This window comes from Procambarus clarkii, chromosome 8 (assembly GCF_040958095.1).
Source record: "Procambarus clarkii isolate CNS0578487 chromosome 8, FALCON_Pclarkii_2.0, whole genome shotgun sequence".
Lineage (NCBI taxonomy): Eukaryota > Metazoa > Arthropoda > Malacostraca > Decapoda > Cambaridae > Procambarus > Procambarus clarkii.
In genome coordinates, this window is record NC_091157.1 from 50,284,509 (window position 1) to 50,572,866 (window position 288,358).

Here is a 288,358-nt window from a genome sequence, read left to right on the forward strand (position 1 = left end):
TTTAATGTCATTTATACACGTGTTTTCATTCACTTATTTTTAGTGAGGTCCAGCAATATTGTAAGGTAGTGGGGGGGGGGTACGCGTGGCTAGTAATTACCTAGTTGTGCTTGCGGAGGTTGAGCTTTGACGAAGATCGATATGATTAGACAGTGATGCGAGTCAAGTCTGCATACTACATAGCTGACTAAAAACAATAATAATAAGAATGGATGTATGTATACCTTACAATAAGAGCTTGAGAAATGTACAGAATAGGTATGGATTTTCAGACCAGTATGCAATGTGAATGCCCCATATACGGGGATAGCCAAGTACTGACAGGTTAGTAAGTTCGTCAGTCATCCGGGCTCACCCGCCCCGCTCTCATACATCTGCTCACCACATCCTTGGTCAGCCAGTTGTGTGCCAGTCTCCATACCAGGCAGGCACATGTTCTCACCCTCCACCTAATATAACCATCCTCTCCTGGGGTCTTCACACACCCCAAAAAATGAAGAAAATTTTAAATGAACACAAATTTGAGAGTAAACAGAAACACGAAGCTTAAATAGATGTGTTGGAAGACCAGATCTGTTGAATTAGTAATATTCATAAGATGTAAGTTATACTAGAAGAGGGGCGAGACAAAACAACTTTAGATGTAAAAGAGCTTTGATGGTCTATATGTTACGAACAGAACAATTGTGTGTATGTTGTACTGTTTAAAGTTGACTTAAATAGTTTAATACACCAAAGAGCTAAGATCATATTAGGTAAAGATAATAATAGCAGGGAAGAGTTACTTTACCGAGACCAATTTATATTGGTCTACCAGTACATAGTGTATAGGAAGAAGAATAGTGTAGATCTAAGATCTATAACTTATCATGCACGTTATGTGAAATGAATGATTGAGAAATGTTTGGAAAGCATGGATAAATAAGTGCACATAGATGAATGACACGCTGCACACAGGTTCATCCACACTCATCCGTGCAAGCTTACACACTAACTATTCTCTCACTTGGGGGTGGGGGTGGGGGTAGAAATAGCCTAAGCTACTCTATCCCTTTGAGATGTATTTCTTTCTTATCTCAATAAACATACTTGAACTTGATCTCTCACTCTCAAGCTCATCTGCACACACTATCCAATTCTTCTTCTTCTCACACTCTTCACGTGCAGAAATCGTCCGACTAACGGTAAATCATCATATAACGTGGAGAATAAACACAATCTTTAATAGCTATGATGGAATATACAGATCAATAAACTTGATAACATTTGTCATAAACATCAAGATGCGTAGAGATATTATTTCGCAGTAAGATGACTTAGTAAAATATTAATACAGTAATAATATGTCTCTGTTGACTAATTATTACTCCTCCATTCAATTCCAATTTGGATGGAATGTATGGTTAGGCCCGAGGGGGTGAAGGTCAAGCGCTCCAACCCGTCCTCTTAAAAATAACGTCACTTTTGGCTCGTATTCGCGATATGGCTAAATTTGGACGTAATTTGAAATGAAATCGACTCACAAAAGTGACGTTCTGTTCCGTTTTCTATTTGAGTCGGCCGGCGCACGCGCAGAGGTTATAAGAGGACACTTTACCTTCATTAGCGATCAAGGACTGGATGGTGTCTGGGACATGGAGGCTGCGGCAGGTGGTGACACGATGTGGTGACTGATAGTACTGGCAGGCGCTGCTGGTGATGGGCGTGCATAGTGAATGAAAAGAAGTTTATGTACAAAATACAACTGTTTAAACTAGTAACAGGTCCAAGAGCTAGTCTCTAAACAAATATAGTTGACCCTTACACGATCTCTCCTCTGCACCCGGGTTGTGTCTCACAACCCGGGTGACACACACAACGTGTGTGTTCTCTCTCTCACCTCTCACCACACACAGCTTGCACGCGCACGTGCGCCTTCACGCCAATCGTATCGACTTGAGAATGGTCCAGGACGGACCGAAACGTCGTCGTCCCATCACTTGCTAGTGTGTGGTCTGGTCAACATACTTTAGCCACGTTATTGTGACTCATCGTCTGCGAATCGTATCGAAGTTTACCACGTACAAAATACGACTGTTTAAACTACTAAGACTCACCACGGGTAGCTATGGGTTGCATAATAAAGAAGACAATGAATAGCCTCGCCATGAATTGAGCGGTTGCACATGCCTCCGCCCACCCCAAGCGTATCGATTACGCTCATCCACCGCGGTCACCCGTCATCCATCTGTTTTCCGATTCTCAAAAATGGAAGGGACCCTCGTTGTCGACAATCTTTAAGTAAGCAGTTACCCACACACAGGTCGCAGGTGCACCTTCATGATTTGCCGGCTATTAATCACGGTCATCCGTCAGTCATCCATCGCCACTGATGAAGGGGACCCCCTCTACGTCGTAAATCTCCCTACTTTTTATCTCGGCCCCGGAAAAGTGACATTTACTTCAAGAATTTTTAGCTTCACGAGCAGACTTATTCCGAATAAGATTTGGATCTCTATACAGATAACATACTACAGCTGTATACTGCATGAAGATCACACAAGATTATCTGTCTGCATACATCGCTTACTCAGACTGGACTTCCGGCGCAAGGCAACCACAAGGAACAGTCTAGTCCTATAAGGGGCCCGACAGCTAAGTCAACAGCACTCGGGATTCTTAGTCCTAAAATTCTGGGTTCGATCCCCCGGTGGAGGCGGAATCAGATAAGCAGTTTCTTTCACCCCTGATGCCTCTGTTCACCAAGCAGTAAATAGGTACCTTGGAGTTAAACAGCTGCTACGGACTGCTTCCTCGGTGTGTAAGAGTGGGAGGGGGGGGGGGGGAATAAAATCAGTTGATTGACTAGACCACACACTATACTAGAAGGTGAAGGGACGACGACGACGTTTCGGTCCGTCTTGGACCATTCTCAAGTCGACTGAGAATGGTCCAGGACGGACCGAAACGTCGTCGTCCCTTCATCTTCTAGTGTGGTCTGGTCAACATACTTTAGCCGCGTTATTGTGACTCATCGCCTGATTGAATGACAGTTGAAGGCAGGCCCAGAGCCAGAGTTCAACCCCCACAAGCACAACTGAGTGAGTATTCACACCTCCCCACGACGATACTGCCCGAAACGCTTTGCGTAATAGTGGCTTTAGGCATTGTATGTACTAGCTCTATCTATAAAGCCAACAAACTTTGTAAAATCTCTTTATGTATGTACCTTACCTAAATAAAAAATTATTATTATTATTATTATATACTTGGCACTGCCCGCCAGCTACACAACTAAATATTCTCAAAATCTTTTGAGAATGTCTTTTTTTTCTTTAGCATTACACACCATTATTTACTTTTCTCTGGAAAATTAACATTTCCTCCTGTCAATAATTTTACCTGAATGGCAAAAAAAATCTTCTTCCACAGCTTCAAAGGGTTCTCAAGTCAGCGTCCTTGATCAGGACTAACTACAGTATTCTCTTTTCAGCATTTCACACCACTAAGCTCCCTCACTGGCAACACCCCAACATACTAGACAATTACATATTTTATAAGAGAACCAAGACAGGTAAAGACATAGCAGACAAATAGTAGATAGATGGAGAGAGAGACGAGTACATGGAAGGAAAAGCAAAATATAACGAGTAATTACCCAATTATTGTAGTTACAGGATGAGAGCTATGCTCGTGGTGTCCCTTCTTCATGTCACGTCATATAACGCTTTGAAACTACTGACGGTTTTGACCTCCGCCACCACCTCACCAAACTTGTTCCATCCGTCTACCACCGTTTGCTCAAGTCAATTTTCTTACATTTCTTCGGCAGCTGTTTTGGGTTAACAATGGGGTCGAGACCGACAAGTACGGTCTTTAAGCTAAGCAACTTACACATGGTGAGTTGCTTAGCTTAAAGACCGTACTTGTCAATTGAAGTTATCCTGCACCCGTCACCCTTACCCCAAATCCAGTGGTGGATAGGTTGCAAATCGCCCACATTTTCTACCTAGTTTCCAGCAAACTGGGAATATTTGGCTAAAATTTCTGGAAGATCATTTTGAATGAAACATTTACTTTGATCCATAGATGTGTGGCTCTCCTTACAAGATAGTAATTATTAACATGAGCAAGGAACTAAGATTACATTCTATTTACGAGAAAATAGTTCTAAATACTGTTTTGTGCCGAATTTTTGAAAAATAATGGTCCCCCTGCTCTATTCAAATTAAATTTAGATATATTGTAAACAATTCTGACTTCAATCAATCGCTGCAAAAAGTTCCTTACAGTGTGTGGCTCAGTTGTTGTGCCAATAATTTTATGAAACTGAATGGTGTCTCTTTAATCCTTTGTGTGTGTCTTTTTTAGAACACAGAATGTCTCTTTAGTCCTGATAAAACCGTTCACTATATACCTTCTTGGAAAGATGGGCAAGTCTATACATTATACACCCATTACTGTAAAACAAATGTATAACACAAACTATGAGAAGTATAACACTAGAAGTTATCGAGTCATTTTCAAAATCTCACACTGAATCCTATGCCTTTACTGATTGTTCTGTGCAATTAGGCACTGGTAGAACAGGTTTTGCATGTGCAGTATATAAAGAATATCGTTTAATACACATTGAACGACTGGGCAAGCACGACACAGACCGAGTTATTGGGTATTTATTTAACTACAGAGTACCTTAAGCTCAATGGGGGGGGGGGTGGAATGTGATACTTTGTGAAAAATGATTGTTAAAAATGTGAAAAGTAAAAATGATTGAATTTTTGAATGAAACATTTACTTAGCTCTTAAAACAAATGTTCAAGAAATGTTTCAAGCTTCAAGCTTCCTCGCGATTTGACCTACAAATCTCAGGATTTCGCAATATATTGCGTTTTTTAGTGAAAGTGCTCTGCAGTCCTTAAATAACGCATCCCAATGTCTGAAGTAGCTTGTAATATTAAATGGAATGTAATGTTTGCCAATGATAATAGCTATTGTATAAAATTTGTGGATCCCAATCCCATGTTGGAGTTGGAAAACATGACTGGATTAATTTGCGAATGAGGCTTGCAAGAAAAAAAAACAATCATGACTTATGGACTATAATGAAATTATTAAACATACAAATTAAAGAAATTACTTCAGACTTAGAAAAACTAAGAAGTGCCCAGACTTAAAAGTTGCAGTGTTAAAAGCTATGACATCTTTTGTAATAATAGGTAGATCTATAATAATAATGGTCAGCACAGTAACCGGACCAGGCAATGTGATGTGGTCATTGCGCGAATTCGTCTTGGCTACAGGCACATCTGGCAGGTTATTGAGGCTGAGTCACTACCAGAATATTTAGCTTGTGAACTGTGACAAACCTTTAATGCATTCACTAGAACACTGTTGTTGAATGCGAAACCGGAGATTTTAGACCTCCTGGCCTATTGTACCACCAACTGTAACTATATTTCATTTAATCTGTTGTACTGGACGACATCCTAACACTATCAAATATTTGCTTGGCAATTTTAAAGAATCTTATTTATATTATTTTCAAGCTTTATGAACTCATCCCTGCCCTTGCGTGGCAGTGCACAATAGAAAGATGTATTTACATATTTGTATATTGAAAAGTGTATAGTCTAACGTAGATCAGTGACCGTATACGTGCGCTTCAGCCCAGAGTTTAAGACCTATTGTCTCGTGTATGATCATTTGTCCTTTGTAACTGAATACCAACATCATCACCAAGCCCTAATTGAATTCCCCAAATTAGGCAAAATGTAATTGTCAATTAAACTTAAGTAAATCTGTACCCTTTGGAATTCTAGGGACGCCGACCAGCCTATATGCATCACAGTCAATTTGGGTGAAGCTAAGCCCATTAGTAGGAAGGCCTCCCTTTAAGATTCTACTGGGGGGGTGCAAACATTAATAAATTTTAATGGTCAGCAAATTTTTTTGAAAACTTCGCATCGGTACATGTGATTTTGTGATAATTTAGAGCAAAACTCACTGGAGAAGTGCAAGATCACAGTTCTAGTAGTCATAATGGACAATTTTTTAATCGGGGGAAAGCGGAAAGCAATGACGACTATAATACAGAAAACATACTCGTGTATTAAATTGATTGAACATCAACGGCTCGCTTCAAGCTGGTCGGCGTTCAATCCTCGACCGTCCAAGTGGTTGGGCACCATTCCTTCCCAAATCCTGACCCCTTCCCAGTGCTAGTCATAATGGATTGGCGCTTTTCCCCGATAATTCCCTTCCCTACTTCATCGACAGCTTAAAAGCAGATGGCAGGTTTCCGGGCCTCTGACCTGCAGTACTTCATATTTAACCCATCCTCGTGAAATTGATATTTATAGTAATTACTTAGTATAAAGTACCACTATGTAAAGATGGATTTTTGGGTGTGTGTACTTTAAACAGGTAGAGAAAAAAATAAAGGTAATCCAAACTTGAAACAATGCTAGGATTGCTCAATGGTTAGGTTCTGTATGTTGCAGTTTAAAGTGTCACCATATGCCCAAAACGTCATCTTTTTGACGGTTCATCACTATCGATACATTCGACCAGTTACAATAAGTACTATAATTTTAGTAGAATGGGTTGCATATTTTGGACATTACTATCTCATCAAATTGAAATAAAATATTAGAGTGGATAGATTGGTAGGATAAGCAAATACTGTAATTGATCTACAGTACCTGGCTCAACTCAAAGTGATAGGGCATGTTGATGTTAGTTTGATAATTAAAATGATACTTATCCATTTATACATTATGTAGCTAGCTGATGATCATGATTTCTGAGCCAACCACCATGTGCATCTGAATCTTCCACTGGAGAATCTTCTAATGTCATTAGTTATATACATAGTGACCAGCAAAACTGTTCACCAAATTCTATATAAAGCTAGCAATTGATTTCGGTAACCAAAAGACAAGCCAATAGGGTGCACTAATGAATATTTTTTATATATAACAAGTGCAGTTTAGCAGTATTTTGAAGTAAAGAACTCTATCTAGCGATTTACCTTGACCCATAAATGCCTACTGAACCCACAAGCATCACCTTATGAATTCACACCACAAACTAAACTTAATTTAATTAATAGCCCAGGTACATTGTGACCTACATTATTTACATCTTCAGTAGCCCTTGAAATAATCTAATAATTCAGTGCCAGGTGCAATAATAAAATTACATGTATTTTAAATTTAATTACATATTTTTATATAAACCACTCATTATTTGTACTATCTTGATATTAGATAATACAATTTCACCAGCACTTCCTAAGGAGGGAAGTGGATAATTCCATCAGAATTCTTATCAAAAGCTGCCAATGCTCAATCAGACTTGTTGCAAGACATTTCACTATTACTAAAGGAATTTCCTCCCCACTTTTGATGATACAGGATATAGACCATGTTTTGTACAAGCATGAACGTGTGAATTTATGTACAACAAATCTGAGTACAGGACACAGTCTGAACAATATGTACAAGGCAAACAATCGGTATATCTGAACGTTTATTTGGGAAGTACAGCAGTAGAAATGGCAAACTCCCAACCTTACCTGGAAGTAGAGAAAAGCAATTCACTAGAATTCACTTACACAATTATAATTCGTATAATAATTATAATTAATACAAAATATGTTGGCTATTGTAGTTATAGGATTGGCCATTTACTTTAAATAAAAAAAAGTTTGAAACTGCACTAGCATGCCTCACTAACTCCATATTTTGAATGTCCAGTGCAGAGATGAAACTTATCTCTGCAAGAGATCAGAACCTCTGCTGCTTCTCTGCAAGAAGATCGCAGGAAGATCGAAAATAGCAAGATCACACTGCAGTAAAGAGCAGAGAAAAATGAGACCAAGAAAAAAATTATTGCCAAGAACATCAAATCAACAGCAGTTACCCATTATCAAGAGCAAGAGCAGCACCTGATGTAAATTGAGCATGCCAGAAATGTACATCATATTGTCAGTCTACCCCACCACTGATAAGAGGCGACAGGAAAGAGGGCAAGGGAGACTACTGGAACAAGGACTGAGGTTTCATTACCTATCTAGTTTCCTCTTTATGTCCACCGTTGTTCCGGCAATATTTCTTACAGTCGCTGGATGGACGTTGAACAACTGTGGACCTCTAATGTTTATACAGTGTTCTCTGATTATGCCTATGGCACCTCTGCTCTTCACTGGTTCTATTCTGCATTTTCTTCCATATCGTTCCCTCCAGTACATTGTTATTTTACTGTGCAAATTTGGGACCTGGCCCAAATTTTTCATGTGTATATTATTTGGTATCGTATCTCGTCTCCTTTTTAGTTAATACATTTGGAGAGCTTTGGGACGACCCCAATAATTTAGGCACTTTATTACATCTATGCGTGCCGTATGTGTTCTCTGTATTCCCTCTACTTCAACAATCTCTGAATGTTACTGTCAAATACCAAAAGAGAAGGGATAGTGTTGAATGGGACTTATAGGCAGGAGTTTTGCATTGGTTCAAGACAGGAAAAGTAAAGAATCAGCACTAGTGCAAATGGGGTCAAGACACACTCCTGGCATCAGACCTCTGATGGTCCAGGATGTACTCAGTTGCCACAACAGACATTAAATGCCATTAACACTTTTGAACTGAAATAACCCATGCAAAATTTTTTTTTTGCAAGCTGCTACCTTTCCATAATGCCCCTCATTTTGTCTACAGCAGATTATAGCTTTAAAATATCAAGTACTGAGAGGGACAGGCTGGATGACCAATAGGCAAGCAGGAAGCAGAGAAATCGAGATCAAAGTTCCAAAACTGCGGATAAGAAACAGATGCTAGTTAGGCCAAAGGGCCTACTCACCCAGTGTCATGTCAGAAGCAAAGACTGTTTCAGGGAAGGCTATATGATCTTTTCCAGGCTGATTTATGTTGTACACGTGGCAGAAGGAAGTGAGGGGTCTCACCAGGTGCAGTGGAAGAACCATCTAATTTAGTATGGATGGGGTTGCAACAAAAGGCAAAGAATGCTTCTCTATGACAAGCGTATGTTCATATTTTCATATTTCAAACACAGAGGAGCAGTACATTTGGCAGCGGCAACTACTAACTACTGTGGGTGGGAGTGCACAACAAAAAGTGGACTTCAATGAACTTACAAATGTCAGCCACAAGTCTAACTTATCAACTGAGAAACTAACTGTTCTGGCATTCTAAGATGACAATGTGACAATCATTATGTCCCTGTTTCTTGTTGCAACTTGGGACAGAATAACCAATGCTGATTGCTAGCATTTGAATGACCATTCTTAGAGAAACTGGGCCCCAACCAATGCACAAGAGGGCAGCTAGGTAATCCAGCACAACTGTTAGCCTCCACCACTAGTTGGGAGTTAACATTCTTATCTACCCAAGGAGCAATTTAAAATTTCAGAAACTGGTGTTAGAAATCGTGTATATCCAAGTAAGAGCACAGAGTTACTTTTAATTACCGAATTTTCTTAACTTCGATAATAACCTTAAATTTATTTGAACATTTCAAGATTAATACACTCATCACCCTGGGCTGAACAGAGAACCTTACATGTAAAGCATGGTAAAATAGGCAAGTTAACTGATTAGAGCTGCTACAATTAAACTAATACCCCCACCCAGTATTTCAAGTAATAAAATGACTGGAACAATGTCAAGATTGCATTTATTGACTACATTTTTACATCTTATCGATATTAGTGATAATAGTTCATAATGACCATATGGTCTCCCCCATAAACACATTCAGCAAAGTTATAGCAAGTGGTCTTGGTATTTTTTGCATCTGCATACCTTAACTTTATATATAAAAAAATGCAGATAAACAGAGGTACTACACCCTAAGTTTGCAAACTATGCCAACTAAAATTGTAATTTACCAGTACATCTCTTGGGTGGCACCAAGAATTTTATGTACTAGTCTCAAACTTTGTCACTTAAGTTTTCGAACTTGCAGTAACTTTGCATTTCAAAAGATGGTTACGTCTCAAAAAAAATTCCCTCTTACAGGATGCAGTCATCTAATACATTCTACAGCAGAATTGTCAAGTGTTCTCTTCCTTTACTTTATTCCTCTTAAGGGGCCATAACTTAAAAAAAATCTTAAAATTTCAATATATTTCATAGTTGTTCAATTTCAATCACACTTTTTTGAATAGTTGTATGGCAAGGGCTGCAACTGGTCAAAGTTTCAGCATCGTAGCCTAAATAGAAAGGAACACTCAAAATGGTCAAAAAATTATACTTTTTTTTTTTATCGGGCAATTTGCATGAAACTTGTACACCATACCGACTAAAGGCTATAGGTAAGGGTGCCAATTCTGGAGGAAATTGGTTGATGTCCACCTACAACAAAACTGACTTTGTTGTAGACTTACGTTTTCTAGACTAAGTCATTTTGACTTAGTCAAAAATAATCCATACCCTAATTCGTGCTCATTTGTTGAAATTCAGACAATTCACAGCATAGATGCTACAAAGATAAAAAAAATGTATGCTGTCAAAGTAGAAAAAACTAACTGAATGACTTACCAGTTAAGTCAGCCTTGGAATGCATACCATGTTGGAATGTTGGGTCCAACTGCCTGCTCAAGAAGGTTGCTTCACATCAGTGGCATCACAGCTTCAAATCATCCACAAAGGATAAACCCTCATTGGCCAACCAACTCCCAGTTGTACCTAGGGAAAAGGTATCAATATCAATATCTAGAACAATAGTCTAAATAAGGAATGCTTAGCTGAAAACTAGCGCAAGAACTTTCTGATGAAGTCGATGCGAAGAATCGCGAAACTAGGGGTTGCATGGGCTTCTTTAACAGCAGGGGGAAGTTTAATGAACGTTTAAGACAATATTAGTATCAAGGGATAATCGAAAAGCAAGATTCGTGTCTTGAAAGTACGATACAATACTAAAGGAGCGTAAATAAAATCCTATATTCCTCAAAGTTAATGTAGTACGTTTAAGTTTTGACAGGTACGACTTAAAAGACAAAATCCAAGCATATAAATATAAGTGAGTACATGATGAAAGTATCAAAAGGCGTTGAAATTACCACCGCAAACTGTCATTAAGCTAGGCACTGCTTTGCTTAAGTAAATAGACAGGTACGCAGTCGGTAAATCTTGCCAGAGAGGGGTCGAGTGATGGCATTGTGGCTCTTAAGACAGTAAAGATAGGTATCTCAAGTGATGCGATGGATTAAGTGTAAAGCTTAGGATGATGTACTCACAGAAGAGCATACTCAAGTCATTGACTGTACTTAATCCTAAGAGTATAACCTATGAGTGAGGTAGGACATGCAAGAGTCAACAGACGTTGGTTAGGGCACCGCCTCCCTTAGTTGCCCATTAACAGCTAACCTGCCAATCGCACTGACAGACGAATGTGAGCCAGACGAATGAGAGTCCAAGAGCAAGTCCGGGTACTCTGGTACGCCTGATTCACATCTCGTTCATGCTCACACGCTCCACCTGCAAGAGATGTTGCCGGCCGGCGCTGCCTCGGGCCTCTAGCACGCGGTCACATCGCCATCACAAGTCTGGTCGCTTACGGTGCTTGTGATCAGAAGGGGTGGTAGTAGGTCGAACAGCATCTGGCCCAGGACATGTCTAGGTCCTACAGTGAACTACAGACGGATGAGGCAAGGATACTGAAGCAAATGACAACTAAAAGATCGCCTCATGTGAATGTTGGTTCTTACCTGGATACCTGTCGTTGGACTGCTCCATATTTTTTATTTGGCTTTTTAATCAGAATTCTTGGTGTTATGTTCGAGTTGGTGGTGACACATTACAGATCGCAAGGAAATATTGAAAAAACATTTGAGGGTTTCCTTAAAAATAAGATTTATTGGTACGCAGTACACTTAAAATTAAACAATATCGACTTTTTATATGAAAAAACACTAGTCATCAGGTTTGTTCAATTGTTCAATGAAGTTACGCATTCATGAATCAAGACTTCGTCTAATCCTTGGATAGGAATTAATTATATAATTTTAACTCAGAATGCATCTGCCACCAAGATCTGATTATCGGTGCATGCACACGTTGCTGGCAGCCTCTACTTCGCATCTAAAAGCGTCGGGGGGGCATGTCACGGGGAGGACCGGGGTAGCTACAAGAGAACATGAAAATATTCAAATCACTTTCGGGCTCCCAACAAGCTGTCAAGGGTTAAAAAGGTATTATAAAATTCGCAAGTTATGAATTCGACTATATAATCAATAACTATAACATCGATAGAACGCAACATTTACCTTAATCCTTCGATTAATTTTCGAAAAAACTAGAATGGCTAGCGTTTATTGTTCCTAAATTTAAACACTGCAATACACAAAAGAGTATTAATTTATAAACACATATATACACTGTTTCACATATGTTGATGGCTAAAAAGAACAGAATACTTACCGGCGTGGAGGACTACGGCGAGGTGGCGATCGGCCACGAGGGGGGAACATGTCCCTGCCGCCACCATAGATGTCTCGTCTATGGACAAGAGGTACAGTCAAATTTTAACACTGAATATCTATACAACTTATGCTATTAATTTTACAAAATTAAGAGCATACAGTTATAAAATTTAGCACTAAATCAAACCTCACTAATGTAGCCCTGAAAAATCACCAAAACCATTTACCAGAAAGTTAATTCAGCAAGAAAATATGTATACACAAATACAAGCAATTCTGAATCTTACTTCTGAAGCTGAATCTGCTGGTGTTAATGGTATGTAAATAATCTTGGTGACTTCCATGGCTTAAGTGACTTATGAATGTATTCAATTCTGCTAGATTGTGGCAAGTTTCTATCCTACAAGTTGGTGTTGTGACTGCCTTTGGTTGCTCAATAGTGCATCACTTCAATTCTTGCATGGGGTTCACAAGGTAGTTAAGATGAGCATGATCAGGAGTAACCAGCGCACAACTAACATATACACTGGTGTATACAAATGATACTAGATGATAGATGAGCAAGGGATTTACACATGTACTGTACAATTTTAGTAACAGGAAACTTAATTAAAATAAATAGATCAACGTATAAATGTATTGTGGTTGGTGACAGGACATTTGTAAACTTGTCAAAGTTAAACTGTGAAAAACTGCCAGTCTGAAGTTAAAGTGTACAATGTGAACATTAAAATTGTTAGAAGCCTTTACTTACCTGGAAGGTGCAATTGAAAAAACTTGTACAACCGAGGAGAGCAAATATGTTAGGTAATTATTGGTAGACACAAAACCAGTATCATTAGTATAAAGCATTTGTAAATATAAAAAATTCACCCGTTACTTTAACCACAGCATTGCGCAGAATACCTTTAGGCACCTAGATTGAGGGCGCTAGTATGTACTGCGTGGGATTCAAAACTCCCACGGCTACACGGGGTTCACATCGGCTTCCTCAGGGCTCTAGTAAACAGACGCCTTCTTTTCTTAAATCGTAGGCAACATTTTCAAGTGTGAGAGCCTCACTCAGAGCCTTGGTTGAGTGAGCAACCAAGGCTGGTGCACGCAGGAGCTAATAGCACTGCTGTTCAGCTTGTGACTACAGCAACACAATGCTGCTCAAGATGTCTAAAGCACTAGCCAAAGCACACTGCCACTGTTTGGTCCACCTAAAAATCTTTAAATGACTTCCATGTTCCATTACAAAATAAACTTGCAAAAAATTATTCATTTATAGGGTTTAGTGACCAGGATTCTGATGATAATAGCACTGTAGTGAGAATTAACAATGCGCATAGTATGGTGGGAGGAGGAATCTTGGTGAGGAAGGGAGGTAGCATTAGCTGGCTGGTGTGTGGCAGCCATTCGTTTATTTGTTTAAGACTCTCCATCCAGCTTAGTGGTTTGCTATGGTGAACACAAATGTAGATACTTATTTACAAGGGGTGTGTGTTTGCGTATATAGTGTTATAATAGCAAATTAGTATGTTTGGAGGAGTCATTTTGGTAAGAAATGTTGGCAAGGGAGTACTTACCTAGTTGTGCTTGCGGGGGTTGAGCTCTGGCTCTTTGGTCCCACCTCTCAATTTTCAATCAACTGGTGTACAGGTTCCCGAGTCTACTGGGCTCTACCATATCTACACTTGAAACTATGTAGTCAGCCTCCACCACATCACTTCCTAAGGCATTTAATTTGTCAACTACTCTTGACACTGAAAAAAGTCTTTCTATTGTCCATATGGCTCATTTGGGTACTCAATTTCCACCTGTGTCCTTAAGTGCATGTGCTCCTGGTGTTAGTGTCTATCTACCCTATCAATTCCCGAGAATCTTTTGTGGCGAGTGAGGGAGGCTGTCACCTAGCTGCTTTGTCACTTGTCATTGTTTTTGTGGCCACTATGTTTGGACACCATACCATCTTAGTTGTAAACCAATGAATGCTTAATTTTATTCATCAGTTATGGTGAACATGTAGATACTTATATAAAACATGTGTAAATAGTGCAACAACAAGAGAGTTGGTGAGAGGAATGTTGGCAAGTGCAGTGCACTTGCACTACACGAGGGAGGGAGGGAGGGAGGGTGGCAGTGTCTGTTAGCTGCTGTGTCACTGTCACTTCTTGTTTTGAGTCGCCATACCAATCTAGTGGTTCGTTATGGTGAATACATGTAGATAGGTATATATGTGTGTGTATAGTGTAATAACAGCAAAAACCCTGTTTGATTGATCGTAGAATACAATTTACATGTCACACGAGCCCCATAATTGAGCAGTGATGTTCCACACTTTGAACTATATAAATTCCATTTTTTAACATTACAGCAAAAAACCAAAGGGTTGCAATTAAGGAGGACATGTGGCTATAACCCAACACACAACCAATAAAAATAGGCATTTTCATGCATAAATTAACACTTATCACACCCCCAACTTATTAAGGACTAACTCCATAAATTAATAATGTTCCACAATCCTACCCACAAAAGGACACAAAATAATAGATGACAAACCAGAGACCACAAAAAAATTATTTTATAGCCCAACAAATTTGTCTAACATTTAACACTATCGGTCACCGGACAGGCGTGCGGTCAACATAGGGGTCATGTACCCGACGTGCGGGCAAGCGCGGCTACATCTAAATATGTATACTCGTTTCAGCTTTCTCACCTTAATTCTCGTGCTACGTCGCTCGTTTTGGTATCATTGTGTTCACTATTAAATTCCCTACAGGAGTGTATAAATATAATGTCCAAAAGCCTGGCGTGACTCCCAACAGCAAAGCCTAAAGTCAGCTAAAGTTACCCGTGAGAGCACAAAATCAGTAAAATGTGCATACTCGTTCCATTTTTATCACCTTAATTCTCATGCTACGTTGCTCATTTTGGTATTGTGTTCGCAATTAAATTCCCTGCAGATGTGTATGAATATAATGTACAAAAGTTTGGAGTGCCTCCCCGCAGAAAAGCCTAAAGTTACCCGTGAACGAGCACCAGTTTGTACACTGCAACCTAATGTGTATACTCGTTCAATTTGATAACATCAATTCTCGTGTTACGTCTTTCATTTTGGTATCAAATTGTTCGCAATACAAAGGCGCATATTTTAAAACTAGCCCCATAATAATAGAGCAATAACTGGAATTTTAACAAATATTTTATTTCTGGGAGCTCATCACCACAAAATTATTTATATCTTTCCAGTGTTCTGACATTTTTGTTACATCTTTCATTTTGGTATCAAATTGTTCGCAACGTAAAGGCGCGCATTTTAAAACTAGTCCCAACACAATAGCATAATAAATAGAATTTTAACAAATATTTAAAATTTTTGACCAAAAGCCTATTTATAACCATATAAGTGTTCGGACATCAAGTTTCATGTTACATCTTTCATTTTGGTATCAAATTGTGTGCATTCTAAAGGCGCTAATTTTGATACTATTCTGAGGTCGATTGGATAAAAAATGAATTTTATACAAATATTTTTTGTAGTGGACGCAAGTCCGGTCCAAAGTTACCGATAGTGTTAATGTTCCTAAATGATTTTAACACTTTCCTCCGGTGAGGATGGATATTGTGTCTATAAATAACTCGACGGATGTCTGGCGGACGCATTTTGCGTCCATAATTAAAACATTTGTTTAAATTCAATTTTTTCCCCAATTATAATTAGTTTTAAAATGTACACGCCTTTATTTTTTATAGATTGTGAACAATTCAATACCAGAATGAACAACGCATGAAAATTGAGGAGAAAACTGAACAGAGTACACACATTTTAGTGTTGGGGTGCTCGCTCATGGGTAGCGCTCGGCCAATTTTCGGGTTTGATGCGGGTGGCACGCCGGGCTTTTTGACCTTGTATGCATACCTGGTTGATGGGGTTCTGGGAGTTCGTCTACCTCCCAAGCCCGGCCCGAGGCCAGGCTCGACTTGTGAGAGTTTGGTCCACCAGGCTGTTGCTTGGAGCGGCCCGCAGGCCCACATACCCACCACAGCCCGGTTGGTCCGGCACTCCTTGGAGGAATAAATCTAGTTTCCTCTTGAAAATGTCCACGGTTGTTCCGGCAATATTTCTTATGCTTGCTGGGAGGACGTTGAACAACCGCGGACCTCTGATGTTTATACAGTGTTCTCTGATTGTGCCTATGGCACCTCTGCTCTTCATTGGTTCTATTCTACATTTTCTTCCATGTCGTTCACTCCAGTACGTTGTTATTTTACTGTGTAGATTTGGTACTTGGCCCTCCAGTATCTTCCAGGTGTATATTATTTGATATCTCTCTCGTCTTCTTTCTAGTGAGTACATTTGGAGGGCTTTGAGACGATCCCAATAATTTAGGTGCTTTATTGCGTCTATGCGTGCCGTATATGTTCTCTGTATTCCCTCTATTTCAGCAATCTCTCCTGCTTTGAAGGGGGAAGCGAGTACTGAGCAGTACTCAAGACGGGACAACACAAGTGCCTTGAAGAGTACAACCATTGTGATGGGATCCCTGGATTTGAAAGTTCTCGTAATCCATCCTATCATTTTTCTGGCTGTCGCAATATTTGCTTGGTTATGCTCCTTAAACGTTAGGTCGTCAGACATTATTATTCCCAAATCCTTTACATGCTGTTTTCCTACTATGGGTACATTTGATTGTGTTTTGTACTCTGTATTATGTTTAAGGTCCTCATTTTTACCGTACCTGAGTACCTGGAATTTATCACTGTTAAACATCATGTTATTTTCTGATGCCCAGTCGAAAACTTTATTAATATCAGCTTGAAGTTTTTCAATGTCCTCAGCCGAGGTAATTTTCATACTGATTTTTGTGTCATCTGCAAAGGATGATACGAAGCTGTGACTGTGATACGAAGCATATGCCTTTAGAAAATTCTATTGTGAACAATTTGATATCAAATTGAACGATGTAACAAAAACTGACGTGAGAAAACAGGAGTAGTACACATTGGTGCGGGTGTGTATGGCCGGTGGCACGATGTAGCCAAAGAACATGTACAGGAATCAGATTACACTGCAACAGTTAGTCTAGATTACTGCTTTTAAACAGCAGGAAGGCTAATGGCATTGTCTTGGGCATACTGAAAATGATAGGACAGGTTGTGGCCCAAATCTTGTGTTTCAGAGGAAGCAAAATGAGTATGGATTTATCTGGCAATCTTTGCAATGATTACATCATACATAAAAATTATAAAGCAGCAACATTACTCAAAATACATGCGCTTAGCCAACATTATGGAAAAAGATATGAAACCTACTCTGGTCTTGGTCCATACATATCTCCATATGGGTCATCTCTGCGGTCATATCCCATGGGAGGAGGTCGACGGTCCATAGGTGGCGGAGTGCGACGACCCATGGGTGGTGGGGGCATACGATCGTAAGAATCATAGCGGTCATATGGGTCCCTGTATGCTGGCTCTCTTGGCATTGGTGGTGGTGGCCGGCGGTCTAAAGCTCCTGCTGGTGGAAGAGGACGACGATCACGGCGTTCGTAATCATCATAATAGCCATTTCGCATGGGAGGTGCTGGGGGTGGACCTGGAGGTGGTGGACCATAACGATCACCCATTGGGGGTCTACGGTCGTATGGGCCTGGACGGCCCATGCCTCGTCCTCTCATGGGTCCACCACGCCCACGAAAGCCACCACCCATTCCCCCACGACCTCCCATACCACCCATTCCGCCTGCCCGCTTTTCTCCTGTTGATTGCTATCAAAAGAAAATTTATATTAAAGATTTTTGTAACGTAGTCTAAATATCATATCTAAATTTACATTTGTAACTATTGACAAACAAATGACCTTTTATACATGTGCAAGTTTGTATATCTGTAAACCAGTAAAAATTGTGGCTGAAAAAGAACCCACAAATTGAAGTGATGACTTGTGCGTTCATCTTAATTGTTCAAAAAGGAAATAGACCTTTTAACTAATTTCATGTGGGGGTAAGGTTATTAACCAAAATATATATGCATACAAAAAAACTGTCTGAACATACCTCAACACTGATTTTAAAGCCATTCATGTCCCAATTGTTAAGGTTCCTTATTGCTGTTGCTGCCTGTTCTTCTGTCTTCATGTGTACAAAGGCATAATTCCCAAGAATGGAGCACTCTGTCACTTCCCCATACCTCTCAAACAATTTACGAAGTTCAAAATCTTTGCATGTTGGTGGTAATTTGCCAACAAATATCTTTGTTTTAGGAGGCATTGTAGATGCTGAAAATCATAAAATTTCCAATTAATATCAAGCTTCAATAATCACTAAATTTAATAAGATAATATTTCACTCATTTTCTACAAAAATTCTCCATTAGAAAAAACAAAAAACAAAAACCAACAGTTATGCTCAGCTTCATTACCAAATTATTGTCAATACTTTCTTTTAACTTTATTCTCAATTTTGTTCTCGTTAATACTATTTAGGGTGGTGACAAATTGTCGTAAAATTGTCACAAATATTAAGTTTTAAAGTAAAGTGAAATGGTTTACCAATAATTTGACTATTGTCGTATCTTAGTTAATGGTAAATACGAAACCAGAGCATTAAAAATATAACCAATGTCAGCCAATCTGCTATCTTGGTGAAAAATATTTGTACCAGTTATGAAGTTTATTATAATTTAATAGCTAACCATCTTGTTTAACAATCTGCAAGCCACACTTGCAGATTGAGTTAAGTCAGACCTCAATGACCGTACAGCTTTACCAAACTCTGCGATAGCAAGTCTCTGGAGCAGATGTAAAGAAACAAAAAAAAAATCTCCATGCATGGCAAAATGCATGTGGGGTGCATTTTTACTTATGATCTGCAACAGTAAGCAGGAGCCATCTTCACACACAATAATAAACATGAGCCACAGCACTAGCCACTAAAACGATACTTAGAAATCCCAACCTAGAAATTTTAATACAAAAGAATTAATGTTTTGGTCTGTCCTGGACCGTTATAAAGTCTTGTAATTATTCTATAATGGTCCAGGATGGACAATATTTTCAGATATATTGGTTAGGTGTCTAAATTTCAGCCATGTTACTGACTAAAATACATTTACTTTCGACTTTGGGATGGGGATGATTTATAATTTGGCCAAATACTTATGCCAGGAGACTGATTTCTTAACCTTCCTCAAACACAAAATAATTTAAATCTTACCAGAATATTTATTTGCCATGTTTGAAGTTGTGCTCAAAAGCCAATTTTGCAGACTGGCAACAACCTGTCTTGCATAGCACAATATTCTGATGTAAAAATCCCTATCGCAACAGCAAGTCATACTAAAACTCATAGCACCTCGCAAAATTGCATCATCTCCAATTTCATTACGAACATTAACATTATGAACGTTTAAGAAGAGGGACTGCAACAAGTCCATGCTTGTATGGATGCAGTATTATTATAACCGTGGGATTAAATAAATATTTTTTTAGAACACCTCGCAAAAAAAAAAACCTCAAGTCTGACTTCTACATTGCTGGTCACCATGCAGGAATACTGGACATAACACTGGCCCGCTGTTGGGGCACTTTTACCCATGATGAGATTTTATTTGTTATATGCTCATTTTATATGCAAACAAATCTCAATAGACCTATGCAGAAACCCAAATTTGAGGCAACTGGAAAAAGGATAAATATGAAAAACGTTCATTTTAGAATACTGCACACTGATTTCATCACTAAAGAAATGCTGAAAATTGAAGTTCAGCTTCAAGCAACAAGCAATAATACCAATAAACCAGCTGAAGCCAGTTTGAGTTAAATTAATTATTAATCTTTCTCTTGAATATTTTATTCAAGAATAAATGGTTCAGTATGAACAATGCTGCCAAGATTATACATATCTTGAGACTTGTCTTAAATAATAAATAAAGATTTAATAAAGATTTGACATTCTAATATTTCAGAATAAATAAGTACAACTGACACCTTGAGAACCTTCCTTGTAATGGACCTTAAAATCTACACTATCACGATGTAAAAAAAATAGTGGTCTCGACATTTTAGTAACAAGTTTTGATTCTTCAATTCAAAACAGTTGATTACTAAATACATTCATGTGTATCATGCACTTGGCATGAGTGTACCAAATTGAATGGTGTACTTCATTTGAGGACAGGTTCCGACTATGCCATCCCCAAAGACCCTGCTTTTCCCTTCACACATGAAATTAACGAGTTTGGGAAGCATCTTCTGGAACTGGACAAGAGGCTATTGGACCTGACAATCTCACCATGTACACTAAATGAGCAGAAGTACTGCACCCTATAAAAGGTCACAAAGGAGACCTAACAAGTTGGAAGACGGCTAATGTAGTCCCATGTCAGATTGCCCGAAAGCCGATTTCCAAAACGGCTTCTATATGGAGAATTATCAAAGCATGAGTTCAGTTGGGGGGCAGAGGAAACAATTCAAGGACTGCCTGAATGTGACCACCTCAAAGACCTGGATCCTGGTACTTTATACCACATGTCAAATCAATTCTAAGTATGCAATTCCAGCGAGTCCTTATCTAGTCAGGAAAGAATGTTAGAGAGTCTAGATGTAAGAGGTAAGCTACTGCATTTAAACTTCACATCACTGGCACCTTAGACAAGTTAGGGAAGATATTTATCACCAAAATGATCAGACATGTAAAGGTAGAAAAGAACATGGGTGGAACATGCACAGGTGGACAAGTACAAACATTTTACCAAAATAAGCCACAGACATTAGATAACTTTTTCAGTGTCGGCTGTTAATTTAATAGGTAAAACTTCAAGTAGATATGTGGTGGCATCAGACATCACACGGTTCCAAATGATACAAGAGCCCAAACAGCTAAATTTTTACACCATTTGATTGGTAGTTGAGGCAGAACCGAAGAGCTAAAGCTCAAACCCCCACATGCACCATTACACAAGTACATCCCCACACTCGGCACCATGCCCACCGATGTCACGCTCATCCACACTGCACCCTCACCCGCAATGCCACCAACACAATGCTCATCCTCACTGCACCCTACTTGCCACCGATGCCACGCTCATCCACCCAACTCCTAGTGACGCCATTCATCTACCATACTAGCCAGTGATGCCAATCATCCACCCTACTAGCCAGTGACACCATTCATCCACCCTACTAACCAGTGGCGCCACACTCATCCACCCTACTAGCCAGTGGCGCCGCGCTCATCCATCCTACTAGCCAGTGGCGCCACGCTCATCCACCCTACTAGCCAGTGGGCCACGCTCATCCACCCTACTAGCCAGTGGCGCCACGCTCATCCACCCTACTAGCCAGTGGTGCCACGCTCATCCACCCTACTAGCCAGTGGCGCCACGCTCATTCACCCTACTAGCCAGTAGCGCCACACTCATCCACCCTACTAGCCAGTGGCGCCACGCTCATCCACCCTACTAGCCAGTGGCGCCACGCTCATCCACCCTACTAGCCAGTGGCGCCATTCATCCGCCTTACTAGCCAGTGACACCAATCATCCACCCTACTCGCCACCGACGCCAAGCTCATCCACCCAACTCCTAGTGACACCAATCATCCACCCTACTAGCCATTGATGCCAATCATCCACCCTACTAGCCAGTGACGCCAATCATCCACCCTACTAGCCAGTGACGCCAATCATCCACTCAACTCGCCCCCGACACCACTCTCATCCACCCAACGCGCCAGTGACGCCACTATCATCCACCCAACGCACCAGTGATGCCACTATCATCCACCCAACGCACCAGTGATGCCACTATCATCCACCCAACGCGCTAGTGACGCCAATCATCCACCCTACTAGCCAGTGACACCAATCATCCACCCTACTAGCCAGTGACGCCAATCATCCACTCAACTCGCCCCCGACGCCACTCTCATCCACCCAACGCGCCAGTGACGCCACTACCTTACCTTGAGGTGCTTCCGGGGCTTAGTGTGCCCGCGGCCCGGTCGTCGACCAGGCCTCCTGGTTGCTGGACTGATCAACCAGGCTGTTAGACGCGGCTGCTCGCAGCCTGACGTATGAGTCACAGCCTGGTTGATCAAGTATCATCCACCCAACGCGCCAGTGACGCCACTATCATCCACCCTACTAGCCAGTGACGCCAATCATCCAATTAACTCGCCCCCGACGCCAATCATCCACCCAACGCGCCAGTGACGCCACTCATCCACCCAACGCGCCAGTGACGCCACTCATCCACCCAACGCGCCAGTGACGCCACTCATCCACCCAACGCGCCAGTGACGCCAATCATCCACCCAACGCGCCAGTGACGCCAATCATCCACCCTACTAGCCAGTGACGCCAATCATCCACCCAACGCGCCAGTGACGCCAATCATCCACCCAACGCGCCAGTGACGCCAATCATCCACCCTACTAGCCAGTGACGCCAATCATCCACCCAACGCGCCAGTGGCGCCAATCATCCACCCAACGCGCCAGTGGCGCCAATCATCCACCCAACGCGCCAGTGGCGCCAATCATCCACCCAACGCGCCAGTGGCGCCAATCATTCACCCAACGCAGCGCCAGTGACGCCACGCTCATCCACCTGCACCCTCCTCACCCGCCACGCCACGTGCGGGCCGCACCCGGCGTCGCCCGGGGCCACCACGCCACAATAAGCGTGTAGGGGGAGAGGGGGGGCGGCGTGAGGGGCCCCACGCCGGGCCCCTCACATGGGGGCCGCCGGCCTCACCCGCAACACTTTTCATCCAGCCCAACACCCGCCATCCGCGCCCGCCGCCGCCCCGCACGCCCACGCCGCCCCTCCCCGCCCACCCAACATGCTCTACAGATACTTACTTGAGGACGCCATGGTCGCTGTGCTCCTCGTCCCTCAGCTCTTCACTCCCTCGCCAACAATGGCCGACCGTCTATATTTATATCTCGAGAATACTCAAGTTCTCCGTCGTCAGGTCCGGCGCGCCTCACCTCGTCAACGGCACGGGGCTCCGCACGGCGCCTCAGCCTTCACAACACGGCTGTCGTCTCGCGTTAACTACAGTTAAGAAGTTAAAAAACAGTGGGCAGAGCGCGGCGACCGTGCTGATAGTCCGGGCGCGGTTCAAGAAATGGCCGCCCTGACGCCGCTTGTTGGCCGACGTCACGTGAGCTCCAAGCCAGCCAATCACAGGCCGCCTCACCTCCAACGGTGCCAAGTCTCTAACATACTACACGCATACTTTCCCCTTATGTACACATTTATGCACCCATTACACAAACTCTATTAAAATAAATAACATCTCTCAATCTAAATGTGTTTTTACTTACACAATACAAGAAAATTAATTGATATAATTATCAATAAAATAAAATTTGGCACATTTAGCCTGAGGGAGAATGATGGCGGGACAAGGCGTAGGGACCGGCGGGAAGCGTTGGCGGGATATACTGTGCTCCCTATTGTTCATTCAATTATAAATGTTGTCAATCTTATTGCATCGCTTGGAATCAAATGTGGAAATAGTATTGAATTTACGATAGAGCCACATAAGATTCATTAAAACGATCTAGAAAATCTTATTACTAGCTATTATGTATAAATATAAATATATTATAAAAATATTATATATATATATTACAAATGTATAGGCCGTCGTGCAAGCAGAATACATCAATAGCAAACAAAAGATTTATCTTTGTATTATTTGACAGTGCATCAGATTCTAAATCTAATCTTATCTTTACAGCCTCAGCCACTGTGGTGGGATGTACAATACATGCTACTTGGCGGTGTGTTCACTCATAGGATGAGTGACGCTGCCCAATACTGTCACTATGGCGGTATGTTCACTCATAGGATGAGTGACGCTGCCCAATACTGTCACTATGGCGGTATGTTCACTCATAGGATGAGTGACGCTGCCCAATACTGTCACTATGGCGGTATGTTCACTCATAGGATGAGTGACGCTGCCCAATACTGTCACTATGGCGGTGTGTTCACTCATAGGATGAGTGACGCTGCCCATTACTGTCACTATGACGGTCTGTTCACTCATAGGATGAGTGACGCTGCCCAATACTATCAGTATGGCGGTATGTTCACTCATAGGATGAGTGACGCTGCCCAATACTATCAGTATGGCGGTATGTTCACTCATAGGATGAGTGACGCTGCCCAATGAGTTCTCCCTTTAGGGAAATATATTTGATTATATTATTTTATTTAAAATTTCATTACACAAAATGGGTTACAACATTGGTCACATGCAAAGAACACGACTATTGACACAGGTTGTCGAGTTCCTCCAGCTCAACAGATGGCGGGCAGGAACCATGGATGCAGTGTGCGTTTCCTCTCTGCATTGCCACGCTGAGGCGCTGAAAGAGGAAGCTGGAGGCTCTAGCCTCAATTAGCTTCCAACCCCGCTCTATTGTGACTGTTTTGTGCGAATACCTGTTGAATGGCAAACACCTCAATTTGGGATAATGATACATATCCTGATAGTCTCTTATATGCATATTTGCCGTCTGTGCATAGAGCAGCGCCAGCACACTCATATTCTCTGTCCACTGACCCATCTGTGAAGATGTGGGTGGCTTCTGGTGTTGCTATGTTGCTCATTTGCTGATCTATGATGCGCCTTAGGCCTGATGGATCGTAGAAATCCTTTTTTCATTAGAAGAGCTTGTATTATAGTTTTGAAGATAGGCTTCTCCCACGGTACAAGCTTATTGAGACAATATGATACATCTAAAATGATAGAGTAGCTTAAGCTATTTCTACCCTCCTCTACTTCAAGTCCCTCAAGGGGGCTCACAAGTCCACACAGTACACATATCATATTTTACATTTCACATTCCAATAGGCATTTCATACAACTTATTACAAACTGTATTTTGTACCACCTAGGAATTCTCTCTATCATTCCATTATCACTCTTCCAAACAATTTGATGTGTGACAATACACACATCAAATATGTGCATTATTTCATAGTAATGAGACATGCTGATTTTTTTTATTTCTATAGTTATCAAGCAATTTGAACTCTACATAGTGATCTAAGGTGTGGGCGTGCGACATACTACATAATAAATAAATAATAATAATAAATAAATGTTTATTTAGGTAAGGTACATACATATAAGAGATTTTACAAAGATTGATCGATTTATAGATAGAGCTGGTACATACAATGCCTAAAGCCACTATTACGCAAAGCGTTTTGGGCATGAAAAACATTAATGACTAAAGCTTAATACTAATTGGATTAAGCTAATCCTAATCTGCATTCATTATTTGTTTTCACTGACATTAGCACCGTATTGCCAGTAATATTTACATCCTAATCCTAATCTCATGTAAACTTTAGGGGCTATTCATGCCCGTGCCAACTCCTGGTTAGCTTAATCTTAATCAATCAATCATGTAAACTGAAGCCTTCCATGTAGACTTTCCTCTACCTAAAGTGAAGGACGAATGTGTGTTTACTATTTCATGATGCTTAAGTGTGTTACTGCTGTCCACCATTGCTGTTCTCTTAACTTTTTCTTCTTCCTCTTGGATCATCTTGATTCTTACCTTTATTTGTTTTTTTGAGATACAACATCGTCAAGAGTTTTTTCCGTGGCTCTCTTTGCTATTTCATCAACTATAATACAGTAATATTCACACGTGTGAGGGGTTCCACATAAACCTTACTTTATACCAGTTTTTTGTTAGTGTCAATATTCTCTCTACACTCGCTCACAATATGCTGGTATAGTGCTATTTAAGGGCTCCAAACGCTCCTCTACTATTAATAAAGAAACTTTATCTTTATCTTATTTATTTAATCTTTACCACATATTACTATTTCTGTTAAGCTCGCTAATACAACTTGAAATTCAGCGTGCGTCGAAAAGACATTGTCAGTTCAGCGGTGTTGAATAGCAATATCGAGGGTGCAGTTGTCGGTGTTCTCCCTAATCTGCAGCTTGACTCCACACCCTGCCTTTCCATCCCTAGCCACTGACCTATCCCAATATACATGTAGGCGTGTTATGCTGTGCTTACTGTATTAGCCTGCAATATTAAATGGGATTCTTCTACTGTGATTTGTGGATTTGTTCTCACTGGATTTGTGCACCCCTTGAGGGACTTTAAGTAGAAATAGGGTAGGCTACTCTATCCATTTGAGATAGATTTTATTGTCCCAATAAAGATACTTAAACTTGGAGGAGTGTTTTTTTATGTAATTTTTTAATTATATAATCATATGTTGCACTCGGTTGTCCTATCTCATACTCCTTTTCTTTTGTAGGGGAATAATTACTACATCTACGTTACATTTCTCCCGTGGTGGTGTCCTTAGGCAATGCAATACATTCTTGAATGACATACTTTATAACATGAGAACCTTGTGTTCTAATATGTTTTCTTATTATACTTCAACATGCATTGTTCATTACTTCCTACCTTTTGAAGTGAGAGGATTAATTCAGTAGGTCCTCCGCCTCTCGTTAATCTAATCGCCTAGGCTACCTTTATCTCCGAAATTCTATCCCAAATACGCTGTAAGTTTAATTCCATCTTTATTATCTCAATCATAACATTTCTTGGGCATCCTAAGATTATTCTCATAACTTAATTTTGTACCTTCTCCAACTTGTTTAGTCTACATTTACCAAGAAATGACAGGTGCAGCATAATCAATAAAGGATCTTGCCGTACTCAAGTACATCATGGATAACACAGGGACAAAACTCCTTTTCCACAACATGCCAAGGCTTTTCAATCTCTTCCGACATTGACCCAACATAAACAACAATCTCAACAAAAATCACATCATTCTAGGAGGAGACTTAAATATTGACATGTCAACAAAATAGCCCTCAGGTCGACTATTTCCTAAACAGCATGAACTCCTATATGCTAACCCCACAATCACCAAGCCCACCCGAATCACTCAAACATCCGCTACTACCTTGGATCACTTATGGACTAACACAACAGCTCCCCTTGCATCTGGTATAATCACTGACAGAACAACTGACCACTATCCTAACTTTCTCTTAGCAAACATTGACATAACACCACCAGAAAACAAGAAACTTACCTTCAGGCTACATAGTGAAGCAGTAATAGGCAACCTTACAAATGCACTTCACAATATTAACTGGGAATCTGAATTCAATAATACACAGGATATAAATTCATTAGCTAACCTCTTCCTTTCCAAAACTCTAAGCCTCTACAATTCTCATTGTCCTCTCCTCACCAAGCAAGTAACTGACAAAAGAATAAACAATCTTTGGCTCACAAGTGGCATATGCAAAGAAGTCAACAAGAAACATGAATATGAACAAACTTAGGATTGGCCTAGTTACAAAGGAAGTAGTTATTTCATCAATGCTTACCAGTATAATAAGAAAAGCAAAACTTTCCTATTATGAGAGTAAATTCAGAGAAACAAAAGGCAACATGAAAAGCACATGGAAAACCATCTCTAAGATCCTAGGAACTAAACAACACTCACGTAACCAGATAAAACTCTCCAAGGATGGCTATACACCGGCAACTGATTTAGAAATGGCAACTTAATTTAATAGCTTCTTTTCATCAGTTGTTGCTAACCTTGCCAGAAAAATCCCTGAGACTCAGACATATGTTACCACATATCTTACAGGCAGTTACCCATACTATCTTTTCCTACGTTTGGCAGGGAAGATACGAACAGTCACATCGACTTGCGTCTTGTTAATCTAGCGTAGCTTATTTAGTTCAATTTTAACCTCTGGTTTCCACTTGAGGAACCCAGGGTCGTAACAACCAGTCAGCCCGACAGATGCTGTCTGTGTCCATCATTCACTCACTAAAAACCACAGCTGGGAACATTAGTGAAATACCATCCATGGTGTACAAGAGTGTCTCCCATGCCCATGGGAGACACTCCCGCTACCCATAGCTCTGCAGTTCAACAAATCTCTAGTGTCATACCTTTCCTGATATCCTTAAAAAAGCAAGAGTAACGCCAGTTCATAAAGGAGGCAATCCGGCAGACATAAACAATTACAGACCAATATCAAACCTACCTATATTATCAAAAACATTTGAAAAATGATTTACAAACAGCTCTACTCCTACCTTGTAAAATTCGACCTACTCAGCTCCTGTAAGTTTGGCTTCCGCTCCCAAAAGAGTACCAACGATGCAATTATTAGTCTGCTTGATATAATCTACTCAGCCCTTGACAAAAATGAGTTTCCGATTGGACTCTTCATTGATTCGAGAAAGGCCTTTGATACTGTTAACTATAACTACCTCTTACTTAAACTCCACCATTATGGAATCCGAGGCCTTGCCCTGAACTATATCCGATCCTATCTTAGTGACAGACACCAATGTGTAGCCATCAATGATATAACCTCTCCCACTCTACCACTAACCGGAGGAGTGCCACAGGGCAGTATCCTAGCTAGGACCTCTCCTATTTCTTATATACATCAATGTTCTGCCTAATGTCTCTAACATTCTTACACTTATGTTATTTGCTGACGATACTACCCTCATCTACTCAGATCCACTTATGGATGTCAACCAACAAACTCACACTAAACATAGAAAAGACCTACTACATCTTATTTGGAAGCAAATCAACAAATGCATTTCAGCTTTAGATAGACAATGTTAACATCAGCGATAAAAATGATGGAAAGTTTCTTGGCCTATATTTAGACAAGAGACTCAACTTCAGCACCCACATACAACACAAAACTAAGAAAGTCTCTAAAGCAGTTGGTATAATCTCTAAAATCAGATATTATTTACCTAACTCTGCTCTCATCTCGCTATATTATGCACTAATCTATCCCTATTTTATTTATGGTATTTGTGCATGGGGTTCAACCACTGCAAACCACCTCAAGTCCATCATCACCCAGCAAAAATCTGCTATCAGAACAATAACAAACTCTGCTTTCAGACAACACTCACCCCCCCCTCCCTGTTTAAATCTCTAAAGATGCTAAACATAAACTCACTCCACACATTCTACTGTACCATCTACATTTACAAAACCCTGTTCTTAAATGTAAAACCCGTTCTGAATCTCTCCCTGGACGGATGTAATAGAACACATAAACACCATACCAGAAATAAATATCTCTTTGATATCCCCAGAGTTAAACTTAATCTGTGTAAACACTCTATGCAAATAAAGGGACCTTAGTCTATGGAACTCACTCCCTAACGAACTGAAAAGCTGTCAAATTCTTGCCTCATTCAAAAACCAAAACAAAAAGTACCTAATTTCATTCATAGTACCTGTTACAGTGTACCTGTTAACATGTTATAAATTTTGCTAAAAATTACCTGCTTAATCTGTTAGATTAAGGACCTGACCGAAACGCTATGTTTACTGGTGGCTTTACAAGAATGTAAAAGCACCATGCTATGTACTCTCATAAACCCAATGTACCTTCTGGTTTCTATGTAAATAAATAACAGTCTGTTAATTTCGGACTGAGATCCGTGTTGGATATGTTGTATATGTGAGCCAATTCGACAAGACTGCGTCTGTATAGAGTGGAAATAAGTTTAGTGAAGCGGAAATAAGAAACACCTGGGATCTGCTACCGGATCTTAACTACCTAAAGGTTCAAATGAGACAGGAACACTTCTTCAAACAATATATTTACACCATTCTTATTGATCTTGACACAAATCACAAGCATTTATAAACGCACAATGTGATGACATATAAAGGGTCCATCGAGGCAACTTTGGAACTGGTTTTGAACTTTTGAACAGCAAGTTTTTGTTTTGAGGGGGTTCATATCCAGTCTGTCATCAAGCCGTCATCTTTCTTCAACAACAATAAATAATAGAGCAGCCGCTCTCGCAAACAATGGCCAATTTGTCAATCCTACCTCCAAACTCCTAGTATATAAATACAAACTTTGTACATAAATCACAATCAATCACATTTGAATCTTTCTATAACATTGCTTCGCGCTCTACCTGTGCTCGATTCACCCCTATTTAAATGCTCCATCTATGTGCTGCATTTAACAACATAATAAAAACTATGTGCTACATTTAAGAAGATAAAAATTCGTACACCTATCCTATCCAAGCCTAATTATACGCCAAATTTTATTATACACAAATATTATTAATTTATATTCGGGAAAATACCGTTTTGGGTTATACATTACCTCAAAATTAACGAATGCGTCATTGGGGTCAGCGTGTGTGAGCATAGCCCCTGACCCATCCTGGGGTAGTGATCGTACAAGCTGCAGTCGACCCCCAAAGACGCATTCGTAGATTTTTGACGTGTACCATGTATTCAAAATCGATATTTTCTCATATTTAAAATAAATATTATTATATATTAGATTTTGGTTTTAAGTTAGGACTAAATTTGGTTAGATGTGTACGTTTTGCTGGCAAATATTTGTATAGGAATTACTATTTACAAAGGTACGATTCGAACAATGGTAACAAAACACTGTTCGAGAAATGGTCGAAGATCAGGGGATTTGGTGGCTGGATTAACGAGCCTCTGGCCTTTGTGCCGCCAGGAACTGCTGGGCGGCTTACTGGCTTAACCAACATTTTGAGAAAGTTTTGAGGATGAGCTCAAAACATTCATATCTCTAATATCAAATGTAAACAAACCATAGAAAAACATGTGTAACTTGGAGTAAAAAAGTGATGTTTCTAAATTTCAAATGGGAAGGGGAGGAAAAGCACGATTTATGAACGTAACTGGCTGAACACAGACATAAATTGCTCGACTTGTTGTTGTTGTTAAAGATTCGCTACCTGGAACAAAGTTCCAAGTAGCACGGGCTATGGTGAGCCCGTAGGGGTTATATGCTCGACTTGAAGACTTTTGGTCCAGTTCTTGAATCAACTGTGCTATGAAAAGACTATTGATTAAACTATGTAACTAGCTTATCAAAATTGTTACTTGCTAAATGAATTTTTGGATCGAGCTATGTGCCTCTGTAATCTTTTCTACTACTGCTCACAGGCTAGGAATGGGCTGCTTAATAAATGATCAAAATCAATCTGAATTTCATTTAGCCAGCGAAGGAAATGTTCGAGGAGAAGGGTGATGAACTCCTCCAGTGACGAGACGTTGATAGGTTAAGTAATAATTGTAATTAAGAAGCAATAAGATGCATATCTAAACATACTAAGAAGGTTAGGTGAGGTCGGTGTTTTCTATGAAGCTTTTCAAGGTAAACTAAAATATTTACAATCAATTAGTATGTCACAGACTGTAAGCAAGTGCGAGAACGGGTTGGACTACAGCCGCCGTCAACAGCACACAAAACCCATTATACCATGAACCAATTTGCTCTCGTCTCTAAGAGATAGTGAATCCTTAAATTTAAAGACAATAATTAACTTTCAAACGAGCTTTATTTGCATTTCTTAAATTTATAAGTGCTAATTTTCTTATTATCAATAAATATGATATTGTTCACTGTCCAGAAATATTTATTTAATAATTAATTTCACAAATTTTGAGAACATTGTATGAAACAATGCCAGTAGCAAACACAATCATTCCTCGCTGCTAACAAACTGCAAACAGACACACAGGAACGAAGCTGAACCCCGTCCTCCTGACTGTTGCCAAGGACCCAGATTCACGAAGCAGTTACGCAAGTACTTACGAACGTGTACATCTTTCCTCAATCTTTGACAGCTTTGGTTACATTTATTAAACAGTTTACAAGCATGAAAACTTGCCAATCAACTTTTGTTATTGTTATAAACAGCCTCCTGGTGCTTCGGAGCTCATTAACTGTTTAATAATTGTAAACAAAGCCGCCAAAGATTGAGAAAAGACGGACAGGTTCGTAAGTGCTTGCGTAACTACTTCGTGAATCTGGCCCAAGGTCACTAAACTGTGGTACTAAAGTCTTCGGACCTAACCTACCCGGGGACCCATGAACATAAAATAGGACATCACAGCAATTTCGCGAGCCTCTATCATTTTTATACACCCAGGCGAGTAGTGTGTGTGTGTGTGTTGTCAGTGACAACTTGTCACCCAGATCGGGTAGTGTCTTGTCACCCCGGACGAGTAGTGTGGCTAACATCACCCCCATGGAGAGTAGTGTGGCTGGCGTCACCCCCATGGAGAGTAGTGTGGCTGGCGTCACCCCCATGGAGAGTAGTGTGGCTGGCGTCACCCCTGGCGAGTAGTGTGGGGCCGCCACACCTGCTGCTGCACAGTTTAGAACAGCCCAGCTTTTTTCTTTAGATTGTTTCTTTTCCACTGTGGCATGGAGCTGAAGTGGTCGCGCTCAACACCGAACACACTCTTGAAATCACTGTCGCTCAAGAAGTCCTGCCAACCACAAGAAAATAATAATAATAATCATTGTGGTGAATTTAAATATATGATTCTAATTGGTAACGTGCTTCTCACCTCTGTATCATTATTTTCAAACCAGTAGTTGCATATTTATTTGTATCTCAACATTTAACAAAGCAAAATTTGTATTTTCAAAATACATTTTATATCATCTCGAAAAACCTGTAACTATTTTTACGTATAAATCTGGTTATTTCCCTCACGTCAACCTTCCGGATAAGGCAATTTGGCTTTCACAATAGTTTAACCCTTAGGCTGCGACAGAAGTCATCTGACACGCTGGTGAATAGGATCACACATAACTTACGTCAACTGACATTAAAAATCAAGAGAAATCAGCTGCCACAAGTGCCAACATGCTTGTTATTAGCAACTTTGTGTACATAAAAGCTGATAATTTTAGAGCTTGTGGTGTTATGTCCACATTATAGAAAAGTAGTTTGAAAAAGTTTATTTGGAATTTTTCTGTAGTTATACAGATTTATACATTGCGTTTTCTCTCATATTGGTATGAATTAAAAACAAAATTAAGGGGTAACTATTTAGCAAATTTTTAGGTCTTGTGATTGAAATCACAATTTAATTAATACAAAATTGTGCATTTTCAAGATGAATTATGCAGCAGTTTTCAAATGATTTGTTTTTGTTTTCCCAATACTTTTAACTCATTTACACAGTAGACACTCATATAAATTGTGCACAAGATTGATTGATTATGGAATGACTACAGATTAGTGCCACAATCCATGAATTAAGATTGGTTTTTAATACCAGGGAAATAAGATTGATTGATGAAGATTAAGCCACCCAAAAGGTGGCACGGGCATGAATAGCCCGTAAGTGGTGGCCCTTTTGAGCCATTACCAGTATCAATAGATGATACTGGAGATCTGTGGAGGTGCGACTGCACACTGCGTAACGGGAGATGACTCCCGATAGGGAAATAATGTAATCTTTCTATATATTTAATTTGTTGTAAATACCGCAGCAGCTGTATACCTCACCTCCTTGTGGACGGGATCCACTTCTGGCGGGAGTTTCTCGGGGTCCTTCTCCCTGAGTGTGGCCAGCGGGTAGACCCTTCTGCCGGAGGTGCCGCTGGAGGAGGACGAGGTCACCAGCACTGTAGCTCCAGGGGCCGCCTCCTCCAGCCTCTCACATATGTCCGCATATGTCATATTATCCTGCGCATCAACCAGTATTTAATATGTTAATAATTGGTTTGACGGGAACAAACTCAATGGAATGCCAGCATTCATTCCTCTCGGTAATCATTGTTTAGAATTAAGATTTTTAGGAGATACAAGAGCAGTAAGTGGATGATAAGGGTTGGCATGTTAGTGCTGTACCGCCTTGGGAATACACTCAAGAAAGACAGACTAATACTAGTGAAGGAGACAAAAGCCAAGACAAGAACAAGCTCAAGAGCACTGCGAAAGAAAATGGATTATATCGTCAAGAATATACTGGTTTTTAATAGTCTATAATCCTTATTTCCACTCAACAAACGTTTGTCACAAGCCACAACGTAGACGTGCATAAATCAATACTTACGTTCCAAAGGTCGTTGTCCCATATGCCAAAAAATCCTGTAAAATTGGGTGGTTCAAATCCCTGTTTGAGCTTGACGATGGTGGTGCCCTTGACGCGGCCAGCTGGGTCCGTACGCAGGTACTCCACCGCCAGGGTGTCCGCCGCTTTCTGCTCCTCCTGGTGCAGGCAAGGTCCGGGTGTTAGTTTCGGGGGAAGTTATAATAAATAATAAAATAAATAAATGTTTATTCAGGTAAGGTACAAACATACAAGAGATTTTACAAAAATTGATAGATTTATAGATAGAGCTGGTACATACAATTCCTAAAGCCACTATTACGCAAAGCGTTTCGGGTAGGGAAAACATTAATGACTAACTTAATACTAACTGAGTATAAAGTATAAAATGTGTTGAGAACAAATAAAAATAAAAAAGGGGGGAACATGGCTGAAAAAGCAGCACAAATACAATTAGGTCGACAAACAGCGTTGTTTAAAAAAACAGACATGGATTGACAATAGAGGGGTAAGGTAGGTTACAGGGAATTTATTAGGTAGTGCTTCGTTTTTATCTTAAACTAATTGAGAGAGGTACAGTCTTTAACATTATTCCAGGTTAGAGGAGTGTAAGCAATTATAACAAGATACGCATTACGCCAGTGTGGCCGTATTGCACTATGCAATTTCACAAATATATTAAAACGACCAAAATAACATCAGAAGTCCGCGTTTGTTCAACATTCTCCTCCCAGCGACTATAAGAAATATTGCCGGGACAACCGTGGACATCTTCAAGAGAAAACTAGACACTTTTCTCTAAGAAATACCAGACCAACCGGACTGTGGTGGCTATGTGGGCCTGCGGGCCGCTCCAAGCAACAGCCTGGTGAACCAAACTCTCACAAGTCAAGCCTGGCCTCGGGCCGGGCTTGGGGGAGTAGAAGAACTCCCAGAACCCCATCAACCAGGTATCATATCACTCAAATTGTATATGCGGATACAGAAATATTAATTGATCGGGTGGTACATCTCCTGTGCCAGGTGAGTAACGACGGGCTCGCCATAGCCCGTGCTGCTTGGAACTTTTTTGTTCCCAGTAGCTGAATCTAAACCAAAATTGATCCATATTGAAGGTGTGATGGTGACTGAGATAATGTTCCTGTGGACATGATCTCTGAGTGCACACTCTTACACTGTGAGTGGCGAGCAATGTAATCACAACATATGCTATTAAACATACGTCCAACACACAACATACGTCCAACACACAACATATGTCATTAAACATATGTCCAACATACAGGAAGATTGATCTTCCTGTATGTTGACCACCTTCAGTGGTTATAAGTGCTTATTAACACACTAGTTTCTATAGTAGGTATCTAACTATAAAACCTGGAGACATATATATACACATGTATATTTATGTAAGTATGTGTATACAGGATATGTATAAGCATACCAGAAGGGTGAGGAAGTCTTGGGAGAAGGCGTCTCGCAAGAATGAAATATTCAGTAAACCATTTGGATTGTATGGGGAGGAGGGAGAGTGAGGTATGGGGAAGGGAACACCGGTGCACTGAGGGAAACATTCACGAGGCTGGGGTAAGGTCCAGCTGGGTAATGCAGAGGTCACTCTCGTCCCCAAGGGGTCAGCGGTCAAAGGGTCAGATATGAGGTCAGCACACCCCACTGCTGGCCAGGCTACCCGGATCCATCATGACAAACAGCGTTTGGTGCTTACAATTTCCTTGTTTCTCTATGTATCTACCAATTCGCATTCTACTTACATAATGTTCTAGTGTGCAAGTTACATATTTTGTATTGCAGGCGATGAGGTTATCTTGAAATGATTTCGGGGCTTTTTTTTAGTGTCCCCGAGGCCCGGTCCTCGACCAGGCCTCCACCCCCAGGAAGCAGCCCGTGACAGCTGACTAACACCCAGGTACCTATTTTACTGCTAGATAACAGGGGCATAGGGTGAAAGAAACTCTGCCCATTGTTTCTCGCTAGCGACCGGGATCGAACCCGGGACCACAGGATCACAAGTCCAGTGTGCTGTCCGCTCGGCTGACCGGTCCAGGACGGACCGAAACGTCGTCGTCCCTTCACCTTCTAGTGTGTGGTCTGGTCAACATATTTTGTATTCTTTATCTGTTTTGCCACATTATGGATTATTTAATAAATTCAACAGACTCCTGGATATATACCTGCTGCTTGGCTTAGATTTTATAAGTAGCTCGGGGAGTTTGCATTACCTGCTGTTGTTGTTATAGATTCAGCTACTCGGAACAAGTTCCAAGTAGCACGGGCTATGGTGAGCCCGTAGTGGCCCTACCTGGGACAGGAGCGGTGCTGTGTGTGTGTGGGCATTTTACCTGCTGATGTAGACCAGACCACGTGTAAACTGTGTCAGTAAAATTATTCGCTCACCCTCCGTCACTATGTGATAAGAGTGCGAGAACATACTTGAGTTTAACGACAACTCATAATAACAAATGTTCAAGAATACTTACTGCAGTTTCCTTAATTCTTTTGTTATGTAATTATGATTACATAAAACCATTACATTGACCATGTCGTAGCTCAGTCGATTAAGGCAGCGTCTGGGATGCTCTCTGATCTGGGTTCGAATCCTCGTCACAGCCCTCGTGGATTTGTTTATGATTCTTCTACATTCAGTGTCTCGGCCGGTTCCGGTGGCGCGCGACCTTTCTCTATAGTACTCTAGAACCTTTTACAATGTCTCTTTAACCTTTACCTGTGGCTTTGTCCGCTGGCTCTTGTCCCCGTGACCTTATTGATGTAGCCTTGGCCTTTTGTGTTTTTATTACCAAACTTTATGACCTTTGGTTACGACCGTGACCTTCAACCATCTCTCACTGTTCCTTTGACCTTTTAGTTTATTCTGTGGCCTTCTCAGTCAGCCATTACTAGGTGACCTTCCCATACACCTCTTACTAGGTGACCTTCGCATGCACGCACACACAATATATATATATATATATATATATATATATATATATATATATATATATATATATATATATATATATATATATATATATATATATATATATATGTCGTACCTAGTAGCCAGAACGCACTTCTCAGCCTACTATGCAAGGCCCGATTTGCCTAATAAGCCAAGTTTTCATGAATTAATTGTTTTTCGACTACCTAACCTACCTAACCTAACCTAACCTATAAAGATAGGTTAGGTTATGTTAGGTAGGGTTGGTTAGGTTCGGTCATATATCTACGTTAATTTTAACTCCAATAAAAAAAATTGACCTCATACATAATCAAATGGGTAGCTTTATCATTTCATAAGAACAAAATTAGAGAAAATATATTAATTCAGGAAAACTTGGCTTATTAGGCAAATCGGGCCTTGCATAGTAGGCTGAGAAGTGCGTTCTGGCTACTAGGTACGACATATATATATATATATATATATATATATATATATATATATATATATATATATATATATATATATATATATATATATATATATATATATATATATATATATATATATATGTAGACCTTGGCATTTACGGCTTCATCGGGTAGGCGGTTCCATGGGTTTATAATCCCGTGGGTGAAAGAAGCATCTCCTGTTTTACGTTCTGCATTGTGGCTTGCTAAACTTGAAACCGTTGCTTCTTTTCCCGTGTACGTGTGACCTTTTGTAGAGGTTGTCTGGATCAATATCCTCCAAGTTAGTCAGTATTTTAACAGCTATGAAATCAGCCCCTGTCATGTCTGGGCCGTCAACACATCTTAACAGGGAAGGATTCCAGAGGCACCTATCTGCTGCTCAGCTGGAACTTGAGGCCTCTCTTGGAGGGTGCCACTTTGGCATGTAGGTGTTAAGTGACCTACGCTTCATTCACCAGGACAATCGGAGCCTCAAACCGCTGACCACATGAACAGCAGCCAGCAGCTAATGTTCATGTGGTTAGCAAGTTATATCAGCCCGTCCTCCAAACAAAGATCCAAAAGTGATTCCATGCACCCGCCAAACCCCCTGTTTATGAATGAAAAGCGGTTTACACACGACTCACAACTGCTGACGTTCGAACATATCCGGAACAAGTGCTTCACTGACGAATTTTGTTCGAACCACAACGCTGTAAATGCTTCACCCACGTACTAAAAATACAAATATTCGCCAACAGAACCTAAACACCTGACCTAACCTAACCTATGCCTATTTATACACAATATGCTAATATATTATAATATTAATCTATACTTGAGAAAATTCCCGTTTTGAATGAACAGCATGTTAAAATTTATGAATGCGTCTGTGGGGTTGACCGCTGAATGTAATGGAGTTGAGTCGAGGACGGGTTGGTTATATGACTAGAACCTGAGTCGCCTAACATCTCCATGCCAACGTGGCACTTCTAGGGAGGGTCTAAAGTTCCAGTTTGGTATCAGGTAGGTGCCTTTAGAATTCAACCTTACTAAGGTACTGGTCCTGTCCCGGTACTGACCTTGTTGGAGCAGTGTCCCACCCAGAGGAAGATGGTGTCCCAGGTGTCGAGGAGCATAACATCGTCCTCCGTCAGGTCCGCCTGGGAGAAGTTGATCACCTCCTCAGCTGTAGGGGGATACAGGCACTCTCAAGAAGGCATCATGAAGTATGTGTGGTTTGGGGCCAGATTCACGAAAGCACTTACGCAAGCACTTACGTACGTGTACATCTTTCCTCAATCTTTAATGGCGTTGGTTACATTTATTAAACAGTTTACAAGCATGAAAACTTTCTATTCAACTGTTGGTATTGTTATAAACAGCCTCCTGGTGCTTCGGAGCTCATTAACTGTTTAATAATTGGAAACAAAGCCGCCAAAGATTGAGAAAAGATGTATAGGTTCGTAAGTGCTTGCGTAAGTGCTTTCGTGAATCTGGCCCCTGGTGAGTACCTCTACAGTAAACACATGAACGTCGTGGTGTCACAGTGTAGCCACACTTGTTGTAAGGTGGATACTGCGCCTGGTAGCTGTGTGTGGGTGTATGTGTGTGTGTGTACTCACCTAATTGTGCTTGCGGGGGTTGAGCTCTGGCTCCTTGGTCCCGCCTCTCAACCGTCAATCAACAGGTGTACAGGTTTCTGAGCCTATTGGGCTCTATCATATCTACATTTGAAACTGTGTATGGAGTCAGCCTCCATCACATCACTTCCTAATGCATTCCATTTGTCAACCACTCTGACACTAAAAAAATTCTTTCTAATATCTCTGTGGCTCATTTGGGCACTCAGTTTCCACCTGTGTCCCCTAGTGCGTGTGCCCTGTCGATAAAATAGCCTGTCTTTATCTACCCTGTCGATTCCCTTGAGAATCTTGAATGTGGTGATCATGTCCCCCCTAACTCTTCTGTCTTCCAACGAAGTGTGTGTGTGCGTGTGTGTGTGTTCACCTAGTTGTATTCACCCAGCTGTATTTTGCGGTGCTTGAGCTTTGCTCTTTCGGTCCGCCTCTCAACTGTCAATCAACTGTTTACTAACTAACTACTTTTTTTTCCACACCACACACACACACACCCCAGGAAGCAGCCCGTGACAGCTGACTAACTCCCAGGTACCTATTAACTGCTAGGTATTCAGGGTGAAAGAAACCTTGCCCATTTGTTTCTGCCTGGTGCGGGAATCGAACCCGCGCCACAGAATTACGAGCCCTGCGCGCTATCCACCAGGCTACCAGGCCCCCCATGGTGTGTGTGTGTGTATGTGTGTACTCACCTAGTTGTGCTTGCGGGGGTTGAGCTTTGGCTCTTTGGTCCCGCCTCTCAACTGTCAATCAACTGGTGTACAGATTCCTGAGCCTACTGGACTCTATCATATCTACATTTAAAACTATGTATGGAGTCAGCCTCCACCACATCACTGCCTAATGCATTCCATCCGTTAACTACTCTGACACTGAAAAAGTTCCTTCTAACGTCCCTGTGGCTCATGTGGGTACTCAGTTTCCACCTGTGTCCCCGTGTTCGCGTCTCATCAGTGTTGAATAGTTTATCCTTATTTACCCGGTCGATTCCCCTGAGGATTTTGTAGGTTGTGATCATGTCTCCCCTTACTCTTCTGTCTTCCAGTGTCGTAAGGTGCATTTCCCGCAGCCTTTCCTCGTAACTCATGCCTCTTAGTTCTGGGACTAGTCTAGTGGCATACCTTTGGATTTTTTCCAGCTTCGTCTTGTGCTTGACAAGGTACGGGCTCCATGCTGGGGCCGCATACTCCAGGATTGGTCTTACATATGTGGTGTACAAGATTCTGAATGATTCCTTACACAGGTTCCTGAACGTTGTTCTGATGTTAGCCAGCCTCGCATATGCTGCAGACGTTATTCTTTTTATGTTGGCTTCAGGAGACAGGTTTGGTGTGATATCAACTCCTAGATATTTCTCTCTGTCCGTTTCATTAAGTACTTCATCTCCTATTCTGTATCCTGTGTCTGGCCTCCTGTTTCCACTGCCTAGTTTCATTACTTTGCATTTACTCGGGTTGAACTTCAACAGCCATTTGTTTGACCATTCACTCAGTCTGTCTTGGTCATCTTGTAGCCTCCTACTATCATCCTCAGTTTCAATCCTCCTCATAATTTTTGCATCATCGGCAAACATTGAGAGAAACGATTCTATACCCTCTGGGAGATCATTTACATATTCAGAAACAGTATATATCCAAGGACTGACCCCTGCGGGACTCTACTTGTAACGTCTCGCCAATCTGAGACCTCACCCCTCACACTGACTCGTTGTCTCCTGTTGCTTAGGTACTCCTTTATCAATGGAGTACCTTCCCTTTTCACTCCAGCCTGCATCTCCAGCTTTTTCACTAGCCTCTTGTGTGGTACTGTATCAAAGGCTTTCTGACAATCCAAAAATATGCAGTCTGCCCACCCTTCTCTTTCTTGCCTTATTTTTGTTGCCTGGTTGTAGAATTCAAGTTACCCTGTGAGGCAGGACCTGCCATCCCTGAACCCATGTTGATGGTGTGTTACAAAGTTCTTTCGCTCCAGATGCTCCACTAGCTTTCTTCGCACAATCTTCTCCATCAGCTTGCATGGTATGCAGGTTAAGGACACTGGCCTGTAGTTCAGTGCCTCCTGTCTATCCCCTTTATTTTATATTGGGACTACGTTAGCTGCTTTCCAAATATCTGGCAGTTCCCCTGTTGCCAGTGATTTGTTATACACTATGGAGAGTGGTAAGCACAGTTCTTCTGCTCCTTCCTTTAGTATCCAAGGGGAGATTCCATCTGGGCCTATAGCCTTTGTCACATCCAACTCTAGTAAACACTTCCTTACTTCCCAGCTGGTAATCTCAAACTCTTCCAGTGGTCCCTGGTTAGCTATTCCCTCACTTACCTCTGGAATTTCTCCTTGCTCTAAGGTGAAGACCTCCTGGAATTTCTTATTCAGTTCCTCACAGAATTTCCTTGTCGTTTGTAGTGAATCCTTCTGCCCCTATCCTTAATTTCATAACCTGTTCCTTTACTGTTGTTTTTCTCCTGATGTGGCTATGCAGCAATTTAGGCTGAGTCTTTGCCTTGCTTGCGATGTCATTTTCGTATTGTCTTTCTGCCTCTCTTCTCATCCTGACATATTCATTCCTGGCATTCTGGTATCTTTCTCTGCTCTCCAGTGTCCTGTTATTCCTATAGTTTCTCCATGCCCTTTTACTTTGCTGCTTAGCTAGCCTACATCTCTGATTAAACCATGGGTTTCTCATCTTAATTTCACTGTTTTCCTCTTGGACTGGGACAAACTTGTTTGCTGCGTCCTTGCACTTCTGCGTGATGTAGTCCATCATATCTTGTGTGTGTGTGTGTGTGTGTGTGTGTGTGTGTGTGTGTGTGTGTGTGTGTGTGTGTGTGTGTGTGTGTGTGTGTGTGTACTCACCTAGTTGTACTCACCTAGTTGTGTTTGCGGGGGTTGAGCTCTGGCTCTTTGGTCCCGCCTCTCAACCGTCAATCAACAGGTGTACAGATTCCTGAGCCTATCGGGCTCTGTCATATCTACACTTGAAACTGTGTATGGAGTGAGCCTCCACCACATCACCCCCTAATGCATTCCATTTGTCAACCACTCTGACACTAAAAAAGTTCTTTCTAATATCTCTGTGGCTCATTTGGGCACTCAGTTTCCACTTGTGTCCCCTTGTGCGTGTTCCCCTTGTGTTAAATAGACTGTCTTTGTCTACCCTATCAATCCCCTTCAGAATCTTGAATGTGGTGATCATGTCCCCCCTAACTCTTCTGTCTTCCAGCGAAGTGAGGTTTAATTCCCGTAGTCTCTCCTCGTAGCTCATACCTCTCAGCTCGGGTACTAGTCTGGTGGCAAACCTTTGAACCTTTTCCAGTTTAGTCTTATCCTTGACTAGATATGGACTCCATGCTGGGGCTGCATACTCCAGGATTGGCCTGACATATGTGGTATACAAAGTTCTGAATGATTCTTTACACAAGTTTCTGAATGCCGTTCTGAATGTGTGTGTGTGTGTGTGTGTGCGTGCGTGTCGGGGACGGCATCACCGTTAAACAAACGAGTTTGATAAAATGTAATGTTTTGTGTGTGTGTGTAAATGTGAAGAGGTGAGCGTGAGTCTCTGTGGTGAACACACCTTAAAGTTGATGCTGTCCACGCCTTCACTGTCTTGTGTCATGAGCACTGTGTGGTGTGGTCATGAGCACTGTGTGGTGTGGTCATGAGCACTGTGTGGTGTGGTCATGAGCACTGTGTGGTGTGGTCATGAGCACTGTGTGGTGTGGTCATGAGCCCTGCTGGCTGTGTAGCGGGCCCTGCTGGCTGTGTAGCAGGCCCTGCTGGCTGTGTAGCGGACCCTGCTGGCTGTGTAGCGGGCCCTGCTGGCTGTGTAGCGGACCCTGCTGGCTGTGTAGCGGGCCCTGCTGGCTGTGTAGCGGGCCCTGCTGGCTGTGTAGCGGGCCCTGCTGGCTGTGTAGCGGACCCTGCTGGCTGTGTAGCGGGCCCTGCTGGCTGTGTAGCGGACCCTGCTGGCTGTGTAGCGGGCCCTGCTGGCTGTGTAGCGGGCCCTGCTGGCTGTGTAGCGGGCCCTGCTGGCTGTGTAGCGGACCCTGCTGGCTGTGTAGCGGGCCCTGCTGGCTGTGTAGCGGACCCTGCTGGCAGTGTAGCGGACCCTGCTGGCTGTGTAGCGGAACCTGCTGGCTGTGTAGCGGACCCTGCTGGCTGTGTAGCGGGCCCTGCTGGCTGTGTAGCGGACCCTGCTGGCTGTGTAGCGGGTGTTGGGAGCAACTACTTAATGGCCTTCATGTCTTAACCGAAACACGACCCACTGATCCCTGTCCTGTTGACAAGTACACAACTGACCTCTGAAGACTCCGCTGGCGTTGGAGCACTGGAAGAGCCTCGGCGGATGAGTGTGGTTGTCCTCCCTAAGCCTGGGGGAGCTGGCGTACTCCTCATAGCCTCCCAACGCCTTCCAGAAGTCTTCCTTCTCGTGCCCTGGAACACCGTTGTTGTTATAGATTCAGCTACTGGGAACAAAATGTTCCAAGTAGCACGGGCTATGGCGAGCCCGTAGTGGACTTACCTGGCACAGGAGCGGGGCTGTAACTGCGCTGGAACACCACAAGCTGCGATATAAACAGCCTTCTGCTCTCTGACCTGCAGTCAGGGGCAAGAAAGAGGTTTGTATACCAGCGAAATGTTGTGCTAGGAACTTTGACTGTCGTTGACCCGGATGGAGGCTTATCTCAATGTCTTACAGCCTAAGAATAAGAACCTAAGAACCGTAACTGCAGAACGCTGATTGGTTCATAAGAAGACGCTAATATTTATATCCACCAAATTCATTCATTGCTTTTTTTGAGTCTCTTCCCCATTTTAAATTCGTTTTAATACAATTTTTTTTTAAATTCAGATAAGAAAATTTACTCTGGTTATCTTCATCCTTCCCACACTGTTCCTTTCCTCATCCTTCCCACACTGTTCCTTCTCTACATCCCTACTATTGCTACATAGCCTTCCCGGCTTGGTGCCTTCATTTGACAATGACTTACTACATCCCTTCTACAGTGTTCCTGCCAGTGTTCCTTCTCACTGTGCCCCGCGGTTACTCACCCTCGGAGACGATGACAGTCTCGCCCCTGTTGGCTGCCAGGGACTTTGCCATCTCCCGCTCGTCGCCGGTGGAGCCCTTGCCACACCAGACGTACGTCAGCTGGGGCGTCGCCACGATGAAGCAATCGTTAGAGTTGAGACAGGCGGCGCGCATGTCCACCTGGCAGCAGGGAGCACATTAGCACCTTCTGGGGGTCCGTCTGGTGTCCCGGGATGCCCCTATGCTGAGGGCAGCTGCCGTCGTGTGGGGCATTATGGGTATGTTCAAGAATCGTCGTGGGGCATAACGACGCAGGCTGCAGTCCAGTGAGTCTGTCCAGTGAATCTGTCCAGTGAATCTGTCCAGTGTTGATGTCCTGCGTCATCGTTGTGTCCGGTTACTGCCGCGCGGAGGTCTTCCGGACCATCGTGTGTTAACCATATTAATATGTCCATAAATACGGGTCACAAAGAAGCGAAGGCGCAGCAGAGGTCACCGGCGAGTCACGGGGTCATGGGTGCAAATCAGTCACTGTCCAAGAGGCTCACACATTGTTCATGGGACAAAACAGAACAGGTCCTTAAGAGAGAGAGGAGCGTTTATGGTCCCGGGTCCAACACAACGTCCACTTAACACATAGTCAAACTGTTAACACTAATACATAATACAACTAATTAAAACTAATACATAATAAACAGTTTAGAGATTGGTTATAGATTGGTTATAGCTTGGTTATAGGTTATATAGATTGGTTATAGCTTGGTTATAGGTTATATAGATTGGTTATAGCTGTATACTTAAATAAAGAAGCCCGCAACGCCAGGAATACCTGCATACAGTCGGGGACAGAGGAGAGGTGTGGAGCAAGTGGTGGAGGATGGGTGTGGAGCAGGAGGTGGAGGTGGAGGGTGGCCCTGGTGTGGAGCTAGGGGGTGGATCTTGTGTGGAGCAGGAGATGGAGGGTGGGTGTGGAGCAGGTGTAGGGTGGGTGTGGAGCAGGAGGTGTAGGGTGGGTGTGGAGCAGGAGGTGGAGGGTGGGTGTGGAGCAGGAGGTGTAGGAGCAGGTGTGGAGCAGGAGGTGTAAGGTGGGTGTGGAGCAGGAGCAGGAGGTGGAGGATGGGTGTGGAGCAGGAGGTGGAGGGTGAGTGTGGAGCAGGGGGTGGAGGGTGGGTGTGGAGCAGGAGGTGGAGGGTGGGTGTGGAGCAGGAGGTGGAGGGTGGGTGTGGAGCAGGAGGTGGAGGGTGGGTGTGGAGCAGGAGGTGGAGGGTGAGTGTGGAGCAGGGGGTGGAGGGTGGGTGTGGAGCAGGAGGTGGAGGGTGGGTGTGGAGCAGGAGGTGTAGGGTGGGTGTGGCGCAGGAGGTGGAGGGTGGGTGTGGAGCAAGAGGTGGAGGGTGGGTGTGGAGCAGGAGGTGGAGGGTGGGTGTGGAGCAGGAGGTGTAGGGTGGGTGTGGAGCAGGAGGTGGAGGGTGGGTGTGGAGCAGGAGGTGGAGGGTGGGTGTGGAGCAGGAGGTGGAGGGTGGGTGTGGAGCAGGAGGTGGAGGGTGGGTGTGGAGCAGGAGGTGGAGGGTGGGTGTGGAGCAGGAGGTGTAGGGTGGGTGTGGAGCAGGAGGTGGAGGGTGGGTGTGGAGCAGGAGGTGTAGGGTGGGTGTGGAGCAGGAGGTGTAGGGTGGGTGTGGAGCAGGAGGTGGAGGGTGGGTGTGGAGCAGGAGGTGGAGGGTGGGTGTGGAGCAGGAGGTGGAGGGTGGGTGTGGAGCAGGAGGTGGAGGGTGGGTGTGGAGCAGGAGGTGTAGGGTGGGTGTGGAGCAGGAGGTGGAGGGTGGGTGTGGAGCAGGAGGTGGAGGGTGGGTGTGGAGCAGGAGGTGGAGGGTGGGTGTGGAGCAGGAGGTGGAGGGTGGGTGTGGAGCAGGAGGTGGAGGGTGGGTGTGGAGCAGGAGGTGGAGGGTGGGTGTGGAGCAGGAGGTGGAGGGTGAGACTAACCTCGACAGCCTTGGTGTGGAGGCCAGTAGTACCGCGGACCTGCAGCATGTAGGAACTCTTGCGCCCTTGGTCGCGCGCCCCGGCTCCTGTAACACCAGCCCCGTGTTAGCTGCTCCTCGCGTGTGGTGTGTGATGATAATGATGGCTTATGAGATGATGTGGGATGAGGTGATGATGGGTGTTGTTGTAACCACTTGCTGAATTCCCTTACTCACCTACAGTAACCTGTTGTTGATCTAAGAAGTTATTCTCCATAATCTGAACATACTTTACTGTTGTTGACCAGACCACACACTAGAAGGTGAAGGGACGACGACGTTTCGGTCCGTCCTGGACCATTCTCAAGTCGATTGTGTCAAGTCTGACCATTCTCAATCGACTTGAGAATGGTCCAGGACAGACCGAAACGTCGTCGTCCCTTCACCTTCTAGTGTGTGGTCTGGTCAACATACTTTAGCCACGTTATTGTGACTCATCGCCTGCATACCTTACTGTTGTTTGATCATCATTTAAGTTTGTTGCTCTGCTGTTCTCATGGACATGTACTAATTTCTGGTTCTCTTAAATGTCTTCATCTTTATTTTCCTGCTCTGTTTTCGGTATTTTGTTCATGTTTTCCTTGTCCTGTTCATTGCTTTCCAGCACTGAGTATGGAACCATCGGTTGAACTTTATTATTTTTCATTTGTCATCTTCTCTTCTAGTATATTTCTCAGTTAAGACTTCTACAGGCAGGTCCTTGTTCATCTGTGGTCTCTTGTCATGCCTAATTTCTGTCTTGGCGTGGTTCCCTCTGCCAATTCGACTATTTTCGAACGCTAACGCAGTTCCATTCCAGCCCGTCCTCCAAACTAAGATCCAAAAGTGATTCCATGCACCCGCCAAACCCCCTGTTTATGAATGAAAAGCGGTTTACACACGACTCACAACTGCTGACGTTCGAACATATCCAGAACAAGTGCTTCACTGACGAATTTTGTTCGAACCACAACGCTGTAAATGCTTCACCCACGTACTACAAATACAAATAATCGCCAACAGAACCTAAACACCTAACCTAACCTAACCTATGCCTATTTATACACAATATGCTAATATATTATAATATTAATTTATACTTGAGAAAATTCCCGTTTTGAATGAACAGCATGTTAAAATATATGAATGCGTCTGTGGGGTCGACCGCTGAATGTAATGGACTTGAGTCGAAGACGGGTTGGTCTTGTACACATTTTTTTCGAGAACGTCGCTTGTTTCCGCCCCCACCAACACACACGAAACATCCATCTTCACTAACCATCAAAGGAGGAAGCGTAGCCACCTTCGAAGACGACCATCTTGCCGCCGAAGATGGCCATGAAGTGCGGAGGTTCCTTCTCCTGGGTCACCCTCACCTGGATGGCTCGTCCCTGTAGCTTGTCGTCCAGCTCCACCACCTTCAGCGCCGCCGTCCCCGCCTCGTCCTGGCTGGCGTCGTTACCCTGTCAATGTTGGACAGTGTTGGACACTGCTAGACAGTGTTGGACAGTGTTGGACACTGCTAGACAGTGTTGGACAGTGTTGGACACTGCTAGACAGTGTTGGACAGTGTTGGACAGTGCTAGACAGTGTTGGACAGTGTTGGACAGCGTTGGACACTGCTAGACAGTGTTGGACAGCGTTGGACACTGCTAGACAGCGTTAGACAGCGTTGGACACTGCTAGACAGTGTTGGACAGCGTTGGACACTGCTAGACAGCGTTGGACACTGCTAAACAGCGTTGGACACTGCTAGACAGCGTTGGACACTGCTAGACAGTGTTGGACAGCGTTGGACACTGATAGACAATGTTGGACAGTGCTAGACAGTACACACAGAACTCACAATAGCGTGATGCATCAAATGAACAAATCCACAAGGGCCGTGACGAGGATTCGAATCCTCGTGACGGTCCTTGTGGTTTTGTTCAGTGCTAGATAGTGTTGGACACTGGTAGACAGTGTTGGACACTGCTAGACAGTGTTGGACACTGCTAGACAGTATTGGACGATGCTAGACAGTGTTGCTAGGATCATTACAGCGTTCTAACTTTAGCGCCCGACATTATTTACATAATTACCATCCGCCAGTAACCACCACTGCCCCCCATGTACTTACCGCCAACAGACAGTAACCCACATAAACCAATGAATCTCTTTTAAAAGCCTTTTTTTCCCCTTACTCTCTACTTTCCAATAATAATATCGGGTTTGAAAAGAACATACCACCCTTCTACTGAACCTCACACACAGACCAGCAGAAAGTGAGCATTGATCTCCACATTAAAGCACTGGGGGGGGGGGGGGGGGAACACTCACGATCCAGTAGTAGAGGATGTAGTGTTCGGTGTTGGCGTGAAGGTAGGCGTAGAGGATGATGTAGCAGTCACCCATGAAGAACTCTCCGTACTGCTGCTCGGGTACGGGTACCAGGTCGAAGTTCTTCACTCTACGAAGCAACACAAAGGTTAGACGGATGCCGTTCTAAGGGGTGCCGTGTGGGTATCAGGGGTTCTATGAGGGTATAAGGCGTCCTATGAGGGTATAAGGCGTCCTATGAGGGCATAAGGGGTTCTATGAGGGTATAAGGAGTCCTATGAGGGTATAAGGGGTTCTATGAGGGTATAAGGAGTCCTATGAGGGTATAAGGCGTCCTATGAGGGTATAAAGGCGTCCGATGAGGGTATAAGGGGCCTATGAGGGTATAAGGGGTCCTATGAGGGTATAAAGCGTTATATGAGGGTATAAGGCGTCCTATGAGGGTATAAGGGGTCCTATGAGGGTATAAAGCGTTATATGAGGGTATAAGGCGTCCTATGAGGGGTATAAGGGGTCCTATTGAGGGTATTAGGCCTCCCTGTATTCACCCACATTGATGTGCATGAGTACGTGTATTCATTTAGTCGAAATGAAAATGCTAATTCATTCTGCTAGACACCATCTTTAACCAACTGTGTAAGGAAGCAAAACTCACAGGCGTGAGGACGTGCGTAAAATACAGGTCACAAACAAGGGCAGAGAGAAGGGAAAGGTACTAAAGGGGACACATGAAGTAATACCACAGACTGAGGAGAGAAGCAGAGAGACCAAAACGATCTAATAGATATAGCAAGAACATAACCCAAGCTGTTGCAGAGCAACCTAAAGAAGCAGACAACAGTCTAGGAACTAGTTAAAAAAAAGGATAGGGGTGATTTAATAAGGAAGAATAAAGAAATGTATTGGATAATTCCAAGAGGCCTTCTCGACAGAACCAGGGATGCTGGATGTCTTAAGATGAAGAGGGAGAGGGAGAGAAGGATGCTGGATGTCTTAAGATGAAGAGGGAGAGGGAGAGAAGGATGCTGGATGTCTTAAGATGAAGAGGGAGAGAAGGATGCTGGATGTCTTAAGATGAAGAGGGAGAGGGAGAGAAGGATGCTGGATGTCTTAAGATGAAGAGGGAGAGAAGGATGCTGGATGTCTTAAGATGAAGAGGGAGAGGGAGAGAAGGATGCTGGATGTCTTAAGATGAAGAGGGAGAGGGAGAGAAGGCACAAGAAGTGACAGTGAGGTCATCTGGACACCCAGAGAGCAGCATCTTAGTTATGGCCCTTCACAAACATGCAGAAATAATCGTAAAACAAACAAACATTACAAAATATTGTAAAAACAAAAGAAAATGAGATCAATAGGATAAGGGGAAAGATGATAATTCCCAGCAATCCTGAACAGTTTTCTTCCTATTGGGGAGTGTTGTACATGCTGCTATGGCGGTATGTCCACTCACTAGATGAGTGGCGCTGCCCAATAAACTCGCCCCTCGGGACAAAATTTAATTTAATTTAAAAATTTAATGCCAGTTAACAACCTTAACATAATTCCACAAGATTTCATAGACAAGGATGCCTTGTAATCACAGACATAGACAAGTATGGAGAGTGTCACAAGGCAGTTGGCACAGTGCCACACAGGGGGTGATGAAGCAGGCAGAAGTGCAGGACAGGTGCTTCATATATAAGATAGACTGTGGTTCTCCTTTTGTTAAGTGTAGTACACCTTTGTAGTACTCGGGATTCCTCCCCTGCGCCTAATTCAATGGCTGTTTTAAACCTATGCGTTAGTGCCTCACTCCTAACTCGTCCTGCTTCAATTACTCCGGCACTAACGCAAGTAACGGGGTTGTTCCCGTTACCAGCCATATTACTCAGCTTGCTAGCAGTATCTCAAGTTACCTCAGTAACACGTCTTATATTAGTCTTCACCTTCGTCACGAGAGAGAGAGAGAGAGAGAGAGAGAGAGAGAGAGAGAGAGAGAGAGAGAGAGAGAGAGAGAGAGAGAGAGAGAGAGAGAGGGAGAGGGAGAGAGAGAGAGAGAGAGAGAGAGAGAGAGAGAGAGAGAGAGAGAGAGAGAGAGAGAGAGAGAGAGAGAGAGAGAGAGAGAGAGAGAGAGAGAGAGGGAGAGAGAGAGAGAGAGAGAGAGAGAGAGAGAGAGAGAGAGAGAGAGAGAGAGAGAGAGAGAGAGAGAGAGAGAGAGAGAGAGAGAGGGAGAGAGAGAGAGAGAGAGAGAGAGAGAGAGAGAGAGAGAGAGAGAGAGAGAGAGAGAGAGAGAGAGAGAGAGAGAGAGAGAGAGAGAGAGAGAGAGAGAGAGAGAGAGAGAGAGAGAGAGAGAGAGAGAGAGAGAGAGAGAGAGAGAGAGAGAGAGAGAGAGAAATAGATATAGATAGATATATTATTGAGTACCTCCACACTTCCTTCTGGCCGCTTCCGTCGTCAACCATTTGGGTCTTGGCGGCAATTTCCGGCTGAGAGTGGAGGGAGTTGGCGTCGAACTTGGTCTGGACGGTGGTGGCGATCCTGGAGCCTGTGTCGCCACCATAACATGGAAAACATCAGACCTTTCGAACACTACAGTAGGCCTATTCATAATTTTTCTCGTGAAATGGTTATGGTCGTGGAACGTTGTTGCCAAATCAATATTTTTCTATATTCCGTATAAATGAAAACATGTTCATATTATGTTTATTGTTATGTTATGGTCTTATGTCCCCGTCAGTGACGGGCCACCAGGTGACGTCACGTCTCCGTCAGTGACGGGCCACCAGGTGACGTGACGTCTCCGTCAGTGACGGGCCACCAGGTGACGTGACGTCCCCGCCAGTGACGGACCACCAGGTGACGTGACGTCTCCGTCAGTGACCGGCCACCAGGTGACGTGACGTCTCCGTCAGTGACGGGCCACCAGGTGACGTGACGTCTCCGCCAGTGACCGACCACCAGGTGACGTGACGTCTCCGTCAGTGACCGGCCACCAGGTGACGTGATGTCTCCGCTAGTGACCGGCCACCAGGTGACGTGACGTCTCCGCCAGTGACCGACCACCAGGTGACGTGACGTCCCCGCCAGTGACCGACCACCAGGTGACGTGACGTCTCCGCCAGTGACCGACCACCAGGTGACGTGACGTCCCCGCTAGTGACCGACCACCAGGTGACGTGACGTCTCTGCCAGTGACCGACCACCAGGTGACGTGACGTCTCCGCCAGTGACCGACCACCAGGTGACGTGACGTCTCCGCCAGTGACCGACCATCAGGTGACGTGACGTCTCCGCCAGTGACCGACCACCAGGTGACGTGACGTCCCCGCCAGTGACCGGCCACCAGGTGACGTGACGTCTCCGCCAGTGACCGACCACCAGGTGACGTGACGTCCCCGCCAGTGACCGGCCACCAGGTGACGTGACGTCTCCGCCAGTGACCGACCACCAGGTGACGTGACGTCCCCGCCAGTGACCGACCACCAGGTGACGTGACGTCCCCGCCAGTGACCGACCACCAGGTGACGTGACGTCTCCGCCAGTGACCGACCAACAGGTCCAACCACCAACCACCATTAAAGGGTTAACACATAAACACTTCACAATAACTTATAAATTATCCTCCTTCTTTAAGAAATATTTTACTAACATACAATAAACAAAACCATAGACGGAAATAACATGAGCCTTTATTAATATTGATTGACCCAACCACTTGTTCGGGACGGTAGAGCGACGGTCTCGCTTCATGCAGGTCGGCGTTCAATCCCCGACCGTCCAAGTGGTTGGGCACCATTCCTTCCCCCCGTCCCATCCTAAAACCTTATCCTGACCCCTTCCCAGTGCTATATAGTCGTAATGGCTTGGCATTGTTCCCTGATAACTCCCTTGTTAATATTGAACTATATGTGAAGACAAAAGTGCAAAAGTTCATGCCAGCAGAACACAGTTCATTACAAAGATGATAGGTAAATAAAATAGGTAAAAAGATAGGTAAATTCCTGCGAAGATGATAGGTAAAGCGGGTTAAACATTCTCACATGATAGCTGGGGTTGTGAGTGGAGCATAAATTAACAGTTCGTGTTTGTGCTGAAGGAGGGATGACACGAGATATAAGCTGGCTGTTGACAACTGGACGACGCGCGTGTTTGATGTAAAGTGCTTCTGCTATAGTTAGTCTCTCGTTGTACATTACATCAAGTGCACTCGTCCACTTGTCAGCCGACAGCTCGTATCTTGTTTCGTCCATCCTGCAGCAGAATCAACAGTCTGCCCGGACCATATTTGATGGATATATGAGTATACTGGATATACTCATTAGCAGGCGATGAGTCACAATAACGTGGCTAAAGTATGTTGACCAGACCACACACTAGAAGGTGAAGGGACGACGACGTTCCGGCCCTTCCTGGACCATTCACAAGTTGATTGTCGACTCAAGTCGACACAATCGACTTGAGAATGATCCAGGACGGACCGAAACGTCGTCGTCCCTTCACGTTCTAGTGTGTGGTCTGGTCAACAGGATCATTAGCATTCACCTTTCCTGTTCCTCCGTGGCTGCCTAGTTGAACTTAACACGCCCATTATTATTGTGAAATAAACTAACCTGTCTTCCTGTTCAGATAGAACTTTTTGTAACCATTTGGACGATAGTAGAATTTTTGTACTATTCACTCTTAGAGTAGGGAAAAAATAAAGCTAAATTTAAATATTCCTAGGCCTTGTATAGCACATATATGTACTATATTAGGCCTCAGATAGCGTGCGTTAGGCCTAAGATGGTTAAGCTTGGTTTTATTAGCAACATAAATATAAAATCTTTTCCTGTTTGTCCAGGAAATTCAACAGTGCTAAAATCTACTTTCTAATTATCTATTACGTTAATATATGTACGATGGTCCACATAGTTACTATATGTACTATCTACTATGTACATAGTTAATATATGTACTATCTAAACAAGAGGATAGGCTGAATGAACAATAAATTTTTGTTCTTCAAAGATAACAATGAACAGAGTAGTGTAGCGTTGGAAGGGAACTATCAGGGGCAAATACCAAGCCATTACGACTATTTAGCACTGGGAAGGGGTCAGGATAAGGATTTGGGATGGGGCGGGAAGAAAAGAAATGGTGGCCTGAACCACTTGGTGGACGGTCGGGAATTGAACACCGACCTGCATGAAGCGAGACCGTCGCTCTACCGTCCACCCCAAGTGGCTGGACTTGGGCCTGGACGTGAAGAAGACTTACTGGAAATCTGACGACCGAATCCCCGACTCTGCTCCTTGTCCTTCCAGTCTCTGAAGAGTGTCTTGAATTCTGGAGGTTCCCCGTTGTCGACCACTCGGGAGACCTGGGTGCTGCCGGGTGACACACACACGTGACAACACACACGTGACAACACACACGTGACAACACACACGTGACAACACACACGTGACAACACACACGTGACAACACACACGTGACAACACACACGTGACAACACACACGTGACAACACACACGTGGCAACACACACGTGACAACACACACGTGACAACACACACGTGACAACACACACGTGACAACACACACGTGACAACACACACGTGACACCACACACGTGACAACACACACGTGACAACACACACGTGACAACACACACGTGACAACACACACGTGACAACATGGTCAACACACGTGGGGTCAATAAGCTTATGGTGTGTTCACCTCTCTATTATTGATTTTTAATATAATGTGTAAATATCATTGATTAAGCATTGAGGTTTTTTCTTCTGATAAATTTGGTTTAAATCTTTAAGAAACGGGAAAAAGATGAGCGTTACCGTTTTCTTATGTGTTATTGTTCTTTTAAAATTAAGAACATATATGTTCACTTCTTTCCTCTACCCCCCCCCCCCCCGCCTCTATGTCCCTCTCTCGGGAATCGAACCCCGGATCACTGGTTGTATGTCGAGGACAAAGCCAACTGTATTATGAGAACCTACCCAGGTATACCTGCTACCTACAGTACAATATGATATCTACGTGGGTATACCTATGTTACCTGACTGGGTATACCCATGTTACCTGACTGAGTATACCTATGTTACCTGGCTAGGTATACCTATGTTACCTGGCTGGGTATACCCATGTTACCTGACTGAGTATACCTATGTTACCTGGCTAGGTATACCTATGTTACCTGGCTGGGTATACCTATATTACCTGGCTGGGTATCCCTTTTTGGTAACAAAGCCCTGGGCGTTCCTGAGTGCCTCCTCCCGTTCCTTCTGAGTGGCTTTCTTGCCGATCCAGACCCAGACACCATCTTGTCCGTTGTCTACGATGAAGGAATCCTGTCGGTGTGAGGGAAGAGAGTTAGTGGCGACTCTCACTCTTATTATCCATCATTCACACTCTCCTGGCTCTTGTGTTGCACTTACTCTCATGGGTGAGGTGTGAGGGGGCTCACCTTAGAGTCGAGGTCTGCCTGGTAGAGCGGTCCGTTCTTGACCTCTATGACTTTCAGCGTGCCGGATTCGTCACTACAGCGGAAGAGCTTCAGTTCTTCGCACATCCGTCGCATCTGTTGGTGGAAGACGGCCAGGGGTTACTCATTCACTCATTGTTATCATGTGAGTTACATCTTAAACTCACTTACTCATTCTCATCATGTGAGTCACATCCTAACTTGCCACTACCCGAGGGCCACTAACACTCTATAGTGGCCTCGACGAGAACAGGAAGCCGTCGGCTTGTCAAAGGTCATCCCATTTGTCCTGATGATATTTTTTTTTCCAGTTGGATTTTAATGTTCAGTAGAGTTTTGGCCTCTGCGGCTTCGGCGGGTAGGCGGTTCCACGGGTTTATCCTGTGGGTGAAGAAGCACCTCCTGTCCTCGGTCCTGTATCGAACGGGATTCGAACGTGAGACAAGTACGTGAGATACGAACAGTAGAGGAGTGCTGTACCTACCACGGTCTCGTCCTTGGGGGCTTCTGAGGCTGGGAGGATCTGCTTCTTGTTGAGGGCGAGGTGCTTCTCGAAGACGTTCCTCTCCTTGTCCTGGAGGGCGCTCTCGAGTCCGTCCTCGACCACCACCACCTGACCCAGCCCGTGCTCCTCCTTCAGCGTCAAGGCGAACTGTTCACAGGAGAGAGAGATTAATCTTGTACTGCCTTAGGGTTATCTGGCACTCTGGCACCCAGGACCCACCTTGGCACCCAGGACCCACCCTGGCACCCAGGACCCACTCTGGCACCCAAGACCCACTCTGGCACCCAAGACCCACCATGATACCATGGACCCACCTTGGAACCCAGGACCCACCCTGGCACCCAGGACCCACCCTGGCACCCAGGACCCGCCCTGGCACCCAGGACCCACCTTGGCACCTTGGAGCTTCTCCATGTTGTTGCTGTTGCGTCCCGTCCAGACGTAGATGATCTCCTTGGTGTCCAAGACGTAGACGTCTCCGTCGTTCATCTCGCTCCACGACACCTGCGGTGACACCATCACTGTACTCTCTCACTATCATGCCCCCAGCCTCTCACACCTGCGGTGACACCATCACTGTACTCTCTCACTATCATGCCCCCAGCCTCTCACACCTGCGGTGACACCATCACTGTACTCTCTCACTATCATGCCCCCAGCCTCTCACACCTGCGGTGACACCATCACCACCACCCTAATACAGTCTGTATTGACTTCTGGCAAGTTGTGTCACGTGACCACTTGGGGCGGGGGTCAAATGAGGCTGAGTTCGCGTGCAAAAGATAAGGGTCAGGTGTAAATTATGAGTTCTATTGGCGGTCAGGTCTACGAGACTGTCAGGTGTGATATATCACATCTGTTCATGAGCTCTGGCTCTTTGGGCCCGCCTCTCTGGCTCTTTGGGCCCGCCTCTCTGGCTCTTTGGGCCCGCCTCTCAAAGCCCAAAGAAGAGGCGGGTCCAAAGAGGCGGGCCCAAAGAGCCGGAGCTCAATCCCTGGCAAGGGCAACTAGGTGAGTACACACACACACTCATCCATCCCCAGGAAGCAGCCCGTAGCAGCTGTCTAACTCCCTGGTACCTATTTACTGTTACGGGCGTCAGGTGGAAAAAAATTACATATTTGTTTCTCCCTCGGCCGGGAATCGAACCCGGGCCCTTAGAATTACGACCTCGGAGTCCCTGTGTGTACTCACTTAGTTGTGCTTGCGGGGGTTGAGCTCCAGCTCTTTGGCCCTGCCTCCCAACTGTCAATCAACTGGTGTACAGATTCTTGGGCCTACTGGGCTCTATCATATTTATTTATTTATTTATTTATTTATTTATTTATTTATTTATATACAAGAAGGTACATTGGGTTTGTGAGAATACATAGCATAGTATTTACAATCTTGTAAAGCCACTAGTACGCGCAGCGTTTCGGACAGGTCCTTAATCTAACAGATAATATTAAGTAGGTAAATTCTTGCAAAATTTATAAAATGTTAACAGGTACATTGTAAGAAAAAATTGAGAGAGATTAGTAGGTATAATAAAGCACAATGATAACTCTGAGTGATAGCATTGATAACTTGATTGATAATTTGACAAAGATTAACAGGCATAATAAAGCATATGATAGCACATATAAGATGATATCAATAATCACACTGGTAAAGTTGTATGGCTTAGGTACATATATTGGGGGATTGGGTAGCACTAGATACAGTACAAGTTTAAAGGATTAGGTAAGAAACTATGAAGATTAAGTTAGGCACTTTTTGGTTTTGTTTTTGAATGAGGCAAAAGTTGAGGCTTTTTGAATGAGGCTTTTCAATTCACTAGGGAGTGAGTTCCATAGACTGGGTCCCTTTATTTGCATAGAGTGTTTACACAGATTAAGTTTGACTCTGGGGGATATCAAAGAGATATTTATTTCTGGTGTGGTGATAATGGGTCCTACTACATCTGTCCAGGGAGAGTTTCAGAGCAGGATTTGCATTTAAGAACAGGGTTTTGATCAACATTTAAGAACAGGGTTTCATTCCTACATATACATTTGAAACTGTGTATGGAGTCTGCCTCCACCACATCACTGTCTAATACATTCCATCAATTAACTACTCTGACGCTGAAAAAGTTCTTTCTCTAACACTGAAAAAGTTCTTTCTAACGCCCTTCTGTGTGTATACTCACCTAGTTGTGTTTGCGGGGGTTGAGCTCTGGCTCTTTGGTCCCGCCTCTCAACCGTCAATCAACAGGTAAGGGCGCTCGTGTGTGTGTGTGTGTGTGTGTGTGTGTGTGTGTGTGTGTGTGTGTGTGTGTGTGTGTGTGTGTGTGTGTGTGTGTGTGTGTGTGTGTGTGTGGAACAAACAAGGTGAAAGAGTGCAGGGGTTCACCTTTGGCAGTTCCCTGACGACAGTGGTCCTCTTGCCCTTGACGTGGTAGAGAGAAGGCTCGAAGTCGTCCGTCACCTTCCTGAAGCCGGAGGCCACTCCTCCCTCCAGCACTCTGTTCATCACACAAGGTTCAGTCACTCCCTCTCCATCACAATTAAACAATCCTTCTCCATTCCTCATTCCCTGTCCACCACAAAGAACTTATTTACTGATATCTAAGAAAGACTTCCTCACAAGGCCTTCCAAGAGGTTCCAAGGGGTCCCAAGAGGTCCCAAGAGATCCCAAGAAGTCCCAAGAGGTTCCAAGAGGTCCCAAGAGGTCCCAAGAAGTTCCAAGAGATCCCAAGAGTTTCCAAGAGATCCCAAGAGATCCCAAGAGGTTCCAAGAGGTCCTAAGAAGTCCCAAGAAGTCCCAAGAAGTCCCAAGAGGTTCCAAGAGGTCCCAAGAGGTTCCAAGAGGTTCCAAGAGGTCCCAAGAGGTACCAAGAGGTTCCAAGAGGTCCCAAGACGTCCCAAGAGGTTCCAAGAGGTCCCAAGTAGTTCCAAGAGGTCCCAAGAGATCCCAAGCGGTTCCAAGAGGTCCCAAGAGATCCCAAGAGGTCCCAAGAGGTCCCAAGAGGTTCTAAGAGGTCCCAAGAGGTCATAATAAGGGGGATCTTCTACCCAGCGCCAATTGAGGCATATGTATACCACTTTTGAAGTGCGTGCTTGTGAAGATGTCATATTAAGCTGCTGGTGATACACGCGCCGTCACAGTATAAGATCAAACTAACTTTGGAACAAATAGGTGTCAAGTTATCCCCTTCAGAAAACGTTTAGAACGACTGGTTTAAGAGATTATGTTAAGCTTCTTATTGAATACTAGTTTGAGAATAAGAATACTAGCTCCTCCCTCCCATCTCCAAGTCTCGCCTTTCCCTCTCTCTTCCCTTAAACCCCCACCTCACCCCATTTCCCCCCTTCTTCCTTCTCCATCCTCTCTCCCACCCTTTCCATCTTTCTCTTCCCCATCTTACCTTCCTTCTTATCCAACATGGCGCTGGGTAAGAAAGGAAACTGTAAAAGTGTTCTCCTACCCTTTCCTCTCTTAGAAAATGTAATATAACAGAGTACTAAACAACTGTTAAAGCTACAGAAAAACCATATCTCTGATTTTAGACTTCATGAAAATCGCAGGGGGGTAGCTATAGTTGCTGTTATTTCTTAAAGTGGGGCACAGGACCGACCCAGACTGGCCTATGACACTTACATACCCCGCATGTGTCATCTTGGAAAGTTGGGCGAGACTAGCCCCAAGCGTCTGGCCTCCTACATTGGACAAATAGACACTCTGGGTACAGGTGTTTATATAACAAGTGTTAGCACAGCTGTGGTACACCTGTTATCTTAACAAGATATCACATTGTGAGAGAGGCTGTGAGGCAGGGCGAGGGTGTGAGGTAGAGAGAGGGTGTGAGGCAGGGCGAGGGTGAGGCAGGGGGAGGTTCCATGTCTGTGTTTGCAAGCATTGAAATATGTATTGATTGATGGAGCACATTCCACACTCGCCTCACACTCAATATATTCCCTCGTTCTCCCCTGGCGACCAATGCGCATTACTCCAGTGCCTGAAACTACCTCATACATGACTAACTCTCCTGCCTGAAGCCAGCTACAGGTGGTATCATAATTTCCATTGATGGAGTAGAGAATTGATCTCTGGTGGAAAGCCTGATAAAGCTGCTGAGTCAGCTAAAGCGTGATAAAGTCGTGGGGGCCTGGTCAGCTGTGGGAGCCATTGTCACATGCTCAAGAAATGAATGATCCTAGCGTCCCTAGTTTTCTTTAAGTGTTCTATGAGTCACCTTCTATAATGGGACTCTCCAGGACTTTGCAAAGGAGTGCATGTCAGAAACACGTAGTTCAATGGTTTCTGACCTCCCGTCTTGCATCCCACCCTGTCATGCCTGGTCTGTCACGTCATCTCATTCGTGAAGCTCAAGCACATGTTGATGATTGTACTTTGACCTTCACATACACAAAGGAGGAAAATGCCGACTGCTGCAAGAATCATCAATCACCAACTTTCAGAGATTTCTACCTAGGGTAGGAGATGGCAGGTCACATTTGTGGCTGAGAAGACACAAGCGATGATGATAACTAGACAGCACATGGCAAATCGGACAGGCTTGCAAATGGGTTGCAAAGTCCTAGAGTTCACAGATGAAATTGCCATCTTGGGAATGAAGTTCGACTCTTTAATCACAATGAAGAGCCATGTGCTTAACCTAACTCAAAAGGAAGCCAAGAAACTTACAGCTCTACGGCGCATCTCACACCTTCTTGAGAGCAAGGGATGCTAAATCTTATATGAAGCACAAGTTCGCTCACATATAAAGTATGCACCACTTTCCTAGATCGCCTGCCCCCCCCCCCTTCCCATCATTCATCAGACTGTTGGACAAAATGGAGAGACGGGCTAGAAGGCTCATCTCTAGTCTTGACCAAGTCTGGTGGGAACGGTCTCAACATCAGAGCCTGCAACACCGTCGGGACGTTGGTGGCCTTACTGTTATGTACCAGGCCAACATCCTCAAAGTTCCGCACCTGGCCCAACTCCGTGGACTACCAGTAGTTGCCACCCGTAGCACTAGGCTCTCAACCATCAGCAGTCTCATGCTGGAGGTGCCTTTCTCAAGAACATCACTCCATCAGCGATCATTCACTCCGAGACTGACTGGCATCTGGAACTTGTTGGCTCAACAGATTGATACACGGGAGATCAGGTCAACTGATCACTTGAAGGCTCTGGCATACAGTTGGCTACAGGCTCATCCTGTTCCTTATATGATTGTTACTTAATGTGGTTAATGAATAAAGGCTATTCCTACTGATGCATATAACAGGCTCATGAAATATATGGGCCTCTAGGAGTAGGTCTCAACTTAGCTGAGGAAGAATTACAGCTCTTGCTTGCAGTTTCACCAGGTTCCTTACATTATAGTTCCCTATGTGATAGTTTCACAGTACATTCTCACGAAATAAATTATTTTCTAGGAGTAAGCTTCAGATGAGCTGAGGTAGGATAACAGCTCTTGCTTGCAGAGATAGAGAGAGAGAGAGATAGAGAGAGAGAGATAGACAGAGAGAGAGAGAGACAGAGACAGACAGACAGAGACAGACAGACAAAGATATAGTAACCTGATGCCGTTCTTGAAGTAGGAGAGCATCCTCTTGCTCTCGCTGCCCTCAGTCTCGCGGTGTTGGACGGGTCCGCCGCCCAGCAGGTTGTCCAGCTCCACGGTCTTCATGGCCGCCACGCCCGCCTCGTCTGTGCTGGTCGCCGACCCCAGCCAGAAGTGGATATGCACGTCCAGCCCTCCGCGCGGCGGGTGCGGCTGCAACACACACCAACACAGTAAACACATAGACGCTATCACATTTTATGAATATTATAACATCTTTGAAGAACATTTTAGAACACGAATGGGGGTAATAGGTTGGGAGAACATTGTGCGCTACTCTGATGCTAGGCTCAGCCTCATGCCCAGCAATAATAGGTATAGTTCGTCCTAGCATCAAGAACTGCTATGAGCTCATTTATTCTTTGTGATACAGTTCACTAGGCTTGTCAAGGGCGGGATTTACAGTATCATAGGGAGTGAGAATAGGTTGTTGGAGACGAGGCTTATGGGGTGGTTTTCTTTGATTGTTTCAAAGGGGGGACTTGGCTTTTGTCCCAGCCACATACTCTACAGGAGGAAGGTCACCCCCGGGCTAGGCACTGCCTGACTCACCTGATAGGGGTTATTGACTTACCTAGGGGGGGGGTTATTCACCTGGTGGGGGTTGACTCACCTAGGGGGTGGGTTATTCACCAGGGGGGGGGGGTTGACTCACCATGTCATCCATACCGGCGGGTTTGCCGTGCTCCGAGGCTGAGAGGATGACGTAGGAGTCGCCCTTGTGAAACTTGCCATAGTCGTCACGTTTGAGCGGCACCAGCTCCAGGTCCTGCAACAGGTCAAAGGTCATGCAAAGCGCTTGAATGGTAATTAGTAAATTAGATTAGAGCGAGGTTAACCTTCAGACTGCTAACAACGCTTAGAAGCGCTTCATGGTAACTAGTCTAGGTGCGGTGCTGTAGGAGTGGGGGGGAGGGGGGAGGGGTAGAGGTCAGGAGCAGTTGGGATAGGGAACAGGAGGCATGGAAGGGGGACATAGGCGTTGGGGAGGGGTGGGGAATGGATCAATGAGGCGGAGGATGGTATGGGAAGGGGTCAGGAGGCGTGGGAAGGGGTCAAGAGACGTGGGGGAGGGGTCAGGAGGGGTCAGGAGTCGTGGGGGAGGAGTCAGGAGTCGTGGGGGAGGGGTCAGGAGTCGTGGGGGAGAGAAACATACTCACCTCCACCCGCCAGATAATGAAACATGTGGAGTTCTTGGGGACGATGTTGAAGGCCGGGTCCTGCGCCAGGTTGACCATCCTGCAACACAATACTCCTCTATAATCACCTTTATCATACAATAACAACAACAAGCATGACACCTGACAAACCAGGCCGGCCACGCAACGCTCCCACACGTCACAGGCTCTCGTCACCAGACGTAAACAAGGCCCCAAGACGTCTCATAACGTCTACAGTAACACGTCTGTTACTGTTAATGTAACAGCCTGTTGGACCAAGCTCTCACAAGTCAAGCCTGGCCTCGGGCCGGACTTGGGGAGTAGAAAACCTCCCTAGAACCTCAGGTAGTGTGATTTATCTGTGTGTATTGACAGAGGAGCGTCAGAATTTAAGGAGCATTAACATTCCTAGACGACAGAGCCAGAGTGTATGGGGGGAATTGTCTGAAACCAAGATTCGACTTCTATCCAACCATTGAAGCCTCAGGAACCCTCGTGGATTCAGTAGAACTCCAGGTTTCATTCCTTTTAACCATGTCGTTGGCCTAGTTGTCTAAGGTGTGTGCCTGGGAATACCCAGTGCATAGGTTCGAGTCCTCATCACGGCTCCTAAGGATTTTGTCATAACCTAGACCTAACTATATATAGAACTTTAACATATAATAATATATAAGTGAGAGCAAACCTATTTTTCTTGTGCTGTGTCCCCGTACTGTGAGAGTAAACACAGTATGTTCAAATTGATGAATGTGTCTTGATCGGGGGGAAAGGGTGACGGCCGCAGCTTTAACGAGCCTGGATTGAGACAGTTGGAGTCCTACCCTGAGTGTGACCATTTCCCTCCCATGGGCGTGGCTTTCACTCCACTGGGCGTGGCCTCCACCCCACTGGGCGTGGCCGCCACGCGAGTGAAACATTTCTAAGGTGGACTTGTCTGTCGGTCCGGGACAGAAACAGGGGTGGTGGTAGGGGGGGGGGGAGTGGCACAAATGTTTTAGTGAAGACCTCACCCATCCCTCACCTCACTTCACCTCACCACCTCACCTCACCTCACCTCACCTCACCTTGTCACACCTCACCTCACCTCACCTCACCTCACCTCACTTCACCCCCTCAACTTCACCCAGTCTACATGCGATGGGGACAAACATAAATAATATGTTGAATACTTTAATAAAGCTTAAGAAGACAGTTATCCCGAAGTGATAATAATTCTAACCATTATTCCATCATTAATCTCCGTGGGATCACACTTGGCAGTAATGACACAGGGTACCAAGTGGTAACTGTAATCCTTCAAGCCCCGGGCAGCGAGAGGTCTGGGAGTGGACCTCACACGCCACCTTCCTCCTCAAGCCCACATCAAAACGATATCATCAGCGGCACATGTAAGGTTGGCCAACGCAAAACAAAAATGCCTTTAGAAACTTGTATAAACAATCGTTCAAACCCTTGTTTTCCACATACGTCAGACCCATCCTGGAGTATGCGGCTGCAACGTGGAGTCTATATCTAGCCAAACACACAACGAAATTAGAAAAAGATCAGAGGTGTGTCACCAGGCTAGTCCTGAAGTTCAGAGGTACGAGTTAGAAGGAAAGGCTACTGGTAACCCCAGGTCCATGGAGCAGAGAAGGAACATGGAGACATGATCATTACAGGGCCGGTGGCTGACTGAACAGCACGCTGGACGCGTGATCCTGTGGTCCCGGGTTCGATTCCCGGCGCCGGCGAGAAACAATGGGCAGAGTTTCTTTCACCCTGATGCCCCTGTTACCTAGCAGTAACAACACCCTTGAGCCCTGTTACCTAGCAGTAAATAGTTACCTGGGAGTTAGTCAGCTGTCACAGGCTGCTTCCTGGGGTGTGTATGTGGTGTGGAAAAAAAGTAGTTAGTAACAGTTGATTGATAGTTGAGAGGCGGGCCGAAAGAGCAAAACTCAACCCCCACAAGCACAACTAGGTGAATACTGCAAACAACATTCTCAGGGGAAAGATTAAAAAAATAGATAAAAATAAAGCCCAATAAGCTCAGGAAGTTGTACACCAGCTGATCGAAGGCTGAGAGGCGGGACTAAAAAAGGCAAAAACTGAAGGGGGTTGGGATTTGGCTCTTTGGCCCCACCTCTCAACCTTCATTCATCTGGTGTAGAGGGAATGAAGCAGAGCGTATAGCAGGAGTGTCAGTAGCAGGAGTGTCAGTAGCAGGAGTGTCAGTAGCAGGGAGACCATGATCGTATCCCCTCATTGTTCCTCCTGATTAGTGGGCTGTCATGCCCAGAATCCTGAACTGATTCTTCTGTTACAAGTGTACTTGGAGTGTAGCATGGGGGTAGTTGGAGTGAAGGTTGGGTACAAAGGTGCTGAGACAACACCCTTGTTGAGGTTGACATGTTGTCAACCTCTTGTCAACCACCCCAGGGTGTCTGGGGTGAAGTGTGGGTACCTGGAGTGATGATGGGGTATCTGGGGGTGTAGTGTGGTTGTCATGTTGTCAACCTGCTTTGTCATCACGAGTACGTCAATCGATTAGTTGATTGATGAAAATGAAGCCACCCAAGAGGTGGCACGGGCATGAATAACCCGTAATACGTCAATCGTCCCAGCTGTTGCTTTTATAATGATTATAATAATCATTATCACAATCCCTCTCATACCTGAGTGCGTGGTACAGTTATCTACAGATTTATCACGAAGTTAGAGACACTGACGGCTAGTTTTTCAGAGATAAGCTGCCGGTGATGTGGGGCCAACATTTCTACCAGAAATATTAAGCAACTAACCCACTTATCTTATGGCCTGACAGCTGAGTGGTCAGCGCTTCGGATTGGTAGTCCTGAGGCTCCGAGTTCGATCCCCGTTGGAGGCGGAGACAAATGGGAAGAGTTTGGTGTGTATTGTGGGTACCTGGAGTGTTGCTGGGGTCTCTGGGGTGTAGTGTGGGTACCTGGAGTGTTGCTGGGGTGTCTGGGGTGTAGTGTGGGTACCTGGAGTGTTGCTGGGATGTAGTGTGGGTACCTGGAGTGATGCTGGGGTGTCTGGGGTGTAGTGTGGGTACCTGGAGTGATGCTGGGGTGTTGTGTGGGTACCTGGAGTGATGCTGGGGTGTCTGGGGTGTTGTGTGGGTACCTGGAGTGATGCTGGGGTGTCTGGGGTGTAGTGTGGGTACCTGGAGTGATGCTGGGGTGTTGTGTGGGTACCTGGAGTGTTGCTGGGATGTAGTGTGGGTACCTGGAGTGATGCTGGGGTGTCTGGGGTGTAGTGTGGGTACCTGGAGTGATGCTGGGGTGTTGTGTGGGTACCTGGAGTGATGCTGGGGTGTCTGGGGTGTTGTGTGGGTACCTGGAGTGATGCTGGGGTGTCTGGGGTGTTGTGTGGGTACCTGGAGTGATGCTGGGGTGTCTGGGGTGTTGTGTGGGTACCTGGAGTGATGCTGGGGTGTCTGGGGTGTAGTGTGGGTACCTGGAGTGTTGCTGGGGTGTAGTGTGGGTGTCTGGGGTGTAGTGTGGGTACCTGGAGTGTTGCTGGGGTGTAGTGTGGGTACCTGGAGTGATGCTGGGGTGTAGTGTGGGTATCTGGAGTGTTGCTGGGGTGTAGTGTGGGTACCTGGAGTGTTGCTGGGGTGTAGTGTGGGTACCTGGAGGGTTGCTGGGGTGTAGTGTGGGTACCTGGAGTGTTGCTGGGGTGTTGTGTGGGTACCTGGAGTGATGCTGGGGTGTGTGGGGTTTTGTATGTGTACCTGAAGTGTTGCTGGGGGTGTCTGGGGTGTAGTGTGGGTACCTGGAGTGTTGCTGGGGGTGTCTGGGGTGTAGTGTGGGTACCTGGAGTGTTGCTGGGGTGTCTGGGGTGTAGTGTGGGTACCTGGAGTGTTGCTGGGGTGTCTGGGGTGTAGTGTGGGTACCTGGAGTGTTGCTGGGGTGTAGTGTGGGTACCTGGAGTGTTGCTGGGGTGTAGTGTGGGTACCTGGAGTGTTGCTGGGGTGTAGTGTGGGTACCTGGAGTGTTGCTGGGGTGTAGTGTGGGTACCTGGAGTGTTGCTGGGGGTGTCTGGGGTGTAGTGTGGGTACCTGGAGTGTTGCTGGGGGTGTCTGGGGTGTAGTGTGGGTACCTGGAGTGTTGCTGGGGGTCTCTGGGGTGTAGTGTGGGTACCTGAAGTGTTGCTGGGGTGTAGTGTGGGTACCTGGAGTGTTGCTGGGGTGTAGTGTGGGTACCTGGAGTGTTGCTGGGGGTGTCTGGGGTGTAGTGTGGGTACCTGGAGTGTTGCTGGGGGTGTCTGGGGTGTAGTGTGGGTACCTGGAGTGTTGCTGGGGTCTCTGGGGTGTAGTGTGGGTACCTGGAGTGTTGCTGGGGGTCTCTGGGGTGTAGTATGGGTACCTGGAGTGTTGCTGGGGGTCTCTGGGGTGTAGTGTGGGTACCTGGAGTGTTGCTGGGGGTCTCTGGGGTGTGGTGTGGGTACCTGGAGTGTTGCTGGGGGTCTCTGGGGTGTAGTGTGGGTACCTGGAGTGTTGCTGGGGGTCTCTGGGGTGTACTGTGGGTACCTGGAGTGTTGCTGGGGGTCTCTGGGGTGTACTGTGGGTACCTGGAGTGTTGCTGGGGGTTTCTGGGGTGTGGTGTGGGTACCTGGAGTGTTGCTGGGGGTCTCTGGGGTGTAGTGTGGGTACCTGGAGTGTTGCTGGGGGTCTCTGGGGTGTAGTGTGGGTACCTGGAGTGTTGCTGGGGGTCTCTGGGGTGTGGTGTGGGTACCTGGAGTGTTGCTGGGGGTCTCTGGGGTGTAGTGTGGGTACCTGGAGTGTTGCTGGGGGTCTCTGGGGTGTGGTGTGGGTACCTGGAGTGTTGCTGGGGATCTCTGGGGTGTGGTGTGGGTACCTGGGGTGTTGCTGGGGGTCTCTGGGGTGTAGTGTGGGTACCTGGAGTGTTGCTGGGGGTCTCTGGGGTGTAGTGTGGGTACCTGGAGTGTTGCTGGGGGTCTCTGGGGTGTAGTGTGGGTACCTGGAGTGTTGCTGGGGGTCTCTGGGGTGTAGTGTGGGTACCTGGACTAACTAACAGGAGTCAGGGCTGGGCACACTACAATAGATAACAGTAAAGACTCGCTGATAAGATTACACTACATTCATCTACCCAAACAACTTCATCTACTCACACACACAGCATCATCTACTCATATACCGTAATCTACCTACATGCCCTCATCTACCCGCACCCCCCCCCCCATTGTCTGTTCATTACATCTACCTTTAATTTCTCACTTTATATTTTTGTGTGAGTGTGGGGGAGGGGGGGGGAGGGAGGGAGGGGTAGACGACTTCTGACAGCTTTCCATCCGTAACTCGCGTTAAGCTTAGCCCTGATAGTTCCCAGGCACAGGAGCCACCACAGTGGAGCCACAGTGGTGCCACATTGGTGCCACAGTGGTGCCACAGTGGTGCCATTGTGGTGAAAAAGTTCTGGTGACGAGAAGGGAGGACAAAACAGGGTTAATAGCGCCGCAAGATTGGAGAGCTAGCAAGCGAGCCCTACAGAGGAAGAGCTAGCAAGCGAGTCCTACAGAGGAAGAGCTAGCAAGCGAGCCCTACAGAGGAAGAGCTAGCAAGCGAGTCCTACAGAGGGAGAGCTAGCAAGCGAGCCCTACAGAGGAAGAGCTAGCAAGCGAGCGCTACAGTGGGAGAGCTAGCAAGCGAGCCCTACAGAGGGAGAGCTAGCAAGCGAGCCCTACAGAGGGAGAGCTAGCGAGCCCTACAGAGGAAGAGCTAGCAAGCGAGCGCTACAGTGGGAGAGCTAGCAAGCGAGCCCTACAGAGGGACAACAAGCGAGCTCTACAGAGGGAGAGCTAGCAAGCGAGCCCTACAGAGGGACAGCAAGCGAGCCCTACAGAGGGACAGCAAGCGAGCCCTACAGAGGGACAGCAAGCGAGTCCTACAGAGGGAGAGCTAGCAAGCAAGCCCTACAGAGGAAGAGCTAGCAAGCGAGCCCTACAGAGGGAGAGCTAGCAAGCGAGCCCTACAGAGGGAGAGCTAGCAAGCAAGCCCTACAGAGGGAGAGCTAGCAAGCGAGCCCTACAGAGGGAGAGCTAGCAAGCGAGCCCTACAGAGGGACAGCCCGACTATGAAACATTCAACTCTCCGGCTAAAGCTACCTAAGCTCTTGAGAACAGATTCAAGATATTTCGGCATCTCATCCACACCTCACGAAATCACCAAGAAGAGGTATTTTCCACTTAAACAGTGGCATAAGTGCTAGCAGTACACTCACTACACTAGGAACTACACACTACAAGCCGAAAAATGCAGCATCTGTGAGCCCAATCGTCACTTCTGACATTTGACAGACAATCAATATATACCGCATACTGTGCTACGGACTCCATATTGCTCCCTTGGGGTCTGGGGTCACTTTAGTTAGGCTGGGGTGCGTCTGGGGTCACTTTAATTACGCTGGGATGGCCCTGGGGTCACTTTAGTTAGGCTGGGATGGCCCTGGGGTCACTTTAGTTAGGCTGGGATGGCCCTGGACTCACGTTTGTACGTCTGGGGTGGGCCTGGGGTAACTTTAATAAGTCTGGGGTGGGCCTGGACTCACTTTAGTAAGTCTGGGGTGGGCCTGGACTCACTTTTGTAAGTCTGGGGTGGGCCTGGACTCACTTTAGTAAGTCTGGGGTGCAGATAATATCCCCGCCGTGAAAGGCATTATTCCTCATCACAGGCATCCACCAAGGAGTCGGGTATAATACCCCCGACGTATAAAATATATCCATACATATATGCAGGTAAACAAATCCATCAGAACGACGCAGATATATTGCCCATTCATCTGTGGATAAAGGCAGGGGTTGTTAACCCGTGACATCCTGTGGACGCTGGTCCGTCACCATATTGTGTTGGGACTCGAACCTGTACAACTTTTCTAAATCTTTGGCGACTTTGTTTACAATTATTAAACAGTTAATGAGCTCCGAAGCACCAGGAGGCTGTTTATAACAATAACAACAGTTGATTGGGAAGTTTTCATGCTTGTAAACTGTTAAATAAATGTAACCAAAGATTGAGGAAAGATGTACACGTTCGTAAGTACTTGTGTATCTGGGGCCAGATTCACAAAAGCACTTACGCAAACACTTACGAACCTGTACATCTTTTCTCAATCTTTGGCGGCTTTGTTTACAATTATTAAACAGTTAATGAGCTCCGAAGCACCAGGAGGCTGTTTATAACAATAACAACAGTTGATTGGCAAGTTTTCACGCTTGTAAACTGTTTAATAAATGTAACCAAAGCCATCAAAGATTGATGAAAGATGTGCAGGTTCGTAAGTACTTGCGTATCTGGGGGCCAGATTCACAAAAGCACTTACGCAAACACTTACGAACCTGTACATCTTTTCTAAATCTTTGGCGGCTTTGTTTACAATTCTTAAACAGTTAATGAGCTCCGAAGCACCAGGAGGCTATTTATAACAATAACAACAGTTGATTGGGAAGTTTTCATGCTTGTAAACTGTTTAATAAATGTAACCAAAGCCGTCGAAGATTGAGGAAAGATGTACACGTTCGTAAGTACTTGCGTAACTGCTTAGTGAATCTGACTGACACTGTCCCTCCCCGTCATCATGGCGGCGGTTACATCACACCCGCCCGCTCGCAGCTCCCGGCTCACGGTGGTCAACATAACTACCTTAATTTGCTTAATATTATGGCATTCTAGTTTTTGCGTTTACAGCCAAGTCATGGACACAGGTAAACAGGTCGCCAGCGCATGTAGGCGATGAGTCACTGCAGGACTGATGCGTTGCAGTGGCCTGTTTGACAAGTTACTGCAGGGCTGATGAGGTACAGTGGTCTGCTTGACAAGTTACTGCAGGGCTGACGAGTTACAGTGGTCTGCTTGACAAGGCACTGCAGGGCTGACGAGTTACAGTGGTCTGCTTGGCAAGGCACTGCAGGAATGATGAGTTACAGTGGCCTGCTTGGCAGGGCACTGCAGGAATGATGAGTTACAGTGGCCTGCTTGGCAAGGCACTGCAGGAATGATGAGTTACAGTGGCCTGCTTGGCAAGGCACTGCAGGAGTGATGAGTTACAGTGGTCTGCTTGGCAAGGCACTGCAGGAATGATGAGTTACAGTGGCCTGCTTGGCAGGGCACTGCAGGAACGATGAGTTACAGTGGCCTGCTTGGCAAGGCACTGCAGGAATGATGAGTTACAGTGGCCTGCTTGGCAGGGCACTGCAGGAATGATGAGTTACAGTGGCCTGCTTGGCAAGGCACTGCAGGAATGATGAGTTACAGTGGCCTGCTTGGCAAGGCACTGCAGGAATGATGAGTTACAGTGGCCTGCTTGGCAAGGCACTGCAGGAATGATGAGTTACAGTGGTCTGCTTGACAAGACACTAGAACTGATGAGTTACAGTGACCTGCTTGGCAAGGCACTGCAGGAATGATGAGTTACAGTGGCCTGCTTGGCAAGGCACTGCAGGAATGATGAGTTACAGTGGTCTGCTTGACAAGACACTGCAGGACTGATGAGTTACAGTGGTCTGCTTGACAAGACACTGCAGGAATGATGAGTTACAGTGGTCTGCTTGACAAGACACCAGAACTGATGAGTTACAGTGGCCTGCTTGGCAAGGCACTGCAGGAATGATGAGTTACAGTGGCCTGCTTGACAAGACACTGCAGGACTGACGAGTTACAGTGGTCTGCTTGACAAGGCACTGCTTGGGCACTGATGTCGTCTGGTGTTCAGTCAGCTGGACCATCACACTACTGCTAATGTCTGCTTCTGGCAATACATTTGGGATTATGTCTGCTCCAGTTCTTTCTGATAGAAGAATCTCTCTGACACGCATCCTACAATCTGTCCTGAAGCTAGGCTCGTCGAAGCAGCACCCAAACCCAAAGACTCATGCATCACTTTTAACGCATTGCGTACGCAAAATTTATTTTTTTTCTAAAATATAGGGTAATATGATTACACATGAGAATGTTCTGAATAGTTAAGCTTAGGTTAGGTTAGGTTAGGTTAGGTTAGGTTAGGCTAGGCTAGGTTAGGTTAGGCTAGGTTAGGTTAGGTTAGGCTAGGCTAGGCTAGGTTAGGTTAGGCTAAGTTAGGCTATGTTAGGTTAGGTTAGGTTAGGTTAGGTTAGGTTAGGTTAGGTTAGGTTAGGTTAGGCTAGGTTAGGCTAGGTTAGGTTAGGTTAGGCTAGGTTAGGTTAGGCTATGTTAGGTTAGGTTAGGTTAGGCTAGGTTAGGTGGTTAAGTTATGTTGGCCATTATTGGCATTTGCAGTATGTGGGTAAAGCATTTAGAGAATTGGGATTCGAACAGTGGACGTGAACGAAGCGCTGTTAGAGGAAAAATATATATGTCATCAGTTGTGAGTCAAGTGCAAAGTGTTTTTCATTCAGAAACTGGGGGTTTGGCGGCTGGATTAACGAGCTTCTGGCATTTGTCGATGAGGACGGGTTGTCAAGTGAGATTTTACAAAGGCCTGATTATTAAAATAATTATTATGGAACATTTGTTGTTGATTTGGAAATACTTTGTAACCCCCACATGCATGGGCTTAGGATTCTGGCCGAATGTTAAAGGTGAATACACGTAGGTGCTGGATGTTTGGTGGTGTGGTTGACGTGTGGTGGTAGTAGTGGTGTGGTTGACGTGTGTGGTGGTGGTGGTGGTGTTGTTGACGTGTGTGGTGGTGGTGTGGTTGACGTGTGTGGTGGTGGTGTGGTTGACGTGTGGTGGTGGTGGTGGTGGTGTGGTTGACGTGTGTGGTGGTGGTGTGGTTGACGTGTGGTGGTGGTGTGGTTGACGTGTGGTGGTGGTGTGGTTAACACGGTGAAGTGTGAGGACCACCAGCAAGCAGCGGACCTTACCTGTGAGGTGCTGTGTGGTGGGATGATGGATGAGACCAGCACGGTGCGGAAGCCAGGGGGGGTCCACACGGGCACTGCTGCCCCCCTCTCACCCACACCAGGGGCACCACCCACACCAGGGGCGCCCTACCACAACCCCCCCACCCCCATATCTCACAGTCTTAACCCCCTACACCTTCTCTTACAGATGTTTCTGCCTTCCGGCGTCCCGCTGATATTTCCAACGCTGCTCGACTAGATATCTGTGTTCAGTAATAATTTTCTGAAGCATTAGTCGGGTGTTTTAGGCCTCATCACGGTGACGGAGGGGGTGTGGGGGTGTGTTGGGGGGAGGGAGGGGTTGGACCGGCAGCAGTGGCACACATGATTGATGATAACGATAAGAGAGCTGTTATCAGGCGGACCCGCAATATACCCAGCACAGCCTGTGAGGTGTGTCAGCACTGCCTGCAACTCTCCTCATTCTTGGCTCCATCCTCATTCACCGCCACTCATTGACCTCATATCCCTGACCTGTTCCTACACGGCTGGACGTAGCCCCTGAACCCCTATCCCAATACACAACTTGGTCTACGTTCTGGCAACCCTATACACGACCTAATCTAGTCCCTAACAGTAACCCAGCCCCTGATACAGTAACCCAGCCCCTGATACAGTAATCCAGACCCCTGATACAGTAACCCAGCCCCTGATACAGTAATCCAGCCCCCTGATACAGTAACCCAGCCCCTGATACAGTAATCCAGCCCCCTGGCACAGTAATCCAGTCCCTAACACTTTCCCTGCTCTTATTTTTTTTAAGCAGTTACCTCATGTCTGCCCCGACCAGCATATGACCGTTCCGTACCCCAGACCATTCTCCCTGCATTGTTGGGTGGGGCTAGCCCAAGCATCTGGTCTCCAAGTTTGGACACACAGAGACGGACAGACATTATAGTCATTATATTGTATAGACTAGGCGGGGTATCCGGCATATCTTGCGATGTTGATTTGTCCGGCATTGTCCGGGTCTGTCTGTCTCGCATCTGTCCATCTATCTGACCGTCTATCTATCGACCTGTCTATCAATCTATAACTATCCATCTATGCATCCATCAACTTATCTATCCATCCATTTATCTTTCACCTGCATGAAACGGTCTCGTTTCATGCAGGTCGGCGTTCAATCCCCGACCGTCCAAGTGGTTGGGCACCATTCCTTTCCCCCCGGTCCCATCCCAAATCCTTATCCTGACCCCTTCCAAGTGCTATATAGTCATAATGGCTTGGTGCTTTCCCCCTGATAGTATCTTATCCATCTATCCATCCATCGAACTATCTGTCAATGAGCCAGAGTGCATCTCAGCGTTCCAGACGAGGGAGAGCCAGAGTCGGATTCCTGTCGGATTGGGTAACGACGAACGCGAAATTCTAATCATCACAATAATAGCAGCGATCTCCGTCACTGGAGCATCGACTGTCATATCAGAGTGAGGTTTGGTCCCTTCAGTGTACACACTGATAACACTACACACTTCAGTGTCTCCCTGATCTCTCACACGCTAGATCACCGACCCTCCCTCACACTCAAGAAGTAGCAGCGATGGCGGTGTCTCCCTGCCTGGTGATAAGCAATCTTTGACGGCTTTGGTTACATTTGCTAAGCAGTTAACAAGGGTGGAAACTTGTCAATCAACTGTTGTTATTGTTATAAACAGCCTCCTGGTGCTTCGGAGCTTGTTTAATAATTGTAAACAAAGCTGCTAAAGATTGAGAAAATATGTATAGTAGCCAGATACACGAAGCAGTTACGCAAGCACTTACGAACCTGTATATCTTTTCTCAATCTTTGGCGGCTTTGTTTACAATTGTTAAACAGTTAATGAGCTCCGAAGCATCAGGAGGCTGTTTATAACAATAACAACAGTTGATTGGGAAGTTTCCATGCTTGTAATCTGTTTAATAAATGTAACCAAAGTCGTCAAAGATTAAGGAAAGATGTACAGGTTCGTAAATGCTTGCGTAACTGCTTCGTGAATCTGGCCCCAGTGCTTGCGTAACTGCTTCGTAAATATCTCTAACTGGGGTCTCTTATTTATGCACTACTTATCGAGGCTTCAATTAAGTGGCTTCGTCTTGAGAATAGTGATAACAGCAACCATTATGAAGACGTTTCAGGTCATCCTCATTACCTCCTACCTCGCGATATCTTATCTCTACTTTTATATATATCTAAGTGGCATATTTTAGTCTCAGGAGAAGGCGTTGAAGAGCAAGAAACTCGTGTCTATAACTCCTCAAGCGGCCGGCTGGAAACACCGAGATGGCCAACCATAATAAAGCGAAAATAACATTATCCAGAAAAATAATAGTAAGGATAATGAACAAAGTCTAGCTGGGTACAATGAGGGAGAGGTGGGGGTAAGGGGGGAGGGAGGGTAAAATGAGAACAGGTGGAGAAGTGGAGGAGGCGGGGGGGGGAGAGGGGGTTGGGGAGGGGAAAAGGGAGGGGGAGAGAGAGAGAGAGAGAGAGAGAGAGACTGGGAGAATAGAGAGAATGGGGAGGTCGGGAGAGAGGGTGAAGTGGGGAGGAGAGCGGAGAAAGGGGGGGATGTTGGTGGAAAGGGGGAAGGGGGAGAAAGAAAGAAAGAGAGGGGGAAGACGAAAGGACGTTCGAAATCTTTTTCGAATTTAGTTTTAAAAGATGTGAATAGAGGTGACTCCCACAGCTTCTTCTTTTCGAGCAGTACAGGGTACGAGTACTTCCTGACATTCCTTTCACTCATAACTGGCATGACGTCCCTCACAGCCATAGCTTTAGGTAAAATGAGTAACGTAGTGGTACTCACTCCACCCTCCTCATCCCACACCCACACGGCTCTCATTCCTCCTCTCCATGTCCGGCGTTTCTTGTCTATCCTCTCTTTGTTCTATATTCTCTTCGTCATTACCATACGTTTCCTCGCAAAATTTATAACCCTTTCTCTTCCCAGTTGGAGGGAAAACTTTGTTAGGCGAGTCACTGCCGGAAACACATTGTTGGAACACCACACTCCCTAATGTGCTCCACCTCTCCCACCTCCACATCCACCCCTCCCACCTCCACACACCACAACATCCACCCCCTCCCACCTCCACACACCACAACATCCTCCCCTCCCACCTCCACACACCACAACATCCTCCCCTCCCACCTCCACACACCACAACATCCTCCCCTCCCACCTCCACACACCACAACATCCTCCCCTCCCACCTCCACACACCACAACATCCTCCCCTCCCACCTCCACACACCACAACATCCTCCCCTCCCACCTCCACACACCACAACATCCTCCCCTCCCACCTCCACACACCACAACATCCTCCCCTCCCACCTCCACACACCACAACATCCTCCCCTCCCACCTCCACACACCACAACATCCACCCCTCCCACCTCCACACACCACAACATCCACCCCCTCCCACCTCCACACACCACAACATCCACCCCCTCCCACCTCCACACACCACAACATCCACCCCCTCCCACCTCCACACACCACAACATCCACCCCCTCCCACCTCCACACACCACAACATCCACCCCCTCCCACCTCCACTCACCACAACATCCACCCCTCCCACCTCCACACACCACAACATCCTCCCCTCCCACCTCCACACACCACAACATCCTCCCCTCCCACCTCCACACACCACAACATCCTCCCCTCCCACCTCCACACACCACAACATCCTCCCCTCCCACCGCCACACACCACAACATCCTCCCCTCCCACCTCCACACACCACAACATCCTCCCCTCCCACCTCCACACACCACAACATCCTCCCCTCCCACCGCCACACACCACAACATCCTCCCCTCCCACCTCCACACACCACAACATCCACCTCTTCCTTTCAGGGGTGACGAATTAACTCTACTTTTTACCGAGTCAATAGTCAGGACAATGAATTGAAAATTATTTATCAATTAATTGTAATGATTCAAATCATTACTGATTTGAACGTTCAAGTTTCAAAGCGGGGAAAATATTCCCTAATGGGACAGATTACCCCACGTAAGTTTGATAGGTGTTCTCATGCTCCACATTTTCTCAAATCAAACGAATAACTATTATATTTTGTTATATTTCTCTAGGCTCCTTCCACTAGTGGACCATTCACACGCCAATGGTAAACTATTGTAATACTTTTCTGTGTGAGAGAGATAGAGAGTGAGTCCGCAAATAGACAGACAGAGACAGACATAGAGCCACAAAGACACAAGGATAGACAAAAAGAAGAGATAAACAGCAACACAGAGACAGACAGAGGCAGGCACAGATAAACACAGAGACTGAGATAGAGAGTAGGAAGGAGAAGAGAGGGGGGGGGGCGGATGTTTGAAGAGGGGAGAGAAGGAAGGCAAGGGGGGAGGGGAGAAAATTGAAGACGGGAAGGGAGGGGGATAGGGAAAGAGACGAAAGAGAGGGAGAGAAGAAGGAGAAGAGAGACGCGGGCAAACGGGTACCACCTCAATATATATATAATTAAGCTACAAATAAAATCTGAAACTCATGCTATTATCATGCCTGCCTTATCTTCAAACTCATTTGAATGTAGATAAATGTAGATTGTACATACCCAGCGTCATGATACTGGAGGAAGGAGTAGATATTCTTCCTCTCTGGGTAGACACAGAGCTTGTTGATCATGTTGTTGTGGTCTTGTGCGTGCTGCTGTTGCACTCAGCACACGGCCACACTGCATCATCCACCACACTCTCACCACAGTCCACCACACTCCCCCACCACACAAGCGTCTCACTGCAAATTCCGAATGTCTAAGGCGGTACGATTTGGTACATTCAGAGTGAATGTACCAGCAGAGCTTTGTCCATCGAGGACAATTACTGAGGCCTTCTCATATCGATCAAAAGAACACATTAATCACCTGTAACACACGATGGAAAAGTAAATGCTGAAGTCTTAGTGTATGTTTTCAGACTTTTAAGAAGATTGCCTCGTTAGCACAAGTCTTGATGTGGTAGTTTATGACGTCACTGTGTTTATATGGTCTAATCTGTGGCTTCCCTCGTCACCCTAATGCTTGTACTCTGACCAGTACTAGCTACCACTGTCACTAACTACCAGTACCACAACCACTAGCTACCGGTACTACCACCACAACCACTGTCACTAACTACCAGTATTACCACCTCCACTAAGTCCCACTACCACTATAGGTACCCTAAAACTACCACAACAACTTGTATTTTCCATAATTGCCAGTGTTGTGGGGCGGTTGTACTGAGGCTCTGCTGACTACCTTGTAGTCACGTGCTCTTGTTTACAAATCTTAACGTCACTAGTCACCTGTCAGACTTGCTCTCACTTTTATAGTGGCCTCAATGTCCCTCTCACTCTCTCTCACACTCACCCGACACAGAGGCACAAACGCTCCCGCCCCCAACACACACTTCACACATTTCACACTAAACCAGGACCTCGGAGATTTCTTAAACAAAAAACTGGTTGGACCGGAAACACGTCGCATATTATAATTTTCATAAATACGGAACAAACCTTTGTTTTACTTCACGCAACACTGGCTTGGTGGTGGTGCTGGAACACTGTACTGTGTGACGCAACACTGGCTTGGTGGTGGTGCTGGAACACTGTACTGTGTGACGCAACACTGGCTTGGTGGTGGTGCTGGAACACTGTACTGTGTGACGCAACACTGGCTTGGTGGTGGTGATGGAACACTGTACTGTGTGACGCAACACTGGCTTGGTGGTGGTGATGGAACACTGTACTGTGTGACGCAACACTGGCTTGGTGGTGGTGATGGAACACTGTACTGTGTGACGCAACACTGGCTTGGTGGTGGTGATGGAACACTGTACTGTGTGACGCAACACTGGCTTGGTGGTGGTGCTGGAACACTGTACTGTGTGATGCAACACTGGCTTGGTGGTGGTGCTGGAACACTGTACTGTGTGAAGCAACACTGGCTTGGTGGTGGTGCTGGAACACTGTTCTGTGTGACGCAACACTGGCTTGCTATTCTTTCGCTCAGCAAATTTCTAAAATTAAACAAGTTTTTACACACAAATAAACAGCTAAGATCGTGAAAGCGAAGTCGAGGAAACACTACGCGCGCCAAGGTTACGACACATCGTAAGATCAGCGAGAATCGTCAACAAAGATGATTACATCAAAGTCGTAAGATCTTTAAATGCATGATACAACTTTTAATGTTCTTCACGGTTATATTTTTAATTCCTCGGGGGAGGAATTAAAGCACTGCCCCTCACACTGGGTGAGAGACAGTAACTCGCCACCCTGGAGCCGGTCGGCCGAGCGGACAGCACGCTGGACTTGTGATCCTGTGGTCCTGGGTTCGATCCCAGGCGCCGGCGAGAAACAATGGGCAGAGTTTCTTTCACCCTATGACCCTGTTACCTAGCAGTAAAATAGGTACCTGGGTGGTAGTCAGCTGTCACGGGCTGCTTCCTGGGGGTGGAGGCCTGGTCGAGGACCGGGCCGCGGGGACATTAAAGTCCCGAAATCATCTCAAGATAAATCATCTCAAGAAGATAACCCTCACACCGGGTGAGACAGTAACTCGCCACCCTCACACTGGGTGAGACAGTAACTCGCCACCCTCACACTGGGTGAGACAGTAACTCACCACCCTCACACCGGGTGAGACAGTAACTCACCACCCTCACACCGGGTGAGACAGTAACTCGCCACCCTCACACTGGGTGAGACAGTAACTCGCCACCCTCACACTGGGTGAGACAGTAACTCGCCACCCTCACACTGGGCGAGACAGTAACTCACCACCCTCACACTGGGTGAGACAGTAACTCGCCACCCTCACACTGGGTGAGAGACAGTAACTCACCACCCTCACACTGGGTGAGACAGTAACTCACCACCCTCACACTGGGTGAGACAGTAACTCACCACCCTCACACCGGGTGAGACAGTAACTCGCCACCCTCACACTGGGTGAGACAGTAACTCGCCACCCTCACACTGGGTGAGACAGTAACTCGCCACCCTCACACTGGGTGAGACAGTAACTCGCCACCCTCACACCGGGTGAGACAGTAACTCGCCACCCTCACACTGGGTGAGAGTAACTCGCCACCCTCACACTGGGCGAGACAGTAACTCGCCACCCTCACACCGGGTGAGACAGTAACTCGCCACCCTCACACTGGGTGAGACAGTAACTCGCCACCCTCACACTGGGTGAGACAGTAACTCACCCCCCTCACACCGGGTGAGACAGTAACTCGCCACCCTCACACTGGGTGAGACAGTAACTCGCCACCCTCACACCGGGTGAGACAGTAACTCGCCACCCTCACACTGGGCGAGACAGTAACCCACCACCCTCACACTGGGTGAGACAGTAACTCGCCACCCTCACACCGGGTGAGACAGTAACTCACCACCCTCACACTGGGTGAGAGACAGTAACTCACCACCCTCACACTGGGTGAGACAGTAACTCGCCACCCTCACACTGGGTGAGACAGTAACTCGCCACCCTCACACTGGGTGAGACAGTAACTCGCCACCCTCACACTGGGTGAGACAGTAACTCGCCACCCTCACACCGGGTGAGACAGTAACTCACCACCCTCACACTGGGTGAGAGACAGTAACTCACCACCCTCACACTGGGTGAGACAGTAACTCGCCACCCTCACACTGGGTGAGACAGTAACTCACCACCCTCACACTGGGTGAGACAGTAACTCGCCACCCTCACACTGGGTGAGACAGTAACTCGCCACCCTCACACTGGGTGAGACAGTAACTCGCCACCCTCACACTGGGTGAGACAGTAACTCGCCACCCTCACACTGGGTGAGACAGTAACTCACCACCCTCACACTGGGTGAGACAGTAACTCGCCACCCTCACACTGGGTGAGACAGTAACTCACCACCCTCACACTGGGTGAGACAGTAACTCACCACCCTCACACTGGGTGAGACAGTAACTCGCCACCCTCACACTGGGTGAGACAGTAACTCGCCACCCTCACACCGGGTGAGACAGTAACTCGCCACCCTCACACCGGGTGAGACAGTAACTCACCACCCTCACACTGGGTGAGACAGTAACTCGCCCCCCTCACACTGGGTGAGAAACAGTAACTCGCCACCCTCACACTGGGTCTGGTCGGCCCACATGTGTTTGAAATAAAATGAGTGTTGGGGGTGGTGGTGGCGACTCCACCCACGGGAAGCCAGTGTTCGAGCCCCGCCCAGGTGTTGTGTTGGCGGGGAACCGTTTGCCGCCAAAATGGTGTTCCGGTCCTATGGAAAAAACGTGGAATGTTTTATTCTTGGTTCTATTATGAAGGAATGACGTCACCAGCTATTAAACTGATTTTCAATTCTGTTGACAATTGTTTATGTTGTAACATATTTTTTTGAAATTTTTTAGCGTGATAAAAGTAACATTTAAGACAAATAATTTCATATAAGCACAACTAGTTTTATGCTTCGTTCGGCTTGAGCTCAGGTGCAACAGCCAGGAAATTAACACAGGTGACAGTTTAATAAGTACACACACCTTCCTTCCCCTCTCCCCTCTCTTTCCGCGTGCGCGCGGGCACATACATACACAAAGGGGTCTGGTAGCTGAATGGACAGCGTGCGGTACTCTTAATCTTGTGGCCCGGGTTCGATTCCCGGCGCCGGCAGAGACAAATAGGCAGTTTCTTTCACCCTGATTGCCCCCGTTACCTAGCTGTAAATAGGTACCTGGGAGTTAGACAACTGTTACGGGAAGCTTCCTCTATGTGTGTAATTACCAAAGTGTAGTTACAGGATGAGAGCTACGCTCGTGGTGTCCCGTATTCCCAGCACTCTTTGTCCTATAACGCTTTGAAACTACTGACGGTCTTGGCCTCCACCACCTTCTCACCTAACTTGTTCCAACCGTCTACCACTCTGTTTGCCAAAGTGAATTTTCTTATATTTCTTCGGCATCTGTGTTTAGCTAGTTTATATCTATGACTTTTTGTTCTTGAAGTTCCAGGTCTCAGGAAATCCTCCCTATCTATTTTATCAATTCTTGTTTCTATTTTGTACGTAGTGATCATATCACCTCTTTTTCTTGTCTTCTAGTTTTGGCATAGTTAATGCCTCTAACCTCTCCTCGTAGCTCTTGCCCTTCAGTTCTGGGAGCCACTTAGTACCATGTCTTTGCACCTTTTCCAGTTTGTTGATGTGCTTCTTAAGATATAGGCACCATACAACCGCTGCATATTCTAGCTTTGGCCTAACAAAAGGGGGGAGGGAGGGAGTGAGGGGGGGAGGGAGAGAGAGAGACAGAGAGAGAGATTGAGAGAGATTCTGCCTCCTACTGTTGGTACGAACATTTGAAACAAGCACACGTGGTGCAAATATACAAACATGATGAAAGACTAGAATCGCTAAACAGCAGACGAGTGTTCTTAATTAACAACATTCCCTGTAAGTTCTGCCCCCCCCCCCCCCCCCCATACACACTGATTGATTGACAGTTTAGAGGCGGGCAGAAAGAGCAGAGCCCAACCCCCGGAAGCACAACTAGGCAAATAAATACACAACTGCCCATGAAGACCTACTCGTTATCGTTGTTAAAGAAAACTCACATCGTTCTTGCATTTGTATTTTAGAATATTTATTACATTTGGCATTATTGCTATAATGTAACTTTTTCGATTCTAATTTACTTACAATTTCTTCACTAATCCTTTTCTACAGGGCTTAAGACCACGTTATAACCAGGCGTTACAGCTGAGCGGAACACCTCAGCACACACGCCACTAGATCACACACTCCTGTCATCTCAAGAGACAGCCTCACACTCATTTATCTATAGCATTCGGGAAGAGAGTAATAACACAGTAATAACAGCAAGACAGATGACGGTGAGAGGAGGAGACGGAGGGCGCAGCGAGGGAGAGAGGCACGGGCCGCGGGTCAGACTTGACACACTACACGCGCTGTGGAGACGCCACCGCTGGCGGCCACAACGTTGAGAAAGTGTAACCTTGAGCACCCACGCTGAAACAACACCTGTGCCTCACAGCTACACCTCAGTGAGCTCTTGCAGACTCCTGGCCGCAAAGTGCGCCCCCACTTATCCACCCCCCCCCCAACACACACAATCTCCTGTTGATTGACGGTTGAGAGGCGGAACCAAAGAGCCAGAGTTCAACCCCCGCAAGCACAAATAGGTGTGCAACAAACTTAAGACAAGTTCTTTATCATAATATAAGACAATGTAGTACAGTATAATCTAAAGACATTTTATTGCATATAAACTTAAAATCCGTATTCCTGTACTTAAAAATATTTGCTAGAGCACTGGTTCCCAAACCTGGGGGCCTTTTTGAAATATTAAATGGGGCCACAAGTTGAGGTAGACCACATCTTATAATAACCAAATACATGGTTTACTGAAGAAAACAATTTTGTGGCTTAATATCGAGTGTCGGGGGTCACTAATAAGGACGCTGTATGAAAAAGGGGGTAATGACCTTAAAGAGTTTGGTTACTACTCTGCTAGAGTACAAGGCAAACTAATGCTGAAACGTTGGAGTACTAGTGGCTTTACAAGAATGTGATCATCATGCTATGTACTCTCATAAACCCAATGGAACTTCTTGTACTGTATATGTATAAATAATGTATAAATTATGGCTAATCAAAATCAATGTAGATCAGTGGTCTTTATTTGCTTCATGAAGACATATCACACATTTTATTAATATATATAAAATTGTCACTACATAAAAATATATGACCAGCTATAATTCTTACTTACCTTAATGAAGAACTAAAGAATAATTTTATATATGTAACAGAGGCAAACACTTGCTCTATTTCCATTCTACACACAATACAATATTTGATAAATGAGAACTGTTAAACTGCAATAAAATTCAAATTATTATGTCTGAATTATCATCTTTGATAGGTTGGCCGCACCAGTCTTGTCACCTTTTAGTGTACAACTGTACAACTCTGGTACAGTAATTACACGGTGGAATTGCCTGGTGGTGTGTCAGGTCACTGGTAACATCAAGGGGTATTTATATATACTGTACATACATACAGAAATATCATATTTATGCTCTATAATACTTAATAAAAATAGGCACCACAACAATATACAAGACATGAGCAAATAAAAAAAAAACGCTGATAATTTTAATCTGCTGTACCTGACAAATAATCTAACGTGTGTCATTCAAAAATTTAAAACATGACACATTCATTTCTTCCAGTTAAATAATAAACATCGAACCCATTCACTAAAAATACACCAAGTTTATTTAACTTTTAATAAAGACAACAGCAGCTTGGGCGCAATCATTTTTAAAACTAGGAAATAGTTTTGAAGACATTTGAAAATGAGAGAAAAACATTAACATGTACTATAGTATCTACAACATTTTCTTTACAAACAAGATTGTATACTTACCTCTCTGCTCCTCAGTGGTAACCCCCATATAAAATCAGAAGATATATTTGACTGGTACATGGTACACGTAATAGAAAACTCAAATGCTATTTGGTCGATTAATACCTTTGTGATGTTTATACAGTATTTAAAATATATTAAGTTGGCATGCACTTGCTAGCCTCGCAAGATACAGTATTGGCCACTTTGAAAAAATATAATGTGTCAATTACACTGAAACAACCCAAAGTGTTTCATCTTGTCAAAGAAGCTGCCAAAAAATTTCAGTCCTCATTAGCCTTTAGCCAGCAAAATGTCTACAGCCTAACATATTTACAGTTGTACATTTCCATATCACAAGTCGGTAAATCAAGCCAAGCCAAGGCCAAGCCTTCAAAACGTTTAGCACCATCTGTCACAATACTGTATTACAAAATACCTAGATATCATTTAGAACAATACAAAAGTACAAGGACACAAGGCAAAGTGATGTCAATGGTATCAGATTCACCAAGGATTTTACCGAGACACACACAGCTCAAAGGAACATTGAAAAGCAAACTTTGGAGCATTGTGAGATTCAAGTTGCTGCAGGAAGAATGCGACCGTTAGCAGGACAATGCAGTTCTGACAGTAAGGGGCAGGTCTTTGTACTATTGAATATCCATGAGTTAATTGTGTGTGGCCAATAATGTAACCTAACCAAAGACACACACAAATCACAATACAGTAGCGTGATGCATCAAATGAACAAACCCACAAAGGTCGTGATGAGGATTCGAACTTACATCCGAGAGCATCCCAGACGCCGCCTTAATCAAAAGGTCTCTAACCAGAAACCTTTCCCCATTTTGACACAGGAGGAGGAAAATCAGGGTTAGGTCACTATTGTAACTCTTAGTTTTTGGAATAGCTAACCATCTCTAACAGATGTATATGGTATTATCTGTGAAACGGTAGAAATCAGAGTAAGGAATTTACTTCTGAGTGATGAAAGAGGCTCAAAAAGCCTCTTTAGCAGTTGCATCCTTAAGGTCATTAGAAAGAACACCAATATGGTCTGGAGGCAAGGAAGGCAGGAACCCAAGCTAATTGCTGAGAAGTGGGAGCTGAACTGAGCCATAGAGATAAAGAACAAATGCTACAGCAAAAATGGAGTTGCCTACATCCTACTGAATTTGAATCCGGTTAAACATTACAAACCATTCAGTTACTGAGGAAGTTCCTTTTGATGATACAAAAATCGGGAGGGAAATAAGACAGAAAAAGACTCACTTTCAAGTATAGTAGTGGGAAGTACGCCTACGACCGGCTATTTTCATTTTTTCCTAAGCCGGTCGTAGGCGTAGGGGGTTTTTCCTGTTTTTTCCTAAGCCGGTCGTAGGCGTAGGGGGTTTTTCCTGTTTTTTCCTAAGCCGGTCGTAGGCGTAGGGGGTTTTTCCTGTTTTTCCTAAGCCGGTCGTAGGTGTAGGGGGTTTTTCCTGTTTTTTCCTAAGCACGTCGTAGGCGTAGGGGGTTTTTCCTGTTTTTTCCTAAGCACGTCGTAGGCGTAGGGGGTTTTTCCTGTTTTTTCCTAAGCACGTCGTAGGCGTAGGGGGTTTTTCCTGTTTTTTTTCCTATGCCGGTCGTAGCTTCAGGGGTTTTTCTGAATTTTTTTGTTCCTATGCCGGTCGTAGCATCATAGTTTTTTGTTCCTAGGGATTAAAAAGCCGGTCCCTGGCATCCCCAAATTTCGTTGGCTCAGTGACCCTGCACAGACATTGCTAATGGTCAATGACGTCACCAGGTAGCCGCTCAGCATTCCTGCACCGGCATGTTCGAGGGGAATCACTTTCAAGATTATCTAAATAGGGTTTTGAAATGGTCAAAAGATTGGCAGATGCAGTTTAATACTGACAAATGTAAGGTTTTTAAGGCTAGGCAATGATGATAGTTACAAGATACGAGCAAGATGGTGTTGAGATTGCGAAAGGGATCTGGTAGTTATGATTAGTAAGAATTTAAAACAAAAAAATCAATGCATAAATGTTCGTAATAAGGCAAATATGACATTGGAATTTATTAATCGAAGAGTTACTAATGAGACACCTGGTGGTGTTCTTCAGCTATATTTTGGTCTGGTTAGGCCCCTATTAGAATATGCAGTTCAGTTTTGGTCGCCATACCAAATGGATAAAAATTCACTAGAACACGTCCAGCATAGGATGACAAAGTTAATTCTGCAAATTAGAAACCTGTCATATGAAGAAAGATTGACAGAGCTAAAATTACATTCACTGGAAAGGTGAAGAATTACGGGGTGACAAGATAGCGGTGTACAAGTGGATGAATGGATATAACAAAGGGGATATTAACAGGGTATTAAAAGTATCAACACAAATCAGAACATGAAACAAAGGGTATAAATTGGATAAGTTTAGATTTAGGAAAGACATGGGTAAATACTGGTTCGGTAACAGGGTTATTGATTTGTGGAACCAATTACCATGTAACATGGAGGAGGTGGGGGCCCCTTGATTGTTTCAAGTGTGGGTTGAACATGTATACGAGTGGGATTGGGTGGTTATACCCAATCCTATGGGCAGTATTGGCCCATACTGCTGCCTCGTATGGGCCAGTAGGCCTTCTGTTACCTTTATTCTTATGCTCTTAAGGCCAACATGCAGATCCTTAATAAATGGGAGATGGAGACCATGATTAAGTAAGTAATTATCAAAACAGGCATCAAGCTGGGAAGGCTATGTAGCACCATCAAATGTGCGGGATAATCACAGGGCACTAAATATCACCAAGGATGCCAATACGAGAACAAAAAACGCATAAGGCAAGACCATGATCAACATCAACCTGGTAAAGGTCCTAGGTACCAGGTTCAAACCGAAGGGACAAATCCGTGGATAAATTAGTAGAGCCCTATTGCGAAACCTCACATGCAGGCAAAGTAATTATCAAAAGAGACAAATGGCCTCTGGAGGATTAGTAAAGCTAGACATACAATTATCTAAAAATCAAGACACTCTACAAGGAGGTGCACGACTAAGTGGGAGAATGAAGTTCGGACAAAATGGAGCAAGATGTTGTTCCATTAAGTAACCATGAGTTAAGTGAATGTGACCAATATGCAACCAAGCCAGAGCCATTTTCTATTGTTTATTATGGTGATAGAAGGAAGGCCAAGGGAGAAAGGTCACTTTCAAAAGCACATACAGTAGTTTATTACAGGCAGTTCCCCAATTAGGAACGAGTTATGTTCTGAGACTGTATGTAAAGCATTTGTTTAGGAATGCAGATCAAGATTTTCCATAGAGACAATGCTGTAAGTGGGATTCCTAGGCCACCAAAAATCCTCACAAAACCAATATTTTTGAGACATAATATATAAAAAACCACATTATTTACCTTGACTGATGAGTTATCCTGCTTGTCTAAGTTAGTTGTTTTTGAAGAGTGAATTACACGGAAAAAATTAATGAAAACACATGTGCACTATATTGGTGGTTCACCATTTTGTAATTGACCTCAAGAGTATATGCCTCCCCACCCTCCTCCTATTACCAGCTCAGGGCCCCGCCCCACCAACAAAGTAAACACAATCAAATCATGAGAGTGTGGGTCATTGAGGACTTGAGGCCACTGATTGGACTGTATCTCACACCCACACACACAAACCAACACCCCCTCCCCTATGTGCCCTGTACTCTGTACTACCAGTGCCTTCCTCACATGCCCTGTACTACCATCCTGTTCCTGGCTGTCGTATCCTGCACCTGAATCACTTTGTTGCACTTTCCTTAATCTTGCAGTTAATCAACTTTTGCACTTCAAAACTCTTCTTTACATTTTCAGGCCTATCTATTATCAGACCACCACACATGCTGATCAGAGTGTCCATTTCTACCACTTTAATAATTCTTGGGTCTTCATGGTCATCTTGCCTTACTACACGAGTGTCAGCACCAGCACTTTTATCCATATTAAATTATTTTACAAAATGAATACGGTACCGTAGTTACTTATTTTCTACTAAAATTTTGGTAAAAATGTAACATACTCTGAGACTAATCAATATATTTATATATTCTTACCTGGTTGATGGGGTTCTGGGAGTTCTTCTGCTCCCCAAGCCCGGCCCGAGGCCAGGCTTGACTTGTGAGAGTTTAGTCTACTAGGCTGTTGCTTGGAGCGGCCCGCAAGCCCACATACCCACCACAGTCCAGTTGGTCTGGCACTCCTTGGAGGAAACAATCTAGTTTCCTCGTGAAGATGTCCACAGTTGTTCCGGCAATATTTCTTATGTTCACTGGGAGGGTTTTGAACAACCGTGGACCTCTGACGTTTATACAGTGTTCTCTGATTGTGCCTCTAGTTCCACCCATACTTTGAATACAATAATTTTTGTTGAATGTTCCAATCTGACAGAGTAAAATTTTGGTATACTGTATGTACTACCAGGTCCCGGTAGTAGAGCCGGGTTCGTTCTCGATGCACAATCGAGAATTCTGATTGAATCCTGGCTGGGACAGAAATGGTTGGGAATATTTCCTTTTACCTAATGTTTCTGTTCACCTAGCAGTAAGTAGGTACTCAAGAGTTAGGCCAGTTTGTTGTGGGGGCTGCATCCTGGGTCAGTAATTTGACCCTGGGGGGGGGGGGGGGGGGGGGGGGTTGTCTCGATAAAAAGCCTAACGTGTATGAATATTCTCTGGCTTGTCTCCCAGACACAGTGAGTTTATTATTATATGTGTCATAGCTTAATTGTGATGGAGCAATGATACCAACTTGATGGGGTTCTACGAGTTGTTCTACTCCAAGCCCGGCCCGAGGCCAGGCTTGACTTGTGAGAGCCTGGTGAAGTCTGGCAATTCGTGCGAACTGACAGAGCAGATGCCTGCAGCAGTCTGCTCCAGACCTGCTGTGAAGTCTGCTCCAGACCTGCTGTGGGGTGGGAAGTGCCACAAAAATATATTTACAGCACAGTACTGTACTGTATTTCATTGTCTCTGGTTTTTGGGTGTTTTTCCAGTATTATTATTCAGTTCTGTGTAATCTGATAAATTTCTATAATAAAATGTGTGGAACTTCACAATAATTAAGAATCAACATCTTGAGGTTATCTTGAGATGATTTCGGGGCTTTTAGTGTCTCCGCGGCCCGGTCCTCGACCAAGCCTCCACCCCCAGGAAGCAGCCCGTGACAGCTGACTAACACCCAGGTACCTATTTTACTGCTAGGTAACAGGGGCATAGGGTGAAAGAAACTCTGCCCATTGTTTCTCGCCGGCGCCCGGGATCGAACCCGGGACCACAGGATCACAAGTCCAGTGTGCTGTCCGCTCGGCCGACCGGCTCCACCAGCCAACATGGTAGCCAGCTGATAATGCCTCCAATATGCCTATCACTAAATCTAGGCACAATGTTGCTATTATCACCACCACCCTGATAATGGTATAGAATATGATAAATTTATATAATAAAATGTGTAGAACATCGTTATACTAAAAAATATGGTGTATACGTATTAGTGACAAGATTATGATATTCTTAAAACAATAAAACTATTGTTTTAAATGCTCTTATTGCACTGCATATACATTACAGTATTTATATATATAATTATCTACACTTTGCTTTACCCTTCTACTTGTTTCCTACTTGAATGTGCTCTCTGAAGCAATCTTCATCCCTTTCTAAACGAACTTCTATCTCCGCCCGGCTAATTGGAAACTGGTGCATGTTGTGCATAGCAAAAGCAACAGGCAGTGTTCTTCTGAATGCTTTTTGTATGCTCCTACACAAGCCTTCAACACTTTATAGTGATTGAAATAATCATTACGGGGCAGCAAACAGTACAAATTGGTGCCACCTCAGATTTTCAGTACTAAGGCATAACACGGTGCTGAAAGATAGAGAAGATGCGTTCCTTCAGAGCTTTCATTAATGACTCCCACATTTAATTTTGTTCAAGTCTATTTAACTGAAAATATTGAATAACATCTTATCGAGAAAAAAATTACTTGTCATACTACCACTGCTTCTCATCAACTGATTTTGTATCACAGATATACCTTTTAAAAGTACAAGACAACAACAACAACACTCACACATCTAAATTTTGTGGCACCACAATTTCTCATCATATCTTCTCCCTGGGCGCACAGTAATAAAGAGACTTCTCATGCTTACATAGTAATCTCCAGAGCATGGAAATTAGATGATACACATACTGGGACTAAATGTTTTATAAAATATTAAGGAAAATAATGTGGCATGGATACGTTTTCTGCAAACGTAATCAATGGAAAATTTAAGAATTTAAAAGTAGTAAACCATCTGCAATATTAAATTGCAAAATACACTAAAAATGTTTTCAACCTTACATATGGCACATGACAGTATGTTTGACATACTCGTTACTAAATGATGAAAATACGATCTAAAATAATGTATATACAAGAGTATATATATAAACACATGCTATGAAATTGAAACAATGACCAAGACTGCATCTACGCCACATAAAATCTTTGGTCAGTAATTTCCTATTCACCCGTATTGATGTGCTCAAGCACCTCCGATACACGACTTGTCCAAATATTTAGTAAGACTTCAACTTGTATTACATAGCTAACAGTGACAAAAATAAAACAATACACCTAAACATTCTATCATATTTCCATTACAAATCCTGGTGATGATCATCATTCATACTTAGAGGGATGTAAGACGGTAACGTGTGTGGGAGTTGTGACTTTGTTAATATGCGCGTTTCATTGTTAAAGAGCTTGTTATCACTTTTTACATGTTCTATATTTTTTTCATTACTCTGTACTTTTATATCAACAGTTAATTTATCAATTTCCTCATCTTGATCAACATAATTTGGCAGGTCAGTTTTGCTAAATGATAAATCCTTCTCTTTCTTTGCCTGGGTTACAAATTGTAATTTAGTGTCGTTTTCCCCTTCTACAATATGCTTATGTGCACTATGAAACTTTTCATTTTATCAACTCTATGTAACAATCGCTGTCTGGTTTCCTGAAAGTCTGAAGTGTTTGGGGAAACATGACAACCTAAAGTTGAAGCCATACCACACACTTTATTGTTTGTCAATACTTCTTGTGAACTTTTGTCAAGAGTTCTGGCCAGATGATTATGGGTGACAAACACTTCATCACTTTTTATATCCAGTGCTCTTTCCTCCCCGTCTCTCTCCCTTGCTTCTTCTGTATAATCTCTACTAAACTCCGATTCTTCTTGCGTTTCTTTATCTTCAACCAACGACATTACCTGGAAATATCTTTGCTTGACAGCTTTAGTTGTTTTTCCTCTTGATTTATTCCCATTTCTTTTAACTTTTGGTCCTCCAAGTACATCTCTGCTTTCACTTATTTTTCTTTTCTTGTGCCGAGAAACAGATGGCTGCATCTTTTCTCCAATAGGTGGTTCCAAAGAAACAGATTTTCTCTTCTTGCCTCGTCCTTTGCGATGAGACAGTGGACAAGACACACCTCTTGGACACTTACCTGTTCTGCTGAACTCTTCACATACCAAAATATGTTGCTTCTTACACTGAAAAAACAAAAACTTTCGTAAGATTGAATGCTGGATGCCAAGCTAACACATAAATATAATAGAGACCTCTGCAAGCTTCTAGCCTTTTAGCAAAGAATTATTTTTTTTTTTTTTTACCACTAAATTTATCACTCACCTTAAAGCTACCAACCACTTGGGCTGGACGGTAGACCGACTGTCCCACTTCATACAGGTCGGCGTTCAACCCCCGACAATGCAAGTGGTTGGGCACCATTCCTTTCCCCCGTCCCATTCCAAATCCTTATCCTGACCCCTTCCAAGAGCTAAAAGTTGTAATGACTTGGCACTTTCTCCTGATAATTTTCTTCTCACCTTAAAGCTGGTTGCACTGCAAACCATTTTCAGCAAAAACTTCTTATACCTTTTGTCTTAATTATTTGTTAAATTTGCCAAAAGCCATTTTCACATTTGTTAAAAATTCAAACCGCCATAAAGCACACACAAACTGACTTGAATATCACTACCCTCTCCCCTACATGGCCAGTTAGCAAAATTCCGTTGGCAGTCCAAGAACCCAATGACCTTCGGCCAACTTGTTAATTTGCACAAAACAAAAAAACCTTAGACTTTATCTTTATTGGGCATTTTCCTTATTGTTTGCATGTAAATACATTTTTTGTAAGAACAATTCCCCCAATATATTACTGATCACGTAACTTTGCCATTACAGCAGCCCCTTAAATTTTTTTAATGTAATGAAACGCCTCTTCCGATAGCTTTAGGGAACCACCGAGGCCCTATCCGAGATGATTTCCCTCCTACCACCCATTCGCATCAGCCATAGGAGTCTTGCACAGTCTACCAGAGATTGGGGCCAGAACCTTGCCCCTTCAAAGAGACACATGGGAGCAGGGGATTATTACAATCATCTTCTCCAAGAAAGCATTAAGTGAAGCAATACAGACAACTCCAAAGTTTAAAGACAACAAGGCGATTAAATCAGCCCCAACAAATTTGCAAACCACTAAAGGCAATTGATTTGCTCGAAACTAACTTAAAACCCTCTTAATTGGAAATGACCACCAACAGGTGGCAGTACCATGTGAGTTCCAGGACTCTGCCCCCTTTCGTCTCTCGGTCCAGACCCGATAGACCGATGCACCTTGTAAGGAAGGGGAAGCAAATCAGAGAACCACTGAGGCCCTACCAGAAAAGGGCATTTCATTTAATTCAACATTTGTTTTCTGGAGGGGCATCTTGGTGGCTCCCTGAAGCCATAACATTTCAGCAAAATGGCTTTAGGAAGCCACCAAGAGGCTCTTCCAGAAGTGTCCACATATTATTTCCAATTAAGATCTGTTGTAGATTTTCAACAAATTATATTTTAGATTTATTACATTCTGCAAATGGAAAACCTATTGGCATTAGAACCAAGGTGATAAACACAACCGAAAGTACACATTATCAACAACAACAACAACTGGGTTGTAACAACGCTTTGTTACAACCCAGTTGTAACAAAGCGTGAAAGCCACTTTAGATTACAATATTACCTCATTTGAAAACTAACTGGATGATCAATGACATGACAAAAAATTGCCACAAATGACAACAGTAAAAATTTAACTTACTGCTTCTCCTGAAAGACAATGTCCTTTGAGAAAGTCTAGGCATATTGGTGCAGACGGGTTAACTCTGACATGGCGATACGGACACCCATCCCGTGTACATGTTGCGCGTACAAAATGTGAACATACAGGCATCTTATCTGGATCTACTATGTGTGAAAATGGGCAGTTGTTGACAGGACATCTACCTCTCAGGAACCTGTAATCAGAAGGATAATAAATTTTCATTAATTCTGTACAAGACTTAGCACACATTCAAAATGATATTAAAAGGCAATAAAACAAAATATACTTATTATAAATTTTTTCAGCTTCCTTAACTGAAGTATAAATAGAAAAGCCAAGAAAAGAAAAGTGAAATAATGTGTATATCATGTAATTACCTAAGTGTAGTTACAGGATGAGAGCTACGCTCGTGGTGTTCCGTCTACCCAGCACTCCTTGTCACATAACACTTTGAAATTACTGACAGGTTTGGCCTCCACCACCTGTGCCAGTTCATACATGTTTGTAAGTGTTGGTTAATGTAGTCACTGACACCAAGGTCAACAGACTAGAAATGGACCTTTAAGCTAATTACCGATAACTCTCGCTAAGCCAGATCATACGAGGCCTACCCTTCTGAGTTAGCCAGACATCCAATTTCTTCAAGAAGCAACTAGATAAGTTTCTACAAGAAGTGCTGGCTCAACAAGGTTGTAGTGGATATGTGGCCCTAAGGGCCTCCCCAAGCAACAGTCTGTTGGACCAAGTTCTCAAGTCAAGCCTGGCTCTAGGCTGGCTCGGGGAGCAGAAAAACTCCCAGAAACCTCACCAAGTACATTAAAAAATTTGTGCATTGTTTTGTCAGGGTTAAAAATATTCTAAACAGCTGCTGTTTTTAGAGCATTTTGGCTTTCTAGCAGGTCATTTCCTCAGTTCTGTAGTGATCTATGATCCCCAAGATCCTCTGTACCTCGAAAAGCAGGCCAGATTATGGCTCAGGCAGGAGTTCCAGAGTCTGTCCTGCTGCATTCCCAAAAGCACGATTGCTCTCAGGTTGTAGCATCAGGAAGCTACTGGATGACCCAAAGGGCATTTGGATGTTTTGTAATATACTTTTGTTTTTTATGCAGCTTTTCTTTGGTTGTGAGTTTATCTCTCATCCTAATATGTTTCCCCCCACCCTGAAGAGGTTGGGCAATATTCTGAACCTTAATCCCAATGAGCCATCAAAGTCACAGGTACCTGGCAAAATAATAGTAGCCCAAGAGAATAAATTTGTTCATCCAGGCAATACCTCCATACTCCAAGAAAATTGCACATAAGAAATGAACAATTATTTGGTTTTCAGTAATCTGACTTACCTAGTGCATACCGCAACTCTCTTTGGATCATGAATATATGGGCATCCTCCTCTATCCTTCTTGGAGCATCTTCCAAATCGGTTAAAAAAGATGCAGTGTTCATTGCGTATCTGTAGAACACCCTTTTTGTGCCTCTGTGAAAGTGTTATCATACTGCGCTGCTTTGCTGAGCTGCAAAACAAACAAAATTATGAGCTGTGAGAAATATTATTTAGAAAAATAGAAATTATTTTGTAGTTAAGCTTAGCATCCAGCAAATACTAAACTGTACATTATTTAACCAAAATCATTAGCACAAGAATTACGGAAACTGCAGAAGGAAAATTAGCCTATACAAGGAAGCTCCCATATACATCCAACAAATTAATTCATATATACTGTATGTAACCTACACTTGAAACAATCCATCGATTCTATGTCTATTATGTTATAAATCTACAACTGTTCCCAAACCAGTATTTACCCAGATATTTCATAAATCTAAACTTATTCAATTTATATCCATTGTTTCATGTTCTATGTTGTTACATTTAAAAAAAAAATGATATCCCATTTGTTATACCATTTCATTCATTTATATACTTCATTCTTATCACCCTTTACTCTTAGTCTTCCCAGAGCATGTAAGAAAACCATTTTTTTAATCTTTTTTTTTAAAGGAAGGTTTTAATTCCTTGACTTAACTTCGTTCATGCTTCTCTGGATGCATTCAAGTGAATTTGTCTATATAGTAAATGAAATGCATAATCTAAATAGGGGCAAACATAAAAATATAAGAATTAAGGAAACTGCATAAGGCTTATTGGCCCTTACACAGTACTTCCTATTTATGTCCACCCAAGCTCACATGTCTGAAATAGGCTTGAAACAATAAAGTGATCCAACATTGTATGTTACTTGGTAATCTGTCCCACAGATCAACAACCCAGTTTCCAAACCAATTTTTACCCAGGATTTTTCTAAATTTAAGCTTATCCAATTTATATTCCTTGATTCATGTTCTGTTTTGTATCAATATATTTAATATCTTATTAATATTCCTCCTTGAAATGCCTACTAAGCCTCCTGTACATTCAATCAGGTCAGCCTCAACTTTGCCTTTCTAGAAAATGTAAATTAATGTTTAAATCCCTTCACACGGAAGGCTTCTAATTTACGCGACTGTCATCCTTTTGGATGACAAGTTAGTCATACTGAATAACTAAAGTCAGATGAGGAAAACAAATGTGAAAGTGGAAGCTGCCTGAAACACCCTAACCTAACCAGAAAGGTCAGAAAGAAGAGCCACATGGGGAGAGCAAACCCAAAAGACTTGGGGGTCAAAGATGTCACAGACCCAATGGGCAGCATGGCAGAGGCAGAGCAAGTGATGTTGTGCCATGAAAACTCCAACGAGCAACCCTCAAACTCACAGAAAGCAAGAGCAGGTTCAGAAGGCATCCCCAAAGAACCACTGAATCCGCAGAGGTTTGCCAGGGCCTGAAGGGTAAACCAGGCAGGACACCCAGGCACTTGGGATGCTACACCAGACCTAAAAGTTGACACAGCCTGGATTACTTTGCTCAGAAGGTCAACCTTGACATGCTGAAAGGAAGTCTACATATCACTAATGCACCCCTGCCAGCCAAAGTTGCTCCCAACCCAGGTTAAAACAGAGGAGTCACCAGACCCCTGCGCAAGGATTACCACAAGCAAGGGGTGGTGATCACTAAGGGATCGATTTCCAATCACCCAAGAGAAGACAACTCTGGCAATGCAAGGGCAGTGCTAGGGGGCACAAAGAGCAGGTAACTCTGAGCACATGCAGCCCCATGCACTCTAGAAGTCAGGCTCACACTACACTGCAGTGTACAAGAAAAGCCACCAAAGGCAAAGACCCAAAATCACTTAGCTGAACAGTGGTCCCTGCATGGCAAAGAGGCAACCCAGGAACCACTACAGCAGTTAAATGACCTCGACTGCATTAGTAAGAAATGACAGCTCAGACCCCCAGAAAAGTGAGTCCCTCACTTAACCCTTAAACTGCACAAAACCTCATATGATGTGTGACATTTAACTCAGTTTTTTAAATTTTCTGAAACTCTTTCAAATGTTTTGTAAATAATCTACTAGACAAATGCTCCAACTTTGTCTAAATGATACCAGTGTAAATTGAAAAACAAGAAAATAAAAAATAATTATAAAATTGAAGATTGAAAACTTCAGATTTTGCAATCGGCTGCAAAAATATAAAAATATCAACAAAATGTTCATTTGGTGTTATGCTCTCAGAATAGCATATGATCTTCAGTTTCATATATTTAGAATATAGGTTTTCAGTATAGTTTACTGTAAAAAAAAAATTGTCAATATGGCATTTGAAATATACGCAAATTTAGACAAAAATTTATAACTCCAAATGTTTAGAGTTTATGAAAAATCAATTCTATAGGGATTGTAGAATAGACAGCTGTGCACACTATATATAAAAATGGTGAGAATCGGTCAGAAACTAGATTTATGGATACTGAAATTAAGTTGAAATTCTAGTTAGAGATATAATTGAAGTTGAAGTTATTGACAATGAATAAGGCAGTTCTAATTCATGAATCTACTTGTATATTTTAATAAACATTGTTTGGCATTCGTACTCAAGTATGTGAAAGCTGTAGGTCAATGTGTGTGTAGAAATGAAGTCAAGAAAATATAACCCCCCAAAAAAAACAAAATATAGGGATAATTATAATGATTTAGGAAATATATTTAGGGTATACTTTATATAAGTAAAAAAAGTCCTAATCTGGTCCCTAATCATCAAAACAACCTAAAGAAACAAGGAAAATAGTTTGAAATCTGTGAAAAAATCAGCCAAAAAAATTCAGTCCCAAGTTCTGAGAGTTGTAACTGATTTATTTGTTGACCAATTTAATTCTGGCTTAGAATAGTTAGGGACGAGTATGCATTCTCCATGATGTAAAGGTTAAAACAAATTCAAATAAACAAGGTAGGGGAAAAAAACTAAAAACCTAAAAAAAAAAAAAAAAACTTAAAAAATATTTTTTGGACATTGTTGAAAGTAACTGATAACAACATTGGGCAATGTATTTATATGATATATAACAAAATAGAGCATAACATAATTACTTATTATTATTTTTGTTATTATATATTACTCACCAATGCTATAATGGCACCAGCTGTACTGTACATCCACTTTGTGGACACTTCTTACTACTATTCTTCTTTGTGCGTCAGACAGGTGCTTGCATCTCTATTATTGCATTATCCATCAGTTCCAGTTAATAGGAGCTGTTCTCTTTTTATCAACAAAACGTTCTTTTTTTTTAAATATTCGTCTAAAATCAATTTCTGAAAATATTTTGATGAAAGTTCCACAAAGCTGAAGCCAGTAAGTTGGAGATTTGTTTAACATTTTTAAGTAATTTTTACACAATTCAAATATTTTTCGAATTATACCCCCCCTTCAATGTCACACATCCTATGACGTTTTGCGGTTTAAGGGTTAAACGAGTTGGAGTGGTGGAGTAAACAAATGCATTTCAATTTTTTTGTATGCCTTCCCTGGGGAGATGGCGAAATATCACCACTCCCTGTGCCTCTGAGAGGGCCAGGTTCTGGTCTGGTCCCTAGTAAGCCCAAGAACTTAATGGATGATGCAACTTGGTAGATGAGAACCATGTCAGTGTACAGCTTCAGAGAGCCAAAAGGGATTTCCCCCTCCCAAGATATGGAACAATATACAAGCAAATAGAGCCTGCAGAACAAAGTCCAAAGAATGGGCAGCACTTGTCTGTAAATACCAGGTCTAAAATTAACCTGTCCTCCTACAGGTTGATGTCACTTTTTGCTCGTATGCATTACACAAGGTCACAAATTGTCATACATACTAGAAAATGAAAGCAGCTCACAAACATGATGTACTGTCCCATTTTCTGTTTTGGGTCCTCTGGTAGGTTAGGAGAGGACATTTTAAATTTACCATTTTCTTAACATTGGGAAACCTTAGGAGGACAGGCTGCTTGAATAGCAAGACAACTGATGAAGCACTGCACGAGGCAGCCCAGTGATGTTTTCTGGTGGTGGGGAGGTAGAACTAACAGTAAAATGACCATATTGCTGGGCATCTCTGTTTCTTTGCCTTGGTTTTGCCTGCTTTATTTTGCTCTACCTTTCTTTTGACTTTTTCCTTAGTTTGGGTAGTCTAGTACCCCCTGCTTCTTGCACCTTTGTGAGGATGGGGGAGACCAAGTTTTGGCTCTGGCCTGGTATGATTTGATAGGTGGAGCTATATACATCTGTTAGTAACAGGGAGCCACCTTGAAACCTTTGCAGAAAAAAAAAATACATTATTGAAAACATACCTCAGAACAGCCCTGGCTTGGTGGATTTTTGTCAATTCGTATTGGCCAGCTTTGGTGCGAGAATATGTAAGACCACCAATGTGAACCCTTGAAAGACTGTGATCAGAAGGTAAGGTCTCCGATCCCTTTGTAATTCTTCTCAGAGTTTTTCCTCCAAAGCTTAAGTGAAACTGATCTCCACCAAGCCATACAATGCAGCCAGAATCTACAAAAAATAAATCAAGGTCATTAGTTATTTATATCACTTTTTTTTTAAGTAAATAGTGTAAAGCATTTAAAGTAAGTACAGTACAGCAAAAAGAAAAAATGATCTAGTTCAACAGGAATACTAAAAGTTAGGTGATATGTAACTACTGTATACTGAGTGATTGTTAAGAATAAGAAGCTTATGGGTTTCAAAAGGGTCCTCCCATTTTAAAAGTGAATGGTTTACAGAATTGAGAGTAGGTTTTCTTTGATTGCTTCAACAAGAAAGCAGTTATGGTGTCAAATTACTCCAGGTTAAGAATTTCCTTTTCTCTCTTCAGCACTGACTCTGCAAGCTTCAGCCCTTAAGCCATCACACTCAGACACTGCCACCACCAACCCTCAAACTGGGTTGGTGGCAGATTTAACATCTTAACAAGTAACATCTTTGAGGCTTAAAACATTAGAGATATTTTAAGCCATGGCCATCTTTTCATTATACTGTAGCCAGCTGACGAATGGTTACAAATGCATAAAGAGGGGAAGAAATTCCTTTCTCCTTTTTGCCAATACAACTTTCATAAATGACAAGAAAAAAAAAAAACTTTGAATGTAATGAAACGCCAATTTCTGGGTAAGCCCTGCTGGCTCCCTGATAGTATGCCAAATAAGCAAGAATGCATGCATACTACACACACACACACACACACACACACACACACACACACACACACACACCATTGACAAGCATGGTAGTCAAAACACTAGAAAAAAAAAGTTACTGTAAAACCAAATGGATAGAATATTTTAAGAGACAAGACCAAACATACTTGAAGACAAGACAGTATGGTTTTTTTAACAGGAAGATCCTGTGTAACAAATCTACTTTGTTTTTGTGATAAGAGCCAAAGAGATTCTACAAGAAAGATATGGTTGGGTTGACTGTGTTTATCTGAATTTAAAATAGGCTTTAGACAGAGTCCCACACAAAAGGTTGATTTGGAAGCTGGAACATACTGGAGGAGTGACAGGGAGACTGCTGACATAGTTGAAAACTTGTCTAACTACCAGAAAGATGAGGGCAGTATGTAGAGGCAATGTATCAGATTGGAGGAGTGTTACTAGTGGGGTACCACAGGATTCAGTTCTTGCAACATTAATGTTCATCATCTATATAAACAATCTATCAGAAAGAATGCAGAATTATATGAATATGTTTGCTGATGATGCTAATCTGATGTGGAAGATATGAGACTTGTCATGCCATACTAAATAAACAAAATGGAGCAGTGTATGGAGGGTATGGAGCACCACGTGGCAAGTAGAATTCAATGTGAATAAAGGCCATGTTATGGAATGTGGAATCTGAGAAAATAGGCCGTATACAAAGTACAAATTATGTGAAAAGGAATTAAAGATCTAAAAGAAAGATCTATTAGGGGTTCTAGACTGTCACCAGAGAAACACATACAGGACATTGTGCAAGGAACATATGCTACACTAAAGAAACCGTTTGTGACTTTTGCGATACCAAAATTGGAATATGCAGTAGTTGTACGGTGCCCATATCTCGAGCAGCACATCCATAAACTGGAAAAGGTGCAAAGGTATGCTGCAAAATGGCTTCCAGAACTTAAAAACAAGAGCTTCGAAGAGAGGGTAGAAGCGGTAATTCTTGAAACCTGCAACTTCAAGAAGAGATAATAGATTCAAGCTGAGAAAACAAAGGTGCCCCAAAAAATATTATACAGTTTTCTTTTACAAACAGAATGGTAGATGGAAACGTTAAGTGGGAAGGACGTGGATGCCAAAATCATCAGTACAGTAGTTTCAAAACATTACATGGCAAAGAATACTGGGATGACGGGACACCACGACCATACCTCTCATCCTGTAACTAAGAAAGTTACACAGTTTGTAAAAAAAAGAAAAAAAAAGGGAAATAAAAAGAAACCAGAAACAACAAAGTACCTCATGTAACTTACCTGATGACTTACTTTTCTGATAAATCTTCGAAAGCTGTTTTGTAAGTGAAGTTTTTGTCGATTTGTAGAGAATCCCTCCAATATTAATGATGCGATCAGAATGCTTGACAGCACTGCAATGTTAAAAGAAGACGACACACAAAAATCAATTAATACGACAGTCTAGGAACAATGATGAACCCAAAACTCTGTACTAGTTTTTGGCCACAATTTGTTGATTAATAAAAATCCAACAGACAAAATTATAAATGTTAAAATTTTACATTATTTACCAGTATGGTGATCTGCATTTCTTAAAAAGTATTCAAATGTATGCTTATTTCATATTGCAAAAATTTAAAACAATTAAATATATAAAGAATTAATTTACACTAAAAGGAACAAATGTGTTATTAGTGTTTACATTTACAGTACAACTGTAGTTTACATAACTATGAAAAATAGATAAATGCATTATTTACCCCTTTCTTGCAGCATGTGAAAACTCTGATTTTAATACAGAGTTAAATTTCCTGAAATTATTTTTCTTCACAGGCTCTGCAGAATCGGACTTCAAACGATTAATCTTGTACTTTGAGATAATGCCTCTTGCAGCCTTTTGCTTGGGTGAAAGCTTGGAACTTCTGTTTATGATCTTGTATACAGTCTTTATGCATCTTTTATGAGAATCCTCAGCTGCCTTTCCTGACGACATCGGTATATTACGCACCAGTTTATGACGCCTGATAAGTGTCCCCATATATGGATCACATGAGGTAGCTTTAGCTGTGGATTTAGCAGCTTTAGTTTTATACAGCCCAAAATCTGATTTTCTTCTGACCAGCTTAGTCTTTGAGAGAACAGAGAATTTTGTCTTTCTTTCTACATCTAATACCTTACTGGTATTTGCTTCTCCATCTTGATTAGTATTAGATTTTAAATCACTAGAGCCATTGCCAGAATATCTTCTTACAAGTTTTGTCTTAGTCTTTATGGAATATTTTGGCTTCCCGGACATTCCATCTCCATTTGTACTGCTGCTAGTAGAAAGGCGTCTATTTAGCTTTGAATGGGTCACAAACGAGTAACGTCTTTTAGGGCTTGCCTTTGTGCCTACAGAGTATCTACGGGGTCTTGCTGTAAATCTGAAAGGTACAGAGATACCTGGAAACCTAGGAGAGCACTCAAACAAACTCCCGTTGTCACATGGTGTTGCCTTAGTAGCAACTTTTTTAGTTTCATCACTAAAAGAGTTACCCGAGCGTCTTCGGACAAGCTTTGTTTTAGAGATTATCTTATATTTACCATTTCTCTTGGGCGTTTCAGCTATTACTTTTGTAATATTATTTCTTGTTTGAACAGAAGTTAGACTTGAGCAATTAACAGAAGTTTGTCGTACGAGTTTTGTTTTAGAGATAACTTTATACTTTCTAACTCCCTTTGATGCATCAGCAGTTGCTATGGTATTTTTATTTATCAATTTCAGTGGAAAGGTAGTAGTATGGCCAGTGTTTGATATTATGCATGATGGCAGAGGCGTTGACTCTGGTTTAGATATTGCTGAACTTTTTTTGTCTTGGCTACTATTACTAGACAAATATTTTAAAAGTTTTGGGTTTATAAGTATATTTGAATTTCTAGACTGAGAATGAGTTTCAGATAGTTGAACAACCCCATCAGAGTTTTCACTTTCATTCCCGAATGAATGATGCTTGTTTTTACAAGGCAAGATATTTGAACTTTTGCAATTGCCAACTGACTTTATGATACTTGGTACAGTTTTAGCTTGAAGGGCAGTGTCCTGTCTTTGCACATCACAAAAATTATATCTAACTTGTTGTGGTGAATATATATTTATGTTACTAGCCACTTTTAACTTACTTCCATCTGTACTGGACATTCTCGATGTTACAGGTTGACTGGGAAATCTCTTCTGAATATTTCCATTTGATAAATTTTGGTAATGAAATTTATGGGGCGAGAAGTTATGAAGAGGGGCTGGTGTCTTTAATACCTGACTTACTGGCTGCTTTACTAAACTTGCATTTTGTGTTGGAACCTTAGCACTGATCGCTTTCCATGAGTACACAGAAGGGGGTATCACTTTTTTACTTGAGTATGTTGCTAAGGAGTCCAATGGTTTGACTAAACCAGTTCCAGAAACATTACAGGTATTAGATTTATAGTATACATGTTGATTAGTGTTGTTTCCTGAGGGAAATTCTATGCTTGTATTATTTAATGCATGCACATTACTTGGAAATGTCCTCACAGAACATGTGTGTGCATTTGGCTTTCTCAATGGTGAATTGACATTAGAAATGTCAATATCACTGGTATAGCCTAACGCAAGAGAGCATCCGCCAGATGAATAAGTACCAATTACAGACGAAGACTCTGTGTTTTTAATATGACTCTTACTAGGAACTGGCTTTGAAAGCTCCTTTTGTTTCATAAGAATATTTCTAGTGGGATAAAATTTCTGCGGAGGATCATCTGGAGTAGGTTGGGGATCAATATTTGTTAAACGTTCTGCTTCAGACTGGGTTCCTTTAGACTTGAGTAGGAAGGCTGGGTTGACATGAACTTTCGGCTTGGTTTGCCTTTTAGAAGTGAAGAAATCTGGATTGATATGAATAAACTTCTGCTCCTCTTCATGTGCCATCATCCTTTATCCTGAAAAAAAGTAAAATAGTATAATATCCATAATTAAATAAAATTATTAACTAAATATTACATACAAAACTTGAGGAGGGTCTTAAGAGATCTTAAATTAAGAGAGATCCTTGTCCACTAAGCTTCCACAATTAACTGCTCAGCACAGAAAACACACACAATTATCTTTGCCCAGCAAACAACAAAGACCAAAGATATTACAATGCTGAACCCAATGCAAGCAATTACCTACATGTAGTTACAGGACTAGAGCTATCCTCGAAGTGTTCCTAAGAGGACACTACGGGGATAGCTAATCATGTCATGTCTGGTTTGCAGCGGATAAACCAGACTTCAAGGCTTAAAATACTGAACAATTTGTATGATATTCATCCAGACATCTTTAAAAGGTCCAACGAAACAGACAAGGAATATTGGTTTCAAGCTCGAGCCACAATGTAAGACAGAAAACGGGAAATGCTTTTTTATCCATAAAGTTATTAACCCATGGAAACACTTACCTGCCAATGCCACAAACACCTAAATGCTGCTGAATTTTTAAATCCAGCTATAAAAAATCAGGACAAATGGGACAACTTTTGACAACACATCAGCTTCTTGTCACCATTGAAGCCACTAGTGTGTTAGTGGCCCCCACGGGTGAATTTAGGTAAATTCAAGCACGAACAATCCTAAAGGCAGGGGGAATCCTCTGCCATCTCTTGGTGCACAATTTAGTCAAATCAGCATATGGTTTCTTGAAAGCAAACCCAGCCTTACAATCCTGCACACAGTTTTGGAAATGGTAACTACCTATTCAAAGGACTTCCCAACAGACATAGTACATATGGACTAATCTAATGTTTTTAATAGCGTAACACAAAAAACTGGCAAGGAAATTACAAGTACAGTATATGAAATAAATGGTAGAATACTAGAATGGATAAAACAATAATTAAAACAAAAAGCAAAAGGTTGTCCTAAATGGAAATGAAACCAGAGAAATGTGGCAAAGTAATATTCTCAGATGATCATGACATAAGAGAATACAGTACTGTATTATAAGCCGGACTGGGTATGCCCGGACCTGGGGGCGGGCCGGGCAAGGGGAGTAAAAGAACTCGTAGAACCCGATCAACCATGTCGCCACCAGTCCCCGTGGCACAGTGGTAAGACACTCGCCTGGCGTTCCACGAGCGCTTTGTCATGGGTTGGTATCCAGGCCGGGGAGGATTTACTGGGCACAAATTCTTAACTGTAGCCTCTGTTTAACTCAATAGTAAAATGGGTACTTGATTGTAAAAAAAACGATTCTTCGTGGGGGTCGTATTCCAGGGATTTGCCCGAAAAGCTACGTGTACTAGTGGCTGTACAAGAATGTAACAACTCTTGTATATATATCTAAAAAATGTATATAAACTATCATCAAATTTGCAGACAACACTAAGATTTATGGGGAAATTTACTACAATGCTGTAGTGCTTCCTTGAGGTTATCTTGAGATGATTTCGGGGCTTTAGTGTCCCCGCGGCCCGGTCCTCGACCAGGCCTCCAACCCCAGGAAGCAGCCCATGACAGCTGACTAACACCCAGGTACCTATTTTACTGCTAGGTAACAGGGGCATAGGGTGAAAGAAACTCTGCCCATTGTTTCTCGCCGGCCCCTGGGATCGAACCCAGGACCACAGGATCACAAGTCCCGCGTGCTGTCCGCTCGGCCGACCGGCTCCCCCTTGAATGAAGGTAATGAAAAGTTCCAATAATTTTTGCCGTGAAATGCCGTCAAGGCCTTAAAATTTTCATCTTGCTACTCATGATTGTTTTGGTCAGGCTTATGGTACACCACACCATGACTACTCATCGTTAACATCGTTGTGATGATACAACAATGGGTAATTACACTCCGGTAATTACAATAGCCCCCATCATCTTGCTTAGCACTAGATTTTCCCCACGTTATCGACCCCTCTGTAAAATTTTGCCATGATTTAGGCCAATTAAAAATTACCAATATTGATGCTTCAGGGGCCTGAAGACTGTCTGCTTCAGAAGGCTAGGTGCGTTTCCTAGCCCACTCCCGCCTCTGGCCTAGCCACCCTCCCGCCTCTGGCCTAGCCACCCTCCCGCCTCTGGCCTAGCCACCCTCCCGCCTCTGGCCTAGCCACCCTCCCGCCTCTGGCCTAGCCACCCTCCCGCCTCTGGCCTAGCCACCGTCACGCCTCTGGCCTAGCCACCGTCACGCCTCTGGCCTAGCCACCGTCACGCCTCTGGCCTAGCCACCGTCACGCCTCTGGCCTAGCCACCGTCACGCCTCTGGCCTAGCCACCGTCACGCCTCTGGCCTAGCCACCGTCACGCCTCTGGCCTAGCCACCGTCACGCCTCTGGCCTAGCCACCGTCACGCCTCTGGCCTAGCCACCGTCACGCCTCTGGCCTAGCCACCGTCACGCCTCTGGCCTAGCCACCGTCACGCCTCTGGCCTAGCCACCGTCACGCCTCTGGCCTAGCCACCGTCACGCCTCTGGCCTAGCCACCGTCACGCCTCTGGCCTAACCTCTCACACTTCTAGTTTGGCAAAATTGCTGCAGTTCCATGGAGCAAGACTCGCCATTACAGGCTAAACACACCCTAACCTAACCATATTATGCTCTTAACAATTAGAAATAAAGCTTTTGTCACAACACCCGCATACAACACTATACACCAAGTGTAAACAACAGCTGTATCCACTACATTCACAAACTTGGGGGTTAAGTTATTAAGCTTTCAGCTAAATACTCTGCTCTCCAAGACCTAAAAGAACATGTATACATTGTGAACATCTTGTAAGAGGTTAGGTTACTTTCTTTACAATGATCGTCTTGAAGGACGTTCATATCACAAGGTCAGGTTAAGCACCATATACTTAGCCAGCAACTGGATGGGCAACCACGTGGATATACAACTCAGGGTTCAGTATCCAGTTGTTATTTGCCAAGACGCGAGTTAAAACACTGAAATTAATTAATTAACGTTGGTAATATCCGCCAGGAGTTAGTAGGGAACTGTGAGGAGGGATGACCTACATACCTCACAGTGGTACCTCGGGATCACACTCCACACTGTTCTATGAGTAGGTTAACACTCTGAGGGTGAAGGAGGGAGTGTGAGGGTGTGAGGGGTAGGGAACACTAGCCACCAGCTGGTACACAGACACACTCGCAATACACAATACCTCAGTCGCCACACTCACACTGCCACCCACCAACCTTTTTATATCTATTTGTATATCAATGACTTTTCAACATTATGACCCCAAATATAATGTTCCTAACAATACAAAAAATTCTACTTAGCAAGAATACAGTTATTAATTAAAGTCCAGTGAGTTAATATACATATTATACAACAACGCACATTAGTCAAACAACACATTCCAGTGTCCAGAAACATGGTCGAACGCACAAACTTCAAGGTTAAGGATAAACTCCTATTATATTTATTATATGACAGTTATGATTGATATATAACAATGTTTACTGAAGATAAACTTTGAATGAGTAATATTAATTAATAAAAAAGACGTCAGAAGTAATACGCCTGTCGTCAAATGTGTTAGAAGTGTTATGGTCGCGCTTATACTTGTGTGCTAGATAGCGTTCACAACCGTAATCGTCCTCAAGGACTAGAATTAATACAATATTTTAATCTTATAATAATAATAATAATAATAATAATAATAATAATAATAATAATAATAATAATAATAATAATAATAATAATAATAATAATAATAATAATAATAATAATAATAATAATAATAATAATAATAATAATTGTAATAATAATAATAATAATAATAATAATAATAATAATAATAATAATAATAATAATAATAATAATAATAATATCACAAGGTCAGGTTATAATTATTATTATTATTATTAGAAGGAAAAGGAGAAGGAGAGGAAGAAGGAAGAGAAGAAGGAGAAGAAGAAGAAGAAGTTTACATTATGTTTGTAAAACAACTATGTATGTACTTTCCTGAATAAAATTTACTTTACTTTACTAAGAAGAAGAAGAAGAAGAAGAAGAAGAAGAAGAAGAAGAAGAAGAAGAAGAAGAAGAAGAAGAAGAAGAAGAAGAAGAAGAAGAAGAAGAAGAAGACATTTGCACTAATGTATATACATATGATACATAGACAGGGGGAAGATACATAGTTAAGACAATTAAGACAAGCCACTAATACGCTGTGCACGTATTAGTGGCTTGTCCCACATACAACGTCTTGCATTTTCCTGCATTAAAAAGCATTTGCCAATCTTCCGTCCATTTCTGAAGTTCGCGTAAATCTCTTTATAAGGCCACAATCTCATGTTCACTTCCCACTTTTAACCCTTGTACCTATAATTGTCCTTTCCCTTTATGTTCTCTGTACCTACATTCTTAGTTAGTCGAGAGCATTTATTATTTACCCGAATTTATCTGAGGGCCACTAAGTCCCTGTGCTACGAATGTTATACTTGAGTACTGTAAGATCTCTTATTGATTATGCTGCACCTGTCATTTCTTGTTTTGGTAAAGGTAGGATGGGCAAGTTGGAGAAGGTACAAAATGAAGCAATGAGAATTATCTTAGGATGCCCAAGAAATGCTATGATTGAGATAATGAAGATGGAGTTGAATCTGCAGAGTATTGGGGATAGAATTTCAGAGATAAATGTAGCCTCTGACATTAGATTAATGAGAGGTGGGGGAGCTAATGAATTAATCCTCTCGGTTCAAAAGGTGGGAAGTAGTGAACAGTGTACGATGAAGAAGAGAGTATATATGAATAAATTATGTTATAATGTTATAAAGTATGATGTTATTACAGAGTGTATTGCTGTGCCCAAGAGAAAATTTACACCACCATGGGAGGATTGTAATGTAGATGTAGTAATTACTCCCTTGCATAAGAAAAAAAGTATGTATGAAATAGGAGAGCTGAGGGCAACATATGATTGTATAATTAGAAAACTGCCTACGGAAAACACTCTACATGTATATTGTGATGGGTCAGTAGCTAGGGATGGGAAGGCAGGATGTGGAGTCTTGATCAGGGAGTACACTGACATCGGCACTGTAGATACTGTCATTGGACGCCGCTTAACTGACAATGTCTCTTCAACGCAGGCTGAACTCCAAGGAGTATTAGCAGGATTGCAGGAAGTAGTCAAATGCGGTAAAAATGCTTGCTTCTTTATTGACAGCAGAGGAGCGTTAGTCTTTAAATAGCAGACGCCCAGTATATCAGAATATTGTGATAGAGTGTAGAGAGAATGTTAAGAGACTAGAAAAAACTGGGTATAAAGTAAGATTCATGTGGATCCCTTCACATGTGGGAATACTGTTGAATGAGGTAGTTGATGACATAGCGAAGAGAGCCACTGAAAAAACTCTTGTTGATGTTGTATGTCAGTTAACCTTGAAACAAATAAAAACAAGACTCAAGGTGATTCAGGAGGGTAAAGAAATGATAAAGAGAATGGCAATGGTGGACAGTAGTAACACACTTAAGAATTATTCAATAATAAATACAAATTCGTCCTTCACTTATGGTAAAGGAAAGTCTACTTGGAAGGATTCAATTTACATGAGATTACGATTAGGATATAAATATATCTGGCAATACGGTGTTGATGTCAGTGAAAAAGATAAGGAGTGTAAATTATGTAGTATGCCGTATGCCCACACCTTAGAACATTATGTTTTAGAGTGTCACCTTATTGAAAAATATAGAAATAAGGAAATAAATAGTGTACCACATCAAATTGTTTGGATGTGTGATAATGGTATAATAGACAGTATACTTAGGAGCTACAAGAATTTTGCCCCAAGAATGTAACAATTATATGCTGTACTTGCTGTATGCAATGTTAAATGGGATTCTTGTACTGTTATATGTCTATTTGTACTCACTGAATTTGTGCGCCCCTTGAGGGACTTGAAGTAGAGGGGGGTAGAAATAGCCTAAGCTACTCTATCCCTTTGAGATGTATTTATTGCTTATCTCAATAAACATACTTGAACTTGAACTTGAACTTGAGGGTGACTAATACTAGTGGCCTCGATAAGGACAGGAAGCCGGCGACTTGTCAACGATTTATTTAGCAAAATTCATTTAGCAAAGCAATTTACGGTTCTTATGAATACAAAAAAAAAATATTATTATATAATAAATAGTGGTTTTTATGAATACAAAAATACTTATCTATTAAGTAACGATTGTAATTTAATCTTATGTATATTTTTATAAGTTAAATAGTATTACTATTGCTATTATTTTGTTGTTGTTGTTGAGTTAGGGGCGACGACGATCATTATTATTTTGTTTATAAAGTGCGACGCCTTCCGGGCCTTAAAATTTTAATCTTGCTACTCATGGTGTTTTGGTCAGGCTTATGGTACACCACACCGTGACTACCTATCGTTAACAATCACACAAAATCATATATACGGTGTGAAAACCAACTATATATCTACGTAGTAATACTTTATTAAATAAAACCAAAGTGTTGTAGGGTGTTATGAGTGAGTATGAGTGTGCGAGGCAGTAGTGAGGAGGGAGGCGTGTGTGTGAGCACCCCGGGACCAGACCTCATCAACGTCATGAACTGGTAATTTACTCCCACTTTACCATGGCTATCCTCGATGACCTGCCCGAAGAAATTCTGGAATATATCTTGTGTCTTATATCGCCCTATAATGACCTACGGTCGTGTAGACAGGTGAGAGCCTCGCGTCTGTCAACTCCTTCCCCCTTTCCTTATTTACACAAGAAATAAAATAAAATAACAATTATTAAATGTAAGTATAATTTTATGTAGAAGAAGAAGTATGACTAAAAGCACATTAGGGTCATACTTTGCATATGTTGAGTGCGGAAATAAGGAGATTAATTAGCTTGGAAAGCATGAGAGTACTGTATAAGGGCCCACAGAGCTAACAACACTGCAAGCCTGGCATGACAGGGCAGATCTCATTCAAACTTGTAAAATACTGAACAACTTTGTGGATGTTGATCCAGACAATTTCTTCAAAAGGTCAGATGTAACACAGCTAACAACAGTTTCTAGCCAAATAAGCCACAATGCACAACTGAAAGCAGGAGATGCTTTTTCACCCACGGGGTTATAAACCCGTGGAAGCATCAACCTGCTATGCCGTAAATGCCAAAACATTACTGCTGTTCAAAATTTAGTTGGAAAAAATCCTCGGGAGGGGGAGGGGGGGGGGAATATGGTATCTCTGGCACGAAGCCAGCTTTCTGGCACCGCTGTGGCTGCTAGATAGATTGTAGCCCTCAAGTAAATGGTGGTAATTCAGGATAAATGCAAACAAAATCAAGGTAGCCAGTAGCTGTGTGCTTCACTGGCAGGAGAATCCAAAAACTGTCTAAGAATTTAGTCCCCTGTCACAAGAGACATTGATAACCTGGCACATACTATGTATAAAACATAGTATTTTACCATTTTCATTTGATTCAGTTAGTTGGGTTAGGTCAAATGGATTTTTCGTGGGTCATGGTAAATTCCATTACATCCACAGAGAGCTATTATATCTATAGTTGCATCATACATGTGAAACCCAGACAGTAGTTGTTCAGATCGTCATAGGACAATGACCAGATTCCTCTAGCAATACTGTATTTATGACAATAACTGCATTCATCTAGTACATGTAACCATGAAATGCTAGCAGGATTTTTATCATGGGTCAAAGTAAACTCCATTACATCTACATTGAGCTAGTATATCCATATTTGCATCATGAATGTAAAACCCAGACAATAATTGTTTAAATTGTCGTATGACAATAATCGCATTACCCTCGTGAATCAACGAATTACGATAACTACTGTCTGATGGTGAAAGAAGAATGGTAATGACATAGAACGACAAAACCTTAGGCTGCTTTTAGATCCCACTCGTATTGGGCAGAAAAATTAAAGTGTTTAAGAATATTATTATCGCTGACAATTTTAGTCAGCAGTGTACTGCAGCTGTTGGGCAGACACTTCATACACAATATGTTTTTAGTGGCATTGAAAAGTTACAGAATGACTCGCCCAATTACAAGTTACCCCCTAACCTGAAATTGGAGTGCTGACATTTCTTATGCTTGTTTTTATACATAAATTCTTATTTTAGAAATGCATTTATTTAAAGTTTTTTATACTGACATTATAGTATGCTTCATACATATTCTTATTGTAAGTATTTTATACTATGGATTAGGTAGAAGCAACGAATGTTGCTTCTACAATCAGATTGTTCAGTTGTAAAATGTGAGTATGAATGGTTTCTTCAGTGACCCTTAATATATTACTGTATGCATACTTATAGTATGGCAAAATTTGCAGCTAGCAATCATAACATTTTCCTTATTTAACTAAAAGGGGCATTGCTTAGTTATCATACAATATCTTGTGTTGTATATTCTCTGCAAGAGAAAAAAAACCTTTGATATACTGTACTGTACTTGACCATTAAAATACCTTAAGAAAAAGCACTGGTTCTTGTTTTGTATATGACAGGTCATGCAGTGGTTATTCATTATACCCGACCTGCATGTCTATGATATTTTAGGCATCCGATGGACTCGGCTGTATTATCCTGGGTCGTCGCCACCAACAGCTGGTCATTCAGCTTCACTACATGGTAGTGTTATTCATTATCTACTATGGCTCTATTGAATTAAGATACAAGAGGTCCATATTACCTTCCCACCAGGGTTGTTCACATGATCATTCTAATTTTTATAAAATGTTGAGGATTTTTCCACTTAAGTTTATTTATTTATTGCATTTTTTATTTAATTTTTTTAATTTTTATTTCATTTCATTTATTTTTTATTTTATTTTATTTTATTTTTTATTTTATTTACAAGAAGCTACAATGTGTTTGTGAGATTAAATAATATTGGCATTTTTACATTCTTGCAAGGCCACTAACACGCATAGCATTTCGGACAGGTCCTTAAACTAAACAGATCAGGTAAAATGAAAGGGTACATTGTAGCAAAAAATTTTATCAACATATAACTACAATATAAATTGGTAGAGGTGATTACAGTGGTGAAGATGTATGTCTTAAGTATTAATATTTGGGAGTTGGTAGCACAAGATTCAGTGTGAGTTTGAAGCTCACTTCTGTATTGTACATTATCTCACAACTCACTTTTGAGTTCACTTCTCAATGATTTTAAATTGGTATCAGAACATTTTCAGATGCTAAAGAATGTTTCCATATTATTTTGATACCTCAGCTCTTAATTGAATTTCAGGTGTGTCGCAGGTGGTACACCTGTTGCCAGGGTGTTGTGGAGAAGAGAAAATCTCGTTTTTTCACAGCTCTGAAGGTGGGCTGCGTAAAGTGGTATAGTCCAACATATCCAAGCCACATCATCCCAATCAGTAGGCGCTACTCCCATTCAGCATGTGTGTTTGAATCATCAATGTATGTTTTTGGAGGCTGTACCTCAACAAATACAACATTTAATGACCTCTGGCGCTTTGATTTGGGATTGCACGAATGGACACGCTTGTTGACCACTGGAACATACCCATCACCCAAAGCATATGCTTCAATGGTAACATGGAATAATTGCCTTGTGTTGTTCGGTGGGTGGACTCATCCTTCTCTGTATCCATTACATCAACAGTGGGTCTTGTTCAGTGAACTGCATGTCTATGATATTTTAGGCAACCGATGGACTCAGCTGTATTATCCTGGATCGCCGCCACCAACAGCTGGTCATTCAGCTTCAGTACATGGTAGTATTATGGTAGTATTTGGTGGATTGCAAAAACAGGAAGGAACTTCTGGAAGTACAAGTGATGTGTTCTGTTTAGACCTCATAAGACAGTGTTGGTTTAAACCTGTGGTGTCAGATCCTATGCCTAAACCAAGGTATGGGCATTCCCAGATTAAACTAGATGAGAGACATATTTTAATTCTTGCAGGATGTGGAGGATCTAATAAACTTTATAATGATATATGGTTGCTATCAATGCCAGATAATATATACAACAGAAGTGAAAAATGGCACTGGGAACAAGTTTATGTAGAAGAATCTGAGCATATGCCCTCTCAAATGTGGTATAATCCAGCATGCAAAGTTGGGAATAGTGTTGTTGTTTTGTCAACCTGTGGGAGTAATAATGCTTCAGCAGGTGGGAATATGTCTCAGCTTTTGGTGCCAGGTTCTGTAAGGAGACAGCCAGCTAATGTCTGGGTTCCCCCAATACAACAGCCAGAAATACGTCCTCATGATCATCAGCCTCTTGAACGGCATCAGTTGGAACCAAATGTTAACGGTCAACGTGGTTTTCTTCGGCCAGGAATCCATTCAGTAGAGCAAGCAGAATCTAGTAGTGATGAAAATGATGATGGAAACTTCCAGGGTGCACATAGTGGGCAAGGAACATCTGGTAGAGGGAGACCTCGACCCTCTATTAGACCAAATGCATCAAGTGATAGGGAGCGCAGACTTCAGGTATTGTCAAGAATGAAGGAGAGACTAAGAGAACTATCACGTCAACAAGAACCCAGTAGTGCAACCTCCATTAAGACTCCATCCCGTAGCACTGTTACACCTCACATGTTGGATATCAGCCGTGTTATTTCAGACAGACAGGCTAGATGGTGGTCTGTTAACCAATCTAATAGTCTCTCAACTTGTATTGGCTCTCCTCCTCAGCCATCTCTTCTTTATTCTTTAGTTCTTGGCAGAGGTCACCTAATCATGTTTGGTGGTATCCCACATGATCCTACTGGAGGTCAAAGCCAAGAAACTGTATCAAACTCTGTGATATTTGTATCTGCACCCTCTACTTCATACTTTGCTGCCTAATACCATTGAAAATATTTAGCAGCTTATTATATTTGTACATATATTTAACATTTGTTTTATTATCAGAGGATTGTTATAGTTTTGTAAATAGGATACTTCACACAAATAAAACTCAATAACATTATATTTCAATTCTTGTGTGTTTCTTTTCTGGCAATAATTGTGTGTGTATTACAGTATGTAATTGATAGCATTACTATTTGTATAAAATAAAATTCAAACCAGAAAAAATTACCAATAATGTTACATAATAAGGCACAATATTTATATTAATGAATTTTTTTAATTCTTGATTCTTTGCTTGTATTTGCAAATATTTACCATAAATCATACAAATGAATTAGAATTTTTGACAATGTACTTTTTTATTTTGCATATCTGATATGTAAGAATAATAATTTTCATGTAAAAAGTTATTTTTTTTTATTATTATTAATCCTAATTAAATAAATTATGTAGCTTCATTGTGTGGCTGTACATGTAATTACATAAAGTGTAGTTAATGTACAGTATTATAGCTTAGCTCATAGTGTTCCATCATAGTCTTTCTGGTAGAGCCCCAGTGCCTTCGTGAAGTTATCTTACCGAGATGGCTCCCCACTACTGGATCACACCAGTCGCACGAGTCCTGTTTGCCCTACCAGAGAGCAGAGCCAAAACCTGGCTCTCCTTGTGTCTCACACAGGCACAAGGCACAGGGGATTATTATTGTCACCCTCACTGTTACAAGATCATCAAGAAAATCAACAAAGCTGTACAGACAACTGCAAGGGTCATAGGAAACAAAACATTGAAACAGCCAAACAACTCTTCAAACTATTCAATCCAAACAATTGGTTCACTTGAACTCATTAGTACTAATGGCTACCACTAGGTGGTCTGAATCCCCTCATCCAACAGCTGGCTCTAAGGTCAGTCCTGTCACTGATGTTGACTGAGGTAGTATTGTGCTCCTAGGATTGCCAGCAATTGCAGTGTGTTCCACTGCTGCTTAGCCAAGTGCCAGCTATTCTTCTGGCTTCATCTTGCAGGGGCCATTTGCTTGTATCGTTTTACTTTTCTAGTAGTATTACTTATGTGTGTTTTCCTTCCTTGGCATTCTTATGTGGATTTGCCAATTTTTTTGCTTCAAGCTGCATGTGCTCAGGATGAACCTTTCATGGATGCTTGTCTAGCATTACCCCTGCACTGACAGAGGTCCTTCTCTGGTGTATTCGGGAGCTCCCTCCTCAGAAACCTGACCACAAGGGTGGGGTGCCTTGCCTTGGGTAGTGCATGAGTCATTCACTCCTTTGTGTAGGCCCTGGGCTGGTGGTTACCTATTTTGATTTTGTAGAGGGTGTGTTAGGGTACACACACATTTGTTTATATGGTATGCCATGGACACTTTATAGCCAACTGTATCCATGGTTGGCCAGTCCCATAGCCATGGGACTGTACTTAGTATTATCCCCTCTGGTAATATGAGGTTACTGGATTATATATGGTTTGCAAAGTTTGTAATATCACTTGTCATTTTATTTTCCTCGAGGTGGCCATTGCTTGTAGGTGGTTTTTACATTGCAGCTTTGCAGTGCTAAGCTGGCTTGGATGCCTTAGTGTTGGGGCCCTTATTGTTGTCAGTGTTTTGGAGTGTTGGTGATTTAGGGTTTTCTTCTGGCCCTGTGGGGTGTGTGAGCCAGGTACTGGCAGAGACTCCTGTCTGTCCTCTCCAGTGTGTGATGTGGATCCTGGCTTTTTTTACCCAAGTTCATCCTCTCTTGGTTGGAGCTGCATGGTGGAGGAGGGGCTCAAGTACTGTTTTTTTTCTTTCTCCATCGCATTTGTGGTTGGTTCTGCAGTAGCTCCTCCCCATGTGCGCTTCTGGGTGCCAGCCAATTCCCTGGATCCCCCTAATTATATTTAGCAAGATTGAAAACTGGTATCATTTGCCATTTCATTGATGGTTGGTCCAGACCCACCTGTGACCATCCCACAAACAGCCATGAGTTACCCTGCAAAGTTTGGTAAGACTCCATCAAGCTTCTGGCCTCCAACTTTGAACAGACACGGACAGACATTCTCTTTTGTAGATACAGTATAGATATTTTATGAATTATGCAGAATGTATTTTAAATTATGAAATGCATTAATGGAAAAGGATAAATTAATGTTATTTATATTTTATTTTATACAAAAATCAATCCTCTTATAAATAGTATCTAAGGTCTAACAAGTATGGCCATAACTTTAGTCGAAGTAGTCATTGAACAGCCAAGTGTAGCAAATTACTGTATCTTTTGAATTACAGTATTAACATTTCCATATTATCACTTCGTACAATAAATTAAAAGTCAATTGCTCTAGAATTAGCACCTTATAAAGATACACAAATCAAGGTTAATAAAGAAAATTTATAGTAGAAGAGTTCCATTAGAAGTAGTGACATCTACTTTTCAAGTACAATAGAAGAGAGCCAGCATGTGTCTGGCTCCTGCTGGTCCTTGTAGACTTGTCAGACGTGCAGGTGCGTGGTTAATATGTTCCACATGATCAGGGTCTGCTCGTAGTACTAATTGACTCTGTTACAAGATCATCCACTGTATTTGCTTCAGTTTCAAAAGGTGTAGCATTTGTAGGTTGAATCTCAATCGGTTCATTGGTTGAATTAACAGCTTTAAAGTTGTTTGATTGAGAAGGTTGAGGATGATTGCTGCCACAACGACAGAAGGGGCAACCAATGGTGTCAACATCCTGGGTACAATTCACAGAACAGTGGACACGTGGGCACAAGATGCCTGCGCATTTACACTGCTGGCATCTGTTACCTCCCACCAGCATCTGGCATCTCGGATCACAAGTGGTGGGCTCCAGTGGGCAAGACTTTTCCTGATTCAAGATTGGAGTTTTAGGAGATGACAAGAGAGGTCTTCCTTTGAAACTTTCGTGTATGAATAATGGTTTGGTCAGTATAGGAGGCGTAAGGTGCTGACCTCGATCATTTCCCATAATCATGCCGAACTCATTAATAGAGTGCTGTTGAGGGCATGCACATCGACCACATCCATCCTCGAAACTTAAGAAGAGGCAATTACTTTTACAACTTTGCACTCCAGGACATATATAGGCATCATCTCCACAGTAACACTGGTGACATCCATTTGCATCCATGGCTGTGCGACATCCTATTGGACAAAAAATACGCTGCTGGTTGTGACAGCGTGTAGACAGACCTTCTATATCTCCAGGGCCAGCATAAGGGTGCCTATTGAAAGGTCCTAATCTAGGGTGATACCTCTCAAAATATTCTGTTTCAAAAGGTAAATCATAATCAAAAAATTCAGAGCCCATTGGCCTAGATCCAAATGAATTCAGTGGAAATGAACCCCTGAAAAAAGGTTTAAAAGGACCATTTGGAACTAATGTACAGTTACAATAGAAGCAGCTGCTGTTTTCATGCAAACTTATACATCTGCGGAGACATGTGGGCATTGATGGACATACTGCAGTTTTCTCGCAGTTACAGCGGTGGCAGCCATCGCCACCGACCTCCACTGTACACTCTTGAGGGCAGCTGATGGTAGGACATGAACGTTCATCAGTGCTGCATACACACTCAGGACAGTCACTTCTGCTGGTGAGCTGTTGGCATTTCTTGGGGCACAAGGACAGGGAGGGACACCCCACAGAATAATGTAGAGGACATGCACACTTTCTACAACCATTAAAGTCAAATTCAATGTTGCACTTAGGTGGACAGTTCACTGGTTCATTGGGGCAGTCAGCGAGTGCAATATCACCGCAGATACAGACTGGACAGGAGCCATCTGACCGTTGTACCTCTTGGCATGGTAATGGGCATTCACGACAGTCTGCAAGAATCACAAAATATATTAGTTCCTGATACGTGCACTATTTACCATAATCACTGAATGGGGATTTATTTATTTTAATTTACATTGTAAGGACTTGAAGTATTAAAAATAAATGTAGCAAATATACAAAGATCTGAATAATATCTGATATAAATACTGGTACTGTACATGCAAAATCATTCCAATGAGCATAATATGTAATCTGGTGAACACTATAAAGATGCATCACCAAAACATTAATTAAGAGTAGAGGCTATAAGCTTAGGGATATTTGTTTCAGGGTCAATTCAACATGACTGCAGTGCAATAGGTCAACATGATCACACTGCAATAGTTCAAGAGGTAGTACAGTAGAGACAAAGATGAAAGAAGAGTGGAGATAGTAGGGATGTACTGACATGGAGATAGATAAATTGAAAGGCAATTTAAGAAATAAAAGGCTGTGGGAAAAAGAAAATACATGGATTAGTAATGATCATAGAGGAACTGAAAGAGGAATTGAGTAGGAGCAGCAAACTATTACAGAAATTAGGGCTGAAGGAGATAAATTGAAATTAGAGAAGCAAGGCAAGGAAGCGAGTAGTAACGACCTCAGAAAAAGTAAAGGTAGTACAGTAGTAGAATAATGTAAAAAGTGTACAGGATGCAACTAGAGAAGCAGAAGATTAAAAAAGTGGAAGATGTGCTGGAAAAATTGGGTCAAAAGCTAACAAGGTCCTTTGCAAAAATAGCCAAAAGGTCAGAGGAAAAGGAAATAAAAGAAGCTACAGTGATAGAGACTGTCAGGTCAAAGCTGGTAGTGAACTGCAATAAACAAGAAATGGGAAGAAGACGATCAGTTATAAACTTTCTGACAGAACCAGAGGAAGCTGCATGGAAGGAAAGAAGAAATGGAGACTTGGGCAGATAAAAGATATCCTAGACAAAGAGCAGGCAAGTAATGCAACCCAAGAAATACATTTTTTTTTTGTAGGATACAAAGGCTCCAACATGTACGCCAGAGAACAGTGACGATTAATTACCTTCCGAGTAAGTCTTCCAGTGATGAATATACTGACAGAGAAGAGACGATTAAAGAATGGGGAAGATACAGTCGGGTGTTCATTGACCGGGACATGAGTAAGGAAGAAGAGAAATAGAGTTGAAAACTGAAGAGAACGGAAAGGACGGGAAATGAAGTTGAGAACGAGAAGACCAGGGCAGGAGAAAAATAAATCAGGCACAGCAAGAAATTGGGCCTAATCACACTGGCGAGGAAAGAGACCAACGGAACAAACTTGTGTAACTAGACTAACACAAATGCCACCCTCCAGAATTGCCCGGCCACTTAGACTGGACGGAACAGCAACAGCCTCGCTTCTTGCAGGACGTAATCGATTCACGACCATCCAAGTGGTTGGACATCATTCTTTTCCTCTGCCCTATTGATCAAATTCAGGTATAGGAAAAGATCACCCCTTTGTGTGGTCACAATATTCTATGATGGATTACAATTATAGAAACCACATAAAGGTCCAAGATGATGACTTTCTAGATCACCCTCAAGGAGACTATAACGAAATAGCAAAAGAATTGCAAAACACCTCCAGGAGGGAGCTAATAGGTGATCATGGCATGGAAGCATCATGGAAAAATTTCAAAAAAGTCGTCAATGAACTCATTAAAAAATATGTGCCAAAAAAGAAAAAGAGAGGGCAGAAGGAGGGAGAAAGGGATGTTAGAAGAAAGGGAAGGAGATAGGTGGAGAGGGGGGAAGAGGGCAGGTGAGAGAGAGGGTGGAGAGGAACGAAAAATTTGAGAGAAGAGTGGGCAGAGAAAGATGGAGAGGATGAGGGAGGAAAGGAGAGGAGAGGGGAGAAAGTTGGAGATGTGGTAAGAGATGGGAAGAGAGAGAGAGAGAGAGGGGGGGGGGGGGGATAGGGAAATAAAGATGAGAGAGAGACCCGGGAACATCAGGGTACCCCCTACCCCTAGTAGGGTTATAAGCCCATAGAACTGCCTACTCGTCGAAGCCATAAACGTAAAACACTTCTGCAGTTCATAATCCGATTGGATAAAATCAAGACAAATGGGGAGATCATTGAAAACACGCCGGCTTTCTGTCTTCGTCGAGGCCACTAGAGAGATGGTGGCCCTCAGATAAATTAGTTACTCATATCTCAAACAACAGTTTTTTTATAATTAATTTGGTTCTTGAAACGTCCTTAAAACGTTTAAAGTAGCAATTTTTGATCAGAAACTAATTATCATGTTCAATGTTCATTTATTGGATCAAAACTAATATTTCACTCAGTTCATTGATGTTTTGATTATGTGGCACATTCCTTCACACGGTGAGTATACATTTTAGATAATAAAATGAACGTAAAACATTGCAGTAAAGCTGGAAAGTTGAATAGGAAAACAGCGCATGACCTTGTGGCCTGAATAGTCGGTCATTGATCCTGACCGGGAAGCCCCAGACGGAACGCTGCCCCATCTACACCCGGTGCAGGAACTGTACCATCACCGGGTACACGTGCCCCCCATCCCTGGGTACGAGTACCGTTCAGTGCAGGTACCATGACCGGATAGCATTTTATTAGCACCAAGCAATAGCTCTATTTCCGATTGTGAGTGAACAGTACACAAGTTGTAATTACAACCCAAAGAGAAACACGCGTGTAGAGACACGAAGTCACTTGCTATTGCAGTGAAGCTTGGAACATTGTGTAGATTATTGTGGGAAAAAGAGACAGCTAGGCTGCAACACCTACACGCGCTGCCGTGACGTCCTTATGCAGTCACTACCCGCATGACGAGGGTACCGTAACTGTCTTATTGATCCGTAAACCTGTTGGAACCGCGTAATGTTTCAAGTTCTTTATTGAAACTTGAAATTGTTCATGAGCTCATATTTATTGTGCACCCCATACTCATCCTGTGAGCGGTAGTTTATTGTGCACCCCATACTCATCCTGTGAGCGGTAGTTTATTGTGCACCCCATACTCGTCCTGTGAGCGGTAGTTTATTGTGCACCCCATACTCATCCTGTGAGCGGTAGTTTATTATGCACCCCATACTCATCCTGTGAGCGGTAGTTTATTGTGCACCCCATACTCATCCTGCGAGCGGTAGTTTATTATGCACCCCATACTCATCCTGTGAGCGGTAGTTTATTGTGCACCCCATACTCATCCTGAGCGGTAGTTTATTGTGCACCCCATACTCATCCTGAGCGGTAGTTTATTGTGCACCCCATACTCATCCTATGAGCGGTAGTTTATTGTGCACCCCATACTTATCATGTGGACCACGGTTTAAGTCCGAGCGGGAAACCATTACAAGCTGGTATATTAACGCTTTACACAGGATTAAATCGTTTACGGGCTATTCATGCCCGTGCCATCTTTTGGGCGGCTTAATCTTTATCAATTCATCAATCGATTGAATTGCAACATTTACAAACTTGCAGACGATACAGAAATAGGGCAGGAAATAAATTTTGACGAAAACACATATATCGCTACAAGACGATCTAGATAGGCTTTAAAAATGGGCAAACAATTAGCAGATGCAGATTAATTGGTCTATACGAGGTAGCTCCTAGTTATATCCACCTAACGTGCACTTAAAACGATCCAGCGATCTCCCGTCCATTAGGCTATCCAGTGTATTGTTCCACAGCTAAACAACTCTTGTTTCAAACCCAGTATTTACCCAGGTTTCTTCTTTATCAAAATGTCTTCAATCCTTTATTTCGAGTTCTATTTTGTTTTACATACTTAATAAAACCTTGATTTTATTCATTTTGCTTTACCCTTTTATCCATATATACCTCAGTCATGTCACCCTTTTTTAATCTCTTGATAAGGGAGATTTCTAGTTGCTATAACGTTTCTAGGAATAAATGCAGGTAGCCTATTTATTTTATTTTGTGTGTTTATGTATTGATTTTCTGGCTTCAGATCTCAACAAGTTATGACTTCAAGATCAACAAGTCATGACTTCAAGATCAACAAGTCATGACTTCAAGATCAACAAGTCATGACTTCAAGATCAACAAGTCATGACTTCAAGATCAACAAGTCATGACTTCAAGATCAACAAGTCATGACTTCAAGATCAACAAGTCATGACTTCAAGATCAACAAGTCATGACTTCAAGATCAACAAGTCATGACTTCAAGATCAACAAGTCATGACTTCAAGATCAACAAGTCATGACTTCAAGATCAACAAGTCATGACTTCAAGATCAACAAGTCATGACTTCAAGATCAACAAGTCATGACTTCAAGATCAACAAGTCATGACTTCAAGATCAACAAGTTATGACTTCAAGATCAACAAGTCATGACTTCAAGATCAACAAGTCATGACTTCAAGATCAACAAGTCATGACTTCAAGATCAACAAGTCCTGACTTCAAGATCAACAAGTCATGACTTCAAGATCAACAAGTCATGACTTCTCGCACTCGGACTTTTCAATAAAAACATTATCCACCTGGCATCTGGTATGTTGAACAGACCACACACTAGAAGGTGAAGGGACGGACGTGCGTCCCTTCACCTTCTAGTGTGTGGTCTGGTCACCATACTTTAGCCACGTTATTGTGACTCATCGCCTGCATATGGTATCTGGTAACTATTATTATTACCTAAGCTCAGAACCCTACAATTTGTCAGCATTAAATTACATTTTCCAATCTTTTGACCATTTTGAGAGTGGTCAGATCGAAAATACTGTCAGAAAAATGCGAGATCGTGTCGCAGCGAAGGGTCATACGCGCACCAAACGCTGACTTACTAAATATGGAGCGGCTCGACAAATTGACGGGAAGTACAGTTTTCTGTTCGTGGCTCCCTGGAATGGTTAGGTTCGGGCATTTTAGTACGGCAGTTTAGTGACGTTGGGGGACACTCACTGCATAAGTAAGAGCTGCCCTGTATAGGCCAACATGCCTTCTGTAGTTTCCTTTATTTTTTAGGGTATTTGCATTAACCTTTACATCATTTTCCATCTTGGATATTACTGGTCTCAGAAGTATTGCTGTTCACAGGTAGTTACTATGCCACACAGTTTAGGCTGCATGTGCAGCTTACAAATTAATTTCAAACATATTTTCTTGTATATACTAGCAGAGCAGAGAACAAATATTTAGAAGAAATATATTTGGTTGTGCAGAAATATATATACACTGGTTATATTACACGGTGTTAGGTGTCAGTTAAGTCTAAAATATTATTTTCCTCGTGTTGGTCCCTTAATATGCTGCTCAAGGAAGCAATGATCAACTAATTCTACAAAATCTGCTTCGGAATTCCTTGCACATTTGGTTAATATCCTACTGGAAACTCTATGCGTGTTAGTGGCTATGTAATAATGTAAGATCATCAATATTATTTATACTCTCACAACCCTATTTACCTTCAAGTATATATATAAATAAAATAAAAAATAAAATAATAAAATCCAAGTTATTCCAATACAATTAAAGTCACCCATAACACAAGCACTGTCTGACCTATGCTTAAGATATTTCACACAATACATGCTTTGCTTCCATTCTGTCGAAGTTTCTTGGTCTGTATATAACTCCTATTATTATTATTTTCATTCACTTGCAACTTAATAGTTTATGAATGTGGCTCACACACATTTCTAAAAAAAAATGAGACAGCACGAATTTTTCGTAATTTATCATTAATTGATGTTCCATTTCATGCAAAGATAGTTTACATTTGCCACTAAACGGCTCACTGTTCCGGCCAAAATGATAGTACCTACAGCTACTGTGGTTGGAACATACACATGTGGACTGTTGCGCCGAAACAAAAGTCAACGTTTTATACTATGGACTCACTCACCTGAACGTTGCCTTAGTCGAGAGGCCGCCGCCACACTGAGTGTCAGCAGCAGCACGGGGAACAGCCTGGCCACACACATCTCTCCTCCACGGTTACGGGTCGACTGGCTGGCGTACCTGCTGGTCTGCTCCAACTACGTCTGCCGCAGCAACCGACAGTACCAGAAATCGTCACCTTCAGCTCCACCCTCGACACTGTTACTGTTGCCATTGCCTTGCTTTTGAATTCAGGTCCATGATCTGTACCAAGAGAGACAACAACGGTACTTGCATGAACCCTGGGAGATCACCTACTTCCAAATTACTATCCATCCTACTCAAGAAGATGACTAAGAATCAACACATGCTTCGACTTGAAGCAAAATGCAATGCCTTAAGCTAGATTGTTGCTCAGGTCATTAGGGCTCTCTCCCTCAAACTATTTATACGGAAACTCAGTTTCAGAAAATCTCTAGACCAAGGAATAGTTACCCCTAGATTGGAAATACGCAAATGTCACCCCTATTTTAAAAAAGGCAGAAAAAAGCTCATAAAAAAAACTACCGGCCCATCAGCTTGACATTTTTTTAAATTTTAAATTTTGCCCCGAGGTGCGAGTTTATTGGGCAGCGCCACTAATCTTGTGAGTGGTCATACCGCCATAGCAGCATCTACTACACTCCCCAATAGGAAGAAATCCCGCCGGGTTGTTCATCCTGTCACTTGTACCCAAACACAGCTGGGACTTGCTTAACTGTCTCAAGTGAACAGCTCCTCAAACAAGAAGATTAACATCTGTCAACCCTTAAAAGCTTACGTTATCTTGCGGCTGCAAAACGCGGGAATCTTTTAAGAACAGTATCAATATTTGACAAATAGTGTTTTTCTAACTCAAACAATGTGGGGTTTATTATTCTACACATATTTCTAATGTCTCTCAGGTGTTCATATTCACGTAAATAGTGGTCAAGGCGGTGTCCGTCACTTTCATCACAGACTCTGCAACTCCTCTGATCAACTGTTGTTTCCATTCCGAATCTCCATGGATATTTGTATCCAAGACGGATTCTCGCTATTACTGATTCTCTCCCGCGTCCTCCTCCTCTTCGTCTATAATGATTTGGATTGCCAGCTGCAACCATGTTGTACCATCGTACAGATTCTATGGTTTGTTCTTCTATCCTTCTTTCCTCAGTTACCTTGTCACGGTGATGTTGCCTGACAATACCTCTAATTTGTAGTAGTCTTGGGTATGAAGTATTCAATATGGTCTCCTTCAGCGCCTTCAGCAGCCAGCAGATCTGCTTGTTCAGCCCCACATATTCCAACATGGGAGGGGAGCCCCAACATGGGAGGGGAGCCCCAACATGGGAGGGGACCCACACAAACTTGACGACTCTTTCCTGGTTCATTAGTACCCTCACAGCTCTCTTAATTTCAGCGACTACCGTATGATTTTCTGCCCGTTTTTACTTAGGCTTTGCAGTGCTGCTTTTGAATCAGTGCAAATCACTGCACCAGTAGTGTTTCGTTCAAGGAATCTTAACGCCATAACAATGGCAGTTAGCTGTGCTTGCGTTGAAGAGGCAAAGTTCTCAATACGCGCTTTTTCTTCATTTCTGTGTTGAAAAGCATTATCCTTAATTACAGTGTATGCTGCACCAGCCCTGCCATTGACAGGATTAGATGACCCATCAGTGTAGATTTGATCTAGTTTATTTCCGATTTCTTTATAAATTTCCTCGAGATACTTGTGCCTCATTTCTTGTAGTATCATGTTGGATTTTTTCGTTGCCATTTCATTGATGATAATCCTGCATGAGTCATCCTCCCAGGGAAGTATCCTCTCTACAGGCAGGAGCTCACGGGCTTGCTCAAGCAGGTGAAGTTCTTCGAGGTAGCAGACTTATCTGTGATACCATATTTGCTTCTCCTCTTTCCTCCTGTTAGCAGCACAGAACTCAGTGTTTTCCTGGCAGTATCCTTGTAATAGGGATCTCTGGCTATCCTAATTGCAAGCTTAGCATTCAATTCCTTAATTCTGCTTTTAACACTGGGCAGGGACAGCTCCTCTTGTAGATTAGACGATTTGGCATTTCTTGAACTCCAAGAATGATTGTCATGGCTTCATTTTGTAAAACCGCGAAGAGTGAAGAGTGAAACCGAGCTCAACACATTTCCTTCCAAGGAGTTCAATGACTGTTAAATTTTTCCGAAGGTTGTGACTTGTATTAGAACATCATCTGTATACCCCACTTGTTGCGTCCCTTCCGGAAAATCAATATTTGCAATGGCGATTATAAGTACATTGAATAGTGTGGGTCTTAAGACCCCTCCTTGGGGGGTACCGAATTCCATATTCATTGTTCTTGAGACTGCTCCATTCAGATTCAGATTCAGATTCAGATGTTTATTCAGGTAAGGTATATACATACAAGTGATGTTACATTAATGGATTGATATATAGATAGAGCTAGTACATACAATGCCTAAAGCCACTATTACGCAATGCGTTTCGGGCAAGAAAAACATTAATATCTAGAACTTAATACTAATTGAGCATAAAGAATAAAAGGTGTTGAGAACAAATACAAATAAAGATAAAAAAAAGGGGGAACATGACTGAAAAAGCAGCACAAATACAATAGGTTGACAAACAGTGTTGATTAAAAAAAAAAAAAAAAAAAAAAAAATAACAGACATGGGTTGACAATAGAGGAGTGAGGTGGGTTACAGGGAATTTATTAGGTAGTGTTTAGTTTTTATCTTAAACTGGTTGAGAGAGGTACAGTCTTTAACATGGTTGGGAAGGTCATTCCACATTCTGGGCCCCTTGATTTGCAGAGCATTTCTAGTTTGATTAAGACGTACTCTAGGAATATCAAAACTGTATTTATTTCTGGTGTGGTGCTCATGGGTTCTGTTACAACCTTCTATGAAGCTTTTAAGATCAGGATTGGCATTATAGTTTAGCGTTTTATATATGTATAATACACATGAGAGAATGTGCAGTGACTTAATATCTAACATATTAAGAGATTTGAGTAGGGGTACCGAGTGATGTCTGGGGCCAGAGTTGGATATTGTTCTAATAGCGGCTTTGTGTTGGGTAATTAGAGGACGTAAGTGATTTTGGGTAGTAGAACCCCAAGCACAAATACCATAGTTGAGATAAGGATAGATAAGGGAGTAATAGAGAGTCACCAGGGCAGGGCGTGGTACATAATATCTGATCTTAGAAAGAATGCCCACAGTTTTTGAAACTTTTTTTGATATATTTAGAATGTGTCCCTGGAAATTCAGCTTGTGGTCAATGAGAATGCCAAGGAATTTGCCATCTAATTTGTTACAAATTTGGGTATTGTTTATTTTGAGATTTATAAGACTAGAGGATTTATTGCCAAACAGAATATAGAAGGTTTTGTCAATGTTAAGGGTGAGTTTGTTGGCAGTTAGCCAAAGATGGACTTTATTTAGCTCAGTATTTACTGTGGCATTTAGAGCAAGAGGGTCAGGACTGGAGTAAATGAAGGTTGTGTCGTCAGCAAATAGAATTGGTTTGAGGTGTTGGGAGGCATTTGGAAGGTCATTAATGTAGATGAGAAAGAGGAGAGGGCCAGGTATGCTGCCCTGAGGAACACCAATGTTGATGGGTAGGGTGGGAGAAATTGTATTATTCACAGAAACATATTGGAGCCTGTCAGTAAGGTAGGACTCGAGGTATTGTAGGGAGTGTCCTCTGACTCCATAATGATGTAATTTAAGAAGAAGGTTATGGTGGTTGACAGTATCAAAAGCTTTACGCAGGTCCACAAATAACCCAACAGGGAACTCCTTTTTATCAAGAGCTGTATGAATCGAGTTAAGCATACTAATAAGTGCATCGTTAGTGCTTTTTTTGGGTCTGAAGCCATATTGGCAAGGGCTAAGTATATTGAGTTTGGCTAGATATGAGTAAAGCTGCTTGTATATAAGTTTTTCAAAAATTTTTGACAAGTTTGGCAGGATTGATATAGGTCTGTAGTTGTTAACATCTGTGGGGTCACCACATTTGTGGACAGGCGTTACTCTCGCTTTTTTTAGAATATCTGGAAAGGTTTGGAGTTCAAGTGACTTGTTGAAGAGCAAAGCAATAGCAGGGGCTAAAGATCTGGAGGCTTTTTTGTAAATTAAAGTTGGTATCTCCTCAAGGGCACCAGACTTGGTTTTAAGGGAAAGGATTATCTCATTGACGTCAGTGGAGTTAATAGGCTTTAGGTACAGAGACTGTGGATAGTTACCTGTAAGATAGTCCTTAATGTCAGTACTGGAAGCATTGTACCATTGAAGCAGACCTTGGCTTTCCTCCCTGTGAGGTAGTCTTCAACCCATTTCAAGAGTCTCCCCTTGACACCCATGCATGCAAGCTCGTCCAGGATCGCAATCCCCTGTGCTTTGTCGAAGGGTCCTTTGATGTCAACAAATACAGAGTACCTAGTATCTGCAGGAATACTGTTTTGAATTTTGGCATATTTACTAGTGTGCTCTTCCTTGCTAACAGCTCCTCTTTTGTGTTCTCGCTCATGAATTCCACCTATATCAGTCGGTCTCTGTCTGTCCTCTGTCCAGACCTGAAAACCTTTTCAATGTTCTTGTCTGCCCTATCCATCTTTACCCCTTTAAGGATCTCTTTAACTGCATTTTTGTCCTTGTCTCTCTACTCCAGTGGACTGGTCCTTGTTTGTTTCCTAATTTCTACTATGACTACTGCTCTTTTTTGTTTTATCAGCCGGCTAGTACATCTAGCTGCTTCCTGAGAAGAAGCCACTTTCATGGCAACTTCCCTAACTGCAGCAATAGCTTCAGGGTTCTTTTTAAACAAATAAATTACTGATTGATTTCAATACAATGGGGGGGGGGGGGTATTGACCATCAATACTCCCTTTTGGTGGAGAGGGGGTATTGACGGTCAAGAGGGCCCCTTGTCCCATATGGTGTCAACAACTTCCACGCAGGAAGAGCTGGTGTGTGTGTGTGTGTGTGTGTGTGTGTGTGTGTGTGTGTGTGTGTGTGTGTGTGTGTGTGTGTGTGTGTGTGTGTGTGTGTGTGTGTGTGTGTGTGTGTGTGTGTGCATTTTGGAGGGGGGGGGAGGTAGTAGGGTACCTCCCACCTAGGTGTCAACTTCCTACCTCTGAGCCGCGGGGAACCTATAGTTTGATGTGAACCTCTATACCCTGATTTTTCCCGAACTATATTATATTCTAGATCAATATTTAAAATCAATTTGCACACCTTATTGATGGCCTAAAGAGAGAGAGAGGGTACTCACCGCCACCACCCCCAGCCAAGCACAACTTAGGTGAGTACATATCGGGGTTCGGTCGACTGCTCACAGGGTTGTTCTTCCTGCGTGGCCCAATGTTGCTCTCCTCACTGGTGCCACTCCCTAGTGGCCCGTGTGAGGAGATGAGTGACCTTCAGCTTCAGTACTGGAGTAACAAACTGTGAGTGATGTGTCGTGAGGGGGTAATTAGTGGTTATATATACATTGCTATGTACCATATCCACGTGTGTCTCACTGCAGAGGTATTCCAGTAATCCGGCAGGTCAGACGTAATTAAAGAGATTATCTGTGCGATACCTAGCCTGTAATTTATTGTGATTTATTTCTGATTACTGTGATGTGTTAGGGCAGTGTGTGGGATCACTGTCTTAATGTCAAATTCACATTCAAATGTTTATTCAGGTAAAAGTACATACATACAGAACCATGGGTTCTGACATACATACAAGATGAGTTACAAACATAGTGTTGGATTTATAGATAGAGCTAGTACATACAATACCTAAAGCCACTAACATGCACAGCGTTTCGGGCAAGGTGCAAGGGCAAGGGCGCCTGACAGCTGAGTGGACAGCGCTTCGGATTCGTAGTTCTGAGGTTCTGGGTTCGATCCCCTCTCTTTCACTCTGATGTCCTGCTCACCTAGCAGTAAATAGGTACCTGGGAGTTAGACAGCTGCTACGGGCTGCTTCCTGAGGGTGTGTAACAAAAAGGAGGCCTGGTCGAGGACCGGGCCGCGGGGACGCTAAGCCCTGAAATCATCTCAAGATAACCTCAAGATAGATAAGGTGTGGGGAAAAACCCCACTTAAACTAAAACTTAATACTAATTGAGATTAAAGTATAAATTGTGTTGAAAAAAATAAAAAAAATGGGGGGGGGGACATGACAGAAATCAGCTATTATACAAGTTGGTCAACAAAAAGTATTGTTTGAAAATAGCAAGACATAGGTTGACATTTAGGGGGTAGGGTAGGTTACATGGAGTTTATTAGGTGGTGCTTAGGTTTTCTCTGAAACTGATTGAGAGAGGTACAGCCTTTGACATGATTAGGAAGGTCATTCCACATTCTGGATCCCTTGATTTGTAGAGCATTTCTAGTTTGGTTAAATCGTACTCTTGGAATATCAAATAGGTATTTGTTTCTGATGTGGTGCCCATGAGTTCTGTTACAACCTTCTAGGAAGCGTTTACGGTCAGGATTGGCAGTACAGCTCAGAGTTTTAAATATATAGAGTACACATGAGAGGATGTGCAGTGACTTAGTAATATCTAACATATTCAAAGATTTAAGTAAGGGTACCGAGTGCTGTCTGGGACCAGAGTTAGTTATTGTTCTAATAGCAGCTTTGTGTTGGGTAATTAGAGGACGTAGATGATTTTGGGTAGTAGAACCCCAAGCACAAATACCATAGTTGAGATAAGGATAGATGAGAGAGTAATAGAGAGTCACCAGGGCAGGGCGAGGTACATAATATCTGATCTTAGAAAGAATGCCAACAGTTTTAGAAACTTTTTTTGATATATTTAGAATGTGTCCCTGGAAATTCAGCTTGTTATCGATGAGGACAGCAATGAATTTACCATCTACTTTGTTACTAATTTGGATATTGTTTATTCTTAGAATAATTTGATCTGAGGATTTATTACCAAACAAAATATAAAAAGTTTTGTCAATGTTAAGAGTGAGTTTGTTAGCAGTAAGCCAAAGATGAACTTTATTTAGTTCAGTCTTTACTGTAACATTCAGAGCAAGAGGGTCAGGACTGGAGAAATTGAAGGTTGTGTCAGCAGCAAATAAAATAGGTTTGAGGTGTTGGGAGGCATTTGGAAGGTCATTAATGTAGATGAGAAAGAGGAGAGGGCCAAGTATGCTCCCCTGAGGAACACCAGTGTTGAAGGGTAGGGTGGGAGATTTATGATTGGAGAGTGTGATGGGGGGAGGGGGATCACGGTCGACCCCCATGACCCGCCTTAAATAGGATTCGCTCCTATTGTGACAACCAATGACTCCAATGAGGACTGAAATTAGGAATTTGGATTCCATAGAGTTTTTAACATATTCAACTGCTCATCACAACGTTATATCAAAATAACTATAATAAAAATGATGTTGTGGTTACATTTGGTGGACGCTTAATTATATTGCATCTTCTGAGAGAGTGTGGAAAGGAGGGAGGCAAAGAGAATGAGATGGAGAGAGACCAGAAGAGAGAGAGGGAGAATGAAAGGGAGAGAGATTGGTAGGGGAGGCAGAGAGATAATTGGAGGAATACAGAGAATAAGGAGAGAAAATGGGAAAGAGGGAGGAAGGGATAGAGAGAGATAGACAGATAACCCATAGACCGGTTTCTATTTGGGTCATCCAATGTCAGCAGACTTTTATACGTTACTACTGCCAGACTTAAACTAGGCTACAATTAGTAGCTCTGAGAGTTTACTCTGCTGCAGTTGATCTGACCAAGTGTAAACTCTCTCAGCAGAACTATTCACATTCCTGACGTCACTATGTGCTGTGCACATAATGCCACAATGTGCTGTGCAAAACCGAAGACTTTAGATTGTAATTTTCTTACAAATTTTCAAGAAATGTTTATTTCACTCAAAATGATATATTGTCAGAATTTTTGGCCAAGTACTAATAATAATAATTAATAATTCATTTTGTCGGGGACAGGCAGCCTATGTTCATATATATGGTATATCTTGAGGTTATCTTGAGATGATTTCGGGGCTTTAGTGTCCCCGCGGCCCGGTCCTCGACCAGGCCTCCACCCCCAGGAAGCAGCCCGTGACAGCTGACTAACACCCAGGTACCTATTTTACTGCTAGGTAACAGGGCATAGGGTGAAAGAAACTATGCCCATTGTTTCTCGCCGGCGCCTGGGATCGAACCCAGGCCCACAGGATCACAAGTCCAGCGTGCTGTCCGGCCGGTCGACCGGCTCCTGGTAGGTTTATATCGAGGTACTCCCAAGGTCAAACTACTGACCTTGATCAGGTTGCGGCTCTACGACTCTTGCCTCACCAGATGGCACCGCTCCTTGTGCCGGGTAAGTCCACTACGGGCTGGCTCACCATAGCCCGCGCTACTCCTTCTTTTTGTTACACACCCCCAGGAGCTGTCTAACTCACAGGTACCTATTTACTGCTAGGTGAACAGGGGCATTAGGGTGAAAGAAACATTTTGCCCATTTGTCTCCGCCTACACCGGGGATAGAACCCGGAACCTCAGGACTACGAATCCGAAGCGCTGTCCAACCAGCTGTGAGGCGCCTTCTGGGAGGGGGGGGGGGGCTGCAAGAGAAGTAACCAAAATGATGTGTAACTATCAGCTTATCAAGACTAATTCGATAAACTGAATTAATAATGGCGTTTTGTTATACATCCCATAAACCAGGGTAAACTCCCTGGTTTATGGCTTTACCCCTGACTTTACTTCCAGAGCCAGGGGTAAACCGCTGCGACTCACAAGGTGGGTATAGGGGGCATAATAAGTGAAGTAAATAATAAGATAACTAATTCAAATAAATACTGAAATTACCTCGCTTCTGTAACTTTTCCAGCAGCGATAATAAAACAGATCCTGCATGATGCATGATAAACAACAGTAACCCCACTACTGCCGCACCCATGGGGCCTCCAGGTCGCCGACACTACCGTTAGGGGGCCCCACACCACCGTCAGGGGCCCCACACCACCGTCAGGGCCCCCACACCACCGTCAGGGGCCCCACACCACCGTCAGGGGCCCCACACCACCGTCAGGGGCCCCACACCACCGCCAGGGGCCCCACACCACCGTCAGGGGCCCCACACCACCGTCAGGAGCCCCACATCACCGTCAGGGGCCCCACACCACCGTCAGGGGCCCCACACCACTGTCAGGGCCCCCCACACCACCGTCAGGGCCCCCACACCACCGTCAGGGGCCCCCACACCACCGTCAGGGGCCCCCACACCGCCGTCAGGGGCCCCACACCACCGTTAGGGCCCCCACACCACCGTCAGGGGCCCCCACACCACCGTCAGGGGCCCCCACACCACCGTCAGGGCCCCCACACCACCGTCAGGGGCCCAACACCACCGTCAGGGGCCCCCACACCACCGTCAGGGGCCCCACACCACCGTTAGGGCCCCCCACACCACCGTCAGGGGCCCCCACACCACCGTCAGGGGCCCCCACACCACCGGCAGGGCACCCACACCACCGTCAGGGCCCCCACACCACCGTCAGGGGCCCAACACCACCGTCAGGGGCCCAACACCACCGTCAGGGGCCCCCACACCGCCGTCAGGGGCCCCACACCACCGTCAGGGGCCCCCACACCACCGTCAGGGGCCCCCACACCACCGTCAGGGGCCCCCACACCACCGTCAGGGGCCCCCACACCACCGGCAGGGCCCCCACACCACCGTCAGGGCCCCCACACCACCGTCAGGGGCCCAACACCACCGTCAGGGGCCTAACACCACCGTCAGGGGCCCCCACACCGCCGTCAGGGGCCCCACACCACCGTCAGGGGCCCCACACCACCGTTAGGGCCCCCACACCACCGTCAGGGGCCCCCACACCACCGTCAGGGGCCCCCACACCACCGTCAGGGCCCCCACATCACCGTCAGGGCCCCCACATCACCGTCAGGGGCCCCACACCACCGTCAGGGGCCCCCACACCACCGGCAGGGCCCCCACACCACCGTCAGGGCCCCCACACCACCGTCAGGGGCCCAACACCACCGTCAGGGGCCCAACACCACCGTCAGGGGCCCCCACACCACCGTCAGGGGCCCCCACACCACCGTCAGGGGCCCCACACCACCGTCAGGGGCCCCACACCACCGTCAGGGGCCTAACACCACCGTCAGGGGCCCCACACCGCCGTCAGGGGCCCCACACACATCACCGGCCACATATGTGGATCCGGTGAAAGTAGGAAAGACTTGTCCACGGATGGGGCCAGAGTGCCGGAGGAGAGGTGAAAACTCTGGAATACCAAGAGGTAATACAAAGAGATGAATATAGATGAATTGGGAAAACCGCGGGAAATAGTCCAGAGAAAACACCTAAGCTAGTAATGATGGAGTATTCAATGCTTTCCCCCACAGCAATATTATAGTCATGATCACCTCTACCCACAGCAACACTGCAGTCATCACCACCTCTACCCACGGCTACATTACAGCCGTGACTACTACCACCAGAGCCCATCCTCAGAGCAAATCCATGAGCTCCCCTTCCCACTATCACCCCACCCCTCAAACTAGCTGGATAGTTATCTAGTTATTTGTTATGATCTGAAAGCATATTGTGGTTCCAGTAATAGTCTACATGTAAACTTGCAAGTGAACCTTTGTCCTGAACAGATGTTATTATCAAGTTATAGCTTTATTGTATTATAAATCATTTGTTTAACGTATAACAAGTTCATGCTGAAAACATTTTCTTTAAAAAGTTTGTAAACTAAATTCTCTGGTACATTGAAATAGGTTTGGAATTCTATATTTTACATTATCGTTAATAATACACCATATTAATATATCCAGTCATAGTGAAACTAACCTAACTTAACCATACCTTAACCATGGATAGAGAGCAGATAATAACACTAATGGTGTAGGCGTTCTCAATCCATTCCCGTGAATGAATTTCCTTAGAACAGGTTGCATAAAACACAAAAGTAAAATAATACAATAACATTTAATAACCAACATTTAAATAAAATAAATTGTGGATTCTGTGCAGGCGATGAGTCACAATAACGTGGCTAAAGTATGTTGACCAGACCACACACTAGATGGTGAAGGGACGACGACGTTTCGGTCCGTCCTGGACCATTCTCAAGTCGATTGTCTCAAGTGGATTCTGGCAACACTCGGGACTGTATCAAGCCGTGTGGGAACTCTGCCGGATACACTGGCTCCTGTTGCAACCCGTTCTCGCACTTTGTTAAAGTCAATATTGACTTATTAAATAAGTGCATATGTGACATACTAATTTATTGTGAATATTTTAGTTTACCTTGAAAAGCTTCATAGAAAACACCGACCTTACCTAACCTTCTTAGTATCTTAATTAAGATAAGCATCTTATTGCTTCGTAATTACAGTCATTACTTAACCTATACCTATAATAGGTTAAGTAATAATTGTAATTACGAAGCAATAAGATGCTTATCCTAACATACTAAGAAGGTTAGGTAAGGTCGGTGTTTACTATGACTCTTTTCAAGGTAAACTTATTTCGTATTCCAAACATTGTTTAGCTAGACGTACCGTCCACTCTAGCTTTTGGTGGAAATTCAATTGGCATATTGTAGGGAACAACAGCCTCTTCCTTCTATTAAATTGCTTGTCTTGAGTCTTGCTGAGTAGGGTCTCATTCTTTGGTCTCTTTGTAATTTCATCGTCACTCTCACTGTCTGTTATTATTTCTCCGTTTCTTTCTGTTAGCATTCCCTACAATAGCCAATCACTAGGAAGGTATTTGCTAAAAGCCCCGCCTCCTTCTTGACGTCATCAGGAGCATTCAGTACACCGATCTAGCTTATGGCTTTCTGTTTCATCTCTTGTACAGTATATCCAAAATATGTATTTTTCGATTACTATGATAATTAAAAAGAGCTCATAGTGGATTTGTAATAGTTTTATGGCAAGGGTGTTATACCATTTTTCTAAATATCTTTTGATATGGGTGTTGACCTCTCCATTCATGTACCTGTTTATTAATACTTGAAGATTTCTCTCCAGTTTCGTGTGGATTTTATACCAGTCAGAACAATGAGTGAGTGTTCTGCGTATAAATGCGTTTATTACACAGGTCTTATATCTGTCCGGGCATTCGGATTCACAATTCATACACATTCCAATGTTGGTGGGTTTAGTATAAACTTCTGCGGGCGAAGGTGTTGTCTATGGTTCTCACGCAGATATCGAGAAAAGGGAGTACACAATCGATGCTTAGTTCATGGGTTTAGTTAAGCACTGAGTTTCGGATAAGTAGATCCTTTAATCGCGACAGTTCCTGGAGGTCTTTCACATACTAATATATCATCGATGTATCTTTAACAGATGCGAGGTTTCCCTGTGATTTTGAAGATGGTATCTTCTTGTGTTCTCATATAGAAGTTAGCCAGAAGGACTCCTAGTGGGGACTCCATGACTACTCCGTCAATCTGCGTATACATGTCTTCCCAAGGAATGACTACAAGAGTAACATTCCTAGATAATAAACATAAGAAAGCAGCCTAGCAACTTAAGTTCATGGAGAATATCACAATCCGGAGAGCCGATGAAACCACAGCCTTCGTCCTCATCCCGACTGATGAATATGTCACAGAACTAAAATAAATCCTCCAAGATGAAACCAAATTCAAGAGGATTATTAGAAACCCGAGTGAGGACTTCAAGAAAATCAAGCCAACCGTATAACTGATGCACTTAATGCTAAAAAAAGGCAACACTATCTGCAAAAGGTCCTGTAGACGGAGTAGTCATGGGGTTTATATTTTTAATACAACCAAAACGAATTATTATATATGTTTCGAATGTTTCTGAGGCCCATTATTTCCCCGTGGGCCCAGAAATGTATTTCCCTAAATAAATAAACATTATTATCATTATGATTGACTAAATTTAGTTCTTGAAGGCGAGATCAGGAGAGAACATGAAATGTAAGACTGATTTATTAGCCTCCACTAGTAAGATCTGGGTGCAGCACAAAAATATCTTCCAATATTCCTGAGTGGATGAAGCACTTACAGAGTATCCAATAGAGGAGCATACATCAGCTTCCCAGGAAGTATGGGACAAAACTTTAAATTCGAAATCCGCCAACAAAAAACTAACAGCATTACCTTGCAGCAGATTGATGGAGTAAATTAGGACCTTGGAGTCAGAAACCATCATTCACTGAAAGTTGTACAAGTGAAAGCAGTGAAGAAAGCTAACCAAAATCTAGGAATAATCAAGCGTACTTTTGACATAGAGGAAAAGAAAGTAGAGTTATTCAACTGTAAAATCGAAAGACATAGCTTCATTGGAGAAAGTTCAACACCGGCCGGGCAACAAAAATAATTCCAAAACTAATTCAATTCTCATGTTAGGAAAGATTGAGGGCCACAGGACTAATGACAGTGCAAACGAGACATGATATAAATGTTATACAGCTTGCAATAATGTAAAAATACCAATTTTATGTAATCTCACAAACTCACTGTAAAGATGCTATTTTCCCCCACAGGTTTATTAACCCATGGAGCCGCCTACCCGCCAAAGACGCAACTGCCACAACTGTGCTGAGTTTCAAGATATACATTTAAACGGTAAATTCAGGTAAAAGATCATTAAGGCAAATGGGAGGACCTTTTTGCGGAACCTTAGGACTACGAATCCCGAGCACTGTCCACTCAGTTGTCAGGGCCCCTTGACAACCCGCCGGCTTCCTGTCCTCGTCGAAGCAACTAGAGTTAGTGGCCCCTCAGGTAAATCAAATAATTTAGGTTTGTTAATACATTGCTATGTATACCTAAGTTTGTTAATACGAAAAGTTTGCAAATAAAAACAAACATTGTTTAGAATCGATAACTAAACCTATAATTGAACTCAAAATGTATTAGATTTATCATTTATGCCATTAGACAACAATGACACTTTCTTGCACCGTGGGGGATTAACCCCTTTCACATTTTAATCTCTCCCTTTCCACCCAAAAAACAAATTTAAAGATCAGCCCAAGTTTTGTCTTAAATCAAAGCTCGACTAGTTAAGCCATACCGATACTGTCCACAGAACAGTCTCTCTCTCTCTTATATTCCTGTGAGATGGGAATATTAGATAAATTATTAGATTTTTTCAATTTTGCTAGAAATTACCTACTTAAAATTATCTATTAGATTAAGGACCTGCCCGAAACACTATGTGTACTAGTGGTTTCACAAGAATGTAAAAACATTAATGCTTTATACTTTCATAAACCCAATGTACCTTCTTGTATCTATAAATAAATAAATAAATAAATAAACTTGCAGCTAGTCTTTGATCTACACTGTGTAATCTTTCATATAGGGTAGCAGCACATTGCTGTGAATACCTAAGCTTGTTAATAAACAAAAAACTCTCGTGTCTCAAGCCATGTACTCCGATGGCAATAACCAAAATGTGCCTGACAAGACATAATTGTACTTGTCTAAATATACTGTAAATATGTTCATACATATACTGTATAAACAATTTACGGTATATTTATATACCGTAAATAGTTCACCGTCGATGCAAATAATCAAATAGCTTAAGTTAGGTTCAAGGAGATATTTGATTCTTTCTCTCAGCATCAAGACGTAGCATTACCAAGGTCAACACTCATCTCGAACACGAGCATACAGTAGAAATTCCTAAGAATCTGTGTAAGAAAATAAGCTTAAAATAATATATTTTTACACTATGACCTGGTAGCGTATAGTATGGAGGAGGATAAGAGGAGAAAAGTGGAGTAAAGTGGTGAAGAAGGCGTGATGGTGACCTTGGCGGCGCTGGGAGCTGCGGGTCATGGCATCTATACTCTCAGCATTTCACCTTCCATAGTCAACAACAAAGTGAGCGTGACAAAATAAAAAAGTTAAAAAAAAGTCAAAACAGCATCTCTGACCATTATACAACAATATAACCAGGATGGAGGTAGACGAAGACCTCGAGGCGGGTCTTCTCCGGCAGTTTAACTGCATGTTAACTACTGACAAGGAAGTCCTGGTGAAGGAATTACAGACCCTAGTTGGTGCGCATCTTAATGAACATTCTGCTCGTTTTTATCTGGAAATGACCGATTGGTGAGTGTACGGCTAATTGTGTACTTTTGTTATCATTTGTAGATTGTCTAAAGGTTACTGAACCAGTTGGTTAAGTAGTTTGTCTAATTAGGCATTGACTCCTGAGGTCTTTCATATGGGGTGTCATCTTATTATTCGTCAGCTCTTTAGCTTAATTACTACATATGTTGACTAAAGTGTGAGAGGGGTTGACAAGTTGCCATGAGGCTCTGGTTTAGGTTTATTATACTGCTACCAAGGCAGTGATTGTAGAACTAAAAACCTGCAATCGCTGTTTGTAATTTTTTTGGATGCAGATAATTTATTTTCTGTTAGGATAGATAGATAGTTTCTTTTCTGTTATTTTCTGGCGCCTGACAGCTGGGTGGACAGCGCTTCGGATTCGTAGTCCTGAGGTTCCGGGTTCAATCCCCGGTGAAGGCGGAAACAAATGGGCAAAATGTTTCTTTCACCCTGATGCCCCTGTTACCTAGCAGTAAATAGGTACCTGGGAGTTAGACAGCTGCTACGGGCTGCTTCCTGGGATGTATAACAAAAAGGAGGCCTGGTCGAGGACTGGGCCACGGGGACGCTAAGCCTCGAAATCATCTCGAGATAACCTCAAGATATAGGGAAAGAAAAATGACAGTAGTTAGTCAGCTGTGCTCCGCCAAACAGTACTTAGCAGAATATAATCTTAAAGAGTGGATGAGCTACGACACATACAACAAATAGATGTTAGGTAACGAGATAAGAGACCTGTTGAGTTTTTAATACTATACCATTGCCATGGTATTTTACCTATACCTGACAAAAAGCTATGTTGATCCTAAGGAAAAGTTTTGTTTGTACAGTATAGTGGTTACCAGGGAGGAAGCTATTAAATAAATCAAGAAATTAAAGCCCAACAAGTTCCTATGGCATTTTAAATTATCAGAATTCTTAAAGATTGTGTAACAAAAATGATATGATTTTGGGTGACAACATTCAATGAGTATGGTAGTTTTTGTTGTTTAATATAATTTAGTTACAGCAGTTGGCTTGTTATTGGTAATGGTGTTGTGATAGGTTGACATGAGGATGGTTGTTACATGCTGCTGGTGGAGTCATGGGTGGATGTGGTGCTGAAGGTGGCTGCTTGGAAGCAGAGAGCTTGTGCGAGACCCGGAAACGAGAGTAGACAGCTTGAGTAGGGCTGAAAGTGGAGAGCTCAAAGGAGGGTGAGAGCTGGGAGCTCTGAGGAGGGTGGGAGTTTAGAGCTCACATAAGGGTGAGAACAGAGCTCAAATGAGGCCAGGATTGGCTGTGCTTTATAATGAGGCTTGTAGCATCTGGGGTGATTTGGAACTTTGACTGACAATGCTGTTTTTTTGACCTTGTTATATCTGCAGTCACCTGACTGTGTGGTGGTTTCCCCCCAATTGAAACTGTATTTCCAGTGTATAGTGGGCCAATTCTTCACTGTGAGTGGCATTGCATACTGTAAAGTGGTGTTGTGATAGGTTCTTCACAATCTATCACAGAACTTTGTTGTTTTAGGTTGTGTGTGTATGTTCCCTGGAATCTGTTACCATCATATTTTCTCGGTTCAGACTTGGTAATTGGACAGCAGTGGTATGGTCCCTTGACTTTATAAAGATTCATTTAGCTGAATTTACCTGAATTTTTAGGTTTTTGAAACTGAACTCCATGACAAGCTTTTGTGGCTGTGTACAGGGTATATTCAGTTGCTACTTCACTATGTGTATGGGCATAATCTGATCTATTACCTTCCAGGTCATACCATGGCAGTTTTATTGACTGTAACTTTTTTTCTCTCCTCAGGTCACTGGGATCTCTCGCTTTTTGTTGTCTGCTATTAGATTGAGTTAAATTTGAGAATGCTGATAACTTGTCTTGGCACCCTGGCTGCTGTCTTGTATAGTGGTCATGGGTAGAGAATCTGGTGACCTGTCATTATTAGCTGCAATTGTTTTACTCCTAAGTATTAGGCTACAAGGTGCAGCATTATGGAGAGTGATAAAATGTTGCTTGATGCTTCAATGAGGATTCCTGTATGAAGTATTCTGCACCGTATTTTGAACCCAATAGCCAGCTTTTGTCCTTCCTATATTCATTGCTGGATTCAGGGTCATTACTAATCTTGGAATCTGCTTTTGGGTTCTTCAGTTAGGTCTCAAATGATGTTTTAAGTGCTCAGCTTTCAATCCCTTCCCCCCATACTGGCAATAGTGACTCTGAAGGCTGGAAGTTCTGTTAATTCATTGTCCTGGGGTATGCCTTGGAAGTATGAACATCAGCTAGGGCTTCTGATTCCCCATCCTTGTGGTTTGGGCCAGCTTGGTGCCTTCTTTTGATAATTACCTACTTTGTAGGGGGGGTAAACAAGTGAGCTTTTCTTTGCCTGTGAATCAATACATCCCTTCAAACAGTCTATCTTCTAGTACTGGCTTGTGGTTGAATTCTACCCCTTAGCTTGGCTCAATGACAGGCTGTTCCTCTTTCTGGTTGGGGAGATGGACCTGCATTGCATTGAGGATTAGGCTTGGCTGTCCTTTGACCCTACCTGTGATAAGGTTCATAAGTCTAATATCATCTACTTATAAAGTGAAGGAAGGGGAATTTTGTACCCACATTTCAGTGTGAGTAGGTTGTCTCCTTTAGCCTCAAGTTTGATTTATTTTTCCTACTAATTGGGAGGAAGCACTAACTCTCCTAAGGTTTCAGCAGTCGAACCTCCCAGCTGTTCAGGCAAGGTGGGACTTGAAACAGTTTTGTCTGTGGAATGGGGATCATGCCTCAGAACTGAATACAGCTCTTTTGGAGATTGGTCCTATGTCAGCCTCCTGACTGTACCAGGTTACTACTTCAGAACTGGTTGACAAGTAATGCTTTATTTTCTTTTGAGAAATGGCAGCTGTACTGTCAGTCCAAGGCTCTTGGAGTGGAAATAAGTTTCACCCATTTTTACTTGGTAATTATCAGTGAACACTTAAAAGACTTCCTTAATAAGGTCTTCTGTGCCTTTATGCATCCTCAAAATGTGGCCTGGCAGTGGCCTCTCCAGGTTTTCCTTTTTTGCCTTAGTATGTCATTGTAGTAGATCTGAGGGCACATTCTTGCCCTGCAGATGTGAAGCTCTTCTGTCCAGAGATTTTTTCCTCCCTCCCAGCTTAAAGTGTAGTTGGCTAGGCTGCCAGGCATTGTGTGTTCTGGCCCTCTCTTTAGTGTCCAGCAGCTGAAGCTTTGCCTATGATGTTTGCTCTGGTCCCATGTTACTCATTTGCTGACTTCTTTGTTACACATCTTATAGGTGCTTGGTTTTGAGCCAGTTCTAGAAGTCCACCTCAATGATCTCCCTGTTGTCCTAAAAAAGTTTGTTCACTTGATTATTCCGTGATGAAGTAAAGATGTTGTTGCTAGATTATAGATTGTTACTCAGCTTTTGAATCAGGGTTCGGCACCTGCTTCCTTTCAAAATAGAGGTGCTTGGAGTTTTATCTCTTAGACTCCTGCTTGGGGTGGGAGCCTAGGTTTGTAGATTCTCTAGATGAGTGCTGTGGTGTCTCCTGCTGCCCCTTTGCTTCCCTCATGCTTGCAACATTCCATATAACAACCTGGCTTGGGCTTTACGTTGGTGACATATCTTACTACTTTTACTTGCACCTTTTCGTGTTGAAATCGGGTCATTGTTTATCAGATTCACTAGGTTGATTCTTTAAGTAATTCAGTTGTCGGGGATCAAGGTCTTGGCCTACCCCAACATTTGGCTCATCTGAGCCCCAGTGTTCAGCAGTGTCTGCTTGCCAGGGATTGTATGTGTGTGATGCTGGACAGATTTTACTTTCTAGTTAACAGCTTGAAGTCCCACCTCCAGCCTTCTCAGATGTCCATGTTCTTTTCTGATGGGGTTTCTTATTTATGTATAGTTTTTAAGCAGCTCTGCCACATGTGTCAGGAGTTTAAGAAGGATATGTGTAGTTCATATTTGCCTGCGTGTTGCATTTAGGAGTTGCATCTGCATGTTGCATCTACAAATGCAGAACAGGAGACAGCAGTCCCTGAGATATAATGGTAAAACACTCGCTCAGCACTTCGCAAGCGCTTTAGCCTGGGTTCGTATCCTGGCCAGGGACGATTTACTTGGTGCCAATCTTTAACTGTAGCCTCTGTTCACCCAGCAGTGAATAGGTACCTGGTTGTTAAATGATTTGGTGTGTCGTATTCTGGGGAAAATTAGGATTAAGGACTTGACAGAAATTCTATGCATGCTAGTGGCTTTACAAGAATGTAAGAACTCTTGAATATACTAGTACTGTATATATATAAAAAAAATATATATATAATCTCCTGTGCTAGGTCTGGCTTAAGGAATTTAAAATATTCCTCAGCTTTTAAATTAAGGTCTATTCCGACTCGTGGATTACTTCATATTGTTTTCGTCGACAATGCTCGTCTTCAGGCTTAACAGTTTCTTCTGGCAGCTTTTTGGAGTTGAGTGTCCTGGAGGCCTCCACATCTATCCCTTGAGCTCTTCGCTGATACTTTTAGTGTGGGCTTGGGCTTCGTCTCTAACCTTGAAAATGTACGTCAAATGCATCGGTCTCTTGGATTGGTGAGAGCTCATATCAGTGTGCAGAAAATGGTAGTTGTTTAATAGCTCTGAAGCTTATAGCTCTTTCAAGAGGCTTGGTTGTTCGGAGAAGGGCATGATAATCATCTAGGTTTCCTATCTTCCCTAGTACCTTAGCATCATCAGCAAACATGTTCATATAATTTTGTATTCCTTCTGGTAGATAATTTATATAGACAATGAACATAGCTGGTGCAAGAACTGAACCCGGTGGTATTCTGCTAGTAACTCCTCCAGTTACATCCAGTCAGATACATTGCCTATAATTACCACCCCTCATCTTTTTGTCATTTAGAAAACTTTTCATCAATGTCAGAAGTCTCCCTGTCAATCCTCCAGCATGTTCTAGTTTCCAGAACAACCTCTTATATGTGACTCTGCCAAAAGCCTTTATTAGGTCCAGATAAATGCGGATAACCCAATCATCTCTTTCCTGTAAAATCTCTGTGGTTTTATCATAGAAACTAAGTAAATTTGTTACACAGGATCTTCCAGATCAAAAACCATACTGTAATTATATAATTTTTCTCCAGGGGTTCTATCCATTTGGTTTTAATTATTTTTTCGGTATTTTCACTACTACATTTGTTAATGATACAGGTCTATAATTAAGGAAGTCTTCCCTGGTGCAACTTTTGTAAATCGGAACTATGTTAGCCATTTTCCATATATCTGCCAGGACTCCTGTGCAAACCAACTGAAGCAGGAAAATGTATGAACGATAAGAGGGAATGCACTAACAAAGATAAGAGACGCGTCATCAATGCATATGTTAGTCGTGCAATAGGTATATGCTCTTCTTGGCAGCTCTTGCACCACGAACATAAACAAACCTGCCAAATTGTTGTGAACAACGATTACAGCAGTACAGAATTCGACGAAATTATAAGTAAGAAACTAGGCCGCCATCTGACTGAGGATAATCAGGCCCCAGGGGTGGAAAATTGGCCCCCGATAGAAGACATTGTAATGTATTATAAAAATACATTCACTCAGGCATACAAGATGGATGAGAAGGTGATACGAGACATTATTTACAGGAATTGCAAACCTTGCAGTGAAAACGCAAGGATTCGTCCTGTCATTTATTATAACAACCCTCGTACATCTTCCCTTATTATGAGAAATACCATCTCTGAAAAACTGAGGTGTACTAATGTAGTGTATCAATACAAATGCAGCTCAGAAGACTGTGCGCTCCAAAAAATATTCTACATTGGACATATCACGAATACATTTAGTAGACGTCTTACACGTCATTTGCAAGACAGAGGTATTAGGCAACATCATTCTCAATACGTACTACAACACCATCCTGAATTGCCAAGACATATTGAAAAATACGACATTAATCACACTAATACACGACATTAATATATGGTGTATTCACCTAGTTGTATTCACCTAGCTGTGTTTTGCAGGGGTTGAGCTTTGCTCTTTCGGCCCACCTCTCAACTGTCAATCAACTATTTACTAACTACTTTTTTTTTTCCTCCACACCACACACACGCAAACACCCCAGGAAGCAGCCCGTGACAGCTGACTAACTCCAAGGTACCTATTTACTGCTAGGTAACAGGGGCATTCATGGTGAAAGAAACTTTGCTCATTTATTTCTGCCTGGTGCGGGAATCGAACCCGCGCCACAGAATTACGAGTCCTGCGCGCTATCCACCAGGCTACCATGCCCCTGTGTGTGTGCATGCATATATATATATACTGTGTGTGTATATATATATATATATATATATATATATATATATATATATAACTGAAAACTCACACCCCAGAAGTGACTCGAACCCATACTCCCAGAAGCAACGCAACTGGTATGTACAAGACGCCTTAATCCACTTGACCATCACGACCAGATAATGAGGTGATAGCCGAGGCTATTTGAACCACCCCACCGCCGGCACTCGGATAGTAATCTTGGGCATAGCATTTTACCAAATCACCTCATTCTTTGGGGCACACGTGAGGAACACAAATGCGAACAAGCCTGAATGGTCCCCAGGACAATATGCAACTGAAAACTCACACCCCAGAAGTGACTCGAACCCATACTCCCAGAAGCAACGCAACTGGTATGTACAAGACGCCTTAATCCACTTGACCATCACGACCGGACAATGAGGTGATAGCCGAGGCTATTTGAACCACCCCACCGCCGGCACTCGGATAGTAATCTTGGGCATAGCATTTTACCAAATCACCTCATTCTTTGGGGCACACGTGAGGAACACAAATGCGAACAAGCCTGAATGGTCCCCAGGACAATATGCAACTGAAAACTCACACCCCAGAAGTGACTCGAACCCATACTCCCAGAAGCAACGCAACTGGTATGTACAAGACGCCTTAATCCACTTGACCATCACGACCGGACAATGAGGTGATAGCCGAGGCTATTTGAACCACCCCACCGCCGGCACTCGGATAGTAATCTTGGGCATAGCATTTTACCAAATCACCTCATTCTTTGGGGCACACGTGAGGAACACAAATGCGAACAATAATCGCATTTTAGCAACTGAGTTTTCAGTTGCATATTGTCCTGGGGACCATTCAGGCTTGTTCGCATATATATATATATATATATATATATATATATATATATATATATATATATATATATATATATATATATATATATATATATATCTATCTCACACCTAGTAGCCAGAATACACTTCTCGGCTTACTATGCAAGGCCCGATTTGCCTAATAGGCCGAGTTTTTTCTATATTTTCAATAAATAGTTTGCTATTGGTTTATTTTAAATATTATTATTATATTATATTAAGAACATAAATTATTGATTTGGTTATACTGTATTAGTTTAAGTAAGGTTAAGATAGGTTAGGTTAGGTTAGGTAGGATTGGTTAGGTTCAGTCATATATATATACATTATTTTTAACTAAAATTTAAAAAAAATTAGCTCATACATAATAAAAGGAATAGCTTTATCACTTCATAAGAAAGAAATGAGAAAAATATTGAAATTCTGGAAAACTTGGCTTATTATGCAAATCTGGCCATGCATAGTATGCCAAGAACAGCATTTTAGCTACTAGGTACAACATATATTTATTTATTTATTTATTTAGTTATATACAAGAAGGTACATTGGGTTTGTGAGAATACATAGCATAGTATTTACAATCTTGTAAAGCCACTAGTACGCGCAGCGTTTCGGGCAGGTCCTTAATCTAACAGATAATTTTAAGTAGGTAAATTCTAGCAGAATTAATAAAATGATAACAGATACATTGCAAGAAAAAAATGAGATGAGAGAGATTAGTAAGTATATTAAAGCACATTGGTATATTAAAGCTCTGATTGATTACATTGACAGCTTGATTGGTAATTTAAACAAGATTAATCGACACCATACAGGAGATTGATAGCACATATAAGAAGACAGCAATGATCACAATGGTAAAGATGTTCGGATTGGGTACATAAAGATTGGGAGATTGGGTAGCAATAGATACAGTGCAATTTAAAAGCAAAAGGTAAAAAACTATGAAGATGAAATTAGGTACTTTTTAGTTTTGTTTTTGAATGACGCAAAAGTTGGACAGCTTTTCAATTCATTAGGGAGTGAGTTCCGTAGACTGGGTCCCTTTATTTGCATAGTGTTTACACAGATTAAGTTTGACTCTGGGGATATCAAAGAGATATTTATTTCTGGTGTGGTGATAATGGGTCCTATTACATCTGTCCAGGGAGAGTTTCAGAGCAGGATTTGCATTTAAGAACAGGGTTTTGTAAATGTAGTTGACACAAGAGAATTTGTGGAGTGAGATTATGTTTAGCATGTTTAGGGAGTTAAACAAGGGGGCTAAGTGTTGTCTGGAAGCAGAATTTGTTATTAATCTGATGCCAGATTTTTGCTGGGTGATGATGAACTTGAGATGGTTTGCAGTGGTTGAACCCCATGCACAGATACCATAATTAAGATGGGGATAGATTAGTGCATAATATAGAGATATGAGAGCAGAGTTAGGTACATAATATCTGATTTTGGAGAATATACCAACTGTTTTAGAGACTTTCTTAGTTATGTGTTGTATGTGGGTGCTGAAGTTGAGTCTCTTGTCTAGGAATAGGCCAAGAAACTTATCATCATTTTTATTGCTAATGTTTACATTGTCTATCTGAAGCTGAATTGCATTTGTAGATTTGCTTCCAAATAAGATGTAGTAGGTTTTTTCTATGTTAAGTGTTAGTTTGTTCGTTGACATCCATAAGTGGACATTTTTTTTAGTTCATTATTAACAACATCATTTAGTGTATGTGGGCTTAGGTTAGAGTAGATGAGGGTAGTATCATCAGCAAACAAAATAGGTTTCAGAATGTTAGAGACATTAGGCAGATCATTGATGTATATAAGAAATAGGAGAGGTCCCAAGATGCTGCCCTGTGGCACTCCAACAGTTATTGGTTGAGTGGGAGAGGTTATATTATTGATGGCTACACATTGGTGTCTATCACTAAGATATTATTGGATATAGTCCAGTGCATGGCCTCGGATTCCATATTGATGGAGTTTACGTAAGAGGTAATTGTGATTAAGAGAATCAAAGGCCTTTCTCAGGTCAATGAAGAGTCCAATCGGAAACTCATTTTTGTCAAGGGCTGAGTAAATTATATCAAGGAGACTAATAATTGCATCGTTGGTAATCTTTTGGGAGCGGAAGCCAAACTGACAGGGGCTAAGAATGTCAAATTTTACGAGATAGGAGTAGAGCTGTTTGTAGATAATTTTTTCAAATATTTTTGATAGTATAGGTAGGTTTAATATTGGTCTATAATTGTTTATGTCTGCTGGATTACCTCCTTTATGAACTGGCATTAGTCTTGCTTTTTTTAAGGATATCAGGGAGGGTATGACACTCAAGGAATTTGTTGAACAGCAGAGCTATAGGTGGCGCAAGGGCATGGGAGGCACTCTTGTATACAATGGATGGGATTTCACTGATGTTCCCAGCTTTGGTTTTTAGTGAGTGTATGATGGACACAACATCTGTCGGGCTGACTGGTGAAAAGAGAAGATTGTTTGGATAGCTGCCTGAGAGATATGTGTTGATATGTGTCTGAGTCTGCGGGATTTTACTGGCAAGGTTAGCACCAACCGATTAAAAGAAGCTATTAAATTTATTTGCCATTTCTAAATCAGTTGACTGTGTAAAGCCATCATTAGAGAGAGTTATCTGGTTGTGGGAGTGTTGTTTAGTTCCTAGGATATTAGAGATGGTATTCCATGTGCTTTTCATGTTGCCTTTTGCTTCTTTGACTCTAGTCTCATAATATGAAAGTTTAGCTTTTCTTATGATACTGGTAAGCACTGATGAGTACCTTTTAACTACTTCCTTTGTAACTAGGCCAATCCTAAATTTCTTTTCATATTCATGTTTTTTGTTGATTGATTTGATTATGCCACTTGTGAGCCACGGATTGTTTTTTCTTTTGTCAGTTACTTGTTTGGTAAGGAGGGGACAGTGAGTGTTGTAGAGGCTTAGGGTTTTAGAGAGAAACCCTAAGCCTCTACAACAGGTTAGTTAATGAATTTAGGTTAGTTAATGAGTTTATATCCTGTGTATTATTGAATTCAGATTCCCAGTTAATATTGTGAAGTGCATTAGAGAGATTGCCTAAAGCTGATTCACTGTGTAGCCTGAATGAGAGTTTCTTGCTTTCTGGTGGTGTTGTGTCCATGTTTGCTATGAGGAAGGTAGGGTAGTGCTCAGTTGTTCTGTCATAGATTACCCCAGATGTAAGGGGAGCTGTTATATTAGTCCATAAGTGATCCAAGGTAGTGGCAGATGTTTGAGTGACTCGGGTAGGCTTTGTGATTGTGGGGATTAGCATACAGGAGTGCATGTTGTTACAGAAATAGTCAACTTGAGGGTTATTTTGAAGACCCAGGTCAATATTGAAATCACCTCCTAAAATTATGTGATTTTTGTTGAGATTGTTATTTATGATAAGATTCCTTACATTGTCTGAGAATGAAGCTATGTTGGTATTAGGAAATCTATAGATGGCACCGATAGTCAGGGAAGATTTAAGGGATTTACTGGAGAACTTGGCAAAGGTATATTCACAATAGTCATCTCTATCACTAATGACACTATTGCAGATGAAGGTATCTTTGTAATATATTGCTGTGCCACCTCCTTTTTTATTAGGCCTGCATTTATGAATGGCTTTATAACCAGCTAAGTTGTAGAGTTGGGTATAGTCTTTACTTAGCCAAGTTTTTGTTAAAATGATGAATGATAATTTAGTACCTAGTGCTGTGAGTAGTGCATTTATATCATCAAAATGTTTACCAAGTGACGTAACATTTTGGTTGTAAACTGATAAGCAGGTGCTATTTAGGAGTTTATTTTTTTGCAAGATTTGCTGTGTAATACCTGCAATAATGATGATCAATGTGCTGATTTGTGTTAATATGAGACAGAATATTTCGATCAGGATCAATATCAGTAAGCATATAGATGCAATAATGTCACGATACAATATGATAAGCAATTACAGGAACAGTTAAATACTAAATCTGCTGTAAATAGAAAGTAATTATAGCAAAACACAACAATAAATGTAAATACACAAATAATAGAAGAAATTTGAAGTAGAGTAACGATCACCGTAGAGAGCAAGGAAGGATACAGAAGTTAGGTTAAGAGAGAAGAAAAATCAGTAGACTGACAAGAATAATATATAGCAAAAAATAATGAGACAATTAATAATCGTAAAGTAAAAATAATCTTACAGGTATATATATATATATGTCGTACGTAGTAGCCAGAATGCACTTCTCGACCTAGTATGCAAGGCCCGATATGCCTAATAGGCTGAGTGATTTTCTTTATTTTCAATAAATTGTTTCTAATTAGTTTATTTGAATCATTAATATTATATTAGTAACAAATTATTAAGTTATGTTAGTTTAGGTTAGGTTAAGATAGGTTAGGTTAAGTCATATATCTATGTTAGTTTTAACTCAAATAAAAAACAATTTACTCATACATAGTGAAATGAATAGCTTTATCATTTCATAGGGAAAAATTAGAAAAATATATAAATTCATGAAACTTAGCTTATTAGGCAAATCATGCCTTGCATAGTAGGCCTAGTACTGTATTCTGGCTACTAGGTACGACATATATATATATATATATATATATATATATATATATATATATATATATATATATATATATATATATATATATATATATATATATATATATGTCGTACCTAGTAGCCAGAACGCACTTCTCAGCCTACTATGCAAGGCCCAATTTGCCTAATAAGCCAAGTTTTCATGATTTAATGTTTTTTCGACTACCTAACCTACCTAACCTAACCTAACCTAACTTTTTCTGCTACCTAACCTAACCTAACCTATAAAGATAGGTTAGGTTAGGTTAGGTAGGGTTGGTTAGGTTCGGTCATATATCTACGTTAATTTTAACTCCAATAAAAAAAAATTGACCTCATACATATTGAAATGGGTAGCTTTATCATTGCATAAGAAAAAAATTAGAGAAAATATATTAATTCAGGAAAACTTGGCTTATTAGGCAAATCGGGCCTTGCATAGTAGGCTGAGAAGTGCATTCTGGCTACTAGGTACGACATATATATATATATATATATATACAATTTTATATATATATATATATATATATATATATATATATATATATATATATATATATACATATATATATATATATATATATATATATATATATATATATATATATATATATATATATATATATATATATATGTCGTACCTAGTAGCCAGAACGCACTTCTATGCCTACTATGCAAGGCCCAATTTGCCTAATAAGCCAAGTTTTCATGAATTAATTGTTTTTCGACTACCTAACCTACCTAACCTAACCTAACCTAACTTAACTGTTTCGGCTACCTAACCTAACCTAACCTATAAAGATAGGTTAGATTAGGTTAGGTAGGGTTGGTTAGGTTCGGTCATATATCTACGTTAATTTTAACTCCAATAAAAATAAATTGACCTCATACGTAATGAAATGGGTAGCTTTATCATTTCATAAGAAAAAAATTAGAGAAAAAACTATGCAAGGCCAGATTTGCCTAATAAGCCAAGTTTTCATGAATTAATTTTTTTTCGACTACCTAACCTAACTTTTTCGGCTACCTAACCTAACCTATAAAGATAGGTTAGGTTAGGTTAGGTAGGGTTGGTTAGGTTCGGTCTTATATCTACGTTAATTTTAACTCCAATAAAAAAAAATTGACCTCATGCATAATGAAATGGGTAGCTTTATCATTTCATAAGAAAAAAATTAGAGAAAATATATTAATTCAGGAAAACTTGGCTTATTTGGCAAATCAGGCTTTGCATAGTAGGCTGAGAAGTGCGTTCTGGCTACTAGGTACGACATTATATATATATATATATATATATATATATATATATATATATATATATATATATATATATATATATATATATATATATATATATATATATGTATATATATATATGTATATATATATATATATATGTATATATATATATGTATATATATATATGTATATATATATGTATATATATATGTATATATATATATGTACAGTATATATATATATATATATATATATATATATATATATATATATATATATATATATATATATATATATATATATATATATATATATATATATATATATATAATATTAATTTTGTAATTTCAGGAACTTGCAAGCTGCTGTTTGTGCATATTTTGACCTGCAGTCGTTCAACAAGCTTCCACAGATGACTTTTGTTAAAGATATTACTATTGGGGAAGGAGAGAGTGTTCCACCTAGTACAAGGTAAATATCATATGTTTTTCTCCATGATGGATGTTTAGCATTTAAGTACTGTATTCTGTTGTTTATTTGTTGAGTGTATAGGTACTCAAGGATGCTGTATAAAGTTCTGATCCTGTCAGAAATGTTTTGGTAAGAACAGAGAAACTTGACAGGGTTTAGACAGTATGGTCCTGAGACTGTTTATAAAATCAGACATGTTTGTCATAATCCTGTGAGCATTAGCTTTTAAACTGTTGAAATGTTTTCTAAGAGATGAGACGCTTTCCTTCTGCCTGACCTACCTACTCGTCTATTGACAGTCCTGATTCACATGTTTGTGTAGGCTGTTATGATTGTGTTATCCACCTCTGTTGTTTTTTGTGTTCTAGGGTGCCAGTTACCTCTCTTAATATCTGTTATTTTGCCTGTTAGCTGAGCTGCTCCACTTTAGTAAAATACAGTGGCACCTCGATGAACGAGTGGCTCTATTTACGAGCATTTCCAGTAACGAGCAAGCTACTCGCAGCAAATTTGTCTCTATTGATGAGCTTCACCTCTATTACCGAGCAAAACCACATGGTGCTTCTTAGCGTCTCGTGGGTTCTCGCAAATTCTCGGACGCCTCCGACGCCAGTGTTATTGTATCGTGCACGACAAGCATCCCTCTGCATTTATTTGTGCTTTTCTTTGTTTTTTTGTGGTTTTGTGACTACAATTTGTAACGCACGATGTCACCAAAGAAGCTGCTTGCTAAAGATAGTGTTGTCAAGATGAAGAAAGACACAATTACTGTGGATTTGAAGAAGGAAATTATAGCAAAGCATGAGCGTGGTGTCTGTGTGACTGATCTCACAAGGGAGTATGGCAGGGCCTCATCAACAGTTTGCACCATTAGTAAGGGGATGAGGAGGTAAGGGAGGATGCTGCCTCTTCCAGTGAGATCAGGGAAGTGTTGGGAATGTTTGAAAAGGTGAACGCATTCTTGGAAAAACTGCCCTGATAAAGCAGTAACAACCTGGTGTGTGAACATGTTTAATGACAATTTGCTGTCTTGTTTTAGGAACATCCTAAAACAAAGACAAAAGCAATTGTCAATAGATACATTCTTTGCAAAAGTAGAGAAAAGAAGAGCCAGTGATAGTGAACCACAACTCGGTCCTAGTGGGGTGAAATTCCCAAGAAGAGAAAGCCTGCCTGACTCAGAGGTGGATTCTCCTTCCAAACCATAACCCCTCTCCTCTTTCCCACCTCCACATCGTCTCCCTCAAGCCAGCAACGACTCTTCATAAGGTAAAGTAAACATGAAAACAGTACAACAAAACATTTATAATTACATGTGCAGTATTATATATACATAAAAAAATGTCATACAAGTATGGATGTTTTTGGGAGTGGAACGGATTAAATTTGTTTCCTTTATTTTAAATGGGGAAATTTGTTTCTTAAGATGAGTTTTCCACATAACGAGCTCGGTGCCAGAACAGATTAAACTCGTTAATAGAGGTGCCACTGTACTAAGTGTAACAAATACTAAGAATAAACAAAGATGGCAGGCAAATCATAAATAGGGTGACTGGCAGTTCTATCCACTACACGGACAAACTAACAAACTGGAGATTTATGGCATATGTTTTAAAACGCACTTCAGAAATATTATAGGTACATGTATCTGTAATAAAAGATTCCAGTTGAGTTGTAATTACCAAAGTGTTGCCTAAGTGTAGTTACAGTATGAAAGCTTCATTCGTGGTGTCCCATCTTCCCTGTACTCTTTGTCATATGACACTTTGAAACTACAGACTGTTTTGGCATCCACCACCTTCTCACTGAATTTCTTCCAACTTTCTACCATTCTCTCTGCAAAAGTAAACTTTCTAATGTCTTTACTGCAACTTTGTTTCCTTAGCTTAAAACTATGACCTCTTGTTCTTGAAATTACAGATTTCAAGAATTCTTCTTTATAAATGTTGTCAATTCCAGTTACTGTTTTGTATGTAGTGATCATATTGCCTCTTTTTCTTCTATCTTTTAGCTTTGTCATATTTAACACCTCTAACCTTCCCTCATAGCTTTTGTCTTATAGTCCTGGAAGCTATTTTGTTGCATGGCTTTGCACCTTTTCAAAGATAAATTTTCACGCAATTTGTAAGTTGTGTGTGGCCTATTTTCTCCTATTCCACATTCCATAACGTGGCAGTTATTCACTTTAAATTCTGTCTGCCAAGTGTTACTCCATACACTTATTTTGTCCAAGTCATCTTGAAGGTCATGACAATCACCAAAGTTTCTTATCTTCCCTTGTAGCTTAGCATCATCAGCAAATTTACATATATTTCTGTATTCCTTCTGGTATATCCTTTATATAGACGATGAACGTCACTGGTGCAAGAGCTGTACCCTGTGGTACTATACTCCACTAGTAACATTTTTCGAATCTGATATAATGCCTCTGATTACCACCCCTCGTTGCTATATCCGTTAGAAATTGTTTAATTCAGGTGAGAAGTCTTCCTGTCACTCCCTCCAGTGTGTTCCAGTTTCCATAACAACCTCTTATGAGGGGACTCTGTATAAAGGCTTGTGTAGGTCCAGATAAATGCAGTCAACCCAACCATCTCTTTCCTGTAAAATCTTTCTGGCTTACATAGAAACTATGTAGATTTGTTACACCTAGTCTTCCTGTTTGAAAATCATACTGTCTGTTATTATATCATTTCTCTCTAGGTGTTCTACTCATTTAATTTTAATTATTTTTTATAGTGTTTTGACTATGCTAATCAGTGATTCAAGTCTATAATTTTGAGGGTTGCTCTGTTACCATTTTTGTAGATTGGAAATATGTTTGCCTTTTTCATATATCTGCTAAGATTCCTGTTCATAAAGGTGCTATTCATAATGTCATCAGTTCAGCTGTTCCGGCTCGTGGTACCTGGTAGGCCTAGAACTCCATTAACACTGACTGATGCCAAAGTCTAATGATATACATATCAGCCTGGATAGCTCCGGGAGAGCCTCCGGGTCTCACCCAGAAAATGCCGTTTCATTACATTCAACGCTGGTTTTTTTTTGCAGATTCATAAAAACGTGGCGTATCCAGAATCCTGGGGAAGATGGTTGGCCTGGTGGGTGTAGCTTAATATTTACTGGTGGAGAACAGCTAGGCGCTCCATCACACGTTAATGTATCGTCTCTTGGAGCTGGAGAAGTTGCTGATATATCAGTAGAGATGACGTCACCTTCACAAACGGGCTTATATTCTTCTAAATGGCGGATGACTACTGCTCAAGGAAATTTTTTTGGAGGTAAATATAAAAATCTTTAGTTTTCTTAATAAAAATATTGTTATTTTTGGTAATTCCAGTAGGAGGGAAATACCTTGTTAGTTTAATCAAGTTATTTTATTTTATTTATTTACAGCATGAATTTCCAACTTTGTTAGGCCTAGTTTTACCTAAATTAAGCAGAATTGAGAAATAATCAGCATATTAAGGTTTTTATACAAAATCTCTTATCATTTACATTATACAGTAACACTTTCGCGCTCTCCGCAAAGGTCACTCAGCCAACCGAATGTGCGCGCTGCGTTTTTATCGCTTAAGCGTAAAAACAAAAATGTGTATACTCTTTTTACTCTTCTGACCTTAGTTCTCATGCTACGTATTTCATTTTGGTACCAACGTGTTCGCAATAAAATTCTCTAGAAGAACATTAGTAAAATAAGTCACGAAACATATAGGGATACCAGCACCAAATAAATAACTACGTAGATGACTCGCCGTGAGCGCCCATCAGCAACAAAATGTTTTTACTCTTGGGATTGTAATCACCTCCACACTTGTTCTACAGCGTTAATTTTGGTATCAATGGACTCGCAATGAAATTCCCAACACGGTGATATGAATATAAGCGTAGAATAATGATGCAGCCCGCCCGCAAGAGTGTGGGAAGTGGTGAAATTGTTACCCGGTATCGGTGACGGGACGACGCACGGCGCTTTGAAAGTTTATACTTATTTCACTCTCATGACATTAATTTTCTATGTACGTCATTAATTTTTATGTCAATGTGTTCGCAATAGAATGTTCTATGTGCCCATAGGTAAAAAATATCAACAAAGCGTAAGTTAAAATAGCGACAAATATAAAACAACGCTGGAACATATCAGTGAGCGTCAAACACACACGAAATATTTTTACTTTTGTTATGTTTGTCAAGATTATACTTGTTGCACACAGTTATTTTTGGTTGTATATTGATCGGAATAAAATTCCCTAAACAGACATATGCATATAATACATGATATGGGGGAAGAATTACCAGTACTGTATAAACGGCTAAAGTCACCCACCTGCAACCCGTTTGGGACAAAATACCATTTGATCGAAGTTATCCACACCTTTCATGAACTTATTGTACCATGCAGCCTAGTGGTGAGAAAGAGAGCCTCATAGCGCGCAGTTTGAAACAAACCCAAAGTAAATCGGATAAAAATTGAATTTTATACAAATATTTTAAAAGTAGACATAACTTTATGTCCACTATGCGTTTACGTTAGACGAAACCGAACGCGCCGGCGCGTCCAGATAGCGCGAAAGTGTTAACAAGAATCTATCAATCCATTAGACAACATTTCTGGATGAGCCTCATGATGGTGCCCTGAGGCTATCTTAGGGAGATGACTTTGCCCTTCTGAGTCACATCATCCATAGGAATCCTGTATGGCCTTCCAAGGACCAAAGCCAAAACCTGGGCTCTTCACAGAGACACAGGGAGCAAGGGTTTGTTATGATCATCCTCACTGACAAAATGTTCAGAAAGCAATAGAAGTAATACAGAAACTGCAAGGTTAAAAAACAAAACAAAGTACTGAAACAGCCTAAACGACTCCACAAACTATTCACTCAAACCCAATTGATTCACTTGAAACTAGCTTGAAGCATCCCCTGCCCAGTTGTGACAGTTGACAGACATGATGGCTGCCAACAGCCACTATGCCTCCAGGCCTCTGCACCATCTATAGCTCAGTTCTGTTACTGATGTCTGTGAATGCAGACCTTCCCCCAAGTCATTGGCTGTAGCGATTTCCACTTCTTCTAAGTATAAGTGTAGGCCATCCTATACTTGCTATTTGCATATGTCATTCCTAACCTTCAGTATTTGCTGCACATATGTGCATTTACAAACCTCACATGTTGCATGGAGTTTGTCTAATCTTTGCTTCAAGCTGCCCTTCCCTAAGTAGTAGGGAGTATTTAGTAGGCAGCTGAAGGTTTGTTCTTCCTACATTCGTGGTTCATTGCTTGGTGCTCGATTAGAAGCCTCGGAGTGGGCCCCCATGGTATTTAGGGACCCAGAGTTGGAGGGGATAAAAAAATTTTCCCCTCCAACGAGAAAGGAGAAAATGTTGGAGGAGAAAACAGTTCCACTTGTTTCAAGTTTGTCCTTCCTCATTCTCTCCCTGCTAATGTGATTCTCCCAGCATCTGGTCTTCCTCCATAGTTTGGGCCCTGAAATTTGCCTGACTTTACCTGAGGGTGAATTTACCACTATCTCTTTAGTGGCCTTGATGAGGACAGGAAGCCAGCAGCTTGTCCAAGGTCCCCCTATTTGTCCTGATGATTTTGTCGAGCTAAATCATAAAATTCAGCATTATTTTGGTATTTACAACTTTGATCAGTAGGCAGTTCCAAGGGGTTTATAACCCTGTGGGTGAAACAAGTATTTCCTGTTTGATGTTCTACATGGTGGCGTGTTGAGCTTGAAACCATTGTTCCTTGTTTGTGTTACATCTGACCTTTTGAAAAAGTGGTCTGGATCAATACCCTCCAAATTGTTCAGATCACTCCAAAAGTTTTGATGAGATCAGCCCTGTCATGTCTGGTTTGCAGTGTTCTTAGCCCTGTGGTATTCAACTGATCCTGATATAGGAGTCGATAGAGTTCAGGAATTATTTTTATTGCTCGGTGTTGAAATTTCTCCAAAGCAGCTATATCTTTCTGAAGATGAGTTCTCCATGCTTGGATATACAATAATCCAAATAAGAGTAGACCAGAGATTTGTGCAGTTATATAGCAACCTTCTTTTCCTTGAAGTCAAAGTTTCATTTGACTATTCCTAGGATTTGGTTTGCTATTTTTTATGGCAGCTTCCACTTATTGTGCAATTTTCAGTGAGTGATGGGTTCTGACTCCAAGGTCCTTTTCTTCATAAATCTGTTGCAAGGTAATACAGTATTGTTATTTTGATAGTTGTGATGGGCATTCTTATGCCCCACATGCAAGGTCTTGCAGTTTTAGATATTAAAAAGCATTTGCCAGTTTTCTGATAAATTATGGAGATCATGCAGATATCTTTGTAAGGCTTCCATATAATTTTCTCTTCCCACTTTACCATAAATCTTAGTGTCATCTGTAAATTTGATGAAGTGGTTTGTAATATTCTCATCTATGTTATTAATACAAATGACAAAAAGGGTTGGCCCCAAAATGTTTTGAGTTTCAAAGCTCAGTCAAGGTTTAGATTTGGGTGTAGCTCAGCTGCCTTTAAAGTCTGCCCCATCCACTTTGTCAGTGGAGTGTTTCCACAAGGTAGTTTATCTAGCTCATATCCTCTTTGGGATGATGCCTTCTTGTCTCAGGCATCGGGTGTGGAATACGGTTCTGCTCCAGGGGTCATCACAGCTGACTTTCAGGGCTGGGGAGAAGAACCCAAGGATGGTCCCTGGGTGCCCTTCAACAATTCCTGGTCACTGATTCCATCTCTGAAGAATATTTTACCATAGGGAAGGACTTATACTACCATCTATGTATGAGTTAGATTGCTTGGGTGCCTCCCCCCTTGCCCTTCCCTACCGATGCGCTTTCACGTGTAGTTTGGTTCCGCGGAAATGTCTGATTTCCAAAGGATTTTTCGGCTTTCTTTGTCTTTGAATTCTAGTCTGCTTCTGCCTTTTGTATGAGGTCCCTAATTCATCCTGGCATGCTGACACCCTTTCCTTTGTGAATTGGCATGGCTTTTGTCAAACCTGGATGCTTGACTGGAAGGAATTGATTTCCTTTTATCAGGTGTTCTTGGGTAGTGCTCTTTCTGGGAGAAGCCCCTTGTGGCTCCCTGAAGATATGTGCTGAGATGATACCATCAATTAAGTCGCATCAGCTGTAGAGTTCAATAGGCCTACTGGAGACCAGAGCCAGAACCTGGCCTCCCCTCACAAAGGTGCAGGGAGAGGTGACATTTGTTTCCACTACCTTACTTGGAAGGCATCCAGATAGTCAGAAACAAAACAAACTACACTGTACTGCTGGATTCAAAAGAGACCGAAGCCTCAAAACCTGCCAAAAAGAACTTCCCCAAGTATGTAAACAAATGATTGAATTTCTCAGAACTAGCACAAGTTCATTTACCCTATCTCTCTCACTCATTTGCAGGAAGAGGAAGGTAGCTTATTTGCTAACATACAAGGCATCAAAACATGCAAAACAAAGTCCACTTTCTAACTGGTCTCCCAAATGAGGCACATGTAATGTTAGCAGCTTTGTGCAGACGAGGAGTCACAATAACGTGGCTGAAATATGTTGACCAAACCACACACTAGAAAGTGAAGGGACGATGACGTTTCGGTCCGTCCTGGACAAAGTATCTGGTGGACTTGAGAATGCTCCAGGACTACTCACAATCGACTTGAGAATGGTCCAGGACGAACCGAAACGTCGTCTTCCCTTCACTTTCTAGTGTGTGGTTTGGTCAACATATTTGCAGCTTTGCCTGAAACTCACACAGGACTATTATGACAAATGAGATATAGATACAGTACCAGAATTCAATCTTTTCAGATGTGATAGAAAACATAGGCTACCAGGGTTGGGTTAGCATATACATCAAAGCCACTCATCTGCACAGAGCTGGTAAACACCAGAAATAATATTATGGATTTGCTGAGTATCAGCACTTCCAATATTCCACCATATTGGGGAGTTCTTTTGGTGGTTTTCAAGACTGCAGTCTAGCTTATAGCCTGCAGTGGTCAATTTTAGTTCGCTGACTTTCTGGGTGCATTCCTGGTGGTGACCGACATGAATAAATTCACAGTACTGTTATTTTATCATAGTGCCACTGCTTCCCGCACCTCTTTGAGAGGGGGGGGCCAGGTTCTGGCTTCTGGTCTTTGGTAGGTCTAAAAGACCTCTGTTGACTACTGGCACCTAGTAGATTGGCACACTATCAGAGATAGTAACTTCAGGGAGTCACCGAGGCTCACCCAGAAATTGGTGTTTCATTACATATAATGCTAATTTTTTTTTTACCTTCCTGGCTAGAATTCCTGCTAATCGGGATATCCAGCTAACTCATGGAGGGGTGGGCCCCATATGGTCCTGATAAGTGATAGTAGACAATTCAGTATTTAAAACGAAATTCTATGGTTTGTTTTCATTTCAAGTTGCCATTTTCACTTAGATATGGACCCCTTCTTCCTTTCAAAATGAGGTTTTGAGGCTGGGGCATTGGAAATATGCTAAAAGTATTAAAATCTTTTTACAGCAGGTTCTTGTTGTAGTTGTCCATCATATGTTGGGTTGAAATTAAACATTTTCTCCATGAAATTAACCCAAAGAGTGTGGGAAATATTAGGGTATGAATAATACCTGTCTTAATATGGCTTCTGTCACATTTTTATTGATTTTCTTAGATGGAAGCAAAGTTAGAAGAAAGAAACAGGTGAAGTAATGTTTCCTTGCTTTTAAAAATATAAGGAAATTTTCAGCTCACAAATGCCACAGAGGTCGGCCGAGCGGACAGCACGCTGGACTTGTGATCCTGTGGTCCTGGGTTCGATCCTAGGCGCCGGCGAGAAACAATGGGCAGAGTTTCATTCACCCTATGCCCCTGTTACCTAGCAGTAAAATAGGTACCTGGGTGTTAGTCAGCTGTCACGGGCTGCTTCCTGGGGGTGGAGGCCTGGTCGAGGACCGGGCCGCGGGGACACTAAAGCCCCGAAATCATCTAAGATAACCTCAAGATAGGAGGCATCTGTTGCAATGAATCCCTTACCCCAACAAATCTGGATTGGTCCCATATAGGTCACAGAATCGAGATTGCACTGTATGTTTTGGGCTGATATCTGGGCTTGGGGGTTTTGGAGGATTGAGAGGGCTCTGGTGACTTATTACCTGGTCTGTATTCCTGGTTCCTGTCATGCTTGTGTTGCCTTTGTGGATTTGATTTTTTCTCTGTGGTTAGTTAGCAACAGGAAGCCTTTGTTCAGCCTCCAGAAAACCAGCATTGAATGTAACTAATCACTTCTTTCTTGGGGAGAGCCATGGTAGCTTCATGAACCCCCCTCCTTTCCTCTACCAAATGTATTGGTTGACTTTTGTTTAGTTCATGATTTAGAATTGTTGAAAGGGGCAGCTTCCCTGCTGCTGCCACCTGATGGTGGGCAGCTGCTACTAGGGAAAGTATGATCTAACTACTGGTTGGATCGTTTTCTGATTGACCTTGTAGCTATCTGTTTTGCTTCGCCTACTTTCTGGGGGTTTGATTTCGGTGAGGGTGATGATGACTTCTTGGCTCTCTGGGCCTCTGTGAAGGGACCAGATTTTGGCATCCTGTTTCCTATAGGGTTTTTAAGACTTGCAAAGGCTGCTGCTGTGACTTATTAAGTGTGGAGCTATCTCAGTGCTCCTACCAACAGGAACCTACACAGAAAGATGTTTCATTACATTTCATGTTTTTTTTTAGTTTCTCTGAAGGTTCTGAATTTCTGGTTTGCAAATATCAGAGGTTATACTGCTCCTGTACTACATTGTGGTTGGAGATGAGCATACCTGCACCAGTTGCCCTGATATGCTTGATTTAACTTCCAGTTACAATTCAAACTTGATTTAACTTCCAGATTTAACTAACTTTAAGATAAGTTAGTAAACTATATTTTAATTTATCCTCAGAAACAATATGGGTGATCGTACAAGTTGATTCAGGTGGCACATTAGCCTTGATGCAGCAAATGGTCAATCTAAAGGAATTAGGATCACCTCCATCAGCAACTCGGTCTACTCCTGCCACAACATTCACCAACCCATTTGCCCCATTACACCTCGGCCAGCTTCAGATCCAGCAGCCACCTCAGCAACAAGAACAGCAACATCATATGAATGGAAATTTTCAAAGTCAACAACCAAGTGAAATTTCCATATGTTCTCCTCTCACTCATAGTTGTCAACAGGATCCCGATGGGGATGTAGGGATGAGTTAGTGCAATTATAATTAGTGATTTGGGCCCTTTGTAGGTTGCTCATTTGAGCTTTGAATTAAGTTCTATGCTTCCAGAACCTTTGTGTGAAAAATTCTGAATGAACGTGTAAACTTTTTATATTGTAAAGAATTAGATACTGGTGACCATGTTTTCTATTTGCCAGTCTTTTTTTAAGTTAAATTGATAAATTGTAATAGGTTAGATTCTATCAAGTGGACATACCACTTCCTAAATTTAATGCACAAATTTTAAGATGGGTGGTAGACATTGGGATATTATAACCGTCATGTGGGTTCTGGTTACATAGGCATAATAAAATGCTCTGTTGCTTATTTAAGCAAAAAATACTACTGTGATTTCACCCACTCATGCCTGAATGATGTATGATAGAAACAAACTGAATGACTGAAAATACACTTCATTTAAAATTATATGAAGGTGTTGGTTTGAGAACTGGGAGATATACACAAGATGGTGAAGGGGAACATTATCAGGTGGGTTGAGCCAGTGCATCGAGTTAGAGTTTACAGAGGTGTAGACTCCACAACTCGTCCAGTTATTTGCAAATATAGATATATCAAATTTTTAAATCTATAAAGAGTTTACATATAAACTATTAGCTTTAAGTTGTAAGAGTATTTCTAACTGGGAAGGAAACCTATGATGGGAGTTTTACAAAATGATACATTGTAGACAAGAAGCCCCAAGTTGATTGGGGCTTCTATAAAAAAAAAAATCTATAAAGAGTTTACATTTAAACTATTAGCTTTAAGTTGTAAGAGTATTTCTAACTGTGAAGGAAACCTATGATGGGAGTTTTACAAAATGATACATTGTAGACAAGAAGCCCCAAGTTGATTTAAATGTTCTTTAATTCTTTTTAAATGTTCATTTTATATTTTGATGTCCATATTTAATGTATGAATTGTTGTTCATGCTTTATGTGGGTTTTAGGCAATGGTCACTTTGTTGGGAAGTGCATGAGAGGTTGGTAGTGGTTTATTCCTGAAGTGTTTACAGACTTTTAAAATGCTAATATGGTTTATCAGGATTGTATGGATGCGAGTAAGAGTCATTTTAATTCCTTTTAATAAATTTTATTGAGTTTTGCACATTACATGCCTAAGGTAAGGCAGCTTCTATGAAGTAGTTACAAATAATTTAGGTACAATACGTTGTGTATCTAATGTTTACATACATATTTTACATAATTTTTGGGCTTTTAACTTTCGATTAAAAGGATTTTCTTCACTCTGTCTTCCCTTTCATTCTTATTCTCTTATGGTAGTTTGACTCTTTTCAGCTTTGCATATATATTTGTTTTGTTTTTATATGATTATATGCTAATTCTTTCTTTACCAGCCTTTCTTTCTACCATCCAGCCCAACCACTTGGACTAGACGGTAGAGCAACGGTCTCCCTTCATGCAGGTCGGCGTTCAATCCCCGACCGTCCATAAGTGGTTGGGCACCATTCCTTTCCCCCCATCTCATCCCAAACCCTTATCCTGACCCCTTCCCAGTGCTATACTCTATAGCCGTAATGGCTTGGCGCTTTCTCCTGATAGTTCCCGTTCCTTTTTCAAGAAAATAGTTTTGATTATGCTTTAAATATCTTCTTTTTTCCTTAATCTCGTAACAGTTATGTACTTATTTTTAATGCAATTACTAAAATCCAAGATATTCTTATCAAGTCTGGTCACAAATTTTCTAACATTTTTGTAATGATTGCATGTTCACAGATATCAGTACAGTACTGTAGTACTGTACATATTAGATCTAATTTTGTTACTTTTTCAGTAGCTATCTGAGACCCATACTGACCTACTGACAGCCAGGACCAGAATCTGACAATCTCTATGAGGGTAGGGGTGCTTGGGTATTGAGAGTTACTAGTAATATAGAAATACTGACTTGAAAGTCAGATGAAACTAACCACTTCTATAAAGAAAAAAATTAAAATGAAAATAAGACAATTGAAAAATTTGTTTACCTTGTTTATATATACTAGTTGGATCATGATAAATCTTCCACCCCTGTTCAGAGCTGGATTTTGCTGCTTACAGCTTTCCAGGATCTATTTTGCTGTTCTTGAACTCCAGTTGTAATTCCTGCTTGCTCCATCATTTTGCTTGTTGTATACAGGACTGCTGCCGTTGCTGGCAACCTGGCAGGTTGATTTCTTCTTGTGAGTCAGTACTTTGTGGTATTGGCATTTGTTTTCCTGGTGCATTTCTGAGTCCCTGTCCATGGTTAGGAAACACGTCCCCTCTGCAGGTTTCTGCTGTCTCGTCTACCTCCATATCTTGATCGGTGGGGGTTTAATTCTGGTCCTACTTTGGTGGAACTTTTCTCATGTGCCAGGCTTGGATCTAATTTTGTTTTCTTTTTTTTTTGCCTTAAGAAGCAGCTTGATCTTTATGCTCTCCATATTCATACTGATGGTGGTGTTGTTCTTGGCATATTAGCCTTTTTCCATCCCTGGTGGTTGTTGCTGGACTTGTTCCACTATGTATGTGTTGTAATTACATAAGTGTAGTTACAGGATGAGAGCTATGCTTATGGTGTCCCGTCTTCCCAGCACTCTTTATCATATAACGCTTTAAAACTACTGACGGTTTTGGCCTCCACCACCTTTTTACCTAACTTGTTCCATCCGTCTACCACAATATTTGCAAAAGTAAATTTTCTTATATTTCTTGGGCATCTTTGTTAAGTTAGTTTAAATCTGTGACCTTTTGTTCTTGAAGTACCAGGTCTCAGGAATTCTTCCCTATCAATTTTATCAATTCTTGTTAGTATTTTGTATGTAGTGATCATATCGCTTCTTTTTCTTCCATCTTCTAGTTTTGGCATATTTAATGCCTATAACCTCTCCTCGTAGCTCTTGGCCTTCTGTTCCTGGAGCCACTTAAGGTTCATGTCTTTGCACCTTTTCCAGTTTGTTAATGTGCTGCTTCAGATATGGGCACCATACAACAGCTGCATATTCCAACTCTTTTAATGCTTGTTTTGGTGCTCAAGTTCTCTCCTGCATTCTGGTTGTAATATGTTGTTCTAGATTCTAAGTACCATGTGTTTTTGTGTTTCTCTTCTCCTATTCTCTGCTGGGAAGTCTTTTCTTTGCCAGTTCAGAGGTTCTGCCTTTGGTGGTGGCATTTTCATGGGGTCTCCTTGATGACTTTTTGCTTCCTTCAGTTTCCTGTGGAGGCCTCCTGCTAGGTTCTGAGTTCTTTTCTCTCACTATTGAGGTGAAAGGTTTACTCTTGGTCATCTGGCCTTCGAGCTTTGCTCTTCTTGGTTTCAGCCTAAAAGTATGCTTCCCCCCATAATGAGTTTGTTGGTTGCAGGTACCAATTCTTGATTTTTCTTTTGCAGATGAAACTAGGATTTTTATGAGAGTTGTGACAATATAGAGGACACAACAAACCTCCAAACTGATGTAAATCAGGTCTTTCAACGGGCCACAGAAAAAATGTTTAATGAAGATAAGCTCCCATTCCAATACTATAGAAAAACAAAAATATTAAACCAGAAACCACATAAAATGTAGTCAAATCACACTGTAGAATGAAAAAGCAATATTAAAGTTTTTTGAATAGTTATGTTGGAAGACATAAACACAATAAACACAATCTTTTAAACACAATAACGTAGCTGTGACAGCTGCAAAAAAAAATAATAAATAATAATAATAAAAAATAATAGTTTGGATAACAAGAACCTTGTAAATAAGAAATGGCGGACAGATGATGATATGATACAGTACTCTATAAAACACTAGTGCTCTCTAAGGTGGATTATTGTTGCACAATAACAGCCCATTCATAGCTGGAGAAATTGCTGACTTGGAGATTCTGTAAAGATGTTTTACTACTTGCATCCACTCAATAAAACATCTAAATTATTGGAACTGCTTAAAGTTGTTAAATCTGCTTTCTCTAGAGCAGAAGTGAGAGATATATAATAATTTGCATTTAGAAAATGTTAAGAGGGACTGGTTTAGACCTTTAATCTCCCAAGCACTCATCTCGAAGAGAGAGCGAGCCAGATTTTAGTCCTGGCTCCCAATAGGTCAGCGGACATCCGAGAGACCTGGCACTATCCTTAGGTTTAGCAGTACCAGTGCTACTGAGGGCCAATCAGAAAAGGGCGTTTCATTACATTCAACACTGGATTGTTGTTGACTTTGTTGAAATATTGCAAAGAGAATGTTGCTGTGAAAAAGTCGACATAGAGTGTATAAGGTACATCTTGTGTGGAAGTGCTGCTAATATAAATGTGAATAAACAAAAATTATTAATGTGTTAAAATTATTATTTTTATTTAGAATTTCCAAAACTGGTTACAGTATTCTTAAATTAAGCTATGTTTTCCTATTGCTGTTGTACTTTTTTTTTTTTTTTTTTTAACTTTTGAGACATTTTCATCTGTGCCATTATTTTGTATTGATTTGTGTAGGTTGCACCTGCTTATTTGACATATATTCCTAAGAAAGAAATATGTAAAACTTAAAAAAAAAAAAAGTGTTAAAATATTATTGTTGAATCTCTTACTGTGTGAAAGTGTGGCGTTAGTGTATAACAGAAATGCTTAAGGAATATTCTACATTGATCAATCATTTCTATCAACAGAAAAGGCTAGGCTATACTCTTGAAAACAAAAATATTTTTTTTTTTGTAACTGCTCATGTCCTATAATAATTTAACACTGTCACTGCAAAATACTTTTATCTTTCTATGTTATATTTCAAACTTACAGATATTTTTCATAAATATTATTTTTACATTAAGGCCTGGATTGTTTTGATTGTACCAATTTCCATCACATTGTGGTATTGCCTTTACACTAATATTTGTCTATGTCCTTTACTTCTCTGTTGGACAGGAAAATTTAAATGGTTTATGTATTGAGCACAATTGGGAAGTATTTATAGCTACACAAACTTTTTCATAAATAAGGGGCAGAGGGTAATCGTCATTGTCCATTATGATTAATCTGGAAAGCAATTTGTGGTTCACTTCCTACTCTGGAATTTGGTTTACACAATAACTTAATGGAATTTTTTGTTATGTGTATTTCTCAAGAACCTTTAAATTGGTTAGCATTCACAAATTATACCTATTATTATTTGGGTAAGGCAACTCTGGGTTTGTACAATAACATTATTTGAAAACCTATAGAGTATACACCTGCTGCTAATGCACTGACTTACGGAATGTGGTGTATCTTGCAGGTTTTAGGGCTCCTACCCTCGACCCTGGATGAGTTTGAATGGATCCCCGTACACAGGTGTAAAGTTTTTTATACCGTAAATGTTAAAAGCAATTGGTTTAGAAATCCAATCGAGTATGCGTGTGAAAAAGCATGAATTTAAATTAATTGCTGTATAATATATTTGATATTTCTTCCATAATATTTGTATCAGACTTAAGTAGAACTACTTATGAATGGGCAGATACAAAGGTGAAAATTAGTACTGTATGCCCTTGATACTGTAGAGAAAAAAGTTTTTGTCCTTTGGGCAGGTGTAAATGCTTATCATAGGGATTATTTTTTAGAACCAATATTGGCACATAATATCTTTGAGGTTGGGTATCTCAGGTGTATCCAAAGAATATTCTTTAATAAAAGATAGAGCATTTATGAATTTTTTTTTTATGGTAGATAAAACAAGAACCTAGCTTTTTATTTTTATCTGTCATCAGCAAAGGCAATTTTGTGCACGCAAGGTCGGCATTCAATCCCCGACTGTCCAAGTGATTGGGAACCATTCGTTCCCTCCATCCCGTCCTAAATCCTTATCCTGACCCCTTCCAAGTGTTATAAAGTTGTAATGGCTTGGTGCTTTCTTCTGATAATTAAAAAAAAAAGAGCGCAGGACCCATGAAACCCATCAGAGTAGAAATTACACAGTCGTAGTGATGGCATAATTCAGAGCTTCTCTTAGGTGTTGTTATATACTAAACTTTGGCAACATTTGGTTTATTATAGTAGAGCAATTATGAGAGAATTCAACAAAGGAACCAGATCAATGTATAGTATTTACAAATGCAATCCAGATGTACTGTACTTCAGACTGCTTCTATTTCCTGTCTGTTTTTAGATTTTCTGGGCTTCCTTCTCAGTAGCTCCTCACAACTTCTGCTCGGCTATTACTGGTTCAAGTTCAAGTAAGTTTATTGAGAAAAGGAAGTACATCTCAAAAGAATAGAGTAGCTTGGCTATTTCAATCCTCGTCTATATAAGGTCCCTCAAGGGGGCTCACAAACCAATACAATACACAGTTATTAATCATATTTTACATTTCACATTCCAATGGTAATTCTATGAGATCTACCCTGTCGTGCTTGGTCTGCAGTGTTGTTAGCCCAGTGGCCCTCAACCGTTCCTGATACGAGAGATGGCTAAGCTCTGGTATGATTTTTGTTGCCCAGTGTTGCATCTTCTCCAGTGCAACTATGTCTTTCCGAAGATGAGGTCTCCATGCCTGGATGCAATAATCAGGGTGAGGGTGCACCAGAGACTTGTACAATTGAGTGAATACTTTCTTTTCCTTGAAGGTAAAGGTACGCTTGATTATTCCCAGGGTTTGGTTCACTTTTTTTTACTGCACTCCCACTTGTGCAACTTTTAGTGAATTATGAATTCTGAGTCCATGGTCCTTTTTTTTCATCTATCTGTTGTAAGGTAGTGCTGTCAATTTGGTAGTTGTGACATGGATTGTTATGCCTCACATGCAAGGTCTTGCATTTTTCGAATTAAAAAGCATTTGCCAGTTATCTGACCATTTGTGGAGTTCATGTAGATCTTTTTGTAAGGTCTCAATATCTTTGCTTCCCACTTTACCATAGTGGTAAATTGATTATGCTGCCCCTGTCATTTTTTGTTTTAAATAATTTCAAGAAATGACAGTAGGTCTCATTTCAGCCTAAGGAAGACTAAACAAGTTGGAGAAGGTACAAACTGAAGCAATGAGGATTATCCCAAGATTATTCTCATCGCCCAAGAAATATTATTACTGAGATAATGATAATATGATTGAACTTACAGACTATCGGGGGATAAAATTTCAGAGATAAATGAAGCTTCGGTGATTAGATTGATGAGATCTAAGGAAGCCAATGAATTAAATTTCAACCTTTTTATACTGAAAATATTCAAAATTAATGCTAACGGCAATGGGTGAGATTTTGCCCAAATTAATATACAGTTTTCAAAATATTGGAAATATGACTCTTTGGATGTTACTTTTGAGCGGAATTCATGGTGATTGCACATATTTAGAGTTTTAAACGGCAATGAGAGAGATTTTGCCCAAATTGACGGACAATTTTAAAAATAATGGAAATATCAGAAATATGACTTTGACGTTATTTTTTAGCAGAATTCATGGTGATGGGACATATTTGAAGTTTTAAGTTACGACATTTCATACCAAAAATATTCAAATTAGTGAAAATGGGGGTTGGGTGAGATTTTGCCCAAATTGACCTACAATTTTCAAGATATCAGAAATATGAATCATGAATGTTATGTATGAGCTGAATTCATGGTGATTGCACATATTTGGAGTTTTAAATTATGACTTTTTATATTGAAAACATGAAAGTTAATGAGTTAATTTAGTTCATTTATTATACACCCCATACCCATCTTGTGGGCGGTAGTGGAAAGGGTTACAGTGTCACATAATTGGCTCGAGGATTGAACCCCACAATTCATTTAGCTAATCAAATTACAAAATTGAATGCACATCGTCACATCAACAATGGGCTCGACACCGACCACAAGTACAGTTTCTAAATTAAGCAACTGATATATGTGGAGAGCAAGTGTCACAACTGATATGCCCGAAACGCTATGTGTGCTAGTGGCTTTACAAGAATGTAAAACTTTAAGTCTCTGTACTCTAATAAACCCAATGTACCTTCTTGTATATACATAAAATAAATAAATAAATATGTTTGTCCAGCACACCACCCCCCCCCCCATCCAGTGGGCAGTGATGGATAGGTTATAATCACTCAGTTACTACCTACAGTTAGCAAACTGGGGATATTTGGCCAAGACTTCTGGCAGCAGATCATTTTGAATGAAATATTTACACATCTTTGGAACATTGGTTATAGAATTGTCTTTGAATTCACGCATCTTTTCACACTCCATCACATAGTGACGGAGGGTGTGCAAATAATTTTGTTGACACAGTTTACATTTGGTCACATCTCCATCAGCAGATAATGAGGATTCCCAGAGATACTTGTAATCGAGTCTAAGCTGAGCAGTAGTAACATCTAGAAATTTGCTTATTTTACTGGATGATCCATAGAAGTGTGGTTCGTCTTGCATGATAATATGATAATAGATGGAATTACTGGTGTCGATTTCACTTTGCCTCAGATCCACAAGATTTTGTTGAAGTTCTTGGTGTACTATTGCTCTCAGACTGCTTATTGAAAATCCAAGGTTGTACTCAATTTCTCCGATTAATAATCATCAAGCCTCTATGATTAATCTGTTGTTGTTTTAGATTTAGCTACTCAGAACGAAATGTCCATGTAGCACGGGCTATGGTGAGCCCGTAATTGAGTTCGGTTATTCGCGATAACCTTGTTACTGTGATATTTGGGTCAAAGTTTTAAATGGAGGTGGGGATTCCTCCTTTTGCCCTGTATCTTTTTCGCTTCTGTTCTAGTGCACTGGTTTTAGTCTTGTTTTAATAACATTATCTTGGCAGCGGATGTAGATGCAGAATGCTCACTAGCGAGTCCCATTCCTCAACGGCTTTTCTTATCATTGTAGTTGCTGTGGAATGTGCATCTAATGCAGCTGCTGTCGTGGGATTAATGTTGAGTTTGATGCGCAGGGCTTCAATAGCTTCACATTCCAGTAAGTAATGCAATAGTGGCGCCTCTGCTTCTGTTCCACAGATATGACACTCTTTAACTATTGGGTTCATTACCTCCCAGCAGCACTTGTAACCAAGTCTGAGTCTGTGTATGGCTACTGCAATGTCTTTGGATATCTTTTTGTCAGGCTTGAGAGTAGTACTCGGTGGCTTGTTCGTACCATATCGCAGTGGATCTTCCGCTACTTTGGCTCTGTGGCGACCTTTGATAGTTGGGTTTATTTTCTTCTTGATTTGCTCCTTAATCTGTGAAAAACTTGGAGATATTTGAACCTGTACAACAGGTAGAGCAGTGGCAGTTTTTGCTAGTGAGTCTGCCTTTTCATTACCATCTATGCCAATGTGACTTGGTATTCAATTTAGGGTGATTGACAGCCTTAGATTATGGGCTTCTTATCCCTATATGTTGGATTTCTGTGAGGAGTTGTATATTATCTCTGTGCTGACTGGATAACAATGCCTGGAGCGAAGATTTAGAGTCAGTATGAATGATGACATCATGTAAATTATTCTCAATTGTATAGTTTATGGCCTCCTTCAGGGCATATAATTCTGTTTGCAATGTTGAGCACCCACTATTCATGCTCCAGTAAGCTTCATGGTTGTTAGTGTAAACTGTTGTCCCAGCAGAACCTCTTTCTTGATCAACTAATCCATCTATGAAGATGTGAGTCGTTGTAGGTCTTGAGATGGTTTCCATTTGTTGTTCTATGACTGCTTTGAGCCTCTGCGAGTCACATGCGAATTTTTTAACTGGTAATCCTTCAATGATTATCTTTAGACTCGATTCTTCCCATGGAGGAGAAGATTTTCCCCTGCCGAAAGTGTTGATATGGTCTATCTTCCCCTTTGTTTTTAATGGTCCATTTCAAGTCCACTTTCTCTAGAATCTTGACCAGATTATCCGTCCATGCTCTTGTTCTATATTGAAGGTTTCCCTGAAGCATATATGATTAATCACTTCTCGATTGCTTATATGATTGGACTACACCTAACCTCATCGTCTTTCAATAGGTTGGAAGGAATGTTAACTGTAATTAGGGAAGAGATACGAGTTTCATCATTAGTGCTAACGAGAGTTGTGCTACGCTCATTAAGCTAATGAGTTTGGAGCAAGTATATTGTTTACATAATATACTCGCTACATATGCAAGGTACATCATTTTGATAATTCTGTCTGGCACCATAGCCTGGGCAATAACCTGCAACAGCCTAGAGAGCTCTGAGCCTCTTTTTATACTGGTGACAGTCTGAATCCAACAGGACTATACAGTGGCACCTCAAGGCCAAGGTATTTGAATCTGTTAACATAGTCAAGCTGGAAGTTATCATACAGTTTCATCTTGCGAACAGTTCCTCCCTGCCTGGGTGGACACTAATTTAATATCTTTGTTTTCTCTGCTGAGTTGACTAAACCTAGGTCCCGACATGAGTCTAATACAGAGTTATGAATGTTCTGCGTGTTAGCATACCCAGTGGTGTGTATCATATCATCAGCATAGCTAATGATATGCACGTTGGGTTTGCTCGGTACAGAGTTTAACAGTGTGTTTATTAAGATAATAAATAATGTAGGACTGAGAACACTTCCCTGCGGGGTGCCTAGTTCGAAGTCTCTTGTTACACTCCTATGCCCCTGGAAAAATGCAGATGACTTCCAGTTGGATAAGTAACAGCGATTGGTCATATCTTGCCCAAATTGATCTGCAGTTTTCAAAATATGATGCCTATCAGAAATATGACTTTTAAGCGTAATCTTTTTTTAACGGAATTCAGGGTGATTACACATATTTGGAGTTTTAAATTGAGATTTTTTATGCTTTTAAAGCTCCCGTAGAGAAGTCCTAGTTGAAGCTCCTGTAGAGAAGTCCCAGTTGAAGCTACTGTAGAGAAGACCCAGTTGAAGCTCCTGCAGAGAAGTCCCAGTTGAAGCTCCTGCAGAGAAGTCCCAGTTGAAGCTCATGTAGAGAAGACCCAGTTGAAGCTCCTGCAGAGAAGTCCCAGTTGAAGCTCCTGTAGAGAAGACCCAGTTGAAGCTCCTGCAGAGAAGCCCCAGTTGAAGCTCCTGCAGAGAAGTCCCAGTTGAAGCTCCTGCAGAGAAGTCCCAGTTGACGCTCCTGCAGAGAAGTCCCAGTTGAAGCTCATGTAGAGAAGTCCCAGTTGAAGCTCCTGCAGAGAAGTCCCAGTTGAAGCTCCTGCAGAGAAGTCCCAGTTGAAGCTTATGTAGAGAAGTCCCAGTTGAAGCTCCTGCAGAGAAGTCCCAGTTGAAGCTCCCTTAGAGAAGTCCCAGTTGAAGCTCCTGCAGAGAAGTCCCAGTTGAAGCTCCTGCAGAGAAGTCCCAGTTGAAGCTCATGTAGAGAAGTCCCAGTTGAAGCTCCTGCAGAGAAGTCCCAGTTGAAGCTCCTGCAGAGAAGTCCCAGTTGAAGCTCCTGCAGAGAAGTCCCAGTTGAAGCTCATGTAGAGAAGTCCCAGTTGAAGCTCCTGCAGAGAAGTCCCAGTTGAAGCTCCCTTAGAGAAGTCCCAGTTGAAGCTCATGTAGAGAAGTCCCAGTTGAAGCTCCTGTAGAGAAGTCCCAATTGAAGCTCCTGTAGAGAAGTCCCAGTTAACGCTCTTGTAGAGAAGTCCCAGTTGAAGCTCTTGTAGAGAAGTCCCAGTTAACGCTCGTGTAGAGAAGTCCCAGTTAACGCTCCTGTAGAGAAGTCCCAGTTAAAGCTCCCTTAGAGAAGTCCCAGTTGAAGCTCCTGTAGAGAAGTCCTAGTTGAAGCTCCTGTAGAGAAGTCCCAGTTGAAGCTCCTGTAGAGAAGTCCCAGTTGAAGCTCCTGTAGAGAAGTCCCAGTTGAAGCTCTTGTAGAGAAGTCCCAGTTAACGCTCCTGTAAAGAAGTCCCAGTTAACGCTCCTGTAGAGAAGTCTCAGTTGAAGCTCCCTTAGAGAAATCCCAGTTGAAGCTCCCGTAGAGAAGTCCCAGTTGAAGCTCCTGTAGAGAAGTCCCTGTTGAAGCTCATATAGAGAAGTCCCAGTTGAAGCTCCCTTAGATAAGTCCCAGTTGAAGCTCCTGTAGAGAAGTCCCAATTGAAGCTCCTGTAGAGAAGTCCCAGTTGAAGCTCCTATAGATAAGTCCCAGTTGAAGCTCCGTTAAAGAAGTCTCAGTTGAAGTTCCTGTAGAGAAGTCCCAATTGAAGCTCCTGTAGAGAAGTCCCAGTTGAAGCTCCTGTAGAGAAGTCCCAGTTGAAGCTCCTGTAGAGAAGTCCCAGTTAACGCTCGTGTAGAGAAGTCCCAGTTAACACTCCTGTAGAGAAGTCCCAGTTAAAGCTCCCTTAGAGAAGTCACAGTTGAAGCTCCTGTAGAGAAGTCCTAGTTGAAGCTCCTGTAGAGAAGTCCCAGTTGAAGCTCCTGTAGAGAAGTCCCAGTTGAAGCTCCTGTAGAGAAGTCCCAGTTGAAGCTCTTGTAGAGAAGTCCCAGTTGAAGCTCCTGTAGAGAAGTCCCAGTTAACGCTCCTGTAGAAAAGTCCCAGTTGAAGGTCCCTTAGAGAAGTCCCAGTTGAAGCTCCTGTAGGGAGGGTTGTCCTTATCCTTCATATAAAAAGGATAGCATAACACTACTATGTATCTAAGCTTGGTATTAATAAGAAAAAAAACATGTATATTCAGATTAATAACGACAATAACACAGGAAAAAAAAGGGGAGAGAGAAGTAGTGAAAATAAGAGAGTCATGGGAGAAAGCTCTGACGTTTTCTATGATGCAGGAGGTGGCGTTGGTGTTTGTTGTGATGGTCAAGTAACGCCAGCTGATCCCTCAGCTGTCTGCTGTTGCTGCATTACAGCATGAGGAACCTCTCTCTCCTGGCGTTATACACACATGTAGTCGGTAAGGAGTATAGCTCACACTTACGTCTCTGATTGACAGATAGTTAGAGGAGAAAAAGCATAGTACACAACCAAAGGCAACAACATAATGTTGTGGGAGTATTTAACACTTAGAAAACGAGCCATTCTTAAACACCTGTACGATTTGACCCTCGGAGAAGTAGTATCTTGTTCCATCTTTACAGTTGAATGACTTATCAGTTTGTTCTCCCAGATTTGTCTTAATTAAATATTTAAGGTGTAAAGAATGTTGATATACAAATTATTAATGTTTGCTAGAGTACGTTTTTTTGGGCGCCTTTGTTATGTCAGCCATAAATAGACTTGTTTTTGTTCAATTCAGTATTTACTTTACTATTCAGAATGATTGGGTTAGTTTTGAAAAATTGAAGGTTGTGACATCAGCAACTTGTGAAACCAATTCAATTTGTTAATTACGCGACCTTCGGTTACTTATTCTGCAACCTATCCTCAGGGAGGAAATCTGCTAGCGAAAATGGATTGAAAACGGCTACATATTTAATGCTATTATCTACTCTCCACGGTTACTCTAGGTTAAGGTTTGGTGAGTTTAGGTTAAGGTTAGGTTTCATTACATTTGGTTATGTTAATATGGTGTAATATTGGTGATAATGTGAAATATAAAATTCAAAACTATTTGAGTGTACCCGAGAATTCCATTTACAGAAACCCAAATTCTTCAAAGAAAATGTTTTCAACATATAAATCTCATTAATGAAAATATTTTTGTTTTATTATATATTAATATTTGTATTTTTTGCAGGTTGTAGTGTGAGCTTGGTTCCAGAGGTGAGTCAGGAGGGGCTCCTGCAGCCGTACAACACCTATGCTGATGTAACACTCTTCCATTTTCACATTCCCGATGAGGTGACCAGAGTAACATGGGAGTTTGCTGCCTTTATGGATGATCCAGGATGTCCAGTAAGAGAAGTCCATGTGTAAGTAAAATTTATCACTCCTTAGTAAATAAGAACATAAGAATTAAGGAAACTGCAGAAGGCTTATTGGCTAGTGCAAAGCAACTTTTGTTTAAATCCATCCAAGCTCAATCATATATATATATACAGTATGTCTAATTGATGCTTGAAACAATCCATTGATCCCATGTCTTTAATGCTAGCTAGTAATTTGTTCCATAAATCTATAGCCCTGTTTCCAAACTAATATATAAATATCCACATATGTCTGGATTTGATTTAACTTAAAGAGCTATCTTTGGTACTTTATTTTTCTCCTTCAGGCCTTTTCCTTTAGTTTCCCTGTGATACTTATCTTTGTATAGTTCCCTTAAATGATCTTCCAACTTTGGCTGTAACTTTGTTTCTCAAGTTCTCATTACTGCTGCTTAGATTCTTAATTCTATCCACATGATTCTTTACAATGATCTCCATTTTTGCCAACCTGTTGTGAAAACCACTCCTGCTAATGTGTTCCTCATCAAAATTAATCTTCTGTTTTGTCCTTCCTCTTGCCAGCGACCATTTTTGTTTTGGTCACCATATGCTCCCACAGTATTCCCTTCAAAAACACTATTTCTGCTTTGTTTCTGTAACTTGTTTTGGCTTCTAACTATTTGGCAGTTATTGATACACATGTATGCACTTTTTCACTCTGATATGTCTTGTTTCTCACCCAAAATCTTAAAAAACACCTGAGTTCCCTAGCCCTCAACCCTCCTACAATATCAACAACAACCACCACCACCACCTGTAGAGAACTGACATGACCTATATCTGGTAAGATCTTTTCAAGATCTTGTGCTGTTGCCCTAAGCATTTTACCTTGTTGATAGTTATTGTAACCAGTTGGTATTCCTGCTCAGATCAACTGCACACCTCGGTGGTCCAAGTTTAATGTAATCTCAGACACTGTTTGTATCATGTGCCTTCATGCTGTGTTTTGATATCAATACCACACTCACTAGAACTGCTCATTGGTTCATTATGGTGCATAAAAAATGTTGATAGATATACTGTATATGTATATAGTATAGTGTAATAACAGCAAAAACATTGTTTGATTGTTCAAAGAATATTATATACTTGTCAATATAATATACAGTACTTGTCATTGTTTTCTATATGAGCACCATATTTTTGAGCATATAGATGTTCCACACACTTAACTACAGTATATAAATTCCTTAAATTACACACTATTGAATAATATTACTGCAAAAAAGATACAAATTAACTCAGAGACATTGAAATAATTATGTAAAAATATCTTTGCAGCACCTGCCAACCAACGGAGTCGCCGTGGTGCGAGGCTGACCTTGGATAGGGGTCATGAGATTTTAAACTCACCACACCAGCTTAGTGGTTCGTTATGTGCACAAAAATGTAGATAGGTATATATCAACAATCAACTTTAACAGTCTCCGTGGTGTAGTGGTAAGACACTCGCCTGGCGTTCCGCGAGCGCTATGTCATGGGTTCGTATCCTGGCCGGGGAGGATTTACTGGGCGCAATTCCTTAACTGTAGCCTCTGTTTAACGCAACAGTAAAATGTGTACTTGGATGAAAAAACGATTCTTCGCGGCAGGGGATCGTATTCCAGGGACTTGCCCGAAACGCTACGCGTACTAGTGGCTGTACAAGAATGTAACAACTCTTGTATATATCTCAAAAAAAAAAAAAAAAAAAAAAAAAAAAAAAAAAAAAAAAAAAAAAATATATAACATGTATATTGTATATGGTGTAATAACAGCAAAAACAGTTTTATTGTTCAAAGAGTATACGTATTATTATATATGAGCGCCATATTTTTGAGCATAGTGATGTTTCACACATTTAGCTATATAAATTCCTTAAATTACACACTGTTGAATAGTATTACTGCAAAAACTAGATACAAATTCATTCAGACATTGAAATAATTATGTAACAGTATCTTTGCTGCAACCCCAGCCATATGTCGCGGCTGGAGTAGACTGCACCTGGTGACTGCTCATTCAGAGTCAGAATATTGCTAGACTTCCTCACCCCATCACGGCTAAAGTATATCACAATAATTTTTTTTTTTTTAGTTTCCCGTTACTAGGGGAATGCATTTTAACACTGCAGTATAGTATTAGAAAAACAAAAATTTTGGGAATAACTTGTTTTATATGCACAGGGAACTTGTCATATTAAAGTAACACACAGTATAGTGGTTAATTGGACATTTATATGCTCCACTAAATTATTTGCACCATATACAATCTGTTTGGACCGTTAATGAATCTATAAGAGCGAGGTTCATTTGAGCAAGGAACCACTGTATTTTTTTTCCATGATGCTTCTGAGTATGAAGGCATTCTGAAAGGTTGTCATTATTTTTTTCTAAATTTACCTGAGGGCTGCCATCTTTACTTGCCTCAGTAGGAACAGGAAGCTAGCCACTTGTCAAAGGATCCTGCCAAAATCTCTTTAACCCTCATTTCCTATCTTCCTTTTTTGAACTAGTGCCTTCACATTCCATAAAAGTTGGGGGGGGGGATGGGGAAGAGAGAAAGGTTATGATATGGGTTTCCAACTCATAGTATAGCTGAGTCAAAAGCTCTTGATAATGACGCTTAGGATTTTTCAGATTTGTTCAGCATGGGAGTTATCCAGTTATCAATGAAAACAATGCAACTCTAAAAGATTATATGTACACTAGTCGATCAGCAGTATACAAGGTATGTGGTCAATGCAGACTACTTTTAATTATTATGTATCCCCATCAGGGAATGATCCTTTTGTTTAATCATGCAGTATTTTTTTTTCTAGGGGGAGCCCCTTTGGCTCCCCGGAGCTTATCCAGGCTGATATATTAATGTCAGACTTTGGCATCGTTCATGTGTATGGAGTTCTATGGGCCTACCGAGGACCACGAGCCAGAACCTGGCCTCCTCAGAGAGGCAAGGGGAGCAATGGCCTATAGAAACCCCCGTGTGGTTGGAAGCATTCTATGTCTGCCATCGACTGGGTCAGGCACCCAGAAAGGTAAGCGTCCCAGAACAAACCCCTATTCTGGTGAAAATTGCTACCACAAGCCGAACAAATGGATAGAATCTCCCTAAAAGAAACGAGCAAACGATCATGACATCACAAGAATCGGTCGGCCGAGCGGACAGCACGCTGAACTTGTGATCCTGTGGTCCTGGGTTTGATCCCAGGTGCCGGCGAGAAACAATGGGCAGAGTTTCTTTCACCCTATGCCCCTGTTACCTAGCAGTAAAATAGGTACCTGGGTGTTAGTCAGCTGTCACGGGCTGATTCCTGTGGGTGGAGGCCTGGTCGAGGACTGGGCTGCGGGGACACTGAAAAAAGCCCTGAAATCATCTCGAGATAACCTCAAGATAACCTCACACGTCGCTGCGCAGCTGTCTGCGCAGCTCCCCCCTCCCCGGGAGGGGGAAGGGGGAGTCCCAGACCTACTGCACTGGCTATCTACCACCAGTTCTGAGGCTGGATGTCAAAAAACACGAAAAACCACTGACCCGAGGGAGAGAGGGATGCCGGGGAGCCTCCGGGTCTCACCCAGAAAATGGCGTTTCATTAGATTCAAAGCTGGTTTTCTGGGGGAAGCCCTTTCGGCTTCCCGGAGCTAACTACCCACAGAGGAAATAAGAGGGATGTACCCGGGAGGCAGTCACCGCAGGCAATCACTCCTCAACTCAAAGTCGAGACAACTGGCTGCAACCGCTAACCCAAGGCGACACAGGCCCGAATGGGCCCAGAACGACCACGACATATCGAGCAGCCAGGCCCCTGTGCAACCGCCAAAAGCCCCACATGCCAAACATTAAATATTATTAATGAATATGTAATCACCAACAAATTTGTTACATGCTGCTCCCATTGATCTGGTGTCACCTGCCACCTATTTATGTATTATTCTCTTATAAAATGAGTTTATTTCAAAGTAAAATTAGGTTTTTCAAGTTCAACAGTCAGCATGCTGTGTCAGAAGGCACAACTGCCTTCACTGTCAATGTGCATGAGGCTACCCCCAGAAAAGGCCAAGCTACACAACGAGCATCTCCAAACCCTGTCCTATCTCCAAAACTCTTGGATACTTCGGAGCCAGAATCAGGGGGTTGGGAAACCAGAAAGAGGGCAAACCACACCTGTAGGGGAAGGAAGCATGGGCATGGACTTAGTTCAGGTAGAGTTCACTACATCCAATTATGAATCCCTAAACTCTATATGGGCCAACTCCAGGGCATCCAACTAATCACAATGCTGCAAATGCCTAACCCTAGCAAACCAAGCTCTCGGGCAGCAGCTGCTGCCTGAAAAGCTCCTGGAATGGAAGCCGAGGTCAATGCAGAAACCCAGAAGGAACAAGCTACTCAAGACTCAAGATCGTAGGTGTCACCAAGCAAGCAGGAGCATAGTAGAGGTAGAAAGAATGACCATCGTCTGGTAGGAAAGATGATGAGCACCCTTTAAACTTGCACATGGCGAGTGCAGGCTCAACGAGCTGAACCAACCATACCAAAAGACCCGTGAGGGGATTACCAGGACCTGAAGGTAACTAGACAACCAGGACACCTGGGCACTAATGCTGCTCCCCAAAAGACAGATGTCAAGTGCAGCCAAAGCAGCCCAGCTGTGACTGATATCTGCAGCATGACGTATAAACAAACATGCGAGCCTATACCCCAGTGTGCCCCAGCATGCCCCAATGTGCCCCAGCACAACCAACTGAACACCCCCAGTCAAGGATCCAAACATAGAAGTCAAAAGACTTGTGAATAGTCCTAAGCGAGGCCCTCTACCACAGTGGCGTGGTCACTTGGGCGAAATCCCAAACACACCCTGGGAAGGAACCCAGAGTGCATGCAGCCCATACAACACGCCAGATAAAAAAAATGAACTTGAAGCAAAATATTAAATATTGAATAAAGTACACAGCAAATTGCCTTTGCAAGAAAAAGTCCAAGAATGGTCAGCACTTAGGTTGAAGCAGGGGAACTTGCCATATCTGAAAGACCTGGATCTTAAGTGTCCAGCAAAACATCAGTGAAAGAATTGGCAAGGAAGATGGAAGCGTGCAGGAGCTGGGGCACCTGGTGGTGGTATTTGGTACTACGAGTTATGCATTAATTTTAAATGTTTCTCTTTGTCAGTGTGAATCGTTTGTGGAGGAGTTTGGCATTTTGGGGAATTTGGTCCTTGTTAATTCTCCCTTGTCTGTAAATCACTGACTTTCTGGATGTTTTCCCACTGTGGTGGCAAATTGTCATTTTCTCTCTGCACCTTTGTGAGGGGAACCAGGTTTAGGCTCTTGTACCTGGTAAATCAAACAGAACTCCCACATCTAATGTGAACCATTACATCCATACAGATGTAATATAACCATATTTGCATCATTTGAATAATATCTGGGTGATAATAACTAAAATGGTAAATAACCTCGTTGGCCCAGAGATCAGTGTACTGTATATTGGTAACCTTTATGGGTAAACATTTAATTTAATATGGCTCATGTTGGGGGAAGTTAATATATGTCTTAACACAACAAAATTCTAGTTAAACTTGGTTTCAAGCCAACTGAACTACTCACAGATTGAATATAAATTAAGAGGTACTGTATATACAGAAGAATAGTCTTATAATAATAATTCTCTAATTGCAGATTAGTACCAAATCAGCATACCAACCCCATGATGCAACAGTTCTTCCTGTTTATAATCCACTTCCAGGAAGCTGGTTCGCTGCTGCTTATATACCAAACTGGAACGAACAGATGCAACAAGAGGTTTGTTTTTAATTATTTTATGTCATGGTATAATATCATCATGGATTTTGTTTGTTTATAATGCTGTAATCTTTAGATATCAAAAGAAATTATGAATAATTTTTGTAATAAACATGTATTCTGCTTGTGACTAACATTTCCACATTGTGACAACCAAGGGGGGGTTTCACGCTAATTATCCGTAAACTGCACAACACACTCATGAATGTTTTAAAAGTACCATGTAAGATGTAAGTCCTGAGGGGGGGTTTCACGCTAATTATCCGTAAACTGCACAACACACTCATGAATGTTTTAAAAGTACCATGTAAGATGTAAGTCCTAAGGGGGTAAATGGGGCAAGTAGGTGGTTATCTTGAGGTTATCTTGAGATGATTTCGGGGCTTTAGTGTCCCCGCGGCCCGGTCCTCGACCAGGCCTCCACCCCTAGGAAGCAGCCCATGACAGCTGACTAACTCCCAGGTACCTATTTACTGCTAGGTAACAGGGGCATTCAGGGTGAAAGAAACTTTGCCCATTTGTTTCTGCCTCGTGCGGGAATCGAACCCGCGCCACAGAATTACGAGTCCTGCGCGCTATCCACCAGGCTACGAGGCCCCAAGTGGCAATAGGCCCCATGGTGCCCAGGGGCAATAGTAAGCAGCCACCATCTTGAAAAAAGTAATGATCAATGTAATGCCAATTTCTTGGTGAGCCCCAATGGCTTCCTGAAGCTATCTCACTGAGAAGATTGCATCAGCTGTGGAATTCTTAGGCCTACCAGGGACTAAAGCCAAAACCTGCACCCCCCCACCCCCCGAAAAAAAAAAAAAAGAGATGATGACGCAAGGAGATGATGACAGTCCGTCACATCATTGGGAAGACATCCAGAAAATCAGACAGCCAAAATAGGAAACTGCTGGGTTCAAAAGACTGAAGCCTCGCAACTTGCCTAATGAACTTCCTTAACTATATAAATAAACTATTGAATCTCTTGAAACTAGCGTGTGCTAGTTCGTCCCAACTCCACCACTCGTATGGGGGTGAAGGGGTCAGGGCCATCTTAACAGCATTATGGGCCCCTGGGCAAACCAGTATGCTGGAGCTCTTACAACAACCACTCACAAGAATAAAAATTAAATGGTCGACAATATTAATCATACTGCTTTATACACAGAAATCACAATAGCGTGATGCTTTAAATGAGCAAATCCACAAGGGCCGTAACGAGGGTTCGAACCTATGTCCGAGAGGATCCCAGAAGCACCTTAATCGACTGAGCTATGACATTGTCAAAAGAATTGCAACCGGGAAATCAACTTGACCTATCACGGATCATGCAGTCTCTCCAAGACACAAACCAGGATTTTACACAATTCCTCCATGCACCCGAGCTCTGCCAATAAGCTATTCTACCTCTTCGCCCTTACATCATTACACACAGAAATGACAATAGCGTGAAACTATTGAAACTACTACGCTATTGAAACTACCATTGCTTCATCAGAAGCAATGGTTTTCAATTCTCTGAAGAAATAAAGCAGATTTCCAGTCTGTGAACAAGCCTCTGTACATTTTGTCAGTTCAAGGATTAGTGAGTCCAGGAAAGGGAGGAAAGATTCCACCTTGATTCTTTCCGGTTTTAATGAGAAGTATCTCTTCTGCTAATCCATCATATCTACTAAGACATGCCCTGCCTGCCATCCTGTGGGTGATGGCATGCAGGTAATTCTTTGTGCAGTGGGTTGGTGGATGGCCTGGCAGGCAATCAATTGTGTGATGGGCAGGCTTGCAGGCTGAGTTTGTACTTAAATTACAAATAAATTAGAATGCAGTGAGCCAATTTAAATTAAAATTGTATTATTTCTTATGAATTAAATATGATTATGTGCATAAACCTAAGGTTAAAAGCAGTATGCTGTGTAATTTTTGGCTTTTTGACCTTAGACTTCAGAAGCATGATGCATACAAGATATTTGAAACTTGAATCTAGGATAAATTTTTGTTTTTTCAGGGTATTATACATAAATGTCGTTACAGCTTAGGATCCATTGCAATGTGGAGTCAGAAAGACCACGTACAAACCCTTAACATTGGCATAACGCAGTCAGTTAGAACAAGTGAAAACCTTTCCTACTACAGGTTAGTAAACTATAAATCTGTTTACTAAATTATATTTTACATTTTTCTGTGAGTGTCCTTTGTAGCTCTTGAGTTACACACAGTATACTTGTTAAATCCTCAGTACTGAACCAGGCTCAGTGGATTCACAATTGACTACCAGGGACCAGTATAGTACCAGAATCTGGCAAACTCAATAGAAGGAAGGGAAGTTTTGGGGTCCGAGATAACCAGAGTAACCAGAAGAAAGACCACCACAAAGGAATCACATTTGTAATGCGGATTCTGTTTATAAACAATTATTAACCAGGCCTAAACACTAGCTCAGAGCACATGCTCGCTACCAGATGGTGGCCACAGTAGCATGAGACCCTAGGCTGCCAACACTGTCATACATGCTCCTCGTGCTTACCTATCAGTGACTTGGCAAGGGGGAGTGAAATCTAGCTCTTTATGGCCCACCTTCTTGCTGGCAATCAATTTAAACCTAGTTTACTAATTATCTCTCCAACATAAACGTTTTCATTATATATTTTCTTCAAGATGTGAATGGAACTGGCTTCATCAACATCTTCCTTCAATGCATTTCACTTGCTAACCACCCATATGCTTCTCCCTGGTTCTGGCTCTTTAGCATCTGAGAGTTTTGCAGTTGGGTCAGTGCTTAGCTCGGGGTGTAGTGTGGCTTCTCCAGGGGTGGACCCATTTATTTCCCACTGGGAAATCAGAACCTTTACATTCACAACCTTTCACCAGCTTCAGTCCTCTTTCTTAGGATAATATCTTTCTGTCCCAAGTATTGGGTGAGGAATTTGGCTCTGCCCTGGGGACAACATGGCTGGCTTTTGGGGCTGATGGGTAGTGCAGGGAGAGTCCATGGCTGCCCTTCAATGCTTCCTGGATGTTGGTTCTTCTGCAGAGGATATTTTGCTTCAGGGGGATCGTTTTTCTTACAACCTCCCCCCACTCCCTACCTGATACACAAGTTTGACTACTCAGTGACTAACCCCAGAGTTTGTTTCTAGGCATCAGACATGTACTATTTCAGGAGGTTTTCATCATCTGGTGTTTCAATGTCTGTATCTCAGTTGGACTTGTTTCAGTACCAGCTGCAGAATTTGAATTTTACTTCTCAAATTTGTGTCCGTTTTGTTATACCAGGCAAGCGCAGGTCGTTATCGCCCAGCTGCATCTGTTAGGGGTTTGTGTACTCACCTAGTTGTTCACATCTAGTTGTGCTTGTGGGGGTTGAGCTCTGGCTCTTTGGTCCTGCCTCTCGACTGTCAATCAACTGGTGTACAGATTCCTGAGCCTACTGGGTGTGTTGGCCTACCTCGACGACTGGCTGGTGTGGGCCCCCGGTCAGTCTGTGTATCAGCTGGCCAGGGATCTGGTTCTTTCCCAGTTCACTGGTTCGGGTCCCTGGTTAACCTGGAGGCTGTTCAGTGGTTCCATTTTAGGTTTGGACTTGGCAGGGCCTCGTTTGGGTCTCTTGGTGGCTCCCTGACACCTTCCGTACCCCAGAGAGTGGAAGGGGGGTTACCATCATAAAACTGAGGCTGGAGCAGCCAGCTGACCCAGTCTGCCTCCCCTCCCTAAACGAGGGGTAGAGTTGGGGTAAATTAATTTGTTAGTTTCATGAATTTTCTAACATTTGTTTACATTGTTGGGAAGCTCTTTTGGCAATTTTGAGGTCTCGTATCTCTTATAACCAGCAGTGGTCTGTTTTGTTTCACTGATTTTGTTGGTTCTTTCCTGATGGTGGTGGTGGTATGATTAAAATTTACTGATAAATTTGATCATAATGCCAATGATTTCTGTGCCTCTTTAGATGGGACCAGGTTCTGGCTCATAATCTTCAGTAAAAGAACTCCAACTGATGGCACATAGTAGTTTAGTATTACATCAACACTGTAGCTACAGGTAATCACTGGGCCTCAGCGAGAAATTGGCATTTCATTACATTTAACATTGGTTTTTAATACTTTTAACACTTAGAAAGTAATTACATATTTAACACAGATTTTATAATTATAATTGGGTGATGCAATACTTTCTTACGGTTGAATTGTTACTAGAATAGTAACCTTGAAAGAGTGGCTATCATCAAAATTCATACCTCACCTGTGTCAAAAATCAGTAAAAAATTATATTTGCATGCAAAAAGGAAGGAAAAGGCCAAAAACACACATAGCAATGTCTCTTCTGGCTTTGTACACTGTAGGACGAAGTCAGGTGGAGGAAGTCATTTGGTACATTGACATGAGATACAGTTTACTTATCCTTGATGGAGGGGTGAGTACACTCATGTTTAAGGTGCATGATTTTCATGTTCATTACTTCACCTTTGTTTGCAAATTTTGATGAATATCTCGCTTTATGTACAGAGAATTTATAAAAAGTCATTGAGTACTGTATATACACCTGTAATATGATATGCTCACCTCTATTTCATGTAAACCAGTACCTGGTGCAGCTACAAGGAACTTTCTTTCAACCCATTCCTCTGCTGCTGTTTTGTCTGGTAATGTCCAGAGATAGATTCAAACATTGGTGTGAACACTGAATTATGATTTGATGATAGCCACAAGCCATTACAATAACCTCATCATATAGTAAGCAATTATAAAAGGATTGTAGAATATTTCATGGGTGTAGGTTAACTCCAATACACCTATATAGCTGTATTATAACCAGATTTATAATACATCTATATAGCTGTATTATAACAAAATTTATCTAATTTGTATTAAAACCAGGCAATAATAAGTAAATTTGCAAGTGAGAAATAACTGCATTGGCTTAGAGGATCAACATGTGACAATAACTTAGCAATTAAGGGTATAATTTGTAAACAGAAGATTTTTTCAGTTTCCTGTTTATTTAAATAATGTATATGATATTTTACATAATAGTTTAATTTGTTTGTTTTGCAGGTTCTATGTCCCCTCCCATACATGGTATTTAGAAGTCAATGTCTCAAATTGCCACATGCTTGAACAAATTATAAACCGTGATACAGGAGAACGTCTTTTTCGTTGGTGCTTGCGATCCCTTGCCCTTAGTGCCAGATCTCTTCCAGCATATAACCCAGATGGTGGAGTATCCAATATCACCCAAGGAGGAAGTCATATTTTTAAAGAAGCGAGACCCTATTCTGATGGTTATTACTATCTCTTGGTTGTAACTGAAGGGGAGACTGGTATAGATATTACAATTCGCACCAAAGGTCAGTAGATACTTTTGTTTTTATTTACACATTAGTAGAGTGCAGAAGCTTTAGCTAATACTTTATATATAAACATATAACTCGAGCAATATGTATTGAAACTAAGGAAACGATTAACTTGCATACTTAACCATTTTAGTGTTGACTTGATTACAGTCATTAAGTGTTGCTAGATGTAGCATATCTAATTATTTTCTGGGAGGGCCATCTTAGTAGCTACTCGATGCTACAACACTCTTGTTGTCTCCTCTAGTCTGCCTGCTGGATTCAATAGTCTTTTACCATCAAGGTATGACATGTGTCATCACTGGACAATGGTGATGATTGTACAGCCGTCATGGTTGGCAGCCTATCAGGCATAGGTTGCAATGCAGATTCATGCTTCCTGGTTTTTATCCTTGAAAGTTTTTTTTCTTTTTTGACATGGGCACTGCATTATCCCATTAGGAGGAAATTTAGTAGTTGGTCATGGATACTTGTGCCAGCATTGCACCTTTGTTTTCAAGAGGCCAGTTCGTCTGGCATAGTCAGGTCAGCTTCTTGACCTCTTCTGCTGGTTCAGGCCCAGATGCACCTTTTGGCTGGGGATCTGCAGGAGCCAGCTGAAGAAGGATTTGCAACGGCATCTTTGGGGTATCCAACGTCTTGAGCTGAGCCTTCTAATAATTCAGTTTGTCAGGGACAGGAAGCCCGATTATATATATTTTAGGCTTGTATTGAGGTCTCCCCAAGGTTGAACCACTGACTCTGCCCTTAGGGTTAGGCGAACAGGTGCATTAGATGAAAGGAAATGCATCAAGCCATTTCTGTCCCACCTTGGAATCAAACTGGGATCCCTGACTGTGAGTCGTAAAAGAAGGCAACTGTACTTCTGTCTCCTCCACTCCCTCCTATTTCTTTGGAATATTCCAGGGGTTGGGTGCTACTTTTGGTAGCTCATGCTCTTATTTGGTTGACAGGCACCTTGTGGGGGCATTCTTCTCCTCTGAGGCAAGAGGTGCTCGGGGATTTGTGGTTGCTGGAAGGTAGGATTTGGTTGCCCTTTGACACTCGACAGTGTTTGGTACTTGGCCCTTAGAGTTTGATGATCTGCAAGGAGTCATCATTTTATCTTTCATCCCAGTTTAACCTAGATTCCACCTCCACTTCTTTAGCTAACACTTTTGGGAGGGTTGAGGGCTGGGTGCTCTAGTATTTTAAAAAATTTGGGAGGGATAAATAAGCAGCATCACAGTAAAAAAGGGCATAATAGTGGACGAATATCTGACAGAACCCCCCCCCCCCCTCCCCCCCAAAAAAGTTGCTCGTGCTGCCAACTTTTGGTGAGGAACTGTAACTAGGTTGTGATATCCTTGTGGTAACAGGTTACTTCCCTTACTTACCAAAATCCTTATGGAAACCTTGTTTGCAGGGTTTCAAATGTTTTGATGCATTTGCTTGTTTAGGACTGTCCTTTGTTTTTTGATGTTTTTTTCCCTCTATTCACATCCCTTCCCTCCACATCCATTCCTTAGACTCTCTGAGGGGGACTGGGGGCCAGACGCTGATTCTGGTCCTCGGTAGTTGTTCGTGGGTCATTAGTGGACTGGTATGTTTCCCAAGGCTTGGGTGTGTCCAAGTTGTAGCATCAGGAGCTTCTGAGGGCCTGTCAGAAAGAGTTTTCATATTACAATCAGTGCTGTATTTATTTTGCATATTTTACCATAGGTTATTGAAGATTTGAAGCTCATTACACACACAAATCACAATGGCATGATGCATCAAATGAACAAATCCACAAGGGCCGTGATGAGGATTCGAACCTACGTCCGGGAGCATCCCAGATGCTGCCTTAATCAACTGAGCTACGACATGGTCAAAAGAGTTGAAACCGAAGTTCTACTGAACTTACTGGATCCTGCAGCCTCTCCGAGGCACAAACCAGGGTTTTACACAACTCCTCCATGCACTCGAGCTATGTCAATAGCCTTTGTGATTTCTGTGTGTAACAAAGTAAGGGCTAAGAGGGAGAACGGCCTATTGACATAGCTCGAGTGCATGGGGGAGTTCTGTAAAACCCTGGTTTGTGCCTCGGAGAGGCTGCAGGATCCAGTAAGTTCAGTAGAACTTCGGTTTCAACTCTTTTGACCATGTCGTAGCTCATTCGATTAAGGCAGCATCTGGGATGCTCCTGGACGTAGGTTCGAATCCTCGTCACGGCCCCTGTGGATTTGTTCATTTGAAGCTCATATTTACAATCAATAAACTATGCTTGAAATGAAAAGTATCATCATTTATTGTTGTATTTCAGAATGCGGTAGTGCCTTCAAGAAGTTAAGGCCACACATTCGAGATGTAAAAACATCTGAATATACTGAGGTATCATCTAAACAAGAGATGGAGTTTGTTGGAACAGCTACACCTATAAATATCACTGTGTCAGTCTCAGCTAGTGAAGATTATAGTAACACACAACAAGAACCATCAAAGGTTTTAGACTGGGAAGAAGTGTGGCCTAATATCACTAATGAATCTCCACTTATCTTGTCCCACATTACTGATGAGCCTTTGCCACTGGATGTTGACCTTACTGCAGAGAGTCATCGGTGTTATCCTTTGTTGCCACTTGCTCGGATCAAGCATGCCAGTGATTTTACCGATACATTTTTGATACAGGTATACTTAACTACTTGCTGAAGTTTAATATAGTTACTAATAGTTTAATCTTTATCAATTGTACGCTGTATATTTTAGAGAAATCCTAGAAAGGTCAAGAATTATAAAAGATCATTGTTTAGGGATGAAAATCAAGAATAGCAACAAATGTCTCAATCTTTAGGCTTTGAAAAAAGAATACAAAATCTGGGTGGGTCCTCTCAGTGATTTTTGAGTTCTGAACTTTGGGAACTTCTAAACTTTGGTTACCACATCAGGCTAAAAAATTCATAAGCGCCTAACAAAAGCCAGTACCAAAATCTGGTCCCTATAATTAAGGTAACAGAAGTTGGGGGTTACTAATCACCACAGTAATCTGAAGGAAAATCTACCAGAAAGGTAGGAAGCAACAAAACGAGCAAATGCATGGATAAGATTGGCAACCCTTGCATGAACCATACTCTTGCTCACTGGCAGCACATAGCTACTTTCCTGTCAGTGCTTACGTATCAGTGAGAGAATGAAATCTAGATCTTTATGCCCAAACTTCTCGACATTTATACCTGGTATACCTGCTGTTTACCTATCGATGGTTCCGAGGATCAACGTCCCCTTGGCCTGGTTCCCTGACCAGGCCTCCTAGTTAGTGGTTTGGTCAACTTAGATGTTTGACGTGGCTGCTTGCAAGCTGATGTATGGGTCACATCCTACACTAATTTTTTTTCTCAATAAAAACACTTTCATCACACGTCTTCTAGAAAATCCTGTACATGTTTTCTAGAGGAGCCCCATGGTGGCTCCTAATAGCTGAGTGTGTTCCATACTAAAGTTACTCCAGTCATGGGAGTTCTATTAGGTCTACTGGGTACCAGAGCCAGAACCTGACCCCTCACAGAGGCACAGAGAGCAAGTGAAATTCCATCATTTCACTGGTAAAGCCTCCAGAAAGTTAGCAAAGCTTTACAGTCACTGCTGAGTTCACAAGACTCAAAAGGCTTAAAAGGATCAAACAACTACCTAAACAATTCAACGTAAACAAAATAATTTGCATAAAACTAGTTAGAACCTGTTACTACCAAATACCGCCATCAGGTGGCCCGACTTGGTTTAATGCCAGCTCGCGCTTCAGTTCTGTTGCTGATGCCTTGCCCAGAGCAATACAGTAGTGCTTCAGTCACCATCTTTCACAGTGGGTCTTGGTGCTTTTATGCTCAGTGCTGGTCATCCTAGGACTTGTTCTGTAATTACCTAAGTGCAATTACCAGATTGTAGTTACAGGATGAGAGCTATGTTTTGTCATATGATAATATGAAACTACTGTACTGACAATTTTGCCATCCACCACCTCATTTAACTGTCTGCAAAAGAAAACTTTTTAATATTTTTTCAGTACCTTTGTTCCCTAAGCTTGAATCTCTAATCTTTTCTGGGAGAGCCCCTTGTGACTCCCTGAAGCTACTGTGCTGAGAAGGTATCATCTACTAAGTCACATCAGCTATGACATTCTGTAGGCATACTGGGGACCAGCACCAGAACCTAGCCCACTTCTAGAAGTGCAGGGAACGGTGATATTTATTTTCGCCACCTCACTGAGGAAGACAACCAAAAAATCAGCGAGTCAAACAAACCATTTCTGGCTTCAAAAGAGATCGATACCTCAAAACCCACTTAAAAAACTATGTAATTATGTGAAACGAATTACCGAATTCTCTTGGAACCAGCGCAAACTTATTTGCCCAACCTCCCCCACTTATATGGCGGGGGGGTGGGGGGAGGTACTTCATTGTCAGCTGTTCAGTTTGTGGTGTTTGCCTTTGGTGGCATTTCCTGTACACTGTGGTTAGTTTGAGCTTAGTTTTGAGTGATTGGAGCTGCATGTGTGCAGAGTTACCTTCCCTGTGTGCTCCCTAGTTCTGTCCTTGCATTTCCTGGGTTATCTTCCCAGGAGTGTTTTGGAGTTGCTTCCTTGTAGGTCATCTTTGCTTGTGGTGATCCTTGTTCAGGGTGGGTCAGGTGGCTTGGGACTTTCCTGTCTTCACTTAGATCAGGTGCGACTTTGACTGGCGGCCACACTGGTGGTTTGCGCACTTCTCTCAGCACACCGAAGTCGGCCTTCACAGCCATGTGAATCAGGTTGTCAGTTTACTTTTAGGTCTGGTGTAGTGATCCCAGTGCCTGGATGTCCTGCTTGGTTTACCCTTCAGACCATGGAATTGCCCTGTGGGTTTGGTGGTCCTATGGGCCTTCTAACATTAAATCTGCTCTCACTTTGTGCGAGTTTGAGTATTGTTCATCATCTGTTCCACTGTGTGACAATCACATTTTCTGCCTCTGCTGCTGCCTGTTGGGTCAGTGGCACCTTTGACACAGAGTCCTGTGGGATTTGTTGGTTGCTTGCCTGCTGCAACCACTGCTGCTACTGCCACCTTCACCATCACTGCTACTGCTGCTCCTGCTGTCGCCTCTGCCACTGCTGCTGCCGTCATGGCCACCACAAGCAACGCTACTGCGGCTGCTCCCACCGTCGCTGCTGCCTTAGCCACTGCTGCTGCAGGTGCCGCTGTTGCTTTTGCTGCTGCTGATACCACTGCAGCCATTGCCACCGCTGTTGGCCTCTCCCTCCCTCCCTCCCTTCCGATGATGCTTAATCCCCCCCCCCCCTCTCTCTCTCTGTAAAATTACTTAAGTGTAATTTTTGCCTTCAAAAGCAAAAATTGAAGGCAACTAAGGTTGCTTTCAACATCGTTCTGACAGTTCCTGCAACAGAGCTGAAACCAATCGTATTGGCGTTTGCCATTCCATTGGAGACTTTCGGCACCACGGAGAGGGGGGGACCTGCTGCATGGGTGACAGCTTCTTCCCTGTATCAACCTACCCTGGCTTTGCGCCTTGGAGAGACCAACAACCAGAGCGCAGCGCCATAGTCTTCCGTGAATGATGGATGCCTACTAATTACAGGATGAGAGCTACAGTTGTGATATCCTACCTTCCCAGCACCCTTTGCCATATGATGATTTGAAACTACTGTGTGTGTGTGTGTGTGTGTGTGTGTGTGTGTGTGTGTGTGTGTGTGTGTGTGTGTGTGTGTGTGTGTGTGTGTGTGTGTGTGTGTATGTGTGTTGGGGGGGATGGGGATCTAACACATGACAAAAAATGAAGTAGACCCAGTGGTTAGCATGAATAATCATGCTATTCCACATTGATCAGCTTACTGCTGAAATTTAACCATGTGCTTAGAAACTTAGTATAAAAAAGGTTGTGTGTTCGTGTACATGGAAGCATTGGCTTCTCCTAATGAATCAATTTAGTATGAGCAGTTAAAGAGTAAAAATAAATTAACAGTGAAAGAATTTTTTTAACATAGCTCATATGCAAGTTTGTTAACCTAAAATAGTATTAATGTATTAATTTTTGTGATATAATTTGGTTAATTTTTTATTGCAAAGTTAAATATAGAATAATCTATTTGTAGCTGGCTAGTCGTTGGAAATACTGTACTAAATACACACATGATTTACAGGGGCCAGAATGGTATAGTACATGGTTGTCAGTTCAGAAAGACTTGCCTGTCTTCACATATCTAAAGCTTCTGCCCTTCACAGACATTGGTGGAACTTTGAGTATCAATTTACTCATGGATGAGCTGCTGATGGTGAGTAAAAGCAATTAGTTATAATATGCTTGTGCATATATTTTTTATCTCGTATCTTGTCAATTTCTTACAGATGTCAATTGCATCATCTAAAGGGTCATTCTGGGGAAGCCTACCAGTAGCTTCTAGATGCCATAACCTGGCCCCCCCTCACACAGAGGTAGGAGCAGGGAGCAAGTGATGATCTGCCACCCTACTAGGATAAATATCCAGGTTAGCGAATGTATACAGACAACTGTAAGGTTTACAGAAAACGAAACTGCCAAATAACTCCACAAGAGTTTCAAAACAAAACAGTAGATTCACTCAAAACTAGCTTGAAGCTGTTAGTACTGTACCAGTAGCCCCTACCAGGTGGCTGGCCCCAGCCCCACAGCCAGCTTCCTTGATCAGCTCTGATCATCCACCACTTTCTCACTTGTTTCAACTGTCTACCACTCCTTTTGTAAAAGTGAACTTTCTAATGTTATAAGGAAGCTTTATTTCCTTAGCTTGAATTTGTGACTTGTTCTTGAAGCCCCAGGTTTCAAAAATTCTTCTTGTCAGTTTTGTCGATTCCTGTTATTATCTTGTACGTATTGATCATGTCACGTCTTTTTCTTCTGTCTTGTAGCTTTGATATATATAACACCTCCAGCCTCTACTTGTAAATTCTTGTTTTTTAGTTCCAGAAGCCACTTAGTTGCATGTCTTTGCCCCTTTTCCAGTTTGGAGAAGGGCTTCTTGATAAATGGGCACCATACAACCACTACATATTCCAATTTTTGTCTCACAAATGTTGTGAATAATTTCTTAAATATTTAGCCATCCATGTATTTAAAAGCAATTCTGAAGTTGGAAAGTGTGACTGCCTACCTGTTGATGATTCTGAGGATCAATGTTCCCACAGCCTAGCCTCTGACTGGGCCTCCTCCTGTCGTATGATTATTATACAGGTATTCGATATGGTCCCTTTCCCCTGTTGTTAGACACCCCATTTTTGTCTTCTGTTTCCTTAGGAAGCTGTTATCTCTGTTCTGTTGGTGGCAACAGGATTTTTCTGGGGGAAGCCCCTTCTGCTCCCCAGAGCTATCCTGGCTGATATGTAAATTATTAGACTTCGGCATCAGTCAGTTCTAGGCCTACCAGGGACCACGAGCCAGAACCCGACTGGGCCTGGCACCCAGAAAGGTAGGCGTCCCAAAACAAAACCCTAATCTGGTTAAAACTACTACAGAAAATTACAAGTAAACAGAACTCCCCAATTGAATAAAAAGTAAATGAGCATGACGTCACACTTGCCGCACCGCTTGTCTGCGCAGCTCCCCCCTTCCCGTGAGGGAAAAGGGGGAGCCCCAGACCTATCGCACTGGCTATCCACCTGTCAGTTGTCAGCTGATGTGATTGTGGCTCGGTCGTGTGGCTCCAGCTCCAGATTCTTTCTGTTTTGTGCTTTGCCTTGTGTCCAGTACTGCTCTTACAGTGGTGTGTGAGCTGGGAGTAATATTCTCAGGTACTTGGGCAGCAGGTGCTTAGGGTTCCCTTCCCTGAGTACCCTGTAAGTATCACCCTTAAGGCTTGGTGTTATTTTCCACAAGTCACCTTGGGGGTCTACCTCTGTTGGTCTTTTGCTGCTCTGTGATTGACGGCCCCGGGTGTGTTGGGGGGTTTTCTTCCTTGTTTACCTTGGGGGTTTTCTTCCTTGTTTACCTTGGGGTAAGTGGTAGTTTTTGCACTGGTAGGGGTGTGGGGTACTGTACAGCTAGTTTTCACCTATTACAGCGGCTGGCTCTGTCCCTCCTAGATACATTGTCTTCTTGCGGGTTTTTTCTTATCATTTTTGTTTGTGCCTTGTAAGGAGGGGGGGTCTGCTTTTGTTCCCCTACCCCCCAGTTATCTTAGGGTCTTGACCTCCTGTGTTCGGTGGTACCCCCTGCTTGGCTTCAGTGATGGACACATCCCAGGGGTTCAGTTTTGGAAGTTTGTTTGGTAGACTTGGGTGCCGATTAGCAGTACCCTTTCTGGGCTTACCCTTAGCGATAACAGTCTAGGGGCCCTGGCAAACCCCTCGGGGGCGCAAGGCATCCAATGGATGCGACCCCTGGGTCCCCTCTCGCCTTGTGCGAGTTTGAGGGTTGCTCTGTCCTCTTGTTTCAGGGCGATGCTCATTGTTTTTGCCTCTGTCGTGTTGCCTGTTGGGTCGGTGATACCTTCGACCCGGAATCCTGCGAGCATTGTAGCTTGTTTGTGACTCGCTTCACCCAATCCCCTGATGACACTATCTGGGTGCAGGCGACTCAGGCATTGCATGCTTGTTTTAGGTTGCTGCAACGTGCTAGGTTGATTGCTCCCCCAAATGCCCTAAGGGTGCCTCACTCTGCTTGTAGGGACCTGGACTTGAGGGTGTTGGTCATTTTGGCCTTGGTTCAGTCCTTGCCCTCTCATTCTTCCCCTGCTGTGGTTCATTTTGGTCCCCCTTTCCCCCTTGCTTCTGGCAAAGGAGCGTCTGTGGGCTTCGGGGTTGGGGCGTAGCTTAGAGGATTCTGAGACTCGGGCAGTTTCGGGGGTTGCCCCTTCCGGGGTGGGGACGGAAGTATTCGAGTCGGTTCCCCCAGCTGTTGCGTATGGGTCTGACTAGTGGGTCCCACTTCCTTAGTGTTTTGCGGCTGCCCTGGCTTTTTTGTTTTGAGGCCGGGGCTTTGGAAGACAATTCGGCCCCATGTCCTGGTATAAAGGTTCCCGGGGTTGGGGGGGCTGACTTGTGGGGCCTTGGGCCCCACCTGGATTTTTTTACCCTTTGAGTGGGGGTAAGAAACTCCCCCACTCCATGTAACATTGCTGTTACATGGAGTAGGGGTTTTCCTCCCCCCTTCCCTTCTACGTACGAGTTGGTTTTGGTCTTGGCCCCTCCCAGGGTTCGGTTTCGTGTCCCTTCGGGTCCGTCGGTTCCGTCTTTCCTCTGGGTAATTTTAACAACATTCTTATCTAGGACAAGTATTCTTCTACATCATGTCACACTCATATAAGAATCATATCAGGATTCTGCATGACTCTTGGTCACGTGTGCCAATGGGCCCATATGTGCCTCCGTGATTTTGTGCTTGATTATCGAGGGTCTCTAAGGTTCGAGCAGAACTTCGATAATTCACATATTATTGGAACGTCTGTCGATTTCCAGGGCGGATTACCTCCAGTCCTTTCTGGGACTCTTTGGTCCTCTTCCGTACTACTTATTCTCTTTCCATACCATATCTAGTTATTTTCTAATCACATCTTCTCTCCATCATCTCTCTCGTCAATGATAATAATCGTTAAATAAACATTGTCGGCTAACCTCCTCGTGAGAAGGGTTGAGCCAGCTCGGACCTCATGCGTCCTGAGCATGGCCCAAGGGAGATCGTTTGTTTATGGCCCGTGTAAACAAGTTGGTGTTCTGCAACCTTTATCACGGGTAATACGCCACACTAACTCATCTTATCTCTCCAGTCATAGCCCACTAAATACTGGGGGAGTTCTGGATTTTATATATATAGGGAAAATTCCTAGTTCTTTTATCTGAATGTGTTTGTAGGGTGGCTCAAAATGACGCCGCCTCTGCCTCTACTCTACACATATTCTTATCCTACTGCATACGCAACTTCGAACTTAATCCACTTGCGATGCTCCCAGTATATTACACGGCTGTGCTGTGTCGTGCTGCTGTAGTACGTACCATCTACAGGAGAGATTATATGGTCTGGTGACACCATCAGCTAGGCGCTGGTTCTCGATTTTTGGATGAGTGTTGGGTATTGTTTGTGGTATGTTGATTGGCCACTTTGGGTACATCTTAACGTAACCTTAATATGTCCATATATATTGTTATTCGTTACACTGTGGGGCATAGCCCCAAAATTCGGTAACTTTTTATTTACTTTTTCAGCGACTGAATCTTTTTCTTGCCTCTGGACACTCATTCATTGACCGTCATTCAGTGCCTGGCTGCACCCTTGTATATACAGTGGAATCTCTGTATATATAGTTGATCTTGAACATTACGTTAGCACTTGCTACCCAAGTCATTTTAGTTCATCATATTGATTATACTCTCTTGTCTCTAGTTGCTGGTATGTGGGGGGCCATGTTTAAGATCTTTTCATTTCATTGCATCTTTAAGTCTTTCCTACCTCTATGCTACACATTCTTATGTATATTAGTCTGTGCATATTGGCTATACTAATGATAGTGCTAGGCTGGACTATGTACATGTTCAGTTTCCTGATTTTGCACTGACCAGTGTTCAGTTCTAGTGCTGAGTTCTTTCATCATCTTGTATCACACTACTGGCTGCTGTGTTGCAATGTCTGCAGGTGGATGTCAATTTCCATTCACCACTCCTGCCGCATACAGTTCATTTTCATTGGGACGGGGGAGCTAGGAATTACGGCCCTGGCTACGGGTTTTTCTTTGTGTTGGTTTTCCATACGGAACTTTTTATTTTAATGCTGTACAAGTCCTACGTAGTTCTCCTCATACATTCATCGGCGGCGTGTGCATCGTTCTGCCCTGCTGGGGCTGGTTGCGCCGTTCCTGCGGGATGCGGTGTCACTGTTTTCACTTCACGTCTCACGTGTTGGCTCATGATGCTCACTTCTTCCTTGGCCTGGCCCCTGGCTCTTCGATTTTCGTCACCATTTTGTCCTTTCTGTTTGCGGGGTCTGCGGTTGGGCTGTTGCTGCAAGCGGCGGCTTCTCATTGTCACCTGTTTTCGGTCTTGTTGGTCCTTCAGGGGTCCCAGGGGGGTGGGGGGGGGTGTGTCTGCTCGCCCGGGTTGGTTATTCCCAGATCACTGGGTTTGGGTTCCTGGTGCCCTGGCGGACATTCCATCTGGTTCCCTGACAGCCTTGGTTTCAGGCGCTGCTTGCTTGGTGTCCATACCCAGGGGTTTTCCCACGGCTCCGCCTCTTTCAGATACTCGGTCCAGTCTATTACGGGGCTGGTTTGGTCTTCTCGAGTCCTCGTGTCTGTTGCTTTTGAATTGAGTCTATCACCACCTGTTTGGTGATCAGGTGACTTCGTTGATGATGTCCCACCTGCGTGCTTCGTTGAGATGGCAATATGGGGTTTCCTGGCGGTCCTTCCTTTTCTTTTTGTCTCTTCGTAGGTGTTTCAGGACCGTCTTCGTATGCCACATTATGTTGCCTCGTATCGTGTGGCGTATGCAGAGTCGCTACGGCTTGCTTCCAGTTTTGATGTTCTTTCTACACCGTTTCACAAGCTGTCTAGAGCGTTGTTCCCCTCCAGCCTGCTCCTGCGCTGTCTGAGCCGTCCTGGTCTTTGGACACGATGTTCTTATCTCTTCCCCTTAGTTGGTTGTGGGCCCCTTTGGTTCCGGATTGTTTCTCAAAGGTGTCTGCTCCTCTAGGTTCTTGTGTTAGGTTTGTTGCTGCCTTTCTTTTTTTTCGGGCGAGTTGGGTTGGCTGTTTTTCCGGAGGGGTCCCTGGGGTTGTTGCTTAGTTGGTTTTGGCTGGGGGTGCATCTTCTTGTGTCCGGTTGTGGCTCTCAGCCATTGCCTGCGTGCCATGGTTTCTGTGGCCCTGGACATGCTTTGAGTTGCCTGGGGTTCCCTTTGTTCCTTTTCTGGGGTTCGGGTCTCCCGGGTCGTCCGCATGGTCCTTTCGGTGTTACCTGTTGTCCTGCTTTTGGGTTTTAGGTGCAGGGTTTCTGCCTCCTAGGTTTGTCCCTCTTTTGTCCTTGGCTTCGGGTAGGCAGCTCCGAGGAGCCGAAGGGGCTTTCCCTTGAAAACCAGCGTTGAATGTGATGAAATGCCATTTTCTGGGTGAAACCCAGAGGATTCCCGGCAACCCTCCCTCCCTCCTGATCGTTGAGGTTTTTCGCGTGTTTTGACATCCAGCTTCGAACTGACAGGTGGATAGCCTGCACAATGGGTCTGGGGCTTCCCCTTCCCAATCCCTGGGAAGGAAAAGCTGTGCAGACAAGCGGCGCAGCAAGTGTGACGTCATGCTCGTTTGCTCGTTTTTCAAGTGGGAGTTCTGCTTGCTTGTTAGTTTTCTGTAGTAGTTTTAACCAGATTAGGGGTTTGTTTTGAGGCGCCTACTTTTCTGGGTGCCCGGCCCGGTTGATGGCAGGCAGAGAATGCTCCAAACACATGTGCATTTTTGTAGACCATTGCTCCTCGTGCCGCTCTGAAAGGGCCAGGTTCTGGCTCGTGGTCCCTGGTAGGCCTAGAACTCCATTCACACTGATTGATGCCAAAGTCTAATAATATACATATCAACTTGGATAGCTCCAGGGAGCATCTGGGTCTCACCCAGAAAATGGCATTTCATTACATTCAACACTGGTTTTTTTACCATGTAACCTGTAGGTGACTGGGTGCTAGATGCACATTTGTCAGCCATGATTGTTTACTTCAAACTGAACCTACCCACAGCCTTGGGGACGTGCTACGAATTATTTCAAAGATGTCAGATAATCACTGGAGGCCTGTGACGTCTGTTTGCTCCTAAGGTTACTGCACGAGAGTTTTGAATCTTATGTTTTATACCAACAAACAACTCATCTTGGTGAATGCACCACCTGTCAACCGAGATATCTCGGTTGGTGTACCACCTGTCATCCGAGATATCTCAGTGAGTGCACCACCTGTCAGCTGAGATATCTCTGTGAATGCACCACCTGTCAACCAAGATATTTCAGTGAGGGCACTGCAGGGGTTTAGGAATGCATTAGGTTAGCTATATTTACCATATACATGAAGTTTCAGATATAAGGAAGAATTAAGTTTTTAAAAAAATTGCATAGAAACTTCTTTTTCAGAATGCAACCCGTGAGCTTATAACAGTTGTGGGATGTGTAAGAAAAGGTCGCCCTCCAGAGGTTAGAAATGGCCTTGTTGTGTGTGAGGAAGAGCAGCTCGCCCTCAATATCACTTCCTCCTCTAGAGCCAGTGTAGAAGACTTTATACTTATACCATTTCCAGAACCTGATATGTGGTTTTTGGCTCTTCAGAGTATTTGTTACTACAATGGGTAACTATATTTTTATTACTGTAATTTTGATTGGAAGGAGATAGTGTATCATCATTATATTGCACATTTATGTCAGTACCTATCAATTAATATTTTCCCCAAAAGGTCTTGGGAGATGTAATCAATGCGAACGATACACAGATAGGAAAATTTATTTTATTCTCAACTTGTATGGAACAAAAGAAAATTAGTAAATACTCCCAAATTTTTTAAACATTTTATAACTGTGAATTATTCACTAAATTGCTTATCAGGGTGACACCTCTCTCTTTATCTCTTTCTCTGTCTCTGTCTCTCTCTCTCTCTCTCTCTCCAGTTACTTTTTAAATTTTCTGTGTAATTATTCTCTGCTAATTATGGTTTTAATGGTCTGTCATTGAATGTCTTTTCTTAATCTACAACTTGAGACACAGGCTACTTTTGTATAGTGTCTAGGAGTTAAATAGCCCTAAATGCATTATGTGAAATAGTCATGCTCTATGTAATAGGGATTTATATAAGGATCTCTCTTCCTCTCATAGTATCAGGACATTGTCTGGAGGCAATTTTGTCAAAAACTTCTCTGGCAAACCTTCCTTCAGTGGAGATACAAGATCAGTCCAGGTCAAAAGTAAAAAAAAAACAGTGTTGAATGTAATGAAATGCCCCTTTTTGGGTGAGACTTAGTGTGGCAGTGGCTCCCTGAAGCTGTCTCTCGTATGACTTCCCAATACTTTGCCACATCAGTCATAGGAGTCTTGTTGGCCTACCAGAGATCAGAGCCCCCTCAAAGAGGCAAAGGGAGCAGGGAATTGTTACACTCACGTTGGCAATATAGTGGACACAGCAAACCTCCAATCTGATGTTAATTATGTCTTTCAATAGGGCACAGAAAATAACATGATTTTTAATGAGGATAACTTCCAGTTATGTGTACTGTACTATGGAAAAAGGAAAGTATCAAAACAGAAATCACATATAAAACAGTCAAACCACACTATTGAAAGAAAAAACACTAAAAGATTTAGAAGTAATCATGTCAGAAAACCTTTTAAAGAACACAACACAGTTGCTGTCACAACTGCAAGAAAAATGACAAGTTGGATGACAAGAACTTTCCAAACAAAAGATTCCATGCTAATGATGATACTTTTGAAGACTTTAGTGTTCTATAGAGTGGAATATTATTGCACACTAACAGCCCCATTCAAAGCTGGAGAAATTACTGACCTGGAGAAAGTGCAAATATCCTTTATCATTAGAATCCACTCGATAAAACATCTAAATTATTGGGACCGCCTAAACATTTTAAATTTGTATTCCCCGAGTGCAGGTGGGGGGCAGAGAGAAAGAGAGATAATAATTTACACTTGGAAAATATTAGAAGGACTGGTTCCAAATCAGCACACAGAAATAAGACCACGTGAGACCAGAAGACATGGCAGGATGTACAAAATAGCCCTACTGAAGAGTAGAAGTGCGGTAAGCACACTGAGAGAGAACTCGACCAACATGAAAGGCTCAAGACTTTTAAACACACTTCCCCTACACATACGGGACATAACTGGCTGACATCTCACTGTGTTCAAAAGAGAACTTGACATGCACTTTCAAAGGATACTTGATCAACCAAGCTGTCACTCAGGTTGCAAGCAGCCACTTCTAACAGCCTGGTGGATCAGACCAGCAACTAGGAGGCATGGTCAGAGACTGGGCAGTGGGGAAATTGATCCCCAGAACCTTCAATAGGTAGGTAGGGTTGATGAGTTGGGACAGGGTTTAGCTCAAGATGTTACTCACCCTTATTTGGGGGTGACTCGTTCCACTTCGGTCACAGAGGCAGGTGAACTGCCTAGTCCTGCTGAGGTTTCCGTACTTTCTGCCTTCCAGCCAACTTCTTTTGAGGCCTCTTCTTTAGACTTCACTTTTCTATCCAGTTCTGGTCATGGACATCCCCGGAATCTTCATGTATGGTTTCTGTGGCTTGGGGGAAGTCCGATAGGGAAGGCAGTGGGTGTTCTTGAGCCCTCGTTAGACCTTCATCTCCTCTGGCGAGGATCTTTTGCTTTAGGGGGAGAGGGTTTCATATCTTCCCTCCTTGTATGAGTTTGACTTTAATGCGGCTGCCCCCAGGGTTCGTATCCATTTGCCTCTCGGCCCATCAGATGGCCCGTTCATCAGAGGCTCCGTTCATCTTGGAGTCTTCTTTCAGTGGCTTGGGCAGATCTCTTCAATTATCTCCTGCGAGCCCTGGAGTTTGCCTCTATGGTTGATCTCTACATCTTTTGAGTTTGGGTCATCTTCGCCTAACTGGTTGTGTTATGAGGTCCTCGAGTCTTCCTGGCTAGTGGACAATCCTCTTTTTATTTTTTCCTTTAGGGCTTTGATGGAGCATCTGTCATTTCTGCACACTCAAGTAGCATGAGGTGTTGACCATGTTTTAGGTGTTTCTGGCAGGAGCTGCTTGTAATTCCCTGAAACTGTTTCCTGAGATTCGTGAGAAACAAAACCTCAAAAACTGCCAAACAACTCTGCAAATGAGTCGCACAGAACAAGTGATTTACTCAAATGAGCTCGAAAGTTGTTAATACTGATTACTACTGCCAGGAGGCTTGTTGCCAATTCCCAGCCTGCCAAACAGAACTCCTGCAACTGATGTGACTTTGTAGTATGGAACAATTTCAGCGAGATAGCTACAGGGATCCACCAGGCATGTTTCAGGAAGCCACTGATGGGACCCATCAAGAGAGAGGGATTTAAATATATTCCACCTGAGATTTGGTTTTCTTGTCCAAGATTGGCATCTTTTATGATAGCCACATGCCAAAGTGCTAATAAATGTATTAGCACATACATATAAATGTATACATACAATGTATACATACATATACATACATACATATACATACATATACATACATACATATACATACATATACATATATACATATATACATATACATACATACATACATACATACATACATACATACATACATACATACATACATACATACATACATACATACATACATACATACATATACACAAGAGGTGTCACATTCTTGTATAGCCACTAGTGCGTGTAGCGTTTAGGGCAAGTCCTTAATCCTATGTTCCCTGGAATACGACCCCCGTGAAGAATCGTTTTTACAACAGAGTACCCATTTTACTGTTGAGTTAAACAGAGGCTATAGTTAAGAATTTGCACCCAGTAAATCCTCCCCGGCCAGGATACAAACCCAGGACAGAGCGTTCGTGAAATGCCAGGCGAGCGTACTAACCACTATGCCACGGAGACTGGTGGATATAGGATAATGATAGGCTTAAAAAGGCTTAAAACGTTCTTCTGTTTAGTTTGGAAATAGGGAAAGAATTTAATTTTCACACAGTTAAGTCAACTTTTTGTAGAAGGATTTCTCTGGTTGAATGTGTCACTTTTACATAAGTGTATATAGTGTCCTTATAATGTGCTATTTACAGAGAAACTAATCAAGATTTCCGTTATCTTTTGTAGGCAGAAGACTCCATGCACTATAGAACAAGTGATGGTTAGCATTGACATCCGCACTCAGCCATGCGTATTTGCAGGTGAAAGTCCATGTGGTAATCATGGTTTGTGCCAAGAGACCCACCGTGGTATGTTCTTCTTTACTAGTTGTGTAAGTATTATAAATAAGAGTATCATGTGTTGATAGAGTAATGACCTAATGATTTGTAAGTATGTGTTAGTTTTGATAGAGGCCGACAGACTTTGCATAATTCATTAAGAATTCCATATAAGTAGTCTCTATATTTTTGTCTTTTTTTTGGGGGGGGGGGGCACTCCTCTTCACTAGCTTTCCTTAGCTTAAGCACTGGCCATTTCTGGTCAGAGTAGCCCTGCCTAGCAGCGATAAAGACCTATATGTGACCTTTCCGTGTTCCACCTATGAAGCAAGGAGCATTTGAGAATCAAAAATCATTACACTACTGAAACAAACCATCCTTAAAGGGAAAAAAAGAGGACACATCCACATACCGAATGACTAAAACAAAACTCTTAACAACTACTAAACTATCATTTCCTGCAACTCATGCTATCTGTACCAGATGGTGGGCCCACCTCACTGAACATCACCAGGGACCAGATTCACGAAGCAGTTATGCGAGTACTTACGAACGTGTACATCTTTCCTCAATCTCTGACGGCTTTGATTACATTTATCAAACAGTTTACAAGTATGAAAACTTCCCAATCAACTGTTGTAATTGTTATAAAAAACCTCCTGGTACTTCAGATCTCATTAACTGTTTAATAATTGTAAACAAAGCTTCCGAAGATTGAGAAAAGATGTACAGGTTTGTAAGTGCTTGCGTAACTGCTTTGTGAATCTGGCCCCTAGTCTGTTAATGCCTCCCCTGCAGCTAAAAATTTGCCTCTCCTCTGGCTTTTCAGGTCTGTGCAGGGGTTATATGCTATGTATGTTTCATGCACTTGTGTGCTGCTCACACTGTGTCTTGGACTGCATTCAGCCTCGGCTTCTGATGTTGATATTGACTGTTCATCAGATATCTTCTATGAGGCATTTAGTTCTCTTCAGGGGTGACTCCTCTTGTATTGACTCCAGGCTGGGTATTGCTTTTGGACTCTGTTGCTGGGGGAAAACATATTGCTTAGGTTTTGTCTAGTAACATAGTTACTGTTTACTAACACCTGGCCATTATGATCAAAGTCTGTGGTGCTTTGTATCAGCTCATGAGAGGACGTGGCACATTATGCCATCTCAGAATTGCATTGGGAGTGGCATACAGAGATCATTTGATTGTTTATAAGTACTTACGCCCTCCCTCATCTCTTGGAGGCTTTTTTTCAGTGCTTGTCTGCCGATTCACAATCTCTCATGCCTGATTGCTTGTTTGTGGTGTTTTAGTTCCCATGCATCAAGGATATTTTTGCCTCTGTTAATTGCTGGCTAGATCATGAGAGATTTTCCCACGTAGGTCTGGGTAAGACAGCTATGTCCCTTGATTTACCTGGTGGCAACTTTTGTCATGTGCAGTGCTGAATACTTAGATAGGAGACTGGGATTCCTAACTCTGGATATCAGCTACTATCACCAAAATGTGACAAAACCATATTTATTGAATGCTAAGCCATATAATAATTTCCTTGCCACATAACAATGAAAGGCACTAAACATTTGCCATTTTTCCTCTGTTACTGGGTGGATAGCAGATTATGTCTGAAGTGATTTACTGCTTTTGGCCTTTGATTAGGTAAAAGATTTTCACGAGCACTCATTATTTCCACTTTAGATTTTAATAAAATATTAATATACAGTATATGTTTTGTATTTTGAAAACTAAAAATATGTATTTTTTCCATTGCAGGTTTGTACAGCTGGTTGGCAAGGGTGGGGCTGTGAAGATGGACAAGCAGCTCAGGGCTGGAATACTGTGCTCACTGGCCTCTGTTTGCTTACCATTAGCAACATTTTCTTTTTGCCTCCAACTATTATAGCTGCACGTAGGCACCTATACTCACAAGCTCTTTTATTCACAGCCACTATGATAGCTTCTGTATTCTACCATGCTTGTGACAATGAGGTGAGTTTGACATACTATTATATATTGTCCTTGGTACTAATTTAAACTTAATGTTACCTGTCAAAAATTAAGCTTTTTATAGTAATGGCAAAAGCCAGCATTAAATGTAATGAAATACCAATTTCTGGGTGAACCCCAGTGGCTCCCTGAAGCTACTATAGTCTGAGATGGTATCATCTACTAGGTCGCATCAACCATGGAGTTGTATGGGTCGATTGGAGACCAGCACCAGAACCTGGCTCCTTCACAGAGGTACAGGGAGTGGTGACATTTATTTTTGCCACCACAAGGGAAGACAACCAGAAAGTCGGAGGGTCAAAACACACCACTGTTGGCTTCAGTAGAGAATGAAGCCTTGACATCTGCCAAAAGAACTCCCCAACTATGTAAACCAATGATCAAATACTCTCAGAACTAGCACAAGCTCATTTGCCCCACCTCCCCAACTTGTTTGGTTGAAGGGGCGAGGTAGCTCACCACCAGCTGGAGTCCCAGCTTCCAGTTCTATAACTGATGTAGTGGGTACGAGGTCACCTCTCTTCCATGCTTGCTGTAGTGTTCTACATGTTCAGCTTAGTAGTTGTGTTTGCTCTTTGTTGTGTTTCCTGTACACTGTGGTGTAGTATGAGCCAAATTTTGTGTGTGCTTGGAGCTACATGTACATATGGTTACCTTCCCTGTGTACTTCCTAGCACTGCCCTTGCAGTGCCAGGGAAGGTTATCTTCCCTGGAGTGTTTGGGAATTGCTCCCATAGAGGTCATCCACTCGTATGGTGGCCTTCACCAAGAGTGGGTCAGGTGTCTTGGGACTTTACTGTCTTCAGTCAGTTAAGGAGAGTCTTTGGTAGGGAGGGTGCACTGATGGTTTATGCACTTCTCTCGGCACACTGAGGTTGGCCTTCACAGTCATGAGAAAGAGTTTGTGTCAACTTACTTTTAGGTCCGGCATAACGATCCCAGTGCCTGGGGTGTCTTGCTTGGGTTTTTCTCTTTAGGTCCTGGAAATCCTCTGTGGGTTTGGGGATCCTGTGGATAGTTCTCCCTGAACCTGCTATCACTTTGTGCAAGTTTGAGGGTTGCTTGTCATCCATGCCACATGGCAGCATTCATTCCTTCTGCCTCCATAATGCTTCTGGGGCTCGGAGGGAGTCAGATTTGAGGCCTTGGGTTGCTTTTGACTACATGGTTCCTGGTTTCCTCCAAGGAGGGTCTACTTTTGCAGGGGGAGGGTTTTTTTTTGTATCATCGCTCCCTCCCTGTGTGGCAGGAGGATATGAAAATTCAAACCATGTGTGTGCGGTTCGGTTATGAATACTGTACTGCTATTATCAGATTCCTGTCACTAAATCATGAATATGAATAATACTCAAGTTTATTTTCTAAAGGAACATGAGGTCCCATTTCATGATGCGTAGGTGCATGAATCCGCGGCTGTGTGCTATGAATGTCTGTCTGCTGTCTCCCACTGTGACCATCATAACCAGCACTGTGTTCACTGATAACTGAACCTTGTACATAGTTTTTATCACCGTTATGATCTTGTATGACACTATCAATGCAAAAAATTGAAGGTATTTATTTATTCCATATTAAGTGATGCTCTGGGCACAAGCTGCATGTTGGTTCTGTAACCTGCTGCAACATGCTCTACCCATGGTTGCCCTCTCAATAATTAGGTCCTCACACTTAGGAGGGTATCCCAAAAATATATTTCAAAGATTGTGTCTGTTAACCAGAGGCATGAGGCAGTAACTGCGAGCCCTGGGTACGCGCAGTACTTTTAAATCTTATGAGGTACTCAAAATCATCTCTATTTGACTTGCTCAGTAGGGTTAGATATGGCATGAGCATCCTTGTTTAACATTACGAATATGTGGGGTGTATTGAAAAATGTTTATACAGTATATTATATATCTTGTTAAAGCAAACACACAATACAGTTTCATCTGGACAATTCTTACATTAGAATTCCTTACCAAATCTCAATATGTCGAAGTATTTTCAGTGTGAAATAATGTTGTTATATGAATCATTTGTTTTTTCAATTATGATATAGACTGGCGTTTAATTTATATGGAATTAAAGTACTGTACATCACAAATCGGCAAATAGCAGTAGGTCAAGTTGATCAATTTCAACTGATGGTGCCCACTGGGAGGGAGTCACCTTGGACCCATCAGACAGAGGCATTTCATTATAATCAACACTTAAAATTGTTAAGAACTCAAGCTTTTAAAACCTTATATCCATGTGATTGTGACAATTTATCTTTTTCTTTACAGGTAGTTTCATATTGTGTGACTAAATATGAGGTGTTGCAGTTTACAGACTTCTTCTTCTCACTACTTTGCTTCTGGGTCACAGTTGTTGGCCTTGGAGGCATAGATGAAGCCTATTGTCCACTCTTGCATACTTTGGGAGTTGTTATTATTGCTCCATCCGTCCAGAACAGCCGCACAGCTCTCGCATCATTTACTCTACCCATGGCTTTTGCAACTGCTGTACCAGTATGTATTATTACAGTTTTATATGATATCTAAACATTGCTTGTGATTTATTGAGTAATTTCAAGGGGTATTTATAATTAATATTTCTGTGCTGATCCCTTCATTAGCTGTCTAAAGCTCATGTCCTCAAAAATCAGGCTCCTCGGACTTCCTGGGAAGTCTCGGCAGTTCCCCTGAAGCTACAACACTAGAGGAACCAAGCCTTAGGAGATACGGTACTAGTATTCACAAATGCTCTAAACTTTCTAACAAATGTGATCTAACATAAGCCTACCCCCCCCCCTTCCTTTTATCTTTCTTCTTTTTCTTTCCCTTGTTTTTTCTCTTATGATCCCTTTCTTATTCCTATTATTACCCCCTTTATTACACCTTACCTTCTATTCCTGTTGCCTTGCTTTTTCTTCCTCTAAGAGTTCCTTCTCCTCACCTCTTTCTCTTGCCTATTTATTGCCATTGCCTCCTTCCTCTCATTGTAATTGACTTGATAATGGTTCAGGATGGACCGAAACGTCGTCGTCTCTTCACTTTCTAGTGATGATTTGATCAACATTTTTCATCCACGTTATTGTGACTCCACATCTGCAAGCCTTAGGAGGCATTCCAGACCTTTTGAGACCCATGAGACTTTACTGGGAACTTGGACTGGAATCTGGCACCCTCTACAAGGCAAGGGAGCCTGGAGATCATAGATCAACAAAAAAATTAGATACATCCAACCAAAAAACAAAGGTACCACAAAACAAGCAACTGGTTGAAAGGAACAGCAATATGGATGAATATAATGCAAACATTCATTACCACAATAAAGTCGCCATTGTGATGTGCTTTCCTGCTGACAAATGGCAGCACAAGCAACCCAGTCTCTCATCCAGACAGCTAGCTCATTCATGAGCATTGTGTGACCAGATGATGACCCCTCTGGTGGGTCCATCTCAGTTTTATACTTACAGATAAGTAGTGTTGACCATCCTGGAACCTATTCTGGATAAAGCCATTGTTTTGTGTTCATTTTATTGCTTCATGTGTGTGTCTTATGCCAACCATCTTGTGGGTGGTTCGCACAGTCCCAACCCAGAGTTGTGGTGTATATGAACACATCGAGTGACAGGGAAGGATGGCACCACAGAACTGAACCCTGAAAAGCTGGAAGAGATGGTCAGCAAATCAAGTGCCATCAAAGGGTGGACAGTGCCCAAACCCAACGATCCTGTCAATGTGTTTTGGTGCTTTGTTTTCATGAACCAAGCTGTTATTTTGTATATTTTTGTCTGCTTTCTTGGTGAGGGTGGTCATAAAAATCCTCTGCTCCCTGTACAACTTTGATGGGGACAGGTTCTGGCTCTATTCTCCAGTTGGCCAATGAGTCCCCTATGATTAATGTGGCTAAATATTGGGAAGCTATATTAGCAGCATAGCTTTAGGGAATCACCAAGGGACTCCCCCAGAAAAAATTATACCCCTAGCTGGCAATCGGCCTCAAATAATAAATTATTGGTTGAAAGTTATAAAGTACCCAGCCCCCATTTGCCTATTTGTAATAAGTCAATGCAATATTTTGTTTCATATACACATTAGTTTGGTAACTAATGCTCTTGCATATTTATTTAAATTAACAAAGTTTTCAATGTAAGAAATAAAGTATTTTCTTTCAGCTGTGCCATATTTTGTATCAGCGGTGCCGCAAGGGTGCCTGGCCATCTGTTCAGCCAAGACAATTGCTGTCTCGAGTTGTTGGCATAAGTCTTGCACTTGTGGGCCTTTTCATGTTTGCCTTGATACAGACCAAGGATAACTATAAAGTAAGAATTTTTGTAGTTGAATTTGAGAGCTTTAAGAAATTATGATCGAGTTAATTATGTTTAAACTTCAAAATATTAGTAATAGTTGAAAATTTGAAATACTGTATATGTAAATATAATTTTGTAAATATAGCTTTTAAATTTTAGTATATTGTACATTAATATAATGTAGAGAAATTCTACATGTTTGAAATAATATAATCTTTTACTTACAGTATGTACACAGCTGTTGGCATGTTGTCATCGCACTTTCTCTTGTCTTCCTACTTCCGTCCCGCAGCCCATCTGACCAAAGCTACAAAGTGCCCAGCTCGGTGATAACACACTTGGCTCCTATAACTAGCGATGATGCTGAATTAATTGATGTTGGGGAAACAACAGTAGATTATACAGCATCATCTCCTGTCTTCCATGTTACCTCAGATGTTGACTTTCTATTAACTGATAATGAAGAGGACTATTACAATTTAGATAAGAATACTCAGTAGCTTTAAATATCTTTCATGAAAATATTTTTTTTTATAGGTTGATGTTTCAAGCTAATAAAAAAAATCATAAATGATAATACAGTTCAAGAAAAAGTTTGTAATTTTTATAGTTCTGAAAGTGTATTTCTTAACTTTGTCAGTGCTGTATGTACAATAATTATATTTTTTATACTATTTTATGGTGCAAAACTAATGCATGCTTAGATGCATCATCTTTTTAAATGTAGTGAAATATTTATTAGTGAGTGTGAATGAGACTATTTGGTCTATCTGTATGTTAGTATGTTTCTTAGTTTTATAAAAAATGAATGAAACTGGTCTGTCTGTATTTGTTCTCAGTTATATACTAAATGACATAAAGGAGAGAATGGATGAGATAATTTAAGAAGAGGGGAGGTATGTGAGGGAGAGTGAGCAAGTGATCTCATGTAGTGTGCGGCATTACAGGAATAGAGCTGTTATTATAGTTTGTAATTGTCTTTGTGTGTGCACTTTTATTATCTATATCTGTAAGAATGATTTTATTACAATTTCTGGTGAAGCCCCTCAGTAGCTAGGACTCTTAGATCCACACTGCACTAGAGAAGGCCAGGACTAGCATCTGGCTAGGCCTGGTGGTAAGGGGAGCTAGTCCATGAGGTGAGGGGAACTGAGTGGTCACAACACTGCACTACAGAAGGCCAGGACTAGCATCAGGCTCTCCATGAGGTGAGGGGGAGCTGAGTGATCACAAGTGGCGTGATGCTCAGGTAAGCAAATGACACGGATAAGATCTTTTGATGAAGCTGAAGTATGAAATATTAAAAAAAAAAAAAAAAAATTTATTAATTCATCTTACTTATAAAATAGGAAGTAGTAACAAAATATTATTTTAACTTACAATTTTTAAACATTGTTTAGTGAAATTTTTCTTGGCTTATGAACAAAATTGTAAGTGTGCACAGTATCGCATCATTTAACGTCAAATAATTATCTTAAGTTGAGTGTTGTCATAGTGATGCTATCTCTTTCAAAATGAAATCTAACATTTAAAAACTTTATACTGTATCATTATTATTTTATTATATTATTCAAAAATGATAATGTCATCATTCAAGCACTTACCAATAAAATAGCTTGGCTAGGTTGATTGTGTGTATTTGTGTGTGTAATTATGTAAGTGCAATTACTACAGTACTATGATAACGAGTTTAATAGTCTACAAAACTGTGAAACAGAAAAAGATTAGATATTTATTTACATATATGAATTTATAATAGAATTTAATGAACTGGTAATGCTACAGTGCTGCCGGCAGCATTAGTAGTAGTAGTAGTAGGTTAGGGGGCACCTGGGACAATACTATGTTTACGTTGTCCAAATCTCTAGCAGAATTAATTATATTCAGTGATGATGATAAATGTTGTTGGAGGAGGGGAATTCTAGCATCAGCATGCTTTCTGCAAAATATTAAGATTGATCTGAACCTTAATACTGTATATGGTTTTGGAAAAATGGAGTAATGCGAGTTAAATTACTGTAACTGTTTTCATTGTACATCTGGCATTGGCATTTCACTTTATTCTGGAAAGGGACGGAACTAGGTTACTGCAAATGGAATGTTGCGTATTTGAGAGAGAGATTTTCAAGCAGTAAATGCCACTTGAAAATCTGAGAAAAAATGCAGAATGATATGTATATACTGTAATTGAAATTTATAATATTTTAACTAAATATTATAAATTTATATTAATAAATTAAATAATATTTTTAACTAAATATTAATAATTTATATTTTAATTGGACAGGAATAATTTTGATAGAGTAAGCAATGCTTACCTTGCTTCATAGGAACACACACACCACTGGTGATCACAGATCATCCCATACCTGAGGAAAGCTAACCAAAAAGATCGTGCTAAACTAATTAAACAATTCATTGCAGATAATTAAAAAGATAAAAACATGGCAAATTATAATTTTCTGTGGGTGAACAACTCTACCCCTAACTTGTGTCTCTGCCAACAAATGGCTCTCCAGTGCATCTGGAGTCCCAACCCTCCTGCTAACTCACTCAGTTGGTACTGCATGGATCAGTTTGCTTCTGCTGGGACTCGTAAGCAATTTCTTGGCACAGATAGGAGCTGGTCACTATAGTTGTCACTTGTTGTTGTTGATTTAGGGGCGACGACGACCAAGGGATTGGATGCGCCCCGGCTGCCTGATACCGGGAAATAGCAAAGTGGGATGGGGTCCCTACAGTCTCTTCAGGCCACAGACCCCACAATCTCCTCAGGCCACATACTTTACAGTCTCTTCAGGCCACATAGTTGTCACTTTCAATCCATGCATGGCTATTTCCTTGTTTTTACTGTTCTTTCCTTTTCATACTTGTGTTTTGTACCACTATCATTCATATTCCCAGTACAGAACAGCATAACATTTTGCCTTGTCTTTGGTCCTGGATTATCAATTTATCCTCCTTATCAATTTTGTTGATTCATGTTACTATTTTGTACTTAGTGATCATATCACCTCTTTTTCTTCTATCTTTTACTTTTGGCATATCTAATGCCTCTAACCTCTCCTCATAACTCTTGTCTTTCAGTTCTGGAAGCCATTTAGTTTCATGTCTTTGCACCTTTTCCCGTTTGTTGATCTGCTTCTTAAGATATGGGCACCATAAGTCGCTGCAAATTCCAACTTTGGTCTCGCAAATTGTGTAAACAATTTCTTTAGTATTTCTCCATCCATATATTTAAAAGCAATTCTAAAATTGGAAAGTGTATCATAGACTCCTCACACAATGTTTATGATCCTCATCATGAAGTTCTCACATACAACTTGATAATGGTCCAAGGCGAACTGAAATGACATCATTTCTCCATCTGATGTGTGATTTGATCAGTGTACTGCCCATCGGTGGCAGTATAAGGTTTCTTGGCGATCTTTTTCCCCTACTTCCTTTCTTTTCATCACTCCTCTGTCTCCATTCCTTTCTTAGTTCTTTCATTTTTTTCTTAGTTCTTTCTTAAGTGGCACCTTATGCTGAATACTGTCCCTCTTATCATTAGGCACTGACAGAGCCGCTACTGCTTGAGTACGGTACTGATACTCTGTCAGCGCCATTTTGGAAGCATTGATTCACCTCCGGCCTGGTCATGTGTCACCTGAGCCCTCTTGGTCTCTTGACCATGTTCTTACATTTCTTTAATCCTCCTCCTCACTTCACCATTTCCCCTTTGGTCTGTGATTCCATTTCTGAGGTAGTTTTCCTGTTGGCACTTGCCTCTGGTTGTAGGGTTGGGGGATTCATGCTCTTTGGTAATGCACCTGTAGTGTTTGTTCCTTTGGCCCTGGTGGGCATTATGTTCATTTGCAGCTGTCTCCTTCTTTTTTGGCTAAGCATGAGTCGGCAGACTTCTGGAAGGGTTCTTTCAATATGTTGGAAAGCCAAGCTTGGTGGGTTAGGCCAAGAATGCGTCATGTGCTGTGCTTGGTGGAGTCTCTATGTCACTACACTTTTGCCATCTCTTCTGCCTCTGTGGACACTTTGTGGGTTGATCTTGTTTCCTTAGTTCCCTGTTCCAGGGCTCATGTTTCCCAAGTCACCTGCACTGTAAAAACTGAGATCTTGGTTGATGGGTGGTACTCCAACCAAGATATATCATTTTTAGGAATAGGGAAAGATTCAAAACTCCTATGAGTACATGGGGGCTCACATCCTGTTCCTTAGGACTCGGTGAACAAATGTCATCTTTAAAAAAATCATCTGCATCCCTTCTGGCTGTGATAGCCTCAGTACTGCCAGAGCAACCACATGCAGCAGCAGCTCACAGCACAGCTGTGCATGTTGGGGCCACAGCACCACTTAATAATGATGAATAAAATAAGTAACTGCAATTATTTTGTGATGATAATGTCATAGATGATCCTGCCTGTAATAAAAACTATGTACAAGGTTCAGATATCAGTGAGCACAATGCTAGTTATGATGATCACAGCAGGAGGCAGACATTTACAGTACAGGTACTCAGCCGAGGTTTCATGCATCTACGTATCATGCAACATGACATGTTGCATGTTGCGTAGTTCAAGTTCCTTTAGAAAATATTCTTGTGAAAAATTATTCATATTCATGATTTAGTGACAGGAATTTGACAATAATAGCAGTGTTGTTGCTAGACTTAGCGATGTGTGTAGTATACTGAAGATAACATATTATTGCATCAGGGGACGTCATCTGCTAGCATAGTAGCATGTAGCTCTACATTGTGCTAAGATTTCATTACTACCAAAATACTACCACCAGAATTACTTAGTGGTTGTTATGGTTTATATGGATATAGATAGCTATATTTGATGTGTTTATATAGTTTAATAACAAAAACTGTATGTTTTATTGTTCAAAGACTATAATATTGTGTTCATATTAGTGACACATAAATCTCTGCGTACCTATGATCTACATGGTCTGTGATATAAATAACATCATTGACAACCCAGTGCATCATTGTACTTGAAATACTGTACAAGGTACAGTATCTTTGTTATCACTCACTTTATGCCCTTGTGTTTTTGCATTGGAATCGTGAGTGATATTTAGCAATTTTTGAATATCTAGCAACACAAATGGTGTTTCATAGTCTTTCTGGCTTAGCTCCTTCTTTTGATAATCTCTTCCTTACTTCCCACAAACAAATGAGTTAAGCTTGATTTAAAACTGAGAACAACAATCTATGACATTTCTGTATGCTGGCCCATACAACATTTTAGCCAGTCATTTTAATGTTGTACCAATATGCTGTATATTTTGTAACTATAGGGGCAAAACAAAAGTCGGACAACAACCTGAAATTGGTCACCGATTTCTCTGACCCTTCACACATTTATTGACACCAATGATTTAAGTACAGATTCTAGAGAGTGATGAAAATGTAGCATATTGTAGACTCTGCAAACACACATTTAGTTCTCCACCAGCACAGGACTAGAAGCACAGACCAGAGAATCAAGGGACACGTGAAGTATATACATGTAGATATGGCATAGGCCACTTTATATAAAATTTTACAATGGCTGAAAAACAAGTCACTTGCCTGCATGTCTGACTGAACACTGACTTAGTCATATAGAATGTAACATGTTCTGGATATTGGAAATCTAGGCAAGCAAGAGTGCTGCCACCTAGTGGTGAGTTGCTGGTTTTGGTTATGCTGATGAATGAGTAGATGTGAAGCATCACTTGTCAATCACTTCATTAACCATGCAAATATTTGGTAGAGCATAGTCTCTATTGTTACATGGTCTCCAATGTCCATAGAAGACATTACCGCTGATGCATCGGCAGTCAGGAATAGAGGTGACATGGTCAGGAGGTCAAGAAGGATAAGAGGATTGGACCCAGAGTAGCATCCTCATTAGACATTGAGATGTAAGTTTCGTTCTAACCACATACTCAGACCTTGACAAAGTACTCAAGGAGAATGTGAAAGACTTCGTGTAATCTCTTTACATAAATTTCACAAAACGCACGTGTGGGTTTTTATCATATGTTACTATTTCTTTGAGAAAACATTACCATTACTTAGTCTCTATTGATATACAGGTACTTATAACAGTCATTCTGGGCTTGATTGAACTTTTTGGTGTATCTGTGCCACATCGTATGACCCTTCTGGGACACTTGAAATGAGCCCAAGAGTGCCGATATGTCTGAATATCGTCGTGCCTCACTGTTTATGATATACTTCTTTTCTGACACAGTGCCTGTCTCTGACGGTGAATTCTTTCATTAAGAAACAACTGAATGCAATAGTTTAAAAATGTGTGTATGTTAAATTATACATTAACCAGACTGATTTAAAAAAAAAAAAATATAGCAGCTGCTCATATTTTCTTCACACAATAAAAGCTTTAAAGTTATTTAGTTATGGTCTGCATAGCTCTGGCTGATTGTTCTCTCCTGATATCACCAATTGTTAACATTCCTGTTAAATATCAACCATTGTAGATGAAAATACTTTGCAGTTTGTCAGTGAAATTTAAGTATAGTAGTATGAAAAATGGGCACTGATTTGTGGTGATGTGACTTAATTTAGAAATGCTGGTCATTTACAATTTTCTTTAATATATATTTTCCCATTACTGTATGTGAAACTTATAAAAAGAATAAAGTAAACATTCCAACTCCAAAGGTTTATTATTAGAATTAAAATAATGGTAGCATTTTAGCCTACAGTGTATCTAAACTCTGTAATCTAAACCTGTTTTATTTTTGTGTGAAAATACTATGTCAAAGTGAATAACATGTTTGCTTATGAAACTGTTTAAATAGAGTGCATCAAAGAAATAAGTTTTTCTAATGATTCACAGTTAAAAATAGCATATTTTGGAAGTAAATATTTTGGGATGAGCTAGACAGATTTCTGAGGGGAGAGCCCCTTGGTGGCTACCAGAAATTCTCTTGCCAAGATGGCGTCTGACTACTGGATCATCATTTACAGGATTCTTGTTTGGCCTATCGGAGACCAGAACCAGAACCTAGCATCCCCTTCATAGGCACATAGCAGAGACTATTAATGTCACCCTACTGGGGAAAGCAACCAGAATGTTTGAGAAACTTTAAAGACAACTGCGGGGTTTATAGAAAACTAATCACCAAATTGGCCAAACACCTCCGCAAAACTCTTCAGGAGAAATAAGCGAATCTCGCTAACGAGTGTCATCCCATTAGTACTATTAGCCACCAACAGGTGACCTGGAGCCCCAACCCACACTCACTTCACCTACAGTTCAGAGTTAATGCTATGTTGTTTACACTGTGTAGGTGGTGGTCCCATGAAGCCTAACATTGCGGACAGTCCCACTGCCTCTCGGCTAAGTACCAGCCATTCTCTAAACGTTATCCTGCAGAGGGGGCCAATTGTTTGTGTTTTGTTCTTTATATTTTAGCATTTGTTTCACATGTATGTTTTACTCCCAGTTTCTTGTGTTGACTTGGATTATTTTATGCATCGAACTGCCTGTGCTTGGGGCTCATTTTCCTTCTTGAGGTTATCTTGAAATGATTTCGGGGCTTTTTAGTGTCCCTGCGGCCCGGTCCTCGACCAGGCCTCCACCCCCAGGAAGCAGCCCGTGACAGCTGACTAACACCCAGGTACCTATTTTACTGTTAGGTAACAGGGGCATAGGGTGAAAGAAACTCTGCCCATTGTTTCTCGCCGGCGCCCGGGATCGAACCCGGACCACAGGATCACAAGTCCAGTGTGCTGTCCGCTTGGCCGACTGGTCCCTTGGGTGCTTGAGGTGCGCCTACACTGACAGAGTTACTTCTCTGGTATGTTCAGGAGTTTTGGCCCTTGGAGGCCTGGTCAGCAGGGTGGAGAGCCTCACCCAGGGCGGTTCATGAGTCTTGACTTAACTTTGTTGGCCTGGGTTGTAGGCATTTTGGACTGTGAGTAGGCACATGCTGGGGTGCATACATGCCTTATTTAATACAACATGACATGGACACCCTTTGTAGTGACATGGTTACTGGATGCATTTGGTGTGTCTTCTTTCTGTAAGTATTCCCAATCCCTGGGTATCCTGCTTGGTCAGGCCCTGGTGATTACTTTGTGGGATGTTGGCATGGTTCATGATGGATCAACTCGTAGAGTTCTCACTCACTATGTGAGAGTTTGAAGGATGCTCACCAGTTCTGCTACTGGCTGATGACTATTTTGTCTCTGCCATGCTGCCAATTGGGTCGGTGACACCTTTATCTCTGTATCCTGGAATGTGTGTTGTCATTGGGTTTCCATTTTCTTTGAACCTGCTTCTCATCTGGAAGTTTATCAGGTAGCTGCAGCTGTATGTGCTTGGGTTTCCTATCTTAGGCTTCTGTGGTGTTGTGCTTGTTTGGATGCCCCCTGAGTTGGCCCCTTTGGTGTTTAGGGACTTGTTATTGGTGTTGGTGAACTCTACTTAGGCTAAATCTGCACCACCTCTTCCTTGCCCTGCATGGTTGGTTCATCCTGCTTCTAGTCTCTCCCCACCCCTTGGTTCCAGTTCTAAAGTGTCTGAGGGTTTCTTAGTCAGGTCATGGTTTAGCTAGGGGTGTAGTTCAACTTTCTCTCTGGGGATTGTTCCATCCACCTCAACAACAGAGGTAATTGAGCCTTTCCTTTGTGCCAGGGTAGACCCAAGTTTGGTAGAATGTGGCTCTGCACTGGGGTTATCATGGCTGGCTTTTGGGGCTGAAGGGGAGCCTAAGGAAGGTTCTTGGGTGCCATTCAACACTTCCTGGACACTGGTGCCTTTGTTGGAGGGTATTTTGCTCCAAGGCAATGATTTTCTTATTCCCTTCTATGTATGAATTTGATTCCTCTGCAGGTTTCCTTAGGGTCCTATTATCTGTGCCATTATGTGCTGCAGAGTTGTTGTATTTCTGGAGGTTTCTGTCTTCTTGCTTTTCACCATCGGTGACTTGCACGAACATTTTTCACATCCTGCAAAATTCGGACCTCATTTTCCTGATGGACCTGGCCTCATTCGAGTACAGGTCAGTCTCAATTTATTGGCTGTGGAATGTAGTGAAATGCCTCTTTCTGGTAGACCTTGGTGGCTCCTTGACTCCCTAGCAGATTCATCGGTTTGTTGTCCATCAGCCCCAAAGTGTGGGGTGGAGCGAGCATGGGTTAGGGCTCCAGGCTACCTGGTGGTGGCTATCAGTATTAATGGGTTGATGCACATTAGTGATTTGCTAGTTTCTCATGAATAGTTTTCCAGAGTCATTTGGCTGTTTGGTTTTTCATTTTCTATGAACTTTGTACAGGTAGTTGACTATAAAGCTTCACTGACTTTCTGGTTGCTTTCCTGGTGGGGTGCACATTAATAGGTCCCTCTCCCTGCACCTCTGTGAAGGAGCAGACATTAGCTCTGGTCTCCGGTAAGACAAACAGGACTCCTGTGACTGTGACCCAATAATGGAAAGCCATCTTGGCCGATAGCTTCAGGGAGCCAACGTGGCTCTTAACAAAAGAGAGACATTTCAATGCTGGTTTTATGAATCTTCTCGGCTAGGGAAGTTTGCAGCAATCATGACACAAATTCATTTTTAAAAGCTAGATTTTCACAGTATCACCTGAGCCTTAATAGACATTTGCCTTAATGATATATGTTGCTTTAGGTAAAAAGTATTGGATGTCAACCCATGCTACCTCTTTTGAATATATACTTGAGTAGAGAGTCATTGTTTTGTTGCATATTGATTATACTGTATAATTGCTGAATTTTATTTGATTTTAATGTGTAATATATACTGTGTGTGTATATATATATATATATATATATATATATATATATATATATATATATATATATATATATATATATATATATATATATATATATATATATATATATATATATATCTATATATATATATATCTATATATATATACAGGGTATATATATATATATATTATATATATATATATATATATATATATATATATATATAGCCAGAACGCACTTCTCAGCCTACTATGCAAGGCCCGATTTGCCTAATAAGCCAAGTTTTCGTGAATTAATGTTTTTTCGACTACCTGACCTAACTTTTTCGGCTACCTAATCTAACCTAACCTATAAAGATAGGTTAGGTTAGGTTAGGTAGGGTTGGTTAGGTTCGGTCATATATCTACGTTAATTTTAACAACAATAAAAAAAAATTGACCTCATACATAATGAAATGGGTAGCTTTATCATTTCATAAGAAAATAGTTAGAGAAAATATATTAATTCAGGAAAACTTGGCTTATTAGGCAAATCGGGCCTTGCATAGTAGGCTGAGAAGTGCGTTCTGGCTACTAGGTACGACATAATATATATATATATATATATATATATATATGTCGTACCTAATAGCCAGAACGTACTTCTCAGCCTACTATTCAAGGCCCGATTTGCCTAATAAGCCAAGTTTTCATGAATTAATGTTTTTTCGTCTACCTAACCTACCTAACCTAACCTAACCTAGCTTTTTTTGGCTACCTAACCTAACCTTACCTATAAATATAGATTAGGTTAGGTTAGGTAGGGTTGGTTAGGTTCGGTCATATATCTACGTTAATTTTAACTCCAATAAAAAAAATTGACCTCATACGTAGAGAAATGGGTTGCTTTATCATGTCATGAGGAAAAAATTATAGTAAATATATTAATTCAGGAAAACTTGGCTTATTAGGCAAATCGGGCCTTGAATAGTAGGCTGAGAAGTGAGTTCTGGCTACTAGGTACGACATATATATATATATATATATATATATATATATATATATATATATATATATATATATATATATATATATATATATATATATATATTATATATATATATATTATATATATATATATATTATATATATATATATATATATATATATGTATATATATATATATATATATATATATAATATATTACTGTATATACTCTGTGTGTATATACATAAAATAATGGCAGTCAGCTGTATGGACTATAGATATTTGTGCTACTTTTTAATTTCTTTGAAACTTATTATATATGTTCAAGATTTCTCATTGCCCAAGAGAAAATTATAAGAATTTGACTTTTTTGTGTTTAGTATCTAGACATTCTTTGGTTTTCTATTGTTTAAATTATCTAGTTAGCAAGTTAAATTAGCTAGGTAGCAAGATACAGTACCTTGTACGTGAACCAAATATTTTGTAACATTTGATCAGAGGCTTATAATGCTAAAGGTGACAAATCTGCAGTAAATTGAATATTTTTGCTAACATGCCATCTGATAGGAAAAATTGGATATATATAATTACTAAAATTTTGAATAAAACATTTAATGTAGTATTAATCTTTATTACATGGAAGTTTATATATCCTTAAAGTAGGTTTATAGTTCTTAAAGTATTGTCAGCATAGTATGGTTGGTTTAACATTGTTAGGGACAGGGAAGCCTGTTCAACTTAATGAGGTTATGCCCCCCCCCCCCCTTAGACCAACTACTGACCTTCCCCAAGATCTCCTCCAGAAGGGTGCTGTCTTCATATTATGATGGGGGGGGGGCAGGGCTCTTGTGAGCTGCACCTCAGACAGGGTGCTCAAGCAAATACATCTTGTAACTAAGCTGCCCTATATTTTCCATCCATGGAGACCCTTATATTCCCCATTTTCCTTCATTCAGATGGTGAGCCTGCTCAATGGCTGCAGCTCCTGGGGGCAACTCAATTCTTTGGTGGAGGAATAGGGGGATATAATGTAAGTTCAGTGATTGATGCAGGGGGCCCAACTGTATCAATCGGCTAGTCTGGGTGGCGGGCCTGAGTATATAGTGAACAGAATACTCAAATAACGAAACTATTTCCAGCCCCCACTTGTAATGTGGAGGTCATTGATCTTCATAAAACTGGAGATCTGACTCCTGATCACTTAAAATATCTTACTATGTGAGAGTTAGTGCAACTGGTCTATAATTCTTAGCCAATGCTCCGCTCCCTCCCTTGAGTAGGGTAGCTAGATCAGCCCTTTTTTATTATTGTGAAGGAAAGACCCAATATGTGTGTAGGTGTATTAAAATAAATTTTCTGATGTAACCTACATTCTTCTCAAGGTGCTTGATACAGTGTTGTATAGCAGAATATTGTATACAGTTCCTTGAGAAAGGATGTAGGTTACATAAGGATGAAAAACATAGGATTGAGGACTTGCCCGAAATGCTACGCATGTTAGGGGCTGTACAGGAATGTAGAACTCTTGTATATATAAATAAAAAAAAAGAAGAAAACATATGAACGTTGGGTTTTTAATACACTTGCTTATATATTGGGTCTTTCCTTCATCTTCATTCAGGCACTACAGCATTGTAGTAAGTTTCTAAATTATTCCACAAACTATGTGGAATAATCAAGCATACCTTTTACTTTAAGGAAAAGAAGGTAGTGATGCAATTGTACAAATTTCTAGTGCGCTCCCATTTGGATTACTGTATCCAAGCATGAAGACCTCATCTTCAGGAGGACACAGCTGCTCTGGAGAAAGTGCAACACTTGGGAACGAAAATCATTGCAGAGTTAAGTCATCTCTCGTATCAGGAATGGTTGAGGGCTACAGGGCTAACAACGTGGTTGATTCAGAAAATTTCTTCATAAGGTAAGATGTAACATAAACAAGGAGCAATGGTTTCAAGCCCAACAAGCCACAATGTAGGACTGAGAACAGGAGATGCTTTTTTACCCACAAGGTTACAAAACCATGGAACTGCCTACCCGCCAAAGCCGTAAATTCCAAATTGTTAAATTTTAAAGTCCAACTCGAAAAGATTGTAAAGGCAATTGGAGGGGACCTTCGACAAGCTGCTTGCTTCCTGTCCTCGTCGTGGCCACTAGTGTTAGTGGCCCTCGGGTAAATAATAATTAATATTATAATTTACCTGAGGGCCACCAGCACTAGGGTGCCTCGACAAGGACAGGAAACCGGCAGCTTGTCGAAGGTACTCTCTATTTATTTATTTATTATTTATTTATTTATTTATTTATATACAAGAATGTACATTGGGGGTTAACAGAGAACATAAAAATTAAGTTGATTTTACATTCTTGTAAAGCCACAACCAAAGAGCCAGAGCTCAATCCCCGCAAGCACAATTAGGTGAGTACTAGCAAACACAGCGTTTCGGGCATTAAACGCTAAAGTAATTATTATTATTATTATTATTATTATTATTATTATTATTATTATTATTATTATTATTATTATTATTAGCAGACTAACTAATAATATGTGTCCATTTTGCATTCTTTCGTGTATAATAGAGTAGCTGCGCATTGCTGTTTAGTTTTTAGTTTCGTTCATTTATTATGCACCCCATACCCATCCCTTGGGTGGTAGTGGAAAGGGTTACAGAGGCACATAATGGGCTCAGGGACTGAACACCACAATTCATTTAGCTAAGCAAGTTACAATCTTGATGAGCTAGTTACAAAATTCAGTATAAGTCGTCACATCAACAATGGGTTCCAGATCGACCACAAGTACAGTTTATAAATTAAGCAACTGACATATGGGAAGAGCTAGTGTCACAATTTATATGTTTGTCGTATATCTAAGCTCGTTAAAAAAAATAGAAATAAGGATGGTTTAGTAGCGCATTAAAAGAAAACGGGAAATTTATAACTGGAGGAGAAGCGAGCTGTTGATGCCCTCGCCACAACAACACAGCCGCCTCCGCGCGGCTGTTGCTGGAAGGTCGGCCATCTTGGCGCGCGGATTGAACGCTCCTGGCTGGACTTTCTTTCCACACCTTACCTGGAACTCATCTTTAATTCAGCTGGCTTCTTTGGGCCAGTGTGTGCTCACTGCAGCTACCCAGGGGCTCACAGGACCGGGGGAGGCCGGAGCCTCCCAAATGGACGCCTCCCCGAGCGGGGGCGCCATGGATGTTGACAGCAAGTCCCAGAGAGGAAAACGTCTGCTAGAAGATGAGTCGGCTGATGCTGCCCCAGAGCGAGATGCTAAGAGGATATCCTCCCCTTCAGAAGACCTTAGTCTTGTGGTACCCCGTTCCTCGTTTGTGGTAGTCCTAATCCAGTCAGAATCAGGTCAGTGCGTCTTTGCAAATCCTCGTACCTTAGGTGCAGCAATCGAGGCTTCCGTATTGTGGCCACATTGCCTGCCTGAGACCATACGTACCCTGGGTAGGGGTGCAGCACTCAAGCTACATATCAGAAAGGAGGCTCTATCACACATCTGTGTATCCGACATTAATAAGTTGGGGGACTGGCCTGTCAGGTGCCGACAGGTATTGTCGCAGGAGGAGGAGTCTCGGGCCCGGTATGGGAAGATTGGCCCAATTGACCAGAGTGTAGATGTGGATGACATCCAGGCCGCTCTGCAGGTATTAGGGGGTGCATCAGTGAGATTATTGGAAGTTACCAGGATTCGCGGAGCAGCAGGGCCGACATCCATGGTCCGTGTAAAGTTCGATGGGCACCTCCCTGACCGAGTGGCACTACACAGGACCTCGTATCAGGTTCAGCCCTACAATTTCCCTGTTTTACGATGTTACGCTTGTCATCTATTGGGCCACAGTCGCCTGACCTGCCGTAATACAGCACGGTGTGCAAACTGCGGCAAAACTGGCCATTCAGACAGAGATGACGGTGGGTGCTCTGCTGCACCCCGCTGCTTTTTATGCCATGGCCATCATAAGGTTACGTCTAAGAGTTGCCCTGTATATCTTGAGGCCCTCCAGTTGGACATCGATCACAAAACAGCGGGGACACCTCGACATGAGCTGTTCCAGAAGTTGCGTACCCTCAATCAGCCTATCGCTTCTTCTCGCCTCCAGGTTCCCCCTGGTCGGGCCTCTTCACAAGTAGGAACTAGCAGACGCTCTTGCCTGTCCCAGTCACATGCCACATACGCCCAGGTTGCTAATCGATTTTCCCTCCTGGGTAGCCTTGACACTGACGGAAACTCATCCACGGATACAGACATGGACGCTCAGTCTCGGCCGGAGCCTAGCACTCGTCACCCTCCTGCCTTTCCTCAAAGAAGCCAACACCGGCGTCGTCGACACACCCATCGATCAGGAGGTATTGCTCCAACAGACAGCCCTGATGATCCTCTGGTCCCCCAGGCACTTTCCGAAGGGATTGTGACACCGGGGGAACATGAGGCCCAGAGTGAGGCTCCCACCAGTCGCAGACGCCGTCAAGAGAGTTCGCGAGCCGACCACCGCTTCCGTCAGGCAGAGAGAAACATAGATCAACATCCTCTTGACTGGAAGTCATTGATACCACATATTTTACTTACTTTGTATGAAGGTTTTATGGCTTTTTCTAGTGGTTCCCCCTTTGGAGACGTCTGTGCACTGGTGGTCAAAAAGTTAGCTGTTGTATTTCAGGGATAATGGCGCCCCATCCTGAGAATACTGTGGTGTTTTGGAATGCCCGCTCCCTTTTTAAGAAGACGCAATTTTTACGCAATTTTATCGCCAGCGCACCACCGTTGATCGTGGGACTCTGTGAGACTTGGCTTACAGACGATCTTTCCTTCACAGTGCCGGGGTATTCTGTCTATAGACAAGATCGGCCAGTACGGGGTGGAGGGGGACTTGCCCTCTTGGTCAGGGACTCAGTTCCCAGCTCCTTGCTCCGGATTCACTCCTTCCCGGGTGGACATTTAGAATTCTTGGCAGTGAAGGTCGCCCTCTCCCATGGGTGGGGCACCTTTGGAGTTCTGTATAACCCCTGTCTACCGGTAACGAAGAAGGAACTAGAACACTATTTTGGTCAGATCACAGACACCTGCCTCGTCATGGGTGACTTTAACGCTCGGCACTCATCATGGCAACCCATGCTATCGGGTCGCCACCACAACATGGCTGGCCGAGCCCTATTTCAGTTTCTCCTTGACTCCCCAGACCTCTCCTTACTGACGCCGCCAGGTTTGGGAACTCGGATAGACCCGCTAAATGGCCATACTTCAACACTCGATCTTTGCATTGGAAGAGGCCCCTTCACGATGGCGCAGATATGGACCGGGCCGTACCTGGGTAGTGATCACCTGCCCATCGTCATCTCCTTCGGGGGCACTGTTCGTCCTGCTCTGACCTCCCGTAGATCCAAATGGATCTTCTCGGAAGAGGGGTGGCATGGCTATGAGGCGGATGACTGGTTGACCCTTCCCCCAGTTACTGCAGATCTCCATGGGTCAGCAGATGCTCTCTCCGAGTCCCTCTTCAGTGTAGGCTCTCGGCATTTCAGGAGGACTAGTGGCCAGACAACCAATCCTTCCCGCCGTGGGGCACCGTGGTGGACTCCTGAATGTCGGCAGGCAGTACTGGACCGGCGACGTGCGTGGAATTCGTGGCGGCGCCACCCTACTCCACTGCAGCGGCAGACCTTCCGCAGGGCGGACGCCAGGTGTAGACAAACAGTCCTCCTTGCCAAACGCAAGGCCTGGGCTAATTACTGTGCCTCTCTCCGATTCGACTCCTCCTCTGCGGGAGCCTGGGCCTTTGTTCGTAAGATGACAGGTAGGTACTCCCGGCCTACCATCCCACTCAGAGACCCCAGTGGTAATGGGGGCCTAGGGGAAGTACAAATAGCCGAACTCTTGGCTGACCACTTTGAAGATGTTTACCGTTCCCCGCTCCTCTCTGTGAGTTCCATAGGTTGGGGCTCCCGACAGGGTATAGGACTAGCTCAGGACCTGGATCGCCCATTTACATCTGTTGAGCTGAAGGACGCTCTGTCACTCTCTAAGTCGGGCACTATGCCAGGGATAGACAACGTCCCATATGAATTTGTTCGGAGGGCACCCAAGAGCTTTCAGTCCCACCTCCTTTACTTCTACAACGCCTGCTGGTCCTCTGGTGTCTTCCCTGCCCCTTGGAAACACGCCATTCTTCTACCATTGGCCAAGTCAGGGAAGGATCCGTCTGTCCCGACTTCATATCGGCCCATAAGTTTGCTTCCATGTCTCGGGAAACTGATGGAACGTCTTGTTCACACCCGGCTACAATGGGTGGTGGAAACCTCAGGTCTCCTACCTGAGGGTATCAGTGGATTTCGGCCGGGAAGAAGCACGATGGACTGCCTCCTCTCCTTGGAACATCGAATAATGGACACTTATCGACGGAGAAGAGTGCTCCTTGCAGCATTCTTCGATATCAAGAGTGCATTTGACTCTGCTTCTCATTCTGCTGTCCTTCAGAGTCTGGCTCGACTAGGTCTCTCGGGTCCGGCGTTAAGGTGGTTCCAAAACTATCTACAGGGCCGCTCATTCAAAGTGGCGGTTGGTGGAGTCGTCTCTACGTCCCGCCCTGTCTCGCGTGGTGTCCCTCAGGGAGCGATTCTGAGCCCACTACTATTCTCTATTCTTCTGTCTGATCTCCCTGTATTCCGGGGGGTCCAGGTTTTAGCCTATGCCGATGACGTAACCCTCGTGGCGGATGGTGACACTCTCCTAGAGGCACAAGGCTCCCTGCAAAATGCCGTGACTGTGTTCTCAGCAATTGTGCTGGGGAAGGGGCTCTCCATTAACCCTGTGAAAAGTTGCGTCATGAGCTTCACCTGGACCCGCCTACCAGACCAGCCAGTGGTGACCCTCGGGGGCTGTCGTCTCCCGATCGCTACCGAACACAGGTGGCTGGGGGTCGTTCTAGATGGCCCTCGGCTGACGTGGAGGCACCATGTCGACTACCTTCGGGCCTCATGCCTTCGTCGCGTGAACATCATGAAACGGGTCTCTGGTGCGGCTTGGGGGGCTTCACGGGAGTCGCTCCTAGCTCTCTACAAGGCCTTCATTCGTAGCAAGATCATGTATGCGAGTGAAGTCTATGGCTCAGCAGCAGCATCTGTCTTGGCAAGGCTGGATCCCATTCAAAATGGTGCCCTTCGCTCAGCGTTAGGAGCTATGCCCTCCTCGCCAGTTCTTTCCCTGCATGCCGAGTCGGGGCTATGGCCCCTGAGCTTTCAACGTCTTCTCGCCCACTGCCGCCAACTTCAACGGATAGTGCGTCTCCCTGCTACCCATCCACTTACTCGCCTCCAGCTCGAGGCCAACTGGTGGAATGTGCCGGCTGGACACTCCAGACGTCGTCAATTGCCTTTCGTCGTCCGGGCCTTGGATGCATATTCACAGTTTTCCCTTCCCGTCCCTGTACTCATCCCCGGCCCGATCATCTCACCTGTGCCTCCGTGGGCAGAAGAGATCATTCGAGTTTCTGTCGACTTTTCCAAGCCTCCTCGTCGGAAGAGAGATTTAGAGGGTTTGGCCCCTTTAATTTTTGCAGACCTACGAGCCTCCTTATACTCTGGATACTTAGAGGTTTACACGGATGGGTCCCGCAAAGATCAGCCACCATCTACATCTGCGGCAGCATACTTTGCTCCTTTTTCTTTCTGTCAGACGTGGAAACTCTCCCCTGCTCATTCGTGCCTGGCCGGGGAATTGTTTGCAATCTTACTAGCCTTACGACTCCTTCGACAAGTTTCAGGACCCTCTGCAGTGGTTATCTACGTGGACTCAATCACAGCCCTACATCTGATATCATCTCGGCGTCCACGAGTCCATCGTCATACTGTGTCACAGATCCGTGGAGAACTGCTGTCATACTCTGTTACTCCAGGTTGGTCCATCTATCTCCAATGGGTTCCGTCACATGTCGGTATTAAAGGCAATGAGGTAGCCGACGCAGCAGCAGGGATGGCGCATGCTCTCCATGACACTACAAATGTGCCTCTAGACCTTTCCGAAATTCTCCCGCAACTCCGGGCGGCTTGCCTCGTGAGTTGGGAGGCAATGATGGAGCCAGCACTCAGGTCCTCCTCTTTGGCGGGTCTACGGGAGGATTCCTCCCCGCGTCCATGGACTCGTCATCATTCTCGACTCCTCGACACTGCCATCACTCGTCTCCGGATTGGGCACACTTGCCTGGCCGCACATCTCCATCGTCTACGGCTGGTAGATTCCCCATATTGCCAGTGGTGTCCGACCCAGGAGGATACAGTGGAGCACCTTCTACTTCACTGCCCTCGATTTCATAGCGCTCGCGTCAGACTACAGAGTTCCGTTCGTAGGCTGAATATTCCCCGCCTCACAGTTCCCGTTCTCCTTGACGGGGCAGGTGCGAGAGACGAAGACGTCCGTCATGACATCCTTCGCCATACCTTCAGCTTCATCCGTCATGTCCGCGGCCTGAAGAGACTGTAAAATTTGTCGCCTGAGGAGATTGTAGGGTCTATGGCCTGAAGAGACTATAGGGGCCCCATCCCTTCGCTATTTCCCGGTATCGGGCTGCCGGGGCGCATCCGATCCCACGATCGTCGTCGCCCCTAAATCAACACAACAACAACAGCCGCCTCCGCCGTGTTTGTGTAGCAGCCTCAAGAATACAACTCTGTGTCACCTGTGTGTTGTGAAGAAAACTTTCTGTATTGGAACATTAAAAAGGACATACTCTTGAGAATAAGAAGCGAAGACATCCCAAGAGATGGATGGGAAGCGGAAGTCTGAATACTTGGCCATAGCCATTCAAGCCAAAAAGCCTCGACATGAAATGGTCGTACACACTGGAGAGAAAGGAGCTCTTGTTCAAAGTGTAAGGTCTATAAATGTCCTCATTAGCTTTACATTATGTGTTGGTAAAAAATATTCTATGGTTAGGTTATGCCTTTATAATTTGTATGTATATTTACCTGAATTTGTAAGTACAACAGTATGTGAAAAAGATCCTGGGAGGCATCCCAATAATGCCACAGCATTGTCGCACCTTGAACTGTGTGTGTGCAATTACCTGAATTTACCCAAGTGCTACCATGTCTAGTGTCTTCAACAGGGATAGGAAGCTGGTGACATGTCATAGGTATGGAAGACCTATTTTTTTTTTTTAAGTGATCTACTACTGTACATTAATGTCTTGGCATTTATAACTTCAGGGGGGGTAGGCAGTTCTATAAGTTGACATCCTATGGGTGAAAAAACATCCAATGTGTTCTGTTCTATATTGTGGCTTATTGAGCTTGAAGCCATTGCTCTTGGTATATGTTACATTTGACTATGTAAAGAAGCGGTCTGAATCAATATCATTCTGTATTGTAGATATATTGTACAGTATAACTCAAATTTAAAGTTTTAAATTCTTATCTTTATTACAGGGTCCCCCAAGAACCAGTGGTCTCATGTCGCCCATTATGCAGCTCTCTGGCCACCAGGGAGATATCTTATGTGGTAAATTCCACCCTGAGGGGGACGTCCTTGCTACTGCTGGCATGGACAGGCAAATACGTAAGTGTAGTTCATAAATATAAATTGTCTTCCCTACAAAAAATTTATAAATACTTTTCTGGGGAAGCCTCCGCTGAAGGTATCACAGTCAGTGTACCATCTATTAGGTTGTACCAGCCGCAGAGTTCTATTGGCCTTTCGGGAAACAGTGTCAGAACATAGCTCCCTCACAGAGGCCCAAGGAGCAGTGGTATTTATTATTTATTGATACTACCACCGGAAAAGACAAGCAGAAAGTCACCGAAACAAAACAAACCACTGCTGGCTTCAATAGTGACCATAGCCTCAGAACCACTAAAAGAAGTCACCGAAACAAAACAAACCACTGCTGGCTTCAATAGTGACCATAGCCTCAGAACCACTGAAAGAATTCCCCCCAACAATGTAAACAAACAATTGCAATCTCTTGGTGCTAGCACAAGCCTATTTGCCCCACCTTCTCCATTTCTTCTGGGTTAGGAGAGGAGGTAGCTCATGGCCAAATAGTGTCTCTACCCTTAGTTCTATGCTGATGTAGGGTGTACCTAGTCACCTCACTTCTGCTTTGGCTTCATTGTTCTGCTCTTCAGCTAAGTGGTGGTTTTTGCCCTTGTGGCAGTTTCTGAACACTCTGGTGTAGCATGACCCAGGAGTTAAGAGTGCATGGAGCTGCTTGTGCACAGGGTTATCTTCCCTGTGTGCTCCTTAGTGCTGTGCTTGTGCTGGCAGCAATTTCTTTCCCTGGAGTATTCAGGGACCTCCTTGCTTATGGTGGACCTTGCCAGGGTTGAGTCAGGTGTCTTGATGTTCCTCTCTTTACTTGGGTCGGGAGTGACTTTGGCTGGCTAGGGATATATAGATTTGAACAACTACCTTTAACTAAAGGTCCAGCATAGTGTTCCAGTGCCTAGATGTTCTATTTAGTCAATTCCTTCAGACCCCTGGGAATTCCCTACAGATTTGGTGGTAGTGTGAATATTTCCCCGAACCACCTCTTACTTGCGAGATAGCGTCAGGGAGTCTCTTGGGAGGGAGTCTCAGAAATTGACATTTCATGACACTCAATGCTGGTTTCTTAAATACAGTGAACAATATGATTTGCATTCTTACAGTACAGTACAGTACTTGTAATATGTTGAAAGTGTTTATCTTTCCTTTTCAGTTTTTTGGAATGTTTATGGAGACTGTGATAACTTTGGAATGTTGACGGGCCACACAAATGCTATCACAGACATGCATTTCTCTACTGATGGGACAGTTTTGTATACAGCATCAGCAGACAAGACAGTCATGTGCTGGGATACTACTAGTGGTACACGTGTTAAAAAGCTTAAAGGTAAGGCCTTTTCTTAGTTCTGCGTATGTTTAATATTGTATTAGCTTTCAATTCCATTTCTTATATGATGGAACCATTTTTAGCTTCTAGAAATATAAAAGTAGTATGAAAGAGTTTTGTTTGTGACAAAGATAATGAACCTGTGTGGCTCAACAACTTTGTTACTGGTTTTAACTTTAACAGCCGAAATAACCCAGTAATATTATGTCATTATATTACTAAGTAATTTGGTTGTATTACCAGATAATTAGTTTGGAAATACAGTACAATAATGCCCTGTGGAACACAAGTGTTAATTGGTAGGGAGGTGGAGCATTGGTGGGAGAAGTAGTGTCATTAACAGAGACAGTGACAGGACTCAGTATGAGGCAGGATTGCGGGTATTGGAGGGAGTGACCTGACTCCACAGTGTTGCAGTATAAATAGAAGTTTATTGCTTAACAGTGCCAAAAGCCTTACGAAAGTTTATTTTGTCAAGAGCAGCATGTATCAAGTTAGTCATACTAATTAGTGAATATTTGATGCTTTTATGAGATCAGAGGTCATACTAGCAAGAGCTTAGAATATTATGCTTTGCTAGATAGGAGTAGAGCTGCTGGTAGATTAGCTTTTCTGATATTTTAGACAGGGTGGGCAGTTTTGATATTGGTCTGAAATTGCTGACTTTAGTGAGATCACCACTTTTATGGACTGGGATTACTCTTGCTTTTTTTTTTGGAAAGCCCTCTTGTGGCTCCCTGAAGCTACAATGCTGATCTCGTGCCAAACTACTAGGTGCCATCAGTTGCAGAGTTCTTTCAGGCCTAATGGGGAACCATGAGCCAGAATCTGGCCCCCCTAATGAGGCATATAGAGCAGTGGCACTATGATAAAATTGTCAGTGAATATGAATCAAGTTTGCCACAACCAGGGAAGCACCCACAAAGCCGGCACTTATTGTAGAGGCACAGAGAGGGAATGTACTCTTGTACAGTGCATCTGGCTCCAGTAAGAGTAACTGAATATGAGAGGTTATGACTATCAAATGTGGTCTTCAATACATGAATGGGTTTATGATGTTTAGTTTCCTTAGGAAGCAGGGGAGGTAAAATGCACAATTGTAACAGTCATCGGTGGAGTCACTCCAAGTGGCAAGTCAGTCACTACTGGGGACTAGTGAGACGTCCCTGTCAAGGAAGTGATTGGGGTATGGATAGGATCAGTTGGGTGAGCCAGTGATGAAATTGGGTCTGGGCTGAACGTAGCCAAAGCAGCAAAGCCCGGTCGTCAATCGCAATTTGGCTTGGGGTCCTGGTCACCCACTCCACGAGTCTGAAAAAGGTAATATGTAAAAGAAACATTCATTGGATTTCACTGCCCTGTACTCCCACCCACCACAGAGCCCAACAAGGGGAGATACAAACACACAACAGAAAAATCTCAGGGTTAACAAGAATATACACAGGCAACTGCAGGAGGGGTGATAGAAATAGCCTAAGCTACTCTATCCCTTAGAGGTGTATTTTCTTGTCTTGATAAACATACTTGAACTTGAACCACTGAAGGATCTGAATGACAGCTTGGTCTGACGGATACCAATACCGCCCGCAATGCACACAAATACTTTCAATTTGAGCTGAGATTTATTAGATCATGTCTTCATAATATAAATTTGTATTTTCAGGACACAGTAGTTTTGTTAATTGTGTGCATAGTGCACGGCGTGGTCCAAGTCTCATAGTGAGTGGTGGAGATGATTGTACTGTCTTAATCTGGGATGTGCGAAAAAAAAGACCAGCTACAACACTTCAGAATACGTTCCAGGTAGGAATCCTATGTGTTTCAAAGATAATTTGTTAAATTTTATTAATAAAAGTTTATAACTGATAAGGTAAAAAACTTTAATAGCTCTAATTTTTCTGCCTACCATAGCTTTTTCTGGAGGGAGACTCCTGTGGCTCCCTGAAGCTATCTTGTTGTGATTGCTACACATTAAAGGGTCACATATATCATGGAAGTTATGTTTGGCTTACTAGGGACCAGAGCCAGAACCTGGTCTCTCTCACAGAGGTGCAGGGAGCAGGTGACAGTCCATCACCCCACAAGAAGAAGCCTCCAGAAAGTCAGCAGAACTTTACAGACAACTGGAGGGTTCACAGAAAACGAGACCTTGAAACTGCCAAATAACTCTGCAAACAATTCACACCAAATAAGGGATTCACTCAAACTAGCTCAAAACTCCTTATTACCAATTTCCTCCACCAGATGGCCCAGCCCCAGCTCTGTCGACTCACCATCTCAGTTCTCTTGTTGGTGCCATACCTATTTGCACAACTTTTAGTGCTACTGATCCGAATGTTGCCTCTCTCTTTAATATAGGCTTCATGTGCATGTTTTGGTTCCAGCTTACTGTGTGGGCTAGACTCTTCTTGTCATTTTGGGCTGCATTCGCTCAGGGGTTTTCTTCCCTGTTTGTCCGCTAACACTGCCCTTGCATAGAGTTCCTTTCTCTAGTGTGTTCAAGTGTTCACCCCTGAAAGGCATGACAATTGGGATGGGGAGCCTCACCTTGGGCTTTTCAAGGATCCTTGATTCCTCTGTTTAGGCCCTTGACTGGGGCCATTCTTTGGTTGTGTTGGGATGCACTGGGGTTTGTGCACTTGTTAATGTGGCACACCATGGTTGCTACTTGTAGCCTGGTAGTTTGGGCTGCTATTAATGTCTGTTCCTTCAGCAAGCAGCCATAGTGCCAGAGGTATCTGCTTGGTTACCATCCTTGAAGCCCTTGGAATTTCCTGTGGGTCCGTGTGCATGGTCCATGTGGCTTGGCCCATCAAGCCTGCTCTCATCGAGTGCAAATTTATGGGGTGTTCTCCATCCTTACTTCAGGACAATAAGCATTCTTTCTGCCCCAGCCATGCTGCCTATTCAGTCAGTGACACCTATGACTCTGAATCCTGTGAGGTTTACTCTCACAGGGTCTCTGTGTTGGTGAATTCTACCCCCCAGTTGGAGGCATTTCAGGCAGCTGCCACTTTGTTAACTAGTTTGCTTGCATTAGGAGTACGCAGCATATTGATGGCCTGTGGTGGAGGTGGTCAGTTCCTAGCCCATATTTGTGGTTGAGCCTGTTGGGGTCAGGCATCCACTTGGCATTACGTTGGATCGTTATGGATTGTTTAGCCTCAGGTGTGGTCGAGGTGACCTCGTGCCTTCGGTGTGTAGCCTGATTATTTCATTATGCAGGCCAGTTGTATGTTGGGTTGTATCTCTTAGCCTGGTTTCTCCTTGTCCTAGTGTCTGTTGCATCTCCTACTTGGAACGGCCTGTTTTTGTTCTGTGTGGTTAGCAGTAGGGAGCCACCTGGAGGCTCCCTCCATAAACTGAGCATTAAATGTAATGAAAGCTTCTTTCTGGAGGACCATTTGTAGCTCCCTCATTTCCCCAAGGTTTGTCAGTTTTTGTGGGTTGTTCATCAGCTCCAAAATTAAAGTGGTGAGTTGACTGAGAGCTGGGGCTGGGCCGCCTAGTGGCATTAATCGGTACTAGTGAGTTGCGAGCTAATTTGAGCGAGTCCTTTGTTCTGTATGAATTGTTTGTGGAGTTGTTTGGCAGTTTTCAAGGGTTCACTTTCTGTGAATACTTCAGTTGTCTGTCAAGCTTCTCTGACATTTTGGATGTCTTTCCAGTGAGGTGGTGAGTTGTCATTCACTCCCTGCACCTCTGTGAGGGAGCAATGTTCTTAATCTGGTGTCTTGTAGGCCAATCAAAACTTCCATGACTGTGACCTTTTAGCATGGAACAATCTTGGCAAGATATCTTCAGGGAGCCACTAGAGCTCTCCCAGAAAGGGACTTTTCATTACATTCAACACTGGGGTTTGCTTTATTTTTTTAACAATAATCTTCACTTCTCTTGTTCAGCTTTTTCTTCTCTTATTATCAATACCTGCATCTGTTATTTAATGTATATTTTACAGGTAACAGCCGTGACCTTTAATGACACATCAGAGCAAGTCATCTCTGGTGGTATCGACAACGATATGAAGGTAAGCAATTGTTTTCAACTGAATTCCTCTTTTACTTGTCTACTTTCAATATCCTGCATGCCTATTTATCTTTATCTGAATTTATATGTTTGCTTTTGTGTATTTTTATCTTGAGGGGGTCTGAACATCACACAATGTGAGGATCTACTGAACAGTACTTTTAATAATATAGTAAGTAGGGAGATCAATGATTCTAATGCAAATTTTCTGTTTTTCTTATGTTTTTCTTCACTTGAAGGAGGTTGAAAATTAGGGTTCCAAAGTTCATTTCATAAATTTTATTTAGACTGACACAAAGAGGCTTAATACCTGTATGGACTGCAAATGTGAAAACAACTATTCCGAGACGTTTGCATTCAGGAAAGGCAGCTTACCTTAACTCTCCACCTCGGCTTGCTGGCCAGGGTTCCGAGTCATCTGGACTACCATCTGTTAGCAAACAGGAACACTGTATTAGTAGTAAATATCAGGATAATTCCCGTTGTGTTTCAAATATTTTTATGAGGATTATCAATTTGCCCTCTTGATGATGCTCATGTGACCATTCATGTTGATGCAGACGTTCATTGATACTCTAGCAGACGTTTGTGCTCACACATGCATGTTTTTGGAGTGTTTGGATTTCTGGCAAGGTTTTTTTTTTCTTTGATGATTTTTTAATCCCCTTTTATAATCAATTAGTTCATTTATTTAATATATATATGTAATCATATTTTTAGGTATGGGATTTGAGGAAAAATGGTCTGCTGTACCGGATGCGTGGTCATAATGATACTGTAACTGGGCTCAGCCTTTCCCCAGATGGCTCTTACGTACTGTCCAATGCCATGGACAATACTGTCAGAATATGGGATGTTCGACCATTTGCTCCTCAAGAGCGTTGTGTAAAAATCTTCCAAGGACACCAGCACAACTTTGAAAATGTAAGTTTGTCGTGATACTTTTCATTCTTTTATTAACTTTCCTAATTGCTCGGCCTATATTGTTGTAAAGTATTGTCTGTCATGTGCAAGAAAAAAATAATTCTAAAAACAATTGTCAGTCTCAAAGACAATACTTCTTTCCAAAGATTACCTGGTGAATATGATGTGTCATGCATGGTATTAGCTGGTATACTTGCACCACAAACACCTACACTCACTATACTATAAGCAACAGATCTCAATATTACTATTTTTCATTACATTTATTAGCTTAGGGAAGCATATTAACTACAATTGATAACTTGAGAAGAGTTTTCCCACTACAACCACTTACGAAGCTATAGCGCTATCTTACACGATGAACACTTAACATATGGTCAAAACTACCATGATCAAATTAGCAACAAGATCACTATAAACAGAAGTTGGTTCATATTGTTGCAACAAATATGTTCCAACTGGCAGTTGGAAGTGCATGTGACAGTACATCATCATATCAGTCACCACCCACATGTACACTCCACAGTCTAGCTTCACAAGATTGTCACTTGCTTAGCTAAACAATCTATGTGGTTTAGTTCCTCAACCCATTAGGTGCCTCTCTAACCCTTTCCACCACTGCCCACAGAATGGGTATGGGATGCATAATAAATAAATGAAATGGTATGGAAATCTCTTCCAATGCTGTTAGAGCAGCAAATTTCATATTCTAAGGGATAATATTCAAGTTAACTACAGTACTTCTTATACTATATATATTCCTCTTCATCACAAAAGCTCTTGCAGGTCCATTAACGTTTTGGGAATTTTGCACAGCGTCAGTGGTTCCTAGCGTGGAACATTTTTCCTGTGATCAGGGAATGCAGTTTAATATTACGTGTATTAGAAGAAAAAAACATCTTGGCTTACTTCATTGTTTTATGTGCACACTCGACAGTGCCAACCATCTTGTCACACTTGTCAACCATGACACAATCTGGTTAATACAATTTTTTTTGTTGCTTTGTTGACCTTGCTAATGTTTACCATCCTACCAGTGTGAATGATGGCTAACATATTCATGTGTGTCTTTCTAGTTCATTACGATCATACAGTATTGTCAAACGTTTTATCAGGCACTCACCAACACCATTTTTTTTTTTTTTTTGTCAAACACTGGCATTTCCCTCCTTTGTGCCTTTACTGTCACACACTCCAGATCTTTGTTCAAGCAGGAGCCTAGTTAGCAAGGGACTGGTATAATAATTATGTATAAAACGTGGTCCTTGTTCAGCCATGTGGATCATTTCTGTTTCACAATCACAGAGTTCAAAGAATTTCAGTCCAAATCTGTGGCATTTTGGAGGGAATATACTATTTCAAGGTAAGACATCCTGAAAAGCACAAGTGATTCATAAATCACCAGCTTCTGACCTGGTATGTAAAAATCTTTGAACTTCCCATTCAGTTCATTGAGGATGTGTGTCACCTTCCAAAGTCTCATCTTTGCTATGATTTTCACCATTTTCAGAATTAATGAACCCAAGAAGTAACAAATACCTGTCACGAGACGTATTACCTTAAAATAGGTATTGGAACAACAGAGTCTTTGTCCCAATAGTGTTGGATGAAGTTTTACTGAATGTTTTATCACAGTGAAAGAAATACAAAGAGTTCAGCTGCAGTGGTGTATATACAATGCTGCAGTCATGAATGTGATAATATTTCTTCAGTTCTAATAAATTGGCCACATATCTGTTAACTGAACAATATGTTCTGCGAGCGGCTCATTGAAGTATGCTATAAAATGCTCCAGTTCACTCGTGTCCTCACCAGTATATGAAAAATGTCTATCACCCTTACATCAGTATCGTCAAGTGTAGGGGTTTGTGGAGCAAAGTCCGCACGCTTCCCCCCCCCCCCTCAAATACACCTGCTGTTCTGGCAGAAGCACTAACAAAACTCCATTGGCTAGGAGATGAAACCCATCTACTACACACACTGTGCAGGTATAAACAGATGAAGATGAGGGCATTCTTCCTTCAGTTCCCCATGTGACATCAAATGGTGGTGTTTGGTTGGGCAAGCGGGTGACACAGCAAAATTATGCTTGATAACACCACTAGCCACAGCACTGCTAAAACAATTATCAGATTCCAAATCACTAAATCTAGAAAATCTTCCACATGTTTGCGGCCCAAAGAAACGTAAAGCATATATGGAAGCTGATCAGAATTACATTTCACCTTTGTGAATGTACATTAATGACACTATGTAAAAGACACATCTAACACTTTATGTAGGGCATACGTAAATCTGTGTATCTATGTATTTACGTATGTAGGTTAGCTTAGCATTTTAAAAGCACCGAATCACCTTCTGTGGTTGAGTGTTCAATAAACCCTTGAACTATATGTTTAACACTTCTCTAACCCTGTCCATGGAGGACAGAAGAAAATGTATATATTCTGGTTAGCATTGTAAATGTCTGGCCACGTCTGTGGTAGAAAATAATATTAAAAAAAAAAAAGCTTGTTGCACAGACCCACATGGCCTGTCTTGTGATAGAGTGAGTGAGGCATTCAGTGAGTGTGGTAATGGTTTTAGGCCTCTCCTGGGGGGCAGGCACATGTGCATCAATATCACTGTGTTCTTAGCCCTGAGAATAATCTAAATCCACTTCAGAATCATGTTACTTTCCTCATTTGTGGGAAACAGTTTCTCCTGAATTTCTTCATCCATCAGCAATTGTGTGAAGTGAGCCACAGAGCAACTTTGTAAGGCAGAAGATCATGTATCAGCCATGGTAGATCAATACAAACTGAGGCCTTCCTGCCAATGCAGCCTACCCGGGATTTTTTCCAAGATGGTGGCTGTTTACTATCGCCAATGACCAGCATCTGGTTGCCCCCTGTAATGTGCAAATCATTTATATATTATGCATTACCCTAAATATGTTCGTAATAAGGCAAATAGGACACTGGGATTTATTAATCGAAGCATTACTAATAAAACACCTGGTGGTGTTCTTCAGCTATATCTTCCTCTGGTTAGGCCCTATTTAGATTATGCAGTTCAGTTTTGGTCCCTGTACTGTAGAATGGATATTAATTCACTAGAACGCATCCAGCGTAGGATGACAAAGTTAATCCCGCAAATTAGAAACGTGTCATATGAAGAAAGAGTGACAAAGCTTAAATTACATTCGCTGGAAAGGTAAAGAGTTAGGGGTGACATGACAGAGGTTTACAAGTGGATGAATGGATATAACAAAGGGGTATATTAATAGAGTATTAAAAGTATCGACACAGGACAGAACATGAAACAATGGGTATAAATTGGATAAGTTTAGATTTAGGAAAGATCTGGGTAAATACTGGTTCGGTAACAGGGTTGTTTTGTGGAACCAATTACCGAGTAACATGGTGGAGGTGGGGTCCCTCGATTGTTTCAAGCGTGGGTTGGACAAGCATATGTGTGGGATTGGGTGGTTATAAATAGGAGCTGCCTCGTATGAGCCAATAGGCCTTATGCAGGTACCTTCATTCTTATGTTCTTAAATCATTCCTGTTTGACTCAGTGTGGTCAGATATGACATGAGCTTCCCTGTTCGACATGTGCAGCTTACGGATTAATACAGACCACATTCAGTAATAGACATAATAACCTTATTTTATGAATACAGCATATTTTTTTACTTTTTGTATTGCTTTCAGATTTTATTACGTTGTTCTTGGTCACCTGATGGTCGTCGAGTAGCAGCTGGATCGTCTGATCGCCACGCATACATATGGGATACAACTACAAGACATATTCTTTACAAGTTACCAGGACACAATGGCTCTGTTAATACAGTCGAATTTCATCCCAAAGAACCAATAAGTAAGTTTACATTGTGTTAAGCAATTTTTATTTCTATTCAGTTTATAATACAGATAGGTCTTGATTAATTGGGCCAGCTATAAACATAATAATTTTAAAGTTGGGCACAGAAACATAAGTTTTTTCTACATGAAACATGTTAAACAATACAGCATTATATCGATGTGTATTGAATAAATAAGTTACAATTATGTGAATAATATATATATAGCAGTAAAGTATGTTTTTCTGTAGCAACAGGTGTCCAGACTTCCTTTCAATATGTCAGTACTGTATTTTGAAGCTTCCAATGAAGAAGGCATTTACTCATTTAATTTATTCTTTCCATCTTCCACTCAGTTTACAACAGATAATTTTAGAACGCATTTCAACAACTTTCTCTTGTTCTTGATATTGCGGGCTAAAAAAATTCCTTATTAATTTGGTTGATTTGCATCGTAATTCTGTATGTGGTAATTGTTCGCCCCTTTCTGGTTTGGGTTCCTCTGTAGCTCGAAACCCTGGAAAATATACCAAACCTCTTAACAATTTATAAATGCCTACCAAAGACCAAGACCACAATATGACCCCCTCCCCATCTTCAAAGAGGCTTAGGGGTACCTGGGGTCAGTATGGTTCTATGGTGATCAGAGATCATTATAGAACTGAGAAAAACTACTAGAAAGGTACAGTGTTCTTAAAACGAGCAACTGCTCAGGATTGCAGTGGTTTACTTTGACTCCCTGACTTTTTGGATGCCTTCCCTGGTGGTAGCATACATACATAAATAAGTGTGACTGCTGTCTGTGCCCAGGTTCTGGTCCGATAGGCGTGTAGAACTATGCAGCTGATGCACCCTAGTAGATGGTACCATAGCTGTACTGTATATGATATTTTCAGAGCCAACAGAGCTCAGCAAAAAATTGGCATTACATTCAGTGCTGATTTTTGTCATTTTTGTTTTTCAATCGATATTTGGCTGAAACTTTGACTTGTTGGAGTACACATCCCCAGCAGTAGGTTAGCTAAGTTAGAAGGTAATCAATAAATTGGAACCAGCTGTAACAGGAACCAGAATATTGGAATCTCATTTTCCCATCAAATTATTTTTTGTTTATATTTGGATAGATGTCCCCATAGTTACACTTATGTGCCACCAGATAGCCACCCAGGTCATTCAGAGAGACCTAAACTATTGAACGTGGCAACGAGAACCTTAGTCAACATATCAAGGTACCCAATAAGAGTAAGACACCTGACTAATGACTTAGTTTCTGCTTAACCAAGTTACAACCCAGAAAGAAGCATTAATATAAATTAATATACTGTGTATATGTATATATATAAGTTCAAACTTAATTTTTATTATTATTCTACTTTCAAGTGCATCAAAATTGATTTTATTAATTATTTAATAATACATTTTTATCTTTCAGTTATGTCTGTGTCGAATGATAAGCAAATTTTCATAGGAGAAATTGAATAGAAATTAGCTGAAAATTTCAAGCACTTCAAGGTCATGCTCTCACAGCCAACAGCATTAGTCGATTAAGAAATTTGATCTTGTCACCCACCCTCTCATCTTTACACAAGTACATGAGAAACAGATGTTTAAGAGAATTGTCCACAATAAATCCTGAAACAAAATGTAGTGAATTTCTTTTTAATTGAAATTTTAATAATAAAGTTTATACAAAATTCTATTGTGAATAAATTACCCATCAGTATGTGCACATTAATATTGTAAAAGCTAACAGAAAATTGTACAAGACGTTTTAGTTAAGGTAATCTCTTATTTGAATAAAAATACAGTAACCTAATTACTGTGGTTACAACATGCAGTTTGTTTAATTTTTAAGATGTAAACAACATTGCATAAGCAAACATATGATACTAAAACCTAAATTATCCATACCTCAGTTTTACAAATTCTTGGGTAAATTGAGATGGGAACTCTATTTTTACTATCTCAGTTTACTGAACATGAGCCAGTCAAGTTTCTCTAACTAGATATTTTCTTCAAATTTCCAAAGTTTGTTTCTAGACACCCAGAAGTATCTATTAATGCAGATAATCAGGTGTACACTGTATCGTGTTCTTCATATGAAGTAAGTACTTCATATTTTTGTAAATGTTTGTATGAACAAGTTTTGTATTCAAATATACTGTACAAATAAATTTGGAAATGGAGTTTGTCATTTATTCCTAGACTTTACTCTCATGTGGACTCTCAGAATAAAATATCACAGTTGTTCAACCAACAAAATATATGCAGTCAAAAAACCAGCGTTGAATGTAATGAAACACAATTTTCTGGGAGAGACCCAGAGGCTCCCTGGAGCTATCCATCAGTCAATGTACATGGAGTTCTAGGTCTACCAGGGACCACGAGCCAGAACCTGGCCCCCTCAGAGGCACAAGGAGCAATGGCCTATAGACACACCTGATATATAGTTTAGAAGTACTCTTATGTCTGCCATCGACCGGGTCGGGCACCCAGAAAGATAAGCGCACCAAAATCCCCCCCTTCCCATTTTGGTGAAGAATTGCTCCTAAAACGCCGAACGAGTGGATAGAACTCTCCATAAAGAAAAACGGGCAAAACTTCATCTCGTTACCAACACGCCACCATCTGTGCAACCCCCTGCCAGCAGCAGCTCCGCCAATGCCGCACAATACAAGGCAACAGTGTTAGGCATGAGATGATGGTCCTGAAAGGACAAGACAACCCTAACTGAAAGTTCTGTCTTCCATTTGTCACAAATTTGTTCACCTTATCCAAAACTGTTGCACCATATCACCTCACCCAAGTGCGAGTATATGTAAGACGGATAAGCTGTTTAGTGTTAGTATAAGTAAAACTCTCTTTAGTTTTTCCAGGTTACAGTTGTGTGTGTAAACTAAAGTCTTTGAAAATGTAATAAGTTATTACGAAACGCGTTCAAGCGTCGCGTCAGACTAGAAATAAAAATGAATTTTGGAGAATTGATTTTTCAATTACCATGACAGTAAAAAGTAACAAGAAATATCGAGAAAATTTGTGTTAGAATTATTAATCTCGCTTTTTTGATCATATTTAACGACATACATACATACCCAAATTTTCCCTTGGATTTGGGTTTCCCTGCCCTTTGGTTTGGTGTGACCCAAACCCAAGGGCGGACATCCCCCCCCCCCCCACCAAGGCAAGGAACAAAAAGAAACAATACACCCCACAAGAGGACAGTGTACCCAGTGAATGCAGAGCTGGCTGCTATGTGAGAGGTGACAACTAGCTGCGTAAATACCTTGTGCCCCTACCAGTGATGAATACTACCCCCTGCCCAGAGGCAAGTAGAGGAGCAAGAACACCCCAGTTGACTCCAAGGGCGGACAAGTACCAAGCAGTAATTGATACAGCGGAGGTAGCCCAAGGTAACTTGTGGAAGGAGGTCCCAAGCCCCAAGGGCAGTACTTATAGAGCGCTTAGGAAGGGGGACCCTAAGCGCATGCAGCCCCAGTACTTGTGAATATACTCCCAGCTCGCACACTACTGAAGCAAGAACAGAGAAGAAAATCCGGAGCTGGAGGTACACGACCGAAGCCCACAGACATCAGACAAGAACTAGCAGGCTCATGTAGCCGACAAGGAGGGGGGTGATGCACAGATGGCGGTGCATTTGTAACATGATGATGTCATGCTCGTTTGCTTGTTTTTCTTTATGGAAAGTTCTGTCCACTCGTTCAGCGTTTTAGTAGCAATTCTTCAGTAGAATGGGGGGAAAGGGTGTTTTGGGGCGCCTATCATTCTGGGTGCCCAACCCGGTCAATGGCAGACAGAGTACTTCTAAACCATATTTCAGGAGTCTCTATAGCCCATTGCTCCTTGCGCCTCTCTGAGGGGGGCCAGATTCTGGCTCGTGGTTCCCGGTAGACCTAGAACTCCACGTACATTGACTGATGCCCAAGGCTAATACTTCCATATCAGCCGGATAGCTCCGGGGAGCCGAAGGGGGCCCCCCACCCAACAGAAAACGTATATTTTAAAATATGCTTTTTTTCCGTGAGAACCCTCTGAGCAGCATCCCACCTGGAAGCTTACAGGCCATAGGTACCACACCAGGCTCCAATGTTTTTAATTGTAGCAGTTTTCAAAGTAACTTATTCAGGTAAATTTTCTTTTTGCAAATGAGTGGTAAACAGTTGGAAGAAGTAAAATACAAAGATTGGGAAGCCAAAACCATCAGTAGTTTAAAGCATTATATAGTACAGTATTGCCAAAAAGTTCTAAGAAAACAGGACACCAAGAGCATAGCTCTCATCCTGTAACTACACCTTGGTAATTACTAATTATTATAATTATATAGGAAGGACACTCCATTATATAAAATAATAGTTTTTTTCAATTATTATTGTTGAAATACAATAAAATCATTGTATAAAATCATTAATAGTACAAGTTAAAAAAAAAGTACTGTACTTTCAGGACAAGCAACTGCTATGAATCATTAAAAACTATAATATGAACTACAGTGTACACATTACATTAGTTTTAAATTATCAAAGCTTAATTTAAAGATCCTCCACAATTGATATGAACATTCCTAAAATGTCAATAACTGACTATTCAGCACAAGCAGTGTTCAGCAGCATCCTACTTCCCAGGATATATCACCTCTACCAACTTTCCTTTACAAAGCCATAAAATCATGGCTCTCTTAAGTGTGATTTTTACAGGGTGAACCGACTCCTATTTTGAAATTAATATAGGCAATAATGTATAGAAATTTTCAACTCAACTGCTCACAGTAATGAGTGAAAACACCTTGAGTAGAGATCAAAACCACATCTTTGTGATATTTTGCTATGTAGAAGTGATTCCCAGTTCAGCAATACCTGCCAGTAAAACAGTTAAGACATTCTTTTGTTGAAGTTGCACAGATTATTCAATGGATGATTTCTCAAGTCTGAATTAAAACTGCATCATGCAAAATAGGATAATTACAAATGGGAAGAACTTCCTTCAAAATTTATATATTTCAACATTACACGATTATTAACTTGTGCATCTCAACTCATTTGCAATTGGTAGACCGATTTAGTACTATAGAATAAAAATAGTTAAATTATACTTGGATGGAATTAAAATTTACTGTATAAGCTTTAACTGGTACAATATTTATTGATGTGTGTCAGGAAGTCTCTCCAGAAGTTTCATCATCATGTTAAAATTGTCATTGGTTTGATCAATGTTGTAATTTGAAAGCCTTTTTATAGCCTTTTTAAGTATTTGTAAAATCTCTACTGCATGGTGAATGTGGTCTGGCTCACCCAATCGCACTTCAGCAATTAACTTATCAAGGAGACCTTGTGTATCTATAGTTGAGGACATCTCCTGTATTTTCTTTGCATGAAAAAGCAACTGCAGCGTGTTTTGAACAATATCTTTTTTATATAAATGTATTTTCTGTTTACCATTTGTAATTTTTGCCATTGCATCTTTTCTTTTGGATACTGCTACATCAAAAAGTTCCTTGATATCTTCATTTACTTTCACTTCTAATTCATTATATTCTATAATCCTTTCCTCTTCTCTAAGGTGTTGAGACAAAGAATGTAAGCATCCATGTTCACCACATACATCCCCTCTTCCAGGAACAAGGCAAGAATTCTGTGTGAGAAATTTGCCACAACAAGTTCCAGTTACAACACCAATGGTAATACCAACAACACCACCAACAATAATACCAGGAACACCAGGAACACCAGCAGCAGCAGCAGCAGCTGCACCACCAACTTCACTTACTGCAACTGATCCACCTAAAACTCTCGTCACCCAACCTCCAATTGATGCAGCAATCCCAGAACTAGTAGCAGCTCTAGTTGCAGCAACTACATTATTCAAAGTAGCTTGAGCAGCAGCAGCTCCAGCAGCTGATCCACCTAGAACACCTGCTATTCCTCCAATAAAACCAGCATTATTGTTGCCCTTCTCTGGTGGGCAGGGAAATATACAGGTCTGGTTACACACAGGGCAATTATGTGCATGAAAACCATCCTCTATTCCCAGTCTATCTTTTTTTCTTATAGTCCTTTCATGCCTCCAACTTTTGTTCTTTGCTTCTTGTAATTCATATTTACTCAGTATTTTCTTATTTAACTCCAATGCAGTAAGTAATTTACCCAACTCCTCAACCTTCCCTTTCAATATTTTCAATGATTTATCCAAGAGCTTCCTCTCACGCAAAAGCTTTACACTTACAGTGGGAGCATTTGTAAAGGCAGCAAAGAATCTTTCATATTGTTCAATCATAATTTCCCACCTAAATAAAAGCATATCTTTACCTCTCTTACATGGGCTAGAACTAATATTGTGAGGAGTACAGAGTACCCCATTATCAAATTCAAACATATCATTGAATTTCACTCCTGCATTTCTGACAATCTGGTCAACCATGGGTTTCTCAACTGCAAAAGTAGCAAAAAGCTGTGTAATCTCTGGCACATTATCTCCAAGCAGTGAAACAATCTCTCTTAATATGTCCTTTTGAAATGTGAAATCTCGATTAGTATTTGCTTTGGCGACTAGTCCAATGCAGCTTAAATCATCTATTCCAAAGTCTGATGTCAAAAATATTTCTAATTGACTCATAACATTATCCTGATGTTGTAAACCTCTAGTATCAGCCAATCCTGGAGTGTCTATTACTGCTAAATTGAAATTGCATGTCATTCCTTCTTGATGATAGAATAGATATACAGTGATAAAATCTGTTTGACTTTCTGTGTCCTTCCTATCACTACTAATCCTCTGATCCTTTATTTGCAAACGAAAATTGTCTTCAAACTTAACACCAAACACAAAGTTGACCATTGCATTAACTATAGTGGTTTTCCCAGCTCCTGTTTCTCCCAGTAGTAAAATGCATTTTGTTGGCCTTTCGTTTGGACTTCCAACAGACAGGACTTGTATGTTGTTTTCTTCATCCTGGATTTTAACTGTAGTCTGCAAATTAAACCACTGTATTCCATCTTTTACAGTATTAAAGTTAACATTTCTTTCAATTAGGCTGTTCATCTGTGCTCCGTCCATTACTTTACCCAGTTGAAGTAGACACACCTGAAATGAATAAAATTAAACATTGAAAGTAATGAAATACTGTCTATTGGTGAGCCTCCAGTAGTTCCCTTAGCATAGGCACTGATACAGTACAACCATGCTTTAGCTAACTACACCTGACCTTTGAAACCCATCCTTGTCTCCCAGAAGCCAGGACAAGAATTAGGCCCACTTCACAAAATGGAGTTTGGAGATCGCAGATCAACTCAAAAGTGAGAAAACCCAGTACTGAGTGTAATGAAATGCCTCTTTCTGGTGGGTCCCCTCTGAATCTCCCAAAGCTACACATAGGAGTTCTTCAACTCAGGTACCAAACCACAATCAAATGGAACCTACCAGAGACCAGAACCTGAATCTGGCCCTCTCAATAAATGCATACAGAAGCGAGGATACAAGACCACAACATTACTGAAGGTCAAACCATCTGAAGGTAAAGTGTACTAAAATAATCAACTGCTAAGACGATTTTCAGCCTTGATTCAAACCATGTTCACGCTCATTGTCTAGGTCTTACCACTAGTTAGCTCCACTCCCTCACTAGCAGATAAGTACCAATAAAATATATTAGTCAAAATTGAAAGGTTTAATGGGGTAAACACTTAATTAACAGGACGCTAACATAGTTTAGTTCATTATTATGTACCCTATACCCATCCTGTGAGCAGTAGTGGAAAGGGATCTGAGACAAAGTGAAATCGACACCAGTAATTCCATTTATCATACTATCACGCAAGAGGAGCCACACATCTATTAATACTATGAATAATCCAATAAAATCAGCAGACTTCTAGATGTTACTACTGCTCGGCTTAGACTCAGTTACAAGTATCTCTGGGAATTCTCATTATCTACTGATGTAGACCTGACCTAATGTAAACTGTCAACAAAATTATTCGCACACCCTTCATCACTATGTGATGGAGTGCAAAAAGATACGGAAGCTAACATAAATGACAAATAAATCAGCAAATGATATGCAATAATTAAGTACAGGCGACAGGTGGCATGGTGTTCTATGGAATTACAGGAGTGAATAACCTAACAGATCTTAGTACATAATTGAAGGTTATTTCCCAAAGTAAAATTAAATACTGTACAGTACCTGATCAACAAAAAAACACTTTAAATAGCAGACACCCAGTATATCAGAATATTGTGATAGAGTGTAGAGAGAAAATTAAGAAATTAGAAAAAACTGGGTATAAAGTAAAAAGTAAAGTAATGTGGATCCCTTCACATGTGGGAATACTGTTGAATGAAGTAGTTGATGACATAGCGAAGAGAGCCACTGAAAAAACTTTTGTTGATGTTGTATGTCAGTTAACCTTGAAACAAATAAAAACAAGAATCAAGATGATCCAAGAGGGTGAAGAAATAATAAAGAGAATGGCAATGGTGGACAGTAGTAACACACTTAAGAATTATTCAATAATAAATACAAATTCGTCCTTCACTTATGGTAAAGTTAAGTCTACTTGGAAGGATACAATTTACATGAGATAAGATTAGGATACAAATATATCTGGCAATATGGTGTTGATGTCAGTGAAAAAGATAAGGAGTGTAAATTATGTAGTATGCCGCACGCCCACACCTTAGAACATTATGTATTAGTGTCAACTTATTGAAAACTATAGAAATAAGGAAATAAATAGTGTACCACATCAAATTGTTTGGATGTGTGATAATGGTATGCTAGACAGTATACTTAGGAGCTACAGGAATTTTGCCCCAAGAGTGTAACAATTATATGCTGTACTTACTATATTAACCTGCAATGTTAAATGGGATTCTGGTAATATTATTTGTCTATTTGTACTCATTGAATTTGTGCGCCCCTTGAGGGACTTGAAGTAGAGGGGGTAGAAATAGCCTAAGCTACTCTATCTCTTTGAGATGTATTTCTTGCATATCTCAATAAACATACTTGAACTTGAACTGAGCATTTTCTGCTACGGAGGTTTCTAGCGATGTGCAAAACATTTAATTAGGTTAGGTTCCATATTTACTAATTTATATACAAGAAGGTACATTGGGTTTGTGAGAATACATAGCATAGTATTTACAATCTTGCAAAGCCACTAGTACGCGTAGCGTTTCTGGCAGGTCCTTAATCTAACACATTTACAACTTGACAGTGAAACACTCACTGTTCCCTGTTGCCTCCTATTCCTCCTCCTTCTTCTTCCTCCTCCTTCCTCTTTCTCTTTCTTCTTCTTTACGGTAGGCGTAGTTTCCATGAATGTTGCCAATGCCCTGCCAATGGCTGCTCGAGTGGCGGTGGTGCGAGACGCGTCAGTATTTAGAATTTGACAAGGCTTAACTATTATAATAATTCCCGTTGTTCGGGGACAAGAAGCCTGTGTTTGTTTATATACTATGCTGTTGTTGCCAGTTGATGCAAGGGTGATGAGGGAAGTGGACGTGTTGTTGTTGTGTTGATTTAGGGGCGACGACGATCGTGGGATCGGATGCGCCCCGGCTGCCCACAAGAAGTGGACGTGTTTGAGTGGGACGACGCATGACGGCCAGCAGGTAATGTTGTGTTGACGGCGTCAGCTGATTGTTGGTGCTCTCTGTGGCCACGGTCACGTTTTCTATGTAGGATTGTCCCGGGAGTTTTGAATTGGTCACATGTGGTTGAATTTTGGGGTTAGCAGACATTTAGACAATGCTTTGACTACTTCATATTTTATATGTAGTGAGACGTCTCCTCCCCTTAATAAGTAAGTACTCGATGTTGAAAGGCACTTTGAGGGTGATAAGTACTTGTATGAACTTATTTCTAGCACTATATAACGTCTGAAACAGGAAAGGGGGTGTTTTCCTCTAATTTCGCTATAAAATTCAATTGTTTCACAGTACAAATAATTTTTTTCACGTCCTACATTCAGCATCAACATTATTAGTTTAGTTCATTTATTTTGCACCCCATACCCATCTTGTGGGCGGTAGTGGAAAGGGTTACAGAGGCACATAATGGGCTCAGGGACTGAACCCCACAATTCATTTAGCTAAGCAAGTTACAATCTTGATGAGCTAGTTACAAAATTCAATGCACATCGTCATATAATCAATGGGCTCGAGACTGACTATAAGTAGAATTTCTAAATGAATGTCAATCATTGTCGATTTTGCCCCCCTTGTTTAAATCTCTAAACGTACTAAACATAACCTCACTCTACACATTTTCTTGTGTCAGTTACCTTTACATGTTAATTACATTTACAAAACCTTGTTCTTAAGTGCAAACCCTGTTCTGAAACTCTTCTTGGACAGATGTAATAGAACACTAATCGTACGTAACATAATCACCACACCAAAAAATAAATGTCTCTTTGATATCCCCCAGAGTCAAACTTAATCTGTGTAAACACTTTATGCAAATAAGGGACCTGGTCTATGGAACTCACTCCCTAACGAATTTAAAAGCTGTCAAACTTTTACCTTATTAAAAAATAAAACAAAAAAAAATTAGGTACAAAAAGTACCTAAATTCATCTTCATATTTTCCTACCTAGTGCTTGAAACTCTCACTGTATCTAGTGTTACCCAATTCCCCAAAATATGTATCTATGCCATACAACTTTACCATTGTAATCATTGCTGTTATCTTATATCATGTTAAACACATGGTTTGCTACATTATATCTTGCAATAATCCTCAAATTATGCTAAAATGTACCTGTGGATAACTCTTAAATTTACTTTAATGTACCTACTTTTTTCTGTCAAATGTCTTATACAATGTATTTTTTTTATACTTTCTTACAATGCATTTTTATACCTTCTTACGTGTATTTTTATACTTTCTGACAATGTATTTTTATACTTTCTTACAATGTACCTGTAAACATTTTTAATTTTGTTAGAAATTATCTGCTTAAAATTATGTTAGATTAAGGATCTGCCCGAAACGCTATGCGTGCTAGTGGCTTTACAAGAATGTAAAACTTCAAGTGTCTGTACTCTAATAAACCTAATGTACCTTCTTATTGATGTGACGACTTATATTGAATTTTGTAACTAGTTCATCAAGATTGTAACTTGCTTAGCTAAATGAATTGTGGGGTTCAGTTCCTGAGCCCATTATGTGCCTCTGTAACCCTTTCCACTACCGCCCACAAGATGGGTATGGGGTGCATAATAAATTAATAAATGAACTACACTAAAAAACCTTCTTGTATATAAATAAATAATAAATGAATAAATTAAGCCACTGACATATGTAGACAGCTAGTGTCACAATTGATAAGTTTGTCCTGCACACCACCCCCCATCCAGTGGGCAGCGGTGGATAGGTTACAATCACTTAGTTACTACCTACAGTTAGCAAACTGGGGATATTTGGCCAAGACCTCTGGCAGTAGATCATTTTGAATTAAATATTTACACATCTCTAGAACATTTGTTATAAAATTGTTTTTGAATTCACGTATCTTTTCGCACTCCATCACATAGTGACGGGGGTTGTGTGAATAATTTAGTTGGCACAGTTTACATTTAGTCAGGTCTACATCAGCAGATAATGAAAATTCCCAGAGATACTTATAACCGAGTCTAAGCCGAGCAGTAGTAACATCTAGAAGTCTGCTGATTTGTTTGATTTGATAGATGTGTGACTCCTCTTGCATGATAGAATGATAATGGATGGAATTATAGTGGGCATCAACATAATACTGGGTAAATATGTCATATTTCTTCATTACTTACGTAATGCTAAGAGGCTTTGAGTATCTTTAGGTGGCTTTGTGTAATTAGATTAACCAGGTAACTTACCTGAATTTACCTGAAGGCCACTAAAACGCTAGTGGCCTCGATGAGGACAGGAAGCCGGCGGTTTGTCAAAGGTCTTTCATTTTTCCTGATGATTTTTTTCAAGCTCGATTTCAAAGTTCGGCAGAGTTTTGACATATACGACTTCGGCTGGTAGGCGGTTCCAAGGGTTTATAACCCCTGTGGGTGAAAAAGCATCTCCTGGTTTTAGTCCTACACTGTGGCTCCTTGTCCTACACTACACTTGAAACCGTTGCTCCTTGTTTGTGTTACATCTGACATTTTGAACAAGTTGTCAGGATCAACATCCTCCAAATTGTTCAGTATTTCGATATCAGCCCTATCATGTCTGGTTTGCAGTGTTGTTAGCCCTGTGGCCCTCAACCTGTCCTATTATGAGAGTTGACTTAGTTCTGGAATTATTTTTTGTTGCTCGGTGTTGAGCTTTCTCCAATGAAGCTATGCCTTTCTGAAGATGAGGTCTCCATGCTTGGATACAATAATACAAGTGTAACAAGTACCAGGAGATTTATACAGTTGAATAACTACATTATTTTCCTTAAAATCAAAGGTTTGTCTTTGATTTTATTGCCATATTTGTGTGCCACGCCCACGTATGCAACTCTCAGTGAATAATGGATTCTGACTCCAAAGTCCTTTTCTTCATCAATCTGTTGCAAGATAATGCTGTAAATTTGGTAGTTATGACCTGACCAGTCCTGACCCCCTTGCTCTAAATGCCACAGTAAATACTGAGCTAAATAAAGTCCATCTTTGGCTAACTGCCAACAAACTCACCCTTAACATTGACAAAACTTTCTATATTCTGTTTGGCAATAAATCCTCTAATCAAATAAATCTCAAAATAAACAATACCCAAATTTGTAACAAATTAGATGGTAAATTCCTTGGCATTCTCATTGACCACAAGCTGAATTTCCAGGGACACATTCTAAATATATAAAAAAAAAGTTTAAAAAACTGTGGGCATTCTTTCTAAGATCAGATATTATGTACCACGCCCTGCCCTGGTGACTCTCTATTACTCCCTTATCTATCCATATCTCAACTATGGTATTTGTGCTTGGGGCTCTACTACCCAAAATCATTTACGTCCTCTAATTACTCAACACAAAGCTGCTATTAGGACAATATCCAACTCTGGCCCCAGACATCACTCGGTACCCCTACTCAAATCTCTGAATATGTTAGACATTAAATCACTGCACATTCTCTCATGTGTATTATACATATATAAAACGCTAAACTGTAATGCCAATCCTGACCTCAAAAGCTTCATAGAAGGTTGTAACAGAACCCATGAGCACCACACCAGAAATAAGTACAGTTTTGATATTCCTAGAGTACGACTTAATCAAACTAGAAATGCTCTACAAATCAAGGGGCCCAGAATGTGGAATGACCTTCCCAACCATGTTAAAGACTGTACCTCTCTCAACCAGTTTAAGATAAAAACGAAGCTATACCTAATAAATTCCCTGTAACCTACCTTACCCCTCTATTGTCAACCAATGTCTGTTTTTTTTTAAGAGCGCTGTTTGTCGACAGAATTGTATTTGTGCTGCTTTTTCAGCTATGTTTTCATTTTACTCTTTATGCTCAATTAGTATTAAGCTTTAGTCAATTAAGTTTTTCATGCCCGAAACGCTTTGCGTAATAGTGGCTTTAGGCATTGTATGTACTAGCTCTATCTATAAGTCCACCAATCTTTGTAAAAATTTCTTGCATGTATGTACCTTACCTAAATAAACATTTATTTATTTTATTTATTTATTTATGACGCTGACTGTTATGCCCCAATGCAGGTCTTGCATTTATCGATATTAAAATAAAACTTGCTAGTCTTTTGCCCATTTGTGGAGTTCATGTAGACGTCCTTGTAAGGTCTCAGCATCATTTTCACTTCCCACTTTACCATAAATCTTAGTGTTTTCTGCATATTATTTAATGTGGTTTATAATATTCCCATCTATGTCGTTGATAAATATGACAAAAAAGGGTAGTTCCCAAAATGATCCCTTGATCATTTTGGGGACCACGCCACTTTGTACTAAGTATTGTTTTACTCATTCTAGTATTCTACCATTCTACCAGATATTAGTATTGTATTACTTATTTTATCTATTCTACCAGATAATATAAGTAATACAAATTAGAAACAATTAAGCGGCATGTTCTATAAGTGGAAAAGCATTAATAGGGCTCTAGGTGTATCTCCATGTAAATTTGTGAAATAAATATTAATTATTATTATTTTTAATCACATAAATCCGTTTAAAATTCCCGGGTTAGTGAGAGTATAAACGGCAAACTGTGTTTTGCCCTTGATGGTACCTGTGAAGGAATCAGATTCCTCCTTGCGGCCAAGAACATGCTTGCGCCAGCTGCCGGAGGATCCAACACGACCTTCACTTTATTTGTGTGTATAAGCTCTTGTTTTCCGTGAAAGGCATTGAAGGGAGATATATTGATGTGAACCAATATGTGTCTGTGAAAACTGGGCAGAGGACTATGATTCCGAGATAGTGAGCCCACAGAGATGAGGAAGGATATGTCGTGATGTCGGTGGAGGCAGCTCAGGATTCTCGCTGAGGAAGCAAGGAAGGTGAAATGCTCCTCGACCCAACACCCTTTAGCCTAACCTTCCACATCATTAATGTTTTTGGTGTTTTGATGTAACTCTCGTAGAGGCTTTAGATACGATTTATGTAAGACACAAACTATATAAAGACCGGCGGAGAGACTACAGCAACCTATCATGTAGCAGCATCCCAAAAGCATTGATCACCGAATAATATTTTCGTTCATTAAGAGCTTATTGTATCAACCTACTCTAATCTAACATTATAATAACAATAAAAATGGTAGCAATTTTGTTCATTAAATATACATAAAACATATTGCAATAGATTCCTTGTAGGTCAGAGGTTGCATATTAAACAATATGATTCGGCCTTTACATAGACTTAACAGTGTTGCCTAACCTATTGAGTCCTACTTTGTGAAGACTGACTCATTGGAGTTAGTTTAGTTCATTTATTATGCACCCCATACCCATCTTGTGGGTGGTAGTGGAAAGTGTTACAGAGGCACATAATGGTCTCAGGGACTGAATCCCACAATTCATTTAGCTAAGCAAGTTACAATCTTGGTGAACTAGTTAAGAAATTCAGTATAAGTTGTCACATTAAGAATGGGTTCGAGATCGACCTCAAGTACAGTTTCTAAATTAAGCAACTGACATATGTGGAGAGCTAGTGTCACAGTTGATATGTTTGTCCTGCACACCGCCCCCCATCCAGTGGGCAGCGGTGGATAGGTTACAATCACTTAGTTACTACCTACAGTTAGCAAGCTGGGGATATTTGGCTAAAATTTCTGGTAGCAGATCATTTTGAATGAAATATTTAATTGGGTAATTGGAAAGGATGACTTGTGCTAATTCTCTAATTTATGCTTTTAGATTAGATAAAGTTAGGGGCATTTCCTATCACATAATGCACCTGTTCACCTAGCTGTAAATAGCTATCCAGAAGTTAGCCAGCTTGTTGTAGGGTTGCATCCTGGAGAAGGGTTAGTAATTTAACCTTAGGGGAGGGGGGTGTGCCTTAACATAAGCCTAACATGTGTATATACACTGGCTGCCTGTCCCTTAACATAAAGACTTATTATTATTATTATTATTATTATTATTATTATTATTATTATTATTATTATTATTATTATTATTATTATTATTATTATTATTACGAATGGTATTATTGCAAATACCATTCATCTTCATCTCAAAAAACATAGATTAATAAATGATTCACAACATGGTTTTACTAACGACTGTTCATGTTCAACAAATTTGGTATAATTTTATTCCAGCATAGTTTAGGCAGTTGATAGTGGTAAGGTTTGTGACATTGTGTACCTTGACTTTAGCAAAGCTTTTGATACAGTGACACATGAAAGAGTGATTAAAAAGATAGAAGCTCATGGTATTGGAGGTGCTATATTAAGTTGGATTAGGGCATGGCTATACTAAACAACCCGACAGACCATTGGAACATTATCTAACACAGTGCAGAATTACAAACCCATTATGATTTCAACTTAGATTCAACAGAGCAGAAGAAGTTGTTAAACACATGGGATAAAATCTTACTGAAGCGACCATACGAGTCATAAATACTCCTACTCTGCCCAAGTAAAACAGAAACAAGCAACACTTAGGGGGCCAGCCAAAGGCTTAGGGCCTGTGCAGGAATATCCCTGAAAAAAACCCAAAGGAAACAAAGAGTATAAATGGAGTTAAGTCTGAGTTAGAAAATGTTGTAAGTGGAGTGCCTCAAGACTCTGTGCTGGGACCTCTGTTATTCATAATATATATAAAGGATTTAGATTCAGGTTTGAGCAGCAATATTTGCAAACTTGCTGATGATACAAAAATCAGGAGGGAAATAAACACAGAAAAAGAGTCGCTATCACTTCAAGATGATCTAAATAGGGTTTTGAAATTGTCAAAGGATTGGCAGATGCAGTTTAATGCTGACAAATGTAAGGTTTTGAGGCTAGGTAATGATGATAGAGTTACAGGAAGAGAACCTGCACAATAGAGAATACAGATACTGTATAAACATTTTGATGGGTCCCAATAATTTAGGTGTTTTATTGAGGGGATTCAAGCAGTAAAAGTTCTTTGTATGCTCTCCAGCCTAGCAATTTTTCCAGTTTTTAATGGGGCTGTTTTTGTGCAACAGTATTTTATCCTTGAATGCACTAGTGTCTTAAAGAGTATCATTACTGGTAGGACAACAAGTAAGGTTCTTGATATCCAACTGCGACGGGGTCGGTTTTCTCTTCCCTTTCCTCACGTTTGTTCAGACTGCTGACTTCACTGTTTCTTTTAATCTAATCTTCTTGTTCTCGTTTAAGTATTTAATAATTATTGCATCTATATCTCTTACCATATGACTCTTGTCACTTCACCTCCCACTTCCACACCCAGATTGTTTTCATCTCATACCATGGTCTTTCTTACCAAATCCCCCTTATTTTGTGCTGACTATCATCTCTTCTATCCTCCCTCCATATTGATACCTTAGAGGGGATTTTTTAGGTCCCCTCCAATGCAGTTTCCATGTTCTTTTGTCTTATATGTATGTATGCCTTGGGTCCGAGACAAAATAAATACAGTAATTGGGTGTGTCAAGATAAGTGGTGTCATCCAGAAAATCTAAAGGAAAAATTGACCATTTGATGGACAAAATCCTCCATTATTTTATGTTGTACTAATGAATACAGCCCATGCTCCTCTTCGAATAGTACAGTGCTGTACTTATAATAACAATGTGGCCCATCGTACATATATTGATGTAACGGACAATTAGAAAGTAGAATTTAGTAGTGAATTTGGACAAACTGGAAGAGGTTTAACCTTTTCCGATTTGGTAACCTAACTATCCTAGGCCTAATACACACTATCTGAGGCCTAATATAGTGCATATATGTGCTATACTATGCCTAGGAATATTTAATTTTGTTTTTTGGCTTTATTTTTCCAAATTCTGTAAAGTGTATAGTACCAATTTCTACTATCCAATTGTCCATTATGTTAATATACAGTACTGTATGTATGATGGTGCACATAGTTTCAAAAAGTACTATCTAAACACGAGGATGGGTTGAGTGAATAGAAGTTGTGGATGTTGGTGTTACATCATTGTGTGGGTGTTGAAAAGTGAAAGTGTGGGTGTCCGGAGTGGGTGTTGAGAGTCGGGTGTGAGTGCGTGTGGAGTAAGTGCGTTGGTGTGTGGAGTTGGGGTGGGTCTTTGAATGTGGGTGTGGGGAATATGGTTATGGGCATTGGCATATGAGTATTCACATGAAGGTATGGGTATTGGCATGATGGGTGTGGGTATTGGCGTGTGGGTGTGGGTATCGGCATGTGGGTGTGGGTATTGGCATGTGGGTGCTTGCATATTTACTCATCTAGTTGTACTTGCCTAATTGTACTTGCGGGGGTTGAGCTTTGGCTCTTTGGTCCTGCCTCTCAACTGTCAATCAACTGGTGTACAGAGTCCTGAGCCTACTGGGCACTATCATATCTACATTTGAAACTGTGTATGGAGTCTGCTTCCACCACATCACTTCCTAGTGCATTCCATTTGTTAACTACTGACACTGAAAAAATTCTTTCTAATGTTTTTGTGGCTCATTTGGGTACTAAGTTTCCACCAGTGTCCTTGTTCGTGTTCCACCCATGCTAAAGAGTTTGTCTTTGTCCACCCTGTCAATTTCCCTCAGAATTTTGTAGGTGGTTATCATGTCTTCCTTTACTGTCTTCCAGGAATGTGAGTTTCAGCTCCTTTAGCCTTTCCTTGTAGCTTATACCTCTCAGTTCCGGGACGAGTCTGGTGACATACCGCTGAATCTTCTCTAACTTTGTCTTGTGTTTAATTAGTTATGGACTCCAAGCTGGAGCTGCATATTCCAGGATTGATCTGACATAAGTTGTATACAGGGTCCTGATCGATTCCTTACATAAGTTTCTAAATGCAGTTCTTATGTTGGCCAGTCTAACATATGCCACTGATGATATCCTTTTGATGTGGGCTTCTGGGAACAGGTTCGGTGTGATATCAACCCCCAGATCTTTCTCTCTATTTGAATCTTGCAGGATTTCACCTCCCAGATGGTACCTTGTGTTCAGCCTTTTGCTCCCTTTGCCTAATTTCATTACTTTGCACTTTCCTGAGTTGAACTTTAGTAGCCATTTTCTAGACCATTCCTCCAGCTTGTCCAGGTCATCCTTTAGTCTTTGACTATCTTCATGTCTTGATTCTTCTCATAATTTTTGCATCATCAGCAAACATGGAGAGGAATGAGTCTATACCTTCTGGACTATCGTTTACATATACAGTATTAGAAACAGGATGGGTCCAAGTACCTAGCCCTGTGGGACTCTGCTGGTGACATCTCGTCACTCTGATGTCTCCCCCTCACAGTTACTCACTGTTTCCTACCACTTAGATACTCCCTTATCCACCATGTGTGTCAGGGCATGGGTATAGGCATGTAGGGAGTGTGAGGGAGCATTGTTACTGGGTGGGTCTTACACCTGCTCTCAAACCATATATGTGTACACTGATGGTTCTGTACACCGTCCTACAGGTGCAGCTGGAAGTGCAAATGTCTTAACAATGGGTGATGGCTTATATTTTAAGTGGGGAGTCTGTATAATCAACAGGGCCTCTACCCTTCAGACTGAATTATTTGCCTTACTTCTTGCTCCGAAATGTGTACAAGTCTTCAAACTTTATATAGTACATTAATTGTAAGTGATTCTCTTATCATCTGGGGAATAGGGAAAGAGAGATAAGAGATTGGGAGAGAGGGGGAAGTGGGAAAGGGGGTAGAGACACGCAGCACAGGTGGAGAGGGAAGATTGGGAGTGAGAGTAGGATAGGGGCAGTTAGTGGGAGAAAGGGAGAGGGGGGGGGATGCTGAGGGAGACTGGGTGGGGGGGGTGCTGAGGAAGACTGGTGGGTAGCAAGGTGGAGAAGGGGGAGAGAGAGGAGATGGGGATAAAGTTGAAAGGGGAAGATGGGAAGAGAGAAGGGATAGGGAAAGGGAGATGAGAGAGGGGAGAGTGGGGAAGGAGGGAAAGAGACCTGGGAGCAGCCACGTACCCTCCTTAGTATGAGTGTAATTATAATGGAATTTTATACCATGACAATAACCACAGTAAGCAATCATGAAACAGTAACAGGATTTTTATGGAATTTTATACCATGACAATAACCACAGTAAGCAATCATGAAACAGTAACAGGATTTTTATCACAGGTCAAGGCAAATTCCACTACAGTACATCCATATATATATAGCTATTATATCCATATTAGCATCATTGCACAAAGAAATATCATGGTGCAGTGGTCTAAGGCTTTTGCATAGGTCAAGGGCTAACCCAGAGCATAGGTTCGAATCCTCCCCATGGCTCAACTGATTTTCTCATTAGCATCATTAGTATAAAACCCAGACAATGATAGTTTATATCAACATGTGATGATAACCACATTACCCCATGAATTGACACATGATAACTGTATTTTATTGGTTAAGGTTAGCAGGAATGTGGTCTACCTTCGGGCCATGAGTTGCGGAAATTTGCGGCTTTGTGCACTGTTTGCCATCCTGAGTTGACATTCGAACTCGGGAGTTTTGTATAGGCATGCCTATACCTATACATGCCTATACCCCATCTTGTTAATGTGCCAGGGTAGTGCCAGGCTTGTGTGGCATAGGGTAGGGTTATCCATCACCGATGGTTCCTCTTTCTAGGGTGTTTGGCTTCTACTCTGCTGTTTTGTTTACTCTCTTGCAATGTACACCACAATGTGGGACCTTTAATTAGCTGAGCTATTTAGGAGTTAGGTAGCAGCAAAAGAATTAAATGATGCAGAAAAGTCTCTCCTGGCCCTTGCATGGGCCCAATTAGCTTTCTGCAGTTCCCCTTATTCTTATGTTCTTATATTCTGAAATACCCCATATGCTATATATTTTTATTTATTTATTATTTTGTTTGCAGGTGCCGGCCTGGGGGGTCAGGTGTGGCGGGCAGTGGGACCAATGGGGAAGTGTCTGTCTTGTTTAAAGGTCCCTCCACCCGCCCACCAGCACAGCATATCACACCATCCAACACTACAACACCCTCCTCCCCGGCACGAATATGAACGGACAAGAGGTAATAGATTGTGTTTGAATTCGTATAAATATGGAATAACGTTTGTTTAAGACACACCTAAATTTAAAAAACTAGCATTGAATGTATTGAAATGACTCTTTCTGGTTAGGTCCCTTGGTATCTTCCTGAACCCTTGGTATCTGGAACATTCCAAACCTTGGGTACCATTTCAGGTTCTGGTGACTCATGAGTGTTTACTGGAGACCAAGACCAGAATCTTATATCTTCAGTAGAGGCATAGAAGGATCAGGGTATGCAAGATCACCACATTACCAAAAGAAAGACCGTTTTTCTCTCCTTGCCTTGGTTTACTGTTCCCCTTCGGCTTGTGATGTTTTTCTTAAGGCTATCTTTTTGTTGGTTGTTGCCTCCAGCTGTATGGTTGGGGAGCTTCGGGCACTTTTCCAGAGGCAAAGACTATTTTTTTGGCCCTGGTGTAGTTTGTTTATTTGCAGCCTTCTTGTTTTTTTATGCTTTGGTTGTGGTGCATCATTTGTGTACAATAATGGCCCTTCACTGCTACCTATGTGTCACCGGTTCTGCTTCGGTGGACGGTTTGTTGGATAGCCCCAGTTCCTTGGTTTCCCTCACATTTCTCGGGTTGTCGGCAGTGTCTTTAAATCTAGCTAGCCTGCTGTCTACCCTTGGGCCAATGATGTTTGCAAATACATGGCTTTGGCTGCCATCTTCCCTAACATGTCTTAAGCTGAAATTTGGGCTCAGGGGTTTTGGTATTTAAACAGGGTTCTGGCAGCTCAGTAATTATTCAATATCCATGGTCTCAGTCTGTCATGTGTTGCCATGATCTCCCAGCCTGATTTCTTTTCTTTATCATAGTGTCTGCTGCCTCTTCTTCCTTGTTAAGTCCCATTTTTCTTTGCAGTTAGCTTCAGTGAGCCACCAAAGTGGGGGAAGAGGCTTCTCTCCCTCAGAAACTCGGTGTTGAATGTAATGAAATGTGTCCTTCTGGAGGAGCCCTGGTGGCTGTCTGATTTCCCCCCCTCCCTTCCAGGTTTATCGGTTTGTTGTAAGTTGTTCATCAGCTTCAGAACTGAGGTAGTGAGGCAACTAAGGGCTAGGGCCTGGCCACTTGGTGGTAATCGGTACTAATGAGTTTCAAGGTAGTTTGAATGAATTCCTTTTTCTGCTTGAATTGTTTGTGGAGTTGTTTGGCAGTTTCGAGGCTTCCTTTTTTTGTGAACCCTTCAGTTGTCTGTAAAGCTATGTAGACTTCCTATTGTTTTTTTCTGGTGGGGTGGCAGATTGTCAACCTCTCCCTGTGTGTCTGTGAGAGAGGCCAAGTTCTAGCTCTGGTCCCTAGCAGGCCAAATAGAACTTTTGTAACTGATGTCGCCCTTTTAATATGTAGCAATCTCAGCAAGATAGCTTCAGGGAGCTACTGGGGCTTCTCCAGAAAAGAGGTGTTTCATTACATTCTGGACTTCATTCTTAATTTTGGTCTTATTTCCTATTTCTTGCCTTTCCCTTGTCTGTCTGGTATGGTTTCGATGTACCTTTGAAATAACACCCCCCTTCCACATCAGCACCGGAAACAGTTGAACCATTGTTTCCTGCCAGGGATCCATAGCTTTCTGTTTTTCTGGCAGGTTTCCTTTCTAATCAGGTACCTGGTAGAACTCAACTCTGCCCTGGGGTCCCTGGGGTCTTCATAGAGAGCTTATGGTGCTGGGGAGGAACCCCATAAGTACACACAGAGCCTCCTTAGGTGGCTCCCTGGGTGTCCATCAACCTGTCCTGCCCATAAGGCTTGTTTGTCTCAAGTCATTCAGAGTGTCATTAATCTTCCCAGCCTGTGGTGTACCTTCAGATCCATATGTTTAGAAGTTTGTGGCATTGACTGCTGTCTTTTTCTAATGTCTTTGACTGATATGCTGGCTCAGGGGTTTTGGAGGTCTATCGGGCTCTTGGCAGTTTGTTATCTAGTTAGTGTCTCTGGTCCCTGTCGAGTTTGTGCTGCCTGGATAGAGTTTCCTGTCTTGGTCTCTCCTTTTCGAATGTTTGGTCTTTTTTCTTGTCCTCCCTAGTGAGTCCTAATTTCCCTCTTTCCTGTGGTTAGTTAGCTACAGGGAGCCACAAAGGCTGCCCCCCCCCTTCCTGCAAGAAAGAGGTGTTTAATTTCATTCAATGCTCTTTTTGTGTATATTAAAAAAATTGTGGATGCTGTAGTAACTTCCTTTTTCTTATCCAGAAGTAAGTGAAAGTGGCAGCAGTCTCAGTGGTGTGGAGGGTCGGTCTCCAATACCACCACCTGATGCACAGAGTAATGGCAGTGGAAAAAATTCTGTAATTATCAGTTGTTCAGAAAAGCGTTCATTTTACTCCCGAATTCCACCACTTGCAAAGTCTGCCAGCAATGAAGTCAGAAGATTATCATCTAAAGACTATTCTGAAACAAAGATTTTATTATTATTTGATCAGTACAAGGACAGCCAGTGTGACTATATTCTGTCAGAAGGCATTGAACATCTCTGTATGGATTTGGATGTAAAACCTGAAGAGTTTAAAGTGTTAGTTTTGGCATGGAAATTTGGGGCTGAGACTATGTGCAGGTTTAGTAGAGGTGAGTTTGTGAATGGGTGTAAAGCCCTCAGAGTGGATTCTATAAAAGGTATACAGTCCAAATTTTCAGATATGTTACTTGAGGTTCAGGACCCGGAAAAATTTAAAGACCTATATAGATTCACTTTTAAGTTTGGCCTGGATGCTGATGCCAGCCAACGAATCCTACCGTCCGACATGGCATTGCTGCTATGGAAACTTGTTTTTTCACAGCGTGAGCCTTCAATTTTGAAGAGATGGTTGACGTTTCTTGAAAGACATCCAAACATTCGGGGTATCCCCAGAGACACCTGGAATATGTTCCTAAATTTTACAGAAGCTGTAGGTGATGATTTAAGCTCCTATGATGATACAGAGGCTTGGCCTAGCCTTTTTGATGACTTTGTTGAGTATGAAAATGATGAGTTGAACCAAAATATAACCAAGGATCATAAAGAAGAAAGTGAATAATATTATGTAAGTGCTAGGAGGGAATAGTTCATATGTGAATATGTTGTAAGTTATATTTTTTCAGAAGGTATGACTGAATTTGGTATTGTTCTCTTTCTACAAGTGCTAATGCTAAAAACTTTAGAAAATTCTGTTCCATCTCTACTGTGGCCATAGGTATTATGTATATATGAATGCTATGGGTTACTTAATACTGTACGGTATTATGAATGACATCTTGTATTAGCAAGTTGATAAAAGATAATCTTAAGATAAAAGATAAACAATAGATGTGCAATCATCCATTGCATGTTTGTGACACATTTTGGCATGTGTGTCGCTGGTAAAGTGTATGAATGCAGTTGATTTTACTGTCATAGTGAGAGAAGAAGCATTTCTCTTGTGGGTCACCTGAGGTTTTTCTTTATATTGTACTTTATTTTCTTGTAAAGTAAACAAATTTATCTTAGTGATGTTAAATTTGACAAGCTTTAAAGGATTGTGGCCATAGTTGTTATTATTTGCTTCATAAATGATGCTTTCATAAAATAGAAAATTCTAAATTTAAATGTCTTTATCGGCTGTAAAGTTTTGGGAAATTATATTGCTTATAATGTGTTTACAATAAAAAAAAATGTTTGAAGGTACGGTACATGATCACTTGGACGTTTATTATTATTTTATGATATATTTCACGTTGCATATATTTTATCCAACAGCTGACTTTAGAGAGTGGAGAAAAGGTTGACTGTTTAGTCTTGGGTCAAGTAATGCACTCATATTATAGATTAGCATAGCCATACCTGCAGGGTACAGTCATAAGAGAATTGAAATTTGGATCTGAATTACACTAGAAGAAGAAAAATGCTAATTTGACTGGCATGCAGTAAATATATTTGTAAATGGTTTGCAATAACCGCTGTGTTATGACAGCCAAGCCACAAAATTATTGATTCTCAGGTCTCCTATTCATTAAGTTTGTGATGTAATTTAAGAAATCCTTAGTTTTTTTATTGAATAATAGGCAGGTGGAAATTGTACTTAAATATATATCTTTAATTGATGTTCCTTTACAGGTGGAGTTATTCTGATATTTTTATTTTATATCCAGGTGCTTCAGTTACTGTACAGTAATAGAAGGGACTGCAAAGTTTTAATTTATTTCTTCATTCTTTTCTAGATAATCCTTTATACATGAATTCGAGATTTCAATAGTCCACACATGCTTCTTTGCTGTCAATTACCTCATCCTTGATTCTCCTCCACAACTCTCCCATCGCATCTGATCACACACCCTTTATAGTAAGTACGTTCACATTAACTGCTGAAGGCTAGCCTCAAGCATTGTACAGACATACATGCAAATAACATATAATATATATATATATATATATATATATATATATATATATATATATATATATATATATATATATATATATATATATATATATATATATATATATATATATATATATATATATATATATATATATATATATATATATATATATATATATATATATATATATATATATATATATATATATATATATATATATATATATATATATATATATATATATATATATATATATATATATATATATATATATATATATATATATATATATATATATATATATATATATATATATATATATATATATATATATATATATATATATATATATATATATATATATATATATATATATATATATATATATATATATATATATATATATATATATATATATATATATATATATATATATATATATATATATATATATATATATATACATACACAGTATATATATATATATATTATATGCTTTATTATGTATTTAATGGTTACAAGATATACACGGGTTGATACAAAAAGTGCTTAAAGGTTATGGATCTCTTGAAAAACACGGCACTGGAAAACATTGATGAATGTCACAGACAGGTTCGATCATTGTTGCAAGTCAAACACTTCTTCGAATTCCTCCGAAGTTGGACTAGTGCCCAAGACGCAACAGGCATTTCTCCTCTGAATTGCAACACTGAGGCGCTGGAACATGAAACTTTTTGCTCTCTGGTCTTTTGTAGCGCTGATCAATTTGTCCCCCAATTCCTTCAGGAGCTTCAATGCGCATTTTCCCCACGAACCGAGTATGTATGTATGTATGTATGTATGTATGTATGTATGTATGTATGTATGTATGTATGTATGTATATATATATATATATATATATATATATATATATATATATATATATATATATATATATATATATATATATATATATATATATATATATATATATATATATATATATATATATATATATGTAATATTTATATAACATATATTTATACATATAATTCTGTTGAACACTACTGTTGACACATCATTGCAACATTTCAGCACAAAAACTAAATAAACAAAGTGAGATTGAAAATAAATTGACAATGTTATTCCCATACAGCATCTCGCCTAATTTACCCAAAATCTCAAATTCTCCGAGCCACTACAGATTAACCACTATAGATAGAGACTTTTTACATGAATTTATGTGCTTCCTGGATGCTGATTAACAATGTAAAAAGAAAAAAATAATGTTTTAAAGAAAAAATTTGTGTGCGTGTCAAAAATGGTTATCTTGAGGTTATCTTGAGATGATTTCAGGGCTTAGCGTCCCCGCAGCCCGGTCCTTGACCAGGCCTCCTTTTTGTTACACACCCCCAGGAAGCAGCCCATAGCAGCTGTCTAACTCCCAGGTACCTATTTACTGCTAGGTGAACAGGGGCATCAAGGTGAAAGAAACTCTGCCCATTTATTTCTGCCTCCTCTGGGGATCGAACCCGGAACCTTAGGACTACAAATCCCAAGAGCTGTCAGGCCCCAGGTAGGTAGAGAAATAGCATGCACGGTTTAAGGATTATATAAGTAATTGGGATTAGGATTAAAAAAACGTTCATCAATAAACTAAAAAAAGGTGCAAAAACAGCCTACAAAATGGCTTCTGGAACTAAAACACAATCTTTATGGAAAGGCTGGTGGTGTGAAATATGCAAAAGCTAGAAGATAGAAGGAAAAAGAGATGATATGAACACAACATATAAAATAGAAATAGGAGTTAATGAAATACTTGGAGGAATTTTTGAAACCTGCAACTTCAAGACCAAGAGGCTGTAGTATATTCAAGCTAAGGAAACAAAGGTGCCAAAAAACTAAAATTCTCTTTTGTGAACAGAGTTGTAGAAAGTTGAGAGTTAAATGAGAAAGCAGTCAACACCAAAACCATCAGTAGCTGTAAAACATGTTGACCAAACCACACACTAGAAATTGAAGAGACGACGACGTTTCGGTCCATCCTGGACCATTATTAAGTTGATTGTGTCCAGGATGGACTGAAACGTCGTCGTCTTTTCAATTTCTAGTGTGTGGTTTGGTCAACATTTTTCAGCTACATTATTGTGACTTCATCTGCTGTAAAATATCATATGACAAAGATTATTTGAAAGGCCAGACACCATGAACATAGCTTTCATCCTGTAACTATACTTGGGGTAAATACATACACTGACACATACGTATGTACATTTCATGTGTGTATTCAGAGAAAGTGGAAGAATGTTATTTATCTACTTATTTTTCAGTATACAGTATTGTAGTGATTAGAAGAAAGTATTCTGAGAGAAGCAGTTATTCTGATCTTAGGTATATTTAGATGATTGTTTAAGAGCAGAGATTGGCGTTGGTTGAGTTCTGCGAGTTGCAGCTAACTAAAGTCATTGCTAAAATTATCAAATTCCGGTCTTAGTTTAAGCATTATACAGTATTTTTTTTTAGTGGTAATGTATGAATAAGGAATTAGAACATTGCACAAATTAAAAAATCCTCAGAAGTAATATATTCAGTAACTGCAGAGGCAGCCTACAAACTTGTAACAGAGAACTTAAAAAAAAAATTTAGTTGCCTTATATAGAGTTTAGCAGGAGCATTGTTTATACTATATTCAGTTTTGTTCTCAAATTAATTAAAATTTGTTCATCACATTAATGTTGGGAAATATTTCATAAATTTGCACAAATATTGCAGTTCAGAAAAATAGAGCTGAGAATATAAATTAGCTTATTCATCTACTGTTATTAAATCTGTAAAGCCTTGTACATATTCCCATTATTTTTGATCTTAGTAGTCTCCTGTCCAAAAATTAAAGATTGGAAGTTATATTTTATAATTTAATTTTTAAGTAACAAAAATTTGAAATATGCATGGACAGCTAGAAGAAATAATTATATAAGAAAAAGGTAAAAACTATTAAACTAGGGAAAACTGAAATTGTTGAAAATGAAATGTGATGTATTGGCAAGTGTATTTTAGGTGCATTTTCAGTTTGATCAGGAGCTCTGGTCCTCTCTGTCGTAAGATTATGCAGCTTCTTAACCCCTGCACTGCGAAAAGCAAGATATCTAGGTTCACAGGTGGTGCGGCCACTGAGAAAACTTGCTTTTAGGTATAAGGAATAATTTGAAACTCCTATGGGTACATAGGGGCTCACATCTTGTTCCTCAGGACTCTGTGAACAAATGCCATCTTTAAAAAAAATTGTCTGCACTGCCTTCTGGCTGGCATCCCTCAGTACTGCCATAGCAACCAAGGTTGGCACATGCAGCAGGAGCTCACAGCACAGCTGTGCTTGTTGGGGCCACAACACCACTTAATAATGACGAATAAAATAAGTGCAATTATTTTACGATGATAGTGTCATGGATGATCCTGACTAATAAAAACTATGTACAAGATTCAGATATCAGTGAACACAATTCTAGTTATGATGTTCACAGCAGGAAGCAGACATTCACAGCACTCAGCTGAGATTTCTTGCAGCTAATTTTTTTTTTATACTGTATACAGTATACTGTACAAGAGTTCTTACATTCTTGTAAATGCACTAGCAATCATAGCATGTCGGGCAGGTCCTTAATCCTAATTTTCCATGGAATACGACCTGCCAGATCATTTAACAACCAGGTACCCTTTCACTGCTGGGTGAACAGAAGCATACAATTAAGGATTGGCGCCTAGTCAATTCTTCTCGGCCAGGATACGAACTCAGGCCAAATTGCTCGCAAAGTGCGGGATGAGTGTCTTACCACCGATCCACAGGAACTGCAAAGCATCATGCAAAGTGATCTCATGTTCCTTTAGAAAATAATCTTATGGAAAATGATTCGTATTCATGATTTACGGATGAGAATCTGATGATAATAGCAGTGTTGTGGCTAGATTTAGTGATGTATTTTGCTGCGTCATATGTCGTTGTCTGCTGGCACTGTCTGGTTATAGCGTGTGGCTCTGTACTGTGCTAAGATTTCATTACCACACCCACCAGAATTACTAAGTTTTTCATGATGGTTTATAAAAATATAGATAGCTATATATGATGTGTATATAGTGTAATAACAGCAAAAACACTTGCATTGTTCTAAGAATATAATATATGCCACTAAAAAGTGCCCCATATTTTTTTAGCATAGTGATATTCCACATATTTAATTTTATAAATTTCTCAAATTGCACACTTTTAAATAATATTACTGTAAAAACCTAGAGAGAAAACATTTAGAAATATTGAAATAATTATTTTAAAACATATTTGCTGCAACTCCTGCCTCACAGAGAAGCCAGGGCAAGTGCCACGGGGCGACTAATCACTGAACACTCATGAATTGTGAAACTACTTCTCTCGAACCAGTAGTGGTTCCCGGGTTTCCTGTTCCGTGCGGGCTCCTCTGTTCAGCTAAATGGTTTTGGCGTTTTCCTTTCCTGTTTTGGTGTAGCATGAGCCAGGCTTGTAGAGTGCTTAGAGCTGCAGTTACCTTCTCTGTGTGCTCCTTATTGCTGCCCTTGCATTGCCAGAGTTGTCTTCTCTGGTGTGTTCAGGAGTTGCACCCTTAGAGGTTGTCCTCGCTTATGGTGGCCCTTACCCAGGGTGAGTCAAGAGTCTTGTGTCTTCTCTGTCTTAATCCAGGTTGGGTGCGACTTTGGCTGGTGGGATGCACTGGCTTTTTCAGCGCACAAAGGTTGGCCTTCACAGCCATATAACCTAGGTTGTTGACTTAGTTTTAGGTCGTCATATCATTCCCAGTGCCTGAATGTCTTGCTTGGTTTACCCTTCAGGCCCTGAAAATTCTCTGTGGGTTCAGTGATCCTCTGGATTTCCCCCCAAACCTGCTGCTGTTCTGTGCAAATTTGAGGATTGTTTGTTGTCCGTAAGACAAGATGACGTTAACTCATTCTGCCTCCACCATGCTGCCTGTTGGGTGTGGTGACATCTTCGACCCTGACTCCTGTGGGGTTTGCATTCCCCATGTGACTTCTTTCTGACCCCTCCTGATGAGGTTAGGGCATATCAGGCGTCATCCGCTTTATAAGTTCATTTTGCTCGGTTACAGAGGTCTAGGTTATGCACCTGGTTGAATGCCCCAGAGCTGCCCCATCTGATGTTTAGGGACCAGGATTGGAGGTGTTGGTTAACACTATGGCTCTGTCTGCACCTCTTCCCCTTTGGATGAGGTTTGCCCTTCTGATCCGACCCCTGCTTCCAGTCCCAAAACATCTGAGGGTGCAGAAGCAGCGCCCTTGTGTTGCTTTAGGTCATGTCCCTTCCGATTCTGGCACAGAAGCAGTATAGCTAGGTAGTCCCACAGAGGCTTCTGGGTTTTCCTTTCAGCCAGCCTCCCCTCTTTTGAAGCTTCTTCCCTAGTCTCTGCTTTTCTGTCCTGGGCAGTGGGCATGGATGCTGGCTCTGCCCTGGACCCATGAATGCTGCTTCTGGGGCTTTGGGGGAGTCTGATATGGGCCTATGCATCCCATTTGACTGTAAGTGGTTCTCAGTTTCCTCTGAGGAGGGTCTTCTTTTGCAGATGGAGGAGTTTTTTTTTATCCTCCCTTCCTGTATGAGTATCATTTGGGTGCGACTCCTCCCAGGGTTTGATTTTGGGTGTCTTTAGGCCCATTGGGATCGTCGTCCTGAAGATTTCCTTCCTCACAGATCCCTCCTTCAGCGGCTCAGGAGGTGCTCTTCAAGTAATTCCTGCAAGACCCAGATTATGCCTCTTTGTTGGACCCTTCCTTGTTTGAGTTTGGCCCTTCTTTGTCTCTCCTGCATTCCTTTTCTCGGCAACAGTATGAGGTTTCATAGCCCTCATTTTGCCACTTCCTTTCCCTGCGTTGTTGTTTGTCAGTTTCTGAGCTTATGGTGCTCTCCTTTCTTTCTTAGCTTTTTCTTGATCAGCATCTCATGCTGATCTGTTCAGCATCTTGATCAGCATCTGTTGCCTCATATTGTGTGGCACAGGTAGAGCTGCTGTAGCTTGCATTTGGTGTCGATTCTACCTTGGCACTGTTTTGTAGACTGTCTTGTGCTCTGTTTTACCCTCCAGCCTGCTCATGCATTGCCTGAGCCTACATGGTTGTTAGACAGTGTTTTTACCTTTTTTTCCTCGTCTTGTTTTACTGTGTCCCCTTCAGTTCATGATTCTTTCTCCAAGACTTTATTTTTGGTATCTCGTGCCTCCGGTTGTCGGCTCAGGAAGCATCATGCGCTCCTCGAGAGGTGCAGTTTCTGTTCTTTTAGCTGTGGTTGGCATTTTATTTGTTTACAGTTGGATCCTATTTTGGTAAAGAATGAGTCAGTTGGCTTCTGGAAGGGTCTTTTGGCTTTTTATACAGTACTTAGTTGTTTCAGGCAGGGGTGCATTATGTGTTGTTTTCAGTGGCAGCTATCTGCCACTACCCCCATGCCACCCATTCTGCTTCTGTGGATGCTTTTTGGGTTGATCCTGTTTCCTTGGTTCCCTGTTGCAAAGCATGTGCTTCTCAGGTTATCCACATTGTTATTAAGTCTAGCTAGCCTGCAGTCTACTCTTGTACCCACGATATTCAGAAGGTTGAACTCTTAAGGCTCTTACCCACTCTTAAGGCTGTGTTTGCTAGTATGTCCAGGGCAAGTATTCGGGTGCGGGGGTTTTGGAGGCCCAGTTTTTGGTGAATGTTCCTGGGCCTTTGCGCCCTTGTGTGACTTTGGGTCATGTCTCACATCTGGAGGGGGGGGGGGGGGGGGTTTCTTCTTCATCCTGACTCCTGCAGTTCTCCCTTGTCCCTGGAAAGTTCCCTGGTTTTCTTCCTTCTCCATTGGTAGTTAGCTTCAGGGAGTCACAAGGGACTCGTCCCAGAAAATGAGCATTAAATGTAATGAGACTCCTTGGTTCTCTTTCCCCTCTCTTCCAGGTCATTGGGTAGGTTTTGTTTATGCTTCAGAACTGACTACTTGAACCCCAGGAGGTGGTGAGCCCCTTCCCCCAAATGATTTGGGGAGGTGGGGTGAATGAGCTCATACTAGCCTTGAGAGATTCGATAATTTGCTTACATGAGGGAGTTTATTAAGTGGGTTTTGAGGCTTTGGTCTCTCTTGAAACAAGCAGTGGTTTGTTTTAATTCACTGACCTGAGGATTCCTTTCTCGGTGAGATGGCAAAATGTCACCGCTCCCTGCACCTCTGTGAGGGGGGCCAGGTTCTGGCTCTGCTTCCTGGTAGGCCTAAGAACTCCATGGCTGATGCGATCAGGCAGATAGACACCAACTTAGTGTATAGTTTCAGGGAGTCACTAGGGCTCATGCAAAAATTGAAGTTTCATTACATTTAACATTGTTTTTTGGTCTCAGGCTCTGCTGCTTCCAAACTTGATGTACATGGGTTTGTTTCCTGGTAAAGATGTATTTTGATTGGATGTGACATGTCTTGTCTGCTGCTAGTGGAAGATGATCTGTCTTTCCAGCTGATTTAGATGCCCTGTCCCTGTGCTAATGATATTAGGGCGGTTTATGGGTCACATCAATTTCTTTGCTCACACAAGACTAGTTCAGCTCTCTTTCTCAGTTCTTCCCTTTTGCTGCCATTCCAGGACCATCATCTGTCCCATACAATCTGCAGCCAGTCTTATGTGGACTTGATGTATCAGTCTGGCAATTAATATGTCTGGATGTTTTAGGGCATATTTTCCTGTGTGTTTGGGAGGCAGGTGGTGGGTATTTAGATGCCTCATTTGCAGGAGTTTTACTGCCTTCAGTATTTGTTGACCTGACTTTTAGATTTCAGTAGTTTTGGACTATGGGAGTTGCTTCAAAAATAGGGCATTAAATGGAAAGAAATATTCCTTTTTAAGTGGCATATTGCTTGATCACTATTCCTGGCCTCTGCATCCCCCTCTCTCCTGATTCTGCATAGGTGGGGTCTAGCTAAAGTGGGGATTTCCACCTCTGACACAGTTATACTAGATAGTGCTAGCATCTCTCTGTGACTGGTGCAGGGTATAGTTGAGTTATTTTAGAGCAATAATTAGTGGTCTTTGCAATTGTGATGATCATTTGGATGGGAGATGTTTGAGAGGTTTTATACAGTTTATTCTTTGGTGGGCAGATTCTCTCAATGGTGGATTGAGGTAGGTTTCCACTGTATTTTTTGCCCCTATACCATGAGACAAAATCATTTGTAAATTTACTTATCTTTATGGTCTCAGTCATCTACAGTTTGGTGTGCTAGCCTTGACCTAGGTGGACCCATAGTTCAGGTTTAGTGGATGTCAAAGTGTTGCTCAGAAAGGAACATTTAATTCTACTTGATGCCTTTTTTTGTTCCGTATTACTTTAGTGAAGGTGTTTTGTAAATATTACTAAATTGATTTTTACAAGTCTTTATTCTCCACATTATCAGTTTCATCATGTACCAAGTACCTCACTAATATGTCAAGAATGTAGTACATCCAGAACATAGGTTATTTATTATTATTTCATGAATTTGTCTATGAATCTTAATATCTCATTGTACTGTACTTATTAACAAATGTGTTTCCTTATATTTGTTTGTATATTTTTATAATTATTTATATTGGTAAAATATGGCAGTTGTTGAATATAAGCAACTGTTCTCATTGATCCAGTCACATACTCTGATTTGATCTGAATTTTTATCATAATTATGTGCAATTTAGAATAACTACAGTGGCTGGTGACATCACTGATGAATCTCTGTTATCATTCAGTCTTTCATTGTAAGCATATTTGGTTCAGTATGACAAGTCTATATATAGAAAGAAGCCATATGCTTTTTTTAATTTAATAGCCATAGCCCTTAAAAGTATTTTTATACTATTGCTTACCACTTTCATGAGGGATGTCGGTACCTGCATAATATATTAGATGAATAATTTCATATGACTTTAGAAAGTATCATTGGAGCTAAAATTGATAAATCTCAGGCATGGAAAGTAATGACATATATTTGTCTTGAAATTCTGAATGATTTTCTTAGATACATTCAGATCCTTGTAAAGCTTCAAGGGAATATAGCTACATAGCAGGTAAATTGTAGCATGTTGATTGAATTAGTGGCAGATGTTACTTACATACTTATACACTGGGTGTAAGGGCCTTAGTGTGCTCATAAGATGAAGTGTACTTAAAAAATTTGGTATAAATTACTTAAAGGCTTCAATTCTTAGGTGAGGTGAATGTCTCAACTGTTATGTGTATTATTCAGTATGAAAGAAAATTGGTTACAATATCAAGATCACAGAGGTCTGACCATAAAGCTATATTAGCTTGATTTTTTGTAATATTCTTAGTGTCTTGAGGTTAGTGAAAAAAATTCTTTTTGTGATTTTCAGAACCACTTATTGAAGATTCTGGCATTTCATAGGAGTGAGATATCTAAAGTGATACATTGTTATATTCTTCCATAGAAAAATGTGTTATGTTTTAATAATGCATAAGTTTATAGTTGTTCTCATTCATAAATGACACAAAGGTAAAATGTAGTTTGCCTAAAGTGTGTTATGGTAACTCCATGACTTGTTTGAATTTTTACAGTTTTATTCATTTGCATGGCTATTATTATGACATCATTGTATATGATTGACTTACAGTTAATTATTACACTGTGTAACAGTATTTTTTTGTTCCTGCATAGTAAGTGATATTTTCTGATTGCATGTGCCTCGAAAGTATAGAAAATGGGTATTATTTCCCTCAAACTTCAAGACATCTTGAAGGTACCTAGAGGCTGCCGACTCATGAAACAGCTCCAAATAACGAGTCTGCGATCTTCAAATATCTTCAAAGACATAATAGCGATTTTCTATACTTCAGAGGCACAGGCAATCAGAAAATACTGACTGCTTTCATTTATCCAGATTATATGGGGCCATTCCTCACTGGATAAGCCAGACACCCGGATAAGCAGGAATTCTTGCCGGGAAAGTCCAAAATGATCCATATTTGCATTTTTTTTGTAACACAGCCAACATAATTTGTACTTCCTCTACTTTTTTCTACTTTGATTATGGGAGGATTGAAAGGATTTTGTGATAATGAAAATTTCAGCTTGCCTTGTTGTTCATCTGCTTGATGAAGATCTTGAGTGTGTTTATTACGCAACTTAACACAACAATAAAATTTCTGTATATAAGCTTGGCAATATCAGTTTTGACTGCCAGCTGCTGAAGCATCACTAATTGAAGGCTCTGCACTTAATTTTTCACCAAAAGTTTTCCTCTTCCCAATAGTGTGCCTCGCTTTAAACTGGAAATCCAACCATCACTTGCTCAAAAATCCAACATTCCAAGGCTGGGTGCGAACCGGCTTGCAGCATTTCTTAATTCATCACCGCAAATTGTCACACGCACTGTGTGGTGCTGTGCAAAAATCACTTATACAAAGCCTCATCAAACTGCATTCTGTGCAGGCTTCAAAGTTTTTCTATTACACCCTCTACTAGTGTAGAGGGTGTAATACACTCCCTCACTCTCACCAGTAGCTATTTCATGTAGACATCTTTGTTTCCTTATATCAGAGATGGTAGTAGTGCCAATACCAAATCCTTGGTAATGCTCATAGCTGACTGACAACTTTCACAAAGTTCAATGACAAGTAACTTATCTTTACTGGATAGCATACCTTTCTTCCTCTCAACACCCCAAGACTGCTGCTGCTACCAGACATAGTCATGGCAAAAAATTACAAAAGTTACTATGAAAACAAAAAAGCTAGTTAAGAAAATTTGTCAGTAATGGAATGACACTATGGTATCACATGAGGGGAGAGAGACCACATGGTTGTTTAGGTTGACTGGGCCTGGACAGGTCCACTTCGGGGCATGTTACATAGGCCACCAGATGAAAAGAAACACTCTTAATTTTAGCAGGGAAATATACTCTGCAGCCTGTACATGCAGTTTTCAAGAAATTATTATTTGTTATATTAGATAATATTCCTTTATTTTTTACTATAGTGAATTAATATAATTTTTTTGTTGTGTAGTAACCATAGACCCCTTCACATGCCTCTCGTCCCCCAAACGGTCCCTCCCGACTATCCCCCATTTCCCCACATCCCCTTTCCTAACACCACCCACCCCAACACCTCCCATTCCCTGTGCCTCCAGCAACTGCTGTATGGGATTAATACAGTATGGCCCAATGCCATTCTCAGTTATCTGGACAAATTCCTAGTTATCCGGATTTTTGTCTGGATATGGCGAAATTTTGCAGAAAATTATCTGGACTTGATTTTGGCCAGATAACCCAAAGGTCTGGTTGAACAGACTCTGGATAACCAAGCTCATACAGTATCACCTACTATCCAGGAATGAAAATTGTGTAACATTGTGGTGTTTATTATTTTGCTGCAAGGCCACCAAAGATAGATTTATTGGGCCCAGGTTATATCTTACAGAAGCATCATCCTCTTTCTCAGTGTAGTTTTGTATTTGTTATCAACCTATTAGATGCAGGCTGTAATTTGACTCTGGTATATAAAATTAAGTGATTGTTACATAATCTTTTTCAGAATGAAAGCCAGCGCTTTTATTGATAGTTTTTTTTTATTATTTTTTATATATGCCTTTGTTTCTGCAATATTTGTGGAAGTAAACATAATTAGAATATAAAATAGCAGTGACCTTTTTTAATTAATATCACTGGAGTAATCTTAAAACAAAGCAGTGCAAGAGCTCATTAAAGTGTGTCTTAAATTTGCATTACAGCATGGCATGTAGCTGAACGAAATTCGGTCATGACTGGTTATGATGTCGTGTTGCACTGAATGTCCTCATGCTGATTTATAAAACAATTTAAGATGCACCATGTTTCATAATCAGACAGTTTTTCTGGCAGAAGGCTCCAGTTCTTCGTTAGAATTATTATTTATTTGTATTATGTTACTATTAGCATTTTTAAGATATTACAGCCATTTGGCATCAGCAATTATGTGATATTTCTATATAACAGAGAAAAGCTTTTGTAATATTTAGTTAAGAGCTGTGATTATGACAGCTTCAACAATCTTGTGATTTATCATTTATGTAGTTCTAAATGAAACTTTTTGTAAGTAAAATGGTATTATTTTCCTAAATCAATAAGTTAAACTAATTGATATAACAGCCTGTCAAATGAAGATACAGTGGAACCTCGGTTTTCAAATTTTTCTGTTTTCAAGCTCGATTTCTTTGTAAAATTTGACTCGGTATTCAAGGTTTGCCTCGGTGCTCAAGTTTGTTGCTATCCATATAGGCTGACCGAGCACGTGGCGCGTTTCAGTTTACCATTGTCTCCCACTTAGTGACGACTGCGCTTGAATTCTTTGTGAAGAATTTAATTGTATTTGTGCTTTTTTTATTTTTGAACATAAAATTTATTTTTATATATCACGCCGTGGGTCTCTTGAAAGCGTTTCAGTGGCCATCATTTGTGAAAAAGCAAGGCTATTGCATAAAGATCTTAAAGAAAACCCCTGGAACAAGTGATGCAGATATGGTGAGCAGGGGATGATTTGAGAAATTTAGAAAAAGAATTGCTAATCATAGTGTTGTGAGGCATGGGGAAAAACAAATGTCAACAGACAGTTTCTTAGTGACAAGCAAGCAATGAGCCACAACCATGTTCAATTGGTATGCTTGCAAAAAGGAGAGTACACCTCAGAAATGTCATCACTGCCTGATGTTACAGTATAATGGAACAGGGTACTCCTTCCACCACCTTCCCACCGTCTTCCATACACCAACAAGAGTCCTCAACAAGGGTAAAATATACTTGTACATACTTTACACATACATCTTCTATTTTGTACTACATTAAGTAATTATCAAAAGAAAGCACCAAACCAGGAAGGCTATGTAGCACCATCAAATGTGTGGGATAATCAGAGGGCGCTAAATATCACCAAGGATGCCAATATGAGAACAGAAACGCATAAGGCAAACGATATCAAAAGTATCAAGAATACTATCGAGGGACAAGCGACCGCGGGGGACAGTCGGAAAACAAGACATACTCTCGTCCCGGAAGTCAGGACATTCAGCAAGGATATGCATGACCTAAGAGAGAATGCAATTTGGACAATAAGGAGCAGGGTGGCGCTCGAAGTGACCATGAGTTAAGCGAGTATGGAAAATACGCAACCTCGCCAGAGCTGTTTCCCATCGCCAGTTATGGTGGTAGCAGGATGGCTACGAGGACACACAACTCTTAAGAGTACGCAGTTTGTTTCCAATAACAGAAGACCAACAAGCCTGCCAATGGGTAAGGATGGAGGAATGGATAACCAGGTAAAAATCGGAATAAGGAATACCTTTACGAGAGACGGGACAAGAGCGGACAGCTTCCCTGGCAGCAGCATCCGCGCACTCATTTAAAAGACACCAATATGGCTGGGAACCCAACAAAACTCAACCGACTTAAATTTACTGTGAATAAGAAACAGCCAATGCTGGATCTCGACAACCACTGGATGAACTGGATTTAAGGACCCGAGAGCCATGAGGGCACTACGAGAGTCAACAACAACTACAAAGGAAGACTGACAACGAGAAAGCAGGAGACGGGGAGCATAGAGAATAGCATAAAGTTCCGCTGTGACGATGCTAGTCTCCGGAGGTAAGCGACACATATAAGTGCAATCATGTATAAAATGTATGTTTAAGTTAATATTTTTGGGTATGGAATGGATTAATTCAATTTACATTGTTTCGTAAAGGAAAATTCGTTTGGGTTTTTTAATTTTTGGTTGTCGAACTGTCTCTGGGAACAGATTAAATTTGTAAACGAAGGTACCACTGTACTGTACATGGTTTTTACGCCGATTTCCACGAACTCCAATTTCTGACTTCGGTTTTTCACTTCTGTGTATGTCTCTAGGAGCCGATGCTTGGAGATTGTCCTAGTCACTTCTGCGGTTATTCCATTCTCCCTCTCCAACCTTTGCTGGGACCCTTAACTCTACTGGTATCTTGGTCTGAAATGATGCTCCCTTTGTTCCATTGATCTCCCCCTACACATTCCACTTTCTCTTCCCGATATTAAAAATGTTGTACTCGTTACCAAAGCCTGTGGTCCTTTTGGGAGATTAACTGTTGGCATGCCCTCTGGGGTGATGATCTGACAACTATACCAAGGCTTCCTTCTTGAACCTTTTGTTCTTTACTGAATTCTGGTGAATACTCGTGTTGACCCCACACACTTACACCCTTTTCTGTCTTGATCTTTCTCTCACACGTTTTTCTATTTATATAGACCTGACATGAAGTTTTTATGACCTCCATTTAAAAAAAAAATATTTCCCCCATCCTTGTAACCTTTTCTTTCATGACCAACAAACCATAACTCAGATGATGAAGCAACAATGTTTTGGTCCGTCCTGGACCATTATCATGTTTTCTTCTTTTCATCCACCTTTCTCTTTCATTCCCTCAGTGGCAGTTTGATAAGACTGACTGCAATCTATTTACTTTCCATGCTACTCCTTCCGACCTATCTGATTTGCCCCTCTGTCAAGCCCTCATCTTTTTTCACAATGCCTGTTTCAATGCTGCCCTCCACTCTTGTTTCTTGCTATATAGTACCCCAAGGCCAAATACTGATCTTTCCCAGGATACAATCAACAACTGCTTAACTTCTAGGTACCTATTTTACTGCTAGGTGAACAAACATCAGGCGACAAAAAACATGCCTAACCATTTTAATATAAGTTGCAGGAAAGAATTGAAAAAGCTATTTTACAGAATATTTTTTAGCCACAAAAGGTTTCAGAAATCTTTTATTATACAAACTATTATCATACACACCATCTTGATTTAAAAAATTTCTTTGGATATAATATGTATTGGATGAAGGTGTTCACATGTAGCATGGAATGCAATAAATAACACACACACATTTTAACCAGCAACAACTTATACTGTTGCGTAGCCAGCATTCCTCACACATTACCAAAGAATATGCACACAAATATGCCAGATTGTGTCTAGTCAAAATGACTGGAGTGGGGGAAAGAAACGGACCAAAAATTAACACTTATAGTCGGAACTTATCCTGTGCTTCAAGATTTATTCTTTAAAATGCTTGATGGGTTAAGAAATAAAAAATACTTAAATGCATGTTGAATAAGCTTATAACAGCCCGACCTAATTACCACTCCCCAAACTTCAAAATAACAATTACAGCAGTTTCATCTGTGTTCCACAAACCAAGTGTTGACTTGCATTAGAAACTATATGATAAATGCTGTACAATACACAATACATTAATTCTGAAATAATGTTCAGCAGCAACCCCTTTTGTTTTGTGAAGGATTATTTCAAAATGAAGACTAGAAACTTTAAGGAAAGGTATTAAAAGGACAAATAAAACTTTAGGAACTTGCCTAACATTGATACATCTTATTAAGCTACTATAAAAAGACATGTATGTATATAAGCATGTGTACACATATGTATACATGCATGCATGCATGCATACATATACAAGTAAAGCTTGAATGGTCCCCAAGCATAAATAACACTAACTCTGAGCCCTCAGAGGATTCAAACCCAGGCTGCCAGAGGTCTTCCCCCTAACAACATTGCTACCATGACTACTGCACCATAATCAGTGCAGTGGTCATGGTACCAGTGTTTGTGTCTACATATACACAAACACCGTATATATAGACACAAACACTATATAAATTTTAGAAACGTGTACTACCTAATAGGTATACACAAAGGGCAAACTGCACAAATGTGAATCTGTATAGTAAAATATTCAAATGATGTTCCTGCTCATTTCCTGCTGCAATACTTTTACCTATGAATTTAATTGCATTCCATGTATTGCATACAAATAATCAATCAAGGTCAACAACACATCAATGAAAACAAATCCACTTATTTATTTGTATATTTAATATGTGTATTTAATAACAATTAATAAAGAATCTGCATACATCTTCATATTTCCATGATTCATTAGTGCCACTAAATGCCCTCATATCTTTCACACTGTGCTACTTGGAGCCATTGTCGGTGGTGCTCGAGTGAACATGTTGGCAACCTGAAAAATTGGTACAGTAACTTGTAAAACTACAGTAATTCAATACTGTATTCACTAAAACACACAATATCCATTCTATATTTTGTAATTATATAATTTCATATTAAATCATCTCCTAATACTGTAACAACAAATAATAGATAATACTGGTATTTGTTTAGCTATATTACTTTGTTGCTCCCTTAGGCAAGATTCTGCTGGTATATTGGAAAGCATCTTGTGCAATCAGAAACAGTCAAAATTACTAACAGGCACAGGGAATCTTTCCAATGTCCTTGCTCTGTCACACTGGTACACGAGACGCAGAGCAGGAGCTAAAGCCGAAGAAAGACTACAGCCTGTGAATCCAACTTCTCTGGAACTTTATCCCAACCAAGAACAGACAAGAGCTTGCCCCAAAATGACCTCCCCAAGCAGTAGGGAGAATTCTGCTGCAGAAACAAATGACCGAGAGGTTAAAAAGAAACAGGTGTTGCCGAGAGAACCAAGGAGATGGTGAATACAAGAGGGACAAGGACTAAGCCGAATCTAAGGCATGTACCAAGACAAGGCATGGTAAGACAAATGAGAGGAACAGAAACTTGCCTCCATCTCCCGAAGGAGAGGAGCGAACAACTTGGACAAAGCCCCAACTGCAGGCAACAAGGCATCCAGGCTGTCTGGAGCTAAGCACAGAACAGCTTCACTGCAGCCCAAATGCACGGGTGTCGTTTATCCATGTTCTTCACACTAACTTTTTTCTTTTGTGGTTCTTTCCCTTCTGCCTGTTTGGTAGGTGGATGACTGAGTACCTTCTTCTCAATCTGGTCTCCCATTGCTTAGATATTTTGGTTGAATCTTGGGGGACATCTATGGGGGTGATCTTTGCCTCCCCCGTCCCCATTTTGACATCAAAGTCTAGAGTCGGCCATCTCCTCCTGTGCTGTGGGGTGTCTCGTTACCAAAGTGAGATACACTGACCCCACGGTTGGTTCTCATTCGTTTTAGTATGTGGGGCATCTTCCCTGTCATTTCTTCCACATGCCTTTTGCTGCCAAGTCCACCTGGCCTGGAGGGTGATCAAGTTACTATACCTGACTTTTATGGGTGCATTTTGATACTTCCCTCTTCCTGCAAGGTACAGGAACTTACTAGGGTTCATGTTGACTTCTTACTTCTTTGAGGTTTTCCCTTCAGTCTGAACCTGGCACGTAGGTCTTTTACAAGATTAAAGTGGGTCATGGACTCTCGTTATCATCTGTTGGAGTTCCACATTTTTACCTACCTTGGGCTCCCACCCTGTCTTCCAGCCAGGGCTCTGGTTCTCTTCCTTGGCAAAGTTTGGTTCCTTGTCACCTGCTGGAAGTTCCAGTTGGTTCTGTCACAGCTCTGGACTAACTGTGCCTCATTTGGGCTGCCATCAGGTGGTAGTTGGGTACATAACAGTCAGGGTATTTACCCCCATGACAATGAACATTTGCCTTCTTACCTACGGGTGCCTAATTTCCATCAAGTAGTAGCTTGTTTTGTTGCTGGTTTTCCATGTTTTGTGATTGATCTCTGGCTCCCTGCTTCCATTACCTTGTCAAATGAGCCAGATTTTGGTCTTGCTCCCTGTAGAAGCCATTGTGGGGTTCCTTCCAGAAATGGCAAATGTCTTGCCTTAATGGCAGGTCCTGGAACCAACTAATTAATTCAAGCACCCTACTACTATACAATTAACATTCAAGTTATAACAAAATTAACAGTTAAATTGTTTAAATATGAAATTAAATCAACTTACATTACCCATCATCTGCTTCTGAACCAATCCTGTTGCCATGTTCTTAAAGGATTGTGTAATACTCTCAGACTTGCCAAACTTACACCGTACATAACCATACAAATTGCTACCCGTTAGGGATAGGGCAATCAATACAACCATCTGAAACAAGATATACTTATAAGAAACGAGGATATTATTCTTCAGTAATTGGGTAAATTTCTATACAGTATAAGAAAAAAGGGGCTTCACTGAGTTAATAATGTTGGCTATAATTTACTGCTTAAAAACATAAATTCAACATGAAATATATTTTTTTTTTTACTTTAATTATGTCATTAATTTTAACACCAAGACAATTAAAAATAAGAATGTAATAGTCATGTACAGTTTAAGATACTTCAAGTATGATGTACATCATTGGTTAAAAGACATGCAGCTTCATGCGTGTCTTGCTCATGAACTAAATGAACTTGTGTGTTGCTTTGTCAGCTTATGAACTAAGCATCACCTTCATTTTCAAGTAAACTAATGTAAAAAAAAAAAATCTTTGTTGGATTTAAATAAATTCAGACAAAATCAATATATAGACACAGACTAAAATTTACTAGACTATTTCCAAGTTATTGAAAGTTTAACCAACAATAGTTATTCAAATGAACTAAACTAGCTTGAAACATTAACTTCAGCTGGGTGTTGATGGGGTGACTAAATCAAATACAGTAAGGCAAATACACTTTATGGGCAGAACTGTACTGTAAAACTTAGAATAACATACTTACAGCCCATCTGAACTTTAGGAAAGCTACTGCAATAAGGAAGAGGATGGTCCAAATAACGGGGAAGGCCACCAAGGAGACCCAAAACACCCGCACTTCAGTCTGAGACACTCTGCCCTGAAGACCACCCTAGCATCAGGCAAAGTTATGTTATGGATATATTTGTCTACTACCTAGCTCATTCACACAATATTACTAGTAAAATATAAAATATATATCTTATTATATTCACATTCAATAAATACTACAAATATTATTATTATGTATTGTACTTTTTTCTACTACTTCTTGCACACAATTTAGCATTTGTTCATTTCTTTACAATAAAGACATACATACTAGTATAGTATCGCAAGAAGTTTTAATCGTTTCTTAACCTTAACGTATGGCTATGAATTTTCACACATGTCCACCTATGCACAAAAATAGTCAATATTTTTCCTTGTAGAATAACTCCCATGCATAATGTATGCAAAAGTGGAAATAATCTGAATACACCATTATCTACATTGCAGTCCATTTCGTGCAGTGAACAAGTTGCATATGTGGTGACCCAGCATCCTTTTTTCAACAGCAGACTTTACATCAACTGTTCATAATGGCTAAGCCAGATGACTCAGACAAGTCTCAGTGTTGACCTTGGATATATGGACAACCATTTTTTTATGGATATGTATGTATGAATGAATGAATCAATAAGAACACATGATAATAAATAGATAGCTCCCATTTATATCCTCCCAAACTCACTTATATAAAGGCCTACTGACCCACATATGAATGAGCTTGTGTGAATATAAACAAGAACTAAAGGTTAAAAACCCACCCTTGTGTATTTATGAAATTTATGTAAAGAAATTACTCCAAGTCTTTCGCACTCGCCTGAGTGCTTTATCAAGGTCTGAGTGTGTCTTAGGACAAGACTTACATCTTACGTCTAATGTTGAGATGTAAGTTTCGTCTTAATGATTAGGACAAGCTTTATTAATGACAGTCTCATCCTAACTAATGATTACACATTGGGATGTAAGTAATTATCAAAGAAGGCACCAAGCCGGGAAGGCTATGTAGCACCATCAAATGTGCGGAATAATCAGAGGGCGCTAAATATCACTAAGGATGCCAATAAGAGAACAGAAATGCATAAGGCAAACGATATCAAAAGTATCCGATTCACCAAGAATTCTATCGAGGGACAAGTGACCGAGAGGGACGGTTGGAAAACAAGACATGTGCCCGTCCTGGAAGTCAGGATATTCAATAAGGATATGCACAATTGTAAGAGGAACAGTGCAGTTAGGACACTAAGGAGCAGGGCGGCGCGATAGACATATATGAAGTTGGTGTCCGTGAGTTAAGCGCATATGGACAATACGCAACCTTGCCAGAGTCGTTTCCCACCACCGGTTACGGGTAGGAGGAAGGCCACAAGGACGCACTACACTTAAGACTACGCAGTTTGATACCAATAACAGAAGACCAGCAACCCTGCCAACGGGCAAGGATGGAGGAATGAATAACTGGGTAAAAGTCGGAATAAGGAATACCTTTACGGGAGATGGGACAAGTGCGGATAGCTTCCTTAGCGGCAGTGTCGTTGGGATGTAAGTCTTGTCCTAACTACATACTCAGACCTTGACAATGCATGCAGGAGAGTGCGAAAGACTTAGTGTAATTTCTTTACATAAATTTCATAAATACACAATTATGGGTTTTTATCCTATGTAATTATGTCTATGAGAAGACATTACCATTACTTAATAAGAACTGTCTTGTATGGGTCAACAGGCCTTTTGCAGTTGCATTTTTATGTTCAAATGGTGATTGGTTGATCTGGTATATTTTATTACAACAATATAAAGTTGTGAAAACATTATGAACATAATTAGTATATATATGTAATCATAATGGAATTTTATACCATTATGATAAGCACATTGGTTTAGTAATGTAATCATAAAACAACAGTCGGATTTTACTCATGGGTTAAGGTAAATTCCACTTAATAGTTATTATATCCATATTAGCAACATTGGTGTAAAGTTCAGGCAATAATTGTTTAAATCAACATATGATAACCACATTATCCTGCAAATCAGCATATGACAATTCCACATTTTCCTGTGAATCAACATATGACAATAACCCCATTACTCTGCAAATCAACATATGACGATAACCCCATTACTCTGTGAATCAACATGATGATAACCACACTTTAAGGGTTATAAAGTAAGAAAATGAGGTATGGCACACTAACAGCCCCATTCAATGCTGTAGAAATTGCTGACCTGGATAATGTGCTAAGATCCTTTAAAGGAAAATGGACTGGCTAGCAGCTGAAAATATACTGCAAGGCATAGACTCCTTTTGTCTTAAAACCTATAGTCCTTTCCTAGATAGAAGTGCCACTGATGACACTGTCGTTCCATCAATTTAGATGCTGCACCAGTTGTTTGAGCCATGAGCTCTAGTTTTATGCTTTTAAATCTGTACAGATATACTAGGTTGATTTTGGCTATTGTTACTTTTATAGTTACACATTAGGTGGAATTTAGCATTCCAGGTATTTGATAGCATAATATCATAATGAGAATGGAATGTCCTCCGATTCATATACCACTTTCGTTCTGTATCGTGTATGCATAGCAATCTATTGTGCACACTTCAATCCTGTCAGGACTTGGAGCAATTATCTACATTCTTTATTCTCTGGTTGTTAGTGCTAGTACTTCATTCACCTTCCTAGTTGCTGTGACATGTTTCTGAGCTTGGACTGCAGGAATCTATGTGATTATATGAATCATGTCATCTGTAAACTGGGTGTCACTGATGTACTGGTTGTGGAAGGCTTATATGAAGATGGTGAAGAGAGCACAGGCTTAGGCAGGAGCCCTGAGGTATGCCAACTGTTGAAATGAAGGCGTTGTAGCATTTGATGGCTTGTAGATGAAACCATTATGGCAGAGACTATCAATCTGGCCATTCCCGTTTCAACTCGCCTCTGAATACCACTCCCACACACCATTATCGACACTTTAGCCTGACTGACTGCCTTTCGTACCTGCTTCACTTTATCACTTTCACATCAGACATAACAAAAAAGCACAGTTCTTTTCAAAATATCAAAGAGTTGTATTGCTCACCTTGTATTTACCACATCAACTTTATGGGTACTACCCTCCACTTTTTTAATAACCTTTATTTTCTGCTCAAAATTCAGTGCAATGTTTCCTCTAAGTTTGATGCTACCTAAAACAACTGTTGACACATTATCTGTATTTTAATCAAGCATGATGGCAAGATGCTCAGGATTTTTAACAAAATATTAAAGAATGTGAGGAGAGAGAATTAAACATAATAGTCTGCTGAAATAGGCTAAGGTTGGACAGCAGGTTGCTGCTTGTATTACCAAGAAACAAGCACAATCTTATTTGTACATTGCCTATAATGTGAAATAC

At 41.6% G+C, this 288,358-nt stretch overlaps 12 protein-coding genes across 21 annotated transcripts in view; 6 read left to right on the forward strand and 6 right to left on the reverse strand.

The window, feature by feature from the left end:
* Positions 1-7,184: 7,184 nt before the first annotated feature.
* Positions 7,185-23,569, reverse strand: LOC123759685 (RNA-binding protein lark). Of its 2 annotated transcripts, XR_006773071.2 has the most exons (6): positions 23,280-23,569; positions 18,475-18,695; positions 17,732-18,186; positions 12,426-12,503; positions 10,545-10,691; positions 7,185-7,558 (listed from the first exon to the last, which is right to left on the reverse strand). XR_006773071.2 is itself a non-coding variant. In XM_045744904.2 (5 exons), the coding sequence occupies exons 1-5, from the start codon at positions 23,290-23,292 to the stop codon at positions 12,087-12,089; spliced, it is 810 nt and encodes a 269-aa protein (XP_045600860.1). In that variant the 5' UTR covers positions 23,293-23,569; the 3' UTR covers positions 11,834-12,086. The 2 variants fall into 2 exon arrangements, 1 of the variants encoding a protein (XP_045600860.1); XM_045744904.2 differs by lacking the exons at positions 7,185-7,558; positions 10,545-10,691 and adding an exon at positions 11,834-12,129.
* Positions 23,570-30,077: 6,508 nt separating this feature from the next.
* Positions 30,078-77,040, reverse strand: LOC123759686 (villin-1). 2 transcript variants are annotated; one of them, XM_069318314.1, is made up of 20 exons: positions 76,955-77,040; positions 62,471-62,549; positions 61,966-62,079; positions 61,267-61,463; positions 58,087-58,198; positions 56,101-56,214; positions 55,690-55,857; positions 55,188-55,301; positions 54,941-55,071; positions 53,982-54,091; positions 51,150-51,270; positions 48,747-48,876; positions 47,707-47,890; positions 46,411-46,496; positions 44,454-44,613; positions 43,701-43,835; positions 38,844-38,950; positions 34,357-34,512; positions 33,807-33,986; positions 30,078-32,775 (listed from the first exon to the last, which is right to left on the reverse strand). In XM_069318314.1, the coding sequence occupies exons 1-20, from the start codon at positions 77,023-77,025 to the stop codon at positions 32,662-32,664; spliced, it is 2,583 nt and encodes an 860-aa protein (XP_069174415.1). In that variant the 5' UTR covers positions 77,026-77,040; the 3' UTR covers positions 30,078-32,661. The 2 variants fall into 2 exon arrangements, with proteins under 2 accessions (XP_069174415.1, XP_069174423.1); XM_069318322.1 differs by lacking the exon at positions 76,955-77,040 and adding an exon at positions 72,338-72,408.
* Positions 77,041-90,280: 13,240 nt separating this feature from the next.
* Positions 90,281-106,705, reverse strand: ZC3H3 (Zinc finger CCCH domain-containing protein 3). Its single transcript, XM_069318329.1, is given in 8 exon segments — positions 90,281-90,791; positions 90,794-91,367; positions 92,963-93,158; positions 94,306-94,476; positions 98,667-98,871; positions 100,838-100,950; positions 101,299-103,492; positions 106,540-106,705. Coding segments are annotated over 7 exon segments (3,762 nt in total). The 5' UTR covers positions 103,485-103,492; positions 106,540-106,705; the 3' UTR covers positions 90,281-90,474.
* Positions 106,706-109,874: 3,169 nt separating this feature from the next.
* Fbxo42 (F-box protein 42) lies at positions 109,875-114,760 on the forward strand. Of its 2 annotated transcripts, none has more exons than XM_045744910.2 (2): positions 109,875-110,218; positions 112,776-114,760. In XM_045744910.2, the coding sequence occupies exons 1-2, from the start codon at positions 110,129-110,131 to the stop codon at positions 114,342-114,344; spliced, it is 1,659 nt and encodes a 552-aa protein (XP_045600866.2). In that variant the 5' UTR covers positions 109,875-110,128; the 3' UTR covers positions 114,345-114,760. The 2 variants fall into 2 exon arrangements, with proteins under 2 accessions (XP_045600866.2, XP_069174445.1); XM_069318344.1 differs by having other exon boundaries at positions 109,877-110,107.
* A 1,734-nt stretch (positions 114,761-116,494) lies between these two features.
* Positions 116,495-124,240, reverse strand: LOC123759689 (uncharacterized). The gene is made up of 2 exons (XM_045744911.2): positions 124,051-124,240; positions 116,495-118,195 (listed from the first exon to the last, which is right to left on the reverse strand). The coding sequence occupies exons 1-2, from the start codon at positions 124,127-124,129 to the stop codon at positions 116,877-116,879; spliced, it is 1,398 nt and encodes a 465-aa protein (XP_045600867.2). The 5' UTR covers positions 124,130-124,240; the 3' UTR covers positions 116,495-116,876.
* An 8,528-nt stretch (positions 124,241-132,768) lies between these two features.
* Positions 132,769-134,206, forward strand: LOC123759832 (nascent polypeptide-associated complex subunit alpha, muscle-specific form-like). The gene is made up of 2 exons (XM_069320743.1): positions 132,769-132,826; positions 132,963-134,206. The coding sequence occupies exons 1-2, from the start codon at positions 132,769-132,771 to the stop codon at positions 134,204-134,206; spliced, it is 1,302 nt and encodes a 433-aa protein (XP_069176844.1).
* Positions 134,207-138,900: 4,694 nt separating this feature from the next.
* Positions 138,901-168,546, forward strand: LOC123759690 (protein ILRUN). Of its 2 annotated transcripts, none has more exons than XM_045744913.2 (4): positions 138,901-139,173; positions 152,553-152,672; positions 155,724-155,953; positions 162,596-168,546. In XM_045744913.2, the coding sequence occupies exons 1-4, from the start codon at positions 139,019-139,021 to the stop codon at positions 162,901-162,903; spliced, it is 813 nt and encodes a 270-aa protein (XP_045600869.1). In that variant the 5' UTR covers positions 138,901-139,018; the 3' UTR covers positions 162,904-168,546. The 2 variants fall into 2 exon arrangements, with proteins under 2 accessions (XP_045600869.1, XP_045600868.1); XM_045744912.2 differs by lacking the exon at positions 138,901-139,173 and adding an exon at positions 143,534-143,767.
* A 7,015-nt stretch (positions 168,547-175,561) lies between these two features.
* Positions 175,562-212,240, forward strand: LOC123759691 (post-GPI attachment to proteins factor 6). 2 transcript variants are annotated; one of them, XM_045744916.2, is made up of 15 exons: positions 175,597-175,680; positions 176,155-176,244; positions 176,464-176,638; positions 179,272-179,362; positions 182,311-182,433; positions 184,427-184,554; positions 187,470-187,762; positions 190,053-190,417; positions 193,917-194,048; positions 200,847-201,058; positions 204,555-204,699; positions 206,411-206,626; positions 208,909-209,133; positions 210,786-210,932; positions 211,148-212,240. In XM_045744916.2, exons 1-15 carry the CDS (start codon positions 175,638-175,640, stop codon positions 211,418-211,420), a joined length of 2,658 nt encoding a protein of 885 aa, XP_045600872.2. In that variant the 5' UTR covers positions 175,597-175,637; the 3' UTR covers positions 211,421-212,240. The 2 variants fall into 2 exon arrangements, with proteins under 2 accessions (XP_045600871.1, XP_045600872.2); XM_045744915.2 differs by lacking the exon at positions 176,155-176,244 and having other exon boundaries at positions 175,562-175,680.
* An 18,019-nt stretch (positions 212,241-230,259) lies between these two features.
* LOC123759693 (U5 small nuclear ribonucleoprotein 40 kDa protein) lies at positions 230,260-243,504 on the forward strand. Its single transcript, XM_045744919.2, has 8 exons — positions 230,260-230,523; positions 231,080-231,209; positions 232,351-232,524; positions 234,188-234,327; positions 236,483-236,551; positions 237,271-237,474; positions 241,170-241,335; positions 242,751-243,504. Exons 1-8 carry the CDS (start codon positions 230,416-230,418, stop codon positions 242,798-242,800), a joined length of 1,041 nt encoding a protein of 346 aa, XP_045600875.1. The 5' UTR covers positions 230,260-230,415; the 3' UTR covers positions 242,801-243,504.
* Positions 243,505-246,307: 2,803 nt separating this feature from the next.
* On the reverse strand, positions 246,308-250,964 carry LOC123759692 (uncharacterized). Its single transcript, XM_045744918.2, has 2 exons — positions 250,564-250,964; positions 246,308-248,413 (listed from the first exon to the last, which is right to left on the reverse strand). Exons 1-2 carry the CDS (start codon positions 250,651-250,653, stop codon positions 246,473-246,475), a joined length of 2,031 nt encoding a protein of 676 aa, XP_045600874.2. The 5' UTR covers positions 250,654-250,964; the 3' UTR covers positions 246,308-246,472.
* A 4,648-nt stretch (positions 250,965-255,612) lies between these two features.
* On the forward strand, positions 255,613-266,117 carry SCCRO3 (defective in cullin neddylation 1 domain containing SCCRO3). Of its 2 annotated transcripts, none has more exons than XM_045744922.2 (3): positions 255,613-255,815; positions 261,791-261,946; positions 264,159-266,117. In XM_045744922.2, exons 2-3 carry the CDS (start codon positions 261,832-261,834, stop codon positions 264,974-264,976), a joined length of 933 nt encoding a protein of 310 aa, XP_045600878.1. In that variant the 5' UTR covers positions 255,613-255,815; positions 261,791-261,831; the 3' UTR covers positions 264,977-266,117. The 2 variants fall into 2 exon arrangements, with proteins under 2 accessions (XP_045600878.1, XP_045600876.1); XM_045744920.2 differs by having other exon boundaries at positions 255,616-255,815; positions 264,156-266,117.
* A 14,943-nt stretch (positions 266,118-281,060) lies between these two features.
* Positions 281,061-288,358, reverse strand: part of LOC123759695 (uncharacterized Golgi apparatus membrane protein-like protein CG5021) — a 16,189-nt gene continuing 8,891 nt past the window's right edge. For 2 of the 4 annotated variants that reach the window (XM_045744925.2, XM_045744923.2), the window contains 3 exons: positions 284,901-285,026; positions 284,140-284,280; positions 281,061-282,377 (listed from right to left, as the gene is read on the reverse strand). In XM_045744925.2, the coding sequence (XP_045600881.1) occupies positions 282,321-282,377; positions 284,140-284,280; positions 284,901-285,026 (324 nt within the window). In that variant the 3' untranslated portion in view covers positions 281,061-282,320. The remainder of the gene's footprint in view (positions 282,378-284,139; positions 284,281-284,900; positions 285,027-288,358) is intronic. The other 2 variants (XM_069318390.1, XM_045744924.2) reach the window with 1 other exon arrangement.

Excerpts from the sequence above, each read along its gene's own strand:
- LOC123759685 (XM_045744904.2), bottom strand. Across the intron at positions 12,504-17,731 it reads ATGTATGGACCAAGACCAGA|ACGAGACATCTATGGTGGCG; the intron begins GTAGGTTTCATA and ends TCTTGTCCATAG. Across the intron at positions 12,130-12,425 it reads CGCCGTAGTCCTCCACGCCG|CTACCCCGGTCCTCCCCGTG; the intron begins GTAAGTATTCTG and ends GTTCTCTTGTAG.
- LOC123759686 (XM_069318314.1), bottom strand. The coding sequence starts at position 77,025 with ATGATCAACAAGCTCTGTGTCTACCCAGAGAGGAAGAATATCTACTCC. Across the intron at positions 55,302-55,689 it reads CCCCCAAGGACGAGACCGTG|ATGCGACGGATGTGCGAAGA; the intron begins GTAGGTACAGCA and ends TTCCACCAACAG. Across the intron at positions 51,271-53,981 it reads ATTCGGTCGTCAGATTTCCA|GCTCCAGGATCGCCACCACC; the intron begins GTAAGTCTTCTT and ends GTGGCGACACAG.
- Fbxo42 (XM_045744910.2), top strand. The coding sequence starts at position 110,129 with ATGGCTATCCTCGATGACCTGCCCGAAGAAATTCTGGAATATATCTTG. Across the intron at positions 110,219-112,775 it reads ACCTACGGTCGTGTAGACAG|GTGTGTCGCAGGTGGTACAC; the intron begins GTGAGAGCCTCG and ends ATTGAATTTCAG.
- LOC123759689 (XM_045744911.2), bottom strand. The coding sequence starts at position 124,129 with ATGTGTGTGGCCAGGCTGTTCCCCGTGCTGCTGCTGACACTCAGTGTG. Across the intron at positions 118,196-124,050 it reads TCGACTAAGGCAACGTTCAG|ACTGTCGTGAATGCCCATTA; the intron begins GTGAGTGAGTCC and ends TGATTCTTGCAG.
- LOC123759832 (XM_069320743.1), top strand. The coding sequence starts at position 132,769 with ATGGCTTTACCCCTGACTTTACTTCCAGAGCCAGGGGTAAACCGCTGC. Across the intron at positions 132,827-132,962 it reads AAACCGCTGCGACTCACAAG|TAACCCCACTACTGCCGCAC; the intron begins GTGGGTATAGGG and ends GATAAACAACAG.
- LOC123759690 (XM_045744912.2), top strand. The coding sequence starts at position 143,601 with ATGCTCGTCTTCAGGCTTAACAGTTTCTTCTGGCAGCTTTTTGGAGTT. Across the intron at positions 152,673-155,723 it reads AGTGTTCCACCTAGTACAAG|ATTCATAAAAACGTGGCGTA; the intron begins GTAAATATCATA and ends TTTTTTTTGCAG. Across the intron at positions 155,954-162,595 it reads TCAAGGAAATTTTTTTGGAG|AAACAATATGGGTGATCGTA; the intron begins GTAAATATAAAA and ends ATTTATCCTCAG.
- LOC123759691 (XM_045744916.2), top strand. The coding sequence starts at position 175,638 with ATGAGGAACCTCTCTCTCCTGGCGTTATACACACATGTAGTCG. Across the intron at positions 184,555-187,469 it reads GAAAACCTTTCCTACTACAG|GTTCTATGTCCCCTCCCATA; the intron begins GTTAGTAAACTA and ends TTTGTTTTGCAG. Across the intron at positions 206,627-208,908 it reads ACCATGCTTGTGACAATGAG|GTAGTTTCATATTGTGTGAC; the intron begins GTGAGTTTGACA and ends TTTTCTTTACAG.
- LOC123759693 (XM_045744919.2), top strand. The coding sequence starts at position 230,416 with ATGGATGGGAAGCGGAAGTCTGAATACTTGGCCATAGCCATTCAAGCC. Across the intron at positions 230,524-231,079 it reads AAGGAGCTCTTGTTCAAAGT|GGTCCCCCAAGAACCAGTGG; the intron begins GTAAGGTCTATA and ends TCTTTATTACAG. Across the intron at positions 234,328-236,482 it reads CACTTCAGAATACGTTCCAG|GTAACAGCCGTGACCTTTAA; the intron begins GTAGGAATCCTA and ends TATATTTTACAG.
- LOC123759692 (XM_045744918.2), bottom strand. The coding sequence starts at position 250,653 with ATGGAAACTACGCCTACCGTAAAGAAGAAGAAAGAGAAAGAGGAAGGA. Across the intron at positions 248,414-250,563 it reads ATAGGAGGCAACAGGGAACA|GTGTGTCTACTTCAACTGGG; the intron begins GTGAGTGTTTCA and ends TATTCATTTCAG.
- SCCRO3 (XM_045744920.2), top strand. The coding sequence starts at position 261,832 with ATGGGGAAGTGTCTGTCTTGTTTAAAGGTCCCTCCACCCGCCCACCAG. Across the intron at positions 261,947-264,155 it reads CGAATATGAACGGACAAGAG|AAGTAAGTGAAAGTGGCAGC; the intron begins GTAATAGATTGT and ends TTTCTTATCCAG.